The sequence below is a fragment of the Neodiprion virginianus genome, chromosome 1, assembly GCF_021901495.1.
Source record: "Neodiprion virginianus isolate iyNeoVirg1 chromosome 1, iyNeoVirg1.1, whole genome shotgun sequence".
NCBI classification, from domain to species: domain Eukaryota; kingdom Metazoa; phylum Arthropoda; class Insecta; order Hymenoptera; family Diprionidae; genus Neodiprion; species Neodiprion virginianus.
The window spans coordinates 25,894,285-26,150,168 of NC_060877.1; the positions used below are offsets into that span (position 1 = coordinate 25,894,285).

Here is a 255,884-nt window from a genome sequence, read left to right on the forward strand (position 1 = left end):
CTTCTTTCCTTCGATTTCAATTCAGGAGAGTCTTAATTAATTGCTTGTAAATTTACTCAGCGTCACCTGTTAACTCGTTATCTATTGCAAAAGATAACAACGATAAGGGATAATAATAATAACGGTATCCTCTAATTCAGAGAACAATCACCAAGGGCATGAGCTCTGGAAAAGTACACATTGAATTGGCGCAGAGAACAAAGCAAGTAATTTTACTCATCACACAAAGTAAGTTGGCGCGGACAGCTTGCGAGGAATGAAAATAAGGCAGTTGTCACGGCAACAGCTGATCCTTCGTACCCGCTTACCCACCGAACTCCCTAATGATCAAACGTCTGCGAAGTTATTGCATCCGCCAAAGAAGCGGTTTATACATACACGATAGAGAGATGCCGCGGTTCTGTTTGAATTATTAAGAAGCTAGTTACCCATGAATTTTGCAAGCAAAGGGAACAACGGGAATTGCCTCGGGTTGGCAAGTCTCTCGCGGCTACTACTTAGACCAGCAAGTATATCGCGCAATAGTCTATTTCCTTACTGCACGTCACCCATTTTTATACTACATAGTAAAATTCTCAGGATCGAACAGATTATAAATTCTTTATACCCCCATTTCCAACACCCGATTTTTTATACACGGCACTCGTTTCAGCGGGAATTCCCGCGGTTTACAGGAATCGCAATTAACAATTCCGATAATTGAATAAGGTCTCTCACAAAAGAGCGAAGCAACAAAAGGACCCCAAGGTTCGCAGGTTCGTGAAATAAGACCAAATAAGTTCGTAAATAAGCGAAAGGAAAATAGGAGAAAAATGTTATCGGAAAACCTGTCACGGCAGCTGATTTAAGCGCTGGTATTATAAATTACCGGTCAATTACGTTTACTCATAACAGCGTCAATAGCACTTCAATCATGACCGTGGTATCGTCCAACTTCATTAACAAAGCTTCAAGGCCAACAAAATTCTGACCACGTTTTGAAATCATTCAACAGAACTCATTCAATATTGGAAGTAAATTTCATCCCTGTAGTTATATCCTCATTATATCCGAAAGGGTGAAGATTGTCCATCGTAGCGGCGGCATTGCGGTGAACGAAGGTGCAGGTAGCGACGGTCGTGATAGTGGGAGGGTCAGGTTATTGATAAGCTGTTCGAGCGATAGAACCGGCTTTAACCGGAATGGCGATTTTGCGGTTGTTTACGACCAATAACTGTCGTTAATGCGTCCTTACTGCCGTTGCCACCAACTCATCCCTTCTGATCGAAGAGCCCCACGACAGCGTTTCGGTCGGTCGTCCGAGCCCTTAAATCCCGCGGCACGAGGACTTCGCACCATTTTTCTACACCGATGGACGGCCCCGTCTTGCAGGGCGAAATATAACTCTTCATTTTGATCTCCTCTACAATAACACGCGACACTCCGAATCGTCTGAGGAAAGTTACGCTCGCGTACAAACGGTCGGTCTTCCCTTTTGCGGACCGTTTCTACGGCTCGGTGCTCGCGATTCTCATTGTCTGGTTTCATCCGAGAGTCTATCCTGGATCCCCGGGGATGTTTAGTTTTGTCTTAGCTTCCTATCAAAACAACTCATACCGCAAGTTTCCTGCACTAATAGCAGCAGCACGATTCCCTCTTAATATTATCCTCAGAGACCGGAGTGAAATTTTCTTAGCGACTGTTCTCTACTATTTGCAGACATCTCCGAGAGCAACTTTGTAGATAAAAAAAAAAAAAAAAAAAAAATCATCGAGTGAAGGGACGCAGCCGTTCAAGAATCGTTTTGAATTTTGCACAACGTGAAATACAACGCTTTCACGTTACATCGCAGCACGGCTTTATACGGGAAATATTTTTATTCCGAAATCGCGATAAGAGTCTTGTCTAAGTACCGGTGTAACGGGATACAGGATAGGGTCAAAGCACGGTGGACATTGGATGTGAATATTATCGATAAACGATATCCTCCATGGAAATTTCCGGTGCTTGGCGCTGTAGCCACGATTAATTAAAATCTCGGTGTAATACCAGAGGCAGCTCGACGTGAGTTTCACTAACTAATCCCCGCGGGCGCCAGATAACGCTAAATGATTTTACCTGCACGCACTTCTGTGCCCCGATCAAATTACGGTATGCTCAAGATATATGTGTACATGTGTATGTATGAATATACCGTTCCACGAGTGTAACCAGCGTGTTGCAAGTGTAATTTAAGCTTGCAGGTCGACCGAGGATTACAATGAACGAAAGGGGATACGATGACAAAGCCGAGGTGAAAGAGAGAAGTGAAATATCACCAGAATTACGATTTTATCGGTATTGTTTTGATTTTGCCGCATTTTAGATTGATTGAACTGTAAACGAAAATTCTCCGTACACGGGCGCATGTGCCATTGTTTCAGACTTGCGCCGAGTAAAATGAAACAATTATTCATTCGGAAATTACAGCGTGTATTTACCAAACACAGCGCCGGCCAGTTTATTTAGTTAAATTATAAACCCGTGCAGCAAATTCCTAATTGGAATTAATTTCACAACCATAAATCGGAGGTGTTATTTGATGATTTCGTGTATACGAGATTTCTTAAAATGGCTGAATGACGATGGATGAAAATATTTAACAAAATACAAAAAGTGATTACAAATAGAAACGATAGACGCACTTAAAAAAGTATGTGACAAAATTTGGAACGATGGGAACGTGATGAAGTACTTTCCGTATTTTAAAAATAAGCTAACTCGTATTTACGAAAACATATATTAATTATTCAATAATTTAATTTCCAGACAAGATAGAAAAGAAATGAAATATCGACTTTGCAATCAGTTTTCAGTTGCTAGAATCGACACGAACTCAGCTAATAGGTCACTTGCTTTGATAATAATAAAAAGAAATACATTAAAGTTTTACACTCGAGGATTTTTATTCTTTCTATTTTCAATTTTCAAAGTGTCATTGTTAAGGGTGTCAAAAAAAAGTGCTGAGTTTGTGGTGGAACGGGCTGGATTCCTGATATTTCAACTGTTCTTACAAGGTGATACCTCGACTTTTCTCTCTTTCGTTCCAAACCTTCAATTATAACTAACGCCACGTGTGCCATAGGACAGAAATCTGTGGATACGTGTAACATAAATCTACAGGCAGGGTGTGGGAGGCTTAATTATGACTTAATGAAAATTGTGATGGAATTTTCAACTGGCTACGTGGAAAAAGTAGAAGCGACTTTTATTTTTCATTAATTGACATACGAAAAGCGAGGTGTAAAAGTGAACCGAGTCCGTTTTTAAACCAATTATACAGCAGCTCGTTACTCGCCAGTTTGTCCGATGGAAAAAGAAAGAGAAATACCGAACCAATTCGCAAAACGTCACCAAACAGAGTAAATATACAAGTGAAAAATAAATTTACCATTCGTCTAGCTAAGTTGACCTATCGCGTGCTGGCAAGTGTAAGCCTAACAAACTCAGACATTGATGAAGAAAAAAAGCTAGCCGACTTCTGCCGACCGAAGGTGATTAATCTTTCTCTCATTCGAACTGGAAAAAAATGTTACTCGGGCGGTAAGTGATTCATTTGTATTTTAGAGCATACGGGTGCTCGGGAGCTTTATCACCTCGCCAAAACGGAATTCGATATATTTTCAACAATTATTCCAGCTTTGTAACGTCTCCACGTTATTTTTTCTCCTAATGAAAATCGCGTGCGAACTTCAAGAGGTATCCCGTGTGGCGTGCGAAGGTCAGTCGAGAAATTCAGCCATTTTTTAAAGTCCGTCCTATTTTCGCAACGAGCTTTCACATTCAGGAAAAATTCCGCCCACTCCGGCGAAACGTTAACGTAAATGTATGCGTTTTGTCACGACCTTCGTTTCAAATAAGCTTCAATCAAATAAAATTCTTTCTACCGACGGCAAGACTGACAGCAAGAAAATGCTACTATGTTTTCTTTATTTCCAGTCCAGACGTATAGTCAATGCGAATTGGATTTCTACCAGATAAATCCACGTGCAGTATAATACGGCAGCTTGCAAGCTGAAATCGGTCTTCAATTGTCCTAGCATTTTCCGGTACAAATACGGAATATGCTGTTTATCAAATCTTGGAACACAGGACGTGTCCTATGAGCTTGAATCTAACGAGACGAGAACACGTTTTCCCATTTCTATCCTAATTTGACATGAACGGAGATTATATTCCGCATTGCAGCGATTAAGCTCACGGGTTATACTGCAGTTTCATTCTAACTAACGCGGCTTCGATGATTATCTCAATTTTCTGTACCATAAAATATCCCCTTACATTGCGAGGAATCCCGAAATTCCGTATTATGTTCAACCATTTCTGTGATTCAGCGTTAATGAGAGAAATTTACACAATTTTTTGAATGCATTCTACTTAAAATTAATGCACGTTCCTTTCTCTCAATGACTAGATGAATATTCCGAATATTCGCTAAAGATCTTCCTTAGACCAGAAGGAACTGCTTCTGTATGAATAAAATTGACTAGAAAAGGGATGGATTTTTTCGCGACCGCATTCGATGCACATTATCGTGCCACTTCTACATTTTTTCTCAATTTTTCCTCTATCCTTGCAGCCTGGGTTGGTCTATTTGTGCTTGTCTCACAAATTAGTACACTGATTAATAGAGGGATGTACAGTTAATATACGCCGGTGTTAGACTTGCGAATATTCGCACCTGACTACTTCGGATGCTCGGTATAGATGTATAATTGTAAATAATCAGTTTGATGCCTTGGTGTAATAGTCAGCGTGCACAGATTGGAATTTCTCATCTAATACATCCGGGTGGTATGTAATTCAGGCAATGCAGGAGATTCGGTTGGTTGCGTCTGAAATTAATTTCCAATTAGTGCTTTGATTAGGTATGTTTCACGTTAAATATGAGGCCTGAGAGTCAAAGAGTGGAAGCCACTGGGTAGGTACATCACACAAGTAGAGTAATATTTGCTCCATCGTAATGAACAGATATCAAGCTACGCTGATAAGAATGCTTCGAGAAATATGAACACCTCAATGTCAGTCTCCTAAAGTCAGACGAGTTAAGTCAAAATTCACATTCACTTTCGTTTATATTCTATACATATTTACTTGTGTTGAAAAACAAACGAAGACGGGCAACTGCTGATTGAAAATTATATTCAATTTTTCATTCGCCTTTCTACTAACCGCTGTATGACCATAAAGAAAATGAATATGAATATTTTTCTCCTTTTAAGAAAGAGAAATAAAAATTTACCGGTAATTCGAACAGCTGTCTCAAAATGTCCTCGTAAACTTGAGCTGATGGCGAACGAAAATGATTCCGAAAATGAAATTGGAACTGTAATTGAAATTGAATATTATCGTTCGCGAAATGCGCTGTGCCTGACCTACTCAGGCTGCAATGACGTTGCCTCATTATTCGAAGTTCTCCGATATGTCTTTAGAATTATATAGATGCGTTCATATTATCTAATTAATTGTTCATCATACGCACACATTTTTATAAAAAAAAAAAAAGAAAAAAACTATATAAACTTGAAAATTTATCACAGTTTCAAGTCATCAAATTTACAAAATCCTGACGTAGGTGAGGCGCAAAAAGCAAAAACCGCAACATTCAGTTTTTGCAATAGGTATTATAGGTATCTTATTTACCTAATTAAAGGACGCGTAATAAGAAGATAAGTCCTGAAGTGGTGAATCGAAATATAACTTGCCGTCCAGCAATTTCATTCGAATGGTTATCAAATGTTTCTTGCCTCCACCGTGGAAGCATCCATCAATTAATGTTACACAGACTTATAGAAATTTTTACGAAGGTCAAATTTTTCTTCTATAAAATGAAGCCAGTATCGATGAACTCGCGGCAACAGCTCATTGTAATTTTAGAACGAAAAGCTTTGACGTTTTCACGAGTAAAGAGAGAGAAAGAAAGAAGAAAAAAAAAGATAAGAAAAACAAACACGACTGTCGAAACTTTGGTGCCAGATTTTGATTCGACGCCGACCCAAATGTTATAAATAATATAGTTAGGCACAGAAATATACGGCTGACAGAAAATAGCGCATAACTGTGCAATGTATACGCCTACATCGAATAATAGAATACTAGAAACAGGGCTGAAGTTGGCTCACCGAACGGAGATTTTCCCCGGGAATATAAACCATTTTTAATTGGCTGTTAGGAACGAACGTCATATCGGCTGAGCGAATCGCCTGTTCTTCCAATTTCTGCCAACGGCTATATATGAATATATTACACAGATTCGTTCAATGGCGTCGCGGGATTTTCGGATTTATTCTTTTATTTTTTGCATCCTGTATCATTTTTCTATTCGAGATTTCTTCCGCTGTGCTGCTGAACGATTTTATGTTAGAAGCAGACGGGGAACGAGGAAAGAAATAACGACGATGGTCAATAAAATGGGTCCTTCATCGGCTCGTGATCCCAGCCCAACGATCCGTCCGACTATTTACCGCGCTTGACGCGATCACGTTTTCCGCTTCACGCTTGTTGAAAATGGTCGACTCTTGCCGGTACTGCGATTCGCAGATGATTCCGCCACGGTATTTCGTACGTATTTACCAAAGGCGAGATACTCGACACGCTACTACCGAAGCTTTTTCATCCTCCTCTCCTGTCACGCTTTATTTCCCACATATCGGATGTATTCAAGTGAAATATACATTTGTCATGATGACACTAAATTCGAAAATGGTACGAAATTAGGAACCGGGTCAACTGAGGCTGTTCGCGCATCTTTATCTAGTATTTTTTTCCTTTGCTTCGACTGAGTTAACCCAGGCAACGAACATGAACGTGTATAGGAGTGGCTTTCACCAGCCGAACTTTGTTTTTTTTTCATTCTATCTATCAAAACTTGAAATGATAGCTGAACTATTTTTGATTCATGAGTGGCGAGCGCTGAAAGCTATCGTATAGCCAGAACAAAATTGCAAGCGGGTCAACGGCGGCCATGTTGATTATGTGCCAGCACTAGAATTTGACTGTGAAATATTTTACGAATATATTTCTCTGGGTCTATAACCGTAGCAAAGTTGTTCCAACCGATCGACGCTGTTTTAGACGAAACGCTTTGACCCGAAGAATCATTTTCACGGCATTGAAATAGTTCTCATTATTCTTAAAATCAGTGGATTTCTTCGCTAAACCTCGAACCGTTACGGACATGGCCGAAACGGATTTGAATGGTGTTTCCGACAGATTTTCAGGACTACCGTGTATCGGTAGATACGCTTCTGCAAATTGAAGTCGTAAATACTTATAAGCGACCCAAATTGTCGGCTCTTAAATAGAGAGGCTTTTTGTGTCTAAGGGCTACAAATTTCCGCCTAATTCAATTTGCGATAATAATTAAATGGGCATCACCACGACGAAAAGAGTAGAAGAGGAGGGTAGAAGAGGGAGTAAGAATCTGAGGGAAGAAGATAAGAAATCATACTCAAGACAAGCGGAACGATTAATTTTTCATAAAATTGAGGCCGATTTTCTACCTTTTTAAATCTCCATGTTGATCAATGTGATTCAACGTCGGCCAATTGACGCACCGAAATATTACATTTTGTGTCTATGAGGTCATGACGTGTATGAGAAAATCTGACAACACATCCAGGCAAGTCTAAAAATCACCTAAGCTTCGTACATACTTCGCGATTATTAGAAATTGTTTCGACAAATTTCACTTACCTTATGCATTATAGGCATTGAGTGACCATTCGTATAATTCGTGGGATACGTAATGACACACAGTGAATACTGAAACACATAGAAAACGACGTTCAGAAATAATTATTGCAGTACGAAGACTATCGTTGTATTCGTAAATCTATGTTTATTTTATTGATAAATTTTTGCTTCCTCTTCCGATCATTATATAGCCGTTTATTTATACAAAGTAACAGGATTAAAACTCGATGTACTATGAGGCGTGGCCCGTTTTTTTTTTTTTTTTTTTTCTTCACTCGACACAACATTTTTTATCGTTATTTTTTTATTTTCTATACTTTTTCCCTAACACGATCGGTCCGACCTTTTTTTATTCGTGACATTGACCTCTCACTGCAAGATCACGAAGCTTTAAAGTTTGAACAAACGAATGCGTTTTTTTGATCGTATATATCACCTTAGGTAATGCACAATTTGCCGAGGTATGTTCCGTTTCATTTCATTCGCTTATATTTATTAAAATTTTTTTCCACGGACGGTTCAATCACACGGTATTATAGATATGATTACGAATTATTGCCAGATCCGTCACATCCTTTAAAATTTAATATATTTGACATAATAACAGAACATATCTCGTCGTTCATTGCACATGTATATATTCAATTATATACAGCGATGCATGACAAACGTCAAAATATGATATGAATTTGATATTACGAATTACGATTAGATCAATTGCAACATTCTAAAGTCTTAAAATTTACGTATGATACATTTATTTTGTGTGCGTGTGTGTGTGTGTGTGTGTGTGTGTCCTGTATAACTTTTATTTTCAATTTTATTATTCTTATTATTGTTACCATTATTTACAACGCTATATCTATGTACCTATGTATGTATGTGTATGTGTGTGTGTGTGTGTGCGTGTATCCGCTTGCGGGAGAATTCTCAAAATATGAAGTACAATAGGAATATATAGTATACGAGGTTTATTCATAATATAAGCTACTTCATCGCGATATAGCGAAAGAGTGTAGAGATAGAATTACAAGTTGTAGGGCGCACGTTTTTTTCGTTAATCTTTCAAACTCCCTCATACGTAATAATTAAATTAAACGTTTGAAAGTATATGCTAAATAATTATTTGATCGACGGTCGCAAAGGGGGCCTTACGGGGCTCAGGTTGGGCCCCTGTTGAGACCGTGCAAATAACAGATCACACAAGACAAAGCGATGAGAACACTACGGTAGAAAAAAAAATTCCTTCGAGCGAAGCGAGAATTTTAGTTTGTGATATTCGCAACGCGGGGTCGCGTTGAAATTTATACCCATTGCACGCGCAGCTGCGATATAAAAGGTGAAATTTTATTTTTCGAAATCACGTGTCTCTTTTGTTTCATCATATCATTCAATCCGGGTAGCATCGTTCCGTTAAATTATTGATATATGTTTCGTGACAGTGACGGAAATTCGTCATATTATTACACGTATATGTTATTTACAACTCCGTTTTTTTACTTCTATCTTTATTATTTCAATCGTATCCCTTGAAATTTTCGTTAAAATTTAAATATAGTATTGTACATTTACACGTATGTATTACCAGGTAGGTAAATATTTGTTCACGTTATTCCTTCCCGTATTATCGTATCGTTATATCCTAGGCAAGTTTCAACAAACTATACGCAATAAATATATCTGTATAAGCATATCGTTATTTACAAATTAAACTCTCGGCTATATTCATGTATTATACGTAATATAGAAATGATTTTATGTACAATATCATATAGCCTACACGTATACATTTATTATATGTATATGTGAAATAATACTCGGCGGTATTTATTGGAAGAATCATTAATTATACACGTGTATATACATATATATATATATATACACGTACTCGTGTACGTGTTCATATATATCTATATGCATACCTATATATTTATATTTTTTATGCGTAAAAAATGAATAATATAGTAACAGCAATAATAACAACGATAATGATTTTCGTAACGCGCCGTTTCGAAGTTGTACAAAGCTGCGATATTATATCTAATATTATAATTATAGCGACCGATCAGCAGATATACGTGCGTGAGCTAAATTTGCTTATATCCTTTTCCTCGAGCTTGTTCAAACGGTGACTTCTTCCGAAAATCTACTCTTGTCGTCGAGATTGATAACTATCGCGTGAGTCCTGGCGTGTCCTGATTTATTTTTACACTTATCTTTGACCGCCTCGTCCTTAACTCTGTTAACCTCGACGCCAACCTCGGGGTTGTCTTCCTGCCCGACGACGGGAGCAGCTGCGGTTTGCAAGGACTCGGAAACCGTATCCTTGCCAGTCCCCTTGTCATCACCCTCGAGGAGTTTTCTGTCCAGTATCTCCTTCGAGTCCACCTTGTCCACCGTTATCTCTGGAGTGTTGGTATTTTTTGCGTCAAGGTTTGTTTCCTTAGTCCTCGAACCATTTCTCACCGTTTCGTCCCTTCGTTTTTCCAAATTCTTTGCCACCTCCTTATCCTTGGCCCGCTGTTTCGTTGCCGGGTCTAATTCCGGCTCCGAAATGCTCAAGTTATTCAATCGCAGACTCGACGAAACCGCCTGGATCGTTGATATTTGAGGTTCGCCTCGGTTCGCCGCGTCCTGCATCGCTGCGATTTTTGCAACCACGAGCTGGTTGCCCAGCCGCATGTTTTTATTTTTTAGATACTCGAGCTGCGTGTAGATCCGACGAAATTCATCCTGAAACACAGCCAACGGAAAACGAAACTCACGCAATGCGGACGCAGTAAGAGACCTGGAAATTATAAACCTTCGATCTCGTATCCACTTTCATTCGTAAACTAATTAATCGTGAATGCCTAATGATGTACACAGCGATCCCGCAAAATTTCTGCATCGCAATCTTTTTTTCATTGTTTTCGCGGTCTAGATGCGGACAGATTTTTTATTTCAATGTTCCTTTTAGACCTCTGTACAAATTCAAAAAATTATATTCAGGATATGACGAAGTACAGGGAGGAAAATTATTTACCAAGAGTAAATCGTTATATATTTGTATTACACCTGTTTGTTATAAGTAATTTTCTGCGAAGAAGGTAAGAATTTTTTATAGTTACCTGAAAAATGATCCATATGGGGCATTCCGCCTCAAACCAACCTACGTCAGAACCTCAACATCGAAGATTTTTTTTATTTTCAAGTATGGTGTAGAGTGTACAAAAATAAACATCTTTCACCGAGTCTTAGATGTTCTAGTCTACGGGTTCAATTTTTACTGCTCCTAAAAATACGAAAACTCAGTTTTCGAATAAAGAGATTGGTTACAAATTCTCGCTCATGAAACGTTTGTTGAAAAATTGAAATTTTTTAACCAAGATGGAAGTGGGCAGGCTTTTGGTTAAGCCTGGAAGCTACAGGCGAAAGAATTCATTAAAAAGTGAGAAAAAAAGAATTGAATATAGAGTATTTCTTAAATGTATATTTAATTCGATTTTTCCCACTTTTTAATTACTTGTTCCGTCTGTAGCTTCTTAAACAAAAGCTTGCCCAAACCCGTCTGGGTCTCAAGATATTCGTTTTTTAGCAGAGAATTCGCAAGAAAAATTTGACGATAGCCAATTGGGGCTATTCAATCGAAATTTGAGTTTTCTTACCTTTGAGAGCAGTAAGAATCAAACCCATAGTTGAAAAAGTCTATAACTAGACGAAAAACAGTTTTTTTTTTTTTTTTTAATATAATCTACACCATATTTAAAAATAAAAAGAAAACGTCGATGGTGAGGGTCAGACGTAGGTCTGTTTGGGGTGAAATGCCTCATATTCGTTAACGCCTTTTTCACGTTCCACTTTCTCAACCTCCTTCTCAACGTATAACTGGTCTCGCATTAAACCGTCAATGATCTGACTTTAAATCGATGGATGTGATCGGGTCTGAATTCTCTTTCGCAAAATATTTATTCACTTTCTGAAAAGTCTCCGACCTTTTGCGGTCTTCCATTTAAGTACGATAACAACGATACCTGAAAGGTTGGCGTTCTAATTTTTCAACATTTTTCTTTTACCTCGGAATCTCACTTAATTTCTCCCTGGACGTGTACCGGTGCGCAAAATTGAAGCAAACGACGAAAGAAAAGATCAATAGAGCATAACGATGCTTTTCACAGTATTAAAAAAAAAAAATACACTTTGAAAAACGTTTGCCGAATGACTCGTGTTGATCTTTTGATCGTATGTAGATGTTGTAAACGGGACCGAACGATGCGTGTTCCACCGAGTTTTAATTAAAACGGAAAAATTCGCAAAAACGTGACTATATTTTCGCGTTCAATAATCCGCGATGTTTTACTCTGGATTTTCTATTAACGTTCTGTTTTCGCATACCTCAAAGATAGAAAATATCGAAAGTCAATCTCCCGAGTTTGGTCAGCTGCACACATTCGTTTTGTTAGTAGTAACGTACCTAACAAAATGTGTAAATTAGTGCACTAATTTAATTTTAAACGTCTTGCACGCGTGTTTCAAATTGAACGATCAAGACTTTTTCGCAGTTCAATGGAGCCGAAGCTTTCAGAGGGCTTTTTCTTGCTGATTTTTGTATCAACTTCAGTGATGTTTGAGTTTCGAAACAATTAATATAAATATCCTTCATCCCCTTGTGTCACCTCATTTTTCATAATTATGTGCGCACATCTTTACTTCCCGAGCGAAAAAGTAAATTTATATTTCAAACCTGCCTCTGGGAAATGAAGCACTCGAATAATTAGCTCTTCAAATAAAAAAATTAAAATTTCATTCGCAAATAAGCCAGATTACACGGAGGTGGTTTCCGCCTTGGTGCGTCGATTCTCGTCCACTGAAAAATTTCATGTACGTACACCGTGAATTTTTGGTGTACGACAATGAGAAGACTGTACCATTTGCTCGATGATTGTTTAAAATTTTCAGTGGGGGAGTATCTTATGAATATTTTAATTATTCAATTTTTTTTTTCTTTTGACCTTACCGAAAATCCGTCGATATCTTCAGTGAAGTTACCTTGCTGCAAGGTAATGGAGTTTGTCTGGTTACTAGTCCCTTGAGTGCGGCAGGATTTTCCCAGGAACTTTCCCGTAGCGCCAGGAAGTTTGCCGACAGAATCCTCCTTGTCACCACCCCGAAATACCATGTACGCCTGTAGGTACACGAGTAAGGAAAATACGCGGGTACATGTGTCAAAAGAATGAAACAATTAAAAAAAAAAGAACGAAGAAATCTTTACATAACGTATTATTTTCTTCATAACTTCGGTCAGAATTTCACGTGGTGGATATACACGGCTGCCGAGGGAAGCTTGAGTGACGAATTGTTCCCCAGGGATCTAGGCTGACGTTTAATTGTGCGTAATTCAATTTACTCGTCAAGTAAGGAGATAAATTTCCCCTCCAGGGTATCAAAGCGCATCTTTATGGTCATCCGCATTACGAGCCTTTGAAGCGAATGATTCTTTCCGCCCACTGTTGCACGGATTCATTTCCAGCCGATGCTGACGCGAAAGCTCTAACAATACACACCAGCTAACAAGTATCATCCAACTGTCTATACATTCGATGCAAAATACAAATTGATTGCTTGATCCGCATATCGACAATGTGATTACGAATAAAATTGAGAGGCAATCGGCTCTCCTCTGCACTAATAATTGCTTCATCAACTGATATGACGCCGAGCAGCGATTGTGAAACCGGATTAAACTCAGTTTGAGTGCAGAAGGCATTTTGAAAATGGCTTTGAATTTCACTGGCTTAATACACGTTTGTATAAATGCGCTCGCTTGGAATATTCCTGCAAATACCAACCACGGACTACGCTTTGCACAACATGTGAATTATATCGGAGGAGCGGAGTTTCCGAACTAGTGTAACAGGTCGGGAACGCTAACATTCCGCAGTTATTAAAGTTTTCGATTTGCAGCCAAGTCACGAGCGCTTTGAGTTAAGAACGATATTAAATCGCGGACATGGGGACAAAACGTGGGAGATCTCAAATGGGATTCGCATGAATGATAGTAAATTCGAACGATAAAATGGCGTGCAATTGCAGAACTCGTTTCAAGATCGATAACGAGATTACTCTGCCGATGTCATTAACCAAAAATATTATTAGCAGTGAATTATAAAGACACACGGTATACAGGTGTAAGGCATTCCACCGCACGTATGACTCTCAGCATCGGCGATTTTTTGTATTCTCAAGTACAGTGTGGAGTGTGCAAAAACATTTTTCGAAAATTTTAAGACCAAGACGTAAATGGACAAGCTTCTGATTGAGAAGCTGCAGGCGACGCAAGTAACTGAAAAATGAGAAAAAACGAATGAAATGTAAATTAGTATTTTTTAAATTTATATTCAATTCAATATTTCTCGCTTTTTAATTTAATTGTTCCGTCTGTGTCTTCCAATCCAAAAACTTACCCACTTCCATCTTGGTCTCAAAATTTTCATTTCTTAAGAAAGAATTTATGAGAAACATTTCAAGCTTTGGGGCTGTTCGTGCGAAAATTGGATTTTCTTGTTTTCAAGAGCAGTAAAAATCGAACCCGTGGTCCAAAAAAAAAAAAAAAAAATCACCGATGATGAGGGTCGTCCGTAGTCGGTTGGGAAGCGGGTGGAGTGAAATGCCTCGTATATAAGATTACTCGGAATTTTACCTTGCTTCCAAAAATGAGACACAACAAGAGCGTGACGGTCAGTTGGGTGTGACAGAAGAATATGATGTAGAGTAGATCCGGATTAGCCGGTGACTGTAAAAACAACCTGAAACAGTAAAATACGGGCATAAATAAAGTGTCAGGCGTGTAGATGCGATCATTCAGAAGCAGGTATCGGGGAAAAGTTTGACTACTGGTAATATTATTCCCTCCCTGCAAGCAGAAAGGTTACGGTGAGAAACAGGGTGAGACACTGAGGGTGACAGAGAGAGGCTGGGAGAGTGTCTTCGAGGCGTGACCCGGAGGTGCGGAGACAGTATTTTGATATATTATGAACCACCCCGAATTTTGCATTTAAAAAACTGAGTTATAAATATCAAGCTGTGTATCACTGCCTCCGCGGTTTTCGGCAAAAAAGGCGTTACCAGTTCCGATGACACTGAATTTATCACCCTACGCGTTTGTACCCCTTTTTCCGAAATTGAATCCAGCTGCACGAGCCAAAACAATAATCACTATTGATAAATAGAATTTAAGAGCTTTCCGTAGTTATGATATGTACATGTACTGTAACGTTCGTGGGTTTTTAGACACCTGGAGGAATGCTGGTAACTTGTCCACGCCAGTGCAAGTCCTTGTTCTTATCACGTTTAACGAACCTTTAAATAATTAAGAAAAAGAAGATCCGTGCTGGAAAGACGAAGGTGGATGGTTAATCTTTTTCTAATCAAAGCTCCCATCGAAGCTCACTGTAATTTAACTATCTACTCGTATATGTTTGGCTGATGCGGGATTCTACTCCGTTGCAGCGGACTTTACAGACGCAAATTTGACGGCTTGTCGTCCCTGCCTTATCACAGATTCAGGTTTCTACGCAGGCCCTGTGATCGAGACAAATTCATGCGCACTGATTCGCAATTGCTGCTCCTAGCACTTTTTTACGAACTCTGAGTTTTACCTCGTTACCATATCCCGCCGCTAATAATGGATTTTACTCCATGTAGCTTTCCTATATCTGCCTGATTTTAATCCATCTAGCTAGCAGACGCAGAGTTTTAGCTCGTAGCTGCCCAACAACGGACTAAAGATTTTACTCCGTAGCTGTTCTCTGTAAACCTGTTCGTTTCCAATGATTATAACGAACAGTAAGCAGAGTAAGAAAGCAAGATCTTATACAATTGAATGTTGAATTAATCATTTAAATTCAGAAGATAAAAATTTTTGGCACTGAATGCACCGCATGCTCATGCAATAACAAAATAATGAAACTAAGCCAAATAATAAATTTACGCAATTATTTCGTTACGCTTTTGATGGATATTGATTTATATTCAAATTTCTCTAGCTCATTTAGCAAGTGAACTTCTCAACTTTACTTTCACTGCTAATAGAGCCGTTATGCTTCTACTCCAAATATGGGATGAATCTATGTCTTTAAGGGGGTGCCCTAGTTAATTTCGACGTTACCGTACGTAGCTCCAATTATCGAAGTTCACGTATTTCAAACACAAAAAAGGATTCGACAGCCCTGTTCGACACGAAATTCCGAACAAAGACACTCCAATCCACTTTCATTTGACGCAGAAATAAAGAAGTGGTATGGATTCTACGTAATTGCGATAGTAAATTCGTAGGAAAGAGACAACATTAAACGAGAGTAGGTAAAGTTTTTACCGCTCGTTCGCTGGCTCGAAATAATGTCATTAATTTAAGCATCAGAGGTAAGAAAGGAAAAAACAGTAATAGGATAGTCGTACCATTCCTGGCCACCTTAGTACCGCATGTGGCCATTAATCGTACCATTCGTGACGACATACATTACGTGCAAGGAAATATTCCTAGCCACAAATGGCACAAAAGTGTTTCTTCAGCTTTGATCGTTGTAAAATTTAATCATCAAACAATTGAGTAGACAAAAGCTGTACCGATACTGACTGCAGAAGATATTGTTGCGATCGGATTGATAACCGAATAGATTTCTTGTAGGTACCAGAAAAAATTAAAACGCTTTGTATGACTGGTCAAATATGGCGCATTGGCCGCAAACCGGATCTCCTACTCCCGAAAACATCTGCCGGTTGACTGAACCGTTATAGAAATATACGCAACTTCGATAATGTTTTAATTTCTCTCCTGCGACGGTTCGGACTCGAAATGACACTTTTCCTCGATTTCCTCCCGGCAGGCATCCCCTGTAATGACCCGACAAGGGCTGCGGCAATTCGCTAAGTGTCCTGCTATGCGGAATGCGGAGGCCATAAACGCGATTTCGACTCCGGTTCGTGAAACAGGCCAACTGGCCGTCACCGTCGGTAGAGGATGATGGTGTTTGAAGTGCGCGTGTGCCGTGTTTACGCGTTATATGCATGCGCAAGCAGCCCTGGACCCGGTGATTGTAAATGAGAGAAGCTTGGAAACTATTTCGAAACGCACTAAAAGTCTCTACAAAATTGACAATCTCACGCAACCATTGACGAGTGTTTTTCACCGGTATCCAGCAATTCCAACTCACGATCAAAAAATTTCGAGATTACATAAATTGCTCATGCATAAGTTTCCGATAACAGTATTACGTATAATCACACAGCAGACAAATTAACGATACGTCAAATCAGAAGCGATGATTAATTTCGCGTTATTTTTGTAAATTTAATTCAAGTTTGCGGAAGTATAACTACATCCTGAATCAATCGATGCTAATTTGTTGAAGATACTATCGTGACGATAAATATGTTTTGTGAAATTTGTGAAATGTCAGTGTTTGCTGTTCTGCCCTTGCAGGTAGACAAATGTGTAAGCCACGATTTATTTACGGCATCAGCACTCGGAAATTCCCTCAATGAATTCCTGTGTACAGAGACGTAAGATCACTTTAATTCGGTCGATCAAAGGTATAATCAGGAATACAGCCAAGATGAAATCCGATTAGGAATACAATGTAACCCGCTCACGCGCTTGATACGTTGATGCAATTTGGCATCCGTATAGTACACGATCAATGTCACGTAGGTGAGTATTGTGTGGCGAGATTGTAATCCCTATTCCCAGACTATAATGCGATAAATTTAATCTAATGCTCTGCTTATCCCTGATAGGACACCACGTTTGGCTCTAGAATTTGCACGAAAAGTTAACCAAGTTACTTCGGTAAACTCCTAATAAGCATGCAGTTGGTGTAACGGGATAAAATGTCGCGGTAGCTTACGCGAGGATTTTGGACTTTCGAATGAAACTCAAGGTATAGAAACTGTACACAGAGTTAAGCACCTTCAGAGATTATCTCTCCCACGCGGATGGCGTTAGACCTCCTCCTCCGCTTCTCTCTCTATGCGTACCTTCATTACGGATCTAGTGCTGTATATACAGTAATATTCGTTAATGCCTTTCTCTTCCGGCTACCTTGTTTTCGGCCCGAAACAAAATGATTGTTCGATTATATGCGAATTGTGTGACAATGACCGGTGATGCAGCCGACGTGCATCCCGTTCTGATGACGACGTGAGCGTCGGCTGCATCACTAGTCATTGTCACATAATTCCTGTAGAATCGAATTCGCATTTTGTTTCGGAGCGAAAACAAAGTTAGTCGAAAAGTTAAGGTTTTAATGAATATTACTCTACGTATACGTATAGTAAAAGCTAGTCTGACAAAATACTCAGAGTGAGAATAATTGGCGTAGCAAACGATCTTCCAATAATTATTCTTCGCTTACGGTCTGTCTGCTCGTTGAGTCGAATCCCAAGTAGCACACGGTCGACTCGCATTTGACTTATTGCCGGTAGAAAATGAAGTCAACTAATCAACTATTCGAAGCCAATAGTTTACTACGTGTCGACCTTACGTTCGCGAATGTCCGCTAGGTTGTAAGTTGCCAGTCAATGGTGTATAAGTCGACTGTGAATTGACTTGTTACCATCAAAAAATGGTTAAGTAAAATTTTGAGCTTTCAAGAATTACCAGATTTTCTTTATCCTATCACATCATTCATTTTGCCGAGTTCCGTTTTTGGGAAGACATTCGTTGGTGTACGGAACCACCCAGCTTCGAATTTTGGTTTATTTATCCATCACCACGTCTCTTTATGCCGACTCTGCGTTAAATTTTCCATTTTTTGTCGACTTTGAGTAGTCAAATGATAGTCAAAATTTCGAAGAGTGGAAAGAAAAAAAAATACCCGAGGTATAATAAGATGCGAATGACGGAATTGCAAGCGGTGATTTTGAGTACAAATCAATTAAATATACTCACATCGAAACGTTGAGGAATACGGATAGTAGAAATTCGTTGTAAATCGCCATTGAGATGAAACGACTTTCGTTGAACTCCGAGGGCGCCTTTCTTACTACGATGCACAATCTGATTCCCCAAATCAGGAACATTACCTCCACTGCAAAGAGACATAATAAAGGGTTAAAAAATGTCGCACACTCAATTTATCGCTCTCATCTCCGACCGCTTATATACACTATGCAGCACACCCCGTGAATATTTTCCATCTGAGCCGTAACGAACCGCTCTTGCAGGAATGACTTCAAGTTGTATCGTTGACGTGCGTCGTTACGTGGTACACGAGTTTTCTCCTTAAACTCTGCGGGTTTCTAAAAACTTGACTTCACCGGCAAAAGCTGCCAACGCAACAAAAATGATCTCCGTGCAGCGTTCACCCCGAGCTCTGAAAACCATGAAGTATCATCCCTTATTACACTGCAGTAGAATTAAACGACTATGCTGGCTAATGGCTGGTTTATTGGGCTTCCTGCTCAACTCCTGACGTGTAGCCTTAATCCCCGAGCTTTCAGTTATATGCAATTGCTCCCGGTAAACCCGCGCAATAAGCACGTGAATAGAAATCTCACGTAGATATATATATATATATATATATATATATATATATATATATATATATATATATATATGTACCTGTACGAATACATACCTACATGCCTATTTACCTCCATCACCGCGGTGCGCCCACTTATTTCGCGTTCTTTTTCCTCGTACGACGCTGGAAAGTCGAATAAACCTCGAACATTTTATTTCCCCCGCTCTCCGACGAAAGCACTTTTTCAAGTCACCGCTGTTCTAACGATCTGCCGCGAGCCTTTTTCATCCACTAAGAATTATCCCCAGAGGGTATACGTAGGTAGAACATCGGCGTGATACCTAGGCTTTCTATTCCATCAACGATCACGATGCCTTATTTTCATATAAGAGGAGTCGTACAAAGAGATGTAATTATCTCCGAGGAACAATGCACCGCTGACTGTGTCAACGTTTATTTGCAGAGAGGACTGTTGAAAGCGAACCAGCTTCGGTAAAGTGCAACGCCGCTGTTCAACTTGGTCATTAAAACGTTCAACTTATCTGCATAAAATTGCGCAGAGAATATAAGACGAAGAAATGAGAAAACACTTTCTCGCAAACATCGTTCCACTTAACAGACGAGTCTACGTTTACGTGACTAGAGGGAGACCGAAGGACACGAGGCAGGAGAGATAAAGAGATAAAAAAAAAAAAAAAACGTGCAGAAGGAAGTATATCTTGCGCGAAGGGATATAAGCCCCCTAAGAGCACCCAAAGCTGTACATAGTATGTGAGCCGACGTGGAATATAAATTGAACTAGCAAGTAACTCGAGCCTAGATAATGCTAAGAAATTACACCCAGAGGTGCGAGCGATAAAGGAAAACTGGAGTGGAAAGAAATATCATTACAGGATATGTAAGACGCGATAACCTGCGGTGAGGACGAAAACAGACGACAGCAATCCAAGCAGGCGCCTATCATGCGGGAAACAAAGTAATTTCGACATTGGAATTTAAGCCGTACGTCTGACGAGCTTTTCCAGAATGGAATAACACGTAGCCGCGAAGTTGTCGGTGATGCACTGGAATTTCCTAAACCCGGACAGTGAAACGGCGGAAGCGAATCGTTCGATGCTAAGTAACCGGTAAGCTGCTCGAGTACCCGTGATCTTCGTCGGAAGTTTGGAGAGAAGAGCGCAGACAACGGTATTGAAGCTAAACTCATTCGCCAACAATGGGTTTCCGGTCCTCGAAACATACCAATCTGCTGAATCCCACTCTGGGCGAATACCCCGATGACTCGATGTTCCATCTCGTGAACTTATGCAGCGCTGCTTTGTGCAGAATTGATTAAAGGTTAACAACTGAGACAGAGGAAAGGGAGGTGATCGCTGGGTGATAATATCTTTCCCTCCCGAGTCGGGCGTAGCAACGTCTGCTCTTCCAGAGACGATACTTCGGATGTGTTTCACTTTGAAAATATTTCACTTCGCAAGCCAGCGAAGGAAGGACGGTGTGACTGATAGCGAGAGCATCGAGGAAATTGAAAACAGTCTTGTTACCTGAACGGAGGGAGGTTTTTTACGGAATTTCTTGATGGAAAATTTCTAAACTAATCCATAATCGTCTCTGTGTGAACCCGGTCCACAAGAGTGAACGCTGCCGATTATAATCCGTCAGCAGTCGAAAGCACCGAACTTTTCACCTCACGAGCTTACACACCAGTCGCGCTCTCTCTCTCTCTTTGTTTGTTATTGCCAAAGAATTTTAGCACGCGCTTGGCCTGATTTTTTGGTAGGAATTATTAAAATTGTCAAAAAGAGCGAGGAAATTTAGGAAAATAAATAAAAGAAAAAATAAGTACACAGAACGTAACGAGACCCGCGGAAGGAGAGCGGAGTTTCAGCAATATATCAGCCGAGTCGAGGAGCTGAAATTTGCATCCGTCCGTGCTTTTTTGCCGCTTCGAATACCTGGCTTCGCTTACTCTTGCCTTATTTCTCTCTCGTTCTCTAGAAAGCACAAAATAATCAGCTTTTTTACCAAACATTTTTCAACGAAGAAAAACTAAACTGTCCCCTCCTTCTTTTGCGCGAACCGGAAGCTGACATCACGAACCCTCGTAGCACTCACGATCAGCCAAGAGTCATCGAATAATAATTCTAATTACGTACAGCCGACGCCGAACGTGAAGTTTTTATTACGACATTATGTATAACGCCACTGAAATGCTTTGCAAAAGCCGGGTTCACCTCGTCTGGGTGACGTAAGCTGTTATAAACTGCTCTCGCAATCCGCTCATCCTAACCCCATATTCGCCGGCGTGACCCGTGAGCCAACTAACGCAACTTTTGGCCATCCCAGCCCTCGGCTTCCCTAACCAGATCCATGCTTGAGGCGTCAAAAGCCGAGGATAATTTGGTTACACGTCACTTATGCGAGGGACTGGCTGGATCGGGATTACGGTATCGGGATCCGCGTTGATGAATCGCCACCAGCCATGCGTTTCACCTGAATTGGTTGAAAATCTGAGTTAAAAAAAAAAAAAAAAAAAAAAAAAAAACAGACACCGTATCCTCGGAATACGAATCACAATCGATTACTATCGAGACATTTCTGCTAACGATATAGAAAATATGTGAATTATGGGAGCCCGTAAATTTACAGTCAATTTTCCAAAGTGGCCGGATAGGTATATGAATGACGTTATACGTCTAACGATTCGGCGATAACTGTTTTGAAACTTTTCTGGAGCAATGGAGAACTACGACTTTGCTAATGGAAGCGGGTGGCCATTTCAAACAATATCACAGTTTCACGATATCCAATTCGATCAACACAATAACTTTCATTCACAGCCCCGAATTCGCAGTCAAAATTCAAGCATATATTTCCACTCATTCTTCAACACTGTGCAGAATGAATTATTCCTGAAATGTCTTCCGAAACAGGATCGTAAATTTTCATTATATTTATTTTCGAAGAATTTTCTTTTTCTCGACGCGTTATTTTTGCTTGTATATTGGCCGGAAAAAAAGGCTTGTCTGAGTTGTGAACCCAGTATAAGCTGTGCAAGCTGAACCGTTTGAAACAAAATTTGACTGCAAGAAAAAGATGATTAAAAGAATTTAGCTCACTAGAATATGGAGGAATAATTATTTTTCTTCTGCTTCGGATGAAATAATTTGACGTAAACCTAGGCATAACAAAAATTTTCTCTCTGTAAATAAATTGTATTCTGTTAGTATTTGATTGCTCGTTTGCTAATCGCCGAACTTATCGAATAATCCATATCCACTTACGCTTGTTATTATTTTCAGTAATCCTGTTTAATTAACGTGACGATTAACGGTCTTTTAAGCTCTCCTCGATCGTTGTGTAACTACTAGAATTTGCCCGTAGGTTGACAATTTTCGGTTACCCTTTCATGTTCAAACGGCCGTTTGTTGAAGATCATTAATCAAACCGTAGTAACGAACAATTTTTTAAACCGACGAAACGTAATGGGGGACGAAGTTTCATCATTGTGTTGCCTTTGAACGAACATGCGAAAGGTGAAAAACAAAATTTTTATCGTCACTAACAGAAACGCGCGATAAAATTTCAAACACCTTTGCATATTCAGCAGACAAAGTCTTTCAATTTACTCGACCAAATTGTTACAACGTGTCAAATGTCAAACACACTGCATAAGATAATTACGCGTACTTCGTTTTTTTACAATCAACGTCTACCTACCTTCAATACCACCTACGTACATACATAACTTAGTAAAACATCCACGCTTCGGCTGTGCAACCCTGTTATTATCATTCTGGTGAACGAACAAATTAAATCACTCACCGAATAAGCAATTGCTGAACACACGACGGCAATCTTTGCAGTGTCTAAACGCGCATGTTTACACAGTGTCTGTGCTCGCTTCCCTGTACAAGATCCCTACTACACGTATGAGTATGTATGTATGTACGTCGACCACATTAGTTTCACGTTTTGTTCAATTAAATCCTTGCCGACTTGACTGAAGTCGTGGTTTTGTTTTTTATTTAATTTTTCAGTACAACGATCGCAAATCGTCTTGTTTCGTGGAATATTCACGTTTCAACCGTTTCAGTCACAGACACAATTTTTTTCCCTTTTTTTTTTTGTCACACTTTTTATGTTCCATGCAAAGTCCTAACTTTTTTTGAACTTTGCGTAAACTGAAAAACTGAATTGCATGACTGATAGGGATAATAATTTCTCTTTAGCACCACTGTTCCATCAAGGAATAATAATAATAAATGTAACCATAAATGTGACAAATGTTAAATCACCGCAGACGGGCTTCGCGAATGAGTTTATTTTATTTATACTTGTGTTTCATTATGCGAACTTTCTTTTCGGTACATTATTGCATGAAGAAAACAAAATTTTTACATCTTATGAGCTCTGCCCTACTTCGGAACTCGCGATTCGCGATCAAAAGGTTTATTTCGCCGTTTCACCCCTGCATGTCATCCAGATCGGGCGAAAGATTTTTGGCGTCATGCCCACCCGTTATGCGAAAACGGCGCAGGTACGTCTTTTATTTCGAAAACGTATAACGGCAATGAAAAAATTGAATAAATCTTGTTGGCGAACCTGGTTTTAACTCGACTTTTCTTTTGCTTTTTGTACGAAAGCCGTAATTAACGAGACTATCCATTTTACACCCCTTTGTATTTCTCGCGAAATGCTTAAGCGAATTTATGTCACGCCATATTATTCACTACAGCTACCGAGTTTGACTAGGTTTTAATTTTCATCGGATGCTTACTTTTCGATGCCACCGAATAACATACTTAAATAATAAAAACAGCGGACTTTAATGCGAACTCGTAAATCTCTCACTCCGTTATAGGGATTTAATTTATTGTTGGCAGTCAGAGCCAGAGAGTTGTATCTATAATTTCTAAAGCTTTTTCATGGCTTCGAATAATTACTGGGAGATTATTATGGCTGTTATTACAATTTTTTCTCATCTTTAATTCTATTTATTCGAAAAGTACCAAATCGGCGCTATAAAGCGACGTTTCGGTTGGTGTATTTACGAATGAAAAGCTTAATCGCAAAAGTCTTTTGGCGGCTGATTGGTTCGACGTAAAAGTTTGGCTCGTGTGCAGAGGTTGGCCATGGCATTAATTCGCTACGGGAACTTAGAGAGAAGTTTTCGCTTTATGACTACTTCTTCTCCCATGTCCAATAGTTCTTTGCAATACTGATTTTCCACATCACCGCAATATATCAGAAACCAATTAACCTTTTCGTCTGACGTCCAGGATAGAAAAATACAGTAGGTATGTCTATAGCGCGTCAGCCAAGTTTTTTCGCGATTTTATGAAGAAATTATTTTGCATTCAAATCAGACATGGTCCAGTTTCCGTCTCGGCGATACCGGCGAAAATTTTCAATTTTTAAACTGCACACGATTCCATCATTCTCAGTTCTCTGCATATTATAATGTGTATTTTATCATGCACGCAATGAAAAAAAGTGAAACACCGTATGATAGTCAAATGTAAATTTTATCGCCAACTTTCTTTTCGACTCATCAGCAGCTTAAAAGCTCACTTCAACTTCTTTCAGCTTGCAAAGTTTAATCTCCTACAAAAATTCAATACAGCTCGCCTACTGGAAGTGAGTATAAGGTATGTATATCATTTTCGGTGGAACAAAGTTTGGCTGCCTATATTCAGCGTGCCCATTAACGTATGACACCATCTGTCGTTTACCGAGTATTATTGGGCATAAAATTTTCCAACAATAATATTTTCAGTGCGGAAATAAATCTTACGTAAAATATGATGATTGATTTGCCAGGCGATAAATTATAATCCAGACTATAATTTTTAGGGCACTTTGTAAGGAATCAACAGAGATTTGATCGAGGTCCGATTATTTTTTGGCGAAAAATTAGAGACTCTGTAACGTGTAAAATTGGCGATAAGACTATCTAAAACTGATTTCCGTTCAGTTTACCGACGCTTCGATTCTATACGTCACATCCAGAAATCGTTTACTTGTACCAATTTTAATGACCGTCGAGAATTGAGTTCCGGGTGTCGGCAGCGAGTTGAAAGCATTCCTCTTCGTATCGTGTCAGCGTCTCCTGTAATGGCTTCGTATTCCTCGAAACATCCCGGCGGAAATAACTGGATCAAATCCTCCGGAGACAGAAAGCTCGTTCCAGTGAATTAAAAACAATGCTCAATTTCAAGCGAGTGGCTATTTGTCATACTGAATATATATATATATATATATATATATATATATATATTATACTTAAAAGTAGCAGAAGACTACGGACCTTTTATTTTGCCTAGCTATAATTCGCGAAGCGAAAATGCAGGGCACTTTTACCACCTATGTTTGAATTTTTCTTATTGCAGGGTAAACTGTTTCCAGCGAAAAAAAAAAAAACGTTTTCCATTTAAGAAGCAGTGATACGACTGAACTGATATCACCAATTTATGTCCCCCTGGGAACCAACCAATTATTGTCTGAAACATTTTCCACCAGCAGCTCTAGTTTTCGAGATATTCTAACGCGTGCATTTAAAATGGGACACCCTTTATACAAGATTCGTTTTCGAATTTCGACGAGACAATACTCAAGCTTTGCGTACGTGAGGAATCCCTGCGCAGAAAGCGGCTTGTCCGAAGTTCTGAACGGTGTAGCATTGAAGAAGATTATTTTGTTTACGCAAATTACAAAGTTTAAAAAACTTTGTTCGCGTGACACGCGCATACACCAATTCCATAACGTACCGTAGCGAATGTTTCGCGAGTCCGCGTGTACGCCTCATCGTCAAAGTCCTTTTATCGAATTCACCAACTTTGGCGACAGCCCCGTGGCAGGCTCGCGCCGGTCCCATTTCATGCGAACGGGCGGTCGGATCGAAAAAAAAGGGAGGGAAGAGCAGCAAAAAAAAAAAAAAAAAAGAGAGAAAAAAAATTAAAATAAAAAACAAAAGAAAAATTGTAATCGAATTTTGCGCGTTGCGCAATTAATCCGGTGACAGACATTTCACCGAGAATTATAACGGTCCACTGATCTGCCCAAGCCGCGTTTCCCCTCCGCTGTTCGTAACGTATAAAATGTAAAAAGGGGGAACCCGCGGGAAAAGCCTGCTGTAAAAAACAAAAAGAAGAAATCATACGGTTCTGACTGATTCGGCGGCGGTGGTTCGATAATAAAATGTCATTCGTAACGCCGAAACAAATTCAAAAGAACTGTCATAAGGTTACCTGCCTTGCCAGCGTTCAAAAAATTCGAATCTCCGTACCGCGGTTTCACCGTACATACATGTATACATATATGTATACCTACGGGCGTATTAACGCGAAATTTTTTTATTTCCCCCACACCCTGCACTCAATTTACACTGATTATGCCACTCGAGATTCTTTGATAAGGTGATAATAATTTCCTGGAAAAACCTTGAAAGGCGATAACCGTATTTCTTCATCATTTCGCATGATATCCTACGACAAGCGTGACACTCAAAAATTGCCTGAATGTGCGCTAAAATGTAAGAAGCTAAAACCCGACCGAGTCAGGCAAATAATTTCGAGAAAATAAAAGCGTTTTTTTACACCAGTGTTAAAAGGGGGAAATAAGTTTAGGACTACGTTTTTTTTTTCTTAGTGATTATCATGAATTTTTCTTGACAAGAAAGGAATATATATATAATTAACTCAACGTTTGAGAACATTCTATAAATATATTCAAATAAATATCGTAATTTTTTTAGCTGATACCTTCCACGTTTTCAGAGGAAATACTTTTAAAAAAATGAAGATATTTGTTTGAATATATGTATAAAATGTTCTCAAAGTTTTAATTGATTATATACATTCCTTTCTTACCAAAAAAAAAATTCATGAAAGTCACTAAAAAAACGTAGTCCTATACCTATTTCTCCCCTTAAGGGGGTGACGACGTGATAAATTTCAAACAAAATTAGACATTGTTGGCTCGATTCGTTATTCGGATGTCATAACTGCCTCTTTGTTTGTTTTTTCTCTCGACCTGTCCGCGTCTTTTAAACTCAAGCAAGCCCCTCGAATTAGAACCAGCCTGATTAAAGTACTTGTTCTGCCACGGTGCAGACATTTCACGGGACGTTTAACAAGATACGTAATTTTGTGGTGACCAAGAAGCATTACTCTTCAGCGTCGAGAGAATGTGTTGGTACCGTCTAAATAAATGAAGACTGTTTGTGCAACAGGACAGGTACGTCAAAGAAAAGATAATAATGAAGCAAAGCCTGCCCCGTCATATAAATTAGAGATGTTTTTAGGGGAAAGTCAGACTCCGACAGAAACAAGTCTTGCCATTTTAAAGCAGAACATTTCTCTCAGCCGGCTCGCTGGAGGCGAAAACCAGCTTTTGACTCCTACACTGCCGTTCAATTTTCGAAGGCATCGGACCGAATCAATATACCGGAGACTCGTTTTCATCCTCCGTTGCGAACCCCAGTAATCGTGATATCGAGAGGCTTGGACGGTAATTATTCGAGTCGAGAAAACTGGCACCCATTGTTAGTATCAGAAAATGTTATTTACAAATGTCGGTTCGTATAACAGTCTAGCAGTTTCACTTAAAGCACAAACACAGTTCAGCGCAGCAGCGCAAACAGCACAGATTTTAACGAGATCTCTGAAATTTGATCCGAAGCTTTGTTGAGTTTAGGTACACATTTCGAGAAAAGGCCTTTCTCCAAAACGAGCTTCTACACTACGCTTTAATAACACATTCACCGAATTATATATATATATATATATATATATATATATATATATATATATATATATATCAGTTCTGTGTTAACTTGGAATGAATATCTTGTTCCAAACCGTGTGATCCGTGTGATGTACCAGGTAGAACTGTATCGTTTGTCATCACCCCTTAGCACGAGCCTCAGAAAATTATTACATCAATTTTTACCCAACGTTTTTCAGCATCGTCGTGACAGTTCCGCGCTACGATTGCTTGATAAAAATCTACAACGTTAATTTTTCCATTTTTATATATATATATAAGCGTTTGCGTATACTCACGAGTTGTGAAGCTGTGGTCCCACCAATCAGTTCTGCAGAGGTAGGCTTTGAGGTCGTCCGCCGTTCGCCCCACGATGACAACAGGCGGTGCGACGAGGGTGCGAATCATGAGAAATACGCTAAAGATCGCAACGATAACGCCCAATCGCTTCAGCAGATTCATGTCGGTGATTTTCACCGCTTTCGCAGATCGCACCCGAAATATCACCGATATTCTGCAATGAAAAGTTGCGCACATTACTCGGAATATTGACGAATTCGAAGCACACTCCAGGTTTATAAATAGCAATCAGATTCACCGTTCTCTGATAAGAGGAACTTTTCAGCAGAGGTAGAATTTCCATTTGAAATCAATTTTTCATTAAATTTTTGCTAATAGGGAGAAGAGGAATTGGGAACATATCGGTAAAAATACACGTGGCATTCTACAATAATTAAACGGGATTGAATGGTTTTGCAGAAGTCAGCTAGAAGCGGGAATATCAAAAGCACGAAAAAATAAAACCTTATCCAACAATTTCAAAACAATCTTAGCAATCAATATCGTGAAAAACTGTTAAAGTATTGGATCGCTTTGCACACAAGAATAAATTCAGTAAAAATTCTGGCAAGTGATAGTCTCTTCTTAAAAATGAAAATTTCACAGCTTTCGGCTTCATACACCTTTAAGAGGTGTCATATCTCAAGGATCCCAACTTTCTATCTACGTGTGCTTCAAAAGACTTGTAGTCGTCTGGTGTAGGTAATAAAACTGCAGTGTGACGAATAAATATCCTTCAGATTATACATATACGAGTGGTTCGAAAATATTCTTTTAAAAAATTTATGGAGCTACTAAAAAAAATAACGCACGTATAATAATGAGCAAAATGCAACAACAACAATAAAAAAAAAAAAAACAAAAAAACAAAACATAAAATAATAAACTCAGATATTCAGACGATTGGTCGCTGATTTCACTCATCTGATTATATGTATACCGAAAGTGAGCAGAAGGTCGGATAATAGGTTTTTCATGTAGGGAATTAGTTCCACTTAGCGAACTTTACTGGGATACCTGGCAGAATTCCCTGGGAATGGAGAAAGAAATCGCTTTGAATGTCTTCCGGCAAAGCGTAGCTGACTGTAACAAGGTTGCAGTTTCGAATCTTTTTCACCGCTCGCTGATCGATGTCGCGAAAGAATATCGTCGAGGTGATGGCAATTTGTCCGTTGACTTTCCAGCCGCGATGTACCAAACCGTTCCGCACCATGTTGCGTCGTGCGGAACGGAGATAAAGCGTAATTCTAATTTTCCGTCGAAATTGATCGGGAATTATGTGCAAGGAAGAGATGATTTGACCCTTTCTCCTGCATCCGGAATTACGAGACGTCTGAGTCCTCGGTATTATTCCAAGAGCGTACAGGTCTTGTGTTCGGAGCAAATTGTATCGGAAGAGGTGATTAATTGCACGTGTGTTGCGCCTGTGTAAGCCACCTCGCGCGCCAATCCGACCAGCCCACACAGTCAACGCTAAGGAAGCTTTCCTTCGTTATGATACCGATTACTCGACTCGAGCGAGATTTCGAAAAGTATGAATAGAGTGAAATATACATCCATGGTAATTGGATCGAGCCGGCACAGCGCGCAGTTTGATGCTGCGTTCCAACGGATTGCACATGAAAGAAAATTGTTACAATCGCGCGTAAAGGAATTGATCATGTTCTCTGGATAGCTGAGCAAAAATCGCGAGTTATCCAGCGGAGGTATTTCGCAGAGTACATTCAACTCGTTGTAAGTTATTTTATTTTCTCTACGCACGATGTGTACCTATGTAATAACATCTCAAGTTAATTATATGGCACAGTGAATTATTGATGGTAAATTTATGCCGCTGACTCGATCAACATCGCTCAAGATAAAGCCACCGCCGAATTGACTTGTTAACCAAAGTATGTCGTGAATAACGAAATTGCGTCGTACGCGTGTTTATCCAAAATATATTAATCCAGTAGGCGTTTCAACGATTGGAAGATATTGGTAGAAAATATTGATTACATCAATATTTCATGAGAATACGGAATTCCGGTGTACAAATTATGCATCGGCGGTAAACTTTCCCGGGTCTTGAAAATACCGCGGACGTACTCATCGATTGAAAATACTTCGATTAAACTTCGTGGCCCGTATATCAGAGCTAAGTGCGCTTCGCCGTTACCAACTTGGCACCCGCTGTTACGATCCATTAGAAATATTGCTTCACTTATTGTCAAACCCCGGTAAGATTCGGCGCTTTGAATTCAGTTTCGAGTTCGCTGTTACCCGATGCATCGTAACGGAAAACTCTCACGTTATTATGGAACATTTGGCCGATCTACCCGCCGTTGCTGTGTAACTGCGGTAGGAATTAAAATCGCCTACGTAATTTGCAAAAACAAACGTTCTCAATCGTGAAAACGTTTTAGCGAACGGAATAATAATCTGGCTTATTTCCAGCTGAAGGAATGAATTTCGCACGTTTCCCTACATTACCTATGTAGTACAGAATATGCGTTCCTTACACACCGCACGAATCCTTAAGAAAAAAGAAAAATACGAGTCAATTGTTAGAATTTATCGATAGCTTCTGTACAAAAACGGACAAATATATGCATATGTATATATTCTATATTTGTTTTACACTTTGTACATTTTATACCCACAGTGTGACGGAGTTGGACAGACATGTAGCAATGCGAATTCCCCCGACTATCGCGCATAACGTGCTAAGCGTAGGAATAATTCGACGGGTGATATTCCCTAGATATTTGGAGAAAATTGGACGGTGAAAAACGGTGGAAAAATTTGTAATTTAAATGGGATGGGGTAAACGAGCGAGTGAACCGAGGGTGAACCGAAAAATTTTAAAGACCGTTGGGATTTCTACACGCACTGGAAAACTCTGTCGATAATAGTCACGTTCCGGTTGGTGCATTTGAAAAGTACGAAAAAACGAAATGCTTATTTTACTGCCCGATATCGATAACGCTTCATAAATATTCCGCGCATGCTTCGATCCGACGGAGAAGTAGAGAGGAAAACTTCCTTACAACCCGGGTTGGTAAGTTCGGTATAACGGTAACCGTAATCGTGAAAAAGCGTGTACAAGCAGCTGAATTGTCCTTCCATTACAATAACGATATTATCTACCCGCCGCTGCCACATGCTAGGATTCCCTATACAACAGACAACGACCCGAGGTCGATGTCACCGAGAGAGCGTTCCTACTCGCCATTTTATCCGGCAGCTTCGTCCCAGACCCTAAAAGCTCCGAGGACGTCAGAAGTGTCTGCGGCAAAAGCCGGGAAGCTTCGGGGCGGGTTTCGGGTCCGTCAACTTTCGGAAAAGCCATTTACATGTTACAGATTATTCTACGGTAGGACTGATTCCCACTCAATATTTCAGGCGCAATTTTAGGTACCTCTTCTCCTAACGTGCACTCGACTCAAAATTTGACGGTTGACCACGACTATGGCCTGGAATTAATTAGCCGATTTACAGAACGGTGTGCTAATAAGCAACGAGAGTCTGTCTTCGTCATGGGTGAGCTTGGTTTGAATTTAACGATTTTACGAAATCTCGTTGAAGGCTTGTTCAAACCGTCAGTTTGTGATAATTTCACTTAAATGATTCTGTGCATGCAGCGTTTCTCGAATATACGTTTCTTTGAAAATCCGACAAGTTAGAGGCAATTGCCTTTGTCGCCATCTCTAGAAGTGGGCTTTTAACGTATCAAACTGCGCTTTCCTTTGAGCTGTTTCCCTTGGTCCTGGAAGATCCAAAACAATTCTAATCCTCGTGCGCTTCACTTTGATGCAGTGTACAAAGGTACAGACTGAATGCTTTTATCCTGGGACCTAAGGGAATATGCGGTGTCTTGAAATTCGCCAGATACTTGGAAAAAGCTTGAATAGCGCATTCGAGGACTCCAAGCCTCGTTTAGTTAGGTACGAGTACCGATTCATACATAATTTAAAAACGAAAATTTATTCCTACGTAATTCTTTCAGCGAGTTCGAGATCTTCGGATGTTACATCAACTTTCCCTTTATTTTGGTAGCGGTATTCCGTCCAATCAATCTCTTACAGGGAAAGAACACCCTTCGCGACTGATAACGTCGAACAAACAGTACCGAATAAATTGCCCTTCGTTAAAACATATTGACGCTGCAGGGGTGAAAAATCAATTTACTTAAAATTGGCTTTCACAACAATTGGAGGAATTCTTTTACGAAACAATATTCTCCAATAGTATAATCGCGCCTTCCAAGGATCGACAGACTCGCTGATATGTTTTTTCAAACGTAACGTCAATTAAAGCTGATTCTCAATTTATCCAAAGCACCGTTTCCACGAAGGGTAAAACCTCTCAGGTCTCACTCTTCTTTCCTTAAATAATAAACCAAGTCCTTTCAACTCCGTTGGGAATCCCACATTTTTATCCTTACTCACACAAGTTCTGCAAGAACTCCCGAGATTACATACAACCGAACCGAAAGATTAATATTGATACAATAAGAATTCTCTGAACTTTTGTAACGCAAGACGCTTATAAATTTATTTTTTTACTTTTCAGAGATGAAAAAAATTGGTCATTTATTCCGGTTTCGATAAGTCGTGAAAATCTCCAACGGAGTATTCTTCGTCAGCATTATCTCCGACTCGAATCGGGACAATCCGTTAGAGTGAAATATACAATTGCGTTCGACGATTATCTCCAAATCGTTACATGCATATAAAACTCACTCACCTCCAGGTCTTGAGCATCAGAGCGCCGTAAGTCAGGGAAAATCCAATCTCGCGCAGCCAGACCCTGACCGTACAAGTCACGACGTTAGGCCTCGGATACATCACGATAGTCTGCAACAGGGGATAACCGGAGTCTTTCAACGCTTATAGTCACGCAGATCTTGACTAGTTGCAAGCTTCTAGCCTGCTAAAGAATGGCCCAATATCGAGCCTATGAAAGCTGTTCGATCCTAAAACCCAGCAGATTTTTTTCCACTATTCCCATTCCGTTTGAAAATGGCTTAGAAAAATTCACGAACCGTTATTATATGAACGGTGAAACGAAACAACTGAGTTTAGTCATGGTGAAAAAGAAGGACCCGGAGTTTTCTCGAAGCGAGAGCATCGAGTGTCGCTTGGATCACAAGGGGTGGTTAAAAAACCCCCGATTAAATAAGTTAAAGGTTTGAAACTTGGACGGTAAGAAGGGTGCAAGGATTCTTTTCCCGCCTTTTTCCTCCCCAGAGACACCGCGACACGCTGACTTACATCAAGGGTTCGGAGAGTTTACCCGAGCATAGCGAAATATCGCCAACTTACCGTGCAATAAATAAAAAAGGCACCCAAGGCGATGACGCGGAGAAGAACAGGACTCGCCGCTCTGACTACCTGGAACAGAAAGAAATCATCCGAGGTGAGTGCGATAACCCGCAAGTCTCCGGGAATCTGAAGGAAGAGGAAAATGCACTTCGCGATTCATGAGTTTTTTTTTACGACATTCGACACCGCGTGAATCGACGTGGCTGATAGGAGCGAGTGGCGAAGCGCCATGTGGCTGCTGGTCCGAGCTTGAACAGTATCGGGATTTATGTACCTGCACCTTCCGGTGCGCCTGCGGGGCAAGAAAAATTACACGAATGTTGAATAAGAAGTAGACAAAAAGCTCGCATTTGCGATAACTTCACCATACCTGTACTCACACGCGAGTATATACATGAGTTTATGTTCATTGTGCAGAATATTTTTATCGGTGAACCGAAGGGATGAAGATTTCCCGTAAATTGATAATAAAAAAAAAAAAAGAAGAAGAAGAAATCGTCGAGGAGTACTTTTTGTTTTTCTTTTTCCAAGTAGAACTCACGTAGCTGTGAAATATACGACTTTCGGTTTGGTGATAATATTCCAAAGGTACCGCACTTTGCAATATCATTAAATTTACAGCGCCGGTCCCTGCTTTTCTGAAAAGAATGACGTCGCTGCAGCTACGTCGATATCGCAATATGCAACGAGGCGCGAGGCATCTGCAATTCAAGAGGTTCGCACGAAATGACAGTAGCTGCGATGCACGTTACGAGGTATTGCGAACAAGCGCGTTTACGCGTCCCCGTTTATACGCGTTTTCCATTATACGACCCTCAACCGAGCATCGCGTATATTGCGGAGGGCGGCTTGTAAAACGACGCTTAACCGCTGCATCAAGACTTTTATCATAAGAACTGCTTACAGAAATCGCTTTTTTTCCTGTCTGCGCCCGATGATCGTTCTCCGGATAAAATCTCTCCCCGCAATTGTACGACTGTAACTGCTCGAGGTGAAGCAGATGCGGTGTTCTACCCATTCGGTTCACGATTATACAATGTTTCCGTCACTGGTTCTGTTCTGGGATCATCCACCAAGATCCCCGAGCGAGATGCACACAAGGACCAGAATATATAATCATCGGAACTCTCGCTTCTCACGCAAAATCGTTCCACGGGAGCTTGACTCAATGTTTCCGCATGTGTCAGACTTTGCGGATACCTTGCGGCTAGCTCCCCGTGGTCTTTCCTCACGATATTACTCCAACCTACCTAAGCCCTGTGTGTAGAGGAGATGATCCCTTCACAGAGAACCAGAAGGCTTTGTCAAATCTCTCCGCGCGAAATCGACTTCTTCTCAGCCTGTCTGGGCAAGCTCTGACTGTTCGAGTACATCGAAGGTCGACAGACGGACGGTTAACTGAATAATATTATTATTAATACCGAATAGGTGAGACAAAACTAAAGGATGACTTGAGGGAACTTTTCTAGGCTTTATTACTCGTTCATAGAACCAAAAACTCAAAAGAGTTTATACCTTATAATAAGGATCGCTTGGATGTTTTGAAAATTTTCCACGTAGGTTTGAAAGCTTTCGAGTTCTTCGTAAGTGCATACAAAGCGAGCGCTTTAACGTTTTCGACCACAAAAGAGGTCGTTATGAATTTTTCATAATATTACGGATTCGGCTAGAAAATCTCTGGAGGATTTTACAGACGGAAAACACATTGTGAACATGCTGCGATAGATGTAACGATATACATACCTACGACTATGCAACAGCGGACAATTCAAATAATCTAGAATACTTTCGGCCACTTCGCGCACGCTGTAAGGTACTACACATTAAAACGGAGCAATTTCTCAGAGCGAACCGAGCGGAGATTTTGAGTTGGGAGCCTGCAATGACGTTTTCCATCCCAGTGATGATCCACGCGTGAGGATTGTCAAAGTCATTTGCTAAGTTCGTAAAATAATTCATGTAAAATATTTATATCGTCGCTCATAAAGGCTCTTGCATAGGGTGCAGTTTGGCACGGTCGGTCTGCACCCAGTTTTCGAGTTCACGCAATAAACGAGAGAAATCGAACTTTTCAAACTGGCCTCACCACACGGAGAGACTTCTGTTATCAATGTTCTCTTTATTGCCTGTCCATAATTAATAGTGATTATAATAATATGTACCAATTTTGGGATAATCGAGATAGAGTTAAAAGAAGTCGCATAGTGATTGCAAAAATGCGGAGTTGGGCAATCATCTTTTTTGAAATGACACGTAAGAATATTAACCTCTTACATTGAAAGAATTACAGTATTCAAAAATCCTTATATTAAATTTGCTAATGGATTCAAGTAACGAATATCAGTATAGTACTTTAGAAGGAGTAAAATGAAATCCGGCATGTTCGATATAAACGCATAGCTATTTTCTTAAACTATACTATACGAAAAATGGGAGTCACGTTGGCTTACGACTACTATGATATACGTACCAGGCGCACATAAACCGTTGTCGTTCTTTTTCTTTTTCTTTTTTAAAAGTCAATATTACTATTCCTACGTTACTTCCGCAATAGTAAATATGCAGGTGCCAGTAATGTGATCCAGGTTTCCAAGGGATCGCGTATCCTGCCGTTCCTGGATACACAATATAAAAAATAAGAAAGAAGAAAAAAAAAAGGGATAATACACGTATCGCGTATACATCCTGTTCGATACTTGAGAACGATATTTATAGAGGTGCCCATCATTTCCCGAGAAATGGCTATAATTTTTATACGGCAAATGGATCTTGCTGAAACGCTGTAAATGCGAGGTGTAGTTCGCGATAAACTTTTTTTTAGTAGCATTAGTATCGGATCCGTTTCCTCTTTTTTTCCGTTTTCTTTCCCAGCACTTTCGAGTCAATCAAACGTCGGCAAAAATTTAACGATCCAAACGTTTCACAAACGTGTATCGAAGATGTTTGCCACGATTCTTGGTGAACGATTTTTTGTACGCGATTTGAAACATGTGCGAAATGATTATGTGATTTCGGCAAACTGTATAAAAATGAATTTCGAAGGTGTCTTTACGTATGTTTGCAGAGTGTATACCAGCTACTTCCGATTCAACGATCCGTTTGAAATGCAATCTAGCAATTTGTATCGTGAAGACAATCGATGAACCAGCATAAACGTTCAACTATTTCGAATAGAAAGTAAATAAAATTTGCGTATGTCAATATTACAGATACAACGGTTAGACATTGATCGATATTTAGAAACTTAACGCATCTCCGAGTCCCTGAAAATCTGTAATCGACACTCGAGCCAGCCGAGGGTTTGCAAATTTTTGTAAAACCCATAGCGTTGAGCAGATTGCAGAGAATTGTGAGGAAAATTGAACACCAACGGAACAGGGTTCCAGCTACGCGGCAGCTAAGAATGCCGTACAGTAAAACCTGGCTTACTCGAGCTCCGTGGATTCCTGAGCTCGTAACGCCGTCCGGATGCGCACCCGGCTGTGCTCAACTACGTACAATACTAGACAAGGAGCGGGTTTCCCTATTTACTGCAAAGAGCCGAGGTCGCCGGTCGGTAGGATAGGTGAGGTTTTACCGTACACACCAAAGTTATGGGTAAAAGCCAGTGGCATAAACGAGCTGACTCTGGCAGCGACGAGATAAACCGACCTCGTTGACGTTCGCCGGGCGGGCCAGGAACTGCTCCTTGCGCTTCGCCGTCGACGAAGCCGAGAGAGAGAGAGAGAGTGAAAGAGAGAGAGAGAGAGAGAGAGAGAGAGAAAAAGAGGGAAAGAGAGGAGGAGCCTTCGAAGTCTGGCCGATGGCTAATTTCTAGACAATGTTGAAACATTTTGTTCAATTTTTCGTCGAGGTTCCTTACTTTAACAATCACGACTGTCGATTTCACATTCTCCGACTGTGAGTTTGTCTGAAATTTGATACCGGATCCCTTCGAGAGGCGATTCAAGCATCTCGACCGCAACAATACGGTTGCGGATGAAATTCTGCAGTTGTAAATATGCAGAGAATATAATCCGGTTCGATATTCCCGAGCGAATAACGTTCGGACTTAACTCGACCCGTGTTACAATCATGGATCTTTGCACAGAATGCGTAGACAACAATTTGAAACTAGCTTTTCGGAATTTACCCCGATGCTAATCGCGAAATTGCATAACTCAGACAATGGTGGAAATCCGTTTTAGCTTTCAGACGACGAAGGTCATGTTAGGGTACTTAGTGGGCGACTCTATCCTCGCTGCTCTTTCAACACTAGCCGGTTGATCAATCGGCGGGTGAAAAACTTTGTGTAATATTAAAAAATTGCGCAAACCTTCGTATGTGATTTTCGCGGAGATTGAATTTTTGGACAAGCGTCGAATTTAAAATTATTTAAATATTCGGTTCCAAATTCGTTTCTACAATAATTATTTCCTTGAATACGTGGAATTTGACCGTGCATGGTTTGCATGCAAAATTAAAATAAAAATATGCAAACCATGCATGGTCAAATTCTCTGACCCTCTCCGACGAAGCCTTCCACATATTTGAGAAAATTCATGGGTCACTAAATCTTCACATAATAATCATTTCCGGGGACTCGCTGCTTGACGACGTGGTTTCCCTTAGGGACGTGAAAATGGAGGCGCGCGTTAACGCATCGTCAAAATATCTCCGCCCCTACTTGCAGCCGATGCCGAAAGCCGAAAGCCAAACGACGACTGCGCGACACCCTCGAGGGAATCTTGAGCTGGCGGCGGTAACCCTCGACGTAATTCGTTTACTCCAGTTCGCAGCTGTAATCGTGTGGTTTCCCGAACCAACCGTCGACTCCGCGACCAGCTGAATAACTAAAGCGTAATTTCCATGCGACCATTCCGGCTGCAGGGACGTTCGGTTCCCGGATTTCTTAACGTTCGAAAATTGCCGGTTGCCTTTCTTCGGTTCTTGCCGAACTTCCGGCTGGAAATATTTGCCTGATCACAACCGTGAGACAAACTTCGTCCTATTTCTGAGTTTCGATAAAAAGTCCCAACCGTTGACAAGAGTTTCCGATTACGGCAGGGTGCGCAAAAACATTGTCGAAAAGTAAACCGCGTTCTGTTATTCGCCAAATCGAAGTCTGATTTTTTCAGAATATTTCGCGGATGCAACGAATTTTTTCCCAGCTTCAGGTTTACGATGCTCAAACGCATTCGGTGGTTTCGGTGACGCGGTTTGATTAATTTGATTCCTATATTGGAGCGGTAGAGACGTCCCTTCACGACCGTGAGCGTCGCCGTAGCATAGGAATCCTCGAGGAATTCGTAATTAGATTGGATGAAGCCTCAGACTTTGACCCCCGTAACTTACGGATGTCGAATAAACTAGCGTGTGACAATCAAAGATTCGTGTACATGAGAGCTGAAATTCACTCATCAATCCTCGGAATCTTCGATACGAAATTGCTTCCGAGAAACGTATTACAAAGATTCTGATGGGAGGAATTGAGAACTAAGGATCCTCTAATTTCAATTCCGTGAAAATTCCAGCACCGTTCCGTACATAGCAGTTGTTCGATACGCTGACCTGGCTCAAGAGGTGGCCTGTACGATTAAATTTTAAGGACCGAGCTTGCACGCCTCTCACAGGTATCCGACACCCATAAGAGACCCAGGGAACTCTGCGAGTTTGCATGTTATGAGAGATACCTTCTGCCACTTACCTAACTTTTATGCTAATTTTATTATCAACGCATTATTCACAACCCTCGGCATACACACGCAGAACGCCTCAGCTACTCCACCTCCACCTGCAGATATTTCGCAAGTAACGTAATTAATATTATTCAACAGATCATCACTGCTCGGATAAGAATCTTTTACGAAAAAAACGAAAATGGAGATTAAGAAAGTAAAAACCTTGGGGAACATGATAAATTTTTTATTGAAGACTCTGGAAAACTCGTGACTCGAGGCTATATTTATTCACTGTCACATCAAAGGGTACCATTTTCTACGACTGAATTTTGACTCTTTGCATTCACAAAGTCAAGAAAATCTCATTCTCGATTCACTCTTTTCATTGAATTCAACCATTCATCCGATCTTACGTAACACGTCGCGTCGGTCTCGTTCGTCTCCGAGTGATTGTTTATCCGTATTTTCACTGTTCTATTTTCACCGCCAGTGAATAAAATTGACATCAAGCGCCCGTAGCTCTTATCCTAATAACGTGGATTTTAAACAGGTATCCGTCCTCTGGATACAGAGAGATAAAATGAAGACGGGAATACACACCGAAGATGAACTCATTTGTTCCAAGTGAGCGATGATTTGTTTATTTACCAAATAGATGTGCGGTTGGAAAAGGTATTTTTGACTCAACGTAACGAATGCGTATACGATGTTACAAGGTATCTATTTAAATAAATGAGAATTGATTTAATTTTAGTGAAAAATTGCTTGTTTGATAAAGTAAATTATTATTCCCAGCACGTTCGCCTCGAAGAGTTAGTTCTTTGTCCAACGTCTTTTGCTCGATTCCAAAACGAAAGGATCTTACATTTTTTCCGAGTGTCCGAAAATTCCTTGTTCGCAAAAATAAGGCAGCATCGGATCATCCGATTTTTCGATTCACCGAAGGGTAACTTCAACCGCTGCTAAGTATACGAAGTTAAAATTTTTACCCTGCAACAACTGGATATCGGAAATAATTTTCAGAATTATCTAATTTGATAAAATTGTATCCTGTACTAGATTGGAAATAATGTTCAACGATCGAACTCCCGGAGTCTGCAATATATTCTGGCTCGAGTAAATGACGTTTGAAATTTTCACGCACTCCGAGCGTTACGCGTACAAGCGTGCACGCCTGCACGATCCGGTGATTTGGTCAAATGAATGTTTAAATCCTGAGGCCCGCGATGTACGAACGATGAAAGGCGAACTCTGGCGAAGGAGGAAACGGTTACACGTACATAGGCGGAAAAGAGTATCGATGGAAAACGTGCACGTTGAATATCGAATGATATCTGGCGTCGGGTTGGCTGACGGTGTGATGTTCCGTGAACGCGGTCTGCCGAAGCGACGGAATCCGCTAGCCTGCTTCTTACTTCTTGAAAAGACGTGATCAAAGTCGAGAAGTAACCAGGTGTATCACCGTCGTACGTACACATGGATGCGTGAAAAATTGCTGCTCCGTAGTCGCTACTTGGGATTCCATCAGCGACGAAATATTCCGATACGTCAAACGCGCGGAGGAGGAACGTCGATTTTTCTTGGAAAAAAATAAACTGTCTGAATCCGAAAATTATATACGCTGCACGCACATGGTCACGGGAATCACACTTGTTATAACGCGAGAGCTTTTGTGACGCGGAGAATTTTACAACGGAAGTAGCGATATCACGTATACCGGATCTTGTGAAAATTGCGCGCCAATTCTCCGTCGAAATGCACCGTGACTGTGTAATGAAACGACTCGATGATTGTAAATAAGATTTTTCGAAAAATATCTTCAATTGCTGAAAACTGTTTCGTTTCACCTAAATGGACGTGTGTCGGACGGAAAAATTTACACCTTGACCGAACTGAATTCAACTTTTTAAGTTGAATGTAAACGAACGGATTTTAAATGTACGTATGACAATGGTGAAAATTGGTTATATAGATCCGTACGTCGGTGGTCCATAGAGAAGATTATTGGGTATTCAAGGGAGCACTTTGGCCCGATGTCAATTCGGCATTGTCGGGGGTTACAGTTGAAAAAGGTTATTGTTCGGTCGGAGGTGTAAAGCGGAACGGTACTCGGGTTCGAATGGGGGGACAAAAAAATAAAAAAAACTGCGGGGTAAAAAGATGAAGTAAAAGAAAAATGGCAAAAAGTAACCGGAACATACAGACCCTACAAATTGTTGATTTCCGTCCTCCGACTTGATGTCAAAAAATTGACCGAGATCGCGTAGGTATAAGACGACATGCAGGCAGCAGGCAGCGAGCGCGTATATTGTCGTTACTTTGATTGGTGCTTCCTACGAAAAATGCCTGCGCGGAAAATTCCCAACCTGCAAACCGATGCCTTTATACATGCGCATGCATGTGTGTGTGTGTGTGTGTGTGTGGGTGTCTGTGTCCGTCTACTTTGTAGCTCAGGTTGGGTTTGGGGTTTGGGGCTGGCCGATGCTTCGAGCTTCTCCGCCGACGAGTTGAACGAGTGCCTACGTCTTTCTCGAATATGGGATCGGCCTTTCGGGTGTAAAAAGAAAGCGGCCGAAGGGCGACGAGAGAAATGGGGGGGGGGATAAGGTCGGATAGATACCTATGTGCGGAACGTAATCTAAAAGACAAAAGACGTGTGGTTGGTAGGTAAGAACCTTTGGCAGGCGTGGAAAACAGGATAACGCTGTATATATATATATATAGGTATACGATTAACACACCGTACATATACCGTATAAGTATATTCGTTACTTATACCGCGGGACGCGGAATAGGGTAAGAACAATGGAACTCCTTCTCTTTTACAGGCGGATGTATACTTAATTGAACTCATCCGTAGAGACACGCCTAAGGGCGTGACACCATTGAGCCGAACGATGGCAGCTTATAGGAGGAGTGATAACTCGACTCAACTATCGAAAGGTGTACTCGGCCGCACGGTTCTTTCGCTACTGATTGATTTCGTATGTCGACGTACGATTGATTGATTGGATTCATTCCACAGCTGTCGCGGTTCTCGTTGAGCTGACGATTTTCCGCACTGCTGCTGCATCCTCGATCCTTTTCAACATACATTTTTGTTTTTTTATTCGGTTTTTCACCGCTACGTTCCCCTAAATCTTCGCTTTATATGATAATTCAAACACACTGCTATTCTGGCTGCTGGGGATCAACATGCTACCGAAGGGAAACATGCAGTATTCATTTTAATCTTTTCTTCTTTCCTGCACTGGGTCAAGGAAAGTTCGACGATATTCGTTCGCTCGAAAGAACGGATGCAATTTTTCAAACCTCGTAAGAATCTGAGGCAACGGACAGAGGCTGCCTTTGTTTTTCAGGTTCAAAAGTTTTTGCGAATTTCGTACGAGAGCTTGTCTCTCTGCGTTTAGGGTTGGAATCGTCACGCGATTCACAATGATCCTGTATAGCGGGGGAAATTTCACCCTAACTGTGCTGCGGAACGCGTTCGCCAAAATGACGAATCCGATTTACGTCAATTGGCGAATTTGCCGAATCGCTTTTATGCGTGGTAAACACGTGATTAACGCTAAGTGTCGACAAACGGACCAGCGGAACGTCACGTCGTGATTTTGGTAATAAAGGGCACGTCAATCGCTGTCACTCGCAGCTTCTGTGGTATAATCTGAGTTTTCGTGAGTCACATTTCATGTGATTCTTGTTGAGGCGCAGAAAGACGCAACTCTTTCCGGACAACCGTGAAATGAACAACAGACCAGGTAAAAATAACTTGGTCCATGTTACAACGTACATGTACTAAATTTCATAAGGAAAAATTCTCTTCGAATAGTGATATAATATCAAGTTTTCTACGCATTCAATTTCTATACGTATCTATTTTTTTCGATAATTATTCGTCGCCGCAATGATAAAAAAAAAATGGAATAATTTTAGGAATGTCGTGTTTCGAATTCATCGGAAGACGAGGGAGGAAGGTATTATTTTGAAAGCTCCGCTACTTCCGATGTGACTATCGCGTATACATTATATGTATATAACGTCAAGTACTCTCTCGAGTTTTGAAAAATAAATAAATCCTGAAATGGAAGGAGCAAAGCTTTTTTAGGCATACACCTAAGGCTGTTTTTCATTTTCTCTCACTTCCTGCTTTCCTTCGGTATCGAAAACAGGCACAGAAAAACTTTATTCACCATTTCCCAAGTATTGCGAGGCCATATTTTTGCTATTCCTGTATATATACGTATACGTCACGTACGTCATTTACGTATAAATACACTTAGCCTTTCGCGAAAAGCTTCTCTCGTGGGCGCGCGAATATGTTTCGCTCGGCAACGATTTATATACGGCGAGAATGCTTTCGACGAAAAGACCCGGCTTTGCCGTTTCACCTAATTAAGTGACAGACGGTTTCGCGTCCGAGGGATTAGGCATGAGTGACGAACGGACGGATGGACGATCGAACAAAACAGACCAGCCGGAGATCGGACGAAAGAATTGATAGGGTTGATGGGCTCGCTCACCCCGAACCGACAACCCTGAAAGATTTATCACAGAAACAATTCTTTTTCTTTCTTCTATCGAGATCCGATCGACTTTCTCGGTCCTTTTTCTCAAGAAAATTCCGCCCCTCTTTACCGTGGCTGAGAAACTACGTGAGAAACCCAGCAATCGAGAGTACTTCGTTCAGCTCTGGCTCTTGGGGCTTCTGCAATAAATTCCTCTAATTAGAATTCGTGAATTTAGCTGTCTGTCTGCCTGTTTTTTTTTTTTTTTTTTTTTTTCTACCTACAAGTCTTCCTTTACATTTTACGACTGGTTCTCATATCTCTTCGAAAAATTTCAGTGAAAGCAGTGTAGAAAGATGAAAATGCAAAGCACTTGTGATCCTATGCAGGCGATTCGCGCGAAAAATTGACGGATTTAATCGTAGCTCATCGATCTTAAAGCGGAAGTAGACGAAGCTGCAACCACTGTATAGCGTGGAAGTGAAACGTCAGGGGGGAATACAAGCGTTAGTTGCAAAGATATTTCACTACAACGATATATTATTCGGAGAAATATATATGAGCAATAAGACAACGTTCCCAAAAGGGTGGCGTTACTTCGTACACCTGATATTGCATAAATAACTTACACTCGCTCGGCCGGATTCAGAGTGCAAAGAAGTTGTAAACAGCCTACGAAGAATACGCGTGTATAGACACGAAACAAACCTCATAAATTTCAATAAACAGGAAATTTGTGTTTCAATTTATCCTCAACTTGTATACCTATACGTAGGTAGATACATCCAAGCAGCGTCGCGCGCTTTAAGCTTACTTCGAAAGCTTCGCTACTCTGTTTCGCGAAGCAATTTATAAAACACTATTACGGTCATCGAAACGGAAGAATCGATTTTCGCTTCCTTCCAGCATCGTGCGTTCAGCGATATAATGGCCACCTAAATGTGCCAATACAGATATACACAGCTTGAGCAGAGAATCGGTGGGAATAGAAACACGAGAAGTTTTACAACGAACAAATCATTTACAACATAATACGCAATCAACTGGGTATAGCGATGTATTCATTAGTGATTATTATTTAGACTCAGCTGCACGGGCCACGTAAACGAGCGCTTTGCCTTCGGTATAAATTAATTTATACCTACATTATAATCTCTTGTACAAAGAAGACTTCAACGGTTTTAATTCGTTGGACGAAACGATGGTGTCCCTTTGAATTAAAGTTGTCGAAGACCTATATACATACATTTATCCGCTGTAGAAATGAATAAATTAACTTTAAATGAGATGAAAATCTGATTTCAAAATCCCCCCTCAAGAGTAATTAATCATCATAGGCAACCAACTCATCACCAGTCAGCATCCTAAGGGAAAAAAGAAGAAAAACGTGAGGCGAGAAAAAAATGAATACTCTTCCCCGATGCATTAATTTAACAATTTAATTGGTGTCACAGAAACGACTGATACAAAAACATCACGTTACAATTCTGTATACTATGTCTACACAAGATTTTAAAGTGTCTATCGATCTGCGGGGGGGGGGGAGGACAAGGGGATTGTATACGAACAACTTACCAGACGTTCAATTATTCAATATAGTCGATTACCTGAAGTATAAAGAACGATATTGATTCGAAGTCAAAGAATCGCTGATAGGCATTAACCCTTTCAACCGTCTGTACAAAAGGACGATGACCTACCTACCTACCTAATGTGAGGTCAAGGATTAAATATTCGACACAAAGAATCCAGCTCATCCTTTCCAACGGTAAATAAACTCCGAATCTAGCGTCCAATCAATACCGTACCGAGTACCAAAGAACCGTAATTACTCTCCAACCTTTTTACGCAGAGTGGGAAAATATCGATCGTGATGTGACATCGTCCGAGCCCAAGACCTGCGTCATTTCGAATCCACTGCTCTGAAATGTAAGAATTAGCGCTGAACCGGGATTTTCAGTTAAACAGCTGCTTCGTTACGGCATGAACTGAAAAACAATTCGCCCAGCACTAACACTCGCATCTGCGGCGTGCAAAATAAAGTGTCAAACAAGAAAATGCTGATGATCGTGAATGAAAGCATTGCATGACATATAATTTTAGTCAGCAAAGAAAAGGAGAACGTTTAAATGACCGTAAACGGCAGACGTGTCTGTATAAAATGAGCTGCCGAGCTATTATACCTATCACATGCTTCCACTTGGAAACAGCGTAGATCTGGAAAGAGATAGTTGATAATGTCTGCAGAAAGCAGTGAATCACGCCGTAGTCTATTCGATTGCCGAGACTATCCGCTATTGCAGCGTTATCGGTTTGCAGCTGAGGGTCGGACAATAGATTAGAACAAGAAATCAATCAGAATGCGGTTCTGATTCTCAGCAGTAATCCCTCGATATGCACCCTGCGGTGGGTTGACGATAGTTGGACAAGAACAAACTTTTCCAAACTACGAACAACTCTCTTCAAGGGTGATTACGTGGTACAATCGATAAGCGAAACGCACGGAGCGGAAAAATAATTGTCCAACAGTGTCGCGGTGTGATAAAAAGTAGCACTATCCATTGACGAATGATATGGAAATAACTTTCCGAACAATGCGTGCCTGCGCGATATCACGACCGGGTTAAACCGGGTCCAGTGTCATTGTGCATTGTTTGTTTGGAAATGCGGGATGGCGGTGAAGCAGGACAGGCAGCCAGCCGGGCAGGGATTTGCATTCATGCAACTGCAGCTGTAGTTACAGTTTGGCCGTACCATGAGGAGTATCTGGTTATAGGCATTTGCCGACTAGTTTGCCTATCTCAGTTTCGAGGTGGCATGCCGCGGTAATGTGTGTTTCCATATACCATTGCCCACCCACCCGGTAGAATCTCTCTGCGAACCCTGGAGAATTTGTGCCATGGAGGTAACCTCCATTCGACAATGCGACGTATCATACACTCCCTAGATGTCCGCCTGCGGGATGACACGCGGATTACCATCGAGGCTAATTAAATTCCTAACCGAAGTACGCCGGATTTAAGCCCTAATTCGACGAATATCTCTCTCTCTCTCTCTCTCTTTTTCTCCCCCGTGAACGAGTATCAGTCCGAGAATCGCTTTATAATATCTCCGAGAATTCGAACGGACGAGCAGCGAAGAAATGAAAATTGAGAGACGCTTCGAATCCTTTGACTAAAGATCAGCCTGGCTCGCTGAATTAATTCTCAATCAATGACGAGCGATTTCACCGAATCATGGCGCGAAATATCAATGATTTAAGGGGTAATCGATTACCTCTTTTCCTCTCTTTCTATCTCTGAATGCTTCACTTAGACTCGCATCCGACTTAAGAGCTTCGAACTTAGAGGTTTAACCGGAGCACGTGCGCATGACGATTTATAGCTATACTCAAGTGATGTACGACTTCGTTCTGGCGGCGTGCCAAGAGAAATCTACAGCCACAGCTTAGCATTTAAATGTCTGCGAGAATCTTTCCCTCCGCTTTATATATGTATATAATTATATCGCGTGCAAACACATACGCACCGCTTTTCCGATATTGTTTTCCAATTACTCTATATTTTGCGATATCCCGTATTACTTTCCACCATGGCTAATTAGTTCACTCGACGCACGGTTCAGGATGTCGCTGCGACAAAACGGTGATAATATTCTACCGAATAAATTGCACCTCCTTTCGTACTCTCCTTATAATTATAAGTTTAATTAATACAGTGGAAAAATGTAAGAACTCTTCCTATTCCTCTTTCACCAACAATCTTCGGGAGAGGAAGGGGATGATTGATTTTTCCATTACAACAGGGGACACAACCTTTCCAAGTTCCAGCTGCTACGTGACAGGTAAAAATAACGGCGAGGCAAAAAAAATTCGCCAACTGAACGAAGTGAGCTTAATTGTAAATGCCGCAGTAGAAGTAAGTGTAACTCGAATCCGAAGTCGTTAAAACGTTGGACCGTTGAATCGTTGGGGATTTTCAGTATTCAGCCAAACCCGCGTAGGCATTTTAAGTATTTGAATAAGGGTATCCTGTATAACTTACCAGCAAATACTCGTTACGTTTAGCTTGAACTTGAAGCAGTTTCTCCGTTACTGAGATAGCACCTGATTAAAACTACGCTTTCATCCGTTCCCGCGCTCCTTTCTCCTGCTTGCAATGAAAATACCCAACAAATTTCCTTTGTAACAGCTAAACTATTTCCCCGAGTTACTTTTTTCCGGCTCAACTACGTGAAACTTCTCGGGTAATATGAGCTCCCTCTCCCTCTCTCTCTCTCTCTCTCTCTCCCATCCTCTCTTCGCGAAAGCGCGACATTATACCTTTACAGCGGTTATTCACGTCGCGCAGTTTCTCGTCGATTACCCTTCGGCTATAGAGGTTGCACACGTACCGTATGTGCAATATATGTATAGACATATACCACGTTTGACCGAAGTCGGCGTTCAAGTCGGCGAGAAGTTCGTTCCCCGGCTGCAGCACTTCTTGCAGGCCATGCAGGGTGGAAACTTTTCATCGAATTTCGCTGCACCGAACGAACAAATCTCTGATCCCACCCAGCCGCGTGACCGGAATCCAAAGAATTTCTGTACTCGCGATCCATTTTCCCCGCAAGTTACAAGTTCTTAATTAGTACGGGGTTCAACGACCCTATGCGGAGGGTAGGTATGTACGGGGATACGTCGATTACCAACGACGCGGCGGTCATATTTACTACATTCAGTTCAAACGTAATCTAAGTTTCCCCGGCGAACGCGAACCGGCGCGGCGATGGAAAGTTGAAGGGTGCAAGGCGGTGCTGCAGAGAAATTATATAATTTCAAGGGGCGGATAACACGGCTATTTGAAATCATTACTTCGGATTACTGCGCAAGTCCTTCCTATTTTCAACATACATTCCAGAGCATAGGATACGAACGGTCGATGTTTAGATTGATCGGTTATACGTAGGAACGTGAAATCGCACGATCTGCAGTCCGAAAGGCCGAAACTCCGATTGATCCTGATGACGAAAAGTTTTCGAAGTCGATCGTAGAAATGCCTCGGGTAAATTTCACTCTCAAGATTGGATCCATTTGGAAATGCGAGTCGCATCGGTTATATTTTGAAGTTGATTTGGCAAAAAGACGCATCTGCACGAATGACTGAAAATATAAAACGGCAATCCATGCGTGGCTTCGGTTTAAAAGCTTCGCATTGTTCGACTGAATTCATCCGAACGGTTCTGCACATCGCAGCATGTAATTGGTATTCATTTAATTATCTGCGACATTGCCAATATCGCTAAAAGCGATGGTATATGTAACGACCGATTCGTCTGTAAACGTCCGAAGTTAGAGTGTCAACTCCTTCGGGAAAGTTTGGACCGCTTTCACGTCGAACACACCCAATGAAAATCCAGTGAAAACGGCGGGCGTAAATCTGCCTGCCCCGTCCCCGATGGTACGTATTCGATATTTCAAACTTAATCAGGAACGGTCTGGAATTGTTCGAAATACTTGTTATTTGGCTAATTCCCCTTGGGCTGCCAATATAGTGGCGTATAAATTCGATTCAAACCTTCCTAACTTCCTCAACAATTCAGGGAAAAGTTTAACAATGAAAGACTCGTTTGTCACGAGACTCGTGAAAGTCGAAAGACCCCGCGGATATGCCCTCGTACTCCCATTTTCACCTCTTTGAGGAACGGGCCGACAATAGTATAAGAATATAAATACGCCCTCGCATTTTGGACCGATACCCTAAGGCGATAAATCGGACTGAGGTGAGGCGAAAAAGTTAGCGACCGACTTACTCCGCTTCTCTTCATTACTGTTTACACTGCCATATAGCATCGTGAATTTTCACCAAGCTGGAATTTTTACCTTTTTCGATATTGGTTTTGAAGAGGGGGACAGAGAACGCTTTGTAACGCTTGACAATTTTAAATGATGACAGCATTTCCCATTATACGATGAAACCTTGCATTGTACTTGTTACAAATATCAACTCACCTAAATTTGACTATGCGCTTAGACATTGTGTACCTACTAAGAACCGTAAAAACTTGCGTATCAATGTTACCCAAGCATTAATCCCCGTGCTTTTTCAATTTGGATATCACAAGATTTCCGTATGAAAATCAGAAATAAGTAGCACGAGTTGTATATTTGAAAAATATAGCTGGGCAAAAAGTAAGGAAAACTTGTTGAGCACGAATCGTATCAGATCGAACAAGATCTGATTTCCAAGTTCTGTTTCCCTGTGGATACAACGTATATCACACGCGCCCCGTTATCGGGAATCAGAAGGCAAGAGCAAGGAGGATCGTGACGAACGATTTTTCGACAAGAAAAGCGAGAGGTTGAAAAAAGAAAAAGGTTAAAGGATCTGACCAGTCACAGACTAACGTCCTATGCAAGTCGCCGAGTCACGGGAGTCCCTGGGGCCAACAATTAATCATAGATATGCGGTGGAGAGGCAACGCTGTCCGTGTAAGGTGGTGGAGTATCTACGTTAAAAGTCACCGGGTGCAGGAAGGAAGGTGGCATCTACCGAGAGAGTGGAAGATGTAGAAGGTAGACACGCCGCGCCGGCTGCAGCGAATCCCGTCCGGAGCCATCGCGACGTGACCACCATAAGAAAATGCTCGACTTGTCCAATAATTCACCTCGGTTCTCCAGGGGGCATGCTTGGAAATCGCGGGATTCCCTCGCGGCGGGCTTGTCTCCTCGAACAACTTATCGTCCTTCTCAGAGATTTCACAACGTTACGTCGGACGTCGAATCTCCTCGTCGTCTGCTCCGTCCACGTGGACCTCGGTACGCGAGATTCATTGCCTTGAGAGTACGGGCGTTTAGGAATGCATTTATACGTGCGGCAAATCGGTCAGTAGTTTGACGAACTGTTGTTTCGGTCTCTTTTCAATATATCCCTCCCCGATGAACCTCCGTAATAATATCACGCGGAGTCACGTATCAGGAAAACCGACCATGGCGACTTACGATCGACATTTGGGTGTTCTTTTTTTAATCAGTAAATTGTTTTTATATATTGCTCCGCCAAGACTACGTGACGGAATTTGGAATTGGTTTATGGTTGGAATTTTTTTTACACAGTACGTTCCAAGATCTTCCAGTCAGCCCGATTATTCATCTCGATATTTTTTTTATTTCAATGTAATATAAAAATGTTATGAGAGTCGGGGAAGTCTTAAAGAAATCACTTTTTGATAGGCCTCTATTACCCGTCCCCAGAGCCGAGTCTGCAGCAGGGTTGAAAAACGGCACGCGATTAACTCGAGAATTTATCGTCGCTCCGAGCTGAAATATAGTGAATTTCTCTTACCTTGACGTTTCCATATTTCCATGTAAAAAGCACGACCGCCGGTAGACAGGCGATTATGCAACACTCGAGAATCAAAATTGCCGTTCTCATCAGCCAGTTGAGTGACACCACACAGGGAGAACCATCAACGCAGGATTCGCACCCCTCGGCGCAGGGCAGACACTCGAAAACTCCGTCCACAGCGTACTGACTCTCACCGTCCTGGAATCATAACAACAGTTGTGCTTTTTAACGGTCCGTGAAATGTCTTTTATTGTTTCAACGTGCCAACAAACTTCGAGACGAAACGTTGAATGCAATTAAAAATACTCAGTCGATTCTTCTCTATCGTTGAATGCCAGAGAAAAAATACACGCCGTTACGTACCTGATATCAAAAAGCATTACTCCACGTGTCAACGTACGTACGTGAAAATTTAAAAAAAGAATTATCCTAAAATAATGGGACAAGCCGTTCAAGCAACGGTGAAAAATCGTAGATCAAATGTGGTAAAAGAATCGACGGTAAGAGTGCGGGGTACAGTTGTAGGTCTATATAGGAATAAACGCAGCGGCCACTTGATCGATAGATGATCTTTAACCTCCATCGCGGCGACCTGCGGTCACCTTTCGCTAACTTTGGCAAACCTCCTGCCGCGGAACCTCATTGATTTATATCCCGGTTATAACTGTACGTATAACGCTTTAGAACGCCGTCGGAAATTGCTCTGCAGGGTTTCTTTAACGGCGAAACGAGCCAATGAATCTTGAAACATAGTGTGAGATTTTTCCGGGATCAATAGCCAAGCTCCTCTCGTCCATGTCGACCCTATCTCCACTGTTGTTTCCGTTTCTTTTTCTTTCCCCTAACCGAGGATAACGTGAATAAAGTTGACGCGATCCATACAATTTTTAGCTGCGGTCAGGAAAATCCAAGTCGAGGAAATCGCCTGGCAGGATTTTATCTCCTCAGTCCTGTTTTTCACGGTAGGTGTAACACCGTTTTCACCCGCGCAAAAAAAAAATCCTCTCATTTTTTGACCGCCTGGCCATTCGACCCTATCCGGCGTTCGATCACCGTCTAAACTTTCATATTACACTCATAGGTATCAGACTCTTATCGGGTCGTTCAATCATATCCAGGACAGTGCAAACCCTGTCATCTTGCGTGATTAGTCATTCGCACAACAAATGGAAAGTTCCCATTGTTCACCGCGCGATGAAAGAGGGGAGCAACGCTATCACCGTCATCGCGATCTTCCGGCACATAATTGAGTCGCTCAAAGAAATGGAGAAAAACGTGATTAACCACAGTCCGACAACTTTTTGGATCCCTGGGCTCCTCAAACGTGCTGCAACACTCAACGACGATGGTCGACATCCAACACACCAAGTAGAGAGTCGTCCTGACCATCGGGGTAACGCCCAGACACACCTATAACCTATATTGAGTCTGTGACTGACAAGAGCCTAAGACGCGGACTTCGTTGGGTGGCTGGAGATCGTCTTAGGCTTTCTCTGTTGCGGGGCAATCAGCAGCGGATAATTGGATCTGGTACATTGACCCGATGAAGAGAGAAGCGATAAACCGAGATACCCTCAAAGACGTGCGACTTGATTTTCGGAGCCTCGATTACCTACCAAACTAGACATGAACAACGGCTGTTTGATACTACGTTACCGCATTTTCCGTGACTGCGTCGATTTCCGAGCTTGAAGATGAAGGCGGATACAACGGAGTCCAAGGATACAACCGACCCTTGTTAATAGAAGACAATGGATCCTGTGATGGATGAGCATCGAGGTACGAAAACGAAATCACGCTTCGTTCCGGAATGTTGTACTTTCCGAAACTGTCGATATAAGCACCCGGTGAGAATCTTCGTTGGACATAAGTCGGCAGAATTTTTTTGTTGATTTATTTATTTATTTTTTTCATCATTTTAAAATCTATTCAGAAAGCTCCCGTATACACAATGTACGACCAAGCAGGGAATTGTGCCGTGACCGAAGATCGTGCCGACCACATTACGAGCGAACAATAGATTTCGCGAAGAAACCGCCTCCCTGCAAACACCAAATCACGATTCAGTCTCCAAGGTTCTATTGTTGAATCAGCTACGGGAGGGACATTCTCTCTCCGATATCCAAGGCCACACGTATTTTCTTCAAGGTGTCTCGTCGCCATTTATATTTGAAATTCAATTTTCCTCACCCACATATTTCAAACGTGGCTGGGGGTATCCTGTGAGCATTCACACAAGTCCATCTTCAAACTTTTCACAATTGACGCGAGATTTGATACATTTTTACAGGGCCGAGGTTGAAAAAACTCTCGGCATTCCGAATTCCTCCGACGGAATGAGAATGGAGAGTAATTCCACAAAATTTGGGAACCGAGTTCAGGCAGCTGGCTCATCCGTCAATTCAATTTCAACAATTTCAAGCTATAGTTTATTTAGATCTACCAGAAATCCAACGGTATACCGGTGAGGCGATCCTGAAGCTATTTGGAACCAGATCCTAGATTTAAACAAACTGCAGAGTGACTCTGACCGGAAGACAAAACGTTGGCTCGTAAGCTGGAAATCACGTGTAGCGTAATAATTCAAGATTAAGGAACCTGGGTGAACAATTACCAGCGATAAACGGCGCGTGAAAGGTCGACAAAGAGAACCGAGAGTTCGAAAAAGCTCCGAGTAAATACGCGAGGTAAATTATTTTCTTTTCCCGTGACGATGTACAAGATCATACGTATGTATACGTATACAATTATACATACACATATAACTAGAGAGCGTAATATAGTGAGCGAGTATTCACGTCGGCCACACGGTTCTTGGCATTGCCCACCAGCAGTTTACAAATTTACGATCCCTGGCCAATTTTTCGCTCAATAAATTTCACATGGGTCCGAAAACCGGCAAACATACGTTACGCGTGTTTTACCCTTCCCTGGTCAGCAGTGTAGACCCACAAAGCAGATTGCCGCGTTGTCAGCTGCCATACCGTTCGCCCACGGTACACGTCCGGCAAATAACCGCGTTAAAGCTGAAACTTCGGATCCAACTGACCAGAAGCCAGAGATTCATCATTCATCGTACAAATTCATCATGCGAGAGTATAACGTGCGCGTCATATACCACGGCGAAATTTCGACATTGTTGAAAGCTTTTCGAGAGATTGTGCCGTTACTCGATTGTTACTTTAAAGGGTCAACTAACCTGTCGAAATGAAAAATAAACCGATTTTCGGATGAAGAAATGATGGTCAATTGTATCCCAAGCTACTAACAGCGGGAATACGAAACTCGGAGTGCCGAGCGCAAGTCCTGCAGCAAGTTCAACCTATGTCATTAACTCTGCAAATTGAACTTTAGTCTGGTGTAAACGGTGAGACTTGCTCGTACTGTAAATCACGCATTTATCATTTGCAAGGTGAATGGTGAAGAAGGGTGAAGAAAAAAAACAAAATCACTCAAATGCGCAGTCGCGGACACGGGGTGAGAGCAATTTAGTGATCAAATTAGGTACTTCCAACAACGCTGAGTACACAACAAGTGGGTATAAGAAATGAGAAAAACCGAAAATCAGAATGACCAATATTCGGAACGTAAAAATATCGAAAATTTGAAACAAAGAAAGATCAAACTGATGAAATTTCACCACGTCAGAAACTCACGGAACTGAAAATCTTTTATCATCCCGAATGTCGCTTTTTCAGATTTTCCAATTTTCTCATTTTCGCACTTTCGGAATTTTCACTAGTCGGAGTAAAAAAGTAAGCTTCGGACCATTCGAAACTTTAATGTTTAGTCAAAGTTTGATTTCTTTAAACTAATTTTCGCCACCAAACAATTCGGAATTTCAACCCTGTCCCCATACAAACCACAAACCGCGCTTGCAAACAATTGTGCAACGTCTCAAAAATCAATAATAAAATAACAAGCAAGCAGCAACGATTCCTGTCTTCTCGAGCAAATTCTTTACGCTCGGCATTCGCCCCCGTTTCACATTCAATTTGGATGATGAAACAACGGTACACGAGTCGTCTCGTTGTCACGATAATTACCTCCGTGCTTTGTTATACCGCGTACCTACGTCTGTTTTATTTATTTCAATTTTTTTGTTCTTTTCGACGTCGCCGAGGGTACGTGAAATGATTATAAACCCCTACCAAGATGGAGATACTCCGTCTTATTTCCGCGTCCTTTAAGTATAATTAGCAGTACACCGGGGGTGAGCGAGGCAGTTTTCGCGTATCTGTCAATGGCAGATAACGGGGCGTGCAAAGTAAGCTCGAAGCCTGTGGTGCCTCTTTATATTTGCAAAGAGGTCGGTCGGTACTCGCGCAAGGTGAATACCGACCATTCGGCACCCTTGGCTGCGTCGGCGGATGAACTCCTTCAGGATGATCCAGGTAACGATATAAAGCCACGCCCGAGACCGGGACAAAATTAAATCTCCTTACGGTTATTTTATGCGCGAGTTTTCAACGCCTACCCACGCCTACACCTGGCTGCGTAACGCATATTTTCCGCGTACACGTGGATACCGGCTTTACGAGGGGAAACGTTATCTCGGCGGGGCACGAACGAAAGCTTGGACGGTTCGTGTTCTCGCGACTTCGCGACTCCCCTTTCGCCTTAAGAAAGGTGAATCCTTGCTAAGTACACCTTTGGCCTCCTCGCAACTTCACACCGCACAACCTTTTCCCGTGTTTCTCGATCCCTAACAACCTGAGAGCATTGAACTGTGTAGCCATACTTCGCGGGATAATTTCGCCTCTGGCTGTTACATACGTCGCACTTTAAAGAAGTCGCGACGACTTTAAATCAGTTCTTTCGACGTGTTTAAGGACGTGTGCCGATCCTTAGGACCTACGCTACGCGTATGTGCATCGTTCTCCGATAGATTCTCAATTTATGAAATATCGTTTGGTATGCTCGGCACACGTTGTACCGTAATTGGAAAACGCGATTTTTTTCTTGGCAATAACAGTCAACTTCTTCAGCAACTTCTGCAGCAAAGTTATTTTCCAATATGTGCTCGGATGTGTATTCGTGCATAAAACGCACGTTCCTTGTTATCGTAACGAAGTTGTGATCACACCCCTTATACACCCTGGCAAGGCAGATGACGATATAATGTTCATCCAGTGTACGGCTACGCGGCCAACGATTATTATTGCGAAAACAGTCAGTCTCCAAGCTCTGATAGGTGTACTTCGTTTTCAAAATACATCCGCTTTTTCGCATATTTTTCTTTACTGAGAGATTTCTTTCACTCGATGTTTACTCACTACGCACGGAGATTCCATTCGTTTCTCTAGACGATATTTAAACTCAAACGGGGTTTCTCGACTAGTTTCTACGACATCGTTAAAGCTAATTGACGTATCGAAGCTTTTGAAGGAGCAGCTTCGCTGGTGGAGAAATTCTTTTCCTGAGTCCGCGTAATACGCTGATATTAAGCCGTCAGTTGCCGCACGAACAACATCACTGCAGTGGATTCCGGCAATAATGCACAAAGTGTACCTCTGTACAAACTTCTCGATGTCGTCAGGAAGTGAGGCTTATCACGCTTACGAAATTAGGGAAAGACGCGTCAAAGAGTCACGGATACGAGAAGGTTTCCAAATTACCATAAAAGAAAGACAACCAAGGCGGAGCGATAGCGGCGTGAAGATATACGAAAGTTTCTCTGTGCCGCGGAATTTCGACGCTTGACTCCGTTAAGATCTGCTTACTCGAGTACTTCCTGGATCATCAAACGGAGGAGAAGTAGTAAGATTATGAAAAGATTCACCAACAAAAGTTGAGACACCGCTTGCATCTACGCCACAATCATGCGACACTCGAGTCGTTACCGAATTACAGATTCGATCGCAATCATCGCGCTCATATACGGACGGTAAAAACGCAATGTCGGTAGAATGAATCTGTCTAATTGTAAGTCTGTATCTTAACTACGTGTCGATTTCGCGCTACGCGTGATGTGCAGGTTGAATTATACAAAGTTACGCCTTGTTGCTTGCCCGTTGAAATTAAATCCTGGGTGTGAAACGAATTCTTCAGCTATTGTCCGAGAGGTTGAGTTGAACCAGTCACTCACCCTCGACGCTCCATCCTCGAAACTCCCTTGGCAAATGTTTGCCGAATTAGTAGTCTGTAGTGGGTCGTTGCCAGTGTGGAGTCCTCGTTGTCACGTTAATCGTAACCTAAATCTCGCGAGTACTCGTATTTTGTAGTTAGTATGACCAAGTAATTACCTCAGGTACCTCCTGCATCCCTAGAGCCTGTTGCTCCTCTGGGAACAATTCTTGCTAGCTATTCTCGCCTCCATATTTCATGGAAACTCGTCTGCGGTTCCCTCGAAAATCAAAACCGCAGTATTTGCTCCTGGGATTTTGCCTATTTGATCGTCCATCAGCCGTTGAAAATGGATTCTGGAGTTTCGATAATTCGTAGAAATGGTTGAATGTAAATTCTGGTATTCAATTGCAAATCGTCATATTTTCCAACAATTTAAATCATCGGTTTTAGAATTTGGAGGGGATATTATAGTTGCGACGAAGTGATAAAAAATTGATGCCATTTATAATGAGATTTCTTTTACCTGAATTGAAAGAAATATAATTACTGAACAAGTATCAAGTCTGAAAAATCTACGACAGTTGTTAATTTCGGACAAGAGAAAAAGAAAGAAACAAAAAATGATTACAGTGTATTGCAGGTTATTTGGGAAAAATATTTTCATAAATTCTAGTTTGTCCAAATGACGCACGTTTTAATTCTGAGATGAAAACTTCCAGTTGTGTTTCGGATTTTTATCCAAGTCCTTTCTTTACAGCCAAGGGCATGATATCCTGTTGTTTAATGAAACGTGGATAGGAGATACATAATATACGAGCGAAAAAATTTCAGCTGAAAAGGGAGGAGCGACAAGAAGAAAAAAGAAAGGTAAAATCCAGCTAGCACTCACGAGCACCCGTGGGAAGATTCAATTTGGTGTTGAAGGAAGCTCAGCGCAGTTGCAGGTTTCTTCAACTTTTTCCAAGTCTATGGCCCAGGGGCTCTGCCGGAAAACAGCTCGCGGAGTCGATTTATACGGAGGCAAAGCCCTTGCATTAGATTGTTACGCCGAGTTCCTGACGAGCGAAGCCCTTCGGCTGCTGTTGCTACATTTCAACTCCGTGCACGCTCTGCGTCGAAACCCCGGCTTCCTGTCCTCCCTCTCGGTTTTTTCAGAACAAAGCCAGAGAAGAAAAGAGCTCAAGTTTCGTTCCGTTCTTATCCGTCAGCTATTTAATTCAACTTGAAATGCGAAGAAGAGAAACTTTCCACTCTTCTACTGCGTAAATTAATTGGTGATATAAGGAGAAAAAGATTAAAAAATCAGACAAAAAAGTGAAGAAAGGGAGAAAAACGTGAAGGAGAAAAACGTGACGCAGAACAAAATACAGGTGATGGAAAGTGGAAAAATGGACAAGTATACGCTGAGAAAAAAGAGTTAGACTTCCTCTGTGCCACCGATGAAAATCGAGCCTATCGTCCCTTCGCTGGTTTTCAAAATGACGCTGATCCACTGTTCGAGACCGGATTGGCGCCTTGGACTTCAGGTTTCGACGTTCCGAGTGACTTGAGCAAGAGCAAGGAACCACGTATTGTTAATTTGCGATATTCAGAGTGAGAAGACTCTACAGTTATGGCTAAGCTAGCCGAGCCAATACCATGAATGATAGGTCGAAAACTGAAGACTCTTCTTGAGAACGAAGACCAGTCTTGAGAGGGCCCCTTCCTTCTCGATCCTCCAGAAAAGAGCGAACCACTAGAAATCCAAACTGACCTCTCTCCGGCATCTTGTTACATGTGAGCAGGGTTGCCTGGCACTTGTTTCATAAAAATCTAAAATCAGTTAGAATCGAATTAGAATAAAGTATCTACAGATTATCCGCTGCAAACATATCGCGAATTATTATAATTTATAAATTTTTATTTCGCTAGGTAACGCGTATTTTGTCATCACGACACTTTCTCTGTGGACTGTAAAGAAAACTTCGCACACCCCCCCAAAGATTCCCGTTTCTGCAGGTAGTTTTAACGGTAAGCGAAGCATAGACAAAAGGAAGAGCAAAGGACGAGGCGAGTATGCGCAACTTTGAAAATTGCCATTTTTATGGAACTGATCCGGAACGGAATTGACGGCTGACACTAAAGCCTCCGACTGACGGTTTCTTTCATAATCCGCTCCTCGCACTGTAACCTCAGGGCTGTAAGTTTACGACCGGATACTTCGGAGAGTTGCGATCCTCGACCGGACGTGGTGGCGCTGAAAGTAGCCTTGAATTTCCGGTTGGCAGTTAACGGCGGTGCGAGGTGCCGGATTCAATAACGTTTGCCCCACCAGTCGAATGACTATGGGGTGTGAGGAGGGGGTAGAACTCGATACTAAACGAAAAGCCGCGTGAACTGCGGGGGCCGGATAGAACGAGAGAAAGAGAGAGAAAAGAAAAAAGGGATGGTGAGAGAAACAGAGAGAGAGACAGAGAGAGAGAGAGAGAGAAACAGAGAGAGAGAGAGAGAGAGAGAATGGAAACGCCGGCGTAAATCGGCCGATAATAATCAAATTGGCGTCTGAAGGGGTTCGACGCTCCTTGAATTCTCCCTACTTGAGGGAAATGCGGAGAATAGCTTCCGAGTTAATTTATAGTTTAGGATAAAATCGTCATGCATGTCACGTAACATTTCCGTAATAATAATTAAGCATAATAATAATTACTAGCTATCACGCCATCGCTTGCGATAGCGATACCACTAACCAGCAGCGTCGAAGAGAGGGAACATCATCTTGGCTCATTGATCGCCGAGAGTCGATGACGGTTGTACGGAAATAGATGATAGATAGACGAACTTCGTTCGTCAACTGTCGGATTCTCGAACTCCTCGAAGAAGATTACTTCGTCTTGTGAGGCATACGTAACTTTGATAATATTACACTATTTCTGTAAAGAGATGTTTCCTCGAAAGGATAAACCTATTCGGTTGTATACTTATACGAATTTCGTTACCAAATTGCCTGTGTCTATTTCTCCGAAAAGTTGAAGACACTTACATCGTGCTAAAAACGAGTTAAAACCTTGGTAACTTCGCTATTAAGATGTTACCTTTCGCAAATGTGTGTGTATAAGAAATTTTAGAGGTGAGTTCTAAGCTCTGACAATGAGATGTGACGCGTGGATAATTTCGCACTCCTTAAATGATATTAAGCAAAGCTGTTACCGCAGCTGAGTGAAAAGTCCTGCTTGGGTAAAGGGGATAATTTGTGAGGCGAACTCTCGAGACGTCGTCGGAGAATCTATGTATCCCTACGACCGTGGCTAACCTCGTGAAACCAAACCCAACTCGGTGTAACCCAGCCTGATTCAACGTCGTCTCAAGCTTTCAAGAGCTTTGCGTGCCTTGCCGGAATGTATTGTAAGATTCCTCCTTTAAAGATTTTATCTTTCTTTTTACTTTCCTTTTCTTTTTCTTTCTTTTTTAGCTTCAATCTTTCGATTGAAGTTTGATATTCAAGCCTGTACATCGTTTCTTGATAAACCGAGTACCGATTAATGAGGACACTTCGATCCGAGACGAAATTATTCCCCAGCGTAAATATCATATTATGGTGAAAATTAATAAGAAACTCGCGAAACCTCTTCAGCGAAAAGAAATCAGAAGGTAAAAATTCACGCAGCGAGGATCTTTGACATTATATTTGTATTTTGACGAAGAGACGGGAGTATAGTTATGACACTTAATCAGCGTGAATTTCGTAAAGTTGATTCATCGATGCAATTATAGGATAACTCATTATTGCACAACTTTATGATCGTACAAAATTCAACAAGCCGTAAGAAAGCAAACCGTATTTAACTCGAGTTCTGGGAACTGAACTTTGTTATTCTAAAGTTGTAAAATAGCAATTTTTTATACAACGTTTCGTTACGCTAACGTTTCTGACTTAAATTTCGCAATGCTTGTTGTTGTTTTATTTTCAAGAGAAAATATGCACACATCTCGATGGTCTGTTCCCTTTAATCGTATACTACGGAAATAAAATCTGTTCCCGATTAAAACGTGAGGAGAATATTTTGTTTTTGTACAAAAGTAGGTATCCCACTCTTGGTGCAGGCTTCAAAGAAGTGAAAAGTAAAAACTTTTTTAATTTACAAACGGTTTCGCAGCAGCACGCGCGCTAGGCATTCTGCGAATTGACCGAGAACAGCACTCTGATATTCCGTTTATACTTTCATTCCGTTTGTAACTCATGCTCTGTAAGAAAACTTGTAACAGCGTGTTGATACGAGTGAAAATTTTTAATGCGCATTGTTAGAATCCTTATGTACAATGGAAATCTACCAGGGATCTACCGTTTCTGAGGAGAATATCTTTCGGGATAAACGTGATCCTCGACCAAAGTTGTTGCCCGCTAGTAGGCTACCAGAAGTTTCTCTGTATGGTTGTTGTTTCTCTTATTTTTTTTTTTTTCATTGTTCACGAGTTCAAAACTTCTCCCCGGTCGGTCCAACAGCGTCTTTGACGAGCCAATACCGAAGTCAGAATAAACGCTCGTTGTGCAAGTTCCATGCTGCTTGATTTCACGAAGCATTTCAAGAATCCCATCGGCCTAAAGATCAAATACGAAAAAAGGATCGAGAGAGGCAAACAATTTTCAAAGTATTTCCCATCGAATGAGCTCAATAATTTAGGCCATGAGTTCTAAAGGACTTTGCAGCTGGTCGCGCTTAGTCTCGCCTGAGATAACTCAAAGCTTGTCTTACCAGGTCAAATAATTTCGGCAGCAGCTTCCCGTTGTTCAACAAACGCTCCACTGGCATCGAATTTTTCTTCGGTTTATCGTTATAGTGAAATATTTTTAGGAAATTTAATATTTTTTCCAAATTATTCGCTCGCAGAACTTACCATCATTAATTTCTCGTATTCTTCCTCGATCACGGTACCATTGTAGTATCGCGTTGTTGACTTTGTCTCCGGATAATAAAAGCCACGTTTGCAAACGCACCGATAACTTCCCCTGCGAAAACCAAGTCCGGGTATGGCGACGCACTGAAACAAGAGCATAAATCATGCAACATTGTTAATCGTTAGAACATATTTGTACCGAAAATCTGAATGGTTTATGGATAAGTGAACGATTACGTTGTCCGAATAAATATATAAAATAAAAAAAAAAAAAAACAATTCTAAAACTATTTTCCATTTTTTCCAGTAACTTCAGTTTGTTATCCTCAAAATCTCTAATCTCCAATCTTCCATTGATCATATATACATATTTTGTGGATAAAAAATACCCTTGAAACATTCTAGGTGAAAGAAGCTTGTGAATAACAATACGTTGCAAAAAAATTATTAAACACGTCCAATTTGGCGATAGTCAGATGACTCGAAAAAAATTAGCAATCAAATCTCGTTCTTTCGCACAAGCAAATACTGTTGTGTCAAACGGCGCGTTATAATATCAGTGAAGTTCAAGCGAATCCCCACTTCTGCCACGTGGGTTGGAGAGTACAAAATATAATCCAACGATAAGCCGGCCAGCCCGGACAACAAATTTTCCAGAATAATTAAAAAAAGAGCAATAATAACGGTGCCCAGTGCTCTCTGCCTTCAGATGGTAGATTGGGCGTGACGTTCGAGTTAATTGCAAAAGAGAAAAACACAACTCTCAGAGAGTTATGCGAGAGGTAAAAATATGTCAAGTTAAAGAACAGTGTAATAAACAATATCGTTGCAATCCAATTTCAAGCATTCAATCCTACTATAACATTTAATTGGATATTCTGTCAAAAGGAATGGTACGTTTTGGAACAGATATCGAATATTTGACTCCTGGCTTTACCAACCATTTCATCAGATGTTTCGGCAACCTTTAAAAATATTAATTAAAAATTGACCTACGTTCAGAAATCGAAATTCCTCTCTCATTTGGAACGAAATTTTTCGTCAATCAATTTGACCGATTACTTTTATCCGTTTTTACTCATACGTCGATAACATAGAAAAATATACCACGAAGGAAAAAGAGTCTAGTAAATCCATGTTAGCCAATCGATCGATGCACCTTCTGCTAGTTATCGAGTCCGCAGCTCGACGTCTGTTACACCGAAAAAATCCATGACCTCCGAGTTTGGGAAAAAGTATATGAGAGAATGGTCCCGTAGCCAAGATTAGCCAGAGTCGCCGGGAGTTGGAGTGGATTAGGCGAGCCAAGCTTGATTAAAACAAATGTTATTTATCGCGGCATGTGCCCGGCATTCGAAACCAAATTGTGCTCCCTCCACTTGTTACACGATTTATTAATCCCAGCCTACCTACGTGGCTGCAGAAGAAGAGCGCAAGGTGAGGATTTATCCCTTTTTATCTAGCCGTGTAACTTAATTCCTCGTATTGAACGCTGCTCTCTCATTGCTTCCGACAATTCCTGCAAATTGGTCATCGAAGGACGAGGATTTTCTACGCGATACAAGCGATAAAAAAAAATGAATGACAACCATCCACAAACGAAGGAAAAGGGAAAGGAAACTATGGGACATCGCTTCGCCTCACCTCGGTTGTTCGTTTTTTGCACTTATCACTGGCGGCGAAAATGTTGAGCTGCGTCGATCCAGGGGGAAGAGGGCACTGATCAATATCAACTCTCCGCAAGTCGATGTCGATTCCACTTGTGCCCCTGTAACAAGAAACGAAAAAAAACTTATTTGAATACGGCAGAAGCAACGGAAAAGGAAGTTTGATTATTTAAGAGTAGCAGAAATCCTGCGGAGTTTCATGTAATATGGAGAAAAAAAACCGACGAAAGAATATACGTAAAACAGCATTCCTGGAATTTGATTTGAAACTGCATTGAGTCGTTGCGCAAAAATGTCCCATTTCTTATTTTCATCCATCAGACCGAGGCTACCTCGAAAACATCTCTTGCGGTGTTACACTTTTTCTCAAAATCAGATTGCGAGACTCGCGAAATGTCAATTCTCCAAGGATCACGTCTAGTCGGTATGCGATACTGTTTTCATATTCTGTGGGTATGAAATTCAAGAACACGGTGCTCTGGACCGTGAGAGTAAATTTTTTTAGAAGACAAATATCAACGAATAAACGATTGACAAATATAATTGCAGGACAATTCACGTATTTTCGGAAAACGATATGCTTAGAAAAATAAATAGCGTTGAAGCAGTTTCTTTTTTTCGTATGAAATCCACTCAGCAGAGATTGGATATTATTTTTCCTTTAAAATACTCGCTCACCCGATGAGTATCGACAAATTATTAATCATCCAAAGTTTTCGTACATGAAAATGAAAAGTTCCATGTATCAAATGCAGTGTTCAAATAGCTGTCGCGGATGTGCTTCCCGAGAGACTCTTGACACACTTGAATGATCTTAAAGCTGAGCACCTACCACTTGCCTTGCTTTAAATTCACTCTAACGCGGTAGCAAGAATATTTGATCAATTGGTAAAATTCTCTAACGAGATTCTTCTCTTCCATGCTGCTTGCCAAATGACAATGAAGTGAGTAAAAGAAAAAAAAAACAAGTTGAATACTTAATTATAATAAACTTAATCACTTAGAATGATTTCTTTGCGAAAAACTCATATCGGTATTACTACAGAAAATATCTTCGCAAATGATCGAAATAACGTCGAGCAAAGTTTCGCCAAGAATATTTAATCTCGAATGTAAGTTTGTGAATCGTTTTTACGTCACGATTGCAATATTGCAATGTTTTGCGTGAATTCGAATTGAAGCTTATAAAATTGTCGAAGACTGGAAGCCGCTTTATTGCCCTGTTATTTCGCCTGTTTCTTTATTAGTAATTCTTGTATTTTATTAATACACTCTTGGCTTTATATCCATATATGTTCGTGTCAATTGTCTTTACGCCATTTCTTAATCTTTTTTACGTACGCTCGTAACGCTCTCGCAATTGAACATTATAAATATACATTGTGTCATATGATCGGAAATTTTATTCATTAAATCGTTTCTTTTTTGGTTACTCCGTCCCTGACGAGTCTACTCTGATTAATCTAACCTTGTTTTATAATTTGGGCTTTTCTTTATGTTTCCCGCAAATTGCCTTGTACCTTTCCATTCGATTGAATAAATAAACCGTCACATTCTTCAGACACGAGTTTGCTGAAATTAATTTCCCGTTTTCGACGGAATCTTTTCAAACTAAGTAATCACTCTTTTTTGTAATCTATTTAGTTTCCCAAACTCTCTATCTCCCTTTCATTACTTCTCCTTCTCTCTTACTCCGTAAATACACGGGCTCTAAATCGCTCGACAAACTTTCCGGAACGTAAAAGTCCGGCTGACTATTCTACAACGCTGCAAGTTCTAAAACAAGGAGTTTAAAGTTTGCACTGCGGAATGCTTGACTGGATAGCAAGTAAAAGAAAGAAAAAAAAAAACCGAATGGTTTTCTTTGCCCAGAGATGTCTCTTCCGGGGCGAATTTGTTCCTGTTATACAGTTGGTTCCGCCTCGCTATCCTAGAAAAGTTCAAAAACCCAAAATACCGTGATGCGAGTAATAACATTATCGCCAAGACGATTGACTTGATGTCCGATCGGTAATATTAATAGATCAACGAATCAACGGGTACAGCTTGCTTATATTGTAGACATTATACGGAACCCACGGGAGACTGAAATTTCAGGAAGAAAAATGGTTCTCTCGTCTAAATGGACAAAGTGACGGTTGCGCGTCAAGTATCAGGGGATAAAATGCGAAAATTGGCAATCCGATGTTATCGATCAAAACTTAACTGATCCGTTGGCTGTAAGTTGATACGTTTCGAACCGTCGAAGGAACGGCGAGAGGAAGAAAACGGAAAATGACTGATTGACACTAATTGGAAAGTGAACGAGACCTTGACAGGTTCGAGGAACAAACCAAAGGCGTGTGCTTACTGCTCGAAAGTTGAACGAGAAGAGCTCATCGAGTACGGGACTATGTGGCTGGGACACATATATACATATACATTATACATGTATATATAATATAAGATAAAGGTATGCAGACCACGTCACCCATTCGTCTAATAAATTGGACTTTGGAGGGATAATCTTCTTAACGAGTAAGAATATGGAAATATCTCCGCAGAGGTACATCAGGGGTTATTCATATAACAAACTATGTACCTAGGTATTTTATTTTAGTTCCAGTTTCCGCACCCGATTAAATTACCGACCCTGTACGTATTTGCTCGACTTATCCCCCCCCCGTATTCTCGGGCATTAACAACTCTTGAGAGAATTTTTATTGTCCTCACCTTGACTACAAGTTTCGCAGGACGCACAAGGGAAAACTTGCCCCAGAAAGTAGCGTCGAGCTAAGGACGAATTGGAGCTTCAGCTGTAGGCGGCAGGAACGGTGCCGGCAGCAGCTTAATGGCCTCCTGTTATTAACGAGGCCTCGTAATGAGATGAAGATAAGAATAGCGAAACGGGGGAGGGAAGCGGCGGGTTGGGACAATGTTTAACCATGTTTTCGGCGAAACTGCGTCTAGTAGGTACCCAGTGCTTCTCGAATTTCGTTACACCCTCGGGCAAACTATTAGATTTCAATGATACAACACGAGACGTGATTCGACGTCAGACTTTATATAACAGCGCAGACGTCGACCGAATCCGAACCTGACAATTTCATCGACACCCTTAAATGAGGCTAACGAAGTTGAATTCCTCTGACAAGAAATTCAACATCACTTTCAGTTAATTCCTAAAATTGAGACAGACGAATCTAACTCTACACTTGACGATAGATTAAACCTCGTGTAATTGAATTTCAAAGTACTGTAAGCACGAGATTCCCAACCGAGATAGACTACGAAATACCCTGCCACTGTAACATTTGGAAAAGCAGGCGAGTAGTTTACTCTTGAATTTTGAAATCTAATCAGCGTGCGGCCTGCCGATGCATGAAGTATGAACAATGCGTTGAATCTCTGTACAAACGTATAACGGCATTCGATAAGACATCAAGTGGTTGACGAGATTGACGAGCTAGACGTCGATGCCCTCCAAGGGGTGCCGATAGCAATTTTTTGAAGGTACAGACTGACTTACGTATTAACGTATCACCTTTTTTCATTTTTCTTGGAAGTTAAAGTAGAAACGATAAGAAAAAGAAAATCTCAAACCTCCATTTTAATGTATGATAATGCATAGACGTATAATGTATGATTTTATATCAATTATCGAATCACTTCTGTAGTTTAACGTCGTTGTGAAGACGATGCGATTTTCACCCTGACATAATATTTCGTTCTAGTTACAAATGAAAATTCATTTTTTCACTTCGGCGTATCGCTCCAATGAAACAACTACGTAATTATTCGTCAAATTCTTCCGATCGGTAATGAAAATTACTACTCGATACCGACCATATTACGCGATAACTGAAAATTGCGATAACAAGAGATTCCTAAATGTTTCCAACCATAAAAAATGCATGGAAATTTTTTGTTCCAAAGAATTTCATCGATAAAACCAATTTTGTAAAGTGAAGAAGAAGAATTTTGTCTCTCAAGTGCCTGATCACTGCGGTTATTCTACAGGAAATTTTTTCTTACTACATCACTCGCTTTTTTTCGCCGAAAAGTAAATTAGTCAACAATATTTCCACCGCGATTCTAACAACCGGTAGGATCATGTTCGCGGCGATAGGTTAAAGAAACGATAAGCGCCTCTCGCGTAGATAATCATCGTTTTTCACACAGCATAATGATACACGGTGTCCGTTTAACAATGCCGCAAGAACAAGCCTCGATTTAAAATAGAGCGGCATCAACCAACGGGGGGGGGGGTTCCTTACAGACCTCGTATACATACCTATGCGTAACAGACGTTTTCACGTTTATAGCGCCCAAGTCGTAAATTCCTAAGCGACGGAGCTCGCCTGTCAAAATAGTTATTACAATCTTAAGTTACGCTTGAGTGAATTCCTCGGAAGAAAATCTTTCTCAAAAGCATACGCCGCACCGTCTTCCTTGCGGTTCCTAATTTACTTCCCCAGAATTCGTTCTTTCTTCTCTTCTCGTCGTTGAATATCAGATATTCCCACATAATAAGAAAGGAAGAGAAAACCGTCGGAGTTGTTCTAACTTCTAAAAATTGTGACACGACATTCTTGTTTTACCGAATGCAGGCGGGTTTCGCGAAGCCACTCGGATGTTCGTCGTCTCTGCCTTCGAACCCACAGCAATTTTCTCATCGCGAGGTAATTTACATCGGGCCGTGACTCTAATACAATATCAACGACACTGCAACACCTGGATATCCTCGACCTCGCTTGCAATACTTCTTGAAAACTCTTTAACAAGTTATACATCGCAGCTGGTTGCAGACGTAGTTTGAACCCCAGTGGCCTTCGACGTACTTAGTTTGTGGTAAAACTTTCCCAACCGATATACAGGTATGTACGGTGGTAGGTTAGACGGATTCGAGGAAATGCAGTGCCTGCGGAAATCCAAGCCTCTACCTGCGTATTCTCGGTGCACCCCTTAAGTTCTCCTTAAAACTTGTCAAAGTTCATTCGACGCTGGGACCCTCGTGTTCCTTTTATCATTCACTGGTCGTTTGAACGCGGGCTAACCCAAAAGTTCTGGCACTTCTATTTTTTTTTATGCAAAAGTATTCCCTGAAGTTTAAATATTGAGAAATATATGTATATATCTGTATATTTTTTTTTTCGAAATCGGATAGCAAGCTGTTCTAATTTTGAAAATTGTTAAACAATTAAATTGGTCTTTTCAAGAAAATTCGTTTCCCGAAAGTCAATAAGTCTTTAGATGGAAAATTAATGCAGGGTAACGAAAAACGTGAGAAAACTGACCTCGATCGATAGAAAATTGACAAAAACTTACCCTTTCATTGGAAGCGCTTGCAGTGACCAGATGTATTGTTCGAAAAATTATTCTGTCACGAGTAAAAAATTATTTGAACAAGGTACAATAAAACCGAAATGCCTCCGCGTCAAGGTGATTCAACACAAGTTCGAGTTCAACTTGAAGTGAATCAACCTCTGTCGATTAAAGGTGTGATTTGAAATTACAAAGAGACGCGTAACTGAACAGAGAATTGCACTCCGAGATAAAAGCTTTCCTTTCTATTAATTATGTATCCTTCCTTCCCCCCGGTTCGTCCGCTTGTGTACACCTTCAAACCCTCTCACTCGGATTAGAAAATCTTGAGAGAAAACTGGTTCGTAGAAAAGACATTGATCTCGCCCGCACATTGAGGGAGAATCTTTTATTCAATGAAGAAAGAAGAGGGAAGAAAGTGAACGGAAAAACTGAAAGGACGGAAGCAAGTCGATTGAAGTGGAGATGAAAAAAAATCAATCTCACCCGAAGTAACGGGATTTCACTAATGATTGCAGTATCATGTGTATACGGAAGAGGCTTACGGTTACATCCGCGAGTCAGTAATAAACTGACGAACAGACGCGACTTATTTCGTTAAATCCGAATATAATTGCCAATCCGAGGGTCGGTATGTTATAGGTATAAATTAACCACCTGCGGTGTGATTACGTTCGTCGGGATTGAATTCGCAATTTAATAATACAGCAACACTTGGCTGTTAATAATGTTATTCGTTTATTTTTAACGATGGCAATCGGTGATCGCACAAAATCTATATTACATAGATTGACGCCAACCTGAATAGTAGGGTGTATCGAAAAACCACATTTTTCGAATTTCGACAAAGTCTAGTGTGGAAAATTTCCATCTTGATAGAAAAAATAAAGTGATTTCAAGGAGAACATTTTTGGATAATATTTTCAAATTGAGCAAACGGTTTTTAATTTGGGAATTTCCTTAATACAGCCTTAAACGCCATATTTGGCCATTTGGCGGCAATTTAGAAGGGGGGAGGGGGGGGGGGGGGGGGGAGGCAGGTACCGGAAGAGGGGAAACGGGGTAGACCAGTTGAATTCCGATTTCACTCCCCTACAGCTATCTTTTGAAAAAAAATGTACCGGTATTGACTTGTCTTGTTTTCCTTACTTTATTCAAAAAAATTTGACTGTATTAAGGAAATTCTCAAATTTAAATACGTTTTCTCGAGTTGAAAATATGAACGAAAATGTTCTCCTCGAAATCGCTGTATTTTTTCGTCAAGACCGAAATTTTCCACACCAGTCGGTGGCGAAATTCGAAAAACATGCTTCTTCGACACACTCTATCGAATACCCCAACGATGGCTGTATCGTCGGCGGAGCCACGCGACGATGCACGCTAGTTTCATTATAAATCCCTGAAACGTGGAAATCCCGGGGATCCATAAAACCCGAACGCCTGCTAAAGCCTTGCGACACGAGCCTTGGCACGACCGACTTTATCCCGGATTCATTTTCCCATTGTGAATGGTAAAACAGGCTGTCAAACGTACCCCGGGATTTCCACGGCTTCGCGCTGGTTTCGCCAATATACGTGATCAACAAATATACATATGTACGTATGCATACATACACGTACAATATATACGTACAGCTATACAGAATACGTATGCGGAAATTTTTGTACAAGCAGAGAAAAATATGTGATACGCATAAAAATTCATAACCCATATGCATATAACATGATTCGCACTCGGATGTAGAAGCTTCGCCAAAATTACACTATGTAAATTCCGGCTCTGGATGCCTTACACATAACTTGAGCACAGACGACTGGGGGCAACGAATTGAATAATAATCGTTATTTTACTGTGGAAACGACGAAGGTACGTTAAAAAGATACGAGCGAAACTTGACGAAAGTAAATCATAGTCGGAATGACATCTTATGCTACGCGCCTGCTTGTTATCCTTCCAAAAGAACAACAAAATTAACACAACGAAAATTAACGATAACCCTCTAACTTTCGCGAAGGCGTTAGCTCGTCAAATCAAAATTGCGTATTTGAAACATACGTGAATTAGTACGTATAACCGATTCTGTCACTGCGAAAAATAAATTGTGCCAAATGGAGAAACGAACGACTCAGAAAAGAAAAAGAAGAGAGAAGAAAAAAACAGAAGATTTCACAGACGGGCGAATATCGATCGAATCTATAACTTACGAACGAATTTCAATACGTGAATATAGAAGGGTTGAGACCAAGATGAAGAGTATAGGTACGAGCTTTATTAGACAATCTAATATTACGTGAATAAAGTGCGGTGTAAGTCGCAACGCGTCTTAACCCTTTCAGTCACAGTGAGATGCTCAGCCTTAGTCTTATCACAGTTTACTTATCATCGACATTACAGAATCATCGAATTTTAACAGTTTTTTCGATTTTACATCAGCCATATTGAAGCCACCATCTTGTATTTAGAAATGATCAAATTCTGTAATCAGCGACCGCAAAAATCCTCGAGTAACAAAATTCAGGCCAAAATATCGAGTTGAAAAATGTAAGACCGAAAGGGTTAAGAATACCGACTAACCGTGCCTCGCATTGTTAGCCATAACTACGTGTTGGCCATGTATTCCAGTACTATACACACCGACGCTTGGAAGTCTGCTTAAAAACCCGTATGAATTAACCTTGGTCGTTGAATAATATTAAGCAGGCCGGTTGCGGCACTTGACTTACCTGCATCGCCATTCTGATTTCACAGGGTGTTAGACGATTACGGGAACTGTTCTCACCAATTAGCGATAATCCCCAGGCTAAACCCTCCATTTTGAGGACTTCCTATTTTCCTCCGCGTATCTAATTATTGCCGACTTCCAGCCCCGAGTTGCTGATTCGATGATTATCACCTCCCGCAGGTTATATATACCGACGACGAGATAACTCGCCGATTGCACGGGAGGATCAACGAAAATGATAGATACGAGTGTGGAGGAAGTTTTAGAGATACTGGCGACAGAGTTAAGTTGTATATAAACAGTTATTATTATCGGTATACCAAAATAAGTCACGCTCACCCCGCAAATATTCCCTGTCATCGAGACGTAACCTTGACTTCGATTAGGGAATATAACAACATCATTCCAATCGCGATTCTTGCACGATAGTAAGACACTCTCTGCGCTATCGTTACCCGCCTGTTTGCAAGCTCTACTGAATATGGGTACCCGGCAAATGTTTGACATCGGAGTATTGTTTGCCGATACTTCTCGACGAACAAGTGTGCGCGATGCGCAAACAAATATGTCTCTATATTGCACTCAGCTATGCCGGTTCGTGCGGATTATACACGGAGGCACGTACCTACATGGTTACGAACCGGCGCTCCGATACATTTCCAACATAGTCCATATGTACGCGGTATTAACGTGTTTGATACCTGCAGAGGTATCCTCGGGGCAACGTGTTTCACACCGCAGCACTGCGTTTCCCACAGTTTCAAACCAATCCGAGACTCAAAGGCATTTGACGCAGCAAATCCGTTAGCTCGAATCAATCCGTTTTGTAATAAATTTCAACATATTTTTGCCACTTTGGCGACGTTTTTTTTTTTCACCGTACAACTCAATCTGCTTTTGAACCATACATTTCCTTGGATTCGACAATGAAACAGAGCTATCGATCTGTTTCTGTGAAATCAGGTGCAAACAGCTGGTCATTATTCGAATATCTATCCCAAAGTAAAACCAACCACCTTACTTTTTTTCACAAAGTTCTCAACGAGCCGTTAAAACGTAACGTACCTAACGTGTTTCGGTGAGATTGCAAACTCCTTATGAGATCCCATTAGCTTTTGGTATCGGTAAATCTTCAACGAAGACTTCACGCTTCTCCGACAGACTGTTTGCTTTACAGATCGGCTAGCAGATATTTCCACGAAATCTGTACCGACCGTTTGACGTCAACAGCAAGACCTGCCACCAAGGGACTAATCGAATTTGAATGTAGGTTAATTTGAACGTCGCCGATCTCATCTACAGAGTGAATTTTAGCAGGGGTCTCGTTGCGCATTTGCGTGTTGATTTTTGGAGTGTAACACGCCTGTAGCTCTAAACCCTAAATAGCACTGGACCGGAAATCTGTGTACCTTAGGTAGACGAGTTGTACCGGAAGGTAGTATACATACACCGTCAATTTCTCCCGAAACAGACCCTGTACACGTGTGCACGGAGGATCTTTTTCAAAAGACGTTCACGGTTGTAAAGAGTATGCCAGCTCGATTAAAAATACCAACATTTGACGCCATCCAATTCGTCTTCGATTACGCTATCAGCTCTGTTCGTATCCAAAGTATGTGTACATGTTCCGTATCTAAAACCAGACGTTTCTTGTAAAATCTGAAAGATGGCACACTCCACAAGTAGACCCATTACAGCATCATTTTTTCTCCTCTAAATCCCTAAAAGATGCATATAATAAACATTTTCTTATGTCTCTCTTCGTTTCTGAGATATTCGCCTGAGGGGTATTAAAACCGACCACCCTGTATATGATCACGATGAATGAAACTCGAGATATGATGTGAAACTTTCGACGACAAACATGAAGGAACATCAAAGGCGAAAAGGATTTTCTCACTTTATTATGAATTCAACGTCTGCGGTACGAGAGACATATTTCATAGCTACGATGCCAACTTTCACACACGTATGTCATGTATAAGGTAGAAGGTACATCAAGAAGTGCGCGTTATGAATTTGGGTTCAGAGGAATGAGGGGAAAAGGTATTTTCATTTTTCTCTCTTTTTTCCTCGACCTATGATACACGATACGAAATCCTCTCAAACAAATTCTTAACAAGGTCTCAGTGCGATATGTTTGGTATATATATATATACAAAATATATATATATATATGTATGTATAAATATGTATGCAATGTATACCCTCAAGCCCGTACATCGAAGTTAGATATTATTTTCCATCTGCGTTCTTCGTGGCCATGGCAACCCAGTTCAATAAATCTACAAGGCCCCGACGACTTACCTTCAATTTTATTTTCTATTTTTTTCATAGCTCTCATTAGTAAGGATATTTCGAAGTGACGCGAAGTTGAGGTATCGAGTCACCAGCGATGCACACACGAATCCGAAATGTTGTTCACCCTCTTGATACTGTATCGTCATCAAAATATAAAAACATGAACAATTGTCCGGTAGATTTTCTTATTTCCTCTTCCAGTGATATAACCTTCGCAGTCCAACAGACTTATCTCAAACCGAGCCTCTGAGCTCCTCTCGAGATTCTGCCGGAATGAATTTCGGCCGTTCATACATGGAATAAAGCGACGTCGTAGATCCTCCTCGGAGAAATAACTTCAACTATACACTGTGCAGCGGTAGACATGTTATTCAAGAATGAAGCGGAAAGCTCGAAATAAAAATTTCCCAAGATTTTATCTCTCGTAACGGATTATTAAAATCAGTCTCCGACGACTCGCCCCAAAAGTTACCTCTGCAGGCTTCCCTCGAGATATATTTAATTCGCAGAATTATTTTCCAAGAACGATGGCTTCTCTCAGCGAAAACGAAGTTATATACAATAGCAAACACCGCCCCTCACTTTATCCCTGATAAACCAGCCTCCCGACTGCTTTGCAGCGTCGAATACCATTTTAAATGTGGCTGAGAAAGTCCATCGTTCGACAGGAATGCGAGGCGTCAAATTAGACGTGGGTAACGGTGGGTGAAAAAGTGGCATTTAATAAACGTTCGAACAGTGAAATTGCGCTTTGTCTAGACTCATCAAGTCGCTTTCGATCATCGTCATCGTCTTATAATGTCCCAAGTCTCCCCTCGCCGTTATTTACGTCAACATTGTTCTGATCAACCGTGACGCGATTTTGAATCTTCGTCTTATTATGATTTCAATATAATGGTACGCCAGAATTAAATCGTCTCTCTCTCTAACTTGAGAAAACCTTCAACTGCAAAAAAAAAAAAAAAAAAAAACCCATTTGTTCCCTGGCGACTTACACTAAACGCATTCTTTCCATCATTAGCTCGGATGGCAGGCTATAACATCTCCGATTAAGCACAAAGACACGGTATAAAAACCATCGATAAGCCTCAGACTAACAAACAACGTTCGAAATGGCCATAACGCTCCCCATAATGCTGCCGCATGTAGTTGCTAATAAACGTTTCTTCGCGTGCCTGTATTACCTCCGAGAATTTAGCAGAGATTTTTCGAGGTCTGAATCCATATCCTCCTCAACCCCAAATGAGTAAATATCGTTATCGACATAGTTTCGCATTAAATTTACGTGTACGATTTGAAATGAATATTAATTCAAAAGATTTTCCGTCCCTTCATTCGCAATCAATTTGAATTAATCTTTACATGACGATCAACGATTGTACAACGCATTGTAATACTGTGTGTAATTATTTCGCCAACAATAAAAAAAAAAAAAGCCTGAATACCTACTGATTTACTCTCGTTGTTTAACTTGCAGAGAATGTAATTGTTTCATTTACGTAACGAAACGTTTCGCACGGATTAAAAGTGCTTCCCGGATCTCCGTAAATCATTATAATACGGTGTGGCATAAATTCGTACAACGTGCTCCGCAAGCCACCTGAGCAATGCGATACCGTGAAAGACTTAAAATCTGAAGCATCTGTTTTCGCAAGTCGCCGCGTTAATTATGCTGATAAAAATCATGCGTAAACAACATTGCCGTAAGACAGCCTGTGTACGTGTATATTGGTTTTCAGTCGACGCGTTACGGCGTTTACGACGTTATTATAGCGCCGTTAAACTTCACCAAGCTGCCTTGAATCATGCCTCGAGCAACTCAGGCGTTGATGGTTACTTTTTACTGCAAAACGTCTAGATAAATACTAAGCGTAAGAGAACAAAAACTTTTCTCTAGCCGCTGCAAGAGAACAAAGCTAGTTTTTTCAGCTTTGTACATCGATACCTGAATCAACGTGCAAACTATTCGTTGCTCCAAAATGTCGGCTCATGTCTCACGGAGGTTCTTCTCCGTGTGTTTGCAGAAATCTGGAACTGACAATGCCCCTCTTTATTTTACTCTTGGACCCACTTTCGGTATTCGCGCGGTATATAATACACGTATATATGTATATACCTTATACATCTACCGAAATATCAACCGAGGCTCGATTTAAAAAGTTTCTCCTGTAAAATTCACCGACGCGGTAAAGTTTCGGACACTTTTCTAATCGATGACCTTTTTTCCTCGAATCCCAGCTAAGAATTCTCAGTAAATTATCTTCAGACTTAGAAACCATGAATGCGTTGGTCAGCCTAAGAAAGGACGCTGGAAATGCGTGGCTCAATTTTCCTCAATTTCATCAATCGCAGTAACCGTAGAAAACGATTTTTTACTGACGAAATAATAACAAGATCACGCATCGAAAACAATCATTTTTTAATGTAAACGTCAAGTACACCTTGCCAAAATTACAAGAATTATTTTAATTATTTCCGACTCACGGACTGCAAGCAGTTTCCACGCAAATAAAATTTGCGAAGCGTTAATTGGCGTCAGGTTGAAACAAGCCCAGACGCCCGTTTTCCTCCCTCGAAATTCAGGCGTCCTTTTCGCAACAGAAGTGAATTCACGACAAAGTAAAAAAGGAATAATGTAAATGACTTCTCTAGATGGTACCAAAGCATCGAGCATGAAATACTTATACGATTCCTTTTCAAGCGTCACTGCTTGTTTGATGTACCCTTAGACACATTTTCAGAAGTATCTTTTTGCCCGAGTGTTACGCTGACAAAGTTTCTCTGAAGTTCGAGGTTAAAGGCCGGAGGTTCGCACAATCGTCAAAGTCTGTCGAGTGTATACAATATACATTAGCGTGTCTCTTATTTAGGGTGTTGACGATTTTTTTTCCGTCTCATCCCCCCATATCAACTTCAAATAATTCAAAAACAATTGCCTAATTTTGTCAGGTTCTTAGCTCACTCTAACACGTGCCATCAAGAGGATGGATTTCCCCATTTAAAATACACGAGTTTCGGACACATTTTCAGTGCATATTTTATTGTAAGAGTAATGAAGTTGAAAAAAAACCCGTAACTGCGAGTCTTCAGTGAGCACTACTGATATTATCTGAGAAAAAATTCACATCATCGTACCGGACAATCTAGACGAATTCCACACCCTCTGAATAAAAAAGAATTAAATTTCGAGTTCAGAGTTGTTGTAATTATCTGAAAAAATTAGGTGATTGTTTTTGAATTATTTGAAGTTGATTTAGAGCGTGAGATAGAAAAAAATCGTCAACACCCTGAATAAAGGACACCCTAATATACATGTATATGTAATATAAAACGTCTAACGTGAGGAAGAGCTTTCGAGCAGTGCGTTAATTCGATGGCCAGACTGGTAGCTTCGATAATTACCGACTATGTTTATCCTTGCGTCGTAGACGAATGAAATTCCGAGCTGATATAGTCCCCGAATCCCCAAGACATATCTGCAGCCTGTAAAGTGGACAAATTCACGCCCGGCTTGACGCCAAAGAGAAGTGGATCCAATCGAGCTGCCGTGAATTGCTGTTTTCTGAAGCATGAACTGAAGCCTGCAAGCTCGATTTGCGTGTTTCAAGAATCGACTGCATTGTCGGGTATCCGATGAAAGCTCTTAAAGTTTAATACTGAAGCTCACTAGACGATGAACTGATCGCGAAACCTTTTGGGCGAGCTTTTTTTTATTTTGCCTCAATTATTCCAACCGAGACGACTTGTGATATATTTTGAAATGGTACGTTTACTGAAAAGCAAAATCTCCTGGACCATTCTGTGCTCAACGCGCGATTTATTTAAACTAATTCACAGATCCTAATTCAAAGTACGATCAGGTGAAACTCAGAGGCTGTCAGATTTAGAGACAATCAGATTAAAATCGAATGTATCGGGATAAAAAAAAATTAGATCAACCGCTGCTTCGACTGAAGTATTTTGGTCTTCGGTCGTTTAGAATATATACATCAGATACATGTATAGATCTCATATGTACATCGTATAAACGTAAAATCATTATCTTACCTGCGATCGATCTGGAAACTTTTTAATAAATAAACGATCAAACGCTTTGCGAAAGAGAAATGTCGGGAGCACGCTGAATTCAGCTTTATACGAGAAGGCTTAGACACAAGCGCTTGGATGTTTTATTCTCTTACGATTGAGTAATCCGTAAATTGCAAAGAATGTACGAGGGTTGAAACTGATAAAGAAATTCACACCCCTTGGGACGAAATATTCCATCGGAATAATTAATCAATAATACCGGCCAGTCGCCGGAGGCTGTCTACACCTATTTAGTCAGCTGTCTTTCGTGAAAACTTTATCGTTCAAATAATATCATGCATCCAGTCGAAAGCCCGAAGATCGATGGATCCTTTTCTTTCCTATCTCGAACTCCACCCTCGCAACTGTCGCCTCTCGCGTGACGTATTGGCTCGACGACAGGCATCGGAACGCGACGAACACTCATATCACAGCAAGGATCGGTTTGCGCGAGGTGATCAAAATGCGAAATGATGAACGGCTGGGGCAAAACGAGGAAAAAGCAAAACCTGCCAGAGTTCGGAGGTTAAACGAGGGTGGTGTTATACGGAAGTTACGGGGTATTAATTGCGACACGTAGCGCATGCATGCATGCATGTACGTACGTACGGGCAATAATTCACCCCAGCGTAAAACGTTTAAAGTTGTCGTGGCGAACGATGCTTGCTTCGAATTAATTATACTTTACCGTTTTCTACTTGCACCGCAGAGCCGAGAAGGCGACCCGCAGCTTGCGCAAGCTCGTGTAACAAGTTAATAAAACAATTATGAAAAGAGTAATTACAGCTGGGCGTAGTGCAGAGATGGTGCTGGTACAACAAGTTACGAATGACACAAGCAATCCTACGCCTCGTTTAAAGACGTGCTTAAGTTCCCTCGTTATAGGCTTTGCCAAGTTTGAAAGAAAGTCGATTTCAGGTTCAACGCTTATCACCACCCCTGGTACTAATTCCGAAAGTAGTCGTTTACTCAAGTCTCCGATTAACTTTAAGCCAAGTTTCGTGTTAAGAAATCGATGGTCCTTTATCTCTTTTCTTCTCACTCCCTGTGCTATATACTTATACACAACGGAAGGAAAAACACTTGATCAAACTGTTGAATAAAACAAGATACATTTTATACAATGGATACGAAACCTTGAACGGTGGAAAAAAAAATATCAAAAGTATAATACTGTGTTCCAGGTATCCCAGGAAAATTACAAACCGATATTTCAACTCCGCGAGCGACGAATCACTTCTCTTTCTAAGTATTGAAAACCGGGATACAATATATCGCGTCAACAGTGTGCATTATACACGGGTACATGAATTAATGAAACGATTTTATATAAAAAAGGAACAAGAAAATTATACATTATACGAAAAAAGGAACGTTTCATTCAATATTCATATTCTCACAAAGAATACACGTATATACGTATTACGTATGTTCACGAAATTGAGTAAACAAAAAATGTAATTTGCCGGCAGTGCCTTGCTCGAAAACAAGTTAAAAATCCTCTTCGTACCAGTTTCGAATAAAATTCTATGAATGGCGTAAAATCCTGCGGTGAATTTGAATTGTAACATTTCTCGTATAAATCTAAGCTCAAAGATAGACCATAGGTATAATCACCGCGAACCGTCAAGAAAACATCTCAAAGTAAAGACGCCGGTGGTGAGATGCGATCTTTTCAAATTTCACACCCATTAAGCAACAATTATTAAGGTCAGTAATAAAACTCGTTAATAGCACCCTCCGCAGGCCGGATGGCTGCTGCCTGTAAATTTAACGAGGATAGATAAAGCGAAGGAACATCAGAGTTATGAATTATCGCATATTCCGAGTAATTATAGTCGGGGGGGAGGGATTTACTGTAGTAATTCTCACCGGCGTGATGTGACTAGAAGCAGACTGCCTGCCGATACGCCTAACGCCTGCAAGATTTTACGATTGTCGCACAGTGAGTAATTTTCCCGGTCAACGGATTCTCTCGAAAACTATACGATCGTATACATATACGACTGCAGGGCTGCCTCGTATTTGTCGTAGCAAACAATGCAGAGCGCTGTCTAGCCGGCCGTAATACCAACACGTGCGCAACGGCTCATAACGAGGACCAAAACCTCTCGTGATAGTTTAACGTCCGTGGGGACCGAACGCGATTGGTCAAGTTTCATCTCAAGTATTCCGCCTCCCCCCCCCCCCTCCGGGATAAACGGGACGACAGAAGGTCCCCCGAATCCAGGATCCGCACACGCGCCGCTTGATTACTTCGGCCATACTCGAACGCTGGTCAAAGTATCCTTCGTTCTTCCCCCCTTTTCCATACCTATAAGCTTCGGCTTTCCCGAAATAATTGTTCGAATGTACAGAGCCGAAGTACCGATCGACCGGCCTCGTAATCGCGACCCGAAAGCTGCGTCATATAATTATCCTTGGAGAGTTGAAACAGTGAGACCAATTTAACGACGTAGTCGCGGTTCGCGGTGAATATAAAAAAGCTCTCTGCGTTCGTTTTCGCGCGAAGCGATTAATCAATTTCAACGATGTTAACGCAGACTAGGCGGCCGAGTATGACAAGTCAATCCGGAGAGTGAACTTGGTTGATTGTAGGCTCGAAGAAAGGCCACCGTGGAAAGTCACGACCCTTCGGCTTCGAGGGTTGGCGGTGAGGCGAATGCCGTCGCCTTGTTTGCCACGGTATCACGGATGTTTGCCGAAACGATATCGCAAATTAAATTATTCAAAAGTCAGGTTTGTCACGTAACGTGGTACAGAATTAATTCGTTGGGTCCGACTGCAGGCGAGGCAGTGACGATTGTGGTCGGGCAAGGGTTTTCGGACTTTTGTTTGACTTCGTGGCTTCTTCTATGCAAACAGCACCGCGGTCGTCTCCGGCGCAGGGGTCTCGAGTCGAGTAGCCCCGTCCGAATTTCTACCCCCTGACAAGAGATCCCGTATAAATTACTCCTGCTAAACACGATTTTCTCAAATCAATATTTGCCGCCCGCGTCGTCTCGGCCGAGTATACAGTCAATTTAATTGCATCATCGTTTCTGCACGTCTTACCATCGGAGTATCCATCACTAACCCCCCTCTCTCCCCCATTATGCCCGCCAACTCCATCACTCTCTATCTCTGTCTCTCTCTCCTTTCCCCTCTCTGTACAATATAATAAATCGTCCGAACGATTTCCGGATGAGGAAATCGGCAACGATCGCTGCGAGAGTTGAAGGGTATTAAAATGCCGGATACTGCTCAGGATCATCCATCAACGTTTCAGGAAACGGAGAGACGGAAAAGATAAAAGAAACGTACGGTGTGATTGATCTGAAGACAAAAAACAGATGGCGGTGGAGATATATCGTCGCTGAATTTGAGTCGCCGAGTTACGGCCGACTTCGCCGTTGCGAGATAAACGCCAAAAACCGTGTAATTTTCATGTAACATGCGAAATGTATAGCATCGTACGTTCTAAACTGAACAAAATTCGCATGTATTTGGGGATATTTTGGTATACCTCGAAGCCTAAGCCCTCTCTACATTTCCGCTGGGTTACGCGTGTCCGATATCCATCCACGCGACAAGAATCGTTTGAAGAATATTTTCATACAAGACAAGATGTACGGATGAACTTTCGGAAGAATGATATTTGATCACAGAGAGTAGTAACTTTCCGTCGATAACGCGTTTCCGCTTCGCTACCGATTCACCGGTAAACTGTGAAATCAGGCTTCTCGATACCCCGGAAGCCCTTCGTCGTAAGATCAGGAGTCATCTTCCAAAGAGAATATCAAACGGACTGACTACAGGCCGATTCTTGAATACATCCATACAAGCAAGGCCTGTTTGCTCTAGTTGAATAATTTTGCGGCACCGTCCGATCATCCGGTGGATGATGAAAGGCGGTCGAATATAAAGCGTAACCGATCCGTCATTCCGATCCATCCCCTGAATTAGTCAAGGGAAGCGTATAGACACGAGCTGCAGAACGAACAGCTGAGTTGGTTATTCTCGAAGCGCATGACGGAGTTCAAAGCGTCGCGACGTCGCCGACGGGGTGGTAAAGTACATTAGGGAAGAGCGAAGCCGAGATGGCTCGTGCTCTAGCCGCTACCCCGGTGAAGAGGGCTCTCTTCCAATAATCTCCCTCACTTGGCATTGTCCGCCATCTTTGACCGAACCCCCCGCGACGCCACCGGCGGACCATTATCGAGTGTGCCGGATTAAAGGTCCGTTTCCACTTTATGACTCGGAGTTTTTCTCAGTCACGGTGATCGCGGTGCACGCTTCGAATTACCTTTGAAAGATCGCACCGTCCGACCGAGACGTCGATCTTTGTTCGAATTTTCACGACGCCGGGAACATTTCCGACCGCATTTATTAACCGATACGCAGCGGCTAGGTCTGGCGTTGCAGCCTGATGCACCGCATCCGTGATTGTAATTAAATTTGTTACAGTGATGAGGAACTCTGGTATCCTGGGACATCACCGCGGGGAGTAAAAGAGGCCACGTTCCATCGTATATGACAGAAATAAACTTCATTATTTTACTACGGAACAAACCAACGCAGCTGATGCAATGAAAATTGAATATAGTAAATAAACCTTGTACGGCACGTTTGTGTAATATACCCGCAGTATAATTTAATTAGGTAATATAAATGTCATTAGGTACATACTCTCTTTGCAGAGCAAATAATGAAGGGTAAAATCTTTTTTCAGGCAGACTGTTTTTTACGCCGTCATTTTTCGATCATACTAAAATTACGTTATCGTTACGTAATTGTGATAAAAAAAAGTAATCTTGCGTATGAAACTGAAAGCCTAGCTAGCGAAAATTTCTCCAATATGGCCGGGAAACGGAAGAGAATTCGTCGTCAAAAAATCTCAGAGCGAATGTAAACTCGCTGGATGAGAAGAAAGTACAATCGAAAACTTTTTCCTTTCTTTTTATATTCGCTTCAGACCTTTCTTCGCCCTTATGTATTTCAAGCTTCCCTTGATCCTTTCATTTTGCTTCTCTTCCATATCCTGAAAAGGTTAGAAAAGCGGCACAGCTTCGCGGAAGACGAAGCCGCCATCACCGATTCGTGGCTATCGGTGGTAGTTTATGTATACATCTATATATATATGACGTTCTTCGAAGGACCAACCGCGTTGAATCTTGGAACTCGATTCAATTTCGTACCGATAAAGAAGCTCGCTGTCCTTTTCACTCCGACGAATGAAACTTTCCTCGGTCTCTCATCGTGCCCAGATGTTACACCCGAGGGAACGACATCCCTCAATCCTTAGCCTGCACCAGTCACCGGTCTTCTTCATACTTTGCCTATAATAGACTCCGCGATTCTCCTCGAACCATACGGGGTTAATAAACCCCGTTTTGTACATGACAACGTGCAAAGAATGTTTCCAACGTCATCTCCGGGCGATTTCCTTTCCTAAAAGTAACCTCGTAATCCTCCCCTCAGCCCTTCGTCGCCTGCACGAAATTACAGCCAACGGCAACAAGACGTTTTCCAAACTTAATTCTCATTTTTATTACAATTATTCTCCCCTTTTTACTGCTCCGTCTTATTCTTTTTCTTCTCCTCATCAAAATTCTCTTTCCATTATTACACTCGTATCTTGACACGTCATATACGTATATAAATATATACGCGTCGTGCATTAAATTGTTACGCCTTCGGTGTTTAATTCGCGATATTGAAGGTAAGTGTACCAGTTACGGACCCTGTCCCAATTATTGACCTTTTTTGATTGTGTATCTGTTTGATACTTAGTTCCAAGATTGCCAAAAAATAAATTTATAGTGTCTAACCCTCTGGCGATTCACGATTTGTGTCGTGAATTTATAATTTTTGAAAATAGAAGAGTCAATAATTGGGTCTAAAGGTATCAATAACCGGTACGCTTACCTTGCATCTGTATAAGATGGTCACTTTACGCGTAGTCAATAATCACAATGAGTGAAAACTGTTCCGATACAATTTTTCAACGCAACGACAGGTTTCCTCTATTTCTGGGCAATGATTCAGAGCGTCTCGCTGCGGAAAAGAGGAGAATTTTAAAACAAGACGAACGCGTGGCAAAATCCTCGAGCACACTTGAGCGTGGCAAACAAGTTGAGCAGAACATTCAGATCTTCTTTTATTGCCGGACGACAGGAATGGCTACAAGTTGGTTGCGAGAACGTCACGGTTGAAAATGGGACAACTCTAAAAGCTAACTGGATGCCTGGGTCATGGACACAACTCGTGTTCAATCTCGTGACTCTGGCTCTTTTCCACTCTTGATCGTTTGTTCGTCCGTTCGTTCCGCGGTCTCGATGTGATTGCACACTGCCGTTGTGCGGGAAAAGCTCGTGAATTCTCATATCGTACACACGTATAATCGAACATCTGCAAAAATCCGGGAACACCGAAGTGTTCGTCGCTAGCCAAATGCCACTCCGGACTCGACACACGCAGATACCGTAATAAAAGTTGAGCGAATTATCGGTAATTCGCATCCGTCGAAAGTGCAACAAAAAGGGTTTTTCCCGTTTCCATATAATATGGATGGTGCGGAGTGCACGTACCCGATCCAACTTGGGTTATAACCACTCGCCACAATTTCGTCGATATAGGTATACAGTTGTGTTTACTGTTCGGTAAGTTCTTGTTATACCCTGCAGCGTGTCTTAGTACCTGCAGAGCGATATAGTCATGCCGAAAGATCGGTGGGGCGTTATTTGGGTCAATGCCGTACGATGTTGATCGATGTGTGCTACGAATTGAGATTGATTTATTTATTTAACAGCCGCACTTGACGTGATAGACACGGAAATAATCCATCTCAAGAAGTATACCGTTAGCGAATGAGATCGTATAATTAACAGACGCCAAGGACTGCACGTCCAAGTTTTACGGATATTTAGTGTACGTAATACCTACCGATTAAGTAACGTGCCCGAAATTAATGGCTTGTGGATTAATAATTGAAATCACTTGGATGTACGGATCGGTTGGCAAATTAAAAAGCACCAATGCAAATGCTTGACAGATTGTATAATTCCAACTTGAAAAGAATGAAAATTTACTAAAGATTATTTTTTTCGAAAACTCGATTATGAAAAACATACGACATGCGAGGAATAATTTCAAGCCCTCGTCCAATTTTGCTCGTCGACTCTAATTCAGTTATGAAAACGCATTTCAACCGCAAAGCAAAGCCTGCGCAAATAGAGTGATAGTCGAGGAAAATACGTTTATGTGAAAAGTTAATTCTTTGTAAAATATAAGCTGTACGACCGTGTTCCATACAAATCGTGTCTTCAGTGAAGCTTTACCTTTGCGCGGTTGACAGATTGACACAGGAAAAGGGGAGGCGTGGGAGGTAAATATAATGATGAAAAGCAATTTCAAAGCTGGCTGTAACATCAAAGCAGCTGTGAACGTATGGACGAATCAGACTGCAAAATCAGTGCGGACGTATTTTATGTAGGACCAAAAAATTCATTCCCTAGCTGCAAGGCGTATCGTACAAGTTATCGGCGAATGGGATAAGAAAAAAAAATCGAAACTCATAGACGAGGTGTTTCCTGATGAATACGTTTCCCTGCCTGACGAAAACAAATTTATCAGATTTAAAAACATAATAAATAATAATGTTAATTTACTCGGTTTCGTGAAATCTTGCACACAAAATTATAATCCTTATTAAACCTTACGAGATCTTTTCTTGTAATTACAATACAACAAGTTATTCAATTAAATTCAGGAAACTTCTTTCATTCATAAAAATGAATTATTTGCGGGATGCTAACAGAATATTTTACCGAACAAAAAATATTATGAATTCACTCAAACGGAAAGAAATTTAATTAAAGCAATTAACATTTATTGCCTCAGCAGCCCGAAATGAATTCATTTTATTGTACCAACTGGAATTTTTTAAATCCAACCCAATACTTCTTTGTTTCACAGTAACAAGTAAACAACAATTTCATCGAAACAAAATTTAATCGAATTAAGCGTGCCGTTGCACTGTATCAACAAAATGCAAATAAATGGAATTTTTTTCCTCAGTGTATATGTATGCAAATTAAAACAATCTGCCTACCACAATTTTACCCGAAAGATGTCACGTATTACACGTATTATACGTATACTTACTATATATAGTTATATATATATATTATTTTTCGCATACGATGAAATGTATAAGTTACAAGCCTGCGAGTGAGATTAAAAAAAAAAAGACGCCCCCACATTAATTTTCCTCCTCCCCAAAATCTGGACCGAAGCAGAAAATACTCTTTTCTTTCAAAGTCACACGTTTTATAGTAATTGTAGGAAGAGGAAACAATACGCCTGTGAAAGTTTGAGCTCTTAATATTGACATTTAGTGGTTCCTGAACGCCGTTTTTTAATTAACAATTTGATTAAGACGGGAAAATTTAGTTCTAGTTTCATTTTGAATTTTGCAGCTTAGTAATAACGTAGCTGGAATAATAGGACTACGTGGATCGGGTGATGCAAGAAAAACGTAAGGAGATTGAGAAAAGAGGAAGAGGTTGAGAGCCGCTTGACGTCACCACATCGTCCAGCATTAGCTGTTTTTTGTATTTTTCTAAATTTTTTCTCCATCACCTCATTGCTTACTCTTCTCGGAATCGTCTTTAGTATACCTATAACTTTACGGTATTAGGTATACCGCAAGACCGCGACGTAGAGTTTATGTTCCATAATTCACGAAGCTCTCACTTTTTACTCTGTATTCCTCCTTACTGCCTCTGGCGAATAAATAATAGAATGGTCACTATACGTGGGAGTAGTGATACTATGAGAGTTCTGGATACAGATTCCTGTTACCGACACTTACTGACATCCTACCCAGACTCAAACCCTTTTTTACACGTAACTGTCACAAAATAACAAAATATCCAAAACTTCATTGAAATTTGATACTACGAGGGTCACACAAGACGTTAAACGGTTTGTCTGATCCAAGTATCCTGTATAAATATTTCTCATTTATTTTACTCTCACCACCTTCGCATCAATAACCGTTAACGTCGCGCTTTGGAAAGTCGGTATAGATATATAATAAATATAAATACACCATAGTGTAACTATAACTTGACGAATTACGTGCGAAGTTCATGATCAGCAGTTTACGTCGCCACCACCGAGCAACGACAAATTATTTCGGTGTAAAATTCGACTGTGCAGTTATCGAGGACAGATCTTGACGTTAAATAATGGAAAACTCGCGAAATTCTCCATCCCGAAAAGTGGTGTTCACGTCGAGAAAATATATGGTAGAATAAAAAAAAAAAAAAGAAAGAAAAAGAAAAAATTGGCGAACGAAATTGGGCAAGGTCTGAGTGAGAATGATTTGGGTGTGGGAAAATACGAGACATGTGCACGTGAAGAAGGAGATTAATCGAAAACAAGATGGCGCCCACAGCGCAAATGAACTCGGTGGTTCAATTCCACTAGTCTATAATAGAGAATCAGCGGAACATCTGTTCCTCTCGATGCAGCTCTAGATTAAAAACTGATCAACTCGACTATTCTATAGCTGACAGAGACTTCGACCTCGCCGTTTACAACAAGGCAAGAAAATGAACCACCTCTCCAGGAAAAGTTCGCGGGATCTATTCTTTCCTCGCAATTAAAATGAAAACTTTCCAGTAAGGATCGAAAGAAGTATACGATAAACAAAATCGACTTCCAGGAAAACGCCAAGAGTATACGGTAACGTTATAATTCGATAGCGGGTAAAGGAAGCTCGCATCGGTAAAAGTATTATAAGAGAAAAATAAAAACAAGCCGTGAAAATAGTTTTTTCGAAGTTTTAAAAGAAAAATTCTGAAAAACAAAAAATTAATAACATTTTTTTCAAATAAATATATAAACTGAGAAAAACGTAACCGCTTATTTGAAAAACCAGCAAAAAATATAGACGGTAAAACATTGAAAATCGATTCTCATTCCCGGTAGAATCGGAAGTTCAATTTGAACGGGACATGGCATATTTTCAAGCCCATCATTTCGTGGTAAAATCCTGCGAGCTTCGAATTTTTTTGAACAGACCGACGTACCGACATCCAAACCGACGTTTTTCTAAAAATCTATTTTTCGGATTCCAGAGGTACGAAAACGTAGAGGCTCGTTGAAATTAGAAAACGTCGCTTTAGATCGGAACCAATACTTTTCTTACATCGCCAAAGGTGATGAAAAGTAAAAAACAAAAACCACCAAGGCATTATTCCATTCCACTATAACACGTCCGAATACGTGATTCGAACTACCGAACCTTACTAACGCCAAGGTGAATATCGACCGATGAATCTGGCTATGCAGATCGCGTAGATGCGCAAAAATAATCCCCGTGATCGATTTATCGGAGATTTGTGCAGCGTTAACGAAGCACAGAGACGATACATCGACCGGCTAAGTGATGCCAAGGGTTTTGCCGATAAAGTAAACGTGTATAATTTTCCCCGGGGCGAAGACGGTCCATTTGTGTAGGGTCGTTTCGCGCAATCGTGACTTCCGGCTGCAAAAGGCGTACGTAACTACGTATACGGCGCGCAGGGGTGAATAGGTGGAAAAGTAAGAGGCGTGCAGGAAAGTACGTACTTGAAAAAGTACGTGTCGTTGGCATATCCAAAGAAGGGCACCGTGTACGTGAGCATCCAGATGTTGCCGCCCCCGCAGTCGTAGTAGGGCTTTGACCACCGGCCATCCTCGTACTTGACGGTCAGAATTTCATCCTCGACGCGAACCGTGTGAGCGCTCTCGTTGTGGGTGTACGTATGGAAGCCTGCAACAAATCGTTATTATTTATCTGCAATAATCTATGTGTTCTGTAATACACTGAGAGAAGTTTTTAGTTCCGGTTACCGCTCGGTCCTTAACTATTTTCATTTTTAACCGCAATCGAAAGATTTAGTTCTAGGTACAAAATGAAAATTAGCTGTGAAGCTGTTATCAGAAAGTCTAGTATCCGTTACTATTCTTTCTCATTACGATCACTGTTACTATATTTTCTTGCAACTGTTGGGAGAATTTAATGCTTGTACGACGATAAATTGACATTAAAGCCTTGTTCAACTAAAAAAGTACAGTCAACCGAACAGACTGATTTTGCGTCGCAATTACCAAAAACGGATCGACAATAGCGCAAAATGGTTACGCGTACCTCGTTTTTCGTAATTCCAACAATATTCCAACAATATAAAATTTTTTAACGATACCTGTTTTACTCAATTTGTCTAGTTACTATGACAAATGAAATTTTTATCAGTGTATATTCGAAAAGAAAAAATCGAAAAGATTTTAAGACCATGTTAAAATCCTTGCGAGTCTCCGTATAATTTTCTGTCATTTTGAAAAATATTGAAAGTGACCAAAAAATTCGAAGATTAATCGCTTCTAAAAAATCGGGTGATTGTATATAAGAATACCGTGCCATATACCGAAACTGAAACAAAATGTGGACCGGCAACCGTCCGACATGAAACTCAAAAGTGAAACCCGCGCATAGAATTTCTCATACATACATTTTCGCTTTAAATTTCCACTTCGGACAATTTTATGAATTTATTGCCTCGCCGTGATATATTTCAAGAAAATATAACGAGTATCGTTGAAACTCCATACGTCAACTTCATTCGTCACATTGTAATTCGACGGAGGTTAGGGTAGGTTATACAACTCGAATCGCGTTTTAAAGAGAGAAAAAGAAAATGAAAAAAAAAAAAAAAAACGTACCCGGATTCCCAATGGGCGTCATTCACCACGGGTAGGTATATATTTTTAAACTACCTTCTAATGGGTGTTTCAGCGCAAAATATCCACCGCGCTGAAACGAGGGTGGTAATCGGAATTCATTGTCGGTGTTAAATACCCGAAAGTGCACGCAGGACGGTCGGTTTCATATCGTCCAACCCCGCACAGTTCACGGTCCAAAAAAATACCGGGTAATTATCGAGCTAAAGATATCCCAGCGGACATGCATGATGTTTATCAACACCGAAATAGTAGCTAATTCACAACTTTCTGACAAAAGAAAAAATACATGGCATCGACACGACGATACCGTATGTGTTGCGATTAGCGATGAGTGGTTATTGGGAAAAAGTGGTGATCAAATGCGGATGGAGGATGAAAAATTTGCTTGAAAAACAAAAAAGAAGGAATAAAAAAGGAAAAGGAAAAAAGAAAAAATCCATTCGGTCGAGGATTCCAAACATCGGATTGATTATAACGCACGGTCGAAGCTTCGGGCAAAATGTGAGGGATGTACACCGTCGGAATTTTATGATTGAAAGCGGTCTACCGCATATTACTCACCGAAAAAAGGTAACAAAGGTAAAAAAAGGTCCGCAAACATATCCGTCTCAATATCTGCGCATCCATATTAATTACTCGCGAAACTTTTGAAGTACCGGAAAAACTTTGCTCATCTTGCGATCACGTTCTTTCCTTTTTTTTTTGTTTTTTTTTCTTCATACGTTCGTTTCATCCGCGTGAAAAAGATATTTGAATGTACGTTGAAAGGTAAAAATAGACAGTGAGATAACGAAATATGCGTGAAGATAATGAAATTTACGTAACGGCTCGATGTTGTTGCGATCTTAGCTGTTCCTACCCTTTTTTATCACGGTTACATTTCCCGTTGGTAAAAAAGGCAAGAATACAAAAATACATCGCCCGTACGTTTATCGCACAGCAAATTAAGGTTTAGTCGGACGATTGCTCGGGTTAATGAAAAAAAGGGGTTGGCTTATATGGGAAGGGTGAATGAAGGGCGGTCGGTTTTTATAAATAATTTATACATCGTATGGTCCTCGCTTCGGCCTTACACGTCCTTTCTTGTTTGAGCTGAATTTGCATTCCAACGTCCTGCGGAGAACATAATTTGTCTTCGGTTGGATTCAACCGCTCGAATGAATTTATTCAAGAAGAAATTCCGCCAGATGTCGAGTAAAGCACACTGCGATAATTTGGCAAAAGTTTCGTTCGACGGCGGATTCGCTTATGCATTCGCGTTACACACACGCGAACGGTGAAGGGAGGGGAAAATATCGCGGTCAGAGTAACGGCGAAAAAGCTTCGAATCGCGTGCCGACTTGCAATTATTAATTCGAACCATTAACGGTGCTTCTTTCGTCCTTCCAGTTTCCACTGTGGTGGTTCTACGGGCTTCTCCGATCAGTACAGTGCCGACTGCCCGCCTTCTCTCAAACTCTGTTTTATTAAGGGGGTATTCTAGTGTAGAAATTTGAAAAAATCGTTTTTTTTTTTTATATTTTCAAAGCTTAACCTTTCAAGAATGTGTCCTTAAAAGGACAAGTCAAAATTTCAATTATTTTCAGAGATATAGCTATTTTAGTGACACGTCTTCAATACTGGCTCGGCTGGAACGAATTTTACTCGAAACTTTGAACGCGTTTTTCTCAAACCTACATTTTTCAAAACGGTTGACATGATTTCTCAAGTTCTATTGAACCGATTTACTTTAAATTTGGTGAGAATCTTCTCAATACAGGTCTCTATCGCACGAACTATTATTATAACGAAATAATAATTTTGACTATTTTTAAAAAATTCAGAAACGTCCAAAAAAGTCAAAAAAAACGTATTATTTTTTCGGACAGCCGTAATTTGGCAAAAAAAAAATTTTTTTCGACTTTTTTTTAGTTAGTACGATAGCTGCATTTATGTAGATTAATAATCTTTTTTTTTTTTCTGATTTTGAAAATGCTTGCAATCGTGACAACATTGGCGCGCCATTTTTTTTGTACCCCCCACTTCAACAACTCATAGCACTTTCAATTTTGTATTTTTTGACTTGTTTTTTTTTTTTTTTGTAATCGTGAAATAATAATAAACGCCTGATAAAAAAATGGATGGTAAAAATATTTTTTGTTTTTTGTTTATAGCACTTCAAAAAACACCTCAAATTCATGCCTCTACACTAGAATACCCCCTTAATCAAACTCGAGGCTGAATATTTCCCTTAAGCGCTACGCCTTTTTAATAAAATATTATCGAAGTGCATAACTGCAAACTTTAATGAAAAGCATAATAAACGCTAAATTAAACGTCACCAAGGTAAACTTATCGTTAGTATGTATTAATTTGTTATACCTTACACGTATATTTACCCTCGTGGCTTTTGCATAACTGCTGGAGAAATTCGTTTTTTCGCACAAAATAAAAATACGAACTGTCCGTAATACTGTTTCGAATGGCATATAAATAACGCCCATTGTTAAACGGCTGATCTATCATCCTAAACAATGTATCGTACGTGTCTCTTGCGATAGCAAGACCGACGATGTAATAAATTTCGAATAACACTTGTTGGAATGTACAAGACTATTGATTGCAGTCTGAGTATTTTTAATCAAAAGGGAGTTCGTATTTTTTTCCGTTTCAATCATCCAGCAGCCTTCACGCGTATCAAAGATTAATGCTCATGTATTGAGATGGGGGGAAAAGCGAAGCCCCTTCGTGCCCCTTAAAAATTATTTTTCAATCTTCTCGTTCTTATTCTTATATCCTCCGAGAGGATATAGCGTACGTATATTAAAACGGCTTCGATTGTCGGTGAGAAGTATGAAAGAAAAGTATTTTCGCTATCGAGGAAAGTATGGAAAGTATGAAGCAAAAAAAAAAAAAAAAAAAAAAAAAAAAACAACAAATACAATTCACCGTCAGCCCGAGAGTAAAAGTCGAATAATTAATCACGCGGCTTAACAATTCCACCAGCACTGAGATTTTCACAATCCGAACGCAGCTGTTTTCCATTACACAGGTTTTGCCCGTCTGTTTGCTAATCCGTAACTGAAAATTTACTTCGGGACGCTTGCAATTAACGCTTCGTTTTATGATCATTCGAAACCTGAATTGATCGATCCTCCCCTTATTTTCTGATAAAATTTCAAAGGTAGAAAAAGAAAATACTAGATTCACATAAATTTGAAAAACCCTTTCCGCTCAAAATATCTTTCGTATTACTTGGATAAGTACATACGATTATAATTTCAACCATTCCATTATTTAAGTAGCCAAAAATTTGAACATCCGTGATATCTTACACATATCCGGGCAGAATTTCGTCGAGGAATTGATGTCCTTGAAATTGCGTCCGAGAAGTATTTCTTGCACCGTATCGCACCCGAAACACATTGTATATCAGGCTTATATCCTGCAGGACTATCCTGTTCCAGCCGCGGCTTTCCCGCACGCATAGTATGTACAACAATATACGTATATACTGTACCTAGGTACGTAAAGGAAGATATTTCAGACGGTCCATTCTCCAGTCGCGTCTCTCTCTCTCTCTCCCTCTCTCCCGCTCCTTTCGTTTTTCACTGTAGCAGGTTTCAGCAAAGCCCGTTGGCTCCTGAACACCGAACGGTGAAATATTACCTGAGAAACTTTCTCAGTCCGGGCGTCTAATACTGTTTTATTCCGTTTTATTCCGTCCTATTCCGTATTTTACGGGGTACCTTGACGTCTGTCTTCGCGCTTATTGCTAGTCAAACGAAGAGCTATATACTTTGTATATACGTAGACGAGCTCCCTGCAGGAACTCTAGTCTCGTCGTCAGATATAAAACGAATCCATCGGATGTTTTATGACGAAAGATCGGAACGGAACGGATACGTGTACATACGTGTATTTGTGTAACCATACATGCGATACTGTACCCAATGGTTTATAATTAGATAAAACCGAAGTAAAGTATATTTTTCGTTTAACCTGACGCTTTATTTTATTTACCTGATCGTGAGCCAGCCAGCCGCAGACTTTACCGCCTAATGTTTCAAATTACCAAGCTTTATTGGCCGAGTAAAATTACCAACCGCTTTTCGCGTTTACAGGCGCCTTCGTTATACGTGTAATACGTAATTAAATTAACTCCTGTATATCGTCAGGCTTCCCGAAATTGGCCGTTATTCCACTCGTTGAGTGATGCAAAGAAAGAAGCACCGTGCAATACGAAGAAAAAAATAACACACACACACACGCGCGCCTGTATTCGTCACCTTGGCAAATCCCCAAATTGCGACTAGGCCAAGAATGCTTGAAAGCTAACGATGAAAAATAATTCATTTTCTTCCACTCGTGAAGCCCTGGAAATTACCGAGTGAAAAAATTTCACGAATTTCGTAAGGTTAAATACGATTATAGGTGATTGATTGAAATTTGAATTACGTCGACTTTTCTCATAACTCGATCGAACAAGTTGATTTTTTTTTTTTTTTTTTCTTTGCACACGAAGACACAAATTATATATTCACTTTAAACATTTCATATTTACCGGAATATTATATTGTGCAGCGAACTATTTATCCGGAGAGAGAGGAACCAAACTTTCCGACAAGAATTCCGCACGAAGAATCCTCGCCTCTTCGGCTCTTATACACCAAAGTACGCATTAAATCTTGATGTCTAATTAACTTGAGGGCAGAAGATTTATTGATCGCTGCAGAAAAGAATACGACTTCAGGGAACATCAACAGCTCCACAAAGATCCTCCGACAAGTATTATGCGAGATCTCTCGCTGCTAGTTTAATTCCATTTATTATAGGATAATGCTGCGCTCTTGCAGTTTTATATTGCAGCTATAATCAAATAACTTTTCCTCATTATTCAGGGATGAAAATCGACGTTAGCTTAAAACGACAGCATCGTCGATAAAAAATTGCAAGACTGCGTTACGTCCAACGGATTGTAACGATTTACGTTTCAAAATAATCCTGTTTTATCTCAAAATCCGATACGTTTAATAACAATTCTGATGCTGTTGGCGATCGGTGATACATGAATGGTTTAAAATAAAAAAAAGGAAAATTTCTCTCAATCATTCGAAACAAAGCGCCCAAAAATTCCTTGACGAAAATGCCGCGTTGGGCAAACGCATCGTAAATCTGGAGAACGGTTACTTGACGCTGCTTGAGAGAATAAATTTTACCTACTTACCGGAATGCGTTTTTAGCTAATGAGAAAAAAAACAAATCATTCGACGTGTCTTTTCGACCCAATGATTTTTTATCAGTTTCGCAAAAGTATCTAATTGCAAGGCACGATATTTCAATAATATGTAGTAAATATGCAAAATCTATGACGATCGTAAAAGAAATTAGAAAATCTCTTGATTCGCGTCGATTATATTTCAATCCACGATTCCGCAATTAAACTACCACCGCGCATATTAAGGGTGTGTATTACACCTACATTTACCTACCGAGCAAACTCACCCTTTTTCTTTCTATATTACACAAACAACATGAACGGCAAGCGTTCATATCCCGTAGGTACATACCTACATATCGCACACACGCCAGTTGGTGGATGGTTTGGATTACTCGTACGATTCTCGAGCGGGCAAGAATAGTTTCCGTCTGACGACGAGAGTTGTGAACTGTCGCAAACGGCTGACGTACAAGCTGCACAATGCGACAAGGTACGATGTTATAACCGTACAACAAAGTTCACCGACTGCTGTTTCAACACCCCAACTTCGTGTTCAACGGCATGCCGCGGTGAACAAAAGGACAATAGATAAGTCACTTTTAGCTGTATAAACGACGTCTGTATCTTCGCTAGCATTACACGCGTTTCCCGCTGAATATCACGCTCGGAATAACACAGACGACACACGCTGAACAAGCGTCACGCGATTTTTCACAAAACATAATATCCGGGGAAGATATTAGCTCATTCGCGAGCATCTTCGCGATGCGCGTGAAATATTTATAAAAGCCTTCCCGCGTCGTTACTTGTGAAAAATTAACGATGCTTGAATCAGTAACGTTATCGTACCGAAATCCACTATTTTCTTAACTTTACAATTATTTTCAAGGAACTAACATTTCGAAACATGATTACGTTTCGTTTTATTACGGTTTGCCGAATTTCGTGCAATTCCAAAATCGCGAAACAACGGTTTTTCCTTACCACAAACCGTCACGATAACGTTACTAACTTCAATATGATAAAAATCATGCATCTCAATGAAAATTATTCAAATATGGACGATGCGCAATGAGTTTAAAAATTCTATATCACGTACATGTGACATCGACTGTTGAGATTCGCATATCTATAGGCTGTTCTGATTATAAAGAGACCAGAATTGCAACCGTTGCCGTACAAATTTCGAGGATTTGCAAAATAAGTCGCAGTAAACACGTGAAGCGATAAGAATTTTCCCGTTGACATTACTTGCGCTTGATAGTGATTTTTATTACAATTATCGTATGGAAAAGTTGAGGGGAGGGGGTGATGAAAAGGCTCGCGATGCCGAGTGATAAAATAGACCGATACGCTCGGTTCGAAAACTTTTCATAAAAATGGTAAAAATTCGCTTCTAAATCTTTTTAATACGAAAATCACATCGCTTCCATCCGAGACCGCTAAAGATTTGCAAATATACATTCGACGCTGTTTACGCTTCGCAATATTCTCACCTAAGCTTATAAAGTCACTCTCTTAACGACGCGGCTGTCACGCTCGGTGCTTTAACATGACTAAAAATTTAAAAAAACCTCCGCTTGGCTAACCGCTGCGTAGCGTTTTGCCCCTTTTAATAACGCGGCTAGCATGAAAGCGCTCTGCATAACATACGTATATATAATATATATATATATACATTTTTATATATATATATATATAAATAAAATTTCCAGCGCCATGCACCGCGGTTATGTTGTACGGCCTGTATAATAAGCGTAGTCGGTCCTTCTCTCGGGAGTTTCCAAAATTCAGCGGCATGACGAACAATCGAGTAGACTCACCGCAAACTTGGCGAAGCTGTAAGGACCGCCTCGTTATTATGCTAATGTTTTGCGCGATTCACAACGCGGGATCTAAATTACGGAACAGCTACCGAAATTTCGCGTTTTCCTTGTAATCTGCAGGCACGATAGAGATTCGAATTTATGTAAGTTTCGCCGCTAATACGCGCCTCGTAAAATATAGTAAGATGCTTTCATGATAAATAATCTTGTGAAACGTATCGTTGCAAAGCTCCGCGTTCGTTTATCGTTCGTCAATTTATCGCCGGAATTTTCATGCGAGACACTTTGGAGAAAAGATAAGCAACTGATAAACGACGAAAAATAATAAAACCCTGCCAATTTTTGTTCATTGCGAATACCCAGCGAAAAGTTTGAATAGCACAATTTCGGCTATGATACAATGCTTATTATGCTGTACATACATATGCTATACCTATATCGTCTGCTGCTTAAAATCCGACGTACACGGAAAACCAGAATCAAGGATTAAAAAACCCCATGCGAATACCCAAACAGAACGGAATGTATTATTCATGTTTTACTCGTGCATCCGTGAAAAAAAAAAAAAAAAAAACATGGCACATTGATCCGTTGCACGAAAACACAACGAATAATAAATTAGACGCTTCCAGACCAATTTCACAAGACGATTCGGATCAATGCGAAATGATCAGGTAAATTTCTGTTAGATTTGATCCGATCAGAGTCTTTCGTACCGTCGAATACGACGATGAAGGAAAGGGGTGAAAAATCTCCGAAAGAAGACGATTCGACAATGAGATAAAGATGAAAAAAGAAGTGATTGACAAGACAGCGTGCAGTATACGTTATATTATAAATAAAACGAGAGATACTGGAAGGTTTCACACGTATCGGGATGATGAAAAAGACGAAAGGCTCGATGCGATAACAAAAGCATGGAACAAGTTAACGGATGAGAGAACAGAAAATTTAACACCCGATATGTCAACATAGATATACGCGTACATTTGTACCTGTGGAACAGACATACCTCCATGTACAACGATAAACATGAATATTATGTCAAACTTGTCTCGTCCTATATTTTCTCTTCTCTTTCCCTGCGTGATTTTTCCTCGACGATTTGAAAGACATCACATATTTCATACAATATCGTCGATCCGTGTTTCCGGCTATCCACGCCGAATATAGAACCTAGATATGTGTATTTTATACTTGGCAGAAATATGGCTGAAACTGATTCCCGTCACGTATTTTACAGACGGCAAATCTCTGGAGAGTGTCCTCCCGCATTTTGAACGGTAGTATTTTTTATTTATTTTTTTTTTTTTTCAACTTTTTTTCTCTTTTCCATCCCGCGTCTAAAACTTCGTGCAACCTGCAGCTGTAGAATCGTCGTTTAAGTAACCGCTCAGCATTTTTCCGGTGCAATAAAAGTAGAGTACCGTAGTAAAGTTTTTTTTTTTTTTTTCTCTCTCTTATCGTCTGATTTCTCGAGTTTCGTTTCAATCGATAAATTTCTACACGTACTTCATAACACGCAATCGGTGTAGATTGAAATAATATGACAGATGCGAATATAATGTGAATCACATGAGCTGGTTCAAAATCGACACACAACGGGCATTATAGGTACCGTATAAAATAAAAATGAGAGTATCTCATTGTATAATGGAGTTTGATCGATCGCAGTTTTCCTTACTACCAGCTGAGATTCTATACGCGAAAAAGAAAAGGAAGAAGAAAAAATATTGTACAAGGGAAAGAGGATCAACCATAAAGAGTAAACTTTTCGCACAATAGGAACATAATATACATTACACCTGTATTGACGCGTTACATGAATGATGGTGAAATAAATGAACCGATGAGATTATAAAATGTTCGTGAAAATCGAGTCGCGGATCGATCGTCGTATCGTATTTTTTTAATTACGTTTCCAAAATTAATGATTGGCAAAATTAATGACTGATCGTCGTGAAAATAAAAACAACAGAATTAATGCTAACCCTGCAGTCTGCGTAGCTATACTATTGCAGACAAAGCCGTAAACGTACGCAGACTCCTAGTTTGCGAAATGATTCAATGACAAACTTGTTCAAGTTGGTGAACGAAAAGAGTAAAATGTGCACGTGGACGTGGACGTTGTTAAATGTGCAGTAAATTAGTATAATTATTTCGATCAATAAATTCGCTTTACACATCCGTGTTCATGAAAAGAACGCTACGAGTTAATTCCAACAACTAATACATACATACTACACACCTATGACAATGAACTCGCGAAAATTCACATCATCATACAGCCGACGATTCCGCGGCTCGTAAAAATACTCGAAATCACACAACTGGGCGATAACTGCAACTCTTTTATCATCGAATCACGACACGTGGAGCCACGTTATATCCATAAGTTTGATGGCTTAAGGGGCGTAGTAAAGGCCAAACAACCGAACCGGTAGGCGAGGCGAGGCGAGGCGAACTTGCGCACCGGCATTTTTACTACCAATATATGAATGAAACCAGTCCGCATCCTCGGACGTCAGCAGCGTATCTCTGCAGATATACGCTACATGTATACGCGTCTATGTGTACATACATACATATATATATATATATATATATATATATATATATATATATATATATATATATATGTGTATTAAGTGCACGTTGTGCACAGTTATATACATTGTCGATGCTGCACGGGGAGTTGGGGGCGTATAAAAGTTACAGAGAGCTGGATGATGGCAGTTTCACCCTGGAGAAGAAGGATCGGTAAGAAGAAAAGTCTCCAGAAAATAACGCGGTATACATATAAAGAGGAATGAGCCACGAGGGAATATAATTTTATGATTTTTTCCCACTGAGACGCTATAAAAACTGAAAAGATAGAGAACGAGACCGAGAGAGAGAGAGGGAGAGAGAGAGTGAGAGGCGAAGAGGCAACGACCCGTTAAATGTACCTTATTTCTCTCTCTCTCTCTCTTTCTCTCTCTTTCTCCCTATCTTTTCCTAATACTCGTTCAAAGCCGGAAAGATATCGCGTGACATTCGGATCGAGAAATGCAGTCGAATCCAATCGCCGTGAAAAGTGTTTCAAGAGCTATGGTGGTGGTATATTGATTCTCGGTAATGCATCTCGCCATGGGTAAAGAGGATTTAAAAAAAAGTTTAACGTTGGCGTCGTTTTCCTCCAGCAAAAACCTGCGACCTCTTCTCTCTCTCTCTCTCTCTCTCTCTCTCTCTCTCTCTTTATATATATATATATATATATATTATATGTCTACCTAATCGCTATCTGTTCTCATCACCTGATATATCCCGTCATGATTCTGAGCTCAGCGGTTTTCTGGATTCCGGAAAAGAGATGAAACCGCCTTCCCCTCTTCATTCGCTTTGAACCTTGTCTTTTTCAGGGAGAGACATTCTTTCACGCTCGGTATGCAATAATTCACAGATTTCAATTTATCCATTTATAGGAAAAAATGTTTGATGTCTTTCACTAAGGAGAAATCATAATCGACTAAACGACACTGAAAATAAATTGTATTCGTCGCGAAACAAGGTCAGACACATAGGTGTGACGGTACATGATTTCGTTAAAATGAAACTGGATGAAAATCCTTTTTTCACTGAACAAAAGAGGAAGAACAACAATATATGTGAATAAGATTTTGCACAATTATTACGGTACGCGTGTGAAGAGAAGAATGAAAAGAGGGCGAAAAGAGAGAGAGAGAGAGAAAGATCGAGAAAAAACGAGGTTACGTTTTTTTTCACGTCAAGAAAATATTTATGCCGTTCATGGCCAGAAAAATTACAAAAGTTTCCCTATCGCATATCGGCTACAGGTCGAAGGTACGAGATGCTTTTCGATTTTTCCATCGTTTCGTTATAAATCAGGGAATTCGAAGAAAAAATAAATAAATAAATAAAAGAAAAATGAGGTCTACGATCGGATGCCCGATTGTACGGCACTCTTCAAACCGAGTGCCAATCTTTGTTCGGCTGTCTCGATCGCGATACATATTTCGAGACGATGGATTACCATTGTACACGTAAACCTATTCGTGTAGTATACCTAACCCAGAATGAAATGTAAAAAAAGTAAAAACGTATCAGTCGGGGAAAATAATACAAGATTTCTTCCAGCGTAAGCCTTGAAGATGAAATATTGTGACGATACTTGAGCATAATAATACTTGGAACGGAATCGGTATCTCGGAAATTTTATAATTATACTTATTTCAAGCATTGAATTGACGACAGCAAGCATTTTCAATCGTTATTCGTTATAACGCGATAGTAATACAAGCTTACATAATTTGAGAATTTGGAATTGAGCATGAGGAAGATTCTTTATATACTGCAACGATCGTTCGGCTAGTCGAAACCAGCAGTAAATAAAAAGACGTTGTATTTTCACGATACAACGATTCAACGAAATTGGCACAATTTCGTCACAAGTATACGATTAAGGAAAAATCGTGGGAACCGTCCATCGTCGCTTGTTTTCCCTCCTCTCCACGCTCAAGCCCAACGGAACTTTGAAGAGCTGGTTCACTTGACCCGTGATAATTATGTACCTACTTCATGCACCTCGGTTATTAAAATCTTCAAACAAACGAGAAGAGATCCCGCTAACGATCAAACTCGCAAGTTTAATTAGTTACTTTATGACGTCACTCCCAGCCGAAAGCATGATAATGTCTTCCTGTTTCCCGCTCGTCGTCAATCAATTCGGTTTATCGAGCCAGAAGTCGTACCTTAATTAGGATTACGTATATATATATATATATATATATATATATATATATATATATACCTTCGCAGGCCGAAAATGATGTATACATATAATATACACATTGTAAGAAAAATGGTCAATTTAATAACTGCACCGTTTGAAGTCAATCCAATACTACCTGTTGGCCGTACAAGTGTCAGAGTAAGAGAATAAAATTGCACACACAGGGAAAGAAAAATAATGTAGATTTTACATCTCGTGTGGTGAATATATGGACGGTACCTTTTTGGAATTGAATATACAAGGATTATCGCAAGATTTAAAAATCCGATAATAAGTGTTACTAAACCAATAGTAATAGTTGCAATATGCTTTAGGCAGATCTATTACAATTGATTTGTAGATTTGACTCCAAGAAAATGCGGTCTATAAATTCACTGCAACAGATTTGAAATCTACGTTAAATTTTTTTTTCTTGCAGTGAAAAAATGATGAAAAATAACGAACGCGGCATTATAAAGTATATATTATGGGGAAAAAACGAGGAGAATCGATCCCCCGATAGATATTCAATTACACTGGACTGTCTCGTTACGTATAATCACACAGAGATGCGTCGTAAACTCGTTAAATACATGTAGGTACACATTGTATACCCGGTTGAAAAAGTGATAAAATAATAATTTCCATGCACGTTTTAGTGCGAAATAATGGGTATAGTTGGTGAGAATGCGTCTTTGCGTACCTCGAGTCTCTCTTCTCCGAAAAAGTTGCGTTCAAGAATCGCCTGAGTCGAAAACCCGGAAGCCATAACCGTCGCCTCGCAATTTTCCAACTTTCTTATCACGCTGTCTCGTACGCGAAAACTTGGCTCGCAAACCTTGAGACGTACGAAACACTGTGCAATTTTCACATATATACTCTCGTACTGTAAAACGACCGGAGTAAAATTGCGAACCGCTGTTCATAGAACAACATGCACTATTTGCGAAAGCCTCGTAAAACGGAAATACAGCATAATACAAGGGATGCGAGTCGACCCTTCGGCTCGCTGCGGAATTCCCAACACCATGACGAGGACTGAGTCGAGGGCTGTAGGGCAAATCAACGGTCCCCATCCGGTCCCCGACCCCTTTTCCAGTCGCGTAATTGAAACATATGATGTATACACCGGTCGCACAGGTATAACAGGTTCGGACTAACACAGCTCGCTGATTGATGTTTAATTAATTGGTTCGGGATTACACACGGCGATCAACCGTAACCGTGAAACCGGGTAGCGCGACACACACTCGCACACGCTCTCTCTCTCTCTCTCTCTCTCTCTCTCTCTCTCTCTCTCTCTCTCTCTCTCTCTCTCTATCTTTAGCTGCCTGACTTTCCTTCTCTTTCAAAATAACGACGAGAATTTCGTCAACGAATGTGAATGCGTTAATTTAATTCGCCAACTCCCGAGGAGGGTGGAGGAGATACACCAACAATGTTGATCAAACTCCGATTCTATATACGAATTTTAAACCATCGTTTAAATAATACCAAGTACCCGTAATATCTCGTTTTCCAAATCGCTGCAGTCAAGTTTTCGAAACTCTACGTGAAATCATTGAAATGAAACGAAATCTCTTGGAAGATCTGAGGGAAACTTTGAGTATGTCGTTCGAAAGTTTTGCGATCCTGAATTCTTTGAGTCTGGTATATAGGTATGTATACGCCTAGAGAGAAAAGTTCATGAATGGCCAACCCCTCGGGCACCATTTCATGCTTCTCGACTCTAAAGTGTCGTCACCCACGACAGCACAGGACATATAGGAAAAAGTTAAGCCAGGTATGCGAGTTACACGTACAAGACCGTATACCCATCCGCTGCAAGGAGTGTACAGTTGTCCTTTTTTTATATCTCCCAAGTTTTATTCACGTCTCGAGGAACACGTATGAACATTCCAACGCGATAAGAACGAAGAAAAACCAGTCCGATTACAAGGTCTTCTACGCTACGTAACAAACGACTGATTCCGAGATTGTAACGATGGAGCACGAAGTTGGTCTAATTGAAAATGTAACCGCGGTCAACCGTACAATGGCATAAAATGACGAGAATCTGAGATGAGAGACGAATGAATGAGAGAGAACACTCGACAACCTGTCTCTTTCCGAATAAATGAAATCTGAAAAAGAGGGCAGGAACATTGGGACCAGAGATACCGAGCATCGACACGGAAGAATCCCGGCACGAGTGCAACGAGAGCGATATTCGCGTTACGGTACGTTTAGGCAACCTTTGTCTCATCTTTTTGTACCCTCTTTTCTTATTCATATCATCGTCGTCGTCGTCGTCATCGTTTCTTGCCATTGCCCCTCTTTTTTAAAGTCGTTACAGCGTCGAATGCCGGTCGTTACGGAGACTGACGTCAACGTTAACGTCCTCGCGGATGTCTTGGGTAGATTGTTTCGACGACGCTCCCTTAGGCGGAAGTAATTTTGGTCGTCGGCCGGCACGACGACGAATCGTACCTACACCTATAATCCTGGCCCTCACTGTTCGCCTATCTCCGTCCCAAAATAGTCCTTGCAGTTGTACACGTCGAGCCTGCAGAGGAGTCGTTAGCAGGTGGGGCAAAGTCGGCGACAGTCAAACCGCGAGAGTAACGTGTATCATCACCCTCCAATTCGCGTTACACCTACCTAATACCTACGCTTGTCCCGCGAGAGAAGGAGGAGGACCCTGTAAGTTCCCTGCCTAACTTGAATCTTAATCGCATATGAATATTCATACGTAGCTATAATATACGATATACGACTACGTGCACAGTTGTACCGTTTTACTACTGTCAACCTTGACCGTTGTACCCGTTTGTACGTAAAGAATGCCGAAGGAGGCCGAGAAGGTAGATTGAATAAAGTAAAAGGACAATTTGCCTCGGGTAAGTTACGCAAATTTCATTCGCCTATAATTAACGGAGCAGCGACGCGAACGAAGAGCGATAAAAATGATAGCGTGAGTAGAAAAAAAAATCGGCTTGCAATTCTCACTCGCAGCTACGTACCACGAATTAGATACAATGAAATTGACAAGCGACTGAAACTCGTGTAAACTTTACCAATAGGTATACACACGCATGGGTATACGTACAGGTGTGAAGTTCGGCGAAAGCTTTGTGCGCCGGTTATACCGATAGATTAAATTTCGCGTAATCGAAAAAGTTTCGGGTGTCAGTGACCGCGATGGGCGACCAAAAAACCGACACATCGATTTGGTATGTCGGAATTAGCCCGCGGCATTGATCGGATGCGGAGGATATTGTCCGACGGCCGCGCTTCGGACGAACATCGGAACTCGGGTGCTCGAGAGCGGAAACGGCAAAGGCCAGACGCGTCGAGGGCGAATCCCCGGAGAATTTGTTCGTAATTTCGGGAATACGGTAATACATCACGGTGCCGGCGGACCATCCGGACCCTCGATCTCCCGGAGGACGTCGGATCCCGTATGAATGGACCGGGAACCCATGCCGCCCGTTCCTCCGCGACAAGGCCTGTCGTTCCCGTAACCCATTGAGGCCCCGGCCCAGCGGCAATTAATTTTCGAATCGCTTGGCTGTCTTCGGGTTCGAAGCCTCCGAGATTTCCCTCAATTGGAAACAAGGACTCGCCTGCAGCAATCGCTGACGCGTTTTACACACCGTCGAAGGACCAAATCTGACGAACCTGTATTCAATCAGTCTCGTCTTCAGGCAACTTTGTCCGACCATATTGAAGTTGGTACGGTTGTCGTAACGATTCGTCCTGAGGAGAAACCGCCATTTCGTAATCGTTGGAATTTTTGCATTGCCCGAAATATCGTAAACCGTAATAAAACACAACACATTCATATTTCGAGATTTCAATACGTGAATCAATGTTGACTTTTGTATTATAAAATGATCCCCGGTGTCGTATGTTGAACTTGATGAAACTAATATAATGCTTATCTTTACACCGTTAGTACGAAGAGATTAATTATCTAGCGTGGCAATACGTCTTGCCTGTACAAAACCGACAAAGAATCATGTTTCTCGCAAACTTGATCAAAGTATACGGACAAAGTTTTCAAGTTTTATATTAGTTTACCGAGACTTGAAAAGTTAATATCCAGGTAATTAGTGATCTTCAATATCCTCTCGGTACGGAAATTCCCCCAAGTTACCGGAGGAAGAAAAATAGTAAAAAGACGAAGCAGAGGAGAAGATGCGACATAATTATTCATTCACTCGGTACACCTTTATACGTATTATGTAAGTTTATAAAACTGTGCACATATCGTTAAAAAATAAACACTTCCGTCGTACGATAAATTGTAATGAAAAATGTAACGTTAGCCGGAAAACTTGAATAGCGAAAAGTTTTGCTACCGTGATCTGTATAAAAGTTTGCTAAGTTACTGCCAGCCTCTGGAGCCCGAGATGCGCGCAGTTGTTTATCCCCATATTTGAGCTGTGAAATATTCAGAATATCCTTTGTGTGAAATTGCAGGAGCTGAAGCAATTTCGCAAAATGCACAATTGCGATCTCGGCCAACGTTGACGATATAACGTACGTCTAGGCACTCGGTAGGTGGTGAATAAGGTGAAAAGTAATGCGGAAAACACATGAAATCGATAACCCGGAGTTTTCCTAAAAATTTCATCATTCTCCAATTGTCAAAGAGTTCAGTTTCGGTCACTTGTTTCCTCGGATCGAAAGAATCGTTACATCGCACAGAGAAATTCCCACCATCGCGTGTCGCGCACCTTCCTCGCGTTGGGTAAGTTTGCCTGCGGCAAGTGGAGTTTCAACGGTTAAAACAAGGCGAATGCTAGGAGAAATGTTGGCGGATAAGGTGTTCCTTATCGCTGCTCGGGGAGTGCAGGTGAATGAGATTCGCGCCACCTCTTCTACTCTTCTATGTATTATATGTATAGTGTATACATACAACCAGGAAACTTGAACCAAGTAATTCCATGACCTCCAATTAGCGTGGATGCGTGTTTCCCGCCCTCGACTCTCACCATTTTCAGCCACCGTTAGAACCTTCGGCTACGGCGAAATGCAATTAAGAGACGCTCGCGTATCTGCGATGATATCCCGTGCCCGCACGGAAGGCGCTAGAAAGGTTAATCGCGAACTCGTCGGGTGCAACCTTAACCCTCGGCTCCATCGTAAACCGATAAAAGGAAGAAAGTGGCGAAGGGGAAAGACGGAGATGGAGATGGAGAGAGAGAGAGAGAGAGAGAGAGAGAAGAAATCGAAGAAACGCAACAACGCGGAAGAGCCGCACCTCAAATAATGCGGCGACACGTATAACATTGCAGGCATCGGCCTGTGTACCTTAAATTGTATCAAAAGAATCTACTGTTTTTTTTTTTTCTAAATTCAAGTCGAAAATATTGTTCCAAATGACGAAAAAAGAATGCTAGTTGAGCTCTTAATATTAGCACTAGAACTACGGAGGTAAAATGTAACATGTAGTAGGAAGTTTGAAATGAAATTGTAAGAGCAGTCATTTTGACTAGTCTGGTAGTTATAGTGCTAATATTTAGAGGTGCATCATCGCAATTTTCTATTTCCCATTTAAATGATATGGGAAAATCTTTTTTTAAACTTTGGAACCTGATAACTCGTCAATGCATCAGTGTGCTGGTAAGAACACAACGTATTTTTGTTAAGGGCTTTAAATAACTTTTGAAAGAGTAAACTTATCATAAAATGAAAACAGACCTTTTTTGTAGGGCGTACGATTCCCCAAAAAAATACGTTGTGGTCTTGGCGATACGCTGACGCGTTGACGAGTCATAAGATTGCAAAGTTAAAATCAAAAAATTTCCGATGTTATTAAGACGGGAAATAGAAAATCGCGCCGATGCATCTCGAAATATGAATCATGTTAAGAGCTCAAACTTGGACAGCATGCTTTTTTCGTCATTTGGAACAATATTTTCGACATGAATTTTGGAAAATGAATAGTCGATTTTTTTTTACCCAGTTCAGTATATCCATAACGCCAATTCTTCCACAGCTAATCATTCGAATACCACAAAAGGGAAATTGGGATTCGTTTGCTCGGAGCCGTTTCTCTCCGCGGATCGAAAACTAATCGTACGCCGAATTATTCCGAGTTTCTACAAACGGTCAAGACCCCGCAGCCAGGAAACTCTCAAGCCTTTGACGTGACAAGATTCCAAGCGATACTCGACGGCAAATATCAGAGAAATATAAACGCGGAGATGGGGTAAATATTTGCTCGATTCCCGTCTCTTCGGTATCTCTGTTCTTGTGTAAATATCTGCAAGCCCGCACTGACAGCCCGCAGATATTCGATATATCAATGAAACCAATGTTTCGTGCCGACTGCGAGGCTTTAAAACGGATAGTTCATACCAAGCTGTACGAGACGAATCTGCCCGCGTCGCCTAACCAACCGAGTTAAATTATCATTCCGTTACGATTCAATCTGTTATCTGGATCAGTCGATTTGCTGCGATATGATTTCCCCCGCCCGGAGAATGAATATTCCCACCGGATTGAATTACCGACTATCTTCAGAAAACAACTCAGGATATTATTTGGTCCCGGGAAAGTATCCTTAAATCTGAAACATTGAATCGCAAAAGGCATTCCGAGAAGAATTTACGTTTTCAACATATTCACGCGAGCGAATCTCGTTCAAGTTTTTTTATCTCTTGTCGATTTGTATTTTTTGCTGTTTCATCTCTCGCTCTTTCTCTCTCAGTCATTCTCCTTCTTCTTTTCGGAAAAATTTCACCTTCCTATTACCACATTCTGCGACAGAGCTTTCCCCTGTCGGATGTGCCAAAGAAATAGGTGTCGTCGTATATTTCCTGACACCATACGTCAAAAGTAAAGAAAGGCGTCGACCGAGTTGACACGGATACCATACGTTTGATAACCAAAAAACTTTGTCGAGACGCTCAGTGGCAGCAAATTCCCGCCTTCCACATAATATATACAAGTATTTTTTCTTCATTTTCATTCTAATAATCAATATATTTTTTCCAATACCTACTTGGAAAATTCGATTTAGAAATCTGCGAAGCGTGTGTAAAATACCCCATTTCCAAACAGAGTGATGAAACAACGTTTTTCCTATTTTTCGCACTTCTACAAGATTTTCCAACTTTGTGAATCCGAAAATGAGCCGAATAACAAGCAGAAAATAATTTGAAACATAATATGCAACTAGTCACAAATTTCTATTTGAAAATGACTTTGTTTCTTAATTTTTTCTAGAAAGACATTTTTGAAGAAAAATTAAATTTTTTCTGATTATTCTGAAAGAACTTTTAAACGACAAAGAAGCTCGAATCTTTTTATGAGTAACTCCCTTTCGGAAAGATATCGTAACAAAGACGCCAGCACCGATGCTTAGGTTTAAAAGAGGAGAGAGATAGAAACAGGGCGCACTGGATGAAGAGTATACACGCATATACCTCAGGATTTTCGTAATTTTATGAATTACATAATTATCCGAGTTATCTGGTTCAAAGCGCTCGACATCGCGAGCGTGATAAATAACACCGCATATAAAATCCGTTTCTTTCCGCCAGTTTAATAATTAATTTCCCTCGGGTTGGTGACGTTTTTTTTTGGAAAATACAGCAAAAAAAATCTGACATAAAAAGATCAACACAGAAGGGTGCATAAAAAAATCGGAGCGTCCGGATTAACGATTATTTAATTGAACGCGGGACAAAGAGGTGGAAAAAACTTTGGTATAAGAAACGAGAACATCCTGGTTTGAAACTATACATATAACAACAATAATAAATTCTTTTCTCGGAAAGCATACAATTCATTCAGGTCACAAGAATTCTACGGGATAGAAATTTTTACTTCCATTCCGTAAATTGAAAGAAGAACAAAGTTTCCGCTACTCCGAAGTTATATAAAACGTAACGAAGTGGCTGTCCGTTACGGTGTGCTTTATAAGTTGGAAAAATTGAATACAGGTAAAATCCGTTGATTTATCGGATAAAACGATAAGATGATGGGAGGCCAAGCCGTTCGCCCATGCACCGAGTGCGACGATTTAATTTTGTCACATTTCTTATTCCGCATTTTTCATCGGCCATGAAAAACGAAAAGAAGCCGGACCGGGAAGAGATTTGTCTGCAGTGTATCGGGCGAGTCGAGCCGCATTCGAAATGAGTAGGAAGAGGGATTTGGCCGACGTGGAAATCCTGAATTTTTTATACGCGTAAAATGTGATCTATCACGAACTGTCAAGTCCGCGAGGAGACGACCAACTAGCTTTTAATAAGCCAGTTTCAATCCTTACCTCATCCGCGGAGCTTTATTGCTGCGTAACGAAACACGTACGTGACTCGATACAAAGTTTATAAGCTGTACGCCTTACGCCTCACCTCAAGTTACGGATGGTTCTCCTTCTGAAAAATTTATACCTCTTGCAAACGGATTTAACCTGACTTCTAACGTGGTAACCACCCTGTGATAGATTTTATAAACAGGTATCAGCCTGCTGTTTAAATTAGACATTAATTACCCCTGCACTTTGCGTAGCAGCTGCAATACAACAGTTTGAAACCCCTGGAGCTAGGTACAAAATGAAAGAGACAGAGTAGTCGAGGAGCGGGTGGGGCGGAAGGGGTGGGGAGGTTGATCGAAGCAAGCTTCCGGCGTCAATTTTCTCGTCAAAATATATCTCGAGTTGGTAAAGTTCATCTTCTCCGCAGTCCGAAGACCTTGCCTCGTCGTCGGATAATCAAAGATCAAGACGTGATGGAATCAATCGGAGCAAAGGTTCGATAAGTTAATAGGTAATACGCATATATAATCGGTGTGGTAAAATACACACAGTGATAAAGTATAGGTCAATCTAATTTTAGACCTATCAATTATCGCTGAATTAATTTCCATCCCCCGAACGAACAACTAGCGACTGCTTGTACAAAGTCGGCGAAGTATGTATTTACCTTCGAAGTTAGTTTCACGGTTCATCGCATGCCAACAAGAGATAGGTAATTCGGTTATTTCAAGGTCACCCACGTCACACTTTGTCCGTCGAATTGATTTAACGGTTAAACGAAACTTTCTACAGTTTGGAGTTCGTTCGTTGTTTATGTATCTTTGCATCGAGTCCCGTGCAAGGCAATCCGAACCAAGTTTTATTTTCTATCAATCAAATCCGTAACCAATTTCGGAAATTGAAATACTGTAACAGCGATAACAACGAAACACATATTCACTCGCATTTTGATTTCATTCCCAGATTCGATTTCATATTCACACGACGCATCGGTACGGATTTTGATTTGCGTTTGGAAATTTTTACAAATAAATCTCCCCCCCCCCCCCCCTCCCCTGCCCCCGTCCCTAGATTGAATGAAATCCCTGAAATCGGATGGGATTCTTTCCCAAAGATAAAGTGGTACTCGGGAAAACAGAATAAGCAAACGAATAACCGTCCGACGATTCAATTTGACGCAGGTGATAGTTATCATGTTTTTTGTTTATATACTTCTGTACCTTTACGGCTATTCTCGATTTATTAAACTTACTTATTGTTTCAAGAAATAAAATTGATAAAAAAGAAATTTTTCCGACCCCAAATTTTCTCCTCCACAATCACCAACAGAAATAATGTGAAATAATTGAACCAACTATTGGCAAAGTAGAAATCGTCACTTTCGTTAAGTATTCACATATATAGGAATACAGATCCACCTTTATTTTACCTGTACTTTATATCTATTATGCAAACGGCTTGTTGCACGGTACAATGCGGAATTATCTTTGAAATAACAGACTTGAACATAAACTTTGAGGAAATTCGATTTGAGATGCAAAATACTTTGCACAATGACTTGAGTTGTTATAGCATAGTTTATTTAATATACCTAGGTATAATTACTGAGAAGTGATCACGCAACCTTCATAGATACCATGCAACCCAATTTTATAATTTCCATTTTCTCATCTTCTTGGCTATTTCTGCATTCGCTCGATTTGTCTTCTCACGCAAATACAGCTTCTGTGAATAACTCGCGTGTTTGATATTAATCAATTATACAAGGTGTAAATTGCGAGAAGAGATAATTACACAATGCATAATATCCCAGTGACGACAAGCAGCGTAACGAAGATGTGACAGAGCAAAAAAAAAAAAAAAAAAGGGAGTAACAAACGGCACGTGTTAACTTTCGCGAAGTCTTTTAGTTTTATTTTATTTTTTTTTGTTTTCTTTCCCTCAGCTGATTGATATCTTGTTCTTTTTCACCCCGCCACGCGAAACTCGCGTCTCTCAACGTCTGCAAGTGGTGAACGAGATATCGATCAAACCGTAGAACTGAAACCACCTTCTGCAAGCGGCACCTGCCGAGTATTAAATCGCAGCGATGATTCGAGGTCGAGAAAAGAGGACAGAAGCTGAGAAAGAGAGAGAGAGAGAGAAGAAGTGAAGAATAAGAACGAAAAGTAAGCCCATAATAGGCGGATTTATCGGTGTCTTTAATCCAGACAACGGATCCATCCAAGTTGTCTCCACACAGCTGTAAAGTCTGCAGCTTTTTCACGAAGGCAAAAGCGTCGCGGGGCATAGCTTTATACACTGTATGTCAGCGATTAAAACGCGAATCGATGACGTTTTGTAAAAATGAATCATCGATCACAGGGAGGAACCGGCAGAGGTAAGCGTAAGTCTTATACGGCACGAGGAACGAAGTGGACTTGGAAAAAACATAATAATGATAATCCAACATAGAAATAAAAGTATATGGAAGATAAACACGAGGACGGTGAGATTGAGAGGTGAAATAAGAGAGGAAGATAACGGGGGGAGGCTTTTACTTTCGCACGGAAAAAAAAAGAGGACATTCCAACGCGATCACGTCTCAGCACTAAACCAGTGGTAATGCTCAGCCTTAAGTAAGACCTACGCGGCGACTTCCGACTTCCCGTTTCACATACGTGACTCCGTACATTCGCGTTACATTGCCATACACACTGCATTTAGGCATACACGTATGCTGTGTATGAGGCATTCCATGAGATCTCGATCAAGATTCTACGTCGATGTCTCGGATTGGTTTTATCATGTTTTCTATAAAAGTACACGAGGAAAAACGCAAAACGGTAAACGTTTAGCTTGTAAAGAACTCGTTATATTACAGAGTTTTATGTAGGTAAAAAAAAAAGAAAAAAAACTCCGGAATTAACTTTCAATTTGAAAAGTTCTCTCAAAGTGATTACACGTTACGGTTTTCTCTGTTACTTCTGTACATGGAAAAAAAAACTGTCTGGGTTTCATGCTCACAAAATAGTAAAATCATGTCGGTTTTTCATTTTATTTTCAACAATGACGCACCTTTGCGAAATATTCTAAAAAATTTCAGAGGACCACACGAAACCAGATGTTCATACTGTAAAAGAAAGAAGTTGATCCCTTTCCAGAATCCACTGGATATCAGTAATCTAACTGTTCAAGAATTTTTAGAAGGTAAAACTCACAGCCGACAAATAAGAAAAAAATCTTCAACGCGTGCTCAGATGTCCGTTGGATCTGCAATGTTTTCATAATTTTTTAAATAAAAATAGCAGAGATATCGTGAAGAAAACTGAAATTTACGATTACTGCGATAACTCGGCGAAAAATGGAGTTAGAAGGTTAAGATTTGGTATAAGTCAGTCATTTAGCAACAAAATGCATGAAAGGTTACTTGCAGAATCTATTTCGAGCGAGGGCACTCTTGGCATGCTTACCCGACTATTGCTTTTGAACAAACCTATATATCTGTCACTTTTATCAGTGAAAAATTTCCGATAACTTCATCTTTATACGATTGACGCGCAGCCTAATAAGTTACATTCGGAGCATGAATCAATTTCCCCAACATGCTTCCATAGAAGTGAAAAAAATTTAGGAGTAGGTACTCGTTCATGCCCGTGATGTATATATATATATATATTAGGTATATATATCCTCCTCCTCCCGCCGTTTTAGTTTATACCACACAATATCATAATACATACCGCGATAAGCGTTTAACGGGAATAAACTAGTCCTTAGAGAGTGAGAAAGAGAGTGAGAGAAAGAGAGAGCCGGTAGCGGTGACGAGCAAAAACTAACGGAGCCCATAACAGCGATTGTTTCTTCACCGACCGCCCTGGGAATTTAAATTTCGACAACAGTCAGCGTCAAGCAATTACATCGTAACCCTAACAGTTTACAAGCCGAATGTAATACAATACAAGTGTAATACATACGGCAAAACTTATCGAGCTAAATATACATTAAATTAATGTATAAAATTACTATATATGTATATTTGTTATTTGTCAGTGTACGGAATCGGCAAACTGGAAAGCGGACCGTCTAATCGTTTTTTAATTACTCGACCCTTTATCTCAGGAAGAGATCCGGGTCCATCCGGGATAAAGCTATAAGCGAATAGGTCCTAATTAAATATGTGTTTAATTAGAGGCAAGACAATAACCAAGGGTTAACCTTTGCCCTCCTCGTACGATCCGGGATTTAGACCCAGATTTTGTCCCCCCTCCCTCATTTCCCCCGATTTCCCTCAACACGTACAAGGCACGAAACTCACCCCACGATTCGGCAAATACACGAGCATGACTGTAATGTCAAGGAATCACTTGGCACTCCAACATTCGCGACTTGTATTGATTAACGTCACGGATGTTTAACTTATCGCATAACCGCTCTGCAGATCTGTAGATCAGTCCTACACTCGTATGTATTAATAATATACGGTGGGTGGAGAGACCTGAATTATATCTTTCGAAGAATGATAATTATATAGTGGAGAAAAAGGTTGATAGACAGAGAACGCGCGGCGTTGACGAACCTTTGCGTCGCGACTGGGAAATATAAGCCGATCCCCGATCGTCCGGACAATTATTTCAAAGTTTCATTGCAGATTCACCGTTGATTATGGCAGACATACCTCATGCAGTCACCAAGGTTATCATCCAGACGAACTTTACAACCCTTTTACTACCCGGTCGTAAAACCACTCGGACCGGGACTTCCGTTTCTACCGATGCGATGATACGAATACTGGCCAATAACTGTGCACAGCACGACGAACGGCAGCCGCACGTATCTGTGTACGAACTACGTATGGATGGAGTTGAAATTTCAAAGCCGTGTCCGTGATCGGCTTCCAGATTACACGTATATTTATAGGCATATACATATACATGCGTATAACACACATACACACCGTTTTACCAACTTCATCCCGCATCCCCGCGTTATTCGATACTCCGCAGATACATTATATTTTTTACCTTTGCATAACCACATCTGCAAGTACAATTTTCATTCGCTCAACCATTCGACTTGTACCTATATGTATGTATATATACAATATTTCTCGATTTATTTGTTGAATCGACAATTTTCATTCCCATTGATCTTGTTTACAGTCCATCTGACATCCCTGAGCGAAATCATCCGAAATAAGGTATGAAAACAGGGATGTCTGATATTTAGGTAATTTTATATCTTTATTTTTATTTCTTCTTTGAACGCAGTGAAACTCGTTCACCTGCGTATATCACGTTCGTTTCGACCCTCCCACATTCGTTCGCGCGAATCCGAGATAATGGTTCATAAATCAATTAAACCAGTACCCGACGACATTGTCGGTCATTGTAACTAATGAGCTGCGGTAGAATTTCGTCAAGTTGAAAAACTTCGAATAGCCGAGATCTCCGTAGCCCCAAGACTTATGATCGCCGACATCCACGAAACGCGTCACACGGTCTACCGACGAAAATTCACCAACCTTAACTTGAAGGTGGGATGTAACGCATATACACACAAGCAAAGCTCGGAGTTCTTTGAGAAAATTTTTCAAGCCTTGAAGAAGACATCCTTTCATCCGGTTGGCGTGAAGAAATACGACGAAGAAGAAGCGAAGGAAGGAAGCGAAAAAGGATATCGAAAATCAGCTGCCTACGTGTATATTATGGATATCCGTACTGCCGGATCAAACAGATCTTTTACCTGGGCTAACAGAGTCTTCACTCTTTGTTCGATGGATCGAACAAAAAAACCGAAATTGAATCCAAAGAACTTCAATTCAATACTGGTAGCCGTTCGCATATCGTACGAGTCAATTTTTTTATTTTATTTTTCTTGCCACAGTAAAAAACACCTACCGAAACTTGAGTATTGATTTCGTGATAAATAATAAAAAAAAAAGTAAACATTAGCACCCAGTATAACAATAATGTTTTTGAAATGTCAAACATACCGCGTGGAAATTGTACGCATAACATGTAATATCCTCTGCGATTTTGAATTTTTCACCAAGGTTAGAGATCAGGGTCAAGTTTGTATCGATAATGTAATGATGCACCTTTGGAAAAATTCGTTATTTATCAGTTTTAAAATTACTTGAGATCTAGTGAATCGTTACTACAACATCAATAAACTCAGATTTTGTGAATTCAACTTATTCACGTATTACAAAGGTGCAAAATAGTAATTTTCGTTTCACCGTTTCGATACCAACTTCAGCCTTGTCGTTAGAGACTGAAGAGAATATGGCTACTTGGAAGCTGTTTGAAGCACACACGCGCAGACACCACGAGTACCTGAGGTTTCGCTAATTAATTTGATACATTATCTCAGAACCGCGAAACAGAGTCCGCTCATTCCTCTCTTCGCCACAACAGACCGAAAGCTCGCGTCGCCACTCGCTCTAAATCAGGGAGCTATTATACCTTCGTGAAATTCGAGAGATTGAAATTTGTGAAGTTGTTGTAACATCCGCGTGGAGTATCAGTTGATAGAAAGCTCGATCGAAAAGTTGAGCACTTTGCTTATTCTGAATTCTGTTTTATTATATTTATATATTATATAATAATAAGAGCACGATTTGCAACAAAACAGTTAGAACTTGTTGGGAGATTCGATTTTTCGGAAAGAGAAATGGTTTTAATTTTTTTCAACTATGGCGTACCGTTAACGTAAATTTTGAAAAAAACCTCAATCATTATAGAACTTATAAGAAGTGTAATAATGATAAATTCATAATTTTGCTCGAAAGATAATTCTTTTCTTGGCCTTCGTAACATATTAAATTTTCAAATAAATCGATCCACTCAATCCTGGAAAAAAAGAATTATTTTACATTTTTTACTCACTTTCATTTTTCTCACAAAACTTGGATCAAAATCTGAAATTTTCAGGATCTCAACATTTCGATAGTACCCACGTATCCATATAATATCATCATAACGTTCACAAAAGACATTTTTACCCCGCTTATTCCCCCATGGCCTTTGACGGTAACTCTTTTATCCTAAATCCGTGAATTCTCGACTGTCACAAAATTACTTCGGAATTATACCTTAAAGTATAAACTTGTAAAATTTTCAAAAGAGAAGAAGAAAAAAGAAAAACGAGGAATAAATCTCGTTACAGCAATCATCGGGCCGCGCTTTCGTTGAACAAATTAGCGATAATACCCAATTTTAAATTAATCCTCCGCAAGGGAAAAGAAACGACGAAAGAATCGCCTCGAACAAAGGGTTGTTAAATGACTACATCACCTGCTTAAGTGGCGCGGGGAAACTTCATTCACCGTGTCGCGCCTGCGGAAGTGTTACGTCGTTAATCAGCCGAAGCGACTCGTCCACCGGCCTATTCAGGATAATCTTCGAGGAATTCCTCGAAGCAATAAATGGCTCAGGGGAGAAAACTTTCCCCGATACACAAAATTCAATATCAACCTAGAGCAAGGATCCCCACCTCTCGCCCTTCACCCTTCACCCTTCACCCTTTCCGGATAAGCGGTTGCCGGCTATGGTCACGACGAACATTTCGCGTTGCTCGGAAGCTTGGTGTCTCGTTAACGTTCTCTAAAGAGAGTTTCGTACGACAAAATAAATAAACTACCCTCGTGGGTTTGGACAGTGACAAATTGAGGTTGGCTACGTAGCTCGGTTGCCTACTTTGTTCCCACTTTTCCTTTTTCTTACCCTCTTTTTTACAAACTAGCGCCGCTTTTATCATGCGGAGTATCGCGCTGGTATGTGCATTATACCTCTTTACGCCCATGTGTGTAGGTACAATAATCCGGGGACGTAGGTGAGTCGCATCCGAATACAACGACACAGCACCGATCTCGCTGGATCTGACACTTAGGGAGCTTCGCGATACGGACCGACCATGTGCTTAAAGAGTTTTTCTTTCCTAACTCCCGAGATGAGTTTTAAGCTTCGGAGGAATCTACATACCGACTAGATGAGGCGAGACGGGATGACAGGTATAAGACCGGCAAAATGATGGCACAAACCGGTGGTATAAAGTCTTGAAAAGAAAGACTGTATAAATTAAACGTTTATAGCAAGCTAGAAATTGCGGTGCTTGCAGAACTTATTTCTTTCCATCATTTCTCGTTTGTTTTTCAACGTTTCTTTTTATCTCTTTTTCTCTCTCTTTCTCCCTGACACCAAAAGCGAAAATCTGCGAGACTTTAATTTACATCGAAAATTTTTCTTATCGTGGCAGAAGGATTACTATTTTTCATCAGCTACTGCGGTGTGAGAAACAAGAAATGAGAATACGTTAAACGTGTTTACCGCGACGAAATTGCATTAAGATTTTAATCAATTTCTCAGAATGGCAGAGACCGCCTTTACAACAACTTCGTACGCAGAGTTTCGAGTCAATTAAAACGAAGCCATTCCAAGCAAAAGTAGAAATATTCTGTTGGGCATAGATTCACGGTTTGTCCTCGGAAAATCCATTCATAATTATAGTAATAATAGAACTGGTAATCTAAAATTGCAAGATGTTTGATCCTTAAGTTTTCTATAGAATCGCATTCAACTTTTACCATTCAAAAATCCGTTTCGACCATGAACGAAAATAAGTTTTGAAATATAACAGCTGTGCAAAAATTTATGACAACATTAGAAAACCAAATTCAATAAACCAATTTAAAAAAAAAAAACGAGCAGAAAAATAGCGCGCAATGTTTCTCTTTTTCGTCTCTTCTGCAATTCAAATTTCATATTGCCCCACGCAAGTTATCTTCTGAAAAGGGTCAGAGTAAACGAATGGAATGCGCAAGTATAAAATGTAATCCTCATCCGACCGCATTATGAACGCAAGTTAGTTCCCATGAAATTATGAGCATCAGCGAGCTAAATTACGGAAGCAACATTTGAACAATTCTAATTCCGTATGTTTATCCACACTTTGTGTTACTCCAACCTCTTGCTCTAGAATATCTGATTAACCAAACCGCTGATGTGGCAGAAAACCTTTTGGAAAATAGTTCCAGGATACGTTTTTACTAGTCTATAATTGTAGGTTAAACAAACTGTGCAAAATAGTTGGTGGTAGAAAAATCACTCGGTCTTTTAATCCTGCCAGCCAAGATTGAAAAGAGTATGAGGAATAAACTTGCGTCAATAAGTTTGATTTCAGCTTTGATGTATTACGTTAATTTGCATATAAATGCCCGGCCATTGTAGATTCGTATAATTCGCATTATACGGGCATCGCTGTTTTGCTATTAGGTATATGTACATTTTCAAGATTGTTGAAAGAATGATGATATCATCTATTCCAAGAGAAATCGCGTTAGTCGAGAACAAGCGAGGAGCAATGGCAATGTTTAAATTATTCCAATTCGATCCATTACCCCATTTCTCGATCGAAGCTTTCAGTCACGATCAGATTAACCCGATCAGCGACCCAAGGGATTTCGTCTTTTCGCTTCGCCCATACCAGGAGACACTTCAATAATCTTTTTTCCTCTCACACCCCCGTCGAGGCTATTACTCTCCTAAGTTAATCGACGTTATAGCAGAATGACGATGCGCCGAAACATTAATTACCCTAACTTAAGGGATGAACGATCGTTTCTCATTGACTATCCCCACTGGAACCGGCTATCGATAACCGTGGTAGTAAAGTCCGTAAAACGATCGAATAAGAATAAAAGAAAAAAACATACAAATGGGGACAGAAATTAGATACTCGGATAAAGAAAAAAACCTTGATCGTATGCTTATTAACTTTCTGTCTTTTCTTACATGTAGTATGAACTTCGCTTTCATGACTCCATGTACCAAAGGAATCGATAATTTTAGAAAAATTTCGCTTTTCCAAAGTTTGACCATATTTTATTAGTCAAGAAAAGTGAAGATTTATGAAATACGATACGCCATGAAGACTAAGTTGAAAAGGCTACCGTAACGATGCTTGTTCAGGAAAGGTCGCTAATTCGCATCTTTATGACTTACCGAAATTTAGTAAACCATTGTAGACAGAATTATATGCACTAATTCTGAAAAGCCAACTCCTTCAACGCCATCCTAAAATTGTTCAATAATAATTTTTTTCTCCTGACGCATCGTTACGTTAACTTTTCTTAACTTCAGCCTGTATGTATGATACGCCATATTTGACGGAGGTCCGAGATCCCTTTATTAAACGGTAATACAGAGTGATTTCACGAGGAGTGAAATTTAACTCCCCTGCAACGCATTTCTACGTAAGTACTTGTGCAACAAAATCCTGTATGTAAGATAGGAAACACCTGTGAGGTGGGTACTCTAAAAGCACTTCAGAAAATTCTCACGTGTGAGAAGAGAAGGAGTTCCAGAATGCTGCTATGGGGGTTGCCTGCGAAACGGTTTGCGAAAATACGAGCATTGTAAAAGGGAGTAAAACACGAGAGCAAACTCTAAGGGAAGCGTTTGCATAGGGTATCGGGGATCCGAGTAACAGGGGTAAAATAGTACTTTATAGGAAACCCTCGCGGAATACAGATTGAACCGAATCATGAGTGATCGTCCAGCCTTTCGAAAACTCTTCGAAAATCCGCCTTTCATATGTGTACATAATTGTATACGTATGCAAGGTATCTTCTTTGAACAAAAAAAAATTTCCGGTTTTACCGCATTTTCATCGCCGGCTCGTATCAACCTCTCCGCTTACACGTCACTCATATTACATACAGAGCAGACGTCTGTCCATTGATTAAAGTAATTATTATTATCATAATAATCGTGGGGAGAAAAAGCGGACTAAACATTAACCGTACAGCCCGAAGATGCGGACTGTGTTTCCAACCCATCTGACATCTTTATTATAATTATACATTCCTCGGCGCAATGGAGAAAATAATATGTACATCAGTGTATCAACGAGGGAATTGAGAGAATCGAGCTCAACGTTCGTCGTGGACAAATTTATGTAATTGCTTTCTCACATTTCACATTCTTTAAGGGGGAACTCCGGGGAAATTTCGATAATATCGAGCTTTTTATTTTCGAAATTATTAAAAAAGATGTAATGAAAAATTCCTTCTAACAAAATTTAGATCATGGTAGCGTGTGTCGTGAGAAAAAAAAATTCAATCTTCAGCGATGAAAGTGTACGAACAAGGAACTTTTGGCAGAAAATTTCCAACGTACCGTTGCAAAAGTATATGTGTACCTAGGATTGCGGATTAAATGTTTAGGAATTACCGTAATTATCGTAGAGATATCAAAAACTTTAGTTTCCCAGCTGTGTGAGCATCGTAAAAACATCAATAACTTCAAACACGTTTTATACATTTTCGAAATTGCTCAAAAAGTAATCAATTGCATGACTTTCTTTAAAGTATAATTTTCGAATCCTTACAGATTTTTCCTGAGGTTGTACCTAGCGTTATAATTTTTTCTGTATTTACAACATCCGTATTAACAATGAAAAATCAAAAAACTTACTTTTTATCGCGTTTGCTGTGAATTTTTCAACTTTTCATACATATGTACATATCCGCCAAAAAGTATAATTACCGTGTAATTATCTTATTATTAGCTTTAAAGAGAAAGTTGGATTTTCTCATTTTTCGTCAGGTTACAGTAGACTCCTCCCATCGTGCCAATTCAAAAATTTCAAAATCCGTAATTCATCGACTTCGATCGTTGACTCTGGACCAATTATTTCGATAAAAATATTCATACTGTACTTATATTATAACGCACATAAAATTCTCGTCGCGTTGTGAATGGCCATTTTCGAAACCGTTTTCCAGACAACAACGAGGAAGAAGAACAAACCATTCGATGAGAATAAAAAAAAAAAAAAAAAAACGCTGATTGCTCCGTCCAAGAATGTCGGAAAAAACAGGTTTCCCCTTGTCATCTGGGAAGCGGCCAGCCGACAGAACCAATGGAATAATGGAAGACGGTTCTCAAAGTTCGACGAGCATAAATTCAGGAGACAAATATGAGTAATCAAGAATCGGTTCCTTCGGCGAAGAGACAATAATTAATCGACGTCAGGATAGATGTTTCCGCTCATCTTTATAACAGAGGACTCGCGAAACGTATTGTTTAATAAACGAGCGTGTTACGGCGGTGCCATTTCCGGTGCAGCTGAGGCAGAGAGGAAAATTCCACGTTTATGATAAAGCTCCTGTAACGAATTTGCAAAATGTCTGCGGCACGCGAAGTTCACGGGTTCAATATCCTTGAAAACAGATCAGGATCAAATGGATTATACCTGCATCAGCCGTTTGATTGAAGCCGTGATTCGTTGATTCACTGCGATGATCGATGCGTCGGACAACCGTGATTTGATTTTGAATTTGATAAAGAGCTTAGTCCAGTCAATGAGTTTCTGTACGATTTTCGGCTAGCAACAAGTAATATTGAACCGTAACAATTATCTCAACATTCGATTCGCCAATAATTATTACACCCTATGAGTTCATTCCGATGAAATGTAAATTTTAGTTAGAAATTGAATAATTATTCTCGTGTATTCGCATCGTCCGCCATACGTTATTTAAGAAGGTCTATAAAGCTTCTATGTTTGCGATACCGTGCCTGTATTGGATTTCGACGAGGCGTCATCAAACCGGCGGAGTTTGAAATTAAGTGAAATTAAACTTGAGGCATTGTGGAAGGAATTGTCTTTAATTACTTAAATACCTTGAACTAATTATAGGCGATACCTTTCGCGAATCATGGGTATAATTATTACTCGGTCGAAGCCCCTTATGGAGAAAACCTTTATGCCCGACTCGCCGATACTGCAGATAAGATTCTGAATCCCCGCAAGTTTGTATTTCACCGTTCAAATCAACGGCAAAAAACTTTTCTCATCGTATTTCAGTAGCGCCGACCGAATGAAGACGAACGTTCAAACACACCGAGCAGAGAAAATCAGACTACCGAATGGCTGATTAACCTGGCAACCGACGCTACCCCGTAAATACATATATATATATACATAAACGTAGAATACCGAAAAACGAGTAGCCGGTAATTAAGATAAATTGAAAAGCAGTCGCTGATCTTTTCAAGAGGTTAAAGCAACGGCAATTGCCCAATCAGACTAATACCACCTTGTAGATTTTCATTAGACCGGAAAGCGTCAAAAGGGTTCAGATCGCCTCGGGCAAGGTGTATTAGCAAAGACGGTTACTGTATACGTATATAAGACCACAAGGGTTTCGCCTAAGCCAAACATTCCGTCCCAACCCTGCTCTCTGCTAACCGTTACACAAACCTTAAATCCACTTGAGTATGTGAGCCGGCGTTTTTGACATGACAATTTAACCTCGGTTCAACGTGATATTACTCGATACAAGCACCGTAATAAGCATCCAAGGAGCAGTAATCATATTCTACGACGACATGCAGCCGTATAACAACCATTCGTTGCGTCAAGCGTTCACCGCTCTGATCCTCTATCTAATTACTGAGACGGGCACACCAATTAACGACGTATTAAGGAGGTACCGACAAATCATGTGTGTGCACATGGAACGGTACAGCAGGGAGAAGAACTTGATCTTATTGAACCAAGTACAGAGAGCTGTAAATTATCGTGCAGATGTACAAGTCAACCTTTGATCATGGTAGACAGGTACCTACTATCTAGTATATTCGAAAACGGATCAGATCGAATGGTTCTGATAATGTGGTATTGGTTTTCTATACTTCTCGGAACAGATGCTATGAGATTACTTCCGTTCTCATCTTACTTCGCCGAGTTGCTGATCTACCTAAACAAACGCAGCAACATCGAATATTCGGGCCACGATCTATGAGACATTCTGCAGCAACTAATATCTATCGAAATATGATTTCAGGTATTCGTGATAATGACGAAAGATATCAAAAAAATCAAAAAAGTCCCGATTAATCGCCGATGTGTAATGAAAACGGTACCGTGAGTGCATATTGCAGCAGTTTTATGATATCTAGCATTAAATGACGATACGGTAAAAATGGAAGAGGAAAAAGTTAGCGAGCAGCATTAAAAAAAAAAAAAAAAACATTTGGAGTGACTCTACGCAGTGCAAGAGAGAAGAACTTTCAAATAGGTACACCGGCATATTTGGTTTGCGGCTGTCACCATAGTTATGCGAGAAGGGTCCAAAAAGGATTGAGGGTTAGCCGGAGGTTACCAGAAGGCATGGAGATGGGAATGGGGAACCCAACCCGTCTCCAGCTTGCGGAATATTTCCAACTGACACGGCCAGGGTGGCGCTGCTTTTTCCGAAAAAAAAGTGTCAAACATATTTATTACAGGTTGGGTTAGGGTTACACGCCTTGAGCCGTGTTTATTTAACCAAAAAACAACCACGACACCATGTTATTCGGTGATATTGTACCTACAAATGTCGACATTGATATACCCGGAGGCTTCATCACTTTTTTTATAAATTCTCAAAATTGAAAACAAAGAGGAAAGAACGTAAACTAGTCTTCGTCGGCTAAAATGTACATACATACTACGGGGTCGTAATCGTAACAGCTTACATGATTTGTCGACTTCTTTCTTTATCCATTTCAGAATAAAAATTTCAGTACCATGAGACAATGTCAAGTTGCCCCTGCGCAGATTGGCGTTCTTCGAGGGGAAATTACAGTGAAAATTTCGATCGATAGCAGCTGCCGTGAAGTAAAACTGATTGTTATGAAATAATTAGGTGACTGTCACACTGTCGTGAGCAGAGCGCGAGATTATATAGCAAGTAAAAAAATTTCATGTAACATACAAGAATCTCAATTTCGAACCTCGACAGGTAAAGCACCAAATTCAAGCATACCTGAGTCGTGTGCACCAAGCAGGTGAGAAGGAATTAGGCTCACGAACATCACGTTGTACAGAGAAGTGACAGATCGATGGAATGCAAATTAAGGACGTTCCCACCAAAAACACTTTTCTTCTAATATTTTCCAAATTTTGAATACACATACTTATGAGTGCCCTTTATGTGTAGGAATTTTTTAAAACCCTTCTTGCGGTGCTAAATTTTGAAATATTGCAAGTTGAAATTTACATATTTAACATGTGATCCCTATCCTAACCCCCATTGTGGCGCACCTTTTTTTTAAGTTACTACAGTAATTTTCTTGGAATTTCTATGAAAAACTGAAAATCACTAATTGAACATATAATAAACATGTTTCTCAAAAAATAACACAAAGAAGCGGTATTCATTTAATTATAAAAAATGTTAAAAGTGAGCTACTTTTCACTTTTTTTTCATTACTTGATCAGTGAGAAATAGCGACTTGGCAACGTTGCGTTGGGCGGAAAGTTCAAAATACCGTATAGGCGTAGTAGTTGTAAATAAATGTGAACCGCTCACAGATAGGTTAACTGTAGGCTGTTGTAAAGAAAAATGCAATTTTTTAAGTATATTAAGTATTTATTATAAATTATTTTTCAACATTAATACTCGTTATGTTAACATCATCAACAATTATAGATTCAAAAATATAATCAATCATATAATTTTCATAAAAACTATAATTTTATCAAGTAACACAAAATAAAACATTTTAGAAATATATTATTTTTTAGACATAGGTATTTTTTTAATTTTCTTTTTTGGTGATTTTAAATTCTTAATCTTTGGCGAATTTTCATTTTTTAGGAAGTCTAAAACTGCCGTTAAAATTTTTTTATTTTTAGTTATTCGCACTTTGTTATTATCTAATTTTTCGCTAAACAATTGCACAATAGCATTTTCTCCACCTACTCTATAGATTTCCCTCAAATTATCACAAGAAATGTCATTTGAAGCCAATTTTTTACACATATTAACTGAAATAATATTTCTTAATTCGACTAACATTTTTAAGTTTACTTTAGTTTTATCTGAGTTGGATAACTCTTCCAAATAAAGATTACTGTTTTTACATGCCTTTAATACACCACTTCGCAGGTTTAATGTATTAATTAAGTCTTGAAGTACCACAACGTCATACGCAGCGTCATGAAAAGATTCCTGATCATTATCAGGGTGTAAGAAGTCGTTACTTAAACTCTCTAATTTAAATTGACCCGGTCCTTTCCTATCAACCAAAGACTTTCTGAACAATGATAAAGTGTCAGCAAAACCAACAATTAAATCTAAAAGTTCGACTTTAACATTCATAATAGCTCGTAAGAGTCGTGGTACGTCAAAGCGAGCATTATGTGCAACTAATAAACATTTCTGTTGTCCATCGGATAAGCTAATTAAAAATTGTTGAAAAGATTCTAAAGCATCAGAAATTTTGAGTGTTACGACTTGTTTGTCTCCGTAGAATAAGTCTCCATATTTATGATGAAGTTTAGTAACTGTAGTGGCTGACGATGAAATTTCGGTCTTCGTGTGTACATAGATATTAAAAATTTTACAATCACAGATCGCTGCAATTTGTATAATATGAGCATCTGAGGCGAATCCAGTTGTTTCTAAATCAAAGTAAACAATTTTTGTTTCATCATCTAATGCAATATTATTATTATCATCACAGTGTTTACGCACGTAATTGTTTATTTTATCCATTCCACAATTACTCTTATAAGTTATACCTTCATGTCTTTCGGTATTTTTACGTAAAAGTTCTCGTTTCTGTTTTAATTCTATACGTCTTAATTTTTTTGCTTTAGACTTACTCATTGCCAATCGTTTTTCTCGTTTCATTTCACTTCGTTTAACATAATTGACTGTGTGAGATCCAGCAGGAATATTCAGTCTTTGCTTAATATTTATAATACTTCGTTCACCGTCATTTTTAGCGCAGACGGCGTCAGCTACCCTAATATCACAAGAAAAGCTAGTACTTAAACACTTGTTTTTGTGTGCTTTGTTTGCTATAATATTGTTAAAACTTTCATTGCCCTGACTTGAAGCGGCAATAGAAAATTTATGAGAGTTTTGTGCGTATTTATCGAACAAATGTAATAATTCTTCATACAAGGTTTCATCAGATAAGTTTAGAGCATGATTTTTACTTGGGTTACACCACTTTCCACAGTTTTCATGTCTGCTAAAAATATGATCCGGTATTTGTCTCAAATTTCTAGCTAAGTTTTCGGAATTGCCCTTATTTTGTGCAACAGCGTATGAAAAACACTTTTTTAAATGAGGAATAACATTTGTTTTATTTAACTCTCTAAACTTATCGCGTAATTTATATAACTCTTTTCCAAAATTTTTGGTTAAATGATTTTTGTCGGCTAATTTATGATACTTTTGACCTGGGTTATCTGCTCTTACTGCTGCAATCATTGAGCTGTCTTCATCTCCTACAATAACACGTACTTGTAGTCCTGCTTCCTTTAAGATGTTGCTGTGATTAACAAGTTGAACTCCTGCATCAGCTTCCATTGCCTTAGCACTTCCGCAGAAGTTCAATCTACAATCATGATCATCTTTTTTATGCCCCATATCACATTTCTTACATTTTCTATTTCTAGTTGCGTAGTCTAGAATTTTTCCTGACAAGAAACCGATGATAGTGCTATAACCGTTCAAACTATCATAGCTACGCCCGTTACCGCGTTTAGACCAGCCCATATCAAATGACACAATGATATTTATTATTTCACCTAGTGTATTATCAAATAAATTTTGATTATCATTTGAGGAAAGCGTAAGGACATCTAACTGCGGGAAAATATCTTGGGCAATCTCCGCTGGTCTGAAATAATAAATAAAAATAGTTAAAATAAAAAAATTAAACCAGATTTAAAATTATTTTTTTTTTATTTTATGTAGACAATTCAATGCCGTGAAATTAATAGCAATACATTTTTTGTAAAAAATACAAGTATATAATGTAGATTAGTGCTTGTCAACTTATTGAATATTTAATTCAATTCTTGATCGAAATATTGTAAATAATTACAACAAGATAAAGTCTCTCCTTTATTTTGTGTAAAAATAAATGTTGTTGTATATTATACATTTACTGATAGCATAATAATTATAAATCACCAGTTTATGTATAATATTCAAATCCTAAGATATAAATTGAAACAAAATAATAACTACTTCTGCTTAATATTATATTACAAATAATTCATTCGTAGAAAATATAATTTTACAATTTTTCAATAAATTATATTACAATTTTATAAAAATCAGTGTTGAGAAAATGATTTATAATTATTATGATGATCAGCATCAGTCCATTGAACAGTTCAAATGAATTAGAATGGATGCTTACAATGTGGCACACAGCTTTTTGACATTTTTTATCACCAATTCTTTTTCCTCAGAAGCAGCTCGCTTGCAACTTTCTTTAGCTTCTAATTCTATTGCTTGACCAACTACAACTTCGTACTTTTTATAAATTTTGTCTATTACTCGAGGTAAATTGGCACAAGCAAGAATTTTATTTAAGCCAGTATTTCCAACACCGGCATGAATAGCCCCTGAAACATTCAAATAGTAAATATCATAAATTTCTTATGAAATAATTGTAAAGCTATTAATTATGTCAATTCAAGTTTTTTACTTTTACACATAAATAGAATATTGCGAATTCACTTACCTAAAACCACGGACATATTGACATCAGAAACACCATTGGTGGACTCTGCGGTATTAACATTATTATATCTGCCACAAGTATCACATTTTATCTTAAACTTTACGTGAAGTCCTTCTCTGTTATAGCCGTACATTTTTTCCATGTCTAAAAGACTGCTGCAGCTGGTGCATTTGAGGTTTTTAGCTAATTTTTCCAATGCAACTATACAATTCCCATCTGGAATTTTACATTGAGTAGTTTCATGCAGTGTTTCGAGAATTTTTGTTTTTTTAGCTTCTGACATAGCTGTTAGAGCTTTAGCTACTCTATCGCCTACTTTTTTTTTCACAAACCTCCCATTCTTCAAACGTGAAGTCATAAATAAATTATTTTTTAACTCCAAAATAAAAGTAACCTCAAAACATTAAAACTCTGTAGCACACGTCTCAGATATAATAATAATATACAGAAAGAGAATACAATGTTGCCAGATCTGAGAAACGACGCAATGAGTATATTTTTGGACTTCTGCGCACGTTCGCGCCACTGAAAATGTACACTGCACCTCAACTTTTTGTTATTGCATCATAGTATAGTTTACATAGGGGGACTGTTTTAGAAGTTGAGGACCACTGCTAGGTGGGAACGTCCTTAAACCATTCTCGTTACAATGTATCCCATGTACCATCATCGGCATGGTCGGATTTCCATACTCGCCTCCACCCTCCCTAATCATTGTTCGGATCATCGTCATCGTATGCAAAGGGAGGAGTTAGAAATCCAAGGGCCGAATACCGTGAGATAATTACATTGGGACAAAAGAAGCGAAGAGTACCGAAAATGGGATCTTTTCACATACTTCAGCTTCCCAAGTCGAAATCGATTCCAGGCTAAATATGCCCGAGAATTTGAGTCCCCTCATTCTGTACTACTTGAAAGGGAAGCTGTTCACTATACACATACGCAGATATATGTATATATATATATATATATAGAGAGAGAGAGAGAGAGAGAGAATGCTGAGAGAATTATCGAGAGTTTCAAGTTTGTAAACGTTGAACTGATTCCAAGACAGCCGAGTTCCGTAGGATTTGAGGAGGGTGAAGAACGAGTGAGATCGGTAGACTAAAGTAATACAAAAATTATTCCAAAGCAGAAAGTTCGTTCGAGATTAAAGCAACTTGGAAGAAAGAAGATAAAGAGTAAATCCCCGGAGTTCCGATCGAATACATTCACCCCTTTGTGGTACCTATGTACGTACATACAATAATATGTGTAAACAATCCGACTCTCCAACTACCACCGCAATTCGTCGGAGGAAAGACACGAGATAGCCTGTTGCGAATTCTAGGAATCGATTGAAATTTATTAGCGACGAGGTTAAATTGGCGACGGGATGATTCTGATTCATTCGGTATATACGATACTAACCACCCGGAAGAAGGAAAACCCACCGGCTGCCACTGTATCTGAGGAATCGATCGGTGAACCTTAATGCTCCGTTATAAACCAAGTAACAGCGGCTGTAAGGGTTGACCTGTTGCAAAGCTGTGCAACGTTTACACAACGACCATAATTCCTCGGCTGCATACCGTCGCGAAACAGATGAATTATAAATGAGTTTCTCAGCTGGACTCGAACTACGGTACCTACGTGACTAATGACGGGATGGAACTGAGAAACGGCAGCGCGACGTTACTGAATCGTATCGAGCAGACCATAAAATTAGTAACGCAAGGGGTCCCATGTGTGTGTGTGTGTGTGTGTGTGATGGGAGTTACTGCGTACACGGGACTAAGGCATTGTTTTGGCAGTTTCAAGTTTATGGTGTATCATGAATGTACTCAAGTGAAACAAACCCTTTCGCGAGAGCAGCAAACACTGCCTTCGAAACTGTTTTGTTGTGATATAATGTTCGTGGTGTGAGAACTGAGAAGGTACCTTGGCCAATAAAACACAACAGCGTCGTTATTACGGTTTTTCAACGTCGCAACGAATCGGTAGAAAGAAAATTGATCCTCGTTACGCCTGCGATTGCTTTCCCCGAAATATATTGTATAATTTTCATAATTTTCTTAAAGTTCTTGGGTCGTTTTTTGCTATACTTGACACTAAGGCTCTTATACGAAGTCTTCCGACGCTTTGAAGCTATTGTGATTTCGTTACTGGTAATACTGTAGAGCGAGAGAATCACGGTGAAAAAGTATTCTAATGTATACGACACGCGTTGGAAATTATAAGGGATTCAAGGTTGCTGAGGGTGATAAAATAACGGCGTGGAAAGCGAGACTTCTCGTCGAATCTCTGCTGCCAAAGAACAAACTCAGCAACAAATTACGGACAAGATGTATAATCTGTACTTAATTATTTCTCGTATTCCGATGTGTACAACGTAATGGTACAACAGTGCCTCAAACTTTGCAAAGTAAACTTTGACCGAGTAATTTTCGCCGTACGAAGTTTAGGATTTAACTACTAACAAACACCCCGTTTTCAAAGGATAGCCAGCTGTCGCTGACGAGATGAAAAAGGCAAAGTCGAAGTCTGCTAATTGGGTAAATCCCGCGCATTTGCACAATCGAGTTGCATGATACGAAACTAATTGCCTCAGGAATCCCCGAACCATTCATCATCCGACTAATTAAAACCGACTTAATGTCAACGAATGAAAAATTCAACTTAGAGTTGGCATAAAATCGGCAAAACGGTGACATATATAACTCCTGAGATGTGATGACGACAGCAGTAAATAAGCCAAAAGTCGAAGCTGGGCGAACCTTACGTCGACGAATGTCACTTCAAAAACGACACAATCTAGACAACGTCAAATAAAAAACATTTGATAATTCCAGAAATTTCAAAATTCCGCTCGACCATTTTTTGGTGATAACGAGTTAATTTACAGTCAACTTGTACACTGTTGTCTGTAAATTGACAACCTGGCGGACATTCGCGAAGGTGTGATTGACGTGTAGCCAACTATTGGCTTCGAACAGACCCTATTCATCAATCTCTGATTGACTTTACGTTCTGCCGACAAGTCGAACGCGAGTCGACCGTCTGCTCCTTGAGTAGCAAGCATTAAAGTTACCCACCACAAGCCGTGATACAATTTCAAACTCGAGTTACCTTCGAGTAAACCAAAATGGATTCTGAAATTATTTCCCCAATGAACGTGATCCCTTACACACATAAGTGCAGCCTGGTTAATTCTGACACAGTGCCATTTTATCTCTTATAAGGGTTTCCAGCAGCTCCTGCAGCCTAGTTTCTCTCCCTGGGACGAGAGAGGCGTTAATTTCCGCATCGCTACTTCCAAGTTAGGCTCTTATATAAATTACAAGGGGATAAGACAGGTGGAAACGATTTTCTACTGCCCCGTGTAAAGCAGGAGCGTACAGCGAAATTATTAATGCCAAGAACTAAATTATAAGTTAAAAAGTTGAACGAAAATTCAAGCCCCTTGGCATCATCAACGCTGTGATGTTGATTCACAGCGGTCGACCGACTATCTCCTGTTCGTCGGCCCCTTAGTGGTTTCAATTAACTCGGTACCTACTACAATGGGGGCAGTTTTTACATTGCGGCCTTTTCCACTTCTCTCTCTCTCTTTTCACTCAGCAGCAGCAGCGAAAAGAAATTTCCGCGGAAAGATAACGTTGAAACTGCAGTTAACGTGGGGACTATATAAGTTAAAGATATACATACGTGTAACATGAGCGTTAAAATGTGCGATGTGTGGATGTGTCCGTTTCATGAGGGTTTTTACCGTCAGTTACACTTCCCGAACCGAAAGGTATCGTCGATGTAGGAAATGCTGAAATGTCTGACGATTTTTAAATTTCATTTGGATATTTTCAAACCCGATAAACAAATTGAGGATCTGGATACACAAGAACAGTTTAATTTGAGGTAAGTTTTACCCTACTTTGATTCAAATGGAATCAGAAAAGTGTGTGATGGATACTTTGCGAATTGGAAATCATATATTATAACTTGTCCTCCGTAAATTAATAATATTTCACAATCAGTCGCTATATGTTAAAACATTTCTGTGGACACATCTTTGTTCGAAGAGAAAGTCGAGTAGTTTCCGTATTAGCGACTGAAATATTTTATTCCATATCTGTTTGTGACTGAACACCGATTCAATAAATCTTCTTACCTGTTGTTTCAATTTCATTACACCGAATATATCCTCATATTCTTTTCATGTATAACGTATAAGTTAAGTGTTGCAATTCGAAAACTAAAGTAATCAGTGAGAGATTTTTGGTTTCATTGTGGTAACATCGAAATTTCATTTGCATAAATAACATCGTTTGCAGATGATACTCGTGTAGAAGATTTTCCAGCAAATCTGATCATTCGATTCAATGGAATGATAAAGGTTTATCGTTCATACGCTGCGCGATGCGGAGATATCGCGACAATATAAAAAGCGTATAATCACGCAAAAAATTACTTGACCTGAGTTCAGTCATGCTTGTATCCAGGTCCTCATTATTATTAAAGAAAGCAGAAGATGTACATCAAATGATCGAATCAAGTAAAATTATGTCAAAACAATTCCCCCTCAGCGTGGAAAAACAAAACAGAAAAAATTGTACGGGAAGACTTCGGCACTTATCAATGATTTTTTTTAGACACGGTGCTACTCTTCCTTTATTTCCTGATTAAAAAAGAAACTGTACCGAACATCATTTTTTTATAAATCATAGTTCAATTTATTTTTTAATGAATTGTATGCGCACATCCCCTAAAGTTAAATTTTTATTCATCTCTTCGATTATCCGAATTTTTAAACAACTTGTCTAAAATATCAATACAAACCACATACAATACAAGTTTTCTTTCAAAATCCAATCGTGTTATCAAAAATCCATGTCAGATGATTAGTTACTCGGACTACATTTAGGAATAAAATGAGCTACTGTCTATTGGAATCGGGCAAATTATACAAATTTGGCATCATTAAAACGTGTTCGATTTAGTGAACGATTTCCATAAAAATTCACAGTATTCAGTTTTTTCTATCGCATCAAGAATATATAATTTTATAAAAAAGCTTGTACAAAAAATCGCATAATTGAATTGACAAATTTGAACCTTTGTTTCTAAATTTCGACCTGTTCCTAAGTTTTCACCTCATATATAGTCTTTGATTCAAAACTAAATCTTGCGGGCGAAAATTTGCAAACTTTTACGCCAAGTTTTATGCATACGTGATCGTCGAATCTCTAAGAAATCACGAGGCGGGATTTAAAGTTAAGATAAACGAGAACAAGGGATGGAGGTAGGTATAAAAAAGGTCGCACAACCTTTTATCAAAGGATTTTGACCCCCGCATATTCTAACGAACCCATTTCTCCGGGCCATTTGGTTCGATTGATAATATTTCCCGTCGCACAGGAACCGCCGTCTATTTTCTGCGAGACCGTACCTAACCAGTAGGCCGATTCCGGGAGCAGCTTGCAAATTAAATCAGCAAAGTTCCCGCCTTGAATGAAGAAGTTTTCCGGGTCGTTAGACGCTCGGGCAAACTGCAACGCGTAATCGTATCTGACCCAAACAACTAAATTTTCACCAGACAACCGGCATCCATGCAGCCATTCGGACAACTGAGTCAGAGCCTTAAGAATATCCTCGAAATTATTTGAAAATCTCTCTGTTTTTCAATAACAAATTACAACGCGTGGCCAAGCCTGTAAATAAATTTAATTTCCACCGATAACAACTGACTCGTAACCATGCGACATCTCAACTCAAATTTCTCGCTCCGTGACGAATTTTAAATAACCGCGTGCCAACTGGCTCGATTAAAACTTGTTATTTCCAACAATTTCTCATTAACAAGCCACGTCTGCGATGGGTAGAAATTGCAGATTCGTGAGTTCGCCGATACGGTGTATGTGCCTATGAGTTTTCACAAAATAGAAAAAACTTTTCCAGTCTCCTTGCCGTCAGGCAAAAGTGTGAGCTCAAGGTGAGAAGACAAGTGGCGTGTTTACCAATTGTCTCTTCGTCGTAACTATAATCGAGAGGACTGATTGTTTTCTTGAATAAAAAAACTTTCAGTACTAGCACTTTTTTATAAATCCAGAAATTTGATTTACGAAACTCACTTTGGTTGTAAAGTTCGTACCTGATTTTTCATACCAAAATATATCAAATTTATTCGAAGCAAACACCTGTCTGTATATTCGAAATTTGTCAAAGTTAACTTACACGCTGATCCCCCGAATTCAAAATTAATTTATAACGCTTCTTCAGATTTAAAAAATTAATTCTTCTCAAAGAATGCTGGGTGAAAAATTTTCATGCCGGATTAATTTAGGGTCATTTCATACGGCCACTAAGCCGCGGGATGATCCCGAAAATAAATATAAAATTTCCCCCCTCGCCGCGTCATTATTTCACCAGGTATAAAAAAGACCTACAATTTATCACGTGTTTCGTACTCGATAAAAATTTCCGAACAAAGCCGAATGCAAGTGCGGTAGAATGTAAGAGATACGAGAATTAAAAAAAATCCGCCATAATTTGCACGCGTAACGTTGACGTCACAGCGGACTTACAGGAAGAACTCAACGAGGGCGAGAAAAGGTGGCGGAAAAAAGAAAAGAGAAAGGAACAGCGAGGGAATCTCGTAGTCATTTTGCTCTTCACCATTGACGGGAAAGGCCCGTGGGAGCGAAGAAGTAACAAATTCCCGGGACTCCGAGGGAGGCAGCAAGGAGTTGATAGGATAGGTATAGTGCGAAATACTTTCGGACTAGATCGCGTCGAAAGATAAATCTTGTTGGTCGTCGCGGCGTCGTATCGAAAAAAAGGAAATAATGGCTCCGCACCCTTTCTCAACTTTAAAAATCACCAACAGATGGAGAAGACGACGCGAAAAAAGAGGATTACACGCGCTGCCGATTCCTGCAACATTACGTGCGTCTATAAAAGCACAGGTAAAACAGTTTTCGCAACCTCGAGGCCGTTTTGGGGAAAATTGTTTCAGCTCGTAGCTCGGTTATAAGCCGGGACGCGATTTTGCGAATATGGACGGGAAAAAAAGTCGATATTTCATAAGTCACGCCTTGTAACCACCCCCGCGAACCCCGATTTCCTCCCCTAACGCAAAGTTTCCGAGCCGCTGGAATGCGCTCAACGGCTCGGCTCGTCTTCCGCGAATCTCACGGGAAATAGCGAGTCTCGAATTTCAATAACATATCCTGTTTTTCCCTCTCTCGTACTTTTCTCCCTCCCGCTGTATAACTTTCGTTCATTATACTCTGACACATTTTTTTCCTTCTCGAAATTCTTTTCCCGTTTCTCTTTCATTCTTCTCCCGTTTCATTGTCACCTAATTAATCGTCTGTTACATAAAAAATAAAAAATTACATAACACATCAGCTGTAGAAAAATTAAATTCACGTCAACTGGTGAAACGAACAGGATTCGCGTATTTTTTAAACTGCTCGACAAAAATCGCAAAATGTTTTTCACGGAGACTTGAGAAAAAAAAAAAAATCTAATCGGCCCAACGATGGAAGAATAATAACCCGATAATTATTGTTTGACGATTCGACTTTTCCCTCTTCATACATTGACTCTGCGAATAAGTTTAAATCAGGATTCTCGATCCGCTGACCCGAGAAGTAATAAAATCAGAGTCAACTTGCATTTCATGTGAAATAAATAATCATCAGTCGAATGTAGATAGAAACGGGATGTCGTCAACGCCTGTCGCGTTATGACGTCACTTCACCGAGGGAATGTTATTTCCAAAAGACTGCTCTTACCCGGTGTCTTTCAAGTCTGTATAGGGTATGAAACCCTCTCGACGAGAGGAAAACACATTTGTGGCAAAACATGTATTCTGACAATAAGGTAGAAATTGAGTTGGTGCACGTAGAGAATTCAGTTATACGTGTACACACCTCGAGGTACATGATACAACAACGCGAGATACGTGCGGCTTTTAACAGCGCGAAAATGCCCCGCATTTACGATGTACTTTTCAAGTTGCGTTAATGAAGTAAATTTAATTCTCATATATGATATATCTGTTATACCGACGTCTGAATTTTACAGTTCAGTAAAAACTTGATACAACTCAAAAGTGACGAGATCAGGATTCAGGGAGTAAAGATGAGGTTGATTCATTCGATTTAATGTTATTCAAAGAATTTCTCCGTTATAGCAGGAAAATAAATTAGAAGCCATAATTTCGAGGAGAGTTTCGTTCTTAATAAAATATGACCAAATTCACGACAGTGTGTCTGTTTAATTTCCTTTCAGATTTCCACTTATTCTAAACCCTGAACTTTTAAACACTTCGTTTCATCAATTTCTTTTTTCTTTTTTTTATTTTTGACCTTTATACACCTCCAACATCTTTTTAAACACGTATTCAATATACGTCCCTGTAAGAAAATTTTTTTCGCAGTTCTTTTTCTCCATTACATATAAGAGGGGGACTTTGGTTGCGTACCGTAACTTTTATCCCATCATCTCTGTATCATCTTGAACGATGAAGGTAAAAAAAAAGAAAATTAAATTGTTGACCAAAGTGCAGACGAGACGCGGCTTACTACACGGCTTCATCGACGCATTCGACGTTCGCCGAGAGGAAAGGAAACGTTTGCCGATATTTACGAACGCTCGAGATTCCAGAAGGAAAATATACGAGACTCTATGCACTCGATGCAAACGGAGAGAGTCGTGTGGTTTCGTACTTTTCTTTTTTTCCCAGTTTCTGTACGTGGCAGAAAGGAAAAAGCACAGAAATTAAAGTCAAATACGAAAATTGTAAAACGAACGATATGTAGGTACGTAATTCACTTCATTTCTATTCAAGAGTATACCTATCTGCAATATAATGTAGTTTTGTTTCAGTATACGCACATTATGCACCCTCGACGTTTAAGTTCCCCATTAATATCCCGCCATCTTACGTAGAACAACTCAAGTGTAAACTTTGTTTAAGTTCTATACCTGTATGAAGAAACTTACTTGTTCCGCACACTTTGCCATACGGATATGTACTCGTACAATTTCTGCGGTACGTTTTCCCTAGCCCCAAAACTCGAGCTTCGATCGAACCCTCATTTCCTCAATTCGCCGCTCTCTCTCTGTATATGTATAGATTCGGTATCTCTTCCATCTTTCTATATTATCCAATTCTAAATTTATATATAAAGCTCAAAAAGACGGATGTATACTAACAAGTGCAAAAGAAACTGAGCGATTTTATGAAAAAATTTTAACTGGCTTGATTTTTTACCCCCGTACTATAAGTACCTTATATAATATAGAAGGATTGTGAGGTTAGCGGATGAAATATGATCGTCGATCCTACTACACGAGAGTTTAATCCGTAAGGAATTGGCAATAACTGAGAAAGAAAAAAAATAAGATCACATGACAAGAAAATACACTTTGAGAATTCAACGTTGAGTGTATATTGTACGTATACAACGATAAGTTATAATCCCGACGAGAAGAGCCTGAATTTTTCTATTCCCGAGCCGAGAGGTTCATCGTGTAATACATATGAGGCATTCCGCACCAAACCGACCTGCGTACGATCCTCACCATCGGCGATTTATTTTAATTTCAAGTATGGTGTTCAGTGTACAAAAAAATCATGCTTCGCAGAGTTTTAGATTTTTTGGGCCACGGGTTTGACTTTTACTGCTCGAAAAAACACAAAACCAATTTTACGAATGAATAGCCCTAATCGATTGGTTTCAAATTTTCTCGTGCATTCTTTATCAAAAAAGCGAAAATTGTGAGACCAACTTGGAAGTGGAAAAGCTTTTGGTTCAGAAGCTGCTGGCGAATTAAGAAATTACAAAATGAGAAAAATCGAATTATATACAAATTAAAAAATACAAATTTACATTCTATTCGTTCTTTCTTACTTTTTTCTCACAACTTGGGTTTTTGTACTTTCGGGAGTGGTAAAAATCATAGCCGTGATTCAAAAGAATCTAAAACCCGGTGAAAGATGTTTTCTTTTTTTGTATACTCTGCACCATCGTTAAAAATAAAAAAATTCCCGATAACGAGGGTCATACGTAAGTCGCGTCGGTTTGACGTGGAATGCCTTATATATTATACATAGTATACTTGTGTGTATATATTTGTTTTTTCAATTTCTTCATTAAAAATCGGTTCACGTTTTCGGTCTAGGGATGAAAAAATCCTCCGTATCACACAACGACTTTCGAACGATCAATGAAAAAGCGATGAAACGCCTCGGATAAATATTTGCAGTCCGATTTTCCATCGGCTGCAGGTGCCGCGTATCTCTCGCGCCTCTCATACTGATCACAGAAGGAAGATGCTCGGCGAACAGCGTTGTCGCCACGACGCGAATACCAAAAAGGTGAGAGCGTCGAAACGGCGCGCGACGCGACGTCGACGATACGCGGAAAAAAGCTCGAACGCCGCGCCGTCGGGATATTTGCCAGAAAACGAACGCTGCAGAAATCGACTAATTCACCCTCCATCCACAGCGTCTGTCGTTGCAGGCCTGCTGCACCTTTCCTCCCCCACCCTCGCCATTGCCGTAGTGTATGTAAATTTACATTATACACGTCCACCATTGTAAAGGTAAGGAGAAGTATCTCATATGGTTTTTCGACTGAAAACGTGTCGACGAAAAAGCGACGGATGATCGTTCAACGAGTCACCAGAATGGCGCTAATAAGAAATCAGCGTTTTTAATCCGATTGGTGCTTTCTTTTAAATGTGAAACTTTTGCTACGGCAACGTTATCTCGGTTGTATTTTATTTTATAGACAATTTCGATACACGGAGATAGTCGGCCTTAGGTACCTCTACCCTCCGTAAATTGATCGGAATCCAAAGACGCACGGCACTGTTTATGCAGACGTACCCCTCGCCTGGACGTCTCGCAAATTTAACCTGTAGTATCTACACGCCCGTTAGAAAACTTTTTTCAGTCTCCTCGTGAAAGTATAATCAAGGTGTGCGTCAAGAAAAAGAAGAAGATGTGAGCAAAGTTTGAAGGTGCTAGGATTACTTCGATCCTTGCCACCGAGTGATTGAACTTTCAAATGGAAAATATACGTCTATTTTTTCCATGCCGAATACTTCTTACACGCGGTAAAATATCGATGAAAACAAAAATTGTAACCTGACCAACTATTCGGGCATATTATGAGGTATGAAATGGAATTTGTGCAGATTTATCAAACCGCGACGCAAAAACGTGAAAAATTGAAAACCCACTAAAATTCACTACTGTTTGTAAGTAGAAAACTTATATCTGAAAAAAAAATCTGCAAAAATTGTATATCATGTACCTCACAATGTGCCCAAAAAGTGTGTCAAATACATATCAGATTTTTCCCATTCATATTATGTGCGTATAATAAATTATCAAGTATTGGTATCGAAAAAAAAACATGTTTTGTGTCCCATTAAAAATTTCCATCGCTCGTTGACACAGGCTAGAGTTGTCCGAGTGCCTTCAAACTTTCCACACGTACATGTTTTTTAATTATTTTTTTTACACACTGTCGTACAAAAAACGAAATAACAGCGACCCTAATACACGTGTATAATATATAGGCAATCCAGCTGCCTGCACGTATACCTAAAATATCCCTTGCGAAACTCCGAGCGGGTTAATTTCGCTACCGGTGTACTTGCACCGCGAGCAATTCTGCATTTCCAACGGCGCCGATATATACGTATAATATGTATAATATGCCTGTATATACTGTTTGCTGATAAATTATCTGATTCGGTGAAGTAGCATATTGGCTTGCTTTATAATTGAAAATTTCTGAGGCTAAAGTGGAAGCAGGTATTCCCATGTGTATAAAGTAACCCACTACAGCAGCAACGGGGCGATGCTATTTTTTTCATTTTTTGAAACTCGAAAATAGTTTTTCTATCGCTTTGTTTGCAATTTTTCCTCCCTTTTTCAATCAATTAATTATACGTCGCCCAAATGAAATAGAAATTATAGAAATATTCAGCCAATGCACTGCAGTTCAACTTGTCGAATTTAATTGATACATATCGGCAGTTTTTTTTTTTATAACCTTATACTATGATTTTTGATTAGTAATACGCTTCAATTAGTTATCCAATAACATGACTAACTACACGCTTCTCTGATAAAATTGAACAATTCCAAAAGATAATCGTGAAGAGACGGCTGTGATTATCATTTTCGTAGAAGGTGTCAGTCAGTCTATTGAAAGTGAAATCAAAGTGAGCAAGAGTGAAAAAAAAAAAATACCTACCGAAAAAATCTCGCGCACAGCAAACTGCCTGCCTATACGGTTACAAACCAATTTTGTATGGTCTTGTTATAATTTAATGGAAATAACGTACCAGGCACAAAACTAATGCAGGATGTGGGCAACTCCGAGCAAACTCCGGTCAAAAACAGCTGACGCGCCTAACGGCTGCATTATTATATGTGTAATACGATGGTTGGTTCACGCTGCAATCAATTATCGGTTATTTGAGTTATACCCATGGAAAAGTAACGTGACCGCGACAATTACGATATTTTTATAAAATAAAAGTGTTGATTGATTAAAATTCTATATCTCTATTCAAATAACCATCATTTATTTGTGCAAAAAATTCTTCGCGTGTATTATGCTAATTTCGGTGTGCGGTGAAATTTGTTTATTGGTAAAGTTTGCGCTGCACAGTTTTCGTAATGTTTAAAAGTTTCAGGCAACAATGCGAATTCGTATTTGAACAAAAACTAGAGCCGATAATATAAAAAATAAGGACTCCTGCCAAAATTATACCTACGCAATACTCGCCAAAAAGTATGACTCCACATCGAGAATAATATTTACACGCAGAGTTTAAAAAACTTTGATTAAATTTAAAGAGCACGGATTAAACAACGGTGAAAATAGGTCAATGTAATTTTTGTGCTTTCAATATTAATCATCTTTCCCGTTGTTTGCAGAGTTGAGATTATAATTATTGTTTCGCGAACTCTTCTCATTAAAGAAAATTTTCCTCCGTCACAAAACGACCTGTCTATGCATACAAAATATATATATATATATATATATATACAACATGTACAACAAATTCCTTGCACCGAAGGCAATATCGGGCGGTTGGGACGTGAAGTTTATTAAAATTTATAACCTACAGACGGCAATAAATCCGTTTAATTGCAAGTAATTAGTCCCAGTGCGGTGCAGACGTGTTTCGGTCAGCTCACCCTTAAACTCAAATCTGACTATCCAAACGGTCCGAATTTACGAGAGAAATTTAGGATCTCGACGCAGTCCCTGATCCTCCTGGTCAACTAACTTATGCCTATACGTAGGTGCACGTATATTTTGCAGCGTCCGAACAGCGCGGAAGACAAAAACAAGACATAAATATACCTGTTCATTGGAGATTCTACAGTTTGGACTGGGAATATTTAATGCAATAATGCGATGTAAGTAAAATCGTGCGTCGTGTAATAGTAGGGGCAAAACGTGAATCGAAACGCCTGCAAGGTAAAATCACTCTGAATTGTCATTCTCGGTATCGAACGGACGTACAACAAGCTAACTCTGGACCATTCTGCCAATCAGCGGTAAACGATCTCACGGATTTCCATTTCCCAAGCAATTTTCACTGGCTAATGGGAAGCCGCCTCGCCGTGGTAACTTGATTTTCGTAGGTGTTGGTGCGTGCACGATGTAGAAACGCGTCGGGGATTCAACGTTGCTTCGAAATTGGTGCACCGTATTCCGCGTAAGACTCCCGGATTCAAAAAGCGAAGAATGAGAATAAGACGAAGAGTAAAAAGAAAAAGGAGAAGCGGCGGGGTAAAAGAAAACCGGCGAACAGCCGCCTCCGCGTGGAGTTTAAATGTTGAGCTTTAAAGCTTCATCCCTTTGGAGAGAATTGAGCGAAAACAAATACCGCGGATGCTGCCTTGATTTCAGTCTCTGAGAGCCCTGTTCGCGGTTGACGCGAGAACGAGTCGGAGTAGCGGATAAAGATCGCGAAAGGTTAGAGGGTGAAAAGAAAGGTGAGGAAAAAAGAAACTGCAAAGAATCCGAGCGAATCCTCGAGCAAGTGTTAAGACGTTCATCTGCTAGCGGAGTTTTATCCGTTTGCGCCGCTTCGTTCACGTTTAAATCTCTTCAAGCTCCCGTGTAGAAAAGTTGCGGGAAAAGCGAATAAGTTCAGAACCAAGGACAAGTATAAATAAGAGAAGAAGAAAAAGAAAAACTAAAAAAGAACATAACCCCGGGTGATCATGAATGAATTTATTTCATCTCTTCGAGAAAACGTCGTCAATTTCGAAGTGCGTTCGTGATAACGATGCGTCAAGTATTTACCAAGCTATCAAAATGATGAACAAATATTTCAATGTTCCCTTGTTTAATGCCATATTCAATCCAACTATTTGTACGACCCCGAATAAAGCATCGTGAATGACGAATTTATTCTTAGAGTAATTAAAACCATTTTATATGTATACTAGGGGCTTCGCCCCTGCGCGCTTCGCGCGCCAACCCCATCTCGGCGCTACGCGCCTCGGGCACTCGGCGCTGCGCGCCTCGTTGTTCGGCGCTTCGCGCCTCACTATTTCCTTACGCATTGTCTAGTAGACAGGCGAATTCCTTCATGTTGATTTAATGACAGGTCCTGCACTTGCTGTCCACTTCAATTCCTTCTGTGCTTACTTTCCTTTTTTTCATCAATCTAAGCTTCCATTCGTTGGTTGAAAATTGGTGTTCCTTCTCTATTGATATCTATCTATCTCCTTGACTTGCTGAATTATTTTTGCTACCGCTCTGCCCGTTATTCTCCAAAATCACCTTCTTTACATTATTTTTTTCTCTATATTTATGTTGCTGTTCACTCCGTAAAACACCTCTTTCTCTTGTGGTCAACATCGATCATGGTCGTCCTCTTGCCTGGTTATAGGAATATTTGTTTATTATTATTCTCTGGCTTATTTGGTTCTTCGCACTTAAAATTTTATTTTCCTTTTTCCTTTGTGATACTTCCGACCATCCACCATCTTCATCGCCTTGTCTGCTGGTTGAAACTCCTCCTTTCTGTTCGTTGGTTGAAAAGCCAGTATGATATTTTTTGTTCGCTTCCCTATATTTTCGCTGCTGTTCCCGTCGTCTAATTTTTCGCTCTTCTATGTCCATCACCTTGGTTGGTCGTCCTCTCGATTTATTTTCCGAATCAATCATCGCAATCGATTCTTCTAATTCTTCGACACCCTTCGTTGAATTATTTTTACTGCCGCTCTGCCGGTTATTCTCCAAAATCACCTTGTTTATATTATTATTTTCTCTATATTTGCGTTGCTGTTCATTCCGCAAAACACCTCTTTCTCTTGTGGTCAACATCGATCCTGGTCGTCCTCTTTCCTGGTTATACGAATATTTGATGGATATTATTCTATGGCTTATTTGGTTCTTCGCACTTACAATTTTATTTTCCTCTTTCTTTTGTGATACTTCCGACCATCCACCATCTTCATCGCCTTGTCTGCTGCTTGAAACTCCTCCTTTCTCCATTGTCATCGTAAATCCTGGCTGTCCTTTTGACTGTTTGGTGATATATTTAGATTTACTATTATTTGATTGTTACTTTTCATACTTATTACTCACTATCTGAATTTTATTTTGGTTCTGCAAGACATCAAAGTGTCCACTCTCTCCGTCACCGGTGAAGAGTAGCGAGAATTGTGTTCCATTTTGTGATCCGATCCGGTGTGGATGAATTTGTTCTTCGCGATACACGATTAAACATATCTTAAAAATATCCGCAGCTGCATATATTGCATTTTTATTCATATGTGATTTGTAATCACCAGGTCACCTAACCACAGCACCGTTTGACTCATTACCTGTAATAAAACCCGCAAATGTAGACCAATTATCCACTATATTTGAAACGATACTCAGTCTCACCTCTGCGTGTCGATTTTGAGTGCCGTATACACGATACGCCAAAGCGCGAAAAAGACAATTCCTGTCGGGAATCATCTTGATAATTTTCGTTTGCATGTTCATTTTTTGCGCGTCAGAAACAGATACCTATAAAGATATTTGTCAAAGACTGTCATAAACAGCCGATGACAGCTGTCAAAGGGTTTGCTAGATGTTTTTTGTTTTGTTTTCGGGATCTCACCCCACCGCCAACTTCATGCGTATACTATTGTTATTATAATCTTTTTTTACTATTGTTATTATAATCTTCTTTTACTATTGTTATTATAATCTTTTTCTACGTTCATTTGTTTGAAACTTTTTTATTAGATAGAGAGATTATAATCACGCGCAGCTAATTACGCCCACAGGTACAGTATAATTTATTATGCCTTTTAGGGGTTTCAAATTGTACACGAAATGAAGAAGAAAATTATTCTGCACCATATCCATCGACAGCTGCGTCGGAACATCTTAAATTATTGTAAAATATAAATGTAGCTGTGGTGTGAAAAAATTCATCGCGATAGTAACAGCGTTGTGTGTTTTCAGTCTTGCTTTTGCCAATCCATTCGACGCATCTCGAACGGAAAGACTGTATGTGTAGGAAAGAAAAAATCGATGTGGGTTCTATACTTTATCGAGAAGTGAAACAATACGAGGAGGATAATAAATTTCGGAGAGCGGCGTTCATTGCAATTGTTCGGGAAACTGGTTCGCACGGTGAACGTACACAACTAACAATGAAACAAAATTCGGTATAAAATTTTACACATAAATAAACACAGTGTATCTAGATATCGTATAATCATGGGCAAAAACATAAATTGTACCGATGGAAATTCCGAGCCTGTCAGAAATTTGTCAAAAGTATATTTCGCATAGGATTTGTGGCTTGGAATACAATTATTGTACGCCTCGCACAGATATCTGCGTCGAGAGAGAAGTGGAAAAAAAAAAATGTGGATAAATTTTTACGAAGGATCAGTAGAATACCGAGGAAATAATTGGAAGAATGGAAGATACAAATGACGAGCTGAGAGGTAGAAAAACAGAGAGATGAGAAAATGAGAAACAGACGCTCAGCCGAAATTGCTTTCGGCCTTCTTTCCACCCTGAAATTCTGATGAGAAGTCCTTCTTTACTTCCTCCATCAATTATACTTCGAAGAGAACCTAATCTACTTCTATATGCGACCCAAAGTCCACCACACGATTAGGTTTCGAGAGAGTCTTATTACTTCTAACAGTTCACCGATATTTCGATGATCCTTTTACGTGCCGGGAACACGTATCAGAAAGACACGATTAGGCTTTAAGAGGGTAAATCGTCGAGTAGTCTAAGCAAAACCAATCTCTCGAACATAAGTGAAATTCAAACGTACAACTGGATACCCTTGGAGAATATTTTCTTTTCTTTTTTTTTTACTGCAAACAATACTCTGTGAATTGGGCCGATTGTTCCACCAATTATTAATGCTACGCTCTTAATATCATTAGCGACGAATACGCATCAGGTACGTACCGAGGAAGGAGCGAAAAAAATTATCAAATGACGCAGAGAGTCAGGGTATAAGGAAAAAAGCTCGTACATGGTAATCAAGTTTTTCACTCGGTCAACCGTAACGTGCACTTTTTCAAACGGCTCTCCGGTTCAGCTACGTCGATACTTTTCAATTGGACCATTAAAATGGTTTTCAGCCGTACGTCGTGTGTCCGGATCGTTGAAAATTCGATCACGCATTGGAAAAGTGAAACAAAAAACCAGAGAGAAAAATAAAATTGGAAGGCGAAAAAAGAAACGAACAGAGACAACCGGCCAATATTTAATTGAATTTCTAACAGCAGTACAGAGAGCGCAACGCGCGCATCACGTTCGTCCGTCGAAGTAAAATAATTGACAAAAATTAGTTAGGTATAAAGTAGAAAACTGAAAAATGTAAAAATGAAGAAAAAACGATGCGACTCACCGTGGCTGAATTGATTATTACTGGCGATCACTCTCTCGGCATTTTTCCTAGCGATCCAAAACCACTCGCTGCTGTTGCTCAGATACTTGTACTCAACGGCGAGATCCTTGACCAACACAGCGTCCTCGTCCTCGAGACGATGAGCAAACGGACAGTAGAGCCAGTGATCGCGGTATTGAAGTTTGTCGTAACAGTTTCCAGCGGCGAAAATATCCTCGTCGAATTCAACCATCGATAATATACTAGCGTGAAGGAGGTACTCCGACGACAGCATAACTTCCGGGGCGTACTTCCACAGTCTCGTGAGCATATTGGCCCTGTTAACGGCGAGATTGGCCTCGAGGCGAAACCTCTCCTGAGCGTAACGATCCACGACACCTTCGCCGAGGTTCAGGTCGGTACCGGCGGTGCAATTCTCACCCAGCAGATGCTGGTTCTCGATGATCCTCAAGAAACGCGTGACGATGTCGACCTGGACGCTCTGCTTCTCGGTGCGTCTCGTTACCACCTCTTCGTACTCGGCCATGCTCTTTTCCGACCACTTGGACGAGTTCCGGGACTCGTTCTGCTGCACCTCGTCGTAGGCCTCGTAATCCTCCAGTTTCAACCTCACGTAATTTTCGTTCACCCGTTTGTCCTCCTTCGACGACGTGTGCACCATGGTGCCAAATTCCTCGGTAGCGTTCTCCCTCTCCCCGTCCATACGGGCCTGCTTCTTTTCCTGCGGAAAAGCTTTCCGCAGCTTTTCCAGCGAGCCAACGGTTCCCGGGGAACCGGGACCGACGGTGAGTTCACCCGCAGGACCGAGCTTCGTCTGAATCCTTTGATTCCTGCGTAATTGTTCCTTTTCCCGGGTCGACGGAACGTCCTGCATTCGCGGGTGAATTTCGTTGAGAATTTTTCCGAGCTTTTGAACGGCCTCTTCCTGAAGGATGTTCCTGGTCAAGTTTATCCTGTCGTCCGGGAATTCGTTGGTGATATTCGTCCCCTCGGTGTCGTTCGTCTCGAGGAAAGGTAGGGAGGCCTCCTCGCCTAGAAAAGTCGCGTTTCTGATCGTCGTCGTCGAGCCGCTTTTCCGTTTACCTTTCGCAGGAACGAAACCGTCGTCGAGATCGTCGATTATTATCTGTCTGACGAAATGACCGCGCGACCTTCCGTGTCTTATTTGCGCAGCGGCCGGCGATCTTTCCAAACTCGTAGTATCAACGGCCTCTTCGTAATCCTCGACGAAATCCCCGCTTATCTGTTTTTCAAATTCACCCAGCGTAATCTGTCCCGTATTGGTCAATGGAAGCTTTTCGAATCGCGTATCCTGCACGAGTTTTCTCTCGATGAAAGGCGGCCTGTGCTTTTGTTGATGGCGCACCAATTCTTTCGGCCTTTCAATCTGTACCTCAATTCCGCAAGCTGATCTCGGTAAAATCTCACAAATCAGTGAAAATAAAATAATCACCGTCCAATAACCGTTGAGATTCATTTTACGGAGGGCTCAGAACGACACCCGAATCAATCCGCCATTCTGCATCAACTAAATGGTTGTTAATTATATCCAGAGCTTTGTCGATCAAACCGTCACCCCATGCTGGACATTTTTTGATTTCATTTTTCTTTTTTTTTTCCGTTCGGATTGTATACCTATTTGTTTCTTCAATTATTTTTGATTCACCACCTCAAACCTCGCGTTCAAAAAGTATTTTCTTCCGCGCCCTGGTACCTTCCATTTATCAGACCGTTTGACACACGCCCATATTAAAGAAAACTGTTGCTACGGTATCACGGCACTGTTAATATAAACTTCTACAACGATCCGCACAATAGTCAGAGTCTACATTAGAGAATCGGTATCCGTGCACCAGTTTATAGCAATAATTACAGGCCGGAATGAACGGTGCATAAATTTTCATTCACAGTTAATTAAACCCGGCTGATAAAAGCCTTGCGTACAACAATGTAAATCTATAATCACTGGAGGTTATACTGGATAGTTAAATTGTAGTCTGATAATAACTAACGGTATTATCACAGAATTTTGCTGAGGGGGGTGGTTTCAAATCGTATCGTTACCTTTATCACGTCACATTATCCACCTACGCATTACATTATTACCAAAGGTTGTTTGTTTATTACGCGAGATTCACAAGCGACATTTTTATCACGTGATTACGCGACGTCTATACTTGTACGTTTACGTATTGTCATACTGTTGATACCAACGTCAGTTCCTCCCTTATTGTTAGAGTGTGACTGTTGGTTAGAACAAGAAAATTACGATTAGGAAGAACAGGAATTTTACAAATCAAAATTGAAAACAAAAACTATACAAATACAATTGTTCTTGTAGTACTTTTCAATATCCCACAACGTTGAGTATCTGACAAACATTTATCACTTCAAAAAACTTCATCTTCACAATTTACTGATGGTGAATGTTCCGCGATACATATTGATAAGCAGCATCAAAAAGTGTGATATAACATTGTTCACGGTACGATTATCATTGTTCTAAACGATATTTCATCACGCGATGCTTACTTGAGAAACTTTAACGACCATCAACATTTACTTCACTCCGATTTTGTCAAAAATGTTTTACGCGTGCAAGAAGGTAAGACTATGATTAAAAAAAAAAAATAAAAAAATAAAAAAATTAACAACTTATCCGCAACCTAGATTGGGTTTGAATGTTTTCCTGTAAGCGATTTATCAAAATGTCGAATCGTCGTCTCGCTGTACCGACAAGCATCTTTTTCAAATCATCGGCAACAAATTCGGTGCGTGTGTGTGTATATATATATATATAAATATGTATGCATGGTATATAAAATCAACAATAGTGTCCAGAATAAAACGGAGGAACAAACTTGAAGCGGCGAGTCGTGCGAAGAGTAAACAGGACGTGAAATTATCGTCAAATTATATTACGTATAGAAAAATGTCGTAGTGCTTCGAGATGGGATCGCGGGTGCACGCGGTGCCTGACTGAGGGTTGAAACGCGACTCGCGTCCCTCCGGATCCTTGGAAACCCAAAGCGCATGTCCCGGGATGCCTGCGCTCCTTAACACAGGTAATATACATTCATTAGAAACTCGCGTCCCTCCACCTATCTGCACTTATTTACTATAATCACAGGAAGCGTAAGGTACAATTTCTTTACAGGTATTGCATCCTCCAAGTTGCAGCGAGTTCGTTCGTTTAATCGGATTTCAATTGGGGCGAGGTCGAAATTTCGAATTTAAAAAACCCTGAAAGTGCCAAATTCCGAATATTTTTGTGGTAAAACTTGAGAAAAGTAGTCTAACTTCGACGCAACCCAACGCTCAAAGTTCCGAAAGGGTATAACTTCGAGAAGTCAAAGTACCGAAAGTATGAAAATGAGAAAATTTAAAACTCTGAAACATCGAAATTCCGAATGATCAGAGATTTTCAGTCCTGTAAATTTTTGGCGTGATACATTTCACCACGTTGATAATCCTTTGTTTTGGATTTTCGATATTTTTACGTTCGGAATCCTGTTCATTATAATTTTTTACACTCTCTTGTGAGTAATCTACGCTGTGTGATTGTATTTTAACTTTCGGAATTTTACTCTATCGAAACTTTATTTTTTAGAATTTTGCTCTGTCGAAACTTTACTTTTCGCAACTTGAATTTTCGGATTCTTGCTTTTCGAAACTTTGAGCCGTCGGATTTTCAACCATTCGAAGCTTTGTTGTTTCGTCAAAGTTTGATTTCTTTACTTCAAGCTTCGCCACAAAATAATTCGGTATTAGCGCTTTCGGACCTTTTAAAATTCGGAACTCCAACCCAGCTCCTCTCAATTCACTGTAGACTTTATCTTTTCCACGGCCCTACGTTGAACTTGCGCATTATCATTGTCGTAGGAAAATCTACTAGCTCTATACATCAATAAAAGACCATTTTCCCATTTCGCCGTCTGTTTTTCGATCTATATTATAATATGTAATACCTGAATAATAAATTCAATTGAAATGATTGCAACGTGCACTTTGAGCTTCAAGTTAAAAATGGCTGCGGAGAATGCGCACTGATCGAAAGTTAACGAATAAAAGGCTTCGCCTTGTAATTCTCTGGTAAATAGAAAACATCGATTAACGCTTCGTTATCACGTGACCGTTAATTTGGGCTCACGAGTCGCAAATAACAGTTTCAAATTACTGCGTGAAAACTGAAAAAAAAGATTCGTGACCAAATAGATGTCCCCTGCAATTGCTAATCAAGATTTATATCGTCAAGTTCTTAAAGCTGAGCAATCAAAGTTTGGGCTCACGGTGTGAGGTGAACTTTACAGTGCAGCGGAGTAAACCCATCCCCCATTAAAATAGCCTGTGCAATTTCTTTATTTCTTTCTTTTTTCTCTCAGGACAACGAATATTGGCGAGAAAATTACAGAGTTCATAAGATGAGTCAATCGAGAGTCAACACTTGTATAATATTGCGCAGTAACTTATAAAATCAGGACCAATTGATCAAACCTTTTTTATAAGATTTGACGAGGCAATTACTCGCTGTGCAAACACTTTTAATACAGTTCTATTCGAGTAAAGAAATGGAAAACTTACGAACGGTTTGAATGGTAAGTTTTACGAGTAGGAAAAAGTCGGTTGCAAGCGTATTTCCAAACGAGCGGCTTATGGATATACGAGTTAATTGGAGATCCTAACTGTAACTCTTTCTTTTATTCTTCAATATAATTGAAAGTTTCGTTTTTTACCTTTCCTCATCAAGCTTGATTCGACCTAAATTCCGGAGTTCACATCACCCCCTATATGAATTGCAACACACAAAATTGCACAGTCGCATGCAAAATGGCAAAGTTAATCAGCTCGGTCTGGATTCGAGGATTTCTTAGAGTTTTGCGAAAGTTACTAAATAACACACCAGACTGAGAGTATCCGGATTCAAAAAGTCGAACTGAAGTGAATTGAGATCAATTTTATTCGAACAATACTATTTGGTTGGGAAAAAAAAAGAATCAAAAACCAATCATTTGTATAAGGAGGGAAAATTCAGTTCTTGATAATTTCCGAAGTATGGCATTGTTCATCCATTTTTTCAGTGCAAAAATTCGATGCATCGTCAAAAATTGATGAGTCACCGATCATTCCGTTTGTAAATGAATTATAAGTGTAGATAGCCGGAAGTTAATCTTCGGTAACTTTGATGTACGTTTCAACAAGCCATAAGTTTAATAATCAGCTCTAATCTACTGCGATTTCGTGATCTCACGATGTGAAAAAATTCTTTTGTAACCTGAGTACGAATAAAACAGTCGGGTCATCGAAACATTTTTGGCATTGATAAAAAAAAAAAAAAAAAAAGTCACAAAAACATTATAATTCCTCTAAACTTTTTTTTTCAACTTCATCAAAGAGATTCCGTTTCAATTAAGTTCAAGTCGGTTATCTTCAGTCTCACAATTTCCCTTTGTACGGACCTTTGTTTTATCATTCCTTTTGTGTCGAAAGAGCCGTTTTATGTTTAGATTGTCCACCCAATATACAACCCTTAAGGTTTGTTTTTGCACGTTGTAAAGAAGATGGCATGATTCACGTGCCGGACGGCGATGTGAACCGAGAATTCGTCAGACACGTTTTTAGCTGACTTGGCAAAGAGTTTTTCGTTCAAGGTACATGACCGATAAGCTGGCAAAATTTTCGCAAATGCAGCACAAATTTGTCCTTTTCCATATTTGAACGTTATTATTTTTCAGCTGAACCAGCGATCCCGTTTTTTCGCACGATGAATTTTGTCGGGAAACGTGAAATTCGTGGATTCGAAAGCTTCCAACGGTATATCGATGCGCATCCTAAAGGGGTGAACAACAAATCCCGAGAGTGAATTTCGCAGAAGCGCTAGACTTGCTGCAGGTTCCGTTCCAACTTTAACAGTTCTAGGAAAAGGTTTCAGTCTCTTTTATTGCCGTTGAATTTCCGAAAGCGTTTGCATGTAGCTAAAACCCGAGTTTATTAAACAATTAGTGAAATTGGCTGCTGATGTGAAAAACAAAAAGAGAAACTCATCGACGTAGAAAATCAGGCATATTGCCGAATGAGAAGATAACAACTCCCCGTACCATGTCAATATTATGATTTCTCAATCGATAAACTCAAGAGCAATCTGAGGATGAAAAGCAACGATCAAGCTTAGCCTGAACATCATACTGCGCAATGACATTGGAGCTGCCATATTCCGAGAGTGAAACGGGGTCAGGAACACGATGACGACAGTATAAAAAAAAAAGAAACACAAAAAAATTCACTTGGGTTCGAAGATTGCTTATAATTAAGGAATGATTCGGAGATTCGTGTACATGTGAAATTAGTACGCAAGTGTTGACATACGCAAATGAAAGTAAACCACGTTTTTTTTCATGTCATAACTTTGGATTATCTTGAATCCTGACATGAGATCATCAATATCTACCATCCTCGAACCAAAGTAAATGTCCATTTTTGCCATCAGGCCCCGATCCCTTTTCGCCCATGGAAAACGGCCAGCCTCGACGTCATGACTGCGAGATAAGAGCAACCCTCAGAGACTGACGTAGTAGCTGTGTAGTCTTGCACAAGGGATGGAAAAAAATTACTCATCCAGACCCACTTCGTGTTCTCGTGTCCTCCAGCTGACGATCTGGAAGCGCAGGTTTATACCTATACGTATGGGGAATTCCATTGTGCCCAAGTCTTCTTGCACTGACGACGTTTTTTTTAACAATCAGGATTCTGTTAAATGTTAGCGAAAATTGCACCAACATTTTTTCACACTTCTTCCATTTCTTTCGTCACGAAGTGATGAGAAAAATCATTACTGAATTAACTCGTTTTATTTGCCGATTCTTCACTGAAAACGTTTTTCACTGTAACTTCACAGTGCTGAGAAACTTTGCGATTTGGACGATCTGCAACGAAATCATAATTCATTCTGGAATAACCACGTAACTTTTAAACCAACGATCAAACGCGTGTAAAAAAATAAAAATGTTCCCTCTATCAGCAGTTTTACCGCGTCTGCATTTGATTGTAAAAAAAAAAAAAAAAAAATAAATAAACGCGAGCTTAAACGGCATGACGATTTGGCACGGAATGCCTCATAGCTCTTGCGACCAGGGTTCTTCAAGTATACATAGCTTCTCCGCCGGTGATCGTTACAGACGACCACCATCAAAACGCCGACCACTTACCCTCGCCGGTTTGTGTATTATAAATATTTTCCCATCGGGGTATTTTTTGGTTGCACGGTAAATGTGGTCGTATGCTTATGCGGCATTGTTAACGGTAGAAAAAAATAATACTCGAGTTATCCTGGAGGTTAACAATGAAAAATTTTTGACCCGTTTAAAAGGGCTTGAAACTTGGCTCGCCTATTTCGCTGTTATGCTGAAGAATTTGAGGGAGACAAGCCCGAACATCAGTTATAAGTATTACGTTATCGACATCAGGATAGATAAAAAAGAACCAAGGTGGCGATATTAAAATCAGAATTACCGCATAGCAATAGGTCTTGAAAATGTAATGCAACATATCAGACATTCGTACAGCACAAGATTCACTTCATTTTACCGTCAAAGTTCAGTTACAGGTGATCGTTGATGTCTGACGCAAGGTAGTCGGCGAGCTGTGCAGGCTGTGGCTCAGTTCCAACTCAGCTGTGAGACCACAATTCGAAGCGTGCTCTTGTCGACCCTCCAATGCTAGCCCGACCATCATCCATCACGGCATGATTCGCGAATACTCTCGATGGCCTGCATCCTACTACGTATGAATTAAAAACTCTATCGTAACAGGAGGAATCGAAAAATGTTTTATGTTTTTGAAAATCGTTCAATTTCGAGGAGAATTAATGAGTGGAAGAAGTATTTTCAATATATTGACATTGCGAAAAATTTGAGAATTCCCTCGATAATATCGAAGCGTTAACTGTAAGCTTGTTACGAAAACCACACCGCTTCTGCACATGGGTGTGCGGTACAAATTCGGCGTTGTAACCATGAATTCCCCTGTTGCAGATTGCCCAGGAATTATTCAGGGCTCAATTCACTTTGGCGGAAACAGCTTGGGGCGAGGATCCATCAGAGACGTTGCAATTAGGATGCCTGAGTTCGATAGTAGGAATTTGAGAAACACACAGAAATGCAATAATTCATGCAGTGCCCGAAGCACTCCAAGCGCATAACCTGATAAAAATATCACGGTGAATGAAGGTATGAGTGAAAATAACAAATTCTCGACACTCGACGTTGTGCTGTCGATTGGCTTAGACGTACACATGTGGACATTAATCCAGAGACGGTTAGTTATTCGGCCGAGTCGATTATCATCCCGTACAAACGTAATCACTGCAGAATTAATGTCCACATGTGTACGTTAGGTTGGTTAATCTTTGACCTTTTTTTTTCTAAGATGCCACTCAAAAAATTTATGATAAATACTGAAAAAAAAGTTATCGTAAGACGAGGATGAGGTAAGAAAATATTTAGAAGTCGCTACGAATTATTGTAATATATTTTAGTTACTTTTATGTGTACACCTTACTTATTATTTGATTTTTTTCGCATCTGGTCCAATCAATCGTTCGCCAATCAACAGCAAACTGCGCCTAACAATCCCGCAGTTGGCTGTTCTCGTCTTTTATCCGAAAGATTAATCGCCTGGAAGAAATTTGGATAACAGTTCTTGTTACCACATCACCTTAATGTCATTATTTCGTTTTCAGTACTGATTCTTATGAACAATTATAAATTGGACCACGCTACCAAAAGACTAAACTAATATACATATATACATATAAGTCCATAAGGTGAACATATAAAACTAAATAAAAAATATTACAATAAGTGGTAGCGACCTCTAAATATTTTCCTACTTCCTTCACGTTTTACGACAATTGGTTTGCAATATTTGTATCAAATTTGTCGAGCGGCAACTTAAAAAAATTTTTTTTTAAGTGAACCACCCTAGTGTACATGTTCCAAGTTTTCTCAGGTGTTGTACACCCGTTATATCACCACTTGTATTTTCAGAACGTCATGTACAAAAATGTTATGCAGATGCCACCGCAGTACATAATATACAGTAGTATAGGTATATAGGTATTACATATAAAGGTTAATCTCTGGCAGCCTGCGCTGCAGGTATACAGTAGGCTAAAATTTTCCACGTTGCTAAATTATTCCCTCAACCTCACAGAGATTATAATCGCACCGGCACGCGGCAAGGCGCAATAATCAAGACTCTATCGTAATATAGCAACAGTATCTCCCTCCACTTATTTATGTGGACCCAGAGAAACTGTTACGAAAAGCGTCTGGATTCCCCAACGGACCGGGGACTCTGCAGCATTATTAATTATTCCTGAGTTCAATTAATAATTAATACTGTAGAAACAAATGCTCGGTCGTCGGCATGGATGTAGACGCAGTATACAATACACGTGTATGCAATATGCATGGGTACAAAGCTGAAAGAGGTAGGCTGTTGACTTGGACGCGGGGCGCGGACCGGGGTAAAGAATCACGTTTCATTCGTTATGAAATTTTTTTTTTTTCTTCCTTATCCTTTAAGCCCTCGATGTCATGAAATTTTTGACAATTTTAATCAAGTCCGCTTGGTTCTACAGTGGGCAACTTGTAATAAGTACTGACCAAATAAAAGTGAGTTGAACGAAGGGGGGAAACTGTAACTTTTATTTTAACGACAAACAGTAGTTCATACATCGTTAAATGTGGCAAACTCGTGACGCGAAATGAGTGTTGTTATTATTCCTGTGTCATTATCTCTCAACGACGATGATATTTCTCTGTGGTAAAATACACGGGTCCTCAAAAAAGGTGAAACAATCGATAAGTGTGTGGCTTGGGAAAATCGTTCGACGCGGTGAAGCGTGATAAAAACTTGGAACAAGCGAAAAACCAAAAAAGTACAATCTGTGTACAAATAAACCGTAATGGAATTGTGTCACGAACAGTTTGACCAACTTAACTTGGATAAAGAAACCCACGCGCGAATGTAGAGAAAATGAATCGGACGAATCGATCTGTATAGTATTAATTACTAACTTGGAAGTGGTCTAGCACAGCACCATCAGCTGCATCGTTATCGTGAACGATTTTACGATAACACGGAACTTGTATGTGTAATCTGCAAATTTGGTACATTGAAATGTTGTATCTCTGCAGCGGTGCATCAGATCTCGTTAAACCAACAAAAATTTCGATATTCTTTGTATAATCCAACCAAGAATCTATAACCTCATACGAGTGGATAATATTATACAAGATCCATGCCAAAAAAACAATCACGGGACGTCCGAACGACATTTCTTTGGATTCTTCACGCTGCTTAATTTGATTAAATAGATTGGATTCAATAAATCGAAGGAATGCTCGAGCCTTCGTTTTTTGACAAGCAAGAATGAGATGGAGGTACTCTTATGCACCGTAAACCAGACTGCCATAGTTGTACACTTATCGTTAGCTTGGAAGCTCTCAGGGAATATGCGACAGGACGCTTTGTGACCACGGTAAATACTCCTAACAGCTGCGGTTAGCCAACAGCATTTGAACTGTTACCTTCGATGTGTACGTTCAACTTGTTTATTTGTAGCAATGAAATTTACTACAACTTTTGATTAGTCGCTAGCTTGTTTTCAATTTGTAGAATTTAGCTTCAGGATGAAAGTTAAATTCGTATGTTACATATGTAATACTTCGATTTAAATGAAATATTGCATATAAGTGTGACGCAATTTTTTTCCTTATTTTCTTCACCCTTTCCGCCCTTTTTCCATTTCGTTCGTTGTTTGGTATTTTTCTTTTCCTTATCCAGTTTTTATACCTATCCTCGAGAAAATTGACCTATACCCCTCCATTGTAAATGTACGACCCTGCTGACCCCTTTTGAACCACTCCAGCGACCAATTGGATTGCAAAGAGGTGTAGGTAAGTAGTGCAAGGACGCGACTCGTCTACCACCGTCTTTTGCTCAATACCAAAGTTATGCTGCCCTTCGGAAAGACGGGTCTGAATTCTGTTAGCATTGGAAAAAGCCTCACGGATCATTCCCTTTCCTTTCTTCATGCGATTCTCCCTCTCCTCCGGAGGTAGAAGAATTCGAAGAAAAAAAATAAAAAAATAAAAAATAAAATGAGAGAGAATAGATCTAAATATGCAATCGCAAAGATATCCGCGACGTAGAAACGGTACAAATTAAAAGAAGTAACTTAAAGAACGAAAGTAAAGTCGAGGCAACGTTTCGCAAACGGTTTGTATATTTATTTATTTATTTGTTTATTTATTTTTGCACTTTAAGTCCGTCCAGATAATTTATTTTTTATACTGATAATTAAATCACGTGCAAAAAATTATTTTATAGCATTAGTTTAATTTTTTATTTTATTTTTTGATCACGTGTGGGAGTTCAGGCATAAATTGTTGAATCAATTGTGATAATATACCCTGCACGTAATATTACACAAAAGTCTTGATACTCAATGCTTTGAAAATCCAATTTTTCAATCATCAAGGCTGTTCCGATATTTTTACCCTATTAAGGATTTGTCTCCCCTCTGCCGAGTTGTCTTTGTGTAATAGATTAAATTTCTCACGCATTTCGGTGTAACTCTAGTTACAATTTTAAACAACATCACCGTCTCAGTCGTAGCCTGTAGTTAGTCACCTGGTCAGTTTCAATTCCAAGTATACCTACTAATCAGTTTTATTTGATTTTGGAATGCTAAATATATAAGATAAAAAGTCTACGGAGACAACCAGTAACTCTTAGACAGAATATCTTGGCAGAATCTTGGAAATAATCGAGGGTGTCGCGTCGAGCATTTAATACTTAACGTGAATTAGATTAATTCCATTTTTAAATTCTCGCCTCAAGCAAAAGTCCCGCGAAAGAAAAGTCACAGGTAAGATAACTGAGACGGAATAATGAAATTCTTTATTCAACATTCTCTTGACACTTTTTTATACCTGGACGATATGAGCGTTGGCGCGCCTCGCTTGTCTCAGGTGTCATTAATAAATACCTCGGGATGTCTATGATTATTTTAAGACAAGTGGTTTACATTTGCAGCTCAATGACAACATACAAATTCCACATTTCAGGTAACAGAGCATTTAAATATTACGTAAAAAAAATTTCGGGATAAACTTCCGTTTAGAACATACCTCCGATCGATCTGAAATTTGGTATACTTATGTATTTTGATGCGCTGATCAAGAATATCATACTCAAAACACCCGCAAATTCGATTTTCAAGGTCAAATCAATTTTTTATTTTTTTTGTATGTGTGTGTGTGTGTGTGTGTATTTGGTATACTTATGTATTTTGATGCGCTGATCAAGAATATCATACTCAAAATACCCGCAAATTCGATTTTCAAGGTCAAATCAATTTTTTTTTTGTTTTGTGTGTGTGTATGTGTGTGTGTGTGTGTGTGTGTGTGTTTGGTATACTTATGTATTTTGATGCGCTGATCAAGAATATCAAACTCAAAATACCCGCAAATTCGATTTTCAAGGTCAAATCAATTTTTTTTTTTTTTTTTGTATGTGTGTGTGTGTGTGTGTGTGTATGTATGTGTGGGTTTGTTTAGATTTGGGTTTGGGTTTTTCCTTATATTTGTTGCAATAAATGTGAAAAACATTTAAAAAATCGATTTTTTATCGATTTGACCTTGAAAATCGAATTTGCGGGTGTTTTGAGTATGATATTCTTGATCAGCGCATCAAAATACATAAGTATACCAAATTTCAGATCGATCGGAGGTATGTTCTAAACGGAAGTACACCCAAATTTCGGTCCCTTTTTGCCCCCCCCCCCCCCCCTCCAGATACAAAAAATAAATAATGTTACGTAACATTTGGACGATTTTCAGAACTGTTGAGAACTAGTAAATAGAATAGTACGGGATTAGGCTTTCTTTGTTTAATTCTGTCGACTATTGCCGCCTTCATGGAAAACCTTTTCAAGTTAAGATGAAACCGTAAGTATATGATTGAAAGACCTATTTACGAAGAAAATTGTTCATCACGTTTGTGGTTTGAGTGGGAACCTAGGAAAGTTACTACGCAGCATGTAACATTTCAAGAAATATTTAAAAAATATTTTCAGAAACATTGCATACAGCAACATGAATCGATTCGCAGTTATTCTAAAATACGTGTTTCAGAAATGTAATAGGTGCAAAAAAAATATTTCAGAAAATATCTCGCAACAGTTTTTTAGAATCGTTCAAAAGATATGACTAAAATTTTACAAAAATCTTGGACAATAATTTTTGCAAAGACTTTCAAAAATCAAAAACAGTCCTTGTAAAAATTACATCGAAAACTGAGAAACCGATAGCGCCGCTGGTCGGTAAAATAATTCGCGACCGTCGATGCCGAGCCGACAATGTGTTGACGACGTTCTGGACCAATTCGTAGCGTGATCTCACGGATTGTTCTTAAACCAAAAAGAAATTGTTCAACTCGAACGGAGAATCGTGCAGTATCAAGTCCACGCTCAATGTATACAGCTACATGCAAAAAGTGAATTTTATCGAAGACAAAGACTGGATGAATGAAAAAGCTTGGCTTTTTTTATTTATTGGTAGTTAGTTTTGCAAAAATTAATAGCTGCGACAATTTTTATAGCACAAATGATAAAGATCCCTGACGCTTTGCGACTTCCGTAATTGGTCAGATACATTCTGAAGCGCAAAATGTTATTTTTAAGATAGATTAAAATGCGATTAATTACCTGATCTAGTCTGATATGCTTACAGCACATGTAATCACACAAGAACTACATACCAGAGTCAAAGGCATAATATTATTGTTTTGACGCTGCTACGTCAAGAAACAAAGTTCAGAGACAAGTAGAACAGCTGCTCTGCATCCGCTATTCAATTTCGTTAAATAAATTGGAATACTTACCGACAACTCGGCGACTGCACGTTGAACATTTCACTGCAATGTACTTTCCGCTTCGTGTTGTCTCCTGCAAGGCTTCAGTTCGCCAACGTTTTTCACCTCTACGCACGGTTCAGTTTCACTATTTCACCTTATGCACTGCGTATTTTGCACCCGTTGCAATAATCTCAAAGCCACGAACAAAATAAATTAGTACGATCGTATCAAGCATGCGAGATCGAAAAAAGAAACAAAAGAAACACGATGCTGAAGCTAGCCGCCGATAGTCAACCACCGATTCACAAATACTTTTTACACCAAGTGATGTTCATCGAAAAACCATCAAAATCAATAACATTCTAGCATATCTGATACTTATCCGCTAAAATCAAATAGTTCTAGCATGAAAGACACGGCGTGTCAAAAACTTCGGCGAATCGGTGGTTAACTTCACCCTTGTAAAAAAAAAACGTCCAGCAGCGATTGAGACGCAGTAACTTTTGTCAACGATTAGCACGATTAAAAAAGAATTGATACAACACGATGCAACTTACTATTCGCAAATATCACCACAATTTATGTACCAAGTAAACTGTAATCGCACACACTGCGTAATCAGACAACCGAGCCGCGCAACGAATCCGTCCAAACTAGTCGAAGTTCGGCGAACATCTGACTATCGGCAGTAAGATGGCCGCCGGTACACACAATATAATGAAATACATACGCCGTAAATTACGGGTTTCGCCGTTAGATTCAAAACTGACCGTAGCATCCTCGATGTTGGGCTATCATTTCGCTACTCATATTTTCACTTTTGCCTTGGTACGACGCTCGTTTGAACTAAACAACATTCGTTAGAATACAGCAAATAATGTGATAAATGATTACTCCCATCATGCAATACTAACTCTGCCACCGGTTTATTGCATGACATGTCGTTCACGGTACTTACCGGGGCTTGAATTTTATAGGGACTGCACGATACGAATCTTTAAATTAAATTAAAACTGCGACAACGACGTATCCAGTGTTAAGATTTTTTTGTATCTCTGCGCATGAAATCCATTGAAAATAATTACCGAGCAATCTAGGTATACTATCATCTTGAAACTATTGCAAAATTCTTGCCATTACCGTATTTCATGGTATCTATACGAAAAGGAAATAAGTACCGTTAATTGACAAACAACATTTGTATTGCAATGAAAAGTTTATTGTTTAATTCCAGATCGAGCCATTTTGAATTTACTCAGAGGTCGTGCTTTACTTGAAGGCTTGTTTACCTCAAGAACTTCCGGTCTTCTTTCTTCAACATCCTTGACGATCTGTAAAAAAATATTACATACGGTATATAATTCACTTTATAGGTTTTTGAGTTAGTCAATGTAACAAGGCAATAATTCTTACGATAGTATAGGATGCTCCACGGGACAACTCATCTATTTCCGAATCACTGGTATCGTCTACTGGTGGAGTTATATTTTTATAATCACCATTATTAACCGATGATTTCTTCAAAATCGATTTCGGTTTGCAGAATATTCGATATATATCCGAAGGGTTTTCTATCACGTCATCCCCACCTGATCTAACTGGTATTTGAGGTTGTACGTCTGAATGCATGAATTCAATTCTTATTATGTCATCCGCATCATCTTCATTCCCTGTGGAACCTTTAATCTGTTCATTAATCAAGGATGGATCTGCACCAATGGAAAGCATGTCCTCGATAATTGCCAATTTCTCAACCTCATCCTCTACGTCAGACTCACTTGACGATTCTTGACCCGTTCTCAGAGGATCATCGAAAGCATGGCGCATCGACTTTTCAAACACATTTATTTGTATCTTATCTGTAAACGATACTCGTCGTCTGTTTGTTTCTGATCTAGCAGTCCAAGCATCTGATTTGGTATTTTCACTCGAAAATTTGTCTCTTTCCTTTGCAGTGATACTGGTTGGAACCTCATTTATATTCTCTACAGGTGGAGATTGAAAACAAACAGACCGTTCAAGCTCAACTTTGTTCGAAACAGAATTTTCAATTACATCGTTGTTCATCGTACCTGTTGAACTTAGTGAGTGAACTTCACCAATACTGAAAGTTTTCTCTGAGATTTGACTGGAAAAACAAGAACTGACATTTTGTCCACTCGATTTCTCACCTGTCTTTTCTGATTCATGATCTTTCACACAGTTCATATCATTTTGTGACGACAAAGAGCATTCAGACTTGTCTTCGTGAATCACACTTCTGTCAGATTCAAATTCTATCACAGATGTGTCCAAACTGCTCATTGAAATAGTTTGGCAAGGATTAGGAATATTATAGGTTAACGATGATCGATCACCTTTTTTATCCACGTTTTCTGTCTCCAACAAATCTTTTTGGTGTTTAGGCATTTTGCTATTATTCAATTTGACAAGTCTTTCTTGAATCAAATCGTTAGCTATGTCCTCTTCTGAGAAATCAGAGTCTTCTTCTTCATCATAATAATCATTCTCTTGAGTATCTTCCCCATAATAATTACAAGCATCATCTTGTAATCTAAATCATAATTAAAAAACCTCATCAAGATACTGTGAAAAAGCAAGTAGAGAAAAAGATATCTTATCCAATATCTCAGTTCTGCTAAGACATAAATGTTTCTATAAACCTATCAATTTCATCTTGTAATTCCTCTTGAAGTTCAAGCTCATCTAATCTTTGCCATAAGTCTTCTTCTGTTTGGATTTCTGTCTTTTCTTGTGCCCTAAGTTTTGCCAACTTTTGATGATATTCTTTTTGACGCTGCCTGTGTTTAACTGTACAAAGAGAGTGACAAAAATAAAAATAGTACACTTTATTACAATACTTAAAACTGTGTTTGCTTGGTTTAATGTCAATGTGGAGAAGTGGTCAAAGCTGATTTTATAGATACAGAAAAATAACCAATCACCCCATCGGTCATTGGTTAAACCCGGATATCTACCTCTCCATTGTTTCTCTGCTTCCTCCTCATATGTTTCAATGATCTCTTGGTGTTCATTGTCGCCAAAAATATCACAATCCACTGGCAGAGACTGGCGCATTTCAAGTAAATCTTTCTCTTTCTCAAGATTTTCCAGCATTTCATCAGCCTCTAGAAAACAAATTCTAGAATAACACAGCTACACCTTTGTAATTAAAAAAGTGATGTAAACTACTTAACATTTCTAAAAATACTCGAAATTTATTGCAACTCATTTTAAAAATAAACTCAACTTCATTGCTCGTATTAAAAATTCTTACGTTTTATTCTGCGATCGCAGACACCTATAGCTTGCTTGGCGCTATATTTAGCGAAATATCCTTCGCCCAAGCAAACTAAAATTTCGTTAGTATGAACCAATTTTCCTTTCATGAGTGCTTTACGCCCAATAGGCACCATGCAATTGGTTGTCAATTCTCGAGGCAAAATGTCCAGACCCTTTTTAACTTTTTCATGAGCTTTTTTGTAATCTTTCCACGTTTTGGTTTGCTCTTCGTTACGCCTAAGACCCTGTACATAAAAAGCATATATTATTGACAAATAATATAACTGATGCAATATATTTTTTCCATGACCGATTAGTTTATCGTTTGCAGCATTGTTCACTGACAAAGTAATATAAGACATTGTATATTTAAAAAATGCCTAACCAATTCGAGGTTATGAACGAACAATCCATACCTCGACAAGTGCTTTACTCAGAACAGCCCTCAGTGAATTTTGATAATCTTGGTAATTTTTACTATCCATTTTTCGTTTTTCACTCGGTAGATACGTTTTTTCCGAAACTATGTACACCGAATTTGGGTTCCAGGTATTTTGAATTACAAAGAGTAAACGCGCTCAAGTTCCTCGCATCTGCTAGCATAACTCGCGCATTATCATCTCTCCAAGTGCCTGTCGAAAGAGAGAGAGAAAAGTAACATGCGCATGCGCAGTAAACAAACTAACCTACCTCTATCAGCTTCAACGATAGTGTCACGGATACTAGAGTACGATAGTTAGTGTAAACTGTAGAACTAATCAGCTGTTTGCCGTGTACAAACCTCCGTATAACGTACGAGGTTGTTTCAATGGCCATTGATCTTTCGATGTGTTATGGCTAGTTTCTTGAATGGGAAGGCGGCGGACAAAATGTGCAGGTGCAGCGATGACGGCAGCAATTTCTACATTCAGATAAATGTGATATCCAACCTGAAAGTACGAAAGAAATTCAACGTGAATTCGTACGCATGAAAGAGCTCTCTCATTTATGATACAACCCTTTATATCGATATCTTTGTTTAAAACCGCGTATCATCGCGAAGTTTATCTAAATGCAATTGCATTAATATTTCCAACCAATAACTGTGTTCCACGTTACTACGTATATCGAAAAAAATACGCATCTGGATAACTGATAGATTATTGTCAGTAACGGATTGTGCTACTGGTAACGTAATTTTGAGGACAAACTAATTGGATCATAATATCACGCTTGATTTCAGTAGTTCTTGGCATGTTGTTGGCACTTTATTGATCGAGGACGTGACAAGGTGAATAACACCTGCTCAAGATTACAGCCAATTTTGCAATTAACAAGCAGGTGTGGACTGACCATCATTCAGTCTAGCTTTGAACTTCTCGTTTTCACCTGAAAATGTTTGGAAGCAATTTTTCTAACTTCAAAACTTGCAGATCTAGTGAAGACTCAACTTTTCATTTTCAGAGTGATTACAATAACTTCCTTTTTGCTCTGAAAACAAAGAAACAGGGAGTTAAAAACAGGGCTGTTAAGCAGACACTTACAGCTGATATCTCCGTTCAGAACTAGCAAAATGAGTGGTGCTGGGAAAGTAGTGGAATTCGATTCTCTGGGTAAAGTAATTGATCAATACCACTAGAGTTAAACTGTTGCATTGATTATAATTTTTTACCACCTTACTGTCTATTGTGTACTGTCACCCTAAAATACGTAACTCTTGCGCTTTATAAATAGAAAATATAAAGTTAGCTTATTCCAAACCAGACATAAATACATACTATGCATAGTTGAATTTACAAGTACATGAAGTGACTACAATATAAATAATAACACATTTTTATAATTTTGTTAAAGCTGGAGATATCCAGGAATTGATTAAAGCAGGGGTGGACGCTCGTACCTACTCATATTCCCCTTATAGTAAATTTAAAGTTGGCGCGGCACTTCGGTGTCAAGATGGTACAATATGTAAAGGTTGCAATGTTGAAAATACAGCATATCCTGTATCTATTTGTGCCGAGCGAACTGCAATTAGTAAAGCGGTTTCAGATGGTAAGAGGAAATTTGTGGCACTTGCAGTAATCGCTGACTTGGACGATACTTTTGTATCACCTTGTGGCGAATGTCGGCAATTTATTATTGAATTTGGAGATATACCAATTTATTTAGCAAAAACAAGTCTGGGAACTGTATTTGAAACTTCAGCTGCAAATATGTTACCACTCGCATTCGCCATCTTAAATAATTCTGAAAAATAGTTTACCAATTTATTATAAAATTCCTTGATAATACTATTTAGAATTTGTTGAATATTTTTAAATATAAACTTCACAATCCTTCTGTGAGAATAATGTGCATATGTAATGTAATATGTTGAAAAGTAGTGGAAAGAATCTATTAGACTATATATAGGGAATATTCTGGTCTTGTAATTACTAATATTTACATTTTATCGATAATGTATTGACTAATGGCGTGACGATTGTTAATAATGTAATAAAATGTGTAAATTTTTACTATGCCATAACTCATCAACTTCAAAATATTTCAACAAATCCATAAATCGTGGCCTAAGGTACCAATTAACTTTACAGTTTGTGAACTTGAATTCTCGAGTTTCTGAACAAATGAAATCCATTCGAAAAATTAAGATGATTAATAATTTTTTCCCTACAAAGTAGAAATGATTCTTCGGTAAACTCATCACTGTACTCCTTAAACATGTTTTATGACTACATTGAGGATACACAAAGTACAATTACATGGGATTTCTCAAATTTCAAGTTAGTTATCTTACAATATGCAAATTCAATATCGAAAGTTCCATGTTTCAATAGATTTTCCAAGATTATTTTGTTGGATAGAACATTTTCGTCTCTTGAGCACCCGATGTAAGAATGTATGTAGATGAATGTTTACATGTTGGAATCTTACGCTTCCGATGGAATTATTTTGTTGCTTTGTTCTTCGCATTTGTTGAATGATACATTCATAAGTTTCATCGTAAACTAATGAGAATGATAAACAGACAGTTGTGCCGATAGGATTCAGAAGTTGTTGAGGTTATTCCGCTAGCCACTTGTGACCTTTCATATTGAATAGACTTTACAGATGCTTTATGTAGAATAAGTATGTATGGTTCTGTACAAAATTCGCATACTTAAAATTTGAATATCACTTAATCATTTACTTACTTCTACCCCTAACACAAACTGCATTGATAGATCAGAATGTTTAACAATGAAATAATACACGATATATACAAGATAAATTAAACATTACAATGATTCAGGAAAAGTTGTTTATAACAAGAATCCTAAAAAAAATAATGCTTCATAATCAGAATTAAGTAAACGTTAAATCTGTAAGTAAAGTGTTCATTGCCATAATTGATCGTTACTCTGATCACAACAGAGTACTTCAATTCGTCCAAATTTCATATATCACGGCTCGATATTATTATTTATTTCCATAACGAACCTCAAATTTACTGCCACAGTTAAATTAGCAGTTGGTACTTTAATTCAACTTGGGCAATGTTATGACACTGGCAAACCTAACTTTTCAATTACAATGTCTGGAGACTAGTCCCTGACCCTCATCAAACCCTTACTAAGCAATGATGAGAAAATAACCTCATAAAATCTTGTCACGCTTGACTTCGTGTGATCCGATTTTCACCAGAATGGACACCTGAAAACAGAGTATTTTGAAGAATTCCGATATTGCATATAAAACCTGCAGAACATATCTGAGCATTTTTGTCATTAACTTAAAGTATTACTTTAAATTAATTTCAATTGAAGTAATTAAATCAAAAGAATATTACCATCCAATGTAGCATTGGCAGAGATTTTCGTTATTTGTAGCCTGCTGAATCAGCAAATCAACTTGTTGCTGAACATTAAGCATCTCATCATGCGAAAAATCACGTCCCGTTAATTTGTCTCTCACTCTGTTTATTATTGCAAGTGCTTTCTTATTCAGAGCCTCCGGTTGATTTTTATCTCCTAGATAAAGGTAGTGATATAATATAACTTGCTTGATGCAAAATTTTAACTAGTATCTATGTGCCACAAACATTTGAGAGGACGTAAATATGATTTATCATATGATTCCAAGTGAACTAATGCAACACACGTTATACCAAAACTATATACGCGAAAGATTAATTACCAATATTCTTCATATTTTAAATGCAAACTTTACCTCCATTTTCAAGACTGCAAGGAACTCCTTTCTTTGGCAAAATAGCACTGTGAGAATCTAGCATGTCTCCGTGTTCCTGGCTACTACTGGCAGCAATACCTGGGGCATCTGATCTTGTAGCTTTTGGAACTGCGTTGTCCATTAGTCTCCAGTTCAACAGTGGATCGTAAACAAACGCCTCAAGCACAGCCATCAAGCTGTCTTTGTTACGATGTAACACCGACATAACCGATTCACTCGTCCGTCTGTATGTTCCTTCGATCCCTGTCACCTCCATAGCATTGATCAGCATTCTTGTTAACCTGAAGGGAATTTTCTCCGGGAATTTTTCACGCGTCATAGCAACTTCGAAACAATCTCCAAAATCGATGTGTAGAATTTTTCCACTAAGACGATCCAACATCAGGTTAGAGGGATGCCGATCTCCGAGTCCGAGTATGTAACCAACCATTGACATGACAGCAAGGGAACGAGTATAATTCGTTCGGCGATCAAACCACACTTCACTGGAAGGTGATTTGAGCCACAGAAGACGAGACAAGTCATCCCCATGCGTGTGTTCTAAAGCATGTTCAAATACTTCGACCTTTTGCATCAGCATAAGATGATCATAGTCCGGTGCCATCTGTATAAAATAGATAATTCAACTTTGTAGAAATAAGCATAGATTGTAAGCAGTTTATTTTATCTCACATTTAACATTGATGAAGCAGAAAATATTGTGGAATTGTAAAAAAAAAGCATGCTTACCCTCAACATTATTCTGTGCTCAATATTCAGTAGTATCTTTTTTTTCTCTCTATAATCTCGTATCAACGTATGCAACGTATCGCAGTGAGGAACCCAGCCAATAAGCCCACTATTTGTTGATAGAGGAATTACAGCATATCTCTATACATGAAACAAAGGAGCATACGAACATTTGAATTTCAAGTACGAAGAAATTACTATTTGTTTGAAGATTTCTTAACTCACTTGAATTGTGAGATTCCGCCTGAATGTGTCAGGATCATGCAACAAAAGTGTGTTGACTAGACCAAATAACTGCATAACACGTTCGTCTTGTCTAAGGTCTTCATGACCTTTCAATAGGAACATATAATCTTTACCGTTGCTACCTACGGAGATAAATGAAAAGAATTAGCAAATCGTTCAAGTGGAAATACTTTTGTAAATGGCACTGTTTTGATGCTAACCTTTGATGCAAAGTTTCCGAGGGCGTTGCTTACTAGTAATAACTTGCATCGAGCTGTGGATACTGGCAATCTTGATAACTGGATGTCCAGGATTGTAACTACCAGGTACAGCGAGTTCCAAATCTCGACAAACCAATAATTTTGGACTAACATACTGTAATTCTAAACTTGTTAGTTGAGGTAACTGTCTTGATATTTTTCTGAACACATGATAATACAAATCCCATGCCTGGTTTAAGTCCTTCACATTTCCAGACATTTTATACCTGTGGCACCATTCTTTTGCTTCCATCAAATCTCTTCCGTAAGTTTGATTGAATGATGTTTCCTTCAAGGTTTGCGGCCCTCGTTCTAACATCGCATGAAGAGGCTCCAAGGTATCGAACATTCCCTTGACGTTTCGTTCTCCAAAGTATAATCTACTGGCTTCTTCCAAGCCTTCGTGCCACAATTCATGCCACAGTATTGCAACTCTAATCAATTCGTCACTAGCTAATACAGCTTGTTGCACCAGCGTTGGACTGTGTTCGCACATATTTTTTAATATCTTATTAGCGGCAGCTTTACGAGCGGAACTCGCACTTTTTGAAGCTACTGTTAAGGGGTAAACTAATGCCTGCGGATGAGTTTTACCAATATCAATTAACAGGTGATGAATTAATCTGCCGACTAAGGCTCTAGGAGTGTCTATTCTCGCAATGAGCTGAGGAATTACTTGCAACCAAGTATTGATTTCAATTAGTCTTATTCCTTCGACAATCGCTTCATACACTTCCGGCCATTGTCCATAATCAAACCATAGCGTTAGCAATCGTAACGTATCTTGTAAAGAACTGCCATGCGACAAATTAATAGACCGGAAGAAACCCTCGACTGCTGGTACAGTGAACTGAGAAATGTATTGAGAGCTGGCTAATGCAGACCGTGATGCGTTACCAGGTACGTTATCGAGATTAGTATCACCTTGTTGATGTTTGTAAAACAAAACGGTTTCAAAATTTGTATAAGCAAAAGCATGCCAAGCTTTATACCATGAAGGATCATGTTTTGTTGCTGCTGCATAGTAAGATAACACAGCTGGTATAGAATGCTCGCTTATTCCTTGCAAAGCCTCCAACCACTCTCCAAGTTTTAGGTAACACCGAGCGAGTAATCTCTTCCTGGCTTCTTGCTGTTTCTCATCTTCTTGATTTAACACAGATATTGTTGCCGGCTGTAATGACGTTTGCACAAATCTTTGCAACTGACTATAAGCTGCTTCTCGATTATTCGCCATCCACATGTGTTTACAATAAGCAAATGTGACTTGCGGATGCGTTGTTGGCAATGGTTGATCAGGATTCTGAGATGGATCCATTCCAAGCAGCATAACTAATGTCTTATGACATAACATAGGGCTGCCATTTTTTCTGCAAAGGCTAGCATATTTCAGCCATGTGTACATGTCGTCCTGTGGAGAAACGACCAGTGTGTGGACTTGAATAATTTTTTGCCAATCTTCAACGACACGTTGTCCACCTTGCAATCTATCCCACCACATTGATTTTATTGTTGCTCTCCTCTCAGGAATTAACTTGAACTGTATTACTTCTTCTAATTCAGCTAACTTCTGAACTTCCACCATGGCGTTGTAAGCTCTCTGGTAACTTTCTCCAGCCATCGCAGTCAGTTCTGTGTCTAATAAATCTCTTGCACTGTCTATCAACTCATGGGCCACATCATACTGTTCATCATGTATAGCCAACACTGCTCTATAAAAGGCACCGTCCTGGGTGTCTTCAGGAATGAAGTTGACATATTTTTCCATACTTTCCCACTGCCCAAGTCCCCATGCAGCAGCTGCCGCCATTCGAGACATTCTTTGTTTATTTTCGTCATTTTCATTCGCCCATTGTCGGGTGGCAACATCATGAAGCTGCCCCCATTCGCCAAGTGCTTCTAAGCATCTCATCTCGCCTAAGGTTGATTCTACGTCAGTTGGATCAATGTTTAAGCGATCTTTATATAAATCTAATGCCTTATCCCAATTGTGTAACTTCTCATACCAACGTACTTGCACTTTAAGATCTTGTTGATTCTGCTGTTTCATAACATATTCCAATAATCCTTCAGCAACCTCTTTTTGCTGGAGTTTATTATTGATAGAAATCAGTGACTCGAAAACATTGCTATTTCTGCCTTCGTGGAATTCATCTTCTTTGTAATGCAATGCCTTAGCATAAGCTCGGCAATGCATGGCTCGTTCACCCAGTAACTTGGCATCTAATGGTAAAGGTCCTTTGTCACAATGTTCCATAAATTCAGCCAAATTCAGAATAGTTTGTGTGATTTCCGGTAGGTCGGGCACCATTAGTGCCTGCTGCAAGGTCTCTTTTAACTCCGTTTGATATGTGCTACTGAGTTCAGTCCAACATGACACAAAAGCTGCGTTGAATAAGTCTCTTGGTAGCTGTGAATAAGTTTGAGCAAGCGCCCAGCATGACCTTAATGCCGGTGAAGGTGATTCTTTGAGCAATCCGATAGACAAACTTCGGAGCCATTCTAGCCAATCATCTTTGGAGACTCTGCGCGTGGCTGTCCAGGCTTTCTGTAGATTGGGTGCTGACACATGAAGACGCTTGATGATTGTAGTATCAGAAGATGTCAAAGATAAATCGCGATATTGGCGTCTTGAGTCTCTAGGACGTGTAAGTAAATAGTCTTCGCCATCAGCTACGGTAGAGTCGCTTTGAATTTTATCTGTGAGTACGTCGTAGCGTTGATGAGTGATTTTGTGTTTAGTCATTACCTTCTGAACCAATGGTATAAAAATTTGATACTTCTTTCTAAGTTGAATTAAAAGTGCGCAGAGAGTTTCCATTGCCGGCATCCTTAGTTCTGGGTATGTGTCCAATGTTCTTACTAACGGATGCACTATCCTTGAAGCGAAATCAGTGAAATCCAATGTATCAGCAAGGTCGTCGACAGTTTCCAGCGCAACTCTATTAACCGAAATTGGGCAATCTGTAGCATAGAATAGTTTCACTATTGGTGGAAGTACCAAATGCAGATAATTATCAAGATTGTTTCCAAATTTCTGCAAAGCAAGAAGCAGCTTGACAGTCACCGCACGATCCTTACTGGTATCATGTGTCAGTACTCTCAAGATTTGCGGCATCAATTGTGGTAAATAAATTTTGAATTCAGCACCCAGAGCAACAGCGATGTGCTCCACAAGAAGAATAAGCGTACTCTGTAACGGACTATTCACAGTCCACACTTCTTTAATCAAAGCGAAAATATCATCCAAATAATTCCGAATGTGTTGTTTAACAATCGCAATAAGAACAGCCAATTGTTGAAACAAGTATTCTCGAAATCCAATATCAGCAGTGCGAACAACGTTCAAAAAGCTAGGCATAACTTGAGAAATATATGGTACGCATTTTATACCAAGGCTTTTAAAGATGAATGTTACTGCTTGCACAACCATGGTATGATGCTGAGATAAGGTGGGTTCCCGAATGATGCGCATGAGAGTAGCGATCGCAATAGCTGGATAATATTCCTCCAGAGTTGAAGTCGACATATTTACAAGCATCTCGCTAGTCGACTGATCTTGACTTGTTTCGGCATCACTTTTACACCTAATATCAGCCATAGACATTAGTGAATCAAACTGTGAATCTATTTGACCAAGGTTCATTTTATGCTTGTAGGGATCCAAGGCACCTAGGAGTCCGAGTACTCTGATTGTTTCTCTCCTGGTAACTGGTGATTGCTCAGTTTTTAGAAAATTAATAAGCACATCGAGTAAAAAAGGATATTGTGTGTATGGCTTGACTACATGTCCTGTACTTCCAACCAGCTGGCCAAGAACCCACAAGGCGACACCTCTTTTGTCTGGAGAACTGGCATCGACCAACATTTCCAGTAGTATTGACAATAATTCCGGCATCCATTGTTGCATTTCTGCACCATTAACACTTGCTAAATCACCAATCGCTTTAAGTACAGCCAAGACAACACCAGGGTTAGGCTCAGGTTCTTTCATCTTCGGAATGAGAACTTTCAAAATAGGTTCCATGTAAGGTCGAATGAGTCGTGGAGCACTAATGACTAAATAATCGAGCATCCGCGAAGCCTGTTCTTTGTTACGTCCCATACCAGAATGTTCAAGCTCTGTTAGAAATTGGATCAGCGTTTTCCGAAGTGAAGGCATAACGTAGGCTGGATTCATAGTACTCAATCTCCCAATTGTGTAGATGGCGAGTTCTCTGATTTCAAAAATTTCATCATTCATCGCAATAAATAAGGCTGACAAACTTTCTGCTTGAGCAAGATGAATGTCAAAACTTTTATCAAGCGACGCGAGGACACATAATCGCACATCTGGATCAGTGTCTGTGATGCCGACGACTAGTAATTTTCCTAGCACTGTAGAAACTGTATTGGTAACCGTTGGCCCTGGTTGATTCAATGCTAGCCTCAAAAGCCTGGAACATGTTTTCACAGCTTCCAAACGGACCTGAGACTGTTCAGATGTCAAGAAATGGTCAGCGCATCTCCGAACAAACTGTAGTAAAGGATTTCCATCAAAATTAAACGTACCAAGTGTTTTCAGCGCAAGCACCGTCGAAGGCAGGTCAGCTTCTGCAGTTGGAGCTGAAATTGGACTTGTAGCTGACCACGGAGCACCGGGATGTCGCAGTGGTTTGTGCATCAGTACTTGTGACAGCATTCTCAATAATCCTTGAGAAACATCTGGCTTCAAAGATGGTATACTATGAGCTAATTCGCGCAATGATGTTGTAAGAATTGGACTCAGACCAGTGGCAAGCATTGGCTCTAAGAGAACCTTTATATCTGGCCCTATAGTTTGCTTAACAGCATGCCCTAGCAAAGTAATGCAGATAAAAACAGCCGGTTCAAGTGTGGTACCTCGTTTCTTACTCGGCGTTTCTTTTGAAGGTAAAGAAGCTTTAATCACTTCCATAATTTCAGGAAGATAAGGTTCTATGCCAGTCTCAACTGCAACAGCAATTAATCCAATAGTTGTAAATGCTGCATGTCTATCTTTTTCGCGGCTTCTTAAAGTGATCAAAAGATACGATATACTTTGTGCCAAGTGATGCTTGTCGAATTTTTCTTTATTGAAAGCAACCAGCCGTGGTAATAGCGTCATCAACGCGTGTTGTATATGAGGATTTCTTGATAGTTTTTGGTTCATAACATCTGCGTAAATATTATCCAAGCCCTCCTGTAATAGACTGCGACAAGCGGCAGATTCATGAACCGGATGAATTGTCTGCAGAGTATTGGATCGACTTGGAACTGGGCCTGTCCAATTTGGTACAATCGGAGTTTTGAGACGAGGAATGAGAGACAGAATATCATCATCCATCTGTTGAGTAGAGCAATTAAGTCTCTCCATCAACGCCTCATAGTTTCTTTCCCACTGAGCATTACTGCATCTCAATAACTCGTTCAAAACTAATAAAGATCCGTGAATAGCGGCATCCTTGTTGGACCCTCGCCCCTTAACATCAGCATCATTGAAGCATTGTACAACTTCGTGAAAGCATTCTTTGTACCATTGCGGTTTATGCATTTGCTTTGTAGTTTCTCTTTGAGCGGTGACAACCAGGGCAGCTCTGAGAGCTTCGGTAGCAGCTTCTCGTATCAGCGGTTTGGGATCACGTATCGCGTTGAATATGAGATCAAAAAACGGAGATACTTGTTGAAAAAAATACGTCGGCATCGAGACGGCTAATTCTCTCAGTACAAGGACAGCTGCATGTCGTTTCCCCTCGTGCCTGTCTCCGCCAAGCCACTCAAAAGCACGTTTCACTTCAAACTCGACATACTCTGCTGTGTAGGTGCCAGAGACAAGTGCGAGTTTCCCAACAGTTTTTGCAGCCAATTCCATAACTCCAACATCGTTCGACGGCAATAGATTTCTTAGATAATTTGCAAATCTTATAGTACGAGTGTTTATATTACCACCATCAGCACCGATTAGACAAACTATAGCTAGTATACCTCCCTTCTTCTCATTCATGTCAGAACCAGAGACCATTTCTTTTATGTGGTGGTTGAATTCGTCCATGAAATTTGTCATCTCCTCCTGGGAGACTTCACGTAGCTCTGTTCTGACGTAAAGAGATAAATCATGTGCCGCCTTAATCCTAACATCTTCGTGCCGCGATTTAAGTCGCTGAACGAAATCCAGCACTAGCGAGTGCGTCATGTTTTAAAATATATATTAGTTTTCACTTTTTGACAAAAACGTTCAATTACGAGATGTGACACTTGTTTTTTAAATCTTTACATCGGGATACTACATTGCCCGATGTCCACCTGAAACAGTTAAAAAACTGGTCAGTGTGTATAGGTTAGGTTCGAATCACAGTTGCCGTGATGATACGCGTAGTGTGGAACGTAAAGAATTTACGAGATAATAAATGAGAATAACGTTAGATGTAACGTTGCGACGACGCCTAAATTTTCTACTCACGTTATTCAATCATCTATTTGGTTAACACGTATTTTTGATTCGCGGCGCAATCACGCTATCAGCCACAAGCGCCATTTTTAGTAAATATAAAGTGATATAAAGTAAATACGTAAGGCAGCTCCCATTATTCATGGTGGCTCTATAATAGATTTAGCGAACTTATTCGCTAAGCTAGAATCTGATATGCGGCCCAGCTTCTATTGGTGAATTTTAACTTGTGCATAGACAAGATTTTGAGATTTGATGCTGTCAAATTTCAGCTCAATTTTCAATTTTTGCTGCATTTTATGTATGATATTTAAATCAAGAAGGTGCGTAAACAATTCGTACTTAATGTCGTTTAATATTACCATCCTAAACATAATATATGTATAATACATTTACAGTAATCTATATTCATAAATACGGTATTATTTTCAATTTTGACACTCGGTTTTAGATAGGAATCGGTAAGTCTTTAGAAACTACGGTCAATATTTGGTCAGTATTTAAACACCAATTTACAATGTTTTTAGATACTCTGCACCAATTTTCACCATGATGCGGTTCTGCGGCTACACATCGCTTTTTGACTTCCTCTTGCTGTTCCTCAGTGCCATTTAAAAGCTCAAATTTATAAAAATACGCCCAAGCATCCCCTAAATCAGGATCTATCTTAACGGTGCGATTAAACCAATCTCTGCACTTGGATATTTTATGCTCACACCAAAAAAGCCTGCAACAGATACGATGTATAATTAATAACGACAAACAGCTCTCCAAACTAGGAGAAATTGAATAAACGTGAAATATCTCGCTGAACTTGCGTAATCTGGGTTTCCTACGTACTTGGAGACTGCTAGTAGAACATGGGGATCATGTTCACATTTTTTCAACGCATCAACACTCTTTGTTTTTCGTTGTGGTCGTGCTTCCATAAAGATTGCTTCAGCCCACAGCAGACCAGACGTAGGACATTCTTGCAGAGCTTTAGCCATCAACGTATTAGCCATGTCTCGCACCCCTCCACCTTTCAATTCATTTCGAATAGCCTCTAGCCAAAGCTCCGCATTTTTCGGATTACGAAGCCGTGCTTTTTCAAGTACAGAACGAGCCTTTGTCACTTGACCTTTACGCTGTTCAAGTTGAGCTAACAAACACCACAATGGCACAGAAGTGGGGCATTTTTTGATCTGCAAAACAACCAGGTAAATTCTCACATACTTCAATCGATTTTATATAAGAAATGATCTGTTTCAAAATTACACATTTCGAACTCTTCAAACTATCACGCTGGAAGAATAACAAAAACGATTTACTCACAGCTTGATTATATGTTTCCAGAGCTTTGTCAAGATTCCCTTGTTGCTCTTCTATTTGAGCCTTCATTAACCAAAGCTTGGGAAAATCCTCAAAAGTTTCTATAGCTTCCTGGAGGAGATGCAGTGCAGCTTCTAGATTATTAAGAGCCCATTCAAGCTTGGCACTTTTCATCATAACTCTAGGAGTTGGCGCTGATGCTCTAGCTTTTGCCAACAATCTTCTGGCACGTTCATATTCGGAGTTCTCTGACTCAAGCTTGACTGCAGCTAACCAAATCTCTTCAGAATTTGGATTGGCTTGGAAAGCCAATGACAAAATACCTCTTGCCGCTGGCACGTCACCCTTGATATAGAAATAATCATATATATTTCAACAATTACACGTTATTGATACTGAATACGTGTAACAAACTTAATTGAAGTAAGAGGATGAAGTATAACACCGATTACTTACAGCAAGCCATTTAGACTTGGCACCCATGAGCCACAGGACTTCGCTCTTAGGACAATGAGCCACAGCCCGTTGGAGTAGCGCTTCCAAGGACTCCCGTGTTCCGTAACTCTTTTCAAAATATGCTGCACGCAGCCAGATCGATTTTTTGCTGGGAAAAGTTGCTAAAGCATAAGCATACACTGCTCTAGCACATTCCAAAGCACCTTGTTGTGCACACTGCAAATAATTGCATTTATATTGTTCAAATTGACTGTACTTGTATAGATTTATTAAAAATAGTTCCGAAGTAAAGTTATTTATCAGCTTTTCAGTAAAATTTGTTAAAACTAAAAAAACCACTGCCACAATTTATTTCAACTGTGTGAAAATCGGTTACCCAGAGCCAAATATGTCACCTGATCCAAAGGATTTGTCATATTTAATGGTAGATAATAAACTGTACTTACTGTTTCTGCATCTTCCATCCAAGTGTGTTTCCTATCTTCTTCCTCAACTCCAAACCCGATGATGGACTTGACAATGACTTGACAACAATGGACAGCACCAGCTTTTTCAGCTTCCATAGCTTCTTTGAACCAGTGTTCTCTATTAATTTCAACTCCGTTAACGTTCAAGGAACTAATTGCTCTGTCAATGATCTTTTCTACCATATGCTTATTGCCATTAGCTTCTTCTAGTTTAGCAGCAGTCGTCCAAATCTGTCTATCCGTTGGAATATTTTCTCTAGCTTTATTAAGAACTTTTCTCGCGTTATCGTAAGTTTCCAATCGGGCCAAGGCGAGCCACAAATCGACACTTGTTGGACAACACTCAACTGCTCGACTCAATAAAATTCTTGCATCTTCTGGTTCTTCCAACTCAACAGCTACTTTCCACAACCGTACTGAGTTCGGAATATGCTCTAAGGCTTTTCGATAAACACGTCTCTTTGCCTTAACTTCCGTTTCCAAGTCAGCTGCTTTGATCCAGATTCTAACAGATGTTGGAATGTGACGTACAGACTGGGCAATTACGGCCTTTGCCGTTTCCGGAGGTTGAAGCCTCGCTGCTTCTAACCACAAGTCTTCAGAAGTTGGATTCACCTCACAGCCCTTCATGATAAGATTTCTTGCTGCTTGAACCTTACCCGTAACTTCCTCTAAGCGGGCAGATGCTATCCAAGCCGGGGGATGATTAGGATTTGTTTCACGAACGGATTTCAAAAGCAATCTGGCCTTTTTTATATCACTGAAAAAAATTTCAATATTGTATTGTAAATTAAATGGATAAACTGGTGAAAAAATGTTTTATGAGACTTACTTGATGTCGCCACCGTAAGTAGGAATCATACTTTGTAGATCCGTTAAGTAACCTTTGGGATCAACAACTGTTTGACCCTCAACAGAGTCTGATACTTGATTCAGTTTCACATTCATAAGCGTGTTTCGAGCTTGTCCAATTTTTCGCAAATCCAAGTCACCGGTTGGGGTCAACATACCAGGTGTGGCCAGGCCAGGCATCATGGAAGCCAGTCCATTAGACGGGTCTATACTAGTAGAAGTGTCTCCGCCCAAGTTTCTTGCTAAAACAGAATCTGGCAAAGGCGTAAACTTTTCAGCTCGTGGATTCCGCTGTTTTCTATTACGCGCATCGCCAACTTCGGGAACATTTTTCCATTCATCCTCAGACACATTAACCAGTTCACGCTTCAGATCTGAAAACTGTTGCTGGATTTTAGGCCGTTCTTGGCGATAACGTTCCAGTTCTTCTCTTAGGCGCTTTTCACGATATTCTTTCCGCTTTTCATCCATGCGTTTATCAATCGCTTCATAAATTGCATCTGCTTCTTCATCATCTTTGTCATAAGGATCCTGGATAGAAAAGAAATCACCTGAGGTTCAAAGTAATAAAGTTATTCTATTGTGCCCAGATTAGGAAAATAACTGGCAAAAGGGTCTATATTTCAAGTGTAGATTAGCATATAAAGAAAAATGCAATTTACTTAGGGTAATATGAACTTATGCTGCAAATTGAAATACAAATATGAATTAAATCTATTCGCAGTAATACTGAATTGCTAATACTATAGGAGGTAAACTTGAATCTTCAGCGCTTTGCTCGTCAGACAATACCGTACCTTGCTAAACAGCGACCCTCCATACCCGGAGAATTCGTCATAATTGGAATCGTTGAGATCTTCTTCATCCTCTTCTTCTTCTTCCTTTTTCTTAGCTCTTTTGGTAGGTGGAGCGTGTCGATCGTCACTATAAAATTTTTACAAATTACAATAATGAGTTGAAGTTAAAACATGATGTCAATCAGCAGCAATTAATTAGCAATTAAAGTGAGAAATCTTACGAAACATCGTTGGCATCGCGAGCTGGACCGATATCAGAACGAGTCGTGAAACCTGTCGCACTGTAAACACAAATAAAAAGTGAGGTTAAAAACGTCGCTAAATCGTAGACGTCAATTTCTCCTCGCCGGTAAGGTAATATTTATGAATTAAAAAATGTATTATTCGAAATTACCCTCTTCCGACACCAGCGACATAGCCCAAGGGTGCTGGAACCCCCAGAAAATGCTTTTTATTTCGCGTTGAAAGCGAAGCTGATGGCACCGCCATGTTTATTATATTCTACACTATCGCTGCGTGACGACACGACGCCAAGCGGTAAACACTGAAATAATGGATTACTTTTGAATCTTCAGCTTTACCCGACACAGGCTGGTTTTGCCATTTCCATCACGAGATACAACAAATCCCTCGGAAAAATTCGGTGCTATACTTACAATTTTTATTCCCAACAATTGACTCTCACTTTTTATTAACAATTGTTGAAACTATACTGTATATTTTTCTTGGCCTTAATTAAGGGATTCACAGGTACCATCGCTAATTTACGCCATATTAAAAGTAAATTGTATTCTTACATTCTGATACATATATCAAATTTTTACATGTATGAAATTCAATATTAACATACACAGGTCTCGCGATCAATTTCAGTTGAATACGGCTGTTGTCGATAGCTTCTTAGCGAATTTGCTCTCAATTATCATCATCCGTACGTAAAATTAATATTGTTAATTAGATTTTGGCACGCATGATAATTGGCCACGAGGTTTTTTGTTTAGGAGTCTCGATTTCCCTTGGTAAAATAATCTGATATATCCCTGGTACTGGGAACTATTCAGACGTGTCATTTTTCAGTTAAATTTCCTAGAACCGATGTTAGAAATCACAGAGCAGTACTTCAGGCTTGAAATGTGACGTAAACCGACAGATCTAGAACACTTCAGCCAGCTTACTGTCGAGACCACTTTCTTCTTTATGTTTTGTACACAGGATGGCAAATGTGTCGGTCTATTTATAATTTAAAACGAGGTGTAAGTTAAATCAAAAATCAAATTGACGGAAGAGTATTTCATGTCCCGCATCGTTCGAGCGGTATGGAAATATTCAATTCCATGAGTGATTAGTTTAAGACAATCCAGGCTACGGGTACATCTACTGTAAAGCGCAATATTTCAATCGAATCAACGCCACGTGAATTAAGTAAAGCTCGCTCAACATTCGGCCTATCTTCAAGATCGTCGGAACGACCGTATTGTACGAAACTTACAGATTTGCAAATATCAAACAGTTTAGCATTATTGCAATTATTTTAATATCGCATCTGATTGTGAGCGACTGAATAAATAATAGTTCGATCGGCAGCCACATAATATAGTGACCGATTGAAGCCTCTTTCCCATCTTATTATTGCCTGCCTGTACATTGAATTCGACTCTTATTGCAATCTGTTTCAATCAAACATATTTAAACATCATTGAACCGGTCAACTTGTTTTGGCTTACACGGGTATAGTTGTGGTAATATGCTCATATACTTATTGTTAGATACGCCTAACAATAGCTGTATACATCTTGCATGGGCGACCGGCTTATTAAGCCGAGAGTATATACATAGAATGTAGAATAAGTTTATTTAAAGCCGGCCACAGACAGTTTGGTGTGTAGCAGTGTAACGCCTTCGCGATGACCGGTAGCAGGCAATTAGTCAATTGGTACGCGGACACGAATTAGTGAACTAAATTATCGAATCGATCAATCAACTCGTTCTTCGCTTTAGCAACCATCTATAAAACCGTACTATCGTTGCGGCGTTATCACAAAACTGTTACGCGCATGTCGTACATGTTTCCACACATACCTACACTTACACGCGTTATGTCACGCACTGCATGAAACCCCTATAATTTTCCGCATATGCAATTGCCTGTACCGTTCAAATGTGACGGTAATTCGTACGAATGTAGGTATCTATAAATTAACCCGGAACCGCGGTGCGGACAGACATATACGTGCGTCTTTGGGTCTTGTTAAGACGTCTCGTTCGCATTTGATATAAATGTTAGAAGAAATATTGATCAGACAATCGGCGCGGCGTGAAAAGCCTTTACAGCCGATCTCAACCGCGTAACTACAAGTTGAACGTAATCGGTAATTTACAACCAGACAAAACGGCTACGATTCCACCCATCATCCACCACCTGTGCAGAGGCTACGTCTAACTTTTCCTCACAGTATCCCTCGTCGCCAATTTCAAGTACCGCTACCGATATTCAAGCATATCTAAACTTAGACCATCCAGCTGCGGTCTCAGATTGTGTTCAGTATTCATGAATTCGGTGTGACGAACGTTGCTCGCAGATTTATACCTTAATTCCCGAAAGATATTTTGGATTCGAAAATTCACGGATTTGTACAAATAGTAACGGCATTGAATTTATAATATATATTTGTTTGTTGAATAACTAGTCGCATTCTTTGAGAAAAATTACAGCGTTTCATTATCGAATAAAATATGGCATACAGTTGGGATAATCGAGTCAGCTTCATAGTAAAGTTCCTTTACGGTTAGTACAATTTTTACATTACACGAGAAACAATAATCGTAGCCGTACATTTCCGTACTACGGAATTGAGGAAGAGTATTAACACGTCGTATTTAACAAGATTTATTCCGCAATCAGACATAGATAACAACGGGGTGCTGGATCAGCATGATTTCGAGTGTATGGCTCTAAAAATGACCCTTGTCGAGGGTAAAGGTGATTTCAACTATAATCACTATCAAGAAAATCTTCACGTCATGCTTTCGCTGTGGGAAGAAATCGCTGAACTTGCGGATTTCAATAAGGTAGAATTTGTAAGTCATCGACATGAATTTTAAGCACGTTGCTGTCTTTCTGTCGTTCTGTAATTGGTAACGTAAGTTGTAACTATCATATACGTATAATGGTAACATAAAATTTTTATATCCATGTGTCACCTGTAGTAAGTTTTTGATAACTATACCTATTCGTAATTCTTATGATACGGAGAACAATATAAATTTGCAAGAAATTTTATTCCATTCTGTAAAATCATGATCACTCGATTGCTCTCAAACTGTAGTAATAACTTTGAAAATTAACGAACCACTGTCTCGAGCTATTCAGAAATTTAGAAATTCAGAAATCTATTTTCCAAAACAAATTCGGTAATTCTTGTATGTATTTCACAAATATTCATCACTTTAACTCTGTCAATTCACGTAAATCTAACTTAATATTAATCGATTACGTGTGAAAATATTCAATTGTCGTTTGTCTGGTGAAACTAGAGCCCTTTCCAGCAGCATGAAATCCGGTTGATAAGAAAAATTTTGTATACGTACGAGTGGTAACAGATTTCTAATTCAGAGGGGAGATAGCAAAATTCTCACGACTATGGTCGTTACGATGACTCCGGTTAAAACTATGCAGTTTCGTTCAGAATCCATATTTCTTATGATTTCTATAAATTATCCAATTTAATAATTTACCAGTGATATTCCCTCATATGTACACGTAGCCCAAGTGTGAATTTATATGAATGTTCTTAGCATATGGATGTTCTTACTATATTTGTCAATAGTCATGAATTTTGTTTGATGGACAAAAATGGTAATTTTGTTGGATTATTTATACCTGTACAAATACAAGTAAGGTGTTTTAAATTGCATATTTATCTACCGGTGAATTTATACACAGACATAAGTATGTATATAATTCAAAACAATATGACATAATTGCAAAATCGAATATGTTTCGAAGTTATTTATTTTTTCCATCGATGTTTTCTTGGCACAATGCCGTTTACACACGAGCCTAGTGAATCCTGATCCATCAGGTCAAATTTAGAAAGCCATTTATCCTGAAAGCAGACAGTAGTCAATATAAATGCAGTGAGAATGTGTTACTGTTTTAATTTTTAATTTCATCAGGATGGAGTAGTAACGACAGAAGAATTCAAAGTCGCGGTCCAAAGAAGCTGCATGGGAAGACCTTATCGTGATTTCCCTCAAGCGATGAAAATGTTCATAGACAGTCATTTCAAGCTGGTCGATTTAAACGGTAAGAGTAGGGCAATATGCAAAAATGAGGGTTTCACCTCCCGATGTATTGAATAATTTATTATATCTGAGGTTTGGGAGTGAAAACATTTTTACCGGTTCGTCCACAGTACGAGCTGACTCACGAATATATTATAAACTGCAGTAACTAAAAATAAGTGAGATAGTAGGCTTCGTAGAAAACTACTAGCAATAGATTCGACACCCGAGAACTGCGCGTCACGCCTTCTTGATGTATTTTATTTTTCACTTATTACATCGATTCTGTACACGTACAAGTCTAAAAATGAGAATGAACGTTCTTCTTCTTCTTTCAGACGACGGAGTTATCGCTGCCGACGAATTTCGTTATAATTGTGTTATGAGAATTCCAGTTGACAACATCGACGCTCTTGACGATGCTTATCAAAGTCTACTTAACGTATGGAATTTTTTATTCATATTTTATCGAAAATATAATTGATTTGAATAAGTAATCTCAGAGCAAGTTTATTCTCAATAAGTCGTGTAGTAATAACCGCAATGCAAACCCAAATTTGAATTTGAAAATATCTCATTATTCACCCAGTAAACCAAAACGAATTGAAATGAATTGTGTTAGTCAAAAACGAAATTGCCACGAATTAAAACAAATTGAATAGAATCAAGAGACCTGTGTGCCGATTCTTTTCAATTCCGTTTGATTTGTTTTAATTCCGTTTTTGTCATGCTCAATTTGTGTTGGTTTACTGGGCAACTGCCTCGGAGCTACGACAGTATTAACACTGACGGACGATTAACGTTACACGTAAATCAAACCAATGCTACGCGAAATTTTGAGTGAGTTTGTTCGAAAATGAAAAAATATGGAATGAGATGTGGGGTATTCTAGGTTTCTGGTACCATTACGTCTTGGCTGAGAATTCGAACAATAGATTGAAGCTTTGCCAAGTGCCCGAAGCAGAACAAATATCACGATCTATCATCTGTGAGAATTGCAATAGTCACCGGATCATTTACCACGTCAGTTACGCATATAATCAAACACTGCTTGTTTATAGATAATATTTTTATTCGAAACAACATCGTCACGGAAACAATTGGTCTTACATTTATATACAACTCCTTCATTACAGTCACGGGTGAATTTTCTCGAAGGGTTTCAGACATAGAGCAACATATAAGTCACATACTGTAACGTCGTGAAATAATTATAAAGTGATCTGCACCTCATACGGAGAATTTATTTTATCCAAAGAATGCAAAATCCGAATTATACGCAGATATATTTCGAAGACAGTTTTTTTAATTCACAAGGAAGTCACTGCTCTGCAACGGTCAAATATTTTTCAAGTTTCAACTAAATAACATAAAAAGTAATATCTAACAATTCTTTTCGATTTCAAAATCTCAGCTTCTTCCGGATAAAAATCCAATTGGATAAAATAACGCGAAGACTTATCCTCGGTATTTTAAAAATTTCCTACGCGCGTACTTTTTCCAAGGAGATGTTCAGCGCGTTAAATTGATCTTTGCAAATAGGTTTCTTCAGTTTAAGAGATGCACTATTTCTTTGCAGGATGACGACAGAAGACGTGGCGGTTTAACACTGGCACGATACCAAGAATTGTACGCGCAGTTCCTGGGTAATCCCGACGAAAATTCCCCTGCCGTTTATCTATTTGGACCCCTGCACGAGTTATGTTAATTATTTATTCTGCGGTCAAATGAGATAAGATCTCGAATCTAATAAGGTGAACAGAAAAGACATATGTGACGAGAGTTATTACCATTTTACGCGCGAAGAACCTGAAGCGTTTACATTATACAGATGCGTAAAGATAAATGAACGTAATAACTCTGAGAAACGTAATTATTATTTACATTATTAATACAACATCATTATTGTAAACAATTAGCTAAGATATTCTATTTTATTATATAATTACTTTCATATTCTGACTTTTAAATACATGAATTCAATTTTCATTACTCGTATAAGCTCACTTATAGCATATTTGGTCTTATTTTCAACCTTACCGAAAAAACCCGATCCTGTAACGACTTCCGCAGATCGTTTATATCTGATGTCAGCACCACACTGATGATAAAGTACTGTTAGATCACGCTTTGGAACCCAGATCCATTCATGAAGTTCCCATTCCGAAAACAGAGTGTGCAGTTTACTATGAACTTCAGCTACGGCGAATGATATACCCTGACTAATTGTTCAATTAGATTCGTCAATTTCTATGTTGCGAAATGTATTTGAATTAGTCAAAAATATGCTGTGTAACTTTGTGTAGATTTGACATAATGTTATCGGCTTCTACAGCAAGGATTACCGGTTTTTTCGAAACTATGTAGATGATTATTCAAAGAGAATTCAATTATTCGAAGAAATATTGTTTATTCCAATCGACAGTCTGTAAACACTATACTTATAATACAATAGTAGTAAAATTTTTATTCCACATGTGAATAAAAATGTACAGCCATAAATGAACAAAGTTATAATACCTATTTGCGGGATACAAAGTAGGGTAATACGAAAAATAAAGTAATAAACATGACTAATAAATAACAGTTTTTTAAAAAATGTCACGCTCTTAAGTATTAGAATTTTATAGTTTCTTTTCAAACATTTATTTCTAGGCGAAACCTTAGAAATACGAAGGTACTTCTGATAATTTAATAAATCAATGTGTTACAGTTGTGACGTTAAATATTATTCAATAAAACTAATCATACTGATGACTCGTAATTATTTTAAGTTCAAATTTACTATTATCGTTTCATACAATCGTTCTGAACACCACATATTAAGTTATGCAATTCGAAAAATTACCACAAATGGTGCAACAGATAAGAATTGCCGATAAACATTCAGTTTAGAGCATACATTGACGAACACTGATGTAAGCATATGAAAAAATTCACTATTAAACTTACACCCAGATATTTTACACCCAATAGTTCAGTTTTCAATCGTTCCCTCATAGAACATGACAATGTGAGAAACAATGCACTTTTGATTCTATTTTTTCCCAATTCAACTATCTATGATTAATCACCTCATTATGCTAGCACCCAACAATGATTTCCAACATTTACTAAACCTATTGTCCTCAGAAATGTGTATCGCTTTTCTGGTGTTGTTTGATATGTAGAAGACTCAAACGATTGTGAAAAATAATTTCAGGTTGAACCTAGGAAACGCTCATCGACACGAATGCATAAAAATGAACTACTTTCTGCCAGAATTCGGCTACGTTTGAAATAACCATTCAAGCCAGGCTTTTAAAACCTGTAGAACAATTATAAATGCTAGAACTTCGTGTTATGGACGAAGAATTTTCTATTCCACATTTCCTATCACTTTCGTTCAGAGTTTCGGAACATTACTCATGCTACTTTCATCCTTCAGCTTATTAAATATTCAACTTACTGTCATGTTGTTAGTATAAAAAGTATTACCTTTGTGAAAAACATTTCTCCTTTAATAGTTTATATTAGTATTTGGGATTCTAATTGTCATCGAGATATTTGTTACAATTCAATGTACCTATAACTCACGTGATTCAGCAGGTTCACTAAGCCGAGTAAACATATTAAACATCATTGGTTCTTTTTCGACATAAACAAATTTTGTGCCTCATTACACCAATGACTTTATAACTCGTAAATTTTAGTACACTGCGCCAAATATTATCCAATACGAACTCTATTTATGAACCGTCGAGAGCTCATAATGTGAAATTTCGGAAATTTATTAGGATATTTGAATTTTGTAAATCAGAATAAAGATCACAAGACTCATGTGGTAAAAAAATTTCATACAACTAGTTGATCGGATTGCTGGTGGCATGGAATTGTAACTTCTTGTTCAATTGTATCTCACTTGGGTACTCTACATAAAAAATCTGATACAGACTGTCGGATCTCTGTTGGATACGACAGTCTCTTTCGGATTTTTTATGTAGGGTAAGCTTAGTAATGGATTCAGACTCTGCATGATGTATTATATGGGGCTTTCTTCGTCACAATTACGGCAATAAAAATTAGCTTTAGGTACGATAGCAAACATTCACATCAGTTTAGATTTAAGTACAAAGAAATCTGACTTTTCCACGAATTGTATGCCTTCTTAGTAGGAAACAACATCGCAATATGGGCAAATTATTTAATAGTGTTAGCATTCAAGTCACGAAAATTTTGTAAAAAATAATCCCTAGTCCTGAAATAGTAAAATTAAGGGATCAAGATCCAGAGGCAGTCAATATTTAACGAAATCTTCCTGTCTGATTTACAGATACAGAAACTATATATATATAGAATGAGATGTGACTCCACGATAAATTCGACAGCATAATTTGTGAAAAAAAAATGTTTTTTATGAGCATATGTCCAAAAAAACAGAAATATCCAACCTCTCCACATCGTAAGGTTTGAGCTTTAAATGTAAAAATCATACCGCAATTAATAATAATCATGTTTTTTTGTATTTTGATTTCTCAAAGTATAGTTAAGAAACAAAAATTTTCAACAAAAAAATATCTCTGGTCAATTTCTCAAGAAGTTGTGAATTTTCGGAAAAAAAAATTTCAAAAATTCATATTCAAGAACTTATATCGAAAAAAATCGTGAAAGCTCCTCTCATTAGGTGTAATCACTCATAAAAATGTTTAAGGAATCAAAAATTCAAATTTTTATTGCCGTACGTTCTGACGGAGAAAGCCCCGTATATAATAATAAAAATGTGTGGTTATTCATAGACTCTGCATCAGCGCAAAAAAAGATAATATTGACTTAGTGCTGGTAAGTATTGAATTTGCACTAGCTTTAGAAATTACAGGGCTGAACATTTGTAACTGAGAATCAAGTTAACTCATAAAGTGATAGTTTATCCATACGTTTGTCGTCTTAAAAATTTATTTGCGGTTGTGTGGCATGTGCGGCACTCACACTGGAGTAGGAAGAGGCTGGGTGATCGGGGTTGATATTCCCGAGAAGGGGCGTTGTGGGGTTGTTAATCGATTGATTTCGGAAGTCTCGGTGATACGCTCTTCCACGTTGATATATTCCCCTTTGGCCCCGGCGCGACATCACGCCTGAAATGGATTTCAAATTAAATCCATGGCTTCTGTTGTATAGGCAATGGCAGAGAAAAATGTACGTGTTCGTATGTTAAATGCCTGGTTAAAAGAGTTTTCATTTATCGATGAAATTTTCAACTAAGCACAGAACAATATATAAATTCGATTCAAAACTGAAATAGGAACACAAATATGCCCGACATGATAATTCACATTCATCGAATAAATTATTAATGGAGAAATTCAGAGAGTAAAATTAATAAAGCCGATGGCATATAACGCAATTCTCTGTACTGAAATATTTTCAATTAGCTTATACTTTGATTATATAAATGAACTCTTGCCTTAAATAACTCACTGACATCGGCAGATACAATACCATGTTACTCGAATTCAAGTCGCTGTGGTTAATCTTATTGAATATTAGTTATATTCAATGCCTGTACAATGTTCACCAGCTGCACAGTTTAGTAACATTCGTCATACGTGCAATGATTATATGTTAATTTTAATGCTGAAGATTTAGTATGCATATATACTATATTGAATGATAGTGAATTGAACTTTGATTGCATGTCCTCCTGATGCTTCATACATCACTTCTAAGAAATAATATTTTGTAACTTGTTAGTATGCAGCACAATTATTTTGACCATTTGTTTTCACAATCATGTTTTCAGTCGCTTCTGAGCTGAAACTTTAGGCAGATTAAATAAATGATATAACACTGAAATTCAAACTATACTTAATGAGCCGAAACACAAATTATCTCCCTTACGAATATTTATGAGGATATCTCCAGTAATTACTGGCGTACAATTTATGTTCAAAGTTATTACCAACTATATCTCTCAAGATAGAAAATGACTAAAGCTTTCCAAAAAAAAAAAAATGATTTAAGAAATTCTTACTAAAAAATAAAACAAGCTCATATGTTTACCAATTTAGAGTATCAGTAATTTAATTCGTTACAGGAATAAGCAAAACATATCTAGACTTGGGTACAAGCTACTGAAATGTTTATAATTCAAATAACTCGGAATAGCACCTAGTCTGCATAGCAAGATAAAAGATTGCAGAAATAGAAAAAAATCTATGTCTCATTGTCAGTTATATATGTATGGATGAACCGAATACATAACATAAGCATACGTATTGTTGCTAAAGCGTGAAAACAAATGACAAACAAATGTTTATTTGAACATACTGATTGATCATGCAATGTGTATGCAAGGTCTTTATCGAATACTGGCCATCAAACTCTCCAGTGAGAGACAGCCGATTATACGGCCTCAAGGTAAAATTGGCTGTGTCAGACGCACTTGTGACTAGTAATCAATAGATGAAGGATGTAGGTAACTCAAATAGTATTTATACTATAATACTAAAATAATTATTAGACAGTAGACACATATGTAGATATAATCAACATGCGATGTAGTTGCCACTTTGGCCATTCCATTTGCAAATTGCTGCAATTACGATGTTGGGATGATCAATTATTAACACTGATGCTAATACAGTGAAACTTCTCTTAACGAACACCTTCCAATAATGAAAACCTCTTTACAACGGACAGTCTAAAAATATCCAGCAGCACAATTTACACGTTAATATTGTTCTGAATAGCACACACTCGTCAATGAAGGACAGTATTATAGTCCCGAAGGTGTCCGCTATTGGGAAGTTTCACTGTAAATCATTTGTAAGTAATGAAAGATTTATTTCATCCTGTTCAATACATTTAGTTACGAGCGATTGAAATAGAATGATCAAATAATTAACATGTACTTGTTCCAATGTTTTTTAAATTTGATTAGATAAGCGAAGAACTACTTGAAATAGATTCGACTGAATATAAATAGATTTCGAACGGAAAACAAGTTGATGATACTTATTTTTGTACACTCAGTATCAAACGTATATAAAGCACGAATTATAATTGGAAGAAGAATTAGGTGAAACTAGTACGGATGTGCAAATTAATTCAAAACGAATTAGCTATCATACAATTGACCTAACAATAAATAGTACAGTAAAAGAAATGAATGTTATAAAACTAAAATATTATGACAACGAAAGTGATACTGTATTCAAATTGACTGTTACCACCCAATGTTCAGTATAACTAAAGTTAACAAATCACAAGAGAACCTAAGCTAATATTTGAAAACATATGATATAATATTAGCTCAGACGAAATATTGACGAAGCAAAAACTTAGGTAATAAGATAATTGGAAAATCAAAGGCCGATGGTGTGTAAGGTTCCATACTGGATATCATTTGACACAGTCGATTTTAAGGCAGATACATGAAATTGAAAACTATTCCCCAAAGTTATTAAAAAAACATCAGAATTTGGTAAAAAATGAACGAATATCGATTTCATTGCTAAGAAGTAAGAAATTTGAAGATCCGTATTACAATTGTAATCTGTAATACTAGGTGTGTTAGAAAATAATATATATACGAAGTAAATCATGCACAAGGAATGTTTTGCAAATTTTCTTCAAAGAGCGTTTAAGACATTCCGCATGCCTAAGTTGTTATAACAGAAGACTTTGGTTTTTTCTAGCATATTAGTATTATACAGTACAAATTGTAGAATGGATTTTGAGATTCATGAGTTTTTAGTGATAACATCGACTGTGTGGTAAGTTTTTATCCAAATTTAGTAAAGATCTCTGTTAATGGATTGCTGAAAGAATTTTACTCAACCCTTGCTAAAATTGAAAGACGAGCTATTGAATACCGTTCGCATAGAATTCACACCGTTTCTCTAATGGACCATTTTTCACACTTGCACTAGAAATGTGCAATGCGAATACTTTTTACAAATTTACACAATATCATTTAACTACTCTGGACAGTCTATTAATACCTTATACTTTGTTTATTCACCACGCATTTCAAGCCTGAATTTGCAACACAACAGAAAATTAATCACATTTTCTAGTAACACAATGATAGCTTATAGACACACTATGTAACACATATTTGAAGCCTTACGAATTGAAAAGAAGTTGTATAATTACTTTCCATCATAGGACTGAATGATGAGACCCAAATATTTCAGATAAATTATGTGGTGGTGAGAAGATAAAAAAAAAAAATGTGTAGCTTAAGTGGGTAGATCACGTTGCCGATAGTAAGATAAAAATTTATAATAGAGGTACGACATAGCTCCTAGAAAATTATAATTTTGCCCATCTTTTAACACAAGGAAAGAATTACAGAATCTGTACGGGCTGCATACCTATTATTCCCAATTGAGCATTCGAAAAGTAGATGAAGTTGTGATAGGTGTGCGGGGAGAAATGGGTTTGCTTACTCGATGATTCAAAGATGTTTCTTGCACAGCGTCCAAGTTTCCTTGCATTGTTCTCTTGTGATTGGCCAACTTCTCTCGATTCATGGGTGAGCCTAGAACCACCAGCAGCCATGATGCCAATCCAAATGTACTAAATTCTAGACATATCTAATTATCCTAACTTAGCTAGTACGGTCCACATCAACTTCAAGCTATAGGTATTAAAAATTAAATAAAAAGCCTGGCTCGTTTACCCATCACGTTCAGCAGTATAAAACAAAAACTTTAGAATATACTTTGAAGTTCAATTACAAATTAAAATATTATTTATCGGAAATGAATTTAAATTGGACATTTAAGACTATTCAAATTGCTTATCTTGCAGCAATGGAACCTGTCGAAAGTTCAGTAGCTAACACGTACGTTTGATTTTATGTTTGATTTGGTGATTGTTCTCTAGACCACTAGATAAAAATACTTGAAATGCTTACTATACTCAACAACCTAATTTATCAATATATTCATGGAGCAAACCAGGAAATCCAAGCAAACTGTACAAACACTCTTCTAATAAGTCTAAATCCACACAACGCACTTTACTTAAGATCCGTATACTTTGAGTTGTTAAGTTGATTCGTATGTATATGGATATGAATCAACATTAATGTACATACTGCGAATGGGAAACCTAGAAAGTAATTTTTTCTGAATATTTCTTAAAGACAATATACTGAATGTCTATTTATTTTATGGATATGTCATAACATACAGAGAAACTTCTCGTATCGAAAACCTTCCAATAACGGATTTCTCTTTACAACGGACAGTCTAAAAATCTACAGCAGCACAATGTACATGTCAATGTCGTTCTCAATAATGGACACTCCTCAGTAACGGACAATATTTTCAGTCCCGAAGGTATCCGCTATTGGGAAGTTTTGCTGTATATGTCAGCATATGTCGGTAATGTATTCTCACGTAAAGTATATACTTAGGGATACGAAGCTTCATATACTATATATTATATGTATTCGAAACTATGCTGTGTGGGTATTAGGCATTATTTAATAGATGTGATAGTAAGCATTTTTTAAATTAATTATAAGCTTTATGTCAAGGTGTTTAAATAATAGTGTTATTGTTATTATTATTGCTATTAGTATTATCTAACCTCTCTATAATAAATTTTTTATATGATACTGATTGAAGCATGAAAATCAGAAAACAAATTGACCTTTGAGTCTAGGTACGTAATTTAAAGTGACTTTTGTTTTCCCAATTACCTGTCAGGTGAACACTGTACAGAAGTTTTCAGACATTGTGATATTATACCCCAACGAGTTGTCTCGGAATTATGTGATACTATCAATATCTCAATGCAATACAAAGCAATAAAATAACAAGCGTGACATTTTACTTCCTAATTTCAAGAAGAGACAGACCCTTCGAGGTGCCTAACGAATTTTTGCTGAATCTGTACTCAAAAATAGTGAATCTCAGAACAAAAACAATGAATATCACGGATAGTAGTTAGAAAAAATTAATAGGCAGTGGTCTTCTGTCAGCAAATTGTCGCGTATTGATATTACGTTAAAAATTAATTCATTATACACTTATGTAAACGAATAGCAACAAGACAAATAACATTTAAAATGAATTTAATAGCAAGCTGTAAGTATTACTGCAAATTTCAGTCAAACGTGCCTGTATTAGTAATTTGATAATGGTGTTGAATGATTTATAGATTAGTTAATTTAAAACATTTTCAATCGATATGATTGATTCATTTCACAAATCTTTAGAGATTTAAATGCATTATACGATTTTTCTATTAATTTGCTTCTTTTCACATTAGCTGAGTACGAACTTATCTTCGTTTATAATTGTAGAAAATTTTATACACGAAGTATTTCAATTTATTATAGAAGTTTTCCTACCTACAATATAAAAATGTGTAATTTTGCTTCAACAGCTTAAAAGTAATATAATATCCAAGCCATTTTGCCCATATGCCCAAAAATATAAGTTCACCCAAAACATATTCTCAATACACAATCGTCCATATCTCAAACCATGCATAATTTATTCCCGAGAACTCATGCAGTACAATACAGTCAGCTGATAAACACGGCGCGGCCAATACGTGCAAGAGTATAATAACGTAACGTGGCTGTGGCATAGATGAATAACAATAAGCCACCAAAATCTACAGCAATTAGAACACCAAATTCAGCTTAGTGTTCCAAAAACTTTGTTGATGTTATAAGACCTTTGTCAAAAATACGTAAGCAGAAAATTGTATCAAATCAAGTGATGAGAGATTCATTATGTTGGTCTGTTGGTAGAGCCATTTATCAGCTGTAATTATTGATTAATGCAACGATCAACTAATGATGTTCAGAAGTTATTCATACCTATATAACTGAGCAGCACTGGTAAGAAGATTAATCCATGTGCAGCACCAAATAGGACAATTCCCAGGTACATTCTGAAGTAAAATACCTGAAATAAATACAATATACATTAACTTAAGCATGAATATAATGAAAGTTTAGGATCATTTTTTAATGTGAGTGTAAAAACCAACGCCTTCATTACTCTGCATCTAGCAATGCGATATTCTTAATGTCACATATTACCTGAAAGATTTGACTTTTGGCAAAAGCGAGAACAACTATTCCACCAAATTTCGTGAGTGTAATGCCACTAAAAACGGAGCTACCCATATGAGTCAATGCATCAGCAGCGCGTTCAATTCTTGTTTCTTCTACAGATACAGAGAATGAATGTACGAGGTGGCTACAAAATTCCACAGCTATTCCAACAGCCTGAAAAATGAGAAAGTGAATAATTACTCCACGTTGTTGAACTAGAAATGATTTGTGAGTACTAGGATCAAAATTAAATAAATTGCGGTATATTATTCCATAATTATTTAATTGCATTTTTTCCCGTTATAAGAGATATGGCAGGTATATTTTAAACACTGATCTATTCTGTAGATTAAATTATTTCCAGTTGAAAAATATCGCAGTATACCAAAATATGTTGTGGACCTTTCGAAAAACTGAGAAAATATTTTTGCGGATTTAATAGGCTTGGGAAGAAAAAATGTGCTGATGTTGTATTACGTTTTTTTGTTTTTTGGTGTTTTTGACAAACAGTAGATTGAACTAAAGACAAAGTCAAATCAGTTGAAGAAATTGACTTACCATAACAAGGTTGACGAGAGATACAGCATTAAGAGTAATGTGCCACCAATACATTAATCCGCCAATGTTCACAAGTATCATAGTAATGGTAATAACCACCACCAATGATGAAGAAATATCAAGCCCCATCAAGAGGAAAGTTACCAAAAATATTGCCAATAACGAAATACCTAAACTTTTCAGTGTATCAGGCCACATTGTCAAATACTGTTCGTAAAAGACGTAAAATACACTGTATGGAAAGACTTCTACCGGGTCGTTTCCGTCATGAGTGATATTAGCATTAATCATTACTGTTAAGTTGGCTGATATTTCTCTAGCAGCTTCTAGTGCTTTGTAGTAATCAGCTGATGATTTCAAAACGGAATGATAAGCCATGAAATAAGACGCCTTAACCGTGTGCTCCATATTATTGCTTAGTTTGACACCTTGCGCATATGCTGCATGACCCCCCTTTGCACATTGCTGGTCTGGATTATCGTCCAGAAAGTAGGGCAGGAAAGTGTCGAAGCTTTCTTTATCAGGCCTTTTATAGTTGGTAAAATTAATATTGCAGGATTTACACAAGAAGCCTGAAAAAATATACAAAATTTTCTTTACTTTCTTTCACGTCCTATTGACTGGTTTCTAATACAAAGTTTCAGGTGCTGATGAAAATAATGCCTCGTGACAAACAATATGTTGATAGTTCTTCTGATACTTCCTTGGACAAAGCCAAAAAGTATATTAGAATTTTAAATTTAACCAAGAGTTCAAACTGTATCTGTGATCTAAAACAGAATACTGTGACCTTTACAATAATATGTTAATCAATCCTCAATTCAATATCTGTTCTTGGTATCTGACTTGTGAATAATAATACGGTTTGAAATCCAGTTTAAAATTCAATGCAGATAGTATCGGTTATCATGAAAACACGAACAGAAGAACCGTTGAGTCTAAAGTCAAATGATCGATAATCTCAAAGCAACAGTTGAATCAAACTAATTGAATTTGCTAATTCATAACTTTTCCAGAAAAAAAAATTATGTTATCGATAAGAGTGTTGTAGACATAATAAATTGGTGTGAACAAATAAGAGATTACTACAAACTAGCAATGTGATCTTCGATGAAATTTCATGCACAAGACCGTCACACATATACAACTTAATTATGCGTACTACATTCTCAAATTTCAAAACTTGGTTGTATCTAGTTAATATCAAGTCTATTACCATGGTTTGGACAAAAGGAGTTGTTTTTGAATTGTTTGCAACACCCATCAATTCCTGACCAGTCGACATAATCATCCAACCATGAAGATGCCTGTTTACCTATATACGTTCTGTAAAAAAAAGGCAACCCTCACAAAAAGTTTTTGACATTCAACATAATAATACAAATCGGCCTGATAATCGTTCAACAAATCACAATGTCTCACCTGTTTGTTTGCTTGGATGCGACAAATATTTGAGTTATCAAAGAATCTGAGTTGCAAAAATGGCCACCACATATCCGGTTCTGCATTGTGAAATCAGAGTAATTGAGCTCACCTTTTACCACAAAGTAAACTGGTGGCCCAATCGATAAGTATTTGTTCAAGAACTAGAAAAAAAAAAAACAGTTCAATTAGTTACTCGATGAAATGTTTTGTTTTTGTATTGAGGTTCAATTTTCTACTGAAAATATTTTTGTAACAAAATATTATTACTCACGTTAAAGTATTTAAGGACAAAACTGTCTTCAGGCATTGAGAGCTCTTGATCGAGACCAATTTCGATGTGAGGAACCACTGCAATGCTCGTACAAAGCGAACCGAAGAAAATAATCATAACTGCTGCGCGTACCCATTTTTTCATCAGGAAAGGAACGTAACCAAATTTAAATAACCTGTATAAAAGACTATCTATAACTTCTCTGTCATCCTTTTTAGTCCGAATGCAACAGAGCACGTCTAATCGGTTATTCTGTGGAAAAAGAGCGTATTAAATATGTCATATGATTCATCAATATGAAAAAGATTCACTTCGCATGGTCGGTTTAAAACTTTGCACATATATTTACCGTTTGCCTGATGGTATCCAATGCCAATAAACTAACAAAACAAGTGATTTGCAGAAGGAAATCAATTAGCAATGCCATTCCAGCATACAATGCGAAAGCTCGGACAGCAGGCATGTCAGATAATCCACCTAATAAGAATACAGTAAAATTTACGAAATATCTGCATAAAAAATTTAATGAATTAAACATATGTTTGAAAATTCAGCCAGTAAATGGTGTAAATCACTATTTTTAGTAAGAATGTATAATTGATGGACATACCCAGGAAAAAACAACAGCTTTCAGATACGCTTGTTAACAACATGCTAGGCCCTACTTGACCAAGAGTACGACCAATGTGTTCAGCAATAGATTCGTCAGGTCGTCTACCCTCTCGTTGATGTGTTTGAACCATGATAAATATGTTGTCCACTCCAACAGCGAGTACAAGAAATGGAATAACTTCAATGATAATCAGAGTCGCTGGTACTCCGATGAATCCAAATATCCCAATAGAACACACCACAGAGGCCAGGACGATTAAAACTCCTCCAAGGCCAAGAGTAATTTTGGAATCCATCTTTGAAAAACAAAATTATTTCCTTTAATATATATCACTACATTAATATCGTTATGCCAATAAATTAGATGTTTTTACAGAATCAATTGCTGTCCATTTCAAATAAATGTCCAAATTCATTGTGATCTTCAATTAAACTAACATTGTTTGTAATCAGAGGAAACAATTTTCTCTTACCAACAGAGTACGGCAACTTCTTATTTGACCAAGAGCAACTGCGATGTAACCAAACATGATCAGGTAAGATACGAGAATTGTAAGAACATCTGACTTGGTCTCTCGATCAAGTTCATCTTCAATAGACCTCTCCGATGTGAATGCAACATCCATGTACTCTGGTTTCTTAGTAGCAGTCCAGTTTTTCATGAATGCAATGAAACTTGGGAGAATTCATCGATAAAAACAGAATATTTATAAACCGAAGCTGAAGAAAGATTACGAAAAATTTGTAGTGAAAAAATATTATTGTTTACCTTTCTTCCCATTCCTTAGCTGGTTCAATTTGTGTTTTATTATGATGATTATTAACAAGAATAGTGATGATGATAGCTGTAGCTTTTTCATAAGCTTTATTTTCGGAACTCCTGTTTGAGTTTAAAAAGCCTCCAACTGCAATTGCTGGCTCTATGGGACCTTTGTATTGTGCAAAGCAGGACGCACTATAGGGACTCCTGGAAAAAAAAAAACATTCAGGCTTAAAAAGGTAATGTTTTTTTTTCTGCATACCTTGTCAGTTTGAATTCAAAACTACTCGCAGTCTTATAAAACCAGAATAATATTTTCACCTGTCACAACTAACTTTGAGAAGTTAATAGTTTATATGACACTCTATCAACAGTTATCTGCTATGTTGAAAATAAGCCTACGATTCATTGTTCAAAAATTCAAGTTTGGCTTACAAAAGTTGATCCATGTTTTATCTTGTTACGTTAAATGAAGAAGAATAAACTTATATTACAATAAAGAGTAATAATAACAACAAAAAAAATTATTATTTTTTACTATCATTATCATCATCACTGGATGGGGATGAACAGGTATTTCATGGTCAGGGCTAACGACTTAAACTGACGAGTCACCGTTCAATTTATAGTTTCTGTGTCAAGGAATAGAGTGGTAACTTACCGAGTACATTTTCTGAAGTGGTCCAAGTAAGTCTCATTAAAACCACCAACTTCAGTTACATCGTCGAAAGTCTCTATATCGTCTTGCCAGTAACCCCAAATACTTTGGATAGCACAATTTTCGACTTTTGGAGCACCAGTGTACCAAGCAGTGAGAGGTGCAAAGCAGATTTCAGCTAAAGTATAATTGTTGACTGTCGTAATTTTCTTTATTTCTTCTTGCAGTTCCCGTACCATCAATAAAAAGGTTCTATTAAAGACAGGACCAAAAGTTATGACGCCTTCCGAAGTATTATGAATGATCTGCAATAAAATAAATAACTTTAATATAAGTGATTGCTTTGTAAAATAAAAATGTGAAATATTCCATAATAGTTGGCTTACTATGAGTCATTTTGGTTATACTTCAAATAGTAACAAAGAAATTCTTTTTCCATCAACTTACATTGGGTAGTCCAACAGCTGAGATGATGATTTGTTCAGTTCTATAGAATGGTTCAAAGTGACTGTCAAAATAGTCTTTTTCAATACGAGATTGAGAGTACGGTGATGCCCATAACTCAACCGGATCTTTGGTGATTTGAATATCAGTAATACCTATTCCTAATATAATAATGGACAGAAATCCAAACAACAAAACTGTCCATGGATTAGAAGCGCAAACTGAAAAAAACAAGTGCAAATTAAATTTTTTGTTACATTGAAAAACTACAAATATTGTACCGTGCAACAAATAGGATTACCTGTGCCCCAGTAGCGAAAAAAATCTTGTAGAAATTTATCAGTTCCTGCACCGAGCCGTTCAATAAAACTGGACTGACCATCTTTGAATATGTTGGCTAAATCGTCCGTCGAAACGACACCTGTTAAAATTCAATAGGTTCCTTTAGCGTATAGTACCAACGGTTATAATGTAAAAGCATAGATAGCTTGGATCTATATCACTATATATAGACAACGAATTTTATGCGAAGCTGTAAGTGCGGTGCGGTGATCTGTAACGGAATAAAGCAGACAATACAAATTCTACACAACATAAATTCAAGACCCAGGTGCCTTGCGTACTAATATTACATGACAAAAACTTAGTTATGTTAAATACAAAAAGCAATATGCTGGATTTTCTGTGTAAACGACAAGAATAATACATTGGAATACATTTGTTGAACACAAGCTGATGCGTGTGCTAATTGTGAAAGAGTTAGTATTATGTGACTAATTTATTTTTAAAAAATCTTAAGATTCCACTACATTGATAACGAAGATGCAAATAATAATTTACACTACATGTTTATTTAATGAGCCTAATTCAATTTGCAGCCAATTCTAACTATTGCTTTACTGAGACAACCAAAATTCTGAGTTTGAATAAAATCCAAGTCCCCTAGTTTCTGTATAATCAACATTATTGAGGTTTCTTTATAATTAACAACGAAACAAAACTTTTCGTTTCACGTAATATGACTGCTTGGAAACATTTTGGAAACCTTTATTCTTATAATTCGATATCCAAGTAGACAAGACAAATACATTAGTTACAATAAAGGTTTTGAAGATCTTCGACACACCAACCATAAGAAGCATTGAATGTACGCCTTGTGAATACCTTATAAGGTAAAAACAAGACATCTACCGGTACCATATTTTAATGATATTTTATTTTGGAAAAATTTAGACCCAAGGACATCATAAATATTTCACAATGTGATGCCATCTCACGCTTAATATATCCAGAATAACAGGTTTGAGGAAACTTTTTTGCTCTGTTGCAATCAACATTCCCAGATCAGTTTTGCAAATGAGAAGTTTTTTTGACATCTTGATTAAACTGCCGTAAGTGGGTTTGTAAAAGAAATAAATCTAAGTGTCAGAGGTATATATAACGTAACAGATGGATGCCACGATATACACAATTCGTCAAATATTGTATATGATTAATGAAGTCGAAATCATGCTGTTCAGAGGATTAAGTTCAATAACAACACTTGCATGAATGTTGTGTGGTTCCAAGTTGACTCATAGTACAATGCAGAGTGTGTTCAATTATCGTCAAAATAATTATCGCGGATTATAAATTATTCATGCATTTCGTTTGAATACCTCTATAACATTTTTTTGTAATACCCTACGATGATGTTCTTGCTGATATATGTACTGCATGAAGATTTGTCACTGAATTTGATTGTCCTGTTGCCAACGGTGAATGAATTGTTAAGACGAGAATTTTAATGCAGTCGCTAAATGTGATAATATGAAGGAAATCTATCTTAAAAATGAATCAAGACAATTCAAGAATTCAAAGATATGGCGGTAATGGTGCAACAACGAGACAACAAGCAACAAAATAGAAGTCATGTTAGCAGTGTAGCTTGAGCAGAACTGTTGGGAAACGTACTGGAACGTTTAGATTGCAGTGGACTGTCTTCTTGGTCAGCTGCAAGAGCAATGCGAGCACCATCTCCTGTGTGGTGTAGCCCAGCAGCTAGGCGTCTACCAACCTGTCTTCCGACTTCTTCTCCTCGTGCCACTATACGCGTAACGCATACATATAAAGATCAGTGGCTGACCTTTGATTGCTAGATTTATCATTCCTGCTGAACCTTACGGTTTTCTCTACAGTGAGAGGCCAAGAATCAACAGAAAGTATTTCAATTGACTTCAGACAAATAGTTCTAGACATCCGTGTCTAGGTATATGAGTTTTGAAATAGCAGATCATTTTATAAAATCAAAGAGAAAGTTCATTTGTGTCTTTACAGAAATTCATTTTAGTTGAAAAGTATACCGTTCAGTCCGAAATGGAAATCCATATTGAGTTGGTTTCAAAATTTCAAAAAAGACACCCAAGCAACCAAACTTTAAACAAAAAAGTCAGCTAACTTAGTCAGATTATGGCGTAAATTTTATTCTTGCTTTGAGGATAGGTGGCATATACTAATAATGTCACATTTGGATTATCAATATGCCTGAAATTAATTATGAAAAGGAAGTATGAACTCCAATAATGTTTGCCGTTTCTAATGGTCATGGTCATGAAATATATATGTATAAGTGAAAGTTGCGAGCCCACAACCAAAGGAAAAAAATTTACGATTTTATTATGGGTGAAAATGTAACTTTGATCACCATAGAAAAGTATGCACACGATTGTTTTAGTTATTGTTAGGCCACTGTAATTTCATGCTGACGTTTGCCATTCAGTAGTCAATTACTGAATGTGAAAAAATGGAAGATGGAAAATCGAATCTTATAAATCTATTTCATATGCAGAACGTTTATATTGTGCGAGCAGAACTGACCATGTACCATTTTTGTTTCGTGTAATCATAAAAAACACCACGTAAATTTTGCAGATATGCGCTACAGTTGGTGCATTATTAATAAAAGAACATTTAGCGAAATTATAGAGTATATAATGTTCATAGAATTGAGCGGGCTGCAATAATACTCAGAATACGTAATTAATCGCTGAAGAAAATTTATTTTGCCAAGGCAGGCGACAGAACCTAATGTTGGCAATCTCAATGGATATAGTCGTCAAAGTAGTCAATTACAGATTAGCTAAATATATAGCCGATCCAAGGCCAATTGTAGGACATGTCATATGTCATAACATAGCAGTCACAACACAAGTTTCTTTGCAATAGAGCTTTCAAAGTTGCCTTTGTATTTATGAAACATATTTGTACATTAATTTAACCAAGGGATAAATTAATATTATTTCGGTAGAAAAACTTATTATTTCAGCTTACTGTAAGTTTATGGAATTAATAAGAATCGTACTTAACGTGTAATGGTGCTGAGTCAGAAAGTATTAATACTTAATAAAAGTTTTTTCAGATAAGAATGAAACTTTTTTATCAATTTATTTTGAGAATCAAACATTTCTGATGCAAAAAAGTTAAGTGGATAATAGTCAACTGCAAACAGAGTAATAAAATGTTGGTCTATTTACCTACCGTCAAATTCTATAAACTAAATTGTATCATAATGAATTATGTTTTGTGTATTTACAGTTTGGTATGAGCACTTTCTTTAAGAATTCATAATTTTCACTCACCGATCTGGATTCTGTTGCCAAAACATGCAACAATAGAGGCAAACACGATCGTTCCAAGGATGAATGTGATCATCATAATAACTGCATAGCCATCATAGTGTAGCAATGAAAAAGGTTGAGGTAGCGGCGGTAGTGGTGGAGCAGGGCAGCTTTGTTCACAATCAACGCAACCACATGCATATTTCTCACCCTATGATAGAGTTTCAAAATTGTGTAAGAAATTGTGCACTATACCATTCATTTGTTTAAAAAATACATATTTATTTATGAATGGAAAAATGTATTGCAATGCGTAAGTGTACGTTTGAGTAACTAGGTCGCAATTAATACAAACAGTAGTACTTTAATAATCTGCAATTTGTGAATATCAAAGAATCTTGTAAAGATAATTCTTTGAATCAATGAGGGTGGCATTAAGTTCACGTGGCTACATCCACATATTTAAGAAATTTATGAGGTATTATTTTATAACGATAATGTAACAAATATATAATAAACATTTACACTCCTGCAAGTATCAGACGTTTACATTATGGCAAAGGAAAGAAAAATTAAGCATTTGCATAAATTTTGTCATTAAAAATATTAAATTACATTTTCTTGCTATTCTCAAATCTTTAATATCATCCACTCAGTTTTGTTATATTAACATTCTAAACTGTAATCTTTTGCAATGAGACATTATTTTTTTTTTTTCAAATGCACTTCATGGATTTATAATCGTCTTGATAATATCTGAATATAACAATCAAGATCACGGCGAAACTATGAAGTACAAATTTCCCTACTTCTTATGCCAAATATTGAAAAAATCTTGTGATTCAAGCTACTCATATCTGATGAAGCTAGCCGTAAATTGTGAGTAATCTCCTTGGCCTATTTTCCAGAAATAGGCTGTTAAAAAGGAGGGAAATATTATACAGTCTGCAATTTCGAATTCTGTAATTCACAGACGCATTAAAACGTATCTTCATCAATGTAAACGGGGTTAATGTGGGAGTTTGCCTAGAAATTTGAAACATGTATACGTACGCAGCTCCAAATAGCGAAAAGTACTGATATCTCCGCAATATAATAGAAAGAAATTAAACATTTGCAAAAAAATATCAGTTTTTTGACTTTTTTTACATTCAAATTACCTCTGCACATGGTTTAAAATAATCTTGAGTATAAGATACAGCTATGTGTGCCAGCCTTAAACCACCTATAAAATTTTACAAAGTAAACAATAAACTTCATACCTTTAATGGTTTACTACAGGGTGTGGTAGAGATATTTAGTGGATCAAATCCATGCTGTGGTACGTCGGTATTAATGTACATGATTTGGAATGGTGCATAACCGTCGTCACCAGCATCTCCCATAAAGTCAAACCACCTCTTGGGCGTACATTTGCTCGCTCCCCACGGAAGACACATAATGTCAAATACTAGTTCACCTGTGCTGGGATACGATACTCCCTTGCACGAATTGAAAGCACTATTTATATAACGATCACTTATGTAGACATCTATTTCATTAACGTAGGTTTTATCTATAAATGACACATAATGAGTATATTAATAATTGAACCGAATTCTCAAATTACACGAGCCTACAAGAACTTTACCCCAGAAACTAAAGATTAAAAGAAAGGTTGTTTCATGCTGGATATATGGTTCATCATCTTAAAATTCGAGAAATTTGTATGTAATAAAAAAAAAAAAATCCAACATTTATCGCATGTGATGAAAAGTTTGTCAATTGCTCTACATTCAACATCAAAAGCCCAACACAGAGAAATCATTATGATCGACCGATCAGTCTTCATTTGATAATGGTATTACTCAGTCGTAATTTAACTTACTATCAGCTGTTACATTGGTGCTCGTGACATCAATAAATTTACTCTGAAACGGGCTGCATGTAAATTCACATATGTGTTTAACCCAATTATTGAGACAGCTCGGACATCTTTGCAACAAGATAGCGCCCTGATTTACTTGGGTATTCAGGGTCGTCAATTGCTGCGGACTACAGCAGGTCGTTGTACCATTTTCTGTATTGTTTATAAGGTGCGAACACCATGTGGATAGAAGCTCCTGTCCAGTCTTATTCAATGGTTTCGCTTCTCCTGTATATAGGCAATTCAGCATACCTCTTGGGCCCTTATAACACTCATCATACCATATGCAGTGTCCATCATCAGTGCTAGATACCTTTTAAAAAAAAGAATATACATACATGTGTTCAAGCCTTTTGATTCAGACGACAATTGAAAGATTTTTCGAATTTGCAATAGGGATATGTTCAAAGTATCATGTTTCTGCAAAATAGTTGATTATACGCATCGAATATTATTTCGGTACATAAATGCTTTGGTAAGGAGTCAACATCTCATATAGTGATACAATTTCACTATCCTATTAGAATGATATTAGAACGAAAGTTACGACACGTTATTGTGTCAGAATATGATAACGACTATCGAGAAAAACCAAGTTTGATACGTTAATTAAATATTATGATATAACTGTGGAAATAAAACTTTCCACATCCAGAGTACATTAGAAGCCAAGCAAAGGTCAAAATCCATGCATTTTCGCTTGAAATATAAAAAAAAAAAAAAAATCAAGGTCGCAATAGTTATATATATACACGTCTGTTCGCATTCGAAAACCAGTTCTTAAAGTCAACTGAAACCTTACGAGCATTCCTGAGATTACCTTGGAATGAAAATCTTCCGAACGGCTTACTAGTTACTCTATAGGGGGACTCTATTTACTCTCTGTCATGTTTTTTTGTTACGATAATGTATGCACAATCAACTTATGCATATACCTATAATCGTGCGAAGTCGAGAAAACAAGTAATATATAATGTAGTCGCCAAAGCTTTGATAAATTGCCAGGGCATATTCCTAATTACAAAGTTGCTGCTTCGGCTCATTGGCGAAATTTGATACGATCTTACTGACGTTGAACTTGTGAAAAGTGACTAATCAAATAATCTACGGATTCGACGAGTCATTTTTAGACCATCGTAGGTACGCATTTATAATGTACACTCAGATAGAGTTATCGGGAATCGTATCAACGGCGTATTTATCTATCACGAATTTCTTGTATGCGAAGCATGTCATATTAATTGGAAATTGACGCCATATTATAATCATACAATGTCATAAGACAGTTGATACGGATGCAGGATTTGTTAGCGCAATATACAGGGTTATGATGTACCGAAGCTAATTCAACGGTCTGAAGTCTTTAATGGACAATGCAGAGAAGGCAATTAGATTTAATAACCTCGTCAATGATCATCAATAAGCGTTTAAGACGATGAGGTGATATGACGTCACGCACAAAGAAAAATATCCGACCGTTAGCGCCTTTTCTTCATCGTTATGGGTGTGGTGTGATAAAACAATAAATATATTATATACATGTGTGCGTGTGTATGTGCATACGTTACTTTAAGTAACCAAATATTTGTTACGTACCACAACCAGCAATCCGGCAAATGCAAAAAGAAACGCCGAGGTTTTATCGAACATTTTTGCACCTGTCAAAGCCCAAGCGCTTGACGACGAAAGTCCACTCCGACTTCTTCTATTTCACTACTTGCCAATCTAGCATTTACTAATAATTGCCAGCTCCGGGCTTACAATAATAAGAACACGAACGTATGTATATACTTTGGTACGTGTTAAATGTCTTTGACATATATCAATTTTTTTAAATACTTAATCACTGTACAACACAATCCTACGCACGTCAGTAACGATCAGTGCGTAAAAATATATCCACTAGGCGCTAATGTTTCACGCGAGTCGTCGCGACAACGCTCGCTACGCACGGAAAACACGAGTGAACTAAAATGAATCAATCGAGACTCGAACCTTCCTCGAACGAGGGTCGGGGGGTCGAATCAACTCATCGACCGTTCGTCATTCGTCCAATCAGGATCGCTCTACCACGATTCTACTGCCGCTTAATGCATGAATCATGACATGCTGTGCTCGTGATTTTTGCAATATATTATACTATGCCATGAAACATCTGTTTGCAATGACATTTAAAAATAATTATATCTAAGTCCATCTCAGATGTTTTTTGTTCCAGCTTGGCCATGAAAAATTTACTATATTTAATTGACAATTGCTAATTGGAAATATCCAGCCGTCCGCGGAAGTGCAATGGGAACATTGCGGTGGCGCATGACACAACAAAATTGCGATTTGAATCATAATCAAATAGAATAAACTTAAGTACTTGACTATGATATTCCAATTAAACAAAGCTGTGTAATCGTTGATTCGTAATTCGTCTTATCTCTCTATTGGCTTAATTGTTTGCGCGCAAGTGTCGCAATTTGAAATAATCGAGTATATATACGTATAATATGTATTGTATTGTAACCAGTGAGTCTCCCTCTGTAGTGTCCATAAAAAAACATTGGATAGATAGTCACTGAGGAACACTGGTCGAATAAATGCTCTGAAGCGTTGGAAACACGGAAGGCATTGCAAAGATGCGCGAAAGTGACTTGTGATCGTGCTTGTGATGATCCAGCGTAGCAAGACGTATTGAAATTAAGGTTAATTTTTTTCCCCATTCCCGAACTAACTACCCAAATGATCATTCGGTTAGCTGGTTGCTCAAGTTTTATAAGCGTCTCATACTGTAGTTGATAAGCATTTAACAAAAAAAAAAAGTTGAAAAGGCATACTTCATTACACAATTTCACACAAGTCAAAATCGAAACCAACTATGGCAGATCTTAGAATTGGAGAGTTATCTCCTGATCAAACAGAAAAAGTTCTTCAATTTCAGGTAAATTTCCTCCTTCATACTTGAACTTTTGTCAAAGACTTACCTATCGATAAGTTAATTATCGTCACCACATTTTCCTAGGACTTGACCGGTATCGATGATTTGTCTGTGTGTCAAGATGTTCTACATCGTCACAATTGGAACTTGGAAGTAGCTGTACAGGTACATTAAACTTGCAGATCATTCATTTTCCTGATTACTTATCGACCAAGAAGCATCTTTGTTTTAATAATTGTTTTTCTTTTTTGTCAACAATCTTAACCTCCAACCCGAGCCTTTATATTTATTACTCGATGAAAATCTAGGAGCAACTCAACCTGTACGAAGGAAGACCCTCCATGTATGCGCAAGATTCACGGTCTCGGCCACCGCCAGTCATTGATGATACGGGATTTCGAATTTATTTTAACCCTCCAAACACTTCGGATAATGGCGGCAGTTTATTCTCTTATATTTACACATTGTGGTGCAATATTGTCTCTAGTATCGGACAACTACTCCTTGCTATATTTCGCTCAGACATTAGACCTAGTAAGTGTAATCATAGTGAATTGCATTAATTTATTGTTACTCTGTTGCGTAGTGATAAATGGCTAATACAGAGGTTGTGACTGCTGTCGACTTGTAACGTAGCAATCCAGGTTCATCTTTAAGATTCGACTAACATCATATGTCCATGTGTTTTACAATAACTCCGTAAAACCATTTACATATTCGCAGTATCCTCGGATCCTGTGGAGGATGTTGTAAATTTCATAAGAGTATATGAGGAGCGCTACGGAAATATCCATCCTGTATTTTATCAAGGATCCTACAGCCAAGCTATTTCTGATGCAAAACAGGAGCTCAGATTCTTACTAGTTTATTTACACAAAGACGAAGCTCAAGATATTGATCAATGGTGCAGGTAATCTTGGTTCACTGCTTGATTCAGATTTCTAACTTTCTTACTGCGTGTGGATGATTTTCAATCACATAAATATTATCTCTTAGTGTAAAAGTAATTAACATGTGCAAGAGCCACGCTCACAATCTGAAGATCCCATATTTCCACTGATAATATCAAAGTTATATACTGAAGTGTTTATAAAGCACTTTCAAAAATGAAATTTTATTATTCCTGAACGTATAATGAAAGACATGCATACATACCAAGCTATGGCATTTTCGTGATACTTAAAGCTCTTACACATCTCCGGTTGACTATATTCTATTCTGTAAGTTTTGCAGCCAGAAACAATATCTATCATATATTCATTTACTCCTCAGAAGGACTCTGGGCGATCCAGAGGTGGTGAGGTTTATCAACACTCGAACACTATTCTGGGCATGTAACGTCCAGTCTGGAGAAGGCTATAAGGTTTCAGAAGCTCTTAGGTCAGGCACTTACCCTTTCCTTGCCCTTATTGTTCTCAGGGATAACAGAATGACTATCGTTGGGCGGTGAGTGGTAAAACTACGACATATGTTACAGATTAATCATGCTGCCAGTACCTCTTAGTCAAACACATAACACAAATGCGCGTTATTGTGGTAGACTATATTTGGAATGTTCAAGACTGTTTTTGTATTTCATATAAAATAGCATCTGATAACAGATGACACATTTACCTTCAGCACCCATCAGTTATTAGGCACTATGTCATACTAAATAAAATGACACCAAAAATAGCTTAAAGGTTGATTCCACTTTAAGTACAATTTGAAGAATGGAGAATCCAGTTTATAAAATTCACTAGCCTGTGCGTACCTTCATTTATGGGGAATTCACTCTCAACAAATAAATTACTTTGTCATACCGATTCAAATTAACTGTTAATTACACAGAATATCGGATAAATTTGAATTTTTCTATTAATCATGATATTATTAAATGATCTCAGCATGGAAGGTTCACCTACACCATCTGAACTGATTCCTCGCCTGCAAACTATTATGGAAAATAACGAAATAGGTCTTATTCAGGCAAGACAAGATAGGTAAGATATAACTATTGTACATACATATCCACTTATACCTGGTAAATTATAACAAATAACAAAGAAACCCGATCGAAAATTGCATGAAGTTGAAGTTAGTACCGTTATTGTAACGACACACTGAGAAAGAAATCACTGCCTCGCAACTTTAGAATGACTTCAAAGAAGTACAGTTTCCGAAATGGCTATGTTTTACTTTTCAATATGGTTTTCTCAATCTCTTGACAATCTCAAAATTGTGAGATAACAATTTTTCCCAAACATGCATCGTTATGTCAACGATATATGAACTTCAACCTTGCACCGCAAACCAATCTTATAAAATCAGATTGCAATTCTCTTTACCCAAAATCTTCTGATATTTGGATGCTTAAGGCTTTCAATGATTTCGTTATGCTTGCAAGTGTGAGTACAATAAGGGCCAGCCCAAATTGACAGCAGGGTTTATACTGTACTCAAAGGTCTAATCAGCAAAACTAGACTTCATAGAATTAAATATTATCAAATTAATTGTATATACTGTTACATTGTTCAGGGCAGAACGTAGTGCAACTCAGTCTCTGCGTCAGCAACAAGATGAAGCTTATGAGGAATCATTAAGAGCTGACCAAGAGAAGGACCGACGAAGAGAAGAGGAGCGAAGAGCAAAAGAAGAGAAAGAAGCCAAGGAAAAAGAAGAACTCAATGCTCAAGAGCGGGAAATTCAAAGAATTCGTCAAGAGAAAGAGCTCACAGTTAAGAAAGTTCCATTAGAGCCCAACCTTTCTAACCCTAATGTGTGTCATCTTCAAATAAAACTCGGCGAAAGAACTATGAAAAGAAGATTTCTATTGTCTGACACAACCGAGGTAAATTTTTTATTGAGATATGCATCACAGTCGTCCTAACTATGTCAGTAAAATATCATCAACTATGTCAGTAAACACACATTGGAAGTACACAAAAAGATCCGTCACTTAACATGATTATTATATGTTGTGACCCTTTACATTTGTCCAAAAACTATGGACATTGACTGTCTAATTGTAAGTTTATTTTGGAACGTAATTCTCTTGAATTTTACTATTCATTTCAGGACGTGTACCATTGGATATTCTGTCAGCCAGATTCGCCAGCTAATTTTGAAATTACAACTAGTTACCCAAGAAGAATTCTTTATCCAGCCAACATTATACGGACATTGGGTGAAGCTGGATTAACACAGCGAGAAGTGCTACACGTTAATAATTTGGATGATTAACACTGACCAATATACCTACCTACATTCACTATTTTCGGTGTCACTCCGAGGAATGAATGATTCAGCGGAAAGAGACGTTTACTGAAAGATAATATATATTTGATACATTCTAGTATTTTACATACTACGCCACTGCTACACGGTAGTAAAAAAAAAAAAAACTATCGAGAGATATATAATTATTGAAGATTTGAATATGTTAAGCTTTACAAAAAGCTTCTTAATGTGTATAATATTTCTACAGAGATGTACTAAATTAATATAGTAGATACTTAACCATTTCTTCCTGCGTCACCTACAGGCAGATTTTTATACGTGATTCATTGGGTCACCTTGCTCTTTCTACAAATATGCTTCTAAACATCACAATCATTTCTATCTCCTAGAGAAAAAATTAATTTTGCACAGCTATGAATTAGTCAATTAAACCATTATGGAACATAATATATCACTCGATGCTTCGACCCATACAATAACGTATTGTTTCTCAGTTACTTCAAAACGAAATAGGCACCCATTTAAAAAGAAATCAGGGATATTGTGGAGGTTTAGGCTTAAAAAATACATGCGTTACTCGGCGAACACTATGGACTCGAAGTATAAAAGATGCAAGCTAGTCCTAATTAAGAAAAAGATACTTGAATTACTCAATCCTTATAACAAAATTATGTTATATTTAATAACGGCGGTACTCTTTACATCGAGTCTTATTATCGAACGTTATAAGCCTGATTTTAGATGAGATTTTACTTAAAATTATTGTACCGTAACATGCCTACGGAAAAGTATATATGTAATTAAAAATTTACCGTATGAATAAAAACTGAAAGTTTTCATTGCAAATCTCGCAAGGTTCGAAAAGTATCATTTTATTCTACTATTTCAACATACGGGTTTTTACTCATTTTTACGCATGATCGAATAACCATATCAATTATCTACCCCTTGTAAGCTTGAATCACGAAGTCACTCAAATGGGTGAATCGACAGAACTTGCCGCAGTAATCGTTTACATTGGGTTACTTTTTTGTACCACTAACGTCGCTAGTGTTCCTTTTGTACCGACGTGTCATTAGTTGCAGAGATGTTCAAGGTCGACTAATCGATGATCGTGCAATGTGACAAGTGATTCGTAGAAAGTTTTCACTGCCGCCCTCCCTCCACCGTCTTCAGTGCATGCAGCTGTTTATGTACATGGAGTTCGAGCACTTTGTGTGGTCATGTGTAGTTTCCATGCGCAAGGTAGTACTGCGCCAATGATATGGCTGCACAATCTACGTGATAACACGACGTGACACTACCTGCACTTTCCAGAGTACAGTTGTTAGTCTAGTCCACGAGTGATGGAACTTATTGTTTTTCCGTTTCGGAATACAGTGTCAGCAGTACGAGAACCATTTCAGTACGCCAACAGTACTTCCTCTAGTGTACGAAATTTTGTACATGAAAACATTTATCTCATAGGATGTAGAATGTTATTGCGAATAGTCGGATGCATCTCATGTAATTATTTCCATGTCGTCCGGTGTTAAACCATAGAGGTATTTGTCAAACTCGCGTATACGGTTGTGTCGGACTAATAGTAGTCTTTCATTATGACAACGTGCAAGTATTTTCTACAAGGCAATTGTCGTTTCGGCCAATATTGTCGATTCGCACATACAGCCAATACAAATTACGGTAAGCATTTCGTATGAGAATAGGTTATATGAATCTGCATAAAATCTTCTAGTTTTACCTACCGTCGACCGTGTGATGTTAATGTAACTGTTATTAATTTCAATTTGTAGGTGATAACTCGGCCCTGGCAAACAAGCCCAGTTACACAGGAGTAAAGACATTAGCGTGCGTATATAAACATGTTCCAATACATTTAACAAAGACCCGATGTTCCTAACTCGAGAAAATGATCAAACCTTTATTATTAGCTTTGCAGTTGCTGAGGAAGTCTTGTTCGTTGAACGAGGTGGACAATGGCCGTTATCTTGTTTCGGTCCATTCAAAGAACGACCGTGTATACCAGGCATGGAAGACTTTTCACCTGATGAATTTCATTGGGAAATATATCAAGCACAAAAAAATGGCACCGTCGAACAGACTGTACGAGTCGCAGTTTTTTTGTAGTCACTTTTTACCATTAAGTTTTGACTGGTTTGACTTTATTTTTTCTTAAAATTTCTGAGCACCTACCTTATGTTACCCTGTTAATCGTGTGTTTCGTAAATTTACAGAAACTTCAATTCCAACAATTGTGTCAAGATATGAAAGCTAAACGTGACCTTTTGAAGAATCCTACGCAAGAAATTGCAGCTATGCTGGTAAGGCTTTTATTTAGTTAGGTGCTCTCATATCATTGAAAAATTCTGATAAAACCTCTGCAAACATGTATGGATAAATTTGACACAAGTGAATTATATGCTTACAGGAATATCTTCAAAAAAGTGGGCAAGATAACACTTTTAATACAAATAATTCCTTGACGAAACATTCAAATTTCTCATTTGCTACTCCTCAATTGGCAATACCCAGCACGGGTACACCTGCATCGAACTTGTTTACTTCAAAGCCATTTAATGCCATCAACACTTCCAATCCCTTTGGAGGAGCGACATCAACGTTCGGTGCTACAGGCCCAACAATTTTCGCCTTTAGCAGTCCAACGAACAGTTCAACTTTTGGCGCAAAGCCAAATTTTGGTGCCAATCCTGTTTTTGGAGGTACTGGAAATCCTGTGTCGTCATTTGGTACTGCTGTCAACAATCCAAGTTCAGTATTTGCTGGTGGAAATCAGAATGCTTCATCTTTCGGGAATACTGCTGCTCAAAATCCGCCCGCTTTTAATGCCCAGCCTGTATTTGGTCAATCTAGTGCATTTGGTACTTCAAATTCAGAGAACACCCCTTTTGGAAGACTGCAATCGACTCAATCAAATACAATATTTGGTGGAACCACGACACTGACCAATTCCGTATTTGGTGGAACAGCACCGACTGCAGCAACTACCTCAATTTTTGCTAGTACCCAACCTGCTACAACGTCATTGTTTGGTGGGGTATCCCAACAAACTGCAAGTTCTATTTTTGGTGGATCATCAATGACGGGGAATAGCTCATTGGGATCTGCGCAGACTTCTCTATTCGGACAACCAAAGACTGGTACGATTTTTGGTGGCGGTCCAGTATTTGGTGGGGCTCCAACCTTCGGTGCGCAATCAACCCCAGGAATATTTGGTGGGCAATCAACCTTTGGGAGTGTTCCTACAACTTCAAGTAATGTTTTTGGTGGGACAACTGCGGCTACACCAACGTTTGGATCCATTGGACACACTGCTCCTACATCATTTAGCTCTGTGGTCAAATCTCAGACAGCCAATTTCAGCAATAACCAAAATCCGCCCCCATTTGGGTCACCAGTATCTACATCTAGTGCAAGCCCATTTAATTCTATAGTATCCACAGGTAGCACACCATTCGTTAAATCTCCAGGGCCATTTACTACTGCTACAGTTGCGTTAACTCCGTTTTCTGGAGCTAATCGGTTCGGATCTGTTGGTCAAACGATAGACTCAACTGTAGGATTTGGCGCAACTCCAACACAGTCAGAAACGCCATTTGGGACTACTCATGCAGTTGATATTTCACCATTCAACCAAGGATCATCATTCGGAGGTGTGCCAAATTCTTCGCCATTTTCTACTACCAATACTATCGTTTCCACAGCCGCCAGTCCATTTGCAAATCAGTCACAGCTGACTAGCAATTCACCTTTCGTAGGATCTAATTTGACCAGCCAAGGATCCGTGCTCACATCATCGCAAACTACGTTGTTTGCTAATTCACCATTTGCATCTGTGCAGAGGGAGATTGAGAGTATTGATGAAAGTTCTTATACAATTGAAGGACAGCTAACAGATGATGAAAAAGCCGTGTACTTAGCTAAACAGTTTACGTTAGGCAGGATTCCATTGAAACCACCTACAAAAGAACTACGTTAATTCATCAACAGCAATAAAAATTTTACTAGCATACTTTACAGTTGTGAGCTACTGGTTGAAACAGTGGTTTGTGATGTTTAAATCGAGCTAAACTTCATAATTCTTTGAATTAAAGTCTTTTCTGGATTTTTTATTTAGCATTTAATATGCATTAGAAATCTAACACGGTATTAGCTCTGCATATTTTTTTGGATTCGAAGACCTTTCAATGTTTAAATTTGTCAAACCATGAGTGTATGATCTATCGATGCCATGAAAACGTGTTTGAAGTGTATTAGTAGTACATAGCTCTCTAAAAACTCATTGATCAAGGTCCAGCCCACGTTTATTGTTAGTAGTGCAACGAAATTAACTTTAAAACGATATTTTTAAGTATCGAACTTTGATACAATAGAGAATAAAAATATATTTATTAAATATTGAGTAATATTTTACCCAAACCTTTATTTAGCAAACAACGAGAATTGAAGTTATTCAAGGATATTAACACTGCTCGTTCTGTGTGTCAGTTACATAGTAACAAATTGCCTAATTATAATTTTCAGGCATTGTCGAATTAATTCAGTAACATGATTATATTCATTTTCCTTTACTCTGAAGTCTGTCAATCTTGCGAAACAGGTAGTGGGATTTTATCTACTATTTGTTTAGGATTAGGTCTTGCTTTGGCCTTCTCACGAGCACAATGCGCATGACTGTGCGCTCTCAACGAATTGAAAACCTTGTTATTCAATTTCATATCAAAACTGCCAGCATCGCCTGTTTTTATTCCAGGTGGAAAAGCAAGTACTCTACAAGCATTGATTCTGGATGACATCAGCATGTCATGTTTTGTAATGATCTCCGATCCCTCACCAACTCTCTTATATCCGCAACGTGGAATGGAAGCGTACTCTTTTTCCACGCTCTGAAAATATCGTAATGGTACTTATAATTTTCTCTCACATAAGGATGGTTGTTTTTACAGTACATTGTGTAAATATTCAGATATTCACCACAAATCTATCCCAGTCTCTATTTTCCTCGTCTACTTCAGGCTTACGTTCATCAGGTTCGACAGATGGACACGTTCGATAATTTGAATAGGAAACATTAACTACGATGGGAAAGAGAAGTAAAACGTATTTATCGCGAGCTTCAACAGTCTTGCATTGTTTAACGCACCTTTGGAGAAGCCATTGAATTTATCTTCAGTACGTTTAAGCATTGAGTCATATTCTCGATTGAACTGAGCTTGCAACGTTTGTGCAATCACTGCATCACTATCCGTGTCATCGAGCTCTAACAATCCGCACTCTTCTGGTGTTGGTTCTGGCATTACCAGGTCTGCGTGTTTACGGATTTCTCTGAAAAATAATAAATATCAAACCTGTGTAAGGAAAAACACTAAATGTAACGCAGAACTCGTAATGGCATCAGGAAACTTGAACAGTAGATAACTATTTACTTTTCTTGTAAGTCTTTAGCCACTTCCTCTGACATTATTTCAGTAAGACTGACTGCTGTCGCGGGTGGTTGAATTTTACCCCATGGTGATGACATCTTGATGATAATAATTTAAATTTATAATTAGATATAAATATTAATAATATAAACTGAAACACAAAACGATGTATCAGTGGACTGTGATTTTGTTGGCGTTAACTTACAACAAACGCAATTCGAAAATGTTATTCAGTCGTCAATCGATTGCGCCATAATTGTACATATACATACTGTATGAATACGTTGGAAAGACCTTGTCGAGGGTGAATTGATCTATGCATATTTCTACATACTATTTATGACAGAGTACAATCCTGTATTACGTTAAAATAATCTTACCTCAAAATAAATTCGAATATTACAATTTGAACAAGTAGAGTCTTACTGATTTTTAACCAAGGAGTGAACTAAGTTTTTATTGCGTTGACACTGGTAATGGCTTCCAACAATACGCGGATAGGCCTCACAGGTGGCAGGTCCAGCGCCACGGTTTTCAAACGTCAAAAATGTCTTGTCGTAGAAACAGAATATCTTGTGGGTGGGAACGTATTTTACGATGCTCATTCGCCGGATAAAATACGGAAGAGCATCTTCGGCACAGAAATATCCGGGAAAATCTTAACCTTTGTATTTAATCCTTGCAGTGAATTTGGATTTTTTCCTCATGATTTGAGGTATTACAAAAATCTTTTACTCATAAATTTCCGGTCAGATGAAATAGTTTTGAACGTGTTAATATGGTGAGATTCGGTGTTTTAGAACAGCCAGAAAGCAAAAAACGTCATAATTGAAATATAAGGTACAGATTTATTGACAATGAAGTTTGTAAAATCATATCATATCTCCTTAAAAGTAATGTTTAGAATCTCAAGGGCAGTATTCAGCCTTCAATTTCTCCAAGGTATATCTGTTTGTCACTGGAGCCGGAAACAACTGAAACATGAGAATTATATTAGACTCCTGCCTGCACAAGATGAATTGCTTTTACTTACCGATTGGTTCTTTTGGATGAAAATCAACATCGTTAATTGATCCATTATGACCAGGGAGCTTGTAAAGGATACGTCGGCTTGTCGTGTCCCAGATATAGTGAAATCTATCTGACGATCCTGAAGACACTTTGCTGCCATCTGGTGACCATGCACACCTCAGAAGGTTCTGCAAAGCATTGTTCAATCAACATTACGAAAATTGGACAATTGCATAAAAAGAAAATGAAAAAATGCTATGTGGTTTAACTTCACCTTCTCGAAATTATGCTGATGGCCGGATAAAATTTTTACACATCTTTCATAGGGTCCAAAAGGACGGACGTCCCATATTTTAAGGGTGTTGTCCATTGAATTCGATAATATGTAAGAACCATCTGGACTCAGGCTCAAACCAGTAACCGTATCTGTGTGACCCTTCAATCTATAGAGCACTGCGTTTTTTCGTAAGTCCCAAACTTTAATGTCGTTGTCAATACCCCCGCTGATGACTTGTTCCGCTGTATCATTGAATGTCACAGCAGTTACCTATACATACAAAAGTAAAAATAACCTTGAGATGTATGTAGATCAGAGTAAGGAGAGAATGTAAAAATTTAAGAACTTTGTACAAATGGTTTTATGCATATTATTTGTGTAATCGATCTATAGCAACAGTAATGAATGTTGTCTGTCTCTACTCCTGAGATGGCACTCTAAACTCAATGTGTGGATAAATCATGATTATTATGTACCCAAAACTCTATAAAACTACTGTAGGTTTGATGGACATATCACTAATATTTGGGTTATCGATTTCTTTCTATACTTGGCATTTGATTGGAAGAGCTTTTAGCTTCTGTGATCCATCTGATGAATTTCTGACTGATTTAAAATTCATTGATAAAACCGTATCCACGTCTTATCTGATATACAAGACACAATGCATACCTGGTAGGTATTATTAAGAGTCTGACACTGGCCCCTTTTTCTTGGATCCCAGACACGAATAGTGCTATCATCACTGCCAGAACAAAGTTGTGTAGGTCCTCTCCGAGCTCCGGATATAGAATTAACAAACGATGTGTGTCCTTTGAGTTTCTTTATTCTGTATCCAGATCCGAGATCCCAGAGTCCCAGGGTCATATCTGTGCTTGCAGTGTACAAGTTACTGCCATCTGGGCTGAAGTGCATTTCCATCACTGCGCCGCTATGGCCCGACATTACAGCAATGTTCTCACATTCGCCATAGACGTTCCATATAACTGTTATCATGGGGCAGTTTTATAATATAATAATTGAATATATATTAGAGTTTATCCGACATGCAATATTGAAACATGTTGCATAGTATTTACTCACATATTTGTCTGTCAAAACCCGTCGATGCGAGGTATTGACCCTCCGGATGAAACTCAACAGAGAAAATATCTCCTTGGTGTCCTTCAAGGAGCATAATTGGCGCCATAAGTGATGAAGTTCTGGGAGGGCCCTGTGATAAGAATTATCCGATTTAGTTCCAAGTAATAAAAGTGTCTCAATTCGTCTCTCAGAGAAATATAAGTGAGGTTATATTTACACTTTGGATCACCGCCTTTTCTCTACTGCTGAAAACCACTTCATTTTTCGTTCTTTTCGAAGCTGGCACCAATGCTAGAATCTCATCACCTTTTCTCTTGTCTAAGATCGGCATTGTTATTGTAAAATTGTAAAATGTCTGTTCACAAACAACCAACCAGCGAGCAGCCGAACTGTGCATATATCATCCCAAAGTAAAAAGACACTAGCGTTTTGTGATTGCGAATTGGGTGGTACGCTGACATCTGTGCAACAGCCGGTCAGTATGGGTTCTGCATTACTTACTGATGCGAGGTCTTCCATTGTTTTTCTATGTGACGCACTGATGATTGATACACACGATTGTTTTTGTTATGAATCGCTTACATCAGGACGATATTAGTAGTTGAACAAGTAAAAAATAAGGCAACTATTGATATTGTATAATTTATTAAATACTTAGATTACTTAACTATCTATTTACTTTGCACAGTAGCATTAATTTTCATCTATTTAGATTTTAATGTTTTAAACATTATCATCGCAGTGCCAACATTTACCGTATTAAGAGGACGAAAAGATTGGCAACATCAAGTATGTACATGTTTATTCTGTATCAGTTACCTGAGGATACTAAACTGATTTGATCTATATAAATAATAGGAAATAACATTTTTATCGCGCTATACATACGTTCGTAGATGCGTTCAACAGTTGAACGAGTACATTTAACGACGGCGAATATAACTCAGTTTGTGTATTCTTTTGTACATTTTCAAATCTACGGAATAGTACATACATACGTATGTAACATAGGTATATACTTATCGCGAAGCAAACTTATTTTACACGCAAAGTAATCTACAGTGTTGCAAGCTGGAAAATTATGTTATAAAATTGGTGCTACTTAAGTGATCCGCAAAATCAATTAAATGTTATTATCCACAAAAAATGTACACAGGACAATCCACTTGTCGCATACCCCATGATGGCTCTTAGGGATGATCTAAAGTAGGCTTGTAGAATTGATGAGTGTAATTTCTCAGCACATTGATTCTTTATAGGAGCATCGTCGTTGGATTTTCCATGAAACTTTTGAATGCTGTGAGCCATTGAGCTCCAACCGCTCCATCCACAGTGCGATGATCACAGCTGGCTGTAACGCTCATGAAGTTTGCAGTTTCGAATCTGTGAAATTTTACAGTAACAATATGATGGAAAAAAGTGCTCGATTAACTGAAAATAAGTCTAATAAGACTAGTTTAGGTACTATTAGGAGATTTCTTAGTTTACCCTTTTTCGTTTTTCGCTGGAATCAATCGAGATTCGGTCGTACCAACAGCCAGAATGATGGACTGTGGTGGATTTATGATTGCGGAGAAGGTTTTAATACCGAACATTCCTAAGTTTGATACAGTAATCGTTCCACCTTGGAATTCGTTAGGCTGTAGCTTCCCATCTCTCGCCTTTGCTGCCAAAGCTTTCACTTCTTTGCTGATTTGTACAATACCCTTTGTGTCAGCTGCGAATACAATCGGAGTGATAAGACCATTGTCTGTACTTACAGCGACGCTTACATCCACATTGTGATACCTGAAGAGGAGGAAAAGAAAATGTAATATTAATTTAGTTGAGATGCCTAGGTTAGGAAATTCATTGTTTTGGTATACAATTGGTACGAAACACTACTTATTTCATTCTGCGATCACTCCCGTTCAATTATAAATTACTTTTCATATCATTATGAGAACTCACTGTCTAATGACATCCCCAAGCCAAGCAGTGTTGCCATCAGGAACTTTTTTCGAAGCCATTGCGATGCCTTTGATGATGATGTCATTTACGCTAAGTTTCACTTGATCTTTTTCTAACATTTTGTTGAATTGTTCCCTCATTTGTAAGGCAGCGTCCATCTTAATGTCAACTGTCAAATAATAGTGTGGAATATTCTGTTTGCTTTCAAGCAATCGTTTTGCTATTACCCCTCGGATATTTGACACTGGAATATCTGTGTATACACCTCCAGCTGCAGGTGCTGAAGTTGGCGCGCCAACAGACGAAGAGGGAGCTGCAGCAGAAGCACCTGCAAGGTCTTTGGAAGTCACTGAAGCGTATAATCCTGAACCCTTAAGACCCTATTTGAGACAGAAAATCCATTATCTTCGAAACTAAAAGTATCCTGAGATTCAGAAGAGCTGTTACTAAACATTTCTTCTTCACTAATATCCTACATATTAGAAAAAAATTCTTTGTTTCTAAGCAACAAAACTATTACTACAGTTTGATAAATCTATTTTTTCACCTCTTCAATTTGTCGATCTCATATCTTGACAAGTCGATCAATAATATTTCACTCACTTGTAAACTGAGCCCCTTTTCACCTGCAAGCCGCCTAGCTAACGGACTTGCAAAGACCCTGTCACCAGACATAGATGTAGGGGTTGCTGTAGCAGCTGGAGCTGGAGTCGGAGTTGGGGCTGGAGCAGCCGCTGCTGGGGCAGTTGAAGCCGGAGCTGCTGGAGCCGGAGGCGAGGCTGATGCTGTTGGAGCAGCTGTTGCTCCATCAGCTTTATAGTTTTTGAAAGCCGCAACGCTCGCCTCATCGGAAACAATGATACAAACAAGTTGGCCAATCGGAACATTTTTAGTACCAGCAGGCACGATTATTTTTGCCAGGTAGCCTTCCTCCGGAGTTTCAAATCCCATTGTGGCTTTGTCAGTTTCAATTTCAGCTAGGAGATCACCTTCGTTCAGCTTGTCACCTATGGAAAAAAAATTGTCACATGAAAATGATTAAAGATTGGTGTCAGTATAGATTGAATAGGCTTGCAAAATGTTTTCAACTTTACTAATATTATCTTCTTAATAAAGGATTGGATCTGTCGAAATCTGGGCTCTACTCAAGAATGTTAGCAGATGATTGTAAAAGAATTTTCAGTTGAAATTCGAAGTAACTTTTATATATTAGAATACACATGTTGAGAGTTGATATTTATAAGTAATTTTGCAAAGTTCACCTTCTTTCTTATGCCAACTAACTATAGACCCAGTTTCCATGGTAGGTGAGAGAGCGGGTAGCATAACGGACACGTGATCCGGATAATCTGCGTAGAACCTCAACTGCTGTATCCATGCTGTCACTGCACGAGGGCTGTGACATAACTGAGGCCTGATCAACAATTGTATCATGTATAAGATTGTTTTTTTTTCCAGGATTCGAGTTGGCAAAAAGTAATTCTCAACAGTATCTATCCATCGTATCAAATTTACAGTAAAAACTGGAGGTGTCATATGCTATTTAATTGAAAAAAGGTACAGAGAAAAGATGAAAAAACCACACACTTCTCTGTAACTACAAAGATACAAAGTGTGATTGAATTTCGTGAACTCAAGTAATAATCGATGGACACCAGGCTTGAAAATATTCTCAACTTGTGGATTTAAAAATTATTTTTTTTTAGTTTTATCATTGCACACATGGTAATGTATAATAATTGTGATCACGATGATGATATGAACCGTTATCAAAGATGACGAAGTTACAAACCTCAGTGACAATAAATAAGAACAAAAAAATGTGAACAGGAGTAGAAGAGGAGGAAGCGAGAGTTAAATGATTTGAATAGGAAATAGAAACATACGTAACGTGACGTAACCTCAAAATCACGACGATCAATGTTACGTTACGGTGGTGTTATAACAATTTGTAAAAGGTGTGAGAGAATGAAGATTGATTCATGGGATATACGAAGCTGCGTTGAGATACCTTTGCAGATGTTTTCTGTGAATACATTCGACTGCCAAACATCGTACGACATTCGTCCGTACAACATTTCGAAACGTGACGCGCACCAGATCGGATCGGAGGCTCGTTGTGGTGCGTAACATCTCTACGGTGTTGATAATTTTCAACAGTTCTATTTGTAAAGTTTCACCCGCGGGTATGTAATTCGAATTTGAACCCTAATTCTTCTCAACGGCCAAGGGTATCACTTTTTGGTCAATCGGTCAGTGACGGATCGTAAGATGGCAATGGCAAATTAGAGGTCGTCTGCAAGGTCACGTGGGCACAAGCACAGTTTTCATTGAATATGACGTAACCACATGCCGCAGAATGCGGGGATATGATTGGTTGGCAACAGACTGGTCTTTCACTCCTAAAAACTCCACTTTGCCTTACGACGTCAACGGCGCTGATGCTGTCCGCCTGACGTAGCCTGACGTAGCCTGACGTTGCAGGGCGGTAGGGTTTAATTAAACTACCCACAGCAACGAACCGAGGATTAAATACGATAATCATCGATACTGGAACCGCATTGCAGAGTTCGGTTGACGTGGAAATTAACATGTCGAGATTGTCGGTTACAAGACCCTCGAGCGACGCTGATGAAGATCCTAACGTAAAGACGGATCAGGGACGGTTTACTTTTTCAAACGGTGACACCTTCTCCGGTGGATACATGATCGTCAAGGATATTCGATCGATTATGAGACAAGGTTTGAAATTTCTAGCCGTGTATGGTGTTAAATTTTTGTCGCGAATACTCGAGGTTTCGTCTTTCTTTTCCTAAGAGATTCAACGTTGGATATAATATAGCTTTTTACCGAAGTAAAAAATTTTAAAGTCGTGTATTAAGTATGTATGTGGCTTATTTTGATTTTACTTTCATCACGATCATCTTATTCAGGTAAGAAAATATTATACAAAATTTTCCCACTCTCAAAGTCTGTAAAAAAATCTTTAATTTTTTGACAAAATAACCCGGAAGCATATGATATGTCTGTAATTTTGAAGACGGAGAATACGTGAACGCTTTCAAAAAATCTACAGGTCATGGAACTTACGTAACTGGAGATTTCAATAAATATGAAACTTTCTGGGTAGAAGATCAAATCGTCGGAGAAGTGTACATATCGTAAGAAACTGAAAAATTGTTCTACATATCTCGTTGCTGGCGAGCTGAGAGTCTGCAATAATATTGCGTATGATAAACATAAAAAATTGTATTAATCCAATTGACCTGCTTGTAACAATGACGGGAGGGCAGTCACAACAACGGAACAGAGTACAAAGGAACACTTTGCGCTTCTGGAAAAATGTTTGGTCGCGGAGACTATACTTTCACTGACAATTCTGTGCTTAGAGCGGTTTGGGATAATAATGTGCCTGTAGCTGATATAAGATTGAGAGAACCTGCAGGTTATACTTGGAAAGGTGTTTCTGATGGAAAAGTTAGTTGAAATTCCATTCTTACCAATTACACCGGCAGCTAAGAGAGAATGAACTCTTTAGTACCATTTCATGTACAGGAAGTAGTATTCACAGCTGGTAATCATTTTTGGGATGAGATTAATCCTCCAATCGACCTGGTAGAGGACGAAGAGGAGGAAGGTGAAGAGCATTTTGACGTTGCAATTGGTTCCAAGGGCGCTGAATTTTAATACGATTAATTCTTCAGACATGAGTGTTGAAACTCGATGGAAGGACAAGTTTCTTTATTCGAAATCTTGATCAGTTATTGGAAGACAGCAAAGCAACATGTTCGTGAATTGTATAATATACATCCGTACCAATAATAATCATCGTCATTTGGTACTTTATACAAAATGTTTATTGTTGTTAAGTCGAGCGTATGTAAAATTCAATCTGTAACCAGTTTACGATCCGTATTCACAAATTGACATCGCATCACAAGTGAATTAACTTTTCGATCGTCTATAAAAAATCGTAAAACCTACGATGCTAATTGCTGCTTATATTTGACGCTGTATATTTATAGTATAGAGTAATAATACGTATCAAACTACGAATAATAATACACACTCACGCATTTTCTGCGTTGAGTTTTCGCGCGTGTAAAATCACTTACAGTTTACGACTAGAATGTTTGCAAGTACATTCACGAATTCGAATCAAGCAAACTCTTTCTTCTGTAACTATTGTGCCGTTTCTATTACCCGTGTGTGCAATCGGCGCTATGTTTAGTCTTCTTTGATCATCGATGGTACCCGAAAGCGTGTTGTCGCAGGACGAAATAGTGGATTTTCTTCAAGAGCGTAGACCGTGTGTTTTTGTTCCTCTTCGAATCTCGCGTACTCCCTCTTATCCTTCAACGCCGTGCAGCATCTAAAATTTTGTTGCAAATCCATGCTCATCGCTTTGACTATATCGAGTTGCGTATAAGGTATAATATCAGAAACTTTGCATTTCTCCACAAGAGATTTCCTACTTACTTCCAAATCAGGAGGGCAATAATGCCCAGCAATACCACTAAGAAAAAGGCCACTCCCGGTACAACCGCAGCCGGTAGTGGAGTTCTGCAAATCTGGGTGGGGGAAATCGATGTAATTTTTACGATCAAACTTCAAATCGTTCACCGAACATAAAACCTATTACCGAGTTCTAGTACCTTTTCCCCAATGCTTAAAGTAACGGTGTTGTCCTTGTTGAATTCGTAAACATAGGGAATCGTGCACACCGATGAGTCTGAGGTATAAGTTCTCACGAAGCAGTAGTGGTCACTAGCTGAATAGAAGTATTGGGATAATTAAATTCTATTATATTAAATAATTATTAAATATTACATATTAAATTCGCAAAGATTTTGTCCAAATTCCTGATTTCTTTGACGAGGTCTCTTTCGTCGCACGATGCAAATCAACTGCACTATCACAGTGAATTGCTGATCATGCTGCGATCTACTTAAAAATGATCCAACGTACCGTTAAAAACTTACCAATATCTACTTTTGAAACCTGTTCGGTCTTGTAAACAGTAACGTTGGTACGGCAAAGATTAACAGCATCGCTCGGTGCTTCGACTGTAGCATTTACGCAAGGTTCGTAAAGGTCGCAGAGTCCGCTGCCTCCAGCTCCTGCCGAGGACTCGCAGAATGTGCCTCGGTAGAAAAACCCGTCCGGGGCAGTTCCGTTGCATCTTAAAATTTTCTTGGCTATCATATCGGGTCAGCCGACTTTGTTGACAACATTGACACAACATCGCGCATGTACTACGACAGCTCTACAAGATATACCTACCGGCATTGGCCGCAATCGCAGTATCCATGACTCCCACACACTTCTTTGCTTCCCGGAGCAATGCACAGCGCGTCTCCCACGGGACATTGGCATGTGTCGCCTGTCCAGCCTGGCCTGCAGACGCAGCTTCCGCAGTCACATGTGCCCATTTCGCCGCACTCGGTACCGTTCACCTGTTAAGTCATTTTGGAGCAATTGATTCTGGTTATGGGAATTCCGCACTTTTAAGGTTCCTCGATTCTCGAAAGGAGGACACGGTCAGTGTCATGGTTGTCGATCTACCGACACGTCGGCAAGCGGACCCGTATGCGAAAGTTGAGGGTCATGGCTTCCTCCATCACTGACCCGTGCAGGATTTCACAACTCAGATATGAGATATAATATATGGTTCGTTACTTATATTCTCGTTTCTTTTTGCGGCAAGTCAGTACGGCTGCAGCACCATAATTGCATACGTTTTTATCTTCTACATTGCATCTTGATCGATCATACGAGATTGCATGTTCGACCGTTATGCATAACTCTCGGTATGCTGGTGATTGCATCATGTTAATAACCGCGTCGAAGATGCAAAATATAGAAACGGAATTCATGGGAATCAAGATTTTGTTGTATCACAGTTCCGATTAAAAGCTTCGTAAACAAGTTGCATAGATTCTACGATCAGGAATATACCTTATCGCACGGGGAACACTGGCAGAAACGTCCTGAGTAGCCTGGATCACAGGAGCAACTTCCACAAATGCAGTCGCCGCGATTAGAGCAAGGAACATTTTCCCCGGTGTTGATGCATTGCGAATTTATACTGTCTCCGGTACTCTCTCGGCAATCGCAGGTTTCGCCTAAAATCGCACGGAATAACTCATATCAACTGCGATCATTTTTTATTGTTTTTCCTTCCGTTTTTCATGGTGAATATCAAATATTGAGAACAAACCTGACCAGCCAGCATCGCACTTGCACAAGCCGCATTCGTTCACACCTTGATTGCAGTACGTATCGTCCTGCTCGCCGCAATCGCACCCACACATTAGTTCTATCTCGATTTCTGTCTGCGAAGCCTCCGAAGCCAGAGCGTCTTCGATGACAACCTTCTGCCTCTGGGGATGGAAGGAATATAGTTAGAACTTGCTGATTCGTCATTCTTGAAGAACAATGCCATTTTTAACTGCTATTGTCGTGTTCGTGTATCGTATATCTGCGGCGATCAAAGAATTCACTACTCTTTGAACATCATTTCATTACGAACCTTACAAAGTTATCACTTGAAGTCTATGACGTGATATTACGTGAGGTAGCAGAGTTGAAAAATAAATTGATTTCAGTGTAAAAATTACCCAAAGACTTTTGTTCTGCGGACATGATCCCAAGGAGAACGAGACACTGAAATCGTAGATCTGGCCCTCCTTGATGCCGTCGCACTGCGACGTTTTTAATTCCGGACCAGAGAAGTTTCCGCATTTGGAAGAGTACTCGAGGGCGAATGGTCCCGTCGAATTGTCCCGTAGTACAACTTTGGAGACGATGTCGTGATAAGCACGTTCCACGATCTCCAGAATGTTGGAACTGTTGCCGGCCAAGGTAGCGACCCTGGCCTTTTCCTCGAGTATCGTCGCTATACGTTCGTATTCACTTCGTCGATCTTGCGTTACGGCAAATATTACGTTAACTTTGTGGTCTAGAAGAATTCTCGACACCTCAGCCAGCGAGGGGTAGTCGTAAGTTGTTGACATGGAGTATTCGCCTTCGGCATTCAAATGACACTGCAAATCGTTTCGACGTACCGCACCGCCTAGCTAATCGGAACAGATGGATTAAACAGGGGGCAACTGCAATGCCGAAGAAACAAAAAGTGAACGAACATCAACGACGAACCGAATCAACGAACATAACGAGTAAATTCTCACCTTTCCATCGCCGGCGAAATGAAGAAAACCATCAGTAGCCACTAACATCAGCTTCCTTGCTTGATGAGCCCAACCAACTTGATCGGCACAAACAACAGCTTGAACTACGCCATCAAGGCCTCCCTCTAGGTTGTCCACGTTCCCAGTTACAGAACTTTCATTTACCTTGGAAGAAAGTGGTAAGCAAGCAATGAAACAAGTTGCCTAGTATTCGTCAAGCCGACGCTACCGGAGTGATATTTTGAGGATTTTTACTGCGAGCTCGTTTAAAATGGTTCAAAGAAAACTACAATGTCCATTGCATACGTACTTTCGTGACAAACTCCTGGATATCGCCGGTAAGCCGCATGTGGTGTCTAAAGGCGTAGAGTGGAGCGCACGTGGCGTGTTCGCTTTGACACGGGTTCTGTTCGTGGCCAGGAAAGACGTACGGCATTAATGGTTTGTCGGCATAGCTACCGAAACCCACTCGATAGTTGTCAGTAAAGGTACCGAGAGTCGTTGCCAGTTTTCCGCCCAAAGAAACCAGCGTGTCCTTATCATCCTTCATTGACCATGTCAGGTCCATCAAGTAGTACAAGTCGATAGGATAATTTCTACAATCGCGTAGAACGCAAGGTCAGGTGTAATGTAAAGTTATCGGCATTATACGTAGTTTTTTTTTTTTTGTAACAACGTTTCTAGACCTTTGTGAGAAACTGTATCGAAAAAGTCCAATTACCATTAATCCTATAGCAAATATGACAAATCGCACAACGTATATCATCTAATGCAGAGCGTAAGAAGACACCGAGAATGCTTGGACAGAGATACGGATGATTGTATTCATCCAAATGGGATATGGTTACGTAGCGATGGAGCATGGTCAGACCCATTTGGCAGAGACACATAATTTCGATTTCTATCTTGATTGCCGCGGTCTTGCAAGCATCGCGAATTGTCGCTTGAGGTAACAGAGATAACGCGATGTGAAACTTGCCTCCTAATAGCGTATCCGAGTTTCGTTAATTCCATTGACTTACTTGGCTGGTCTAAACTGAAGGTTCAACACCTGCGTTGAGTGCGGCCTCAACTTTAGCTGAACCTTCTGAGGCCGAAGTTGAACCGGGATTTTCCCAGCGGTGACGTCCCGGAATTCTTCATTTTGACTAAATTCGATTTTCTCCGTGACAGCTACTTGCATTGCCGATTCGGGACAACCGAGATCTTGTAAAGATTTGGCGGTGCTGCATCTCGGCTTCCCAATAGAAGTATTTGTGTATTCCTGTATGATCGGAAATAGAGACGTGTTGAAATGGTGGTATATATGGTGAAAGTTTCACTGTTGCAATTCTATTACATCGCAAATGGGGAATCCTCGGCTTGGAACCGCGTGAAAATGGACCCGGGCTGCCACATTGAAACGGTCAATACTGAAGATTTCTAAGTGAGTAAATTGAGAAGTGACGCCATTCAAGACATATCATCAGATCACGTTACGGTATAACGAAAGAGAAACTCAACGTCACTTCTTGGGCGCATAAAGGGAGTCTCAACGAATTCTCTCCACTGCTCTCCGTGATATTATCATTCGATAGCACGTATTATTCTTGCGAACGTATCGACAATTGTTACGCTTATCGTAAGTCTCTAGATCTCGTTCGTAGATTAGTTTGAAGCACGCGACCACACAAAGTTGGTGTAACGCGTAGGTAGACGCGACGTGTTCGGTGTAAACGCTACATCGAAAAACAGGAACGTTCCTGACTTGACATTACAATTTTCAAGCTCTTACGTAAGCACAAAATATACATTCACGGTATACGCGAGTAGGTGTTTCTCTATTAGGTAGAGTAGAGTCTGCTTACCCAGTCACTACACCACGCGCATCTCGAACTCGCTTCCAGGCAAGCCGTGCACGAGGTTTGCAACAGACACAAACTGAGGCTGTCGGTAACTTGAGAATAGACACAATTTACCGCTGTGCAAAAAATTATTAGAAACAGAGTAATTTTCACAATTCCGATCGCTCTTCCTCGTCCTTTTGACTCCATCATGCAGGTGGCCGACTGTGCGTCCAGCTGACGCGGTCCAACGATTATTACGTTATCGCACAATAACTCTCGCGGGAACGGTTAAGCGGAAAACGACGCACCTTGCATTGTCATCTCGATTCGCGATTTGCCCTGACGCAATTAAAATCGGTGTCGTTATCGGTGATTGTTGGATGAAAAATCGTCTATCGCCGATTTTCGGTTGCGGTTGCTATCACCGATCCTCGAGGACTGGGTGGGAGCGAGTAGCCGCGGTACCTGGACAACTCTCGGATGGCTGCGGTGAGACATATATGTTGCAATAAGAGTTCTTTATTTTTCTTATCAGCTTTATAGCGATAAGAGAACGATAAACTTTCGGAGATTGCAGAGGTGAGAGGGCGTCGGCGCGGCGAGCGACTCACGCCGGCTTAGGCGAAATTAAACTCTGTGGATATCTTGTGGCTGGTGCTGCTGCTTATGCTGGTAGACTCCTTTATTCAAATTACCGTGGAGGTCGAAATCAGCGTGAGTTAATCATTCACCGGTTCCGAGGATTGTCGTTTCTTCTTCCACCAAGATTACACTCTCGAACACTATACACCTCTCGACTGTTGTAATATCGTATTATACGTACCGGCTATAGACACTCGTTTGCACAGCTGTATCCTACGCATATGCGAACTGTTCTTTGAGCAAAACTCTGGCTCGTTACCGATCTGAGAAACTGGAGGTGGCCAATCGCCCGATATGCCGGTACCGAACTGCTATGCCGATTTATTCGTGAGCGAGAGTCAATTTTGTTCAAGAATTCATCGTTCCCATAATATCCTATCCATAGTACATCACATACAAAACCCGGAAAGTTACAAATCGCCAGAGAAGTCCTGAATATCGGAGTATAACTCGAACAAAAAATCGTCTGGTTGACGAAAGTTTACTTCCGTCGTCGGTTACCTAAGCGATAAAAAAGGATCATTTTGTCCTCGATGTAACCAAACGGCCTCGTGATATTATTTCAAGGCTAGCTAACCGCGGTCTGTTGCTTTTGAAGTCTGACGATTCGTAACTTTTCACACGTTTCGATTGATTATAAATTATACACGTAGCGACAGAGGCTATATCTCACAGCATAATACAATCAACGTTCGCATATCCACTGTATTCGCACTTGATTCCGCACGTATAGTTATTACCGGATGATAAATAAAAATTATCCATCGTATAACGAATCGACGCGCTGCTCGTGGGATTTAGACTGGTTCACCGGCCGTTGTAACATGAAAACAAATAAATATACAGTACAACGCCCGGGCCAGACTTGAACGTTTCAATGGCCACTAGACCAACAATAACGGTTTACTCTAGGGCCAGTACTTTGTCGGACTGGTTCGCTACGACGGCACGATTTCGTATTTCCCCCGGTGCCACAGCGATGATGCCAGACTCATCGTCGAATCTGCTGCCTGCAGACACAGCTCCGGCACATCAGCAGCCATCCTGGTACCAGATCCGCTTCCGGTGAACCGATTTTCGCCTATCTGCTCGAAACGCGGTAACATGAAACGAATGTTTGTCGTTTCCCGTAAAATCGAATATCCGATTCGAGTCCCCGTTCGTTATCTACATAAAATCGTGCGTGTTCCACTAGCAACTCCGTACGAATATACGCCCGGTATAACATATTATCTACGCGCCGCATTGATCGGGGTAGGAAGAATTTCGGTAAATTTAACGACCTATTTAGCCTACGATGCGTGTCGGTGTATAAATGTAAATGCAAACGCGAGTCTAAAATAGACGAGGTATTGTAACCGTTGATGGATACAATTGTTGCACTACCGCGTATGCACTGAGAATAGAGTTTATTTAGTGGTAATAAACGTATGGGTACTCGGATATGGCGAAATGAACGTTTCGTTATTATTATCAAATTTTAGTCGAGCCAAATAAGGATCGGTAAGAATTTGTTAATAGTGGATAAATCGTATTTGGCTCAACTAAAATTTGACATAAACAAACGAAACACTTGTTTCGCCATATTCAAATATACGTTTTTTATAGTAACGATAGATGAACTTTTTTCTCAGTGTGCGCCAGACGTAAACGCGATAATCGGTATACGCGAGAAATACGAGATGCCCTATTTCGAGAGAACGTTATACGTCTGTTTTTCTGTTACTGATAACAAATTACACCGACGGCGATGCCGTAGTCTCGTTAGACGAAATACTGCAAAATGTAGGTACTATCACGTAGCGGTAGAAGAGATCGTTACAAATATAGTTACAGGATTAGGGCGACGAACTTTACATAAGTATTAAGCAACTTAACAAGGCGTGTTTCATTTCAAACACCGCAGGGGCGGCTATTTCCCTTGAAAATTGTATCATCGAGCGTTATCAGCATCGGGATATTCGGACTATTGTACATATATCGTGGAGTTGATATTAACAATCGCATAAATGTGCCAATGGCGAAGGAAGAATCGCGCTATGGTGTACAAAAAAACTGTTTTCGTACCGATGAACGGACACAGTTAGTGATTCACTTCGCGAGTAATTATTATTGAAAATAACAAAGCCAACACAGGCTCTTACAGATAATATCGTTGGAAAAGACTTTGTTTAGGCAACAATAACACGAAGAGTTTTACAACGGTACGATGTTGTCTTTAATTCCTAACAACTTGAGTACACCGTTCATATTGTTTGTTTCAAATGGAAATTAATTTTTCCCGAGATAATAAAACTGCGACGTGAACGTGTACGAATGCCGCAGCTTGTTGCTGCTAATGACGCAATCCTTGATGGCTCATCATCACATACCTACATAATGAAACACGTGGCGCGTATTGCAAGAGTATTATCAAGTTGTTAGAGCGAATATTCAGTAGCTATGCCGTGCGATGATATTACAAGAGTTTTTGTATTAAATATTGAAAAGAAGGTGCCTTACATGATTTTTAACCATGTAAATCACCTGAGCGTATTCTTTACTAATCAAGGAAAAAATACCTAACAGGCGAGACTATCAAACTGATATTTTTTTTTTTGTATCTGCGATGAATGAATTCGTTTGCAATACACTACTGCTTACGATTAGAATTATACCTTTTGCCTCAAGCGCGGAGAACATCGTGCAGTTATGTATAACAATTATTCAATGCCTAATGCGTTGCGATAACATCGGACGTGACTTCTGCAGGTGAAATTCCGGCTCAGGTTGTGTCACGTTTATTTCTTTTATTTTGGTTTGATTGTCCGTGGTGGAAAAGTGGGTCGTACAGGTAGTTATAAGGTAACCAAGTTTACGTGATGTATCAACGAAGAAGATTAGATAAATAGTATCTATACTTATGTGGCAGAAGTGTGCAGCGAGGATAAAAGATACAAACGAGCAGGTAAAAATATCATCGAAATGTAGATCATTCTCGGGTAAAAACCGCAGTGTCGTGTAAAATTGTACTTTATTACTAAAAAAAAAAAAAAAACACGAAAATTCTAATAATAATACATCAAACGTGTTTAATCGATTATATTATCATTTACAAACATCACTTATATATTATTAAATTTTATCGCGCAGCGATTTGAAAGGCAAGTAATGGCACTAGGCCTAACCTATCTAATCTTCGAGTAAAGTAAAATTAGTTTTCGAAATAAATTTCAACGACAATGGTGCACTATTATGTACTTGAGCATGGTAATAACGAGTTCGGTTCGGAGACGGGATGTGATTTCGGTTTTTTCCATTACGATGATCGGGCCTTTGCACTTGTAAAATGAAAAAAACTTGTTTATATATTTATAAGACGGAGAAACTGAAAATAATTGGTTCTTATTTTTTCTTATTCATCCAAAAAAATAACTGCGGATGTGACAAGCAATTGGATTTCACTGATTTCGTAATATATAGATATACCCGGGAATAAACCTTGGCATGTGGAAACCTTAATTATTTTTGCCTTATCTGCCCGACATGGACATATATTATTTTCACGCAAAAATCCAATTAAATGAGAAATTTACTCAGAAGTTGGTCTTGCATTCCTTCATCTCGATCAACACTCTTCATCCAAGTCTTAACATATCTTCACCAACATCATAATCACTTAAAAATTGACCGGACACGTAGTCGCAGTTTCGTTTGTATTCAACGACAACTTTCGATCACGTATCGTGCGTGGAGTTGCGGGTCAATCGTGTGCAACCGTGCATCATTCATCGTCAAATTACCTAATGAATTGCGTAATCATTATATCGTATATAATACACTTACTCCTAATTTATACTTAGTTCATGTGTCAGAGCTACCACATTTTTACCCCGCTACAATTAGTATACGCTACGCGCACTCAAACGTTAACTATACGACAAAGGGTGGAATTGTGGAACGCGTTGTTGTACAAGTACGCGTGGGATCCTCGAATACAGAAAGTACGTTTTTTGCTCGTGCATGTAACAATTATTGATAATCAGTTGCAAATCGTTAGTATACTTATATATTTCATAGAGTTTATATTACACCGTGGTTATATCTATAAATAACAGTTACATATTTTACAAAATTATTTAGCACAACCTTATACTCTTATTAATATTCATCCGATACGAAATCCAAGGTACATATATCTACCAGCGAACGTAGTCTCACACTGTACGGGAAAAGGTAACTATCATTTACTTATCGTATGAGTGTGACTCTCTTGGAAATGAAACACGTCAATCTATCGTAAAATATACAAAATTCGCGTCAGGTTTATTAGATCAAAAAACGATTAAGCGACGCCTTCTTTAGTTAACTGTTTTTCTTACACATGGAAATCGAACACGATCATAAATTCGTGAGCGCGTAACACACATGCACGTCTGCGACGACGAAAAACATTTGTCTGAAAATGTCCGTTCACAGATTAAACGACATGCACACATGTGATAAAAATTTATATTCGCTCGTTGGAGTGGACTGCAACGAATATCAATATTTCAAAGTGACTTTAACGCGTCAAGATTCATGCATTCGTTTCCATTTTCGTTCATCAAAGTTGTGTCTTACGATGGTTCTCCTCATGTATCCCCGCAGAATCAGGTTACCGAAAGAAAGGCGAATTTTTCGGAATGCAGGATAATTTCCTGATTATTTCGAATGTCAATTTTTCCCCGCATACTATATAATTTTCCCCGGTGCAGCGAGTTTCTTGATCTCTTACGTTAGTAATAACAGTTCCAACGTCGCTATCATCATCTTGTCCACATTTTGCATAATATTTTAATAACTCGTCCGTTGATGGAGTGATAAGTTTAATATGCGAGACTATTCGTTTAATATCTATGTATATATATCATCATTTATTCGTCGCTGAGCGGGATACTCATGCTGAAATGGCTGCGTCAGTCGCACTCGGTTTTCAACAACGAGTAAATGACCGTGTGTACGTAGATACGAGAAGCCGCAAAAGCGGCGAGGATGTCAAACGAGTGAGCACCTTTACGGTTTCCTCTCTGAGCTCGAGACGCGCCTTGCAATTTGATGATGAAGCGTCGCGCCGTTTTGGTCCTTGGAAGAGATGCTCGTGACCGCGGGTTCCTTTTTGGAAGGTGCGGGAACCTCGTGACCCGGGGACGCGTCCCGGACCAGACCTCGCAAGAACATCGCGGCACAAGTCCACGGGAACATCCTGCAGAAATTGGTAAAATTGGCAAAATTGGTAATGATATCGCAACAATAACACCTCTCCCTCTAGTTTTTCAAGAATTCTTTCACCCCTCCGTAACACCCCTCGATCTGCACCGAGCTTCTTCTCACCATTTGAAAGCGAGCATGACTTGGAGATAGCCAGGTACAATCGCGTACTTCTCGTTACATCGCATCGCCGTGATAACTCTATCAGCAACCTCGTTGGAATTCAAAGTCGGGACAAACCTGGAAACAAGTGTTTCTGTTAGAACTTGGGTAGAAAACCGAATAAATAGAATAACAGGGATAGGCTATATGAGATACAAATAAATATGTCAATTGTTTTAACAGAATCATTTTAGATGAGCTTCTTACCTGGATTGTACATCCTCGAACATGCCCGTGCTGCGAATAAAGTAGGGACATATGACCGTGGTCTGAATGTTGTAACCTTCGGCCTGAAATAGGATGAAAAAAATTGTGGAAAATGTGACGACTCAAGGACAGAGACGAAGCAGGAATCTGATATGGTTCTTGATTCAACCGGGAGAATTGTGATGTTTCGAGTTCTCAATGACGCTGCAAATATTGGACAAGTATACAATTATATAACGCGTGCACGACAGTGTGTGTAGTGCATGTAAATACAACAGCGTCACGATTCGATACAGTCGACAAAAGTTGCAGGTAATTGTTTACGGATGAAAGTCGAATATTTTTAGAGACTTACTCCACTAGACAATTATTAGCGAGGATAAATTCTACTCTATAGTCCGTGATATGCTTCTGCAACGAAATTAACAATATATGCGGATGAACACCGCTTTTGGAATTCTGCCTGCCTTGCATTACGAGTTCTCCTACCTTCGACGCATAGTACCATCCATTTTTATCCTTGACATCTATCATGGATTTCACAGAAGCGAAGTATTCCTCGTTTCTCGTGATAAACAAAGATCTACGAAATTATTTTCGTCCGAATACTCGGTCACTTTTAGCCAGGTGTGCCAATTTTTCGTTACTACAGCAGTTTCGAATCATATCACGAAAGGCGGATTGAGGTGTGGGAGTTCGAAGCGAATGTTACTTTCGCAATATCCGGCTGCATCACAAGCACGAGTGGCATGTGTCAGTTAACATCTAATTCTTACCTCCAACTCCATCCTGAGAGCCTCGTCGAATCCAACGGCTGCGAATTTGGAAGCACAGTAGTCGACCAGTTTTGGAATGCCCACGTAACCAGCCAAACTAGCGATGCTAACGATGTGGCCTTTGTCGCTTGCCATCATTTCCGGGAGGAATGCTTTCACAGTCTGAAATAGTTAGGATCATTTTTAATTGCAGGTCGGTCAAAGTCAATATGGGTTCCCACATTCGTCGTCATAGTTCCCAATGTATTGACGATTCTCGTGGACTTATGCGTAAACTTTGTCGATCATCAGATCGATTTTAAGCTAGATTCAAGGAGATCAGGTTAAACGAGATGGAATAAGTAAATCTATACATATTAAGTAGCAAGGATTTAATTATGCACAATTTCACCTTGTTCACATCTGAAAGAGAATCTTAAGAGTTTTGCACGCATGGAGTGAAATCTACAAGTATAAAGTATCACATGTATAACACATAAATAACACGTAAGAAATCCTTGTAAATGATAAAAACCTAATCGTAAACAAAAAAATTCGAGCCAACCAGTTTCCTGCAGTAATTATAACCTGATCGATGATGACAGACGTAGTAACATGCACCAGCAGATGTTGGATAATGCCGCAGTATATCCTTGACCACGCCAGGTGTAAAGAACACGGGGACGACAGGTATTTGTACGTCGAAATCATAGAGCAAAGTGTGATCTTGAATCGGAATTGGTAAAACTCTAAAAGCTCGCCCTTGAGGTGCAGTCTCTTTCCGTAGGTCGCGCCGTATGTTAGATTTTGCACCTTTGATGCGAAAAAAAGAAGTGAGATGCCGGGGAATGTCACAAAGCACTTGAAGTTCAGCCTGGCGAATCAAGAGTCCTGCAATATAGTGCGGTAAACTTTTCTCCGATCGGGGTGTTCGTTGACAAAGAAATTGTCGGACTGTTGTGGAACATGGGATAAGCGTTACAACAAGGCGTCGAGTCGGAGCAACGATCTCAAGAGATTTCAGAAGGTGAACAGGATTCCAGGGACGTTGCAACTATCGTGTAAAGACAAACTGTGGAGGCACGTTAACGTTATGGCGGGTAAGTTCGGAAACAAGGCATCCGGGTTTATTCCCAAGACTTATATTCTCCCCGAAGAGAGTCGGCGACTTCGTCAGGTCTGGGAGGAAAAGCGTGGAAAAAAATGGATCGTAAAGCTACCGAAAGCCGATCGAGGGGACGGAATACGCGTGGTGAACGAGTGGTGGGAGATACCGAAGTATCGCTCGATGGCTGTGCAGCGATATCTATCGAAGCCGAGATTAATTCGTGGCCAAAAGTTCGACATAAGGTTGTACGTCTTGATTACCAGCTTCAATCCGCTCAGGATAATATCTGTACCGTGACGGCTTGGTCCGTTTTGCCACGGTGAGGTACGTCGACGGTGGATAATTACCTCACCGAGAGATGCATGCACCTCACGAACACGAACGTAAACAGGACAAACGCTGCATACAGAGTACCTTTGTCGGTAGATTCGCAATCCGGACATCTATGGTCTCTGAAGACTCTCTGGAAGTACTTGGAGAAGAGCGATGATTCGGTCGACGTCAATGGGATATGGAGCGAGATGAAAGACATGGTAGTGAAGACCGTTATCTCCGGGGAACCATCCGTCGAGAAATCCGTCGCGGTACAAGAACTGCTTCGAGATTCTGGGGTTCGACGTCATCCTTGATCGGGATTATAAGCCCTGGCTATTGGAGGTAAACCGCGGTCCTTCCATGAGCAATGACACGTCTGTCGAGTCTAACGTCAAAGGATCCTTGTTGAGGGATGCCCTGAACATGGCTGGTTATCAGCTACCGAACACCTTGTCAGTCACCGATATTCGGAACTTATCGAGGAGTTATCGACTCGGCCAAGTCTGTCACGATTCACGAATCTTTGAAGTGAATATCAGCGAGGAAGAAAGGCGGAAGCAAGCATTCTTCGACCGCTGCAAAAATACGGCGGACTATCTGACCGCGATCCTTGAAACTCTCACTCCTGACGACGCGAGGCGCCTAATCACCTACGAAGATGAGCTCGCGCAGATCGGCGACTTCGAAAAACTCTTTCCAACCGCGACCAGCCACCTCTATTTTCAATATTCCAACCCCCTGAGGTACTACAACATGCTATTTGACGTCTGGGAAACCAGGCACGGCAGCGGTAGGAAAAATGAGATTTTGAGGCTTCAGAGTTTGTGCAGAGAAAGGTATCACTTGATACTCGCAGGGTAGTCGACAAGTATCGCAATCGAGAAATCCAGCTTCGGGACTTGGCGCACGAATTAACGACCTTTCGCAAACTTTCAGTCGCACAGTGTGTGTATTCATTTAATAGCAATTATTATGCTGTGTAACCTGTTACGTATAGTAAATCTAGTGATTTTCAAACCTCTCACGTACGATTCTTTATATTTCAAACTCGTCAACGCAATAATCACACTTACCCAGAAATGGCTCATAATGTTAACGTCCATCGTGCGAATTATCAGGTGGTCAGGGGTGTCCAAAAACTTCTTTCCTGACACGATGCCAGCGTTGTTCACGAGAATTGTGACCTGGAAAAAGCAAACGCTGTACTTTATACACGAAATGGAATTCACTTTTCAACATTCGTTAAAGTATGTCAGAAGTGTCGAATATTTTATCTGTTCCCATCTAACCATTCGCATGGTTATGCGTAATCATCGTCTATCGAGCTGCGGTCGCGACGACCTTTGCACACATTTTTACCCAACATTCCTTCAACTTTCCATAAGAAATGTAGTTCCGTTTGACGAGAAGATATGTACTGATTATACGTGTATATTCAAACGTCGGATCCGCAGTTTTTACTATCGCATATGAATTAAAGAAAACTGAACAATTACCTTTCCTACTTCTTTTCGAAGGACGGCAGCCTTCTCATAAACATCTTCACGGTCGCACAGATCGCAAACATATCCGAAGCATAAACCCCCGGCTGCTTGCACCAGTTTTACAGTCTCCTCGATTCCTGCAATGGACAATAAATGAGAAAAAACTTACTCGAGTTTTCGAACCAAGCTTTTGTCATAAGAACATTATTAAAATCCCCGGACTTCTCTCTGGTGAAATATTAAACACATCTGATCATCAATTATTCATCAAGTCTCGTCCACCTTCCGTGACTGTTAAAAATTGAATATTTCCGAGCAGTAATAATTAGTGCATAATAAACTTTCTAGCCAATTGCACACGTTCCTTTCACCGGTTCAATGGATTCGAGTTCCAGTGCCGAGTATCGCGGCAGACTTGGCACAGGCAGTTTTGTGAACGATTAGCAGAAAAGAACTTGATAGATCGCGAAATACGAACCAGATCTTTTTCTCTTGCGAGAAAAATTTGAAAGTCCTCGTCACGCGAAGATCTCGCCTAAGCGCAGTTTATCCTTTCTTTTTAGTTTAAATTCACGTTTATCCTTTCAACGCAAATGGCAATTCCGTACGATTACACAATATATTGTAATCCTGAGGCCTAAATCTATACTCGCGCAGGTATGCTTGCAGCAGGCTCTCTGGAATTCCACAACCATCGAGTATTCAAATTTTCTTTCATTATTTCTCGACTTAGGTTTCTAGCTAGGAGGTACAGTTCACCCATCTTCAGGGTTGTTCATTTTATCCCACGTAGGTGTTCGTAAATACTGATCTACGTCCATGAACCGCACTCTTGAACGAACAAGTCGTCTGTACATCCAACGATCAAGCTCTAAAGGTCTACGGAGTTTAACACAACTATGTAACAAGTTGAAATTGTTCAGCGTAATTTTTTGTTACATACATTCATGTCCTTTTTTCCACCGACCGAAAGACTACCGCATTATGCGTAAGTTCGCAATCATTTATAGTGTTTTCTGCCGATTCCTTTCCTTTAAATTAATAGTCAAGGATATATAAAAGCAGAGAGTACATAAGCAGTAAACAAAAGTGGAATTTATATTTACTGTTTTATAAAAAAAAAAAACACGGGTAACCAAGTACAACGCGTGACGTGAATCCACAATTTCATTTCGCAATTAATTTCACTTGTTTCTTAAATTAAGATTTTATGATTACGCAGGTATTTTTCACGCGGCGATTGTTTATAAGTCTGAACAACTTCTGACACGGCGAAGGTAACATTGTTATTGTATTTTTCCCTGTCTTTTACTCTGCACGTGTGGGTGAAGGAAACGATCGTATGAATTGTTACCTTGCCGGTTTGCCTCATAGGCAAGCTTGTAATCAGATATTCACGGTCTTACGTTATTCCTGGCGTCTGTTATTCCTGTCGCTTTGAAAAAGCCTCTCAGAGATAGCCGAGGTTTGGCTTCCATCTATTTAATAAGTCAGCGACAAAATTCCAGCTCGAAGGCACGAAGAGAAGAACAATTTTTTCCCGATCTATCGTATTTGTTTGATAATCCAGCTGTCCGTAGAATTCATGATTTATCAAATTGCAGCGATAAGTTAAGAAAATCTTCTTACTCGTCACTCGACGACTTGAGGTCAGTGTAGCCGGTGAATGTTCTGAAATAAACCGGTCTAGTAATACCTATACTTGCTTGTTCCGCTATTTAAACAAGTAGTCTCAATCTTCGAAGAGAGAGAAAGATCTTCAAAGTCGGATTTCACTCAGTCTTATCCGCCTGTATGTAAAACTTATCGTTAGTTATATTTGAAAGAGTAGAAATCTTGTTGTCAATTCGAAAATTTCGCATTGGATTGATACCGAATTACAATCCGTGGAGGTCTGCACCGAAATTTAAAAAAACACATTTGTCGCGTGGTATTTTTCCGATGCATGCATTATAAATATTAATGAATCGTTAATGACTTGATATACACGTGATAATACGATGTATCTGGCTTTTCATGTTATACTCATGCATATGCCTAAGTGAAACGGTACAACGGCTGGTTGATGTTGGATGTAAAATTGTAATGGGAATCGTGTATCTAAGCACCAAAATACGTCGTAGCCGTTATTGGTGAATAATACCGTTGCATACTTTTTGGGATATGAGGATATACTGCGTTAATATTCGGCATTGAGTTACTGTCTGCAGAGTGCTTATGCCGATAAAGGTATTGGTTGAGTTTCTTTCTAAAAAGTACCTATGACGCATAGTATAATAATATAATATATATTTATTCAACTTACAACAATATTTACACACGTTAAAAAGTCTATGGGTCAAAATTCATGTTAATCAAATACCGTGAGCACAATGTTTTTCGTCTGTTTGAGAAGGTGAAACAGGTCTGTGAATTCATGGTGTACACAGGATTCGCTAATTATGTCCTATAAATTAGCTATTCTGACCGAAGTGGCGATTAGTTTTTGCGGACGTTGTTAATCAAATTCACGACACGTGCGATCAATGGGAGTTGAAAATCAAATGTTTCATCATCTAGATTCCCTTTCACCTGCCGTGTACCATTGGCGTTGGTTGTCGTAGGTTAAAAACTGTTGCCAAAAGATCGGAGATTAATATCGATAGGTTTCAATAGGCGTTGAGATACCTCAAGCATCTCAATAAAAAGTTGATTTGAATTTGCGTCGGCGTAATTGCGATTACTCTAACTGGACGTTTATACAGGAGTGCAGAGTTTAAGAACTACGGATCTTAAATATTATTTTCCCCACGACGGGTAATAAGGACATAATATTTCCAACGAGAATTACCTGCCGAGGCTTAGCTAGCAATCAAACACCTGCACAGTGTGACTATAGTTTCTCGGTTGCGCGTACGAGTGGCAAAGTTGCAAAGGCTGAGCAAGCTTGTCTGAAAAAGGCATCAACGCGAGCTCTAGTCGCCCAGATTCTAGTCTGGTAAAGTTTAATCTCTAGGCTTGATAACCTGTTTTTCAAGTAAGTAAATACACCGTCGCATACATGGATCGTACCTTGAGAATTCTAGAACAGAGTTTAACACGCCGATCGTTTGACATTGCTGAGGTACAACTTGCAGGCAAGTAAGTTGGCATCGCTTCGAGCTGGAAGGTGCAGAAATGATGATTTAGTTTCATTTGAAATATTTTTCAATTTCAGTTGAAAATATTAATTTATATTTCACTTGTTGCATCAAGCCGATACTTAGTAAGTAAGACAATGATAATAATTGATACTTCAATCATATAAATTGATATCGTATCTCGTCGTGTACGGGAGTAAAGTACAAAAACGGATTGTGAGGAAAAATAATCGAGTTTGAATAATAATCGATTACACTCGCTCAATCGGGAAAAATAATCGATTTAATCGAAAATCGATTCGGCGAAACAGAAATTGATCCGCATTATACATTGCTTGTGCGTCAGTTGGTTGCAACAAGAAATTTGAAATCACATCGAATAATATTTTAATGACATAGGGGAAAAAATTGTTATGTATAAGATATTTTTAAAAACGATCAACTATCAATAATAATACCGTCTCTTAAATGCTCGATGTAAATAACGACGAGGTTTCTGGCAATTCGTGTACCGTATAATTTGATACAGCTTGGTTCCTTGCGCTTCGGTCTGAAGTCATCGAGCAAGGAAGAACTTAGCCGAATAACGAACATACCTTGTTTTCATAGGGCTACAGTTTCGTCTCGGTGCCAATTAAAATTTATTTCCGTAACACGTTTTTTTTTTCAAGTTGGGCCGAAGTGTGGCCTTACCTACGCTGATTTTCAGCCGTCACACATACATAAGCCTTCCTCGGATCGTCGCGACGAATGCATGCGTGAAACTAAAATGTTGGTACCTCTTATCGTTATCCACAAACAGTTTTGTTTTCAAAATTGAAATGAGACGTGAAAAATGTTGAAAAATAAACGAAAGTAAAAAGAACATTCCACAGAACTTGAAAGTACAACAACAGTTAGTAAAAACGATCAACAGGCTGGCTGACCAGTTTCAGATAAATTTGCGAAACTTCTTTCTAGATAAACTTCGTAGTGGAATTATAATTTTACCAAAGCACGTTAATACGTTCATGTAAATTTCGAGGGCTAAGTTCACACTCGAGACAAGTTTCACGTAGAACTGTAATAAAATTATTCTTTTGTCACAACTCTTCTGGCGCGATAAAGCCACCTGAGGTAATGATGGAATAAAATATTTCACGTATTGGACGTAGGCTGAAAAAGACAGCAGCCGTACAATCGTGACTGATCATTCGTTACGCTGCATGATAGAAGAAATATGTTTTTTCATCGATGCGAGTACGAATCTACCATGTATCTGTGTAACTTATCGTATCGCCCAGTGAACAAAATAAATGAGAGAGATAAATAGATTTAAATGTGAAAAACAAAATGAATAGTGGTACGTGGCTCGTTTGTCTATCTGTTTTTCAGTCGGTTATAAACGTACCGAGTGAATCGACTATCGTTGACTGGGGGCAAACATAAAGGTCAAACTTATCCGTAATCGTTTGGATAAATATTTATCCGCGATAAAAACGTATTGCCGAATCACGTTCTTCTTCCACCATTGTGCACAAGATGCATCGATGACTTTCAAACAATATACGCGTACCTAATCTACAAGCTGGCATGTATTTTGACGTACGTGCGTACGTAAATTATACCCACCATCAATCGCGACAATGAAATGACTCTGTCTTCTCACGTCATAGCAATAAAGTCGCAATTCTGTATGCGAGGAGAATTAGACCCTGAAGTAAATTGCCACATCGTTCTCACAATTGTTAAGCAAGTTGGACAAGTGTTGTGGTCATAACGAAACGGCTTGATTGGCCATGAATTTGGTCATTGAGGAAAAACGGGGCAGTAAATTGCGCGTCACAATATGACCTGAGTTTCACTTTCGTTAAAGCTTTTAAGGACGACATAATTCATGAGATATCCTTGGCGCCCAGCGTGACCCGAAGCAAAGAGTTTTGATCTTTGTTTGCGGATATAATGGAAGGCTGTAAGTGTGGTGAAGTTTATCCACCGCAGAAATATTAGCATTTCTTTTCGGCCATCGGTATGAGTTTTAAGTCAACGAACGAATCGTGTGAACTAAGATTTCGTATTTTCATCGGTATGGATGGATTCTTAATGTTGCACCGACCTCACAACCGTGTTGCCAGGGATCGGAACGTCAACCTCTGACGCAATTGTGTCAGTGGCTGTGTGAAGAAATGCTTAGATTGCGATTAGAGGAAACCGAGATTAACTAACGCCACAAAACGATGTTCTGCGCTATTGATCTCGCGGGCATTTCCATAAACCTGTAGTTGATTCATTCATTCACGTTTTTGCGATTCTAACCATCAGCGGGCAACATCGAATTATGTTGACGTAAACGAGTTGATAACCGGTGCAATTATTTCCAACGTCTTTAACGACCTCCAAGAGCGCAAGATAACGACGTTGCGAGAAGAAAATGTGCGATCAGCAAATGGGCATTGATATGCTGAATCTGTGTCGTGTCTTTGCGATACTGTGAAAAAAAAACAAACCACTATCAAGCCTTAAGCAGAATTAATCAATATCATTCTTGGCCCGAATTTCGACTATCTAACAGATATACATTTTTTTTTTCTTGATATCAGCGTACCAGTAATTCGTTATATTCTTGACGATGATCACGTGCCGGTTGGCTGACCGCAATTAAATTCGATCGCTACTAACGTATGCTACTAAGAAACTGAGTAACATTTAAATATCATTATAACGATATTTTGATTTCAGTCCCTCAAGGAGAAAATTGCGACTAGACATTCGATATTTTGTCTTTTGAAATATTATATTAGTGTCAGGATGATCTGGCTGCTAATACCGTAAGATTTTTTAGAAATACTGCGAGGACTGCGCTATAAATAATTCTGAAATTCCATCGTTGCGCAAATAAAAGCCTACGCTTAGTACTTACATCATTGGATTACAAATCATAAGGAAAAAAAAAACTAATTTCCTCAACGAACGGCCGTTATTCTTGGACGTCGATTTATTCTGTGAAGCATTCTTTTACGCTCTCTTTCTCAGCAAGAAGCCGAAACGCTATTCGTGATTTGATTCGAGCACAGTTTGGAAAAGGAACGATAAAAGTTGCAGATCGTTGTACGTAAGGGCGATCTCAACAGTTCCGACTAAAGTCAAGTACGAAAAACTTGGGCTTCGTAAAAATCGTGATCCTTCTGAATCGTGAACCACAACAGATATTCAAACTTTCACGATAACTTACTCCTTTGAAGAGTGTTTGTCGCGAAGTGACAATTTAGCTCTTAAAAAAATACGCTCGAGTACGCAAATAAATCAGTGACAGCTTGAAAATTGTTCACGTAATTCATCACACGTCGATCGAGGAAGGGTGTAATCAAAGCGGCTTTTCATTCGTTGCATAAGACGGTGTCCATGACCTGTGAAACGCAACCCAGCGCCAACAGTGCAGTTTCAAACCACTTAGGATCCCCCTTTGCAAACCTCGTGAAAGTGATATGTGTCTACGCTTGTGAACACGAGGCTTGGCTAGTTGGTTTCTTTTTCTTTTTCATCATTTTATCTTTCTATCTTTTTTTTTTTCTTCTTCTGCCTTATCCTCAGCTGTTGTCTTTTCATTCTTTGTTTTTTCCACAGAACAGCTTTGCATCGTAACGTGCAGCGTTACATCGGTAGGCAAGATCGTTTAGATGTGCACTTGGCCGTGTTGCAGAGAAAGTGAAGGGGAAAAATGTCACGTCGAAAAGTTTGCTTTGCGAGCAAATATTGAAACGCGACGAGTCTTTACGAGGCAACCTTACTTCGCAAAGCTATTAAGTCCAGGTCATTTATCACACGGGCAACGAAGCAGCTTAATTCGTTAGCAGAGTCATCAAAGGAATTGAATTATTTTCGAAGATGGTGAAGCTATAAAGGAACTTGTGACCGAATGAAATACCTACCCGTGGAATATTCGTTCGTGTCTTAATTAGTTTTTAATGCACCGCGTTAACTGATAACACAGCTTTAGGAAATCGATCGTAACTCGTGTTTCTTAAGCCACAAAATATTTACGTCACCAATTCGTTACAGAGATATTTCTCCTTTGTTAGCTTACATGAAAACGACTTTAAAAACTTTTCTTATATACCCTGAAACTTTTTATTCCCATACTGTGATAAAAATTTATTACCACGTAACTTGGACAGCTAACTTTTCGTCTTTACCCTCGATAACCGGATTTTATGCAAATGGAAAAAGTTAAATTTGCCCAAATTATTTCTCTCCGCGAACAACGTAAGAAGAACCCACGCCACCTGCAGCTAATCGAATTTCGTTGATAATCACTTCCAACGTTATAAAACTAGCGTGCGAGTTGCGTAACAGAAATTCGTTTCTCTGTACATATTTTTCGAACGTATATGGTTTTCTTCATACGAGTATGCGTGTAAGTGACAACGTGAACGTTCGATGGTTCAAAGCGTGTCCGTAGGGCCTGTATCTTTGCGTAACCATTTGTGTTCTCAATTATTATTATTATTTATTTATTTACCTATTTTCTCATCCCACATTAGAAACGCAAGCATTGCATAATATTTAACGCCCTAAAATTGACGCATATATATATATATATATATATATATTCAAAGAGCGTTTAAGGATTATAACATATGTATACGTTGGGTTCATTATCGAAGAGCGACGAAGAGGAGTTAAGATTAAATGTGTTGGGAAAAATTGAATAATTACACGTTCGATCGTAACGTGCAACAGCCACGTTCTAAAATTAAAATTCACACGTGTTGAAACGTCACGAGCGTTACAAGCGTTCGAAACGGAGAAAGTTCACCTGTGTTTAAGTTAGCGAGCCGGTTCTATAGGTGAAACGTAACAAAATTTAGAACAACAAGCGTAAGGTGAGAGGATCGAAAAGGTAACATTTGGAAAGATAAACGTGAAGAGCAGGTTCAAGCGTTCAAAGTTCAAATTCATCGATTCACGAATAGACCGACACACGTACGTTACATTGTTTTCGATCTTAAAATTTGTCTTACACAATTTCCGTCAGACACTCAAAAATATTCGTCTACCTTTCGTCCGTATCACGAAAGTATGAGAGTCGGTAACGATCGTTTCCTAACTCCCAGAAGATAAACAAGTCCGCCGGTGTAGGAAGTATTTCATGAAAAACGTGTAAGGTAATCACCGACGATGGGCTTCGCGATGCTGGGACTCGTTTAGCAGCAAACAATTCCACTAACGACGGTAATTAGGCCGAGGAGCGTTGAAACAACGTTGACTATATCCAAATGCATATTCGAAAATACTCACCGGCCTTGTTGATGTCCCAGACAACGACGACGGCTCCAAGTTTGGCCAGCCGTAGGGAAAGAAGCCTCCCCAAGCCGCTTCCACCCCCTGTGACGAGGGCTACTTCACCGGAAACACTTTTCATCCGGTATTTCAACGGTGTGAACAGTTTGATTATTCCCTCGACGATGGCTATCAGGGAGAGGAGCAGAAAGCCGATAATATCGCCGGTTGATCGGAGGAAGGACATTTTTATCACGGCACAGATCGATCCGTATATAAAAACGACAAATCCAACAAGTAGCGCAAGTTTAATTTGAGGAAACTTCTTTCGCCCCGATCGCCGGCGTCGCTTCAGCTCGTTCTCATAACTCCGAACGCCCTGAGATTTCTTTTTTCTACCAGGGGTGTATTCGCAGCCTTGATTTTACGCGCCTGTCGGATCGAAGTTGACTTTATCAGGATCCACAGGCGACGTTGGATCTCAGTAAAAGGCAAAGAACTGCGCCCGCGTCGTAGATATTGTTGCAGAGAGCAGCGGTTCGAACGAGGGGTGAGCCCGACGTTCGCATCTGTAACAATAAAAAGAGGGTGAGAATTTCGTCATCGATCGGTGAACGCCGCGATTTCGCAAGGTAACTGTCGTAGGATGGATACGTCTGTGTGTGATGATGAGAAGAATCCGTCTCAACGCGTAACGCGAATGTTAATCCTTTTCTCAAATCCTGCAACATCGATACGCGTGCACGTAACAGGATTCGAAAGCCGAATAGCCGAGAGAGCCCATCGGCTTTGCGACAATCTCAGGCAAATTTGACCAGTCTTGACTCTGGGAGGAGAGGAGAGGAGAAAGAGAGCCTAATAGCAGAGATATTAAAGTGAATACGCCGACTGTCCGGAGCTACTTTCTAATATTATACCCAAATCTCTCTGTAGACACTTTCATTCGCCTCGCGGAACTTTGGTGGTTTTTTTCAGCATTTATTATTGTTATAACACACACAAACGCGCGCGCGCGCATCTACACGGAGACACACACGTGGGAGCAGGATTTTCATCCTCTCTGTTCGGCAGACGGGAAAATCCATAGGATTCGACACGCGTCTACGACACGAATGTAAGGACGCCCGAGCTGTGTTATGTCGGGTACGTTCACCGGGGTGAAAATATGAAAACCGACAATACGTAATCTGTTGCGGCTTCGAGAGGAAGTCGGATTAAGATTGCGCAAGAGTCGGTCGAAATTGTAAACAGCGTAACGTGGATCCTTCGTATCGCCTCGAGAGTAAGGATTCTGGCGTCTCTTCGGCAAGAGTTCGAAATTAAAGTTTTTGCAACGCGACAGAGATTTCTTTGACACATTCTTATTTACACTTAGCTAACAGTAAACGCTGATTTCGGTCGAAGAATTGCCCGAGGGGCCTTAATATCTCGATCCCGCGTTCGTTGAAACGACTCGTAAATGAAAGATCACGATTGCGCGATGTGGGTCGATTTGACTCGACTTTCCTTCGCCGTCGAAATATAAGATTTTTTTTTCGCCCGGATATTTAAACCGTTTCAAATCGTCCGGTAGGTAAGGAGCAACGCGTACGCGAACGATCACGTTGCGCGTAACGGGATTCGAAAAAAGCGTTTCGGTTTGCACAGAGTGGTGCACGGAAAGGTGAAATACGGGATCCAAGGAAAAGGAGAGATGATCGAATTTCGGGAAAATCGAAAGACGCGATGAGAATCGGTGACGGGACTAGGTGAAAAAGAGATTCCTACCCGTAGACCAAGACGAGGACTGCGGCACGATGATATCCTGTCACGACTACGGTTCGGGCCACACTGATGACTGAAAGCCGCTTGTGAATCGGAAAGAACGACGGCCGGCCCCACCGGAGTTAGTCTTGCTGGTGCCGCTTGTACCTAACGAGAGTACGCCGAGCGACAGGAAGAGGCTTTGTGGGTTTCCTCTCCTCCGTTGGCGGGAATTTCAATTGATTTTTCCCCTGATTTTTCCCTTCCGAGGAAAATCGAAGCGGAAATCCCCGGTTGCCTTCCTCGGTGAAGTGGGAAAGGGAAGGAGAACTTTTCTCCGGCGGGATCGAGTTCTGCCGGTCTAACCGGTGATAAAGACGCTGTTCGAACCCCCCGCTACGAATCGATGAATCGTTGTTGTTAATCAACGGGTCTCCGGGATGGCGACAGATCATTTTTAACTCATTAACGCCCGGGTTAAGGGTGAACGAATATTAAATGTCGCCTTTCGTGGTGATCGAGCGACTCGGGTACGGGTTTATATTCTGAATAAATATCCTGAGCATTGTTGATTGCTTGTTTAACCATGGCTGAGAATTTCCGCTGTCTCAGGCCCGCCTTCGAGCTTTATGGCATTGCTGGCCATAAAACTTCGACGCCGAGATAAATAGTCGCAGACAATGTGCGATTAATAATTTTTATTCGCACCTGCTCTACGAGTTGAAAAAATTTCAAGGCAATTTTTCAATTTACCGTCCAGTATAATTCCCCTGTAAACTCGTTATTATTCGATTGGAGGAGGCGTCGTCCTCTTCTATCCTTATTATATAAGTTAATGTTATTCTGTAGGTGGGAATTACGTCGTGTTGTTGTATCACTCGTGCATATTACAACGTGCAAATGTATCGATAACTTATTGTCGAAAATTGCAACTAGCTTTTACGACAGTAATAGTGGTCCATAGAATTAACCGTCATCTCAACTGCCCCGACATAACATTTTAACGACATATTCAAACAAACCGGATATGCTCTACGAGTTCTAAAAACTTTTCACGTGATTTTTAATCACATTCATGTGCTGGTACTGCAGCCTAGGGCTGTACGATAAATATATCGATCGATTAACAAGTGTTTCGAATATCCTAATTTCTACAAAGTATGCGACAGGATATTTTTCATTCACTGTTGACGAGATAAGTGTCCGACGTTAATCGAGTACCAAGTAGTAAGAGATTTATTACGTGCTTTTGCTTGGAAGTTACTTGATCGTTTCGTTATATTTTTCCTACGCATAATGGGGAAATATTCAACTAATTTTAGGCGATAGGAATAATCTATTTTTAATTATTTCTAACTATTGTTAACGTAATGGTTCACAGAGAGACAAGATTTTCCAACGTTCGACAGGCAAGTATCACATGTTGGAATGTCGCCTCAGGACTCGACGATAGCGTGTTGAAACAACACCTGATAGAAATAAGGTATTATTCTTGCCTGGGTGAAAATTTTTTCGCTATTCCAGTTGGTCCGAATCAATTCCGAACTCTAACCTTGCAATTATTTAGTCAATTATAAACATAAAGATTCCAGAATTATAAGACGATAATGCGACGCTAAATTATATTTTTACCGAACAAGCAAGGGCGAGGATTCAATTTTCATCACTCGCGGAAGCATAATTTTCGAGAAAGTGATTCGATTTTTGTATGCAATAAACTTGTAGAAATTTCTTTCGTCAAACTTTTTCAATCGTTATCGTAACCGCCACCATGTCTTCCATTCCTGGAATGATTATTCCACTTTAAACGACGTCCGCACAGTAAAAAGGCTTCTTATCGTCGATCCTCTTACGAGGTTTCGAGTCGGCTGCTGTCGGGTTCGGTTTGCGTTTGAATTGCGCCTTGCTGCTATAATTCGCCGGGCACTTTTTCTTCCTTCGCAAATTAGGATTGACGACCTAGGAAATTGCCGTTATAGGTATATTGCCGTATTGTCACATATGTCCAATTCCAGCTGGGCTATCAAGATGGGCCGGCAAAATATGAACCATAGGATATTGTGATATCAAGTCCTTGTAAAATTACCTTACGCAAGAAGATTGTTTGGGTGCGTTTTTTCGTCGGTGGTTCATTTAAATTTGCCCATGCCGTCCGTTCCTGTTTCCACATCCTTGCGTAGTCGTGCGAAATTACCTTTGACATGATCGGACGACATTCTCTGGTGAACGTGAAATTTTTATTCTTTTTTTTTTTGTCGCTTGAAATGAAAAATGTTTCACTCGTGAGGCGGGAAGAGCGAGGGGATGATATTTCACACGTTGGCAGTTTTAATTATCAGATTCTACACGCGTTAGATGAGGTGCAGGTTTCAAACGGGATGCAATCAATTCCCGACGATATTCGATTGTGGCAACACGCATCTTCGTTAGACCTGACTTTCGAATAATATCTACGATTTTAGGTATAAGAGAAATGACGAAACGTTGCTTTTCAGTCGCGCTGTGTTTACACGGCGCAAAGCGAAAGTATCTTCACGAAAATGAAAAATATATCGCTTTGAATTTATGACCATTTCGCAGATTGTTTAATTTCTGCAAACTCGTCAAAGTGGAAACACGAATAAATAATGTTTAATTTCGAGTTGTCGTGTAATTTGTGACGCACTAAATCGATATCGATGTCGTAAACTGGGACGAACGATTTGGCTAACCTTTCGTAAGATGGCACGAAACGTTTTAGCCTCACCATCTCAGAGGACACAAGGTTATCGGTGGGTCGTATCGGCGTTACCGGATGCCATACCACAGCCTTGGCAGTCATGACGAAACGGCGATGCAATTGACGCGATTGCAAAGAAAATGTTTTCAATGATTATTTTCGTATACCTAGTAAAGTGCAAAAGAAAGTAGCGAAAGTATAGGAAGAAATGGATTCTGAGCCATCGGGTGGTAAAAGATCTGATCCTCAATCGGCTAACTTCACGCGGGGCTGTCTGTTCGTCAAAGAATCGAAAACCGTTATACTCTATATGTGATAAGAGAGGAAGAGAGGATATAAATTGATACGTTCAAGAACGAATGAAAACGTTCATTTATTCAAATTCAAGATATTTTTGGGTCTGAGGCTGATACGAAACCGGTGCAATTGACAAACTTGATGTCAATTAACGATCGCCGAAGTTGGTTTTTCAGATAGGTAAGTGTTAACGGATAGTAAGTGTTACTATTCTTTTGAATTATCGTCATTCGTAGTTATATCATCTTGTAAATATTGCGATGATTTGACGTAGGTGCGACGATAAATTGACGTTAAGGATTTATTTGACCGAAAAATTTAGTCAACTAAACAGTCAGATTTAACGTTGTAATAACTAGAGCATGTGGTAATGATATTTATAATCATACTAAACAACTAATGGGATACCAAATTTTCTTATGCTTCCAACAATATTCAAACCGTTGTTGTAAAAAGAGAGTCGGTGTGAGAAGGCTGGAAAGCTTTTAGGTCAGAAGATATTTTAAAGTTAATTTTGCATACTGTTTCGATTGTCGCCTATTTATTCAATCATTTTTAAACGTGCTTTGACTTTTTTTCTGATATTTTTGAATTTTTTGTGACCGGTTCAGCAGATACAGAAACATATAGAGGCGCGGGGAAGTTCTTTTTAAACAGTTTAAAGTTGGTAGGTATAATCAATGAGAGTTTAAGCCTGCGTCTTATAATCATACAAATCAGCGAGTTACATTTTATTTCAAAGAATATTCAAATAAAATTCAATCTTACGCTGTCATGAATTTATATGAAAGAGCTGCGTTTCCTCTTCGACCCTGTGGTTTAAAGTTTTCGAAAATTCTATGATCAATTCTCCGATGTTGAACATTTGAAAAATCGCACCATTCGATCTGGAATTACCTAACTTTAAACATATTTCAAATGAAAATAAATTACTCGCAATGTAAAATTGAACGATTAAAAGTGTACGGTGAATAAACGTGAGAAAAAGGGTCAGAATATAGGTTCAAATTACTATCGCAATGTTTCGTAAGTCACAATGATCGCCGTTGGGAACCCCGAAAGTTTATGATAGGTTTCTTCAATACCACCGACGACTTCATAGAAGCTTTCTGTCGCTGGTTAAAGATAGCGACACCGATCGGAGCAGGTCTACAATTTTGAAAGTAAACCTATCCAAAAGACGATTTTCGGCCAGTATCCACTACACGGTACCAAAGTGTACCAAAGTATCCTAAGAAGTGGTTTGCGCGACAATTACACACGGTCGTTTTGGTAAATTTTGTCACATTTTGGTGTGCGTAAAGGACACTTGCTAAAAAAACGTCTCAATTTATTTTTGCCGGTAAAATGAATTCCGTACAGATATTCAAATCGAAAATTGTATTTCGAGAACCGAATGAACCAAAGCTGACCGTACAGTACGTTGTAATATAAAATCAGTGAATACTGATTTATGAAAACGATTTGCAATCGTAACAACGATTAGATTTAAATATGAATCGGAACAGGAAGTATTCATTCTCCGTACGAAGTATGCATGGAATAGTCGTTCGAGGAATGTTTTAATCATCGTTCGACTAGTTTCACGGTTTGTAAGTTCGGAAACTGACCGACGACAATGACCGGAAAGAGCGAAAATATAAACTATGCGAAAAAAGATGTGAATTGTATTTCAGCTACTCCGTCAATAGCACCATGTTACGGATACCCGTGAGATATTGAGGATTTGAATTTACTCGCGCCGTGTCATTTGCGTGAGAAATTGTAATGTCAGGTATATTACGTATCTCGTTTACAAAGAGAGAAAGAGAGAGAAAATTGGTCGTAGATACGATGCAACTGGCATCTGCAGTTTCGTCTGTGGGTAGAAAAAATGAAAGCTGCCGAGTGCGTACCTTGCTCGCTGGCAATTAGACCACGACAAGTAAATCACTCATCTGCATACCGCCGTTATATCCTCAAGTTACTCGGTGTCACTTGGCTACGCACAGATAGAGATGCGTTAAAAGATGAGCCAGTCTATGGTAGAAAGTGTCGATCGTTGTCCCTTTCTCGACGATCCTTGACTCGGGTACAGGGTGTCCCATTTCCCCGATAACTCCAGACTTCCGACGATTTTCGATGATGGTAACGCAATCGTCCATCGTTAATCCATGATCGGTAAATCGATGCTCGAACGAGGCGAAGGAGAAACGACGCGATCTGACCTTTCGCAGAGTGCGGTTGTATTTTCGAAAAAGTGTAAGTCGCGGTCTACGAAGCCGGTCTCCGTTACAATCGGAGATAGGATCGCCGTTGGGCTTTCTCTCAAACTCCTAACAGGAATGAAACGCTCGAGAGAAACTTCCTGACGTCTCATTCGCGATGCACCGTGTTCGGCGGATTAGGTGCAAGAGCACCGAGATTCACATTCGGAATACAAACGGTCTTCAAGTTATGCATATACCGTAATAACTATCGCACGCTATGCAGATTTCGCGATTTCATATCGTTGCTGCGAATTCCGATTACCCCCGCAAGGAAGTGAAAATGCAGGGCGTTACGTGGCTCTGACGAAAGGATAATACGGAAATTCAATCGAGTCGTTATTGCATCTTTTATTGCCGAAGATAACTTCCTTACGCAATTATTTGCAGCCGATGAGACGAACGATCGTTCACGATACACGTTCATCGGTCATTTGCAAAGTACAGACCGTAACCGAACCGCGCTACGTAGATCGTCAGACGAAGCTGAAAAAGTTACCGTGCATTTCTATAACCGTGTTACGTGTATTCGGGACGAAGTGCGAGCCTCTTAAAAGCTACGTAGGCAAGCGTGACGATTGGGTCCCGCTTTATTAGCTGTACATAGAAAAAGGAAGTTATCGATCGGTGTTGTTCAAACACAATTTACCGCGCAACGACCCAGAGGAATGCGAGTGCGCTGAGTGACCTAGAATATCGTAGGATAGATGAATTATCCCTAGTCCCTTTCACCCGGCATGTCCGCATATAGTTCGCGCCTAG

At 39.3% G+C, this 255,884-nt stretch overlaps 15 protein-coding genes across 32 annotated transcripts; 5 read left to right on the forward strand and 10 right to left on the reverse strand.

Annotated features, from left to right (window-relative positions):
* Positions 1-7,922: 7,922 nt before the first annotated feature.
* Positions 7,923-149,356, reverse strand: LOC124305241 (probable G-protein coupled receptor CG31760). Of its 2 annotated transcripts, XM_046764423.1 has the most exons (13): positions 149,247-149,356; positions 146,386-148,629; positions 88,743-88,926; positions 63,704-63,827; positions 62,060-62,203; positions 51,116-51,316; positions 33,626-33,694; positions 33,048-33,157; positions 28,280-28,494; positions 18,641-18,779; positions 14,393-14,498; positions 12,710-12,877; positions 7,923-10,446 (listed from the first exon to the last, which is right to left on the reverse strand). In XM_046764423.1, the coding sequence occupies exons 2-13, from the start codon at positions 147,860-147,862 to the stop codon at positions 9,835-9,837; spliced, it is 3,549 nt and encodes a 1,182-aa protein (XP_046620379.1). In that variant the 5' UTR covers positions 147,863-148,629; positions 149,247-149,356; the 3' UTR covers positions 7,923-9,834. The 2 variants fall into 2 exon arrangements, with proteins under 2 accessions (XP_046620379.1, XP_046620389.1); XM_046764433.1 differs by lacking the exon at positions 12,710-12,877 and having other exon boundaries at positions 149,247-149,339.
* Positions 149,357-161,502: 12,146 nt separating this feature from the next.
* On the reverse strand, positions 161,503-164,211 carry LOC124305254 (unconventional prefoldin RPB5 interactor-like protein). 3 transcript variants are annotated; one of them, XM_046764458.1, is made up of 6 exons: positions 164,004-164,211; positions 163,583-163,832; positions 163,284-163,433; positions 162,969-163,116; positions 161,719-162,859; positions 161,503-161,636 (listed from the first exon to the last, which is right to left on the reverse strand). In XM_046764458.1, the coding sequence occupies exons 1-6, from the start codon at positions 164,070-164,072 to the stop codon at positions 161,523-161,525; spliced, it is 1,872 nt and encodes a 623-aa protein (XP_046620414.1). In that variant the 5' UTR covers positions 164,073-164,211; the 3' UTR covers positions 161,503-161,522. The 3 variants fall into 3 exon arrangements, with proteins under 3 accessions (XP_046620414.1, XP_046620431.1, XP_046620423.1); XM_046764475.1 differs by lacking the exon at positions 164,004-164,211 and having other exon boundaries at positions 163,284-163,431; positions 163,583-163,717; XM_046764467.1 differs by lacking the exon at positions 164,004-164,211 and having other exon boundaries at positions 163,284-163,447; positions 163,583-163,716.
* Positions 164,212-164,275: 64 nt separating this feature from the next.
* LOC124305273 (cytidine deaminase-like) lies at positions 164,276-166,093 on the forward strand. 5 transcript variants are annotated; one of them, XM_046764523.1, is made up of 3 exons: positions 164,276-164,907; positions 165,031-165,179; positions 165,421-166,093. In XM_046764523.1, exons 2-3 carry the CDS (start codon positions 165,140-165,142, stop codon positions 165,822-165,824), a joined length of 444 nt encoding a protein of 147 aa, XP_046620479.1. In that variant the 5' UTR covers positions 164,276-164,907; positions 165,031-165,139; the 3' UTR covers positions 165,825-166,093. The 5 variants fall into 5 exon arrangements, with proteins under 5 accessions (XP_046620479.1, XP_046620489.1, XP_046620503.1 ...); XM_046764533.1 differs by having other exon boundaries at positions 164,276-164,857; XM_046764547.1 differs by having other exon boundaries at positions 164,276-164,548.
* On the reverse strand, positions 165,065-175,556 carry LOC124305208 (serine/threonine-protein kinase mTOR). Of its 2 annotated transcripts, XM_046764356.1 has the most exons (7): positions 175,468-175,556; positions 168,972-175,310; positions 168,751-168,893; positions 168,526-168,666; positions 167,776-168,400; positions 167,396-167,576; positions 165,065-167,259 (listed from the first exon to the last, which is right to left on the reverse strand). In XM_046764356.1, exons 2-7 carry the CDS (start codon positions 175,198-175,200, stop codon positions 167,244-167,246), a joined length of 7,335 nt encoding a protein of 2,444 aa, XP_046620312.1. In that variant the 5' UTR covers positions 175,201-175,310; positions 175,468-175,556; the 3' UTR covers positions 165,065-167,243. The 2 variants fall into 2 exon arrangements, with proteins under 2 accessions (XP_046620312.1, XP_046620321.1); XM_046764365.1 differs by lacking the exon at positions 175,468-175,556 and having other exon boundaries at positions 168,972-175,401.
* Positions 175,557-175,761: 205 nt separating this feature from the next.
* Positions 175,762-179,879, reverse strand: LOC124305247 (pre-mRNA-processing factor 6). Its single transcript, XM_046764447.1, has 9 exons — positions 179,733-179,879; positions 179,560-179,619; positions 179,339-179,465; positions 178,522-179,072; positions 177,669-178,449; positions 177,223-177,438; positions 176,770-177,111; positions 176,296-176,639; positions 175,762-176,182 (listed from the first exon to the last, which is right to left on the reverse strand). Exons 1-9 carry the CDS (start codon positions 179,825-179,827, stop codon positions 175,903-175,905), a joined length of 2,796 nt encoding a protein of 931 aa, XP_046620403.1. The 5' UTR covers positions 179,828-179,879; the 3' UTR covers positions 175,762-175,902.
* A 1,561-nt stretch (positions 179,880-181,440) lies between these two features.
* LOC124305269 (sarcoplasmic calcium-binding protein 1) lies at positions 181,441-187,096 on the forward strand. Of its 2 annotated transcripts, XM_046764489.1 has the most exons (6): positions 181,442-181,965; positions 182,051-182,123; positions 182,241-182,416; positions 183,515-183,644; positions 183,961-184,064; positions 185,202-187,096. In XM_046764489.1, exons 2-6 carry the CDS (start codon positions 182,072-182,074, stop codon positions 185,328-185,330), a joined length of 591 nt encoding a protein of 196 aa, XP_046620445.1. In that variant the 5' UTR covers positions 181,442-181,965; positions 182,051-182,071; the 3' UTR covers positions 185,331-187,096. The 2 variants fall into 2 exon arrangements, with proteins under 2 accessions (XP_046620456.1, XP_046620445.1); XM_046764500.1 differs by having other exon boundaries at positions 181,441-182,123; positions 182,241-182,407.
* A 1,215-nt stretch (positions 187,097-188,311) lies between these two features.
* Positions 188,312-206,881, reverse strand: LOC124305216 (NPC intracellular cholesterol transporter 1). Of its 5 annotated transcripts, none has more exons than XM_046764393.1 (20): positions 206,511-206,881; positions 204,876-205,227; positions 204,271-204,563; positions 203,030-203,219; positions 201,366-201,497; positions 199,714-199,833; positions 199,416-199,633; positions 198,972-199,273; positions 198,320-198,517; positions 198,024-198,225; positions 197,549-197,846; positions 197,288-197,415; positions 196,939-197,190; positions 196,665-196,828; positions 196,459-196,568; positions 195,243-195,814; positions 194,670-194,858; positions 194,445-194,532; positions 192,052-192,143; positions 188,591-188,733 (listed from the first exon to the last, which is right to left on the reverse strand). In XM_046764393.1, the coding sequence occupies exons 1-20, from the start codon at positions 206,562-206,564 to the stop codon at positions 188,728-188,730; spliced, it is 3,960 nt and encodes a 1,319-aa protein (XP_046620349.1). In that variant the 5' UTR covers positions 206,565-206,881; the 3' UTR covers positions 188,591-188,727. The 5 variants fall into 5 exon arrangements, with proteins under 5 accessions (XP_046620366.1, XP_046620334.1, XP_046620358.1 ...); XM_046764387.1 differs by having other exon boundaries at positions 188,597-188,733; positions 191,977-192,143; XM_046764410.1 differs by lacking the exon at positions 192,052-192,143 and having other exon boundaries at positions 188,312-188,733; positions 195,537-195,814.
* A 407-nt stretch (positions 206,882-207,288) lies between these two features.
* LOC124305313 (FAS-associated factor 2) lies at positions 207,289-211,908 on the forward strand. Its single transcript, XM_046764581.1, has 8 exons — positions 207,289-207,843; positions 207,925-208,005; positions 208,149-208,374; positions 208,564-208,750; positions 209,113-209,286; positions 209,727-209,822; positions 210,358-210,670; positions 210,898-211,908. Exons 1-8 carry the CDS (start codon positions 207,781-207,783, stop codon positions 211,060-211,062), a joined length of 1,305 nt encoding a protein of 434 aa, XP_046620537.1. The 5' UTR covers positions 207,289-207,780; the 3' UTR covers positions 211,063-211,908.
* A 257-nt stretch (positions 211,909-212,165) lies between these two features.
* On the forward strand, positions 212,166-215,473 carry LOC124305301 (nucleoporin NSP1-like). 2 transcript variants are annotated; one of them, XM_046764558.1, is made up of 5 exons: positions 212,166-212,742; positions 212,853-212,907; positions 212,991-213,162; positions 213,294-213,380; positions 213,488-215,473. In XM_046764558.1, the coding sequence occupies exons 1-5, from the start codon at positions 212,658-212,660 to the stop codon at positions 215,054-215,056; spliced, it is 1,968 nt and encodes a 655-aa protein (XP_046620514.1). In that variant the 5' UTR covers positions 212,166-212,657; the 3' UTR covers positions 215,057-215,473. The 2 variants fall into 2 exon arrangements, with proteins under 2 accessions (XP_046620514.1, XP_046620521.1); XM_046764565.1 differs by lacking the exons at positions 212,166-212,742; positions 212,853-212,907; positions 212,991-213,162 and adding an exon at positions 213,195-213,213.
* On the reverse strand, positions 215,465-216,999 carry LOC124305317 (serine/threonine-protein kinase RIO3-like). 3 transcript variants are annotated; one of them, XM_046764595.1, is made up of 5 exons: positions 216,881-216,999; positions 216,504-216,598; positions 216,221-216,402; positions 216,052-216,152; positions 215,465-215,963 (listed from the first exon to the last, which is right to left on the reverse strand). In XM_046764595.1, exons 2-5 carry the CDS (start codon positions 216,596-216,598, stop codon positions 215,661-215,663), a joined length of 681 nt encoding a protein of 226 aa, XP_046620551.1. In that variant the 5' UTR covers positions 216,881-216,999; the 3' UTR covers positions 215,465-215,660. The 3 variants fall into 3 exon arrangements, with proteins under 3 accessions (XP_046620551.1, XP_046620562.1, XP_046620571.1); XM_046764606.1 differs by having other exon boundaries at positions 216,504-216,651; positions 216,881-216,998; XM_046764615.1 differs by lacking the exon at positions 216,504-216,598.
* Positions 217,000-217,328: 329 nt separating this feature from the next.
* Positions 217,329-219,317, reverse strand: LOC124304580 (U5 small nuclear ribonucleoprotein 40 kDa protein). The gene is made up of 6 exons (XM_046762990.1): positions 219,089-219,317; positions 218,872-219,001; positions 218,461-218,774; positions 217,786-218,058; positions 217,534-217,699; positions 217,329-217,474 (listed from the first exon to the last, which is right to left on the reverse strand). The coding sequence occupies exons 1-6, from the start codon at positions 219,266-219,268 to the stop codon at positions 217,422-217,424; spliced, it is 1,116 nt and encodes a 371-aa protein (XP_046618946.1). The 5' UTR covers positions 219,269-219,317; the 3' UTR covers positions 217,329-217,421.
* Positions 219,318-219,497: 180 nt separating this feature from the next.
* Positions 219,498-223,133, reverse strand: LOC124301021 (dihydrolipoyllysine-residue acetyltransferase component of pyruvate dehydrogenase complex, mitochondrial). Its single transcript, XM_046755657.1, has 6 exons — positions 222,833-223,133; positions 222,084-222,235; positions 221,425-221,828; positions 220,822-221,201; positions 220,360-220,659; positions 219,498-220,254 (listed from the first exon to the last, which is right to left on the reverse strand). The coding sequence occupies exons 1-6, from the start codon at positions 222,952-222,954 to the stop codon at positions 220,125-220,127; spliced, it is 1,488 nt and encodes a 495-aa protein (XP_046611613.1). The 5' UTR covers positions 222,955-223,133; the 3' UTR covers positions 219,498-220,124.
* Positions 223,134-224,545: 1,412 nt separating this feature from the next.
* LOC124310333 (integrin beta-nu) lies at positions 224,546-230,726 on the reverse strand. The gene is made up of 12 exons (XM_046774155.1): positions 229,859-230,726; positions 229,034-229,275; positions 228,322-228,607; positions 228,012-228,176; positions 227,442-227,900; positions 227,042-227,204; positions 226,780-226,946; positions 226,105-226,277; positions 225,804-226,003; positions 225,477-225,592; positions 225,301-225,392; positions 224,546-225,193 (listed from the first exon to the last, which is right to left on the reverse strand). The coding sequence occupies exons 1-12, from the start codon at positions 230,045-230,047 to the stop codon at positions 225,049-225,051; spliced, it is 2,397 nt and encodes a 798-aa protein (XP_046630111.1). The 5' UTR covers positions 230,048-230,726; the 3' UTR covers positions 224,546-225,048.
* A 3,785-nt stretch (positions 230,727-234,511) lies between these two features.
* LOC124310335 (epidermal retinol dehydrogenase 2-like) lies at positions 234,512-250,042 on the reverse strand. Its single transcript, XM_046774158.1, has 8 exons — positions 249,885-250,042; positions 248,136-248,686; positions 239,752-239,876; positions 239,329-239,439; positions 236,854-237,015; positions 236,078-236,160; positions 235,832-235,948; positions 234,512-235,703 (listed from the first exon to the last, which is right to left on the reverse strand). Exons 2-8 carry the CDS (start codon positions 248,362-248,364, stop codon positions 235,514-235,516), a joined length of 1,017 nt encoding a protein of 338 aa, XP_046630114.1. The 5' UTR covers positions 248,365-248,686; positions 249,885-250,042; the 3' UTR covers positions 234,512-235,513.
* On the forward strand, positions 237,252-239,279 carry LOC124310337 (tubulin polyglutamylase ttll-4-like). Of its 2 annotated transcripts, none has more exons than XM_046774165.1 (2): positions 237,252-238,522; positions 238,573-239,279. In XM_046774165.1, exons 1-2 carry the CDS (start codon positions 238,452-238,454, stop codon positions 239,114-239,116), a joined length of 615 nt encoding a protein of 204 aa, XP_046630121.1. In that variant the 5' UTR covers positions 237,252-238,451; the 3' UTR covers positions 239,117-239,279. The 2 variants fall into 2 exon arrangements, with proteins under 2 accessions (XP_046630121.1, XP_046630120.1); XM_046774164.1 differs by having other exon boundaries at positions 237,252-238,519; positions 238,570-239,279.
* Positions 250,043-255,884: the final 5,842 nt, after the last annotated feature.

Coding starts and splice junctions, on each gene's coding strand:
- LOC124305269 (XM_046764489.1), top strand. CDS start 182,072: ATGGCATACAGTTGGGATAATCGAGTCAGCTTCATAGTAAAGTTCCTT. Junction 182,124..182,240: donor CATAGTAAAGTTCCTTTACG/GTTAGTACAATT, acceptor TTCCGCAATCAG/ACATAGATAACAACGGGGTG. Junction 182,417..183,514: donor ATTTCAATAAGGTAGAATTT/GTAAGTCATCGA, acceptor TAATTTCATCAG/GATGGAGTAGTAACGACAGA.
- LOC124305254 (XM_046764458.1), bottom strand. CDS start 164,072: ATGGATAGTAAAAATTACCAAGATTATCAAAATTCACTGAGGGCTGTT. Junction 163,117..163,283: donor AGCAGAGAAACAATGGAGAG/GTAGATATCCGG, acceptor CTCTTTGTACAG/TTAAACACAGGCAGCGTCAA. Junction 162,860..162,968: donor TTACAAGATGAAATTGATAG/GTTTATAGAAAC, acceptor ATTATGATTTAG/ATTACAAGATGATGCTTGTA.
- LOC124301021 (XM_046755657.1), bottom strand. CDS start 222,954: ATGTTACGCACCACAACGAGCCTCCGATCCGATCTGGTGCGCGTCACG. Junction 222,236..222,832: donor CACAGAAAACATCTGCAAAG/GTATCTCAACGC, acceptor ATTGTTGATCAG/GCCTCAGTTATGTCACAGCC. Junction 220,660..220,821: donor CTTGGGGATGTCATTAGACA/GTGAGTTCTCAT, acceptor CCTCCTCTTCAG/GTATCACAATGTGGATGTAA.
- LOC124304580 (XM_046762990.1), bottom strand. CDS start 219,268: ATGCACAGTTCGGCTGCTCGCTGGTTGGTTGTTTGTGAACAGACATTT. Junction 218,775..218,871: donor GGGTTTTGACAGACAAATAT/GTGAGTAAATAC, acceptor CCATGATAACAG/TTATATGGAACGTCTATGGC. Junction 217,700..217,785: donor ATCAGCATAATTTCGAGAAG/GTGAAGTTAAAC, acceptor AATGCTTTGCAG/AACCTTCTGAGGTGTGCATG.
- LOC124305313 (XM_046764581.1), top strand. CDS start 207,781: ATGGCAGATCTTAGAATTGGAGAGTTATCTCCTGATCAAACAGAAAAA. Junction 208,375..208,563: donor TCGCTCAGACATTAGACCTA/GTAAGTGTAATC, acceptor ACATATTCGCAG/TATCCTCGGATCCTGTGGAG. Junction 208,751..209,112: donor GATATTGATCAATGGTGCAG/GTAATCTTGGTT, acceptor TTTACTCCTCAG/AAGGACTCTGGGCGATCCAG.
- LOC124310335 (XM_046774158.1), bottom strand. CDS start 248,364: ATGTCCTTCCTCCGATCAACCGGCGATATTATCGGCTTTCTGCTCCTC. Junction 239,877..248,135: donor CTGGGACATCAACAAGGCCG/GTGAGTATTTTC, acceptor TGTCCATTGCAG/GAATCGAGGAGACTGTAAAA. Junction 235,949..236,077: donor TTCGAGGATGTACAATCCAG/GTAAGAAGCTCA, acceptor ACTTGTTTCCAG/GTTTGTCCCGACTTTGAATT.
- LOC124305208 (XM_046764356.1), bottom strand. CDS start 175,200: ATGACGCACTCGCTAGTGCTGGATTTCGTTCAGCGACTTAAATCGCGG. Junction 168,894..168,971: donor TCGGAAACTTTGCATCAAAG/GTTAGCATCAAA, acceptor TTATCTCCGTAG/GTAGCAACGGTAAAGATTAT. Junction 168,401..168,525: donor AGCACAGAATAATGTTGAGG/GTAAGCATGCTT, acceptor TATTTTATACAG/ATGGCACCGGACTATGATCA.
- LOC124305301 (XM_046764558.1), top strand. CDS start 212,658: ATGACAACGTGCAAGTATTTTCTACAAGGCAATTGTCGTTTCGGCCAA. Junction 212,908..212,990: donor ACAGGAGTAAAGACATTAGC/GTGCGTATATAA, acceptor CTTTATTATTAG/CTTTGCAGTTGCTGAGGAAG. Junction 213,381..213,487: donor AAGAAATTGCAGCTATGCTG/GTAAGGCTTTTA, acceptor ATATGCTTACAG/GAATATCTTCAAAAAAGTGG.
- LOC124310337 (XM_046774165.1), top strand. CDS start 238,452: ATGGAGCGAGATGAAAGACATGGTAGTGAAGACCGTTATCTCCGGGGA. Junction 238,523..238,572: donor ATCCGTCGAGAAATCCGTCG/CGGTACAAGAAC, acceptor CATCCTTGATCG/GGATTATAAGCCCTGGCTAT.
- LOC124305216 (XM_046764378.1), bottom strand. CDS start 206,564: ATGTTCGATAAAACCTCGGCGTTTCTTTTTGCATTTGCCGGATTGCTG. Junction 198,518..198,971: donor CACTTCAGAAAATGTACTCG/GTAAGTTACCAC, acceptor TTTTTTTTCCAG/GAGTCCCTATAGTGCGTCCT. Junction 197,416..197,548: donor AAGCTGTTGTTTTTTCCTGG/GTATGTCCATCA, acceptor TATTCTTATTAG/GTGGATTATCTGACATGCCT.
- LOC124305273 (XM_046764523.1), top strand. CDS start 165,140: ATGAGTGGTGCTGGGAAAGTAGTGGAATTCGATTCTCTGG. Junction 165,180..165,420: donor AGTGGAATTCGATTCTCTGG/GTAAAGTAATTG, acceptor ATTTTGTTAAAG/CTGGAGATATCCAGGAATTG.
- LOC124305241 (XM_046764423.1), bottom strand. CDS start 147,862: ATGAATCTCAACGGTTATTGGACGGTGATTATTTTATTTTCACTGATT. Junction 63,828..88,742: donor AACGACACGTACTTTTTCAA/GTACGTACTTTC, acceptor TTCTTGTTACAG/GGGCACAAGTGGAATCGACA. Junction 12,878..14,392: donor GTCTCATTTTTGGAAGCAAG/GTAAAATTCCGA, acceptor GTGTACCTACAG/GCGTACATGGTATTTCGGGG.
- LOC124310333 (XM_046774155.1), bottom strand. CDS start 230,047: ATGATGGAGTCAAAAGGACGAGGAAGAGCGATCGGAATTGTGAAAATT. Junction 229,276..229,858: donor GCGCGTGGTGTAGTGACTGG/GTAAGCAGACTC, acceptor CCGATCATACAG/GAATACACAAATACTTCTAT. Junction 227,205..227,441: donor CGCAGAACAAAAGTCTTTGG/GTAATTTTTACA, acceptor TTCCATCCCCAG/AGGCAGAAGGTTGTCATCGA.
- LOC124305247 (XM_046764447.1), bottom strand. CDS start 179,827: ATGGCGGTGCCATCAGCTTCGCTTTCAACGCGAAATAAAAAGCATTTT. Junction 177,112..177,222: donor CCAAGTCTAAATGGCTTGCT/GTAAGTAATCGG, acceptor TTCTATATCAAG/GGTGACGTGCCAGCGGCAAG. Junction 176,640..176,769: donor TGGAAACATATAATCAAGCT/GTGAGTAAATCG, acceptor GTTGTTTTGCAG/ATCAAAAAATGCCCCACTTC.
- LOC124305317 (XM_046764595.1), bottom strand. CDS start 216,598: ATGTCATCACCATGGGGTAAAATTCAACCACCCGCGACAGCAGTCAGT. Junction 216,403..216,503: donor GCTAAAGACTTACAAGAAAA/GTAAATAGTTAT, acceptor ATTATTTTTCAG/AGAAATCCGTAAACACGCAG. Junction 215,964..216,051: donor GAGACTGGGATAGATTTGTG/GTGAATATCTGA, acceptor CGATATTTTCAG/AGCGTGGAAAAAGAGTACGC.